We start from the raw sequence: 288,358 nt of genomic DNA, 5'->3' as shown, positions 1-288,358 counted from the left end.
CAATCGTAGTGATGCATCTTGCCCCTCATATGCAGAATCTGGTGGACCCAGATCAAACAGGCTTAATCCAGAGCAGGGTTGCAGTGACATCACTAAACGCATATGTCACTTAATAGATAAAGCTCAATGTTCCCAAATACCTGTGCTTTTGAAGTCAGTCGATGCTGAGAAGGCGTTCGGCCGGGTGCACTGGCCATACCTGCAACTAGTGCTTTGAAAAGTGGGCCTTTGGCACTGGTTTCAAAGATGAATCTGGTGCCACTACACGGGACCCCGAGCAGCTATTCGTGTCAATGGCTTAACCTCCTTACTATTTAATATTACACAGAGTACACAACAGGGATGCCCACTATCACCACTTCTCTTTGCACTGTGTATGGAGTCCTTCGCCAAACACACCCGCAGAAACCCTGTGATAACTGGTATCGCGATGGTGGCCCTGACACATCCCGTTCAATCATTGCCTCCAAAAGTAACTGAATTAGAAGCTTTTGGGAAAGCTTCCGGGTTCAAGGTTACGTTACAGAAATCACAAATTCTTAACCTCACGGTTCCCAAACCTGATCAACTCCTGCTCCTCTTCCCCTTCACTTGGGCCTCACAGGGGGAGACTAACTACAAGACCCTTCTCACGGACACTAGGTCCACTTTACACACCTGGGAGCATTACACCCTCTCATGGTTGGGGTGTCTCACAGTGGTTAAAATGATGCTATTGCCTAAAATCCTATACATTATGCAAACTCTGCCACTACCACCGCAGTCCATAACCAAATTACAACGCCACCTTGATTTAATCATTTGGGCAGGTAAGAAGGCCTCATAGCAAATAGCAGGCCTATCTTCCCTCCGCTGAGGGAGGCCTGGGAATCCCTCACCTTACCCACTATCACCAGGCTGCATAGTTGCGTGACTTGGTGGAATGGGCTCAACCATTCTCAGAAAAGCACTTGTGTTTTATTGATCAACCCGTTGCAGGCATCCATATCAGGAAAGAACCCTGGTTGCCTAAATCTCACAGACCACCTGGAGTATATATCTCACCAGTTAATAGAGCACTTATGGGTGTCTGAGATAAGGTACAATCCTCAAAGCGGCTATCTACTCCAACGTCCCCCCAAACCCCATCATTGGGAATCCTGATTTTCCCCCGGTATATCAGGGAAACACATACATTCAATGGCAACAAGCCAACTGCAAGCATATAGGTGACTTTTGTATCAAACAGGGCTCATGCCATTTACTCAATTGCAACAGTAATATGTCCTACCCTCTCCAGTATATTGGCAATATGTTGCAATCCGACACTGGGTCACACATCCTAACATTCATCCACATGCTAGCTGCCCCCTATTACCGTTTGAACAATGGCTCATCATTAGATAGACAGTTAAACGGATACTCTTTGATATCTATACTTTTTTCTTTTAAACACAGCACAGACCCCTTTCAATTCAAAGGCACAATGACATGAATGTGAGTGCCCCTTTACACCTAGAGAATGGGCAGACATTGAGAAGAGGGCTCATATGGAATGGAAATGCGCATTGTTGGAGGGAGTTTGGATAAGCAAGATCCCTAACTCCTCTGCTTTGGTGCTGTCCCTAGCTCCACCAACTTTGGACAGACATCCTAACAGCCATTGACCAATTATATCAAAAGGAACTTCCCAGATTTACATGTAATATCTTACTGGACCTTCTTAATGCTCTCACTTATCCTTTGAAATCCGCAAAAGGACGTGCCATTACCCTGGCTCTCTGTGCAGCCAAACAGACCTTGCTAGCTTGCTGGGGAACTGCTAAAATACCTACACATTTGGATTGGTTTCATTAACTTTGAAGCATCTTAGACATAGAAAGTCTGACAGTCACAATTGAAAGCAAGTTGCCTCAATTTCATAAGACGTGGGAACCCTGTCTTCGAAACCTCTTACAAGAATTCAGGGATTTAACCTGTCCTGTCTACTTGCGCATTCTCCACCTAACCACAGCAGAACAACAAACTGACTAAGCATTTGAAGTTGACACCTTCCATTTCTTCCCTATCCCCTCATACGTACCTTTCCTTATCGTCAGTGGAGACGGCGAGCTGAGACCAGTAGGCTGATCACCTCTTCCCCCGGTCCTCTTCCTAGGAGCACCTCCCCCTTACCATATCTATACCCTTTCCCTTATTTTTTCGTGTTTTATTTGTTCCTCGCCAGCCGTTGGATGTAGGTGAGTGGTTTTGTATTCCTCCCTTGAAAATTAATAAAACAGATTTAAACTTAAAAGAGAAAATAAAGGGCCTGATTACAACTTTGGATGAGGTGTTAATCCGTCCCAAATGTGACGGATCTACCACCAGCCGTATTACGAGTTCCATAGGATAGAATGGACTCTTAATACGGCTGGTGGTATATCCCTCGCTTTTGGGACGGATTAACACCTTCCTCCAAAGTTGTAATCAGGCCCAAAGTCTTCAAAACTGGCAGTGCAAACTTTAGGAACATCAGGTAGCAGAAGGGAGACTCGGCAGATTCTGCACTTAAGTGAATTTATTGGAAAGGAAGGGAAAAGAACCAGATCAAACAAACACTAGTATTATATTTTGCAAACAGGGTCAACAATTTAGTAAATGCGTGTTAGTAGTAGATGAGTGCTGTGAGTTTATCAACTTTCTTAAGCTCATAATCATGTTATTTTGTGGTCATCATTTAATGGATGCGCAAATACAAATGGTTTTTTGGCACATGTTATGCAGACATCTTTAAATGAAATAAACCGGTCCAGGAGATGGCAGAGATTTTAAATGTCAATTTCATATCTGTACTAGTGTTAAACCCCTAGCTTAGGACAGATGCTCAGCTCTTTTACCAGAATTCAAGCCCCAGAGGTCAACATTAGTGCCAAACTTAACAAGCATTTGCAATGCAATGGGTCTCGCATTTGCTCGAGCTACAGCTATTAGCGTTGTAAACTCCTAAACAGACTTTTCTTGCCACATAAATTAAAAATGAAAAATAAAACAGTTTCACCATGAGAAGGAGCGTGAGGGAGACACACTAAAGCATTTACCAATGATAACAAAGGATTTTTGAAGGGCAAGCCCATGAACGAGAGAGTGATGGGCGTGAGATGGAAGTTGTTAAAAGCCCAAATAGATAACAACACTGCTTTGCTCAACCTAATAAACCAGGCTTCATTCAATAGAGGTGTCGGTAATATCTCCCGGCAGAAAGAAGCTTTTTAGAAAGAGAGACCAGGCTTCCTGGTGACTACAGAGCTGTTCAGAAAGCGACATCCACTATTACCTCTGTGTGTGGTCCAGGGGAAATATCACTGCTGCAAGTATGTTTGTGGTGAGCCTTCTGTGTCCCTGACACCCTGTGTACCCCTTATGCCCACAAATGAACCTGAAAAGAGCACTAACTGCTAAAAACCCACCCCTATTGGACTACTACTTTACCAGTGTGCGCTTTGTGACCCCACTCCCCAACCTCTCAATCGGAAGGGATCCTGTTTTGGGGAGGCTTTTCTGTTCAATTTCAACAGGAGGTTGTCCAGTGCCAAAGGAAAATGGGACAAAAGTGGAGAAGCATTTGCCCAAGGTTGCGGCCAGTGCGCAGTCTCCCAGTGTGTGCCATCACACAGTGAAAGCCTCCCAGTGTTAAACAGTGACCTCTGACCTTGAGCATGTGGCTGTTGCGCCTTTGAACTGTGCGCATATGCACACTGAATGCTATTAGACACTGAAAATGGAAATGGTTTTTTTCCTAGTGAGTTGACTTTAAAGCAGTTTTCCTCACGACTCTGAAACCAGGTGTATTTTAGTATTTTTTCTCAGCAACTCATAAATGGAGTGAAAATCCAGATAACAACATGAAATCCACTAGTAGAAAACTTCTCAAACCGCAGGTATAATCATAGTATATGCCAGTATAACAGAATGTTTGCGAGAGATAAACTTCTCACTTTTCTATACCCCTACGATAAACTCTAAGCAGAAATCTGCATTATGGCCCTCATTACAACATTGGCGGTAAATCCCGCTTACCGCCGTGCAGAAGACCGCCAACACACCGCTGCGGCACCGAATTCCGCTACAGCTATTACGACCCACAGCTCAGGATTCTGCCAAAATCCAAACACCCACACAAGTCCGCCACACCAAAGGTCAGTGATAAACTGGCGATAACAAAACCTCCACCGTCACGCCAACAGGAATACGCCCACACTATCACGACCCACGAATCCACGTGGCGGTCTTTCAACCGCGGTATTCCATTGGCGGTACACACCGCAGCGCTCAAAATACACACACATTTACAAAGCACAACCACATTGGACAATTCCAAATACACACACCTGATACACATACACACACCACTCCCACACACCCAACCCAATATAAAACACACACCCACATCACCCACAAACCCTTACTACCAAAAATTCAGAAAGAAGGCCAGAGAGAGACACCACCAGAAACAACACTAGCATCCACAGGCACACAACACCATCACTCACACACCATCCACGCACCTCAGACAACACACACAAACACATCTCCTCACACATCACAACCGACACCACCTCACACATTACCCACACCACATCATGGCACCTCAACGACACCCCAGGTTCTATGAGGAGGAGCTCAGGGTCATGCTGGAGGAAATCGTCCGGGTAGAGCCACAGGTATTCGGATCACAGGTGCAGCACACCTCCATTGCAAGGAAGATGGAGCTATGGCGCAGAATCGTCGACAGGGTCAATGCAGTGGGACAGCATCCAAGAACACGGGATGACATCAGGAAGAGGTGGAACGACCTACGTGGGAAGGTGCGTTCCGTGGTCTCAAGACACCAGATTTCAGTGCAGAGGACTGGCAGCGGACACCCACCTCCTCCCCCACAACTAACAACATGGGAGGAGCAAGTCTTAGCTATACTGCATCCTGAGGGACTCGCAGGAGTAGCAGGAGGAATGGTGTAGGAAGTTGGCTCTGTATGTGCTATTTCAAAGTAAGGAATAGCATGCACAGAGTCCAAGGGTTCCCCTTAGAGGTAAAATAGTGGTAAAAATAGATAATACTAATGCTCTATTTTGTGGTAGTGTGGTCGAGCAGTAGGCTTATCCAAGGAGTAGTGTTAAGCATTTGTTGTACATACACATAGACAATAAATGAGGTACACACACTCAGAGACAAATCCAGCCAATAGGTTTTGTTATAGAAAAATATCTTTTCTTAGTTTATTTTAAGAACCACAGGTTCAAATTCTACATGTAATATCTCATTCGAAAGGTATTGCAGGTAAGTACTTTAGGAACTTCAAATCATCAAAATTGCATGTATACTTTTCAAGTTATTCACAAATAGCTGTTTTAAAAGTGGACACTTAGTGCAATTTTCACAGTTCCTGGGGGAGGTAAGTTTTTGTTAGTTTTACCAGGTAAGTAAGACACTTACAGGGTTCAGTTCTTGGTCCAAGGTAGCCCACCATTGGGGGTTCAGAGCAACCCCAAAGTCACCACACCAGCAGCCCAGGGCCGGTCAGGTGCAGAGTTCAAAGCGGTGCCCAAAACACATAGGCTAGAATGGAGAAGGGGGTGCCCCGGTTCCGGTCTGCTTGCAGGTAAGTACCCGCGTCTTCGGAGGGCAGACCAGGGGGGTTTTGTAGGGCACCGGGGGGGACACAAGCCCACACAGAAATTTCCCCCTCAGCAGCGCGGGGGCGGCCGGGTGCAGTGTAGAAACCAGCGTCGGGTTCGCAATGTTAGTCTATGAGAGATCTCGGGATCTCTTCAGCGCTGCAGGCAGGCAAGGGGGGGATTCCTCGGGGAAACCTCCACTTGGGCAAGGGAGAGGGACTCCTGGGGGTCACTTCTCCAGTGAAAGTCCGGTCCTTCAGGTCCTGGGGGCTGCGGGTGCAGGGTCTCTCCCAGGCGTCGGGACTTAGGATTCAAAGAGTCGCGGTCAGGGGAAGCCTCGGGATTCCCTCTGCAGGCGGCGCTGTGGGTGCTCAGGGGGGACAGGTTTTTGTACTCACAGTATCAGAGTAGTCCTGGGGTCCCTCCTGAGGTGTTGGATCTCCACCAGCCGAGTCGGGGTCGCCGGGTGCAGTGTTGCAAGTCTCACGCTTCTTGCGGGGAGCTTGCAGGGTTCTTTCAAGGCTGCTGGAAACAAAGTTGCAGCCTTTCTTGGAGCAGGTCCGCTGTCCTCGGGAGTTTCTTGTCTTTTCGAAGCAGGGGCAGTCCTCAGAGGATGTCGAGGTCGCTGGTCCCTTTGGAAGGCGTCGCTGGAGCAGGATGTTTGGAAGGCAGGAGACAGGCCGGTGAGTTTCTGGAGCCAAGGCAGTTGTCGTCTTCTGGTCTTCCTCTGCAGGGGTTTTCAGCTAGGCAGTCCTTCTTCTTGTAGTTGCAGGAATCTAATTTTCTAGGGTTCAGGGTAGCCCTTAAATACTAAATTTAAGGGCGTGTTTAGGTCTGGGGGGTTAGTAGCCAATGGCTACTAGCCCTGAGGGTGGGTACACCCTCTTTGTGCCTCCTCCCAAGGGGAGGGGGTCACAATCCTAACCCTATTGGGGGAATCCTCCATCTGCAAGATGGAGGATTTCTAAAAGTTAGAGTCACTTCAGCTCAGGACACCTTAGGGGCTGTCCTGACTGGCCAGTGACTCCTCCTTGTGGCTTTCTTTGTTCCCTCCAGCCTTGCCGCCAAAAGTGGGGGCCGTGGCCGGAGGGGGCGGGCAACTCCACTAAGCTGGAGTGCCCTGCTGGGCTGTGACAAAGGGGTGAGCCTTTGAGGCTCACCGCCAGGTGTCACAGCTCCTGCCTGGGGGAGGTGTTAGCATCTCCACCCAGTGCAGGCTTTGTTACTGGCCTCAGAGTGACAAAGGCACTCTCCCCATGGGGCCAGCAACATGTCTCTGGTGTGGCAGGCTGCTGGAACTAGTCAGCCTACACAGACAGTCGGTTAAGTTTCAGGGGGCACCTCTAAGGTGCCCTCTGGGGTGTATTTTGCAATAAAATGTACACTGGCATCAGTGTGCATTTATTGTGCTGAGGAGTTTGATACCAAACTTCCCAGTTTTCAGTGTAGCCATTATGGTGCTGTGGAGTTCGTGTTTGACAGACTCCCAGACCATATACTCTTATGGCTACCCTGCACTTACAATGTCTAAGGTTTTGTTTAGACACTGTAGGGGTACCATGCTCATGCACTGGTACCCTCACCTATGGTATAGTGCACCCTGCCTTAGGGCTGTAAGGCCTGCTAGAGGGGTGTCTTACCTATACTGCATAGGCAGTGAGAGGCTGGCATGGCACCCTGAGGGGAGTGCCATGTCGACTTACTCGTTTTGTCCTCACTAGCACACACAAGCTGGCAAGCAGTGTGTCTGTGCTGAGTGAGAGGTCCCCAGGGTGGCATAAGACATGCTGCAGCCCTTAGAGACCTTCCTTGGCATCAGGGCCCTTGGTACTAGAAGTACCAGTTACAAGGGACTTATCTGGATGCCAGGGTCTGCCAATTGTGGATACAAAAGTACAGGTTAGGGAAAGAACACTGGTGCTGGGGCCTGGTTAGTAGGCCTCAGCACACTTTCAATTGTAAACATAGCATCAGCAAAGGCAAAAAGTCAGGGGGCAACCATGCCAAGGAGGCATTTCCTTACACAACCCCCCCCCAAACGAAAGAGGATGAGACTAACCTTTCCCAAGAGAGTCTTCATTTTCTAAGTGGAAGAACCTGGAAAGGCCATCTGCATTGGCATGGGCAGTCCCAGGTCTGTGTTCCACTATAAAGTCCATTCCCTGTAGGGAGATGGACCACCTCAACAGTTTAGGATTTTCACCTTTCATTTGCATCAGCCATTTGAGAGGTCTGTGGTCAGTTTGAACTAGGAAGTGAGTCCCAAAGAGGTATGGTCTCAGCTTCTTCAGGGACCAAACCACAGCAAAGGCCTCCCTCTCAATGGCACTCCAACGCTGCTCCCTGGGGAGTAACCTCCTGCTAATGAAAGCAACAGGCTGGTCAAGGCCATCATCATTTGTTTGGGACAAAACTGCCCCTATCCCATGTTCAGAGGCATCAGTCTGCACAATGAACTGCTTAGAATAATCTGGAGCTTTTAGAACTGGTGCTGAGCACATTGCTTGTTTCAGGGTGTCAAAGGCCTGTTGGCATTCCACAGTCCAGTTCACTTTCTTGGGCATTTTCTTGGAGGTGAGTTCAGTGAGGGCTGTCACAATGGATCCATATCCCTTCACAAACCTCCTGTAATACCCAGTCAAGCCAAGGAATGCCCTGACTTGAGTCTGGGTTTTTGGAGCTACCCAGTCCAGAATAGTCTGGATCTTGGGTTGGAGTGGCTGAACTTGGCCTCCACCTACAAGGTGGCCCAAGTAAACCACAGTTCCCTGCCCTATCTGGCATTTGGATGCCTTGATAGAGAGGCCTGCAGATTGCAGAGCCTTCAAAACCTTCTTCAGGTGGATCAGGTGATCCTGCCAGGTGGAGCTAAAGACAGCAATATCATCAAGATAAGCTGTTCTAAAGGACTCCAAGCCAGCAAGGACTTGATTCACCAACCTTTGGAAGGTGGCAGGGGCATTCTTTAAACCAAAGGGCATAACAGTGAACTGATAATGCCCATCAGGTGTGGAGAATGCTGTTTTCTCTTTTGCTCCAGGTGCCATTTTTATTTGCCAGTACCCTGCTGTCAAGTCAAAGGTACTTAAGAATTTGGCAGCACCTAATTTATCTATGAGCTCATCAGCTCTTGGAATTGGATGAGCATCTGTCTTGGTGACAGAATTGAGCCCTCTGTAGTCCACACAAAACCTCATCTCTTTCTTGCCATCTTTGGTGTGAGGTTTGGGGACTAAGACCACTGGGCTAGCCCAGGGGCTGTCAGAGCGCTCAATTACTCCCAATTCCAGCATCTTGTGGACTTCCACCTTGATGCTTTCCTTAACATGGTCAGATTGTCTAAAGATTTTGTTCTTGACAGGCATGCTGTCTCCTGTGTCCACATCATGGGTACACAGGTGTGTCTGACCAGGGGTTAAGGAGAAGAGTTCAGGAAACTGTTGTAGGACTCTCCTACAATCAGCTTGCTGTTGGCCAGAGAGGGTGTCTGAGTAGATCACTCCATCTACTGTGCCATCTTTTGGGTCTGATGACAGAAGATCAGGGAGAGGTTCACTCTCTGCCTCCTGATCCTCATCTGTTACCATCAACAGATTCACATCAGCCCTGTCATGGAAGAGCTTAAGGCGGTTCACATGGATCACCCTCTTGGGGCTCCTGCTTGTGCCCAGGTCCACCAGGTAGGTGACCTGACTCTTCCTCTCTAGTACTGGGTAAGGGCCACTCCATTTGTCCTGGAGTGCCCTGGGAGCCACAGGCTCCAGAACCCAGACTTTCTGCCCTGGTTGGAACTCAACCAGTGCAGCCTTTTGGTCATACCAAAACTTCTGGAGCTGTTGGCTGGCCTCAAGGTTTTTGGTTGCCTTTTCCATGTACTCTGCCATTCTAGAGCGAAGGCCAAGTACATAGTCCACTATGTCCTGTTTAGGCTCATGGAGAGGTCTCTCCCAGCCTTCTTTAACAAGGGCAAGTGGTCCTCTTACAGGATGACCAAACAGAAGTTCAAAGGGTGAGAATCCTACTCCCTTCTGTGGCACCTCTCTGTAAGCGAAAAGCAGACATGGCAAGAGGACATCCCATCTCCTTTTGAGTTTTTCTGGGAGCCCCATGATCATGCCTTTTAATGTCTTGTTGAATCTCTCAACCAAGCCATTAGTTTGTGGATGGTATGGTGTAGTGAATTTATAAGTCACTCCACACTCATTCCACATGTGCTTTAGGTATGCTGACATGAAGTTGGTACCTCTGTCAGACACCACCTCCTTAGGGAAACCCACTCTGGTAAAGATACCAATGAGGGCCTTGGCTACTGCAGGGGCAGTAGTCGACCTAAGGGGAATAGCTTCAGGATACCTGGTAGCATGATCCACTACTACCAGGATATACATATTTCCTGAGGCTGTGGGAGGTTCTAGTGGACCAACTATGTCCACACCCACTCTTTCAAAGGGAACCCCCACCACTGGAAGTGGAATGAGGGGGGCCTTTGGATGCCCACCTGTCTTACCACTGGCTTGACAGGTGGGGCAGGAGAGGCAAAACTCCTTAACCATGTTGGACATATTGGGCCAGTAGAAGTGGTTGACTAACCTCTCCCACGTCTTGGTTTGTCCCAAATGTCCAGCAAGGGGGATGTCATGGGCCAATGTTAGGATGAACTTCCTGAACAGCTGAGGCACTACCACTCTCCTAGTGGCACCAGGTTTGGGGTCTCTGGCCTCAGTGTATAGGAGTCCATCTTCCCAATAGACCCTATGTGTTCCATTTTTCTTGCCTTTGGACTCTTCAGCAGCTTGCTGCCTAAGGCCTTCAAGAGAGGGACAGGTTGCTTGTCCCTTACACAGCTCCTCCCTTGAAGGTCCCCCTGGGCCTAAGAGCTCAACCTGATAAGGTTCAAGCTCCAAAGGCTCAGTTCCCTCAGAGGGCAGAACTTCTTCCTGAGAAGAGAGGTTCCCTTTCTTTTGCTGTGTTGCAGTTGGTTTCCCAACTGACTTTCCTGTTCTCTTGGTAGGCTGGGCCATTCTTCCAGACTCCAGCTCTACTTGTTCACCCTGTGCCTTGCACTGTGCTCTCGTTTTCACACAGACCAGTTCAGGGATACCCAGCATTGCTGCATGGGTTTTTAGTTCTACCTCAGCCCATGCTGAGGACTCCAGGTCATTTCCAAGCAGACAGTCCACTGGGATATTTGAGGAGACCACCACCTGTTTCAGGCCATTGACCCCTCCCCATTCTAAAGTAACCATTGCCATGGGATGTACTTTTCTCTGATTGTCAGCGTTGGTGACTGTGTAAGTTTTTCCAGTCAGGTATTGGCCAGGGGAAACCAGTTTCTCTGTCACCATGGTGACACTGGCACCTGTATCCCTCAGGCCCTCTATTCTAGTCCCATTAATTAAGAGTTGCTGTCTGTATTTTTGCATGTTAGGCGGCCAGACAGCTAGTGTGGCTAAATCCACCCCACCCTCAGAAACTAGAGTAGCTTCAGTGTGGACCCTGATTTGCTCTGGGCACACTGTTGATCCCACTTGGAGACTAGCCATACCAGTGTTACCTGGATGGGAGTTTGGAGTGGAACCTTTCTTGGGACAGGCCTTGTCTCCAGTTTGGTGTCCATGCTGTTTACAGCTATGACACCAGGCCTTTTTGGGATCAAAGTTTTTACCCTTGTACCCATTGTTTTGTGAAGAGGCTCTGGGCCCACCCTCCTGTGCAGGTTTTTGGGGGCCTGTAGAAGACTCTTTACTATTTTTAGTTTTGGTTGTCTCATCACCCTTCCCCTGGGGAGTCTTTGTGACCCCTTTCTTTTGGTCACCCCCTGTTGAAGTCTTGGACACCCTTGTCTTGACCCAATGGTCCGCCTTCTTTCCCAATTCTTGGGGAGAAATTGGTCCTAGGTCTACCAGATGCTGATGCAGTTTATCATTGAAACAATTACTCAATAGGTGTTCTTTCACAAATAAATTGTACAGCCCATCATAATTACTTACACCACTGCCTTGAATCCAACCATCTAGTGTTTTCACTGAGTAGTCAACAAAGTCAACCCAGGTCTGGCTCGAGGATTTTTGAGCCCCCCTGAACCTAATCCTGTACTCCTCAGTGGAGAATCCAAAGCCCTCAATCAGGGTACCCTTCATGAGGTCATAAGATTCTGCATCTTTTCCAGAGAGTGTGAGGAGTCTATCCCTACACTTTCCAGTGAACATTTCCCAAAGGAGAGCACCCCAGTGAGATCTGTTCACTTTTCTGGTTACACAAGCCCTCTCAAAAGCTGTGAACCATTTGGTGATGTCATCACCATCTTCATATTTTGTCACAATCCCTTTGGGGATTTTTAACATGTCAGGAGAATCTCTGACCCTATTTATATTGCTGCCACCATTGATGGGTCCTAGGCCCATCTCTTGTCTTTCCCTTTCTATGGCTAGGAGCTGTCTCTCTAAAGCCAATCTTTTGGCCATCCTGGCTAACAGGAGGTCATCTTCACTGAGAGCATCCTCAGTGATTTCAGAAATGTGGGACCCTCCTGTGAGGGACTCACTATTTCTGACTAACACAGTTGGAGACAGGACTTGAGGGGTCCTGTTCTCCCTATTTAGGACTGGAGGAGGGACATTGGCCTCCAAGTCACTAATTTCTTCCTCTGTGAGGTCATCATCAGAGGGGTTGGCTTTTTCAAACTCTGCCAACAGCTCCTGGAGCTGAATTTTGGTAGGTCTGGAGCCAATGGTTATTTTTTTGATATTACAGAGAGACCTTAGCTCCCTCATCTTAAGATGGAGGTAAGGTGTGGTGTCGAGTTCCACCACATTCATCTCTGTATCAGACATTATTTTGCTAAGAGTTGGAAGACTTTTTAAAGAATCTAAAACTGTTTCTAGAATCTAATTTCAAACTTTTAACAAACTTTTAAACTCTAAAAGACAATGCTAAACAGGGACTTAACACACAAGGCCCTAGCAGGACTTTTAAGAATTTAGAAAAATTTCAAATTGCAAAAATGAATTTCTAATGACAATTTTGGAATTTGTCGTGTGATCAGGTATTGGCTGAGTAGTCCAGCAAATGCAAAGTCTTGTACCCCACCGCTGATCCACCAATGTAGGAAGTTGGCTCTGTATGTGCTATTTCAAAGTAAGGAATAGCATGCACAGAGTCCAAGGGTTCCCCTTAGAGGTAAAATAGTGGTAAAAATAGATAATACTAATGCTCTATTTTGTGGTAGTGTGGTCGAGCAGTAGGCTTATCCAAGGAGTAGTGTTAAGCATTTGTTGTACATACACATAGACAATAAATGAGGTATACACACTCAGAGACAAATCCAGCCAATAGGTTTTGTTATAGAAAAATATCTTTTCTTAGTTTATTTTAAGAACCACAGGTTCAAATTCTACATGTAATATCTCATTCGAAAGGTATTGCATGTAAGTACTTTAGGAACTTCAAATCATCAAAATTGCATGTATACTTTTCAAGTTATTCACAAATAGCTGTTTTAAAAGTGGACACAGTGCAATTTTCACAGTTCCTGGGGGAGGTAAGTTTTTGTTAGTTTTACCAGGTAAGACAGACACTTACAGGGTTCAGTTCTTGGTCCAAGGTAGCCCACCGTTGGGGGTTCAGAGCAACCCCAAAGTCACCACACCAGCAGCCCAGGGCCGGTCAGGTGCAGAGTTCAAAGCGGTGCCCAAAACACATAGGCTAGAATGGAGAAGGGGGTGCCCCGGTTCCGGTCTGCTTGCAGGTAAGTACCCGCGTCTTCGGAGGGCAGACCAGGGGGGTTTTGTAGGGCACCGGGGGGGACACAAGCCCACACAGAAATTTCACCCTCAGCAGCGCGGGGGCGGCCGGGTGCAGTGTAGAAACCAGCGTCGGGTTCGCAATGTTAGTCTATGAGAGATCTCGGGATCTCTTCAGCGCTGCAGGCAGGCAAGGGGGGGATTCCTCGGGGAAACCTCCACTTGGGCAAGGGAGAGGGACTCCTGGGGGTCACTTCTCCAGTGAAAGTCCGGTCCTTCAGGTCCTGGGGGCTGCGGGTGCAGGGTCTCTCCCAGGCGTCGGGACTTAGGATTCAAAGAGTCGCGGTCAGGGGAAGCCTCGGGATTCCCTCTGCAGGCGGCGCTGTGGGTGCTCAGGGGGGACAGGTTTTTGTACTCACAGTATCAGAGTAGTCCTGGGGTCCCTCCTGAGGTGTTGGATCTCCACCAGCCGAGTCGGGGTCGCCGGGTGCAGTGTTGCAAGTCTCACGCTTCTTGCGGGGAGCTTGCAGGGTTCTTTCAAGGCTGCTGGAAACAAAGTTGCAGCCTTTCTTGGAGCAGGTCCGCTGTCCTCGGGAGTTTCTTGTCTTTTCGAAGCAGGGGCAGTCCTCAGAGGATGTCGAGGTCGCTGGTCCCTTTGGAAGGCGTCGCTGGAGCAGGATCTTTGGAAGGCAGGAGACAGGCCGGTGAGTTTCTGGAGCCAAGGCAGTTGTCGTCTTCTGGTCTTCCTCTGCAGGGGTTTTCAGCTAGGCAGTCCTTCTTCTTGTAGTTGCAGGAATCTAATTTTCTAGGGTTCAGGGTAGCCCTTAAATACTAAATTTAAGGGCGTGTTTAGGTCTGGGGGGTTAGTAGCCAATGGCTACTAGCCCTGAGGGTGGGTACACCCTCTTTGTGCCTCCTCCCAAGGGGAGGGGGTCACAATCCTAACCCTATTGGGGGAATCCTCCATCTGCAAGATGGAGGATTTCTAAAAGTTAGAGTCACTTCAGCTCAGGACACCTTAGGGGCTGTCCTGACTGGCCAGTGACTCCTCCTTGTGGCTTTCTTTGTTCCCTCCAGCCTTGCCGCCAAAAGTGGGGGCCGTGGCCGGAGGGGGCGGGCAACTCCACTAAGCTGGAGTGCCCTGCTGGGCTGTGACAAAGGGGTGAGCCTTTGAGGCTCACCGCCAGGTGTCACAGCTCCTGCCTGGGGGAGGTGTTAGCATCTCCACCCAGTGCAGGCTTTGTTACTGGCCTCAGAGTGACAAAGGCACTCTCCCCATGGGGCCAGCAACATGTCTCTGGTGTGGCAGGCTGCTGGAACTAGTCAGCCTACACAGACAGTCGGTTAAGTTTCAGGGGGCACCTCTAAGGTGCCCTCTGGGGTGTATTTTGCAATAAAATGTACACTGGCATCAGTGTGCATTTATTGTGCTGAGGAGTTTGATACCAAACTTCCCAGTTTTCAGTGTAGCCATTATGGTGCTGTGGAGTTCGTGTTTGACAGACTCCCAGACCATATACTCTTATGGCTACCCTGCACTTACAATGTCTAAGGTTTTGTTTAGACACTGTAGGGGTACCATGCTCATGCACTGGTACCCTCACCTATGGTATAGTGCACCCTGCCTTAGGGCTGTAAGGCCTGCTAGAGGGGTGTCTTACCTATACTGCATAGGCAGTGAGAGGCTGGCATGGCACCCTGAGGGGAGTGCCATGTCGACTTACTCGTTTTGTCCTCACTAGCACACACAAGCTGGCAAGCAGTGTGTCTGTGCTGAGTGAGAGGTCCCCAGGGTGGCATAAGACATGCTGCAGCCCTTAGAGACCTTCCTTGGCATCAGGGCCCTTGGTACTAGAAGTACCAGTTACAAGGGACTTATCTGGATGCCAGGGTCTGCCAATTGTGGATACAAAAGTACAGGTTAGGGAAAGAACACTGGTGCTGGGGCCTGGTTAGTAGGCCTCAGCACACTTTCAATTGTAAACATAGCATCAGCAAAGGCAAAAAGTCAGGGGGCAACCATGCCAAGGAGGCATTTCCTTACAAATGGACTCTGGTAAGTCAACTCTTAACTATTACATCCCCCACCCTACCTGCATGCTATCACATACCCCCACCCTCACCCTCACCCCCATCACTCCAACACCTCACAAATGTCCCACTATCACAGTCCACACATCCCAACACCAAGCCCTGCATGGAACACCAAAGCATGGACACCCATCACCAAAGCATGTCCACAAGAGATACCCACACAGACCCCAAACCAACTACCACACAAGGTCCTAGACAAGAATGCAAGCACTGGATTACAGGGTCACTCACCCATTGCACACAGTGGCACACACAGATGCAATAATCATGCCTTTACACCCCTGCAGGACCCCTACCCAACGTCACCGGACAGGAGGTTCTAGACATGTCCACTCCCCCCACAGAAGAGGCCCACAGTGATGACAGCAGCTCTGTCCAACTGGATCAAGATGACCAGCCCGGACCTTGGGGCAGTCGGTTCCCCTGACACTGGCACATGCCACCACAGAGCCTCCCCCCTCAGGAAACACCAGCATAGCACCCACCCGGCGGGCCCATCCCTCTGTCCCCAGGACACGTCAAGCAGCAGTGTGTCCACCACTACAGGGAACCCAGGCAAACCCACCATCTCAAGAAAATCCGGGACCTGGTGGCAGTGGGCACACGGTTCAGGGGACAGAGGAACAGGAAAACAGGGGAACTGGGAGGACAGCTGTGCGACAGGGGGAGGACAGGCCCAGAGAACCCACTCTCCACTAGGCCCTCTCCAACATCATGGAAGCGTACCATCATTCCCAGGAGACGATGGCTACGGCACTGGCCAACTTTCAGGAGACCCAGCGGCTGCAGGAGGAACACTATCTGGGGATCAGGGAGGAACTCAAGTCCATCAACACCACCCTGGTCACCATTGTAGGGGTGCTGAAGGAGCTTGTCAACACCAGGAAGGACACTGTGGCACAACAAGGGGCCCCTGACACTAGCCTGGATGATGAACAGCCCACCACCTCCGTCGGTGCTAGTGGACAGGAGGCACCGCCACAGGACCACGACACCAGCACCCCACCCCCTGCAGATGGAGAACCACCCCGCCATATGTCCCTGAGATCCAGGAACAAGACAGAGAACAATGCCAAGACCCCCGCCAGGAAATGAGACCCCCCTGAATGTCATCCTTCTGTCCCACTTTGTCACCCTGTCCATCCATCAACTGCCCTAGGTCCGCTTCCTATGCCCCTTTGGACAATGCACCTGTGAAACAAATAGACTGGACTCTGCCATGGACATTCCTCCACCATCACCCCTGCCCATTTTACATCCCCCTCCACTTACTTGCACAGAAATAAACACCTTTGAATCACAAAGCAATCTGGAGTCAGTCTGTGCTTTCACAAATGTGTATTTACAATAACTATGGAATATAGCAACATAAATTTTCTTGTCAACATACCGATGTAACACAGCTCTAGTCCATGAGGTAATATAGTAGAGGTCACACAGTGGGACCCACATCTGTTAAATGGAAAGGCAAAGTGACAAGTCAGGGTCCATACACTGGGTAAAAGTGACAGACTTATGATAGGTCAAACAATTGTATGAGATGTGTGAGGCAGTGATATCTTCTTACCTGTGTCTCACTGGAAGTATTGCTGGATAATGTTGTTTCTGTTGTCCATATCCTCTCCTTCTGCCTCCTCTTCTTCACTGTCCACAGGCTCCACAGCTGCCACAACACCTCCAGCTGGACCATCCTCCTGCAGAAAAGGCACCTGTCGTCGCAAAGCCAGGTTCTGCAGCATACAGCAGGCCACGATGATCTGGCACACCTTCTTTGGTGAGTATTAGAGAGAACCACCTGTCATATGGAGGCACCGGAACCTGGCATTCAGGAGGCCAAAGGTTCTTTCTCTAATCCTCCTAGTTCGCCCATGTGCCTCATTGTAGCATTCCTCTGCCCTTGTCCTGGGATTCCTCACTGGGGTCAGTAGCCATGACAGGTTGGGGTACCCAGAGTCACCTGCAAATGTCGAGGGACAACTGTTAGACACACACTAACCCATAGGGACAACCCCAGACCCAGACAACTATTCACAGGGTATAGGGTCCTTGTCCTCACCTATTAGCCACACACGGTGCCTCTAGAGTTGCCCCATCACATAAGGGATGCTGCTATTTCTCAGAATGTAAGCGTCATGCACTGAGCCAGGATACTTGGCATTCACATGGGAGATGTACTGGTTGGCCAAACACACCATCTGCACATTCATAGAATGGTAGCTCTTCCGGTTTCTGTACACCTATTCACTCCTGCGGGGGGTACCAAGGCCACATGTGTCCCATCAATGGCACCTATGATGTTGGGGATATGTCCCAGGGCATAGAAGTCACCTTTCACTGTAGGCAAATCCTCCACCTGAGGGAAAACGATGTAGCTGGCCATGTGTTTCAGCAGGGCAGACAACACTCTGGACAACACGTTTGAGAACATTGGCTGGGACATCCCTGATACAATGACCACTGTTGTTTGAAAGGAACCACTGGCCAGGAAATGGAGTACAGACAGAACCTGCACTAAAGGGGGGATTCCTGTGGGATGGCAGATTGCTGACATCAGGTCTGGCTCCAACTGGGCACACAGGTCATGGATTGTTGCACAATCAAGTCTGTAGGTGACTATTACTTGTCTCTCTTCCATTGTCGACAGGTCCACCAGCGGTCTGTACACCGGAGGATGCCGCCATCTCATCACCTGCACCAGCAGACGTGCCCTATGGAGGAGAACAGCGAGCAGGGAGTCAGCCAACACTGAGGTATTACAAAATGTCATTTGCACACTTTTGTTAATCCATAATGTGCCTGTTACTGTGTGTATGCAAGGCCTAGATATGTGTGAGACAGTTATCATTAATGCTATGTGGCCCCCTGAAATGGCGGCTGCCTGACCTGTAAGGTGGGACAAGGGGATGTGAGGTAACTGCGCTGGCGTTCTACACCATCGCAGTAGGCGGTCAAAGACCGCGGCGCAATCCTGCATTAGTTAACATTGGACCCAATGGGTCCCAGGAGCCAATGACGATGTACGCCGGCGGTGACGTTACGCACCGCCACGGACGTGACCGCCATTTTCTAACTGTACACTCACTTGATACCTGACCATCAACAGGAGAGGGCCTACTCTGCAAGTGCTGCTGTGACCTCAGTCTGGAAGCGACAATGGCTCATGTTTCTGGGGAAAGGGCCCCTGCCTTCACTTCGGAGGAGTTGGACAAGTTGGTGGATGGAGTCCTCCCCCAGTACACGCTACTCTACGGTCCTCCAGACAAACAGGTGAGTACACTGTGAGCATGCTGAATGGGCAATGCCTGTTTGGAGTGGGGGGGGACTGAGCCCTGCATGAGCGGACCGTGAGTGTATGTGAGTCAGGGCAAGGGTGGGAACGTGGGGCAATGACTGTGACGGTCCGGACGGTTAAAGTTTTTCCTGGTCCCATGTACTATTCCTGTAGGACAGCGCCCACCAGAAAAAGGATATTTGGCGTGCCCATCGCCAAGGACGTCCAGACCCTGGGAGTCCACCACAGATGGAGCACCCACTGTTGGAAAAGATGGGAGGACATTCGCCGCTGGAGCAAGATGACGGCAGAGGCTCAGCTAGGGATGGCCTCCCAACGTGGGAGGGGTGCACGTCGCACCATGACCCCCCTGATGTTCCAGATCCTGGTGGTGGCATATCCGGAGTTGGATGGGCGCTTGAGGGTATCACAGCAGCCACAAGGGGGTGAGTACAGTCACATTCATCTGACTCTGCGCGCATTACGATGTGTCTGGGTGGGGAGGTGGGCAGTGGGTTACCCTAGGCCAGGGCGAGCTTTGTAGGCAAGGTCCCTTTGTGAGGCAGGCTATGTGGCACCCCAACCCCACCAGTGGTAAGAGCCATCTACACCTAGTCAGGCTCCTGTGACTTCCACGTGTGCAGCAATCGGGCATAGGCCTTGTACCCCATGGCCCTGAGCATAATCTAGGAACTATAAGTGCATGGCGTAGTGCAGAGGGCTGCTGTGTCTGTAGTGTCCGCCAACTGTAGTGGTACTGCATGCACTGAACATGTCTTTCTTCTGTCTCCCCCCCCCCTCTTTTTGTGGTCTCCCTGTTCTTGTGTGCAATAGCATCATCAGGCGGAGGAGCAGTGGCACCGGAGCAGGAGGGAGCTACATCCCACTTGGCCTTGGAGGGCGAGACAACGGAGTCTGAAGCCACCAATGAGACGGAGGGCGAGGGTAGCTCAACGGCAGGGACAGGAGGTGACAGCAGCGACAGCGACTCCTCCTCTGATGGGAGCTCCCTTGCGGTGGCGGGCCCCTCTGTGCCCCCGCATCAACAGGTACAGCCGCCACCCCCCCACCAGCACCGTCCTCCCAGCATCCCCTCAGCGTGTGTCCTGTGGCCTCTCACCCAGGAGGGTGGGCATCTCCTTCGCCCCAGGCACCTCTGGCCCTGCCCGAGTCAGCCCTGCTGCCCTCAGTGAGGAGGCTATTGACCTCCTGAGATCCCTCACTGTTGGGCAATCTACCATTGTGAATGCCATCCAGGGTGTCGAGAGGCATTTGCAACAAACAAATGCATACCTGGAGGCCATTCATTCTGGCCAGGCAGCCCAACAGAGAGCATTTCAGGCTCTGGCCTCAGCACTGATGGCAGCCATTGTCCCTGTGTCCAGCCTCCCCCCTCCAACTTCCACCACCCAGACCCAATCCTCTGTACCTCAGCCTATCCCAAGCACACCATCAGATCAACATGCACACACCTCAACACACAAGGGTTGCTCAGGCAAACATAAGCACCACACATCCCACAGGCACTCACACAAGCATCATCCCCATGCAGACATACCAACATCCACTGCCTCCACTGTGTCCCCCTCCTCCACGTCGTCCTCCTCCCACACTGTCTCGTCTCCACTCACACCTGCATGCACTACATCTTCAGCCACTACCTCCATCACCAGCACGCCCATCACCACACACCGCTCAAGGGCACTCACCACCCCACTACCATTCACACATCCCCTGTGTCCTCTACAAGTGTGTCTGTGAGCCCTCCTCCCAAAGTACACAAACGCAAGCACACACCCACCCAACAGCCATCCACCTCACAACAGCCTTCAGCCCATGCACCTTCACCCAAATTCAGCAAACGTACACCTCCTACAACCACTACCTCTTCCTCCACTCCCAAACCCACTCCATCTACCCGTCCCAGTGTGTCTAATAAACTTTTCCTGGCTAATATTGACCTCTTCCCTACACATCTCCCCCCGTCCGTCCCCTGGGGCCAGGCTTTCCAGGTCCCAACCCAGCACCTCAGCCACCACATCACCAGGCACAGTGGTGCCAGCAACTGCGGGCTATTGGGGTGCGCCAACCAACAGGGCTGCCAGTGTTCCACGGAGCGAGGGCAAGGAAATTCCGCCACCTGCAAAAGTTAAAAAGTTTCCCACATCCCGGAGGGAGAAGCAGAAAACACCTGCCACCAAGGGCTCAGGGAAAACGAAAGGGGATAGTGGCAAGACAGCTGCGCCACCATCCAAGGTGGGGAAGGGCCAGAAAATAAAGGGCAGGTCAGGAGAGGGCATGGTGGCACCGACAATGGGACCAGTGTAACACCTTATGTCCACGTCGACGCTAACCTGTACTGCGGAGAAGACCGCCACCTGCACCGCCACCAGCACCGCAGTCACTGAGCCCACCACCAGCACCGCAGTCACTGAGCCCGCCACCAGCACCGCCGCCACTGAGCCCGCCACCACAGAGGCCACCACCAGCACCTCTGCCACTGAGCCCGCCACCAGCACCGCTGCCATTGAGCCCGCCACCAGCACTGCCGCCACTGAGCCCGCACCAGCACCGCCGCCACTGAGGCCGCCACCAGCACCGAAGCCACAGACGCCACCGCCAGCACCGATGCCACAGAGGCCGCCGCCAGTATCGCCGCGACTGACCCCGCTGCAAGCACCGCCAGCGGCCCATGACATCCTGAGCCAGTGGCACCACCGCGGACATGGCTGCCATCCTCAGTGGTCAGTCGTCCGAGGCTGGTGGTCAGTTCCAGGAGCCTGGGCAGCTTCCATGATGCACAACTTTCAGTGGAGAAAGGCATCCAGAACCTCAGTCCTTGGCAGGATGAAGCACTCTGGGCACAAGGCCCCCTAGAGAACCAGTGGAGAAATACTCCCCAGGATACAGCAGTGGGCATGAAGCCCCCTCGTAGAGCAGTGGCGTCGTGCATTCATCAGGCTGAGGTGCCCCCCCTCGCCCTGAGGTGCCTGTTTCATTTCGATCTGATGCCCCTGCAGTGTTCTCTCCGTTTGACGTCTGGTATCATGTGTGGGCTTCGCCCATTCATTTTGGGCCCAGTGGTCCACGGACAATAATTGGTGCACTATCCGGACTTGTATAGTTGGTGTACATAATTGTATATACTGTATTTCGAGTTTTGACTACTGGATTTTTCATGATTACAATCGTTCAAGTCATTTCCTTTTGTCCTTGCCTTCTTCCAGGGGGGGTGGGAGGGGTGTATATGTAACGTTACGCCATGTATTTGTGTGTATATTGTAGTGGGTGAGGGTGGGGGTGGGGGTGTTGCGTGTTGCATGTGTGTGTCACTCTCTTTTCCCTCCCCCCTCCCCTGTGTTGTAGGTGCAGTACTCACCGCGGTCGTCGCCGCCGTCTTCGGTGCTCCTGATAGAGGAGCGCGAAGACCATCACAGGGAGTATCTGGAGTTCTGGCTCCATGGCGTCCTGGTTCCTCGTGGGGTGTGGAGAGGTGAGTGTTTTCCCTTCCAAGTCCTGCTTCCGCCGTGTTTTTATTCGCGTTGGTTCCACCCCGGAAAAGGTGGCAGATAGGCCTGTTGTGATAGGGTGGGCGGTACATTGTCTTCCGCAATTCTGTTGGTGGTGACCGCTGCAGTGTTTGTTTGTACTGCCGGGGCGGTCGGAGTGTTAAAGTGGCTGTCTATGTTGGCGGTTTCCGCCGTGGTCGTGATTCAATTTTTTTTACCGCCGGCCTGTTGCCGGTCTTACCACCGCTTTAACACCGACCACCAGGGTTGTAATGAGGGCCAATGTCTGACTGGCCCTCCCCCACCTCTAAAAGGTTAATTAGCAATTTTAGCAATTCCGTCTATTTGGTAACATTCAGCAGAATCTCTTCACAGACTCGGCATTCGCCTTTTTTCCGCTCACTAGAGTTGTCAGAGAAGCTACCTTTCTAATTTGATTTGGTAAACCCTTCATTGTGTTTCAGTCACACTATCTTTTTTTTGTAATTCTTTTTATTGGAATCAACAATTGCTCATCACAGTACATTTACACAAAGGTTTGCAGAGGATCACATCATGTCTCACAGTTACAGATCAGTCAGCACTGTATCAACTATACAATATCACAGTGTGGATTTATGCCCTTTTCCTTTCAGCAAGCTATGCTATATGCTGTGGCCCACCTCTGTAATAATGACTGTTAAGTCCCTGTTCCTTTCCTACGCCCTCCCCGGTAGCTTCGACTTCTCATCTGTTCCTACAGGCCCTCCCATTGAGACCAGATTTTGTTATACTTTTGGGGGCACCTCGGCTCAAATAAATCACCTGTTCTGCTTGCTGGCACCAGTCCAAGTTATTTTCCCATTCTTGTATTTCTGGTGTTGCGGTCTTACCCCACACCCTCGCTTTATCTCTTTTAGCTACCCCTGACGCTAGCATAGGCCACATCCTCTGACATTGCTGCCACCTCTTTTCAGCTGCTATATGTAGGATTAACCAACGGCCTCCAGTGAAATTGTAAGACCTGTAATTTTAGATATGATGCGGACCACTTGTTGCCAGAAGTCTTGTTTACACGGGTAGCTCCACAAGATATGAAAAGAGGAGCCCTCCATCCCACACCCCCTCTTACACAATGCCGATTCACTTTGGCCCGTATGGAATAACAAGGAGCTAGAGTAGTATGATCTATGTAGGACTCTGAGTTGTACTAGACGGAATCGGGCCCTGATTCCCACTACACGCGGGCTCTGTAGGGCCTCCAGCCAATCCTCCTCTTCTATTTCTTCTAAGTCACCCTCCCAAGCCCGTCGCAGTGACTGACCCGGGTCCAGGGCATAATTGATACGTTTATTATAAGTCAGGGAGATTGCTTTCTCCGGCACCTGCTCTGATAACAGCCGGTCTTCAAGTGGAGCCGACTCTAGGAGTTGTTCCCATACCTGTATATGTTTCTTTAGTGCATGTTTCAGTTGAAGGTATTGGAAGTCTATCTTCGTCCCCATTGTGTATTCCTTCTTGAGGTCCTCTAGGAACCCTGAGTCCCAGCCCTCCATACATCCCCTAGCTGGTCTATTCCTATTGGACCCCAATGACAGAGCCAGCTCAAATTACAGAGTTCGCTGAGTTGGTCGCTGGTCCAGAGAGGGGTCATATCTGTGAGTCTGTCCTCCCATCCTAGGAACCTGGAAACCTCTCTCCATGCACGTATCACTAAATCCGTGTGGCTCGGGAGCCGGCCCTCTCTTTTCCTCCCATAGAGCACTGATAAGTGCCCTCCCGCTCCCATGGCTGCCTGATCTACTCTGTATGCCGGCTCATCCCTATCTGCGAATGCCCACCCGTTCACCGAAACTAACTGCACTGCACAATAACACGCTTGTATGTTAGGTATTGCTAGGCCCCTTCAGATACACCTTTCTGCAACTTACATAGTGCTATTCGAGGACTGCCTCTAACCCACAGCAACATGGGCAGCTCTTTATTGACCTGGGCAAATGAGGTCAGCAGTATTTTATAGGGCGTGTTCTGGAGCACAATTAGTAGCTGTGGGAGAGGCATCATTTTAAAAAGAGCAGCGCAACTCATCAGAGAGAGTGGTGGCCTCCACCAGCCCGACACATCTCTGCAGAGACGGTCAAGTTGTGGGTATAGGTTTCTTTTATAGAATTCCTCAGGGTGCCTTGTAACATAAACTCCCAAGTAGGAGAATCCCTCCCTTTCCAGCAGTGCTACACATTCCCCCGGGATGCTCAACTCTCCACCCGTTAAAGGGTAAACTTTCAAATTTTCCCAATTTATTTGATATCCCGAATATGTTCCAAAAAGCTGGAAAATGTGCAGCAATATGGATCGACAGGGTATTGTTACATATAGAAGGACGTCGTCAGCATACAGGGAGATCCTTGCTTCCCACTCCCACCTTCTGGAATACCCCATACAAGAGGGTCCTGTCGCACCCAGGAGGCCAACGGCTCTAGTGCCAGGGCAAACAGCCACGGGGACAATGGGCAGCCCTGTCTCGTGCCCCTATGTAAGGCAAATGCGCGAGATGTAATCCTGTTGACTCTCACTTGCGTTCGCAGGTCGCTGTACAAAAGTTGGATCCACGTGCATATTTGTGGGCCAAAGCCCAGTCTTGCTAGGACTGCCCTGAGGTATGCCCATTCTCGCGTCTAGCGCAAGCAATGCTGCCTCCTCTGTCCCTGGGGCACTGGTCTCATGTAGGATCCTGAATAGGCGCCGCAAATTTAGTCCAGTGTTTCTGTGCTGTATAAAACCCATTTGGTTGCGATTGATCAGGTAATCCATTAGTGGTCGAAGTCTGTTCACTATAATTTTAGCCAATACTTTAACTTCCACGTTCAACAGCGATATAGGCCTGTATGAGCCACACTCCACGGGTGGCTTATCACCCTTATGTATTACAACAATAGTTGCTAACCTTTGATCCAGAGGTAAGACAACTTCTGACTTAGCTACTTGGAACATTGCCAACATATGCTGCGCTACAATATTGACCATACACTTGTAGAGCTCTACCGGTAGCCCATTGGGGCCCAACACTTTCCCCGACCTAATCTCCATGAATACCCCGTACTTCTTCTACTGTTATATCTTGGTCTAGTGTTTCCCTGTCGTCTGCTTGGAGCTCCACCAGCAGCAGATCTCCAAGGAGCTCCAAGAAGTCCTCATATGTCTGGTCCGTTTTTGCAGAATAGACACACTATAATATGTGGCAAAAGCCTCGGCTGTATCATCTCCTGCAGTGCATCGCTCACCCGTTTCATCTCTAATCTCTATTACCCAACTCCTATCCCGCTCTCGCTTTTCTAGCCGAGCCAGTAGTTTATTTGCCTTGTCCCCTACATCGTACAGACGCCACTGCATGGCCAGAGCGTGTGTCTCATTTTCAACTAAGTCCCTCAACTCCTGCTGTTTAAGTAAGGGACTATGCCATTGGTGCAACTTTATCAATCCCCCAGCTTTCGGCCTCCAACTTACTGACCTTGCCTTCTAGCGTCTCACATTGGAGATGACGCTCTTTCTTAAGACCCCTTACTAATGCCTGCGCTTGCCCTCTAATGACTGTCTTGAAGGTTTCCCAGGGTATGCCTTCCGAGGTCACAATTCCCAAGTTGTCCCCAAAATATCTCTTAGCCCCTTTGCATAACTTTTCAGGGAAGTCTCCTTCCTTGAGATACCAGGTGTCTATTCTGGGCGGTAATCCTGTGTCTTTAACAGTAGCAACAAGAGTGGCCACCACCGGGGAATGATCTGACATACCACGTGTGAGCTGTGCCACGTTCCTAAAGCATCCCACTCCCGTGTGTTGTGTAAACAGATAGTCGATACATGAGAAACTTTTGTGTGGTGCAGACAGAAATGTATATTGCTTCTGATGTGGGTTATGGGCTTTCCAGAGGTCTGTCAGGCCTAACGAGTTGGCAAAGTCGACAGGTTCCCAGTTTTACCCCCTCCCTTGCCCCCAGAGAGCCTATCTAGAGTCGGGTCCATGGTGTTGTTTATGTCTCCTCCTAGGATAAGGGCACCGGGCGGCAGTTACAGCAGTACGGCCGCCAGTGTTGGTAGGGTGTCAGCATGTCATTTCGGTGGTATGTACACCGAACAGAAATTCACTGTCTGCCCATTCCAGATCCCAGTCATCACCACGAATCTCCCCAGTCTGTTTGTCTTCACCAGCCGTGGATTTAAGGGTGTCGACCTTTTAAGTAAAATACCCACTCCTCTGGAGCTAGAAGTGAATCCTGCATGCTTCCCCAAGTAGTAGCCCATGCGGTCTAACGCCTTGCAGTGGTTTCCTTGCAGATGCGTTTCTTGTATGAGGGCCACGTATGGTGCATGTCTATAGAGAAACTGTAGGACCAATGTCCGTTTAATTCTATTGCCCAGGCCATTGACGTTCCACATCATGACCTTCAGGGGATGTAGCCTAACTTTCGTCAGTATGTGCCTGGTTGAGGCTTCGAGTCTGCAACTTCCCAATCTCTTGCGACCACCCTTCCTTCCTCCCGTCTCCTAGGTGTCCCCTGATCTATTCCTGCAATGTATGTAGTGAGCAAAACATGTAAACATTTACATTGGGCCTCAAAACAGTGTGCCCTTGAACAACCCAACAATACCCCTCCCTCTCTGCTCCCCTGGCCAGTAGGCCTAAAAGTGCCCACCCCCAAAACTTGCAGAGTGCCTGTCACCCCAACTGTAACATAGATGCGATATGGGTGGGCTGGCCCCACCAATACGGCTCCTATAATGTATCAGATATTCTCATATCCTAAAGTCGGTGTTAGTATGGAAAGCCTCCCACTTACCAATTGTGCTACCAAAGTCTCTCACCTCCACTCCTTGAAAGAGGGGATGTGCATTTACCCCCTGTGCCCACTTTATCACTGATCTCTATATCAATGTTTATTTGTTCTATGTAAGACTCACCTCTCTCCGATTTCACTCTGTGGTGTCAACTTAGTTCAGATCCCTTCCCTAGCCCCAGTGTCAGAATGGACTAATTCACTCTCTGAGGGCTTGTCGAGTTTCTGCATCCGTAGTTATCCTCTTGGCTCTCCTCTCCTGTCTCGTAGGTCCACCGGGCACCATCCCTCCATCCAGTCCCACGCCTCATCTGGGGATGTGACCAACCATGTTCTGCCTTCTGCTAGAACACGTAGCTTCGCAGGGAAGAGCATCATATATTTTAGTTCTTTCGCTCTGAGGGCTTTCTTTACTTTATCAAAACTGCATCTTTGTTTTTGCACCTGGAGGGTAAAGTCTGGGAAAAACCGCACTGTGGCATTATCCAGGCATACATCACCGTGCGTACGGGCAGCTTGTAGGATAGCATCATGGTCTCTATGATTGAAAATTCTCGCTATGATTGTTCTTGGGGACCCCTGGTATATGCGCCCTTTCTACAGAAAATAAATTGGATTGGCGCTTAGGGCGAAGTGTGTTGACAATGAGGTCCTCCGGAAATAGATCCACACTAGGTCCTTCTGTCCCCTCCGAGACTCCAACGGCCCTGATGTTGTTTCTTCGTGCTCGCCCTTCTTGATCTTCCAGTCTGGCAGCTAGCACTTCAGTCTGCTTCATGAGGTATTGCACTTGATTTTCAAGTTTCTTGGACACAGTTTGCAATATCTTAATGCCTGATTCCGCAGTTGATATTTTGTTGGACATTTTTTGGAGGTCCGCTCGCAAGAAAGAGACATCCGCTGTCACGGTATCCAGTTTGGGCTCCAGTGTGCTTTTTAAATCCGATATCGCTGCCATGATGGCCTTCAGTGAAGGTTCTCCTTCCTCTGGCATGGTCGTCTCTGACCCATTAGGTGCGGGAGATTGCTTTTGTACTGCATATTTGCCCATTTTGTTGGACTGTGTGGGGGCCTGGCCCTTTGGCTTCATCTTGATCTTTACAGGGGCGGTGAGCCCACCTCACAGCAACGTTTCGCCGTTTGGGAGCCCCCCTTCTGCGGTCCTGTTGTGGTGGCCAGTCTCTCCGTGTCCAGGTGGTCGGGCTTTCACCCACCTCACTCCACTGGTCTGAGCTACAGTGCCCGCTGGCCCTTCCTGTCCATCGAGGCCCCACAGTCCTGCCCGCTCACCTCCGGATCTAGGCCACAGCGGATGTCTCGCTTCTTCACCTCCTCTCCTCCCCATTGTTAGTCCACTGGTCTCCCTCCTGTGAGTACACTGAGCCCGTTTCCTCAAGGGCCAGGACCTTCATCACATTCACAGCCTCAGCCCAGAGGAGCCATGTTTACTTCTCGCCTTGCGCTCTGTTGCGGCCTCTATTGCGAGGGCCTTCTTTGCGTCAGCTCCCCTTGTCTCAACCCTGCCGCCCGCTGCATGCCTTCTGCCGGTCCGGGCTTTTCCACTCTCTCAGGCCCGGCCTCTGGAGGCCTCCTATCGTTGGGCGGCTGACCGCATTAACCTCCTAGGCCATCTCTTGTTGTTGCGCCGGTATGTGCATACGAGCCGCTGGCGAACTCACTGGCAGTCCTGTAGGGCCACGGACAGCCCGGGCAGCTCCACCCCCGGATTTCAACCAGGGTCTCAGGCCACGGGCCCCCGATTCCACCACAGGCCCAGCTCCCGGGTTTCCCCAATTTCCAATCGGGCGTGCCCTGTCCCAGCCCGATCAGATTTTACACGCGGCTCACCGCTGATGACGGTGAATCACACTTCCAGGGTCCCCAGCACGATCCACTCAGGTTTCTGAGGTCCCGGCGGTTTAGCTTTCTTTTCCCCTTTGTTGGTTGTGCGGGAGGCTGGCGAATTATGTTGGATGACAGGTTTTAGGCATTTAGGAGCCGCAGAGCTCCTTTAGATTGCGGCCATCTCTGCACGAGCCAAGCCACGCCAGTTTAGTCACACTATCGACCCGTCTGTGAGTGTTGCCAGGTGTGGAATCGTGTAGTTGTGGCGTAGTGTTTCACTTCGATTTTCCATAGCGTTGGGAATGGTAGATATTCGGAAAGCACTGGTCGACAATGAAGCAACCACAATTGATTGGCCAGCAGCTTAAGCATATGCGGGAATATAGCAGGTCGATTAACATAGCAAATTAGCTCATTAAGTTAAACGCTCTCTGCTAACATCTATGTGTGGCCACTAAGCCTTGAGATCGATTAATGGAGGGCATGATCAGCTCGGACGACCAAGCTTCGACGCTCATTAACGTGCATACCATTAAGTTGAGCAAGAATAATACACATTCTTTACAGGTGCCAAAAGGGAAAGACCTGCAGTTTATGTAAAATGCTAGTTACCTTCATATGGTAGGGTGCCTAACTGGTGCTGCCACAACGCACAGGAACATCAACTTCTCTGATACTTTTGGCTTGCAGCTGATTCCTTGGTCGGGTTTCTAGTTTTGGGGCTGCAGAAGCAGTACAGTTGTGGATTGTCGGGATTGTGGGGGAGATGCTTAGCTCTGCTCTGCCTGCTTGACCCAGGACAATTTAGATCTATCAGTATTTGTGAGGACTGCTCGCTGGAAGTGGCGCACTGTCCCATTTCCACCACACACTGTACGTCACCTGGCTGAGGCATAGGTCTTTGCAGATACTGGTCACATAGTTTAAGTGAGTTAGAGTTATTAGCTTTCTAAACTCCTAACTGGACTTTTCTTGCCACATAAATTGAAAATTTTAAGTAAAACTGTTTCACATAACTAACCAGACATTTCTTGCCATATAAACTGAAAGGTAAAAGTTTCACATAAGCGAGCCAACTGCCGCCATCAGCGCAAAGCAGACACACAAAGGGAAATAAAAGTTTGCTCGAAGTGAAACCTATTGGCAAAAGTGCAATTATCCATGTAACCGGCAAAAGTGCAATTACCTATGTAACAGGATCAATGTCATGCAAAGGGCTAGACTACTGCCCAGCGAGATCAAGCTGCGAAATAAAGAGAAAAAGTAGCCCAGAAACCAGACGGGAAACATTGAGTCTTGTATGTTTTCAGTAGTTGGTCGGTGCGCTCGAGGAGGGCTTTGACCCGGCATCTCTGCTCCGCTAACCTCACCCTCACAATTGTCCCACGCGTCCGCAGAACTACAACCGGTGGCAGATCATTCTCAAACCTCACCGCCAAGACGTGGAACACTCTTCCCACCCACCTGCGTCAGACCAAAGATCTCCTTACCTTCAGGAAACTTCTTAAGACCTGGCTGTTCGAGCAGTAGCAGCACCTACCCCCACCTCACCCCAGCACCTTGAGACCCTCACGGGTGAGTAGTGCACTTTACAAATTCCTGATTGATTGATTGATTGAAACACTGTTACGTACGCATGCCTTTCACTAATGAAAGCAAGTGGGTTTTAAAAGGCAAGCCCACAAACAAATTGAAGTGACTGACATGACATGGGCGTGGTTAGAAGCCCAAAGAGAGATTACAGCAGGGGACAGAGTGATTTGCGCTCACTCCTAAAATTCAATTGAGCTGGGCATTGAGTGAACAGTGAGCCCAAATTGAGATTAACAGGGCTGTTTTAAGCTCTTGATAAGACTTAAAATCCAGGAAGGTTGGTGGTAATAAGGTAGTATGTGAAGAAATGGGTGAAGGTTTTTTATTCTGTGTACAAGTTTAAATCATTTACATTTGTTATATAAACTGAGTGTAGCTCAAAGAAAATATGCTCTTCAATGTTTATAGTCATATGTTCATGATCTGCTTGGTGGTCAGCCAGCAAAGCTTCCTTCGCTATTTTTCACATTTTAATACACCAACAGCATGTTAATAGCTTTGAGAGGTCCCACAGTCACGAGTGACTCACACAGTTACTGCCACTGTAATGGTTCTAGTACAAGTACCTGCCCGTGCAAATGGGCAGCAGTCTGCTTTATCGGATGGCATATTGCAGTACCTGAAGTTAATTATTAAAGAGCAGTTATTGTTTCTCAGTACTTGTAGGGTAAAGCAATAACACCAATTTTCCCAGTAATTTTTTTTTTAGCACTATAGCAAAACCATTTGTGCCAGTTTTGTCAAAACGAATACAAATCTATTAATGTTTCTGCGTCAGTAGTAATCATTGATTTAGAGAGCAGGTGGAAACTTGGTTTTCTCTACAGGACATATAGGCCCTCATTACAACCCTGGCGGTCAGTGTAAAAGTGGCAGTAATACCGCCAACAGGCTGGCGATAATTACCGCCAAATTATGACCCTGGCGGATAGATCTCAGATAGACAGCCACTTTACCACACCGACCGCCAGGGCGGAAACAACAGCCACCACGGCGGTGGCATCCTACAGTCAGGCGGAAGTCAATATTCCGCCCACCGTATTAAGACATGCCACTCTGCCACCTTTTCCTGGGCTGTACCAATGACATCAGAAGCCTGGCGGAAACACTGCATAGAAGTGAAAGGACTCACCATTAGAGACACAGGGAACAACCACGCTGCCATAGAGCCTGAGCTGCAGGTCTTCCCCATGCGCTTCTACGTGCTGCTCCACCACGAACTTCAACGCTGGCGAAGACGACGACGGTGAGTACAGCTGCCTAGCACACAAGGGGGGGGGGGGAGAGAGTGACACACACATGTGCAACACACACCCGACATACACACACCACACACACACAACCAGATGCACAAGAAAACAAGTTAACCCCCCCTAAATCGTCTAAATAATGCAAGGACAAAAATAATTTTCTAAAGTGAGTGTAATAAGATCAACACAGTATAAATAAGAATTATGCAATATAACAGATATATACAATTGTACAGCTCAAGGGACACTGCCCAGTCCTCAGTTTGTGTGGGCCACAGGGCCACAGGCCAAAGTCCAAGGCCCCACTTGTCACCTGCATCAACACGGCGAGAACATTGCAGGGGCATCAGTTGGTAAATAAGCAAACACCCCAGGGGGATGGGGGACGGGGGGGCACCTCACCTGGGAGATGAAACAAGACCACTGGTTCTGGAGAAGGCAATATGCCCTGTGCTTGGTCCTGGGGAGTGCACGGCCACAGTCTCTTGAGATGGTGACTTGCCCACATGCTCTGGAGGTGACAACATGCCCTGTGCTTGATCCTGGGGAGTGCAAGGCCACAGTCTCTTGAGTGGGTGACTTCCCCACTGGTTCTGGAAGGGACATCGTGCCCTGTGCTCTTGATCCTGGGTAGGCTGGGGTAGGTGAGTGTCTTACCCACTGGTTCTGGAGGGGGCATCATGCCCTGTGCTCTTGATCCTGTGGAGGCTGGAGTAGGTGGGTGTCTTACCCACTGGTTCTGTAGGGGGAATCATGCCCTGTGCTTTTGATCCTGGGGAGGCTGGGGTTGGTGGTTGTCTTACCCACTGGTTCTGGAGTGGCATCGTGCCCTGTGCGCTTGATCCTGGGGAGTGCAAGATCACAGTCTTTCAGGTGGGTGTCATACCCACTGGATTTGCAGGGGGCAGGCCGCACCGCAGCCCATGGAGGCAGGACTACATACCGTCCACCGACGGTGACGGCTGCTCAGTGGTGGTGCTGCTGCTGCTGGTGGAGGGAGGCTCCAGCCCATCCCAAGCAGCATTGGATGGCTGACCACTTGTGGTGGTGGTGGTGGTGGTGCTGCTGCTGCTGGTGGTGGGGGAGGCCCCATCCCCTGCACCTTGGATGGCTGCCCACTGGTGGTGGTGGTGCTGCTGCTGGTGGGGGGAGGCCATAGCCCATCCCCTGCAGCCTCTGATGGCTGCCCACTGGTGGTGGGGGTGGTGCTGCTGCTGCTGCTGGTGGTGGGGGGAGGCTCCAGCTCTTCCCCTGCTGCCTCGCATGGCTGCACAACCATGGTTGGTGGTGGGTGCTCCGTCAGAGTCCCTGCCCCAGGACCCTTGCCCTTCCTGCCTGCTGGTGCTGGCTCCTTGGTCTTCCTGGAAGCAGCCAGCTGGGGCAGGCTCCTTGGTCTTCCTGGCAGCAGCTGGGGCAGGCTCCTTGGTCTTCCTGGCAGCAGCTGGGGCAGGCTTCTTGGTCTTCCTGGCAGCAACTGAGGCAGGCTCCTTACCCTTGAGGCTGCCTAGTGCAGGCTCCTTCACCCTCAGAACATGTGCCCTGGATCCTTTCTCACCACGAGTGGGTGTGGTGACTACTGGGCCCATGGACTGGGTGGCTGAGTTGTTTGGCTGGGTTTTTGCCACCCTAGCCAGACGTGCTGGACGGGGGGGGGTTGGGAAGAGGTCAATGGTGGATAGGAAAAGCTTTTTAGGGACATTGGGGTGGGAAGAGGGCCAAGGTTTGGGAGTGGAGGAAGAGGGAGTGGTTGTCGGAGGTGTCTGTCTGATGAGTTTGGGTTCAGGTGCATGGGCTGGATGCTGTTGTGAGGTGGATGGCTGTTGGGTGTCTGAGTGCTTGCGTTTGTGTACCTTGGGGGGGCAGACACAGTGGGAGAGGACACAGGGGACATGTGCATGGCTGTTGTGGAGGTGTCTGCCAGTGTGGTGTGTGTTCTGCTTGGTGTGGTGGTGATGCTGGTAGTGTATGAGGATGTAGTGCATGCAGGTGTGAATGTAGACAGAACTGGGAGGGGGGTGGAGGAGGAGGGGGACACAGTGGAAATTGTGGATGTTGGTATGTCTGCATCTGGATGGTGTTTGTGTGAGTGCCTGTGGGATGATGTGTGGTGCTTGTGTTTGCCTGTGCCACTCTTGTGAGCTGTCTTGTGTGCATGCTCGTCTGCCTGTGTGCTTGGGAAAGGTTGGGTTTGAGGGGAATGGGATTGGGAAGAGGAATTTGGAGGGGGAGGGTGGAAACAGGGACACTGGCTGCCATCACAGAGGAGGCCAGAGCCTGGGTCGATCTCTGTTGGGCCACCAAGCCAGTTGAATGCCCTTCAGAAATGCATTAGTCTGTTCCATCTGGGCTGCCAGCCTCTGGATGGCATTCACAATGGTTGACTTCCCTACAGAGATGGATCTCTGGAGGTCAATAGCCTCCTCACTCAGGGCAGCAGGGCTCACTGGGGCAAGACCTGAGGTGCCTGGGGTGAAGGAGATGCCCACCCTCCTGGGTGAGGGGGCATGGGTAACTTGATGAGGGGCTGCTGGGAGGGCGGTCCTGGTACGGAGTGGCGGCTGTACCTGTAGCTGGTGTGGTCACAGAGGAGTCCGACACCACCAGGGAGCTTCCATCGGAGGAGGTATCTGTGTCTGAACTGTCCCTTCCAGTCTCCGCTGTGGTGCTCCCCTCGCCCTCCATCCCACCGGTGCACTCACCATCGGTGGACTCTGCCTCCTGGGTCCTGTGGGATGAAGCTCCTTCCGTCGCCAGTGCCTCTGCTCCTCCGCCAGATGATGCTAATGCACATAAGCGCAGGGTGACAAAACGAAAAGGGGAGGGAAGAGACAAAGGATACACGTGGTCAATGGCTGCACCAACACCACCTTTGGTGTACACAGCACACTTACACACAGGATACAGGCCTACACACTATGCATTGCACTACCAGTGATATTGCTAGCCACCAAGGCTTGGGGAGGGGCACACACCAGCAAATTCAGTACACCTGGGACCCACCTGCCTTGACCAGTAGTGGATGCCTACGAGCTAGAAAGCAGAATGATCCCTTCAGGACCCTTGCCACCAGGGGACCTACACTGCAATGTCAGGCCTGGCCTAGGGGCACCCATGGACACACATCCCCCACCCGGTTACCACCCAACCATACGTAAGTTGTAATGATGGGCACTGTACTCACCCCCTTGTGGCTGCTGTGATGCCCTTAAGCACCCATCCAGCTCAGGAGAGGCCACTGGCAGTGTGTTGGCCATCAGGGGGGTCAGGGTTCAACGGGCACCCCTTCCTCGTTGGGAGGCCATCCCCAGCTGGGCCTCCGCCGTCTTCCGTGCCAAGCGTCTCAGGTCTTCCCACCGTTTCTGACAATGGGTGCTCTGCCTGCCATAGACCCCCAGGGTCCGCACGTCCTTGGCGCTGGCACGCCATATACCTTTCTTTTGATGGGCGTTGACCTGAAGAGGGAATACACACAGGAAAATAGTATTAGTCAGACAGTCCTGCCTGTTACACTTATGGCCCACCATGCCCCTTCACATCACCATTTCTACACACATGGCCCAGCACCCAACCTGTACGCCGCCCAGGGGACATCCACCCACCCCCCTTACACGAGGCCTTCACACACTACTCCATGCATTCATGCCACATGCATCTTGCCAACAGAGTACTCACCTGTACCCAATAGGACCCAATGTTAACCAATGAGGAGTTGCACAGCAGTTCCCGACCGCCTCACGCAATGGCATACAACATCAGTGGAATTCCCTCACTTCCACCTGTCCCTCCACACAGGACAGGCAGACGCCATTTCAGAGGGGTGGGTGGCAGGCCCTGGATAATTACTGCATCACTGTTTCAATTTGGACATACAGGACAATTCTCACTTACCCATTACAATTTGACAGCATGCATTGCACTGTTGTAGCCGCATTGTTCAGTTTGTGACCAGCTCCTCACTCTTTTGTCCCTTAGATTGCTACCATTGCGGATGTATAGGAGATGGGGACATACCCCTGTGTACAGACCCCTGGTGGACTTGACTACACTGGAGGACAGGCACATTATCCTCACCTATAGACTGGACAGGGCCACAATCACAGAGTTGTGTGCCCAATTGGAGCCTGACCTGATATCTGTTATCCGTCACCCCACTGGGATCCCCCTTCTTGTGCAAGTTCTATCAGTGCTCCATTTCCTGGCAACTGGTTCTTTCCATGTGACAGTGGGATTGTCAGCAGGAATGTCACAGCCAATGTTCTCAATTGTGCTGACCAGAGTGTTGTCTGCCCTGATTAAACACATGTTCAGCTACATTGTATTTCCCCTGGCGGAAGATTTGGCCACAGTGAAGGCTGACTTCTATGCAATGGGACATATCCCCAACATAACTGGTGCGATTGATGGAACACATTTTGCATTTGTTCCCCCCGTCAAAATGAACGGTGTTCAGAAATCGTAAGAGGTTCCACTCCATGAATGTACAGATGGTGTGCTTGGCAGACCAGTACATCTCCCATGTCACTGCTAAGTATCCTGGGTCAGTGTATGATGCCTTTATCCTGAGGAATAGCAGTATCCCAAATGTAATGGCCCAACTACAGAGGCACAGGGTGTGGCTAATAGGTGAGCCCTGGTTCCCACCCAGTATATGTTGGTGTATGGGTATGGTGTGGGCCATATAGGATAGTGTGTGGCTAATGTTGTCACTCAATATTTGCAGGTGACTCTGGTTACCCCAACCTATCATGGCTACTGACACCTGTGAGGAATGCCAGCACAAGGGCAGAAGAACGTTAGAATGAGGCACATGGGCAAACCAGGATCATTGAAAGAACCTTTGGCCTCCTGAAGGCCAGGTTTTGGTGCCTCCATCTGACACGTGGATCCCTGTGCTACTCACCCAAGAAGGTCTGCCAGAAAATAGTGGCATGCTGCATGTTGCACAACCTTGCCCTGAGACGCACAACCTTGCCCTGTGCCTTTTCTGCAGGAGGAGGAGGCTGGAGATGCCCATGTGGCAGCAGTGGACCCTGTGGACAGTGAGGATGAAGAGGCAGAGGATGGGGACAACAGAACAGCAGTGATCAGACAATATTTCCAATGACACACAGGTAAGACAGTGTTACTTTACATTTCATTGTCATTATTTTGAAATTCTTTGGCACTGGCATGCTGTTATATCCCACTCCTTGCCCACTTACTGTACCCTTTGGCAATTCATTTTACAGATGTTGGTGCCTCACAATAGCTCCTGGTGTGATCACTGCAGCCAACTACAGGTCTTTCATACGTGTTCACTTACTGTAGAGTTGAATTGCAATGTTTGTACTTGGTTAAACATATACATACTTGAAAAATGTGGCATACTCCATAATTCTATTTTTTCCAGGGGTGTTTATTGAAGTGCTAAAATATTGAGGGTCAAGTACAATGGGATGGGATGATGATGGAGGAAAGTCCAGGGTATGGTTCCAGTCTGTAGCGCAGGTGCATTGTCCATGGGGACATAGGAAGGGGAGCAGCAGCAGTTCATGGTGGACAGGGTGACAGGGTGGGACACAAGGGTGACAATCAGGAGAGTTTCATTTCCTGGTGAGGGTCTTGGCAAGTGTCTCTGGCTTCTGCCTGGGTCACAGGGAACGTTGCGGGTGGTTCTCCTTCTGCAGGAGGAGGGGTGCGGGTGGCCTGTGAGTCTTGTGGCGGGGCCTCCTGTCCACTAGCGGCAGCGGAGGTTGAAGGCAGTTCAGATGTCTGGCTAGTGGCAGGGGCCCGCTGTTGTTTGACTGCCTCACTCATAACGTTGGCCATGTCTGCCAGCACCCCTGCTATGGAGACCAGGGGGGGCTGATGGCCTGCAAGTCCTCCCTGATCCCTTGGTACTGTCCCTCCTGTAGCCACCTGTTCTTCTTCACATTGTCCAGGATTTGGCCCATCATTTCCTGGGAATGTTGTTATGCTCCAAGGATCTCTGCAAGTGCCTCCTGGAGAGTTGGTTCCCTGGCCCTGTCCTCCCCCTGGCACACAGCAGTCCTCCCAGATTCCCTGTTGGCCTGTGCCTCTGTCCCTTGAACCGTGTGCCCACTGCCACTGACCCCAGGTCCCTGATTGTCTTGGGTATGAGGTGTGTCCTGGGGTCCCTGTAGAGGTGAACACACTGCTGATTGACATGTCTTGGGGACAGAGGTATGGGTACGCTGGGTGGGTGCTGTGGTGGTGTTTCCAGATGGTGGAGGCTCTGTAGTTGTCTGTGACTGGGCCTGGGTAACCGACTGTCCAGAGGTCCCTGATGGGCCAGGTTGGTCATCCAGATCCAGGAGACCAGAGTTGCTGTCATCACTGTGGGCCTCTTCTGTTGGGGGACTGGATATTGCTGGCACTTTTTCTCCGGTGACATTGGCTGGGATACCTGTGGGGATGTAAATGATGTGTTATTGTTTCCGTGTGTGACGTATTGTGCATCAGTGGGTTGCCCTCTTTGGTTGTATTTGCCCTCGCAGCTTTAACTTGTGTAAGTTGGTATGTAGTGGGCTAGCTGATTCTCTCTAGTGTGCCTGCTTTAGTGACAGGTGTCCATGCAGAGATGTGAGTGATATCCATGCATTGGTAGAGAATGCAGGGCTTGGCATTGGGATGAGTGAGATGTGATGGTGGGGTGTGTGAGACGTAGTGGAGTGATGGGAGTGAGGGTGAGGATATGTGATGGCATGCAGGTAGGGGGGTGATAGTAGTAAAGAGCTGACTTACCAGAGTCCAGCCCTCCTCCTACTCCTACGAGGCCCTCAGGATGCAGTATAGCCAAGACCTGCTCCTCCCATGTTGTTAGTTCTGGGGGAGGAGGTGGGGCGTCCGCCGCCAATCCTCTGTACCGCAATGTGGTGTCTTGAGACCATGGAACGCACCTTCCCCCGTAGGTCGTTCCACCTCTTCCTGATGTCATCCCGTTTTCTTGGGTGCTGTCCCACTGCGTTGACCCTGTCCACGATTCTTCGCCATAGCTCCATCTTCCTAGCTATGGTTGTGTGCTGCACCTGTGATCCGAATAGCTGTGGCTCTGCCCGGATGATTTCCTCCACCATGACCCTGAGCTCCTCCTCAGAGAACCTGGGGTGTCTTTGCGGGCCATGGGGTGGTGTGGGTGATGTGTGGGGTGGTGTGTGTTGTGATGTGTGGGATGATATTTAGAGGTGTGTTGAGTGAGGTGCTTGGATGGTGTGTGAGTGATGGTGTAGGGTGCATGTGGATGCTATTGTTCTTTCAGGTGGTGTCTCTCTCTGACCTTCTGTCGCAATTGTTGACGTAAGGGTTTGTGGGTGGTGTGGGTGTGTGTTTTATATTGCATTGGGTGTGTGGGAGTGGTGTGTGTATGTGTATCAGGTGTGTGTATTTAGAATTGTCCAATGTGGTTGTGTTTTGTAAATGTGTGTGTATTTTGAGCGCGGCGGTGTGTACCGCCAATGGAATACCACTGTTGAAAGACCGCCGCGTGGATTCATGGGTAGTGATAGTGTGGGCGTATTCCTGTTGGCGTGACGGTGTCGGTTTTGTTTTTGCCAGTTTATCACTGATCTTTGGTGTGGCGGACTTGTGTGGGTGTCTGGATTTTGGCGGATTGCGAGCTGTAGGTCATAATGACCGTGGCGGAATTCCGCTGCTGTGGCGGTGTGTTGGCGGTCTCCTGCACGGCGGTAATCGGCTTTTACCGCCACTTTTGTAATGAGGGCCTTAATCTACAAAATAGTTTTTCCTTGAATAAGTCAGAATTCTTGATTCTTTCCTTTATAGTCCCCAACATATACTCCTTTATTCGTCCTTCAGCTTCTTAAGTTCTCTTAAAACCTCAGACCCATATTTATACTTTTTGATGCAAAACTGTGCAAATGCAGTTTTGCGTCAAAAAGTATAGTGCCTCCTTGCGTCATTCCAAAGGGTGGGCTAACGTCTAGGAAAATGTTGTTAGCCGGGTGTGGGTGGCGGTATGGGGGATAGAAATTTTGCACTAAAAAATGACGCTAGACTGGTTAGATGCAAAAAAAATGCCTTTAACCAGGCTAGCGTAATTTCCTGATGCAACACCATACATTACACATGACTCCTGTCTTATAAAAGACAGGAGTCATGGCCACCACCCCAATGGACAACACAGGGGACAAGGGTCCCCTGGCGTTGCCCATTGTACCCAGTGCCATGTAGAGGTGTCTAGAGGCTTTGAGTCATTTTTTGGTCGGGAACGCCTACCTTGCATCTCATTGTCGCAAGGTGGTTTCAGGCATCCAAAAAATGACTTTAACTCCAATATTTTGACGCTGGGTGGGTCTAGTGTCAAAATATAAATATGGAATTAGGTTTGCGCTGAATTAGCCTAAAAAAATGATTCTAATTCAGCACAAAGAAAGTATAAATATGCCCCTCAGTCCAACTGAGAATGAGATTGGAATAATCACTCCCAGACACATCACTATCCAGAACTTGGTCATGAATTTGGTCTATGCCTTCTATCAGTATGACTACTCTTAATTAAGCAAGAAAAAAGTTTATGTTTCTATACAGAGCATTCTGAACTCCACACTGGAAAACAGTGGTGCGCGAGCAAGTAACTGCCCCTCTTACTGCTGTATAAGTGTAGCTGGTAGGAAGCAGAGAGCTGCCTTGTAAGTGAGTGGCTGCATTGATCCCAAAGATGGAGGAACAAGGAAAGGGTGCCATCGGAGAAGCATTTAGTCTATGCCCGCAACAGACCTGCCAACTTCACCAAAAACCTGTGTCAGGAGGGGCGGGGCCTTGGAGGGGGCGTGGCCTCATACCAAGAAGCACCTATGAGGCACTTTTGTACCAAACCCGGCCCCAAACCCCCTAAAAAAACAACAGCTTGCTGAGGCTGCTGCCGATGTCCTGGGTGTTTTCACTCCCATTAATGGATTTCAGCAGTTAAAAGCCTCCAGAAACGAGCTCATTTTCCCTGCCACCATGAGATATTGGCTCCTCACTGGGAGACCGTGTGACAGGAGCCGATATCGGTGGCACCGTGTGAGTTGGAAGGTCTGCCACAATGCTACCACAGAGCAGAGCAGTAACCAACATGCAGGCAGAGATACAAGAGGTAATTTTAGGCATGAGTGTGTGCTCGGGTGGCGATGGGGACAAAAGGTGTACCCAGGGTAACCAGTTGCACTACCGTCTTTTAATACCATATTCCCAACAAAGATGACTTGATTCAAGGGAATTTCCTACCTCAGCTCCGTCGCTCTCTCTTGCCCCATAGAAGACAGGAATGATCAATAAAACTGACAATACCATAAAGCCTGCCAACCTATGCCTGCTCAGGGCCAAAAACTGTAAACAAAATATCTGAGACCGGAAAACTCAGCGCAGCAAACAGTTCAGTTGCCTATGATCATAAGAGAAGACTATAATTGGCTCTGCAGAGCTGCTCAAAACTGCCAGCTTCTTGAAAGCCATACACTGTGTACCTATCTTTTACACTTCTTCATCCATCACACTGCTAAGCGTGGAGACTTATAACACAAGAACTGCACCTCGGTGGTTATCAAGCATGACACAGAAACATTTCCCATATAGACACGGTGAAAACCTAGACAACATCCTTCCAACCACACCCTACACAGGGTAGAACGCATCCCCTGAAGGCAAGTGCTTCAGCGACTCACATAGGGTTAGTCAGTGGTATATAAATGCAAAATACATAAAATACATAAACTTAGAATCAGAATACATGGTGGAACTGTAATGCGGATGTTGGGGACCTTGCTAACTAGCTTTTTAACTGGTCCACACTACGTCTGCTCTAAAATATTTAACTATGTTTTTAACATTTTTGGAATGCACATTTCAAGCAACTTTGAGTACACTGTCCTAGACTCAACGCCCAAGTCATTTATGTTTAGTGTGAGCAACACTGATTTAAAACTGATAGACCTAATGTTCACTTTGAGGATTTAAACAACCCTTTGTAATTGGAGAGTCTCAAACATCTCAGTTCATATCTGGCTGATTCACAGTAGGTGGGTCGATAACATAGCACTACTGTATTCCCGTTGGCTATCCTTGGAACGCCCTACCCGGGAGAATCGGCTGGACCAATACCTTGCAAAAACGAAACCCCACATAAATACCACATCTGTGTGATCAACTTTCATACCATTTGAAAAACATCCTAACCGCCCTACCAGCAGCAAGATACACAACAGATACATCTCATGACTGTCAGACCAAACGTGTACTTTGGAAGTTATCTGCTCAACAATCTTGTGAGTATTTAACCCCTATTATTACATTCTTTGTTTTTCCTCTGTGCTGCTTAAATGCTGCTTTACCAAAGCAGTCTATGAATTGTAAATTGGAAAAATAGAAGGGACTTAATACAGACGGTAATCATCAACTGTGTAAAGGTACTCTTCCATTTTACACCAATGAACTCTTTATATTTGATCTTTTTAGCTATCATATTATGCCTATGAATGTATAGTAAGTACTCTTGTACTTTGAGTTTCTGATGTTCCCTCTTTGATTGTATTGTAATTAGGTGTCACCATGTTTTACCACTTTTTTTGTATGACCAAATTCAATACATTTTTGCAAAATAAAAAAAAAGCGCCACACTAAAAATGTAGCAGTTTCCTCCTCTTACTTGGGATAGCCTTTGTTGTCCCTTTAATGGAAAAAAATAGTGATCCCCCCAACAATGTCTGGAAACTGTTGGCCCATGTTAAGCCTGTTATATGCGCCTCGCATGTGCTGGCAGAGACAACAAGCATATACGCTGTTATAGCTGGGATCAAAGACCATGTGTGGTCTTGCCCCGTTTATTATATAGTCCCCGGCCATGGCTGGCCAGAGGATGTGGTGGACCCCTTCTGGTGTCAAACAAAACTTCGGTCAACTAGACCGACATCTCACAGTTCAATACATCCCTCCACAACTTGATTCTGAAACTAATCATTTGCTTGTAGAACATAGAACATACATAGGGGGTCATTCCGATCCTGGCGGTCATGGACCGCCAGGGCCGGGTACGGAGGAAGCACCGCCAACAGGCTGGCCATGCTTCTGGGGCAATTCTGACCGCGGCGGTAGAGCCGCGGTCAGAAAAGGGGAACCAGCGGTTTCCCGCCGGTTTTCCCCTGCCCCAGGGAATCCTCCACGGCGGCGCTGCGAGCAGCGCCGCCATGGGGATTCCGACCCCCTTCCCGCCAGCCTGTTCCTGGCGGTTTACACCGCCAGGAAGAGGCTGGTGGGAACGGGTGTCGTGGGGCCCCTGGGGGCCCCTGCAGTGCCCATGCCAATGGCATGGGCACTGCAGGGGCCCCCTAACAGGGCCCCATTCAGATTTTCAGTGTCTGCAAAGCAGACACTGAAATTCGCGATGGGTGCCACTGCACCCGTCGCACACCAGCAACTCCGCCGGCTCCATTCGGAGCCGGCTTCATCGTTGCTGGGGCTTTCCCGCTGGGCGGGCGGCCTTTTGGCGGTCGCCCGCCCGCCCAGCGGGAAAGTCAGAATGACCGGTGCGGTCTTCTGGTGGTCTCCGCCCGGCGGGCGGCGCCCGCCACCCGCCGGGGTCGGAATGACCCCCATAGTCTCTGAGCCTCTGGCTCAGGTGCAGGTTGGGCCAAAGTCCTAGTTGCTGTGGTGGGGGCTGGCAAACATCCTCCTGCGCAGCTGTGGTCTCACCAGCCCTTGGGGTCTCGATGTGAGGTTCAGGTGCTGGGCTTCTTGGGTCGTGGTTACTCAGCCCATGCCCCTCGGGGAGTGTCTGCCAAATGTCATCTTCGGACTCCCTGACATCTTCAGGGTTGTTCGTAGCGCGGATCTTGCGGAACCACAATATGTTCCGAGTTACCTGTTCTGTCCCTTTTTTGGCGTGGACCATCATGCCGGCCACTGAGAGGACTGTCCACACCCCGGGTTCGAAAGGCAATCTGAACTTCCACCCTGGTCTTATGTCTCTGATTATCACGTGATCTCCTGGGCTTAAATGACGCAAGGCTGCATGTCACCTCTTGCTGGCTCCCGTATAGGTCTCTTTCCTCCTTGCTTGAGCATGGGTTGTAAGGCAGTGGCACCATCCAGGGTATGTGGGTATGGTGTCCCCCTCACTCCATTTAGCATGAGTGACCATGGCGGTCGTTGCATGGTGCAATACCATGTCCCTTGCTATTCTTTCAGAAATTGGTGCAAACTCCTCTCAGGGCTGGCACCTTCTATCATGGCGATCCAGAGTGTCTTGAGAGTAGATGGCCTTTCACCATGAGGCCGTCTGGTGTGTCCCTTAGCTTGTTGCGGACCCTCCATATTTTCATCAGTCGTTCTTTCTCCAACCGGGCCCAGCTATTGCCATCCATTAGGAATGCTTCACATGATTCTCTTGATAGGGCTGCTTTTACTTGATTAGTACTATGTCGTAAGTTGTCGCATCGGAAATCTCCTGTAAGGTGAGTATCTTGGGACAAGCACTTTGTGCTAGTGCTTGGACGTATTCATCCATTGCATCATCAGTGGTTGTGTCCTCATCCTCCTGGCACGGCTGATGGCGTGATAGGATATCCGCTGGGTTTTTTGAGCCAGGGCGATATAAGACTTCCATACAATAGTGTTGCAGCTGGATGTCCCAGCATTCTATGCGAGGGGGGGGTCGCGCTATGCCCTTAAAGGGTGGGACCAGGGGCTGGTGGTCGGTGACTACCCTGAACAGTCTCCCACTGAGGTAGAGGTGGAAGTACCCATTAATTGCCAGGGCTTCCCGCTCAATTTGGGAGTAGCGCTTCTCAGTCATTGTCAGTTCTTTGCTTGCGAATGCCAATGGGGCCCACTTGCCAGGATTCATCTCTTGGGTCAGGAGGGCTCTGAGGCCGAACAGGCTTGTATCTACTACTAATTCAGTCTTCTTTTCAGGATCGAAGTAGGTTTTGGTGGTTTTACTTAAGAGTGCTTCTTTTAGGGCTTGGAATGCGCCCTCTTCTCTGTGGCCTCATGACCATGGAGCCTCTTTCTTGGTGAGGGCTCAAAGTAGTTCTGCAATGGTGGCGAGAATCGGTATAAACCAGGCACAATAAGTGGCCGTCCCTAGGATGTTGCACACTTCACTCACAGTTTATGGTGCAAAGGCTTGTTTGATTGTCTGAGATTTCCATGGGTCGACTTGCACCTAGTTTTGCCCAAAGATGTAACCAAAAAACTTGATGGACGTTTGAAAGAATGAGCACTTCTCTTTGTGAAGGGTTAGGCCATGGTCTGAGAGGGGCCATAGCATGGCTTGTAGGTTCTGATGATGTTCCTCTGCCGCGGTGGAATAGATGAGGATGTCGTCGCTCACATTCATGACTCCAGGTACGCCAGAGATTGTTTCCCAGATGGCGTCCTGGAACACTTCTGTGGCAGACAAGATGCCAAAGTTCAACCTCTTATACCTTCGGAGCCCTATATGCGTGGAGAAGGTGGTGATGTACCTACTATCTTCGGCCAGGAATAATTGGTGGTATCCCACATTAACGAACAGTTTTGAAAACCACCAGGAGCCGTTCAAGTCAGCAAATATGTCAACGATGATTGGGGTTATGTGCCTTTTCTGCTTAAATGATTGATTGGGGAGATGTATATTAATGCTGCTTCTGCTTTTCAGCAATCACCATGGACGACACCCATGGCTTGGGTCTGGTTACCTTTTCTATGACACCTTGTCCTTCTAGCTTGTGTAGTCCTTCTACCAATGGACGTAGGTGGAAGGGGATGTGTCTGTGTCGTATGGTGGTAGGTTTTGTGGACTTGTCAATGTGCAACTAGATGGGGGGGGGGGGTCTTTCAGGCACCCTAGGCCGGAAAATAGTTTGGGGAATTGTCGTAGCAAGTCGTTGATCTGATGGGTTCTCACACTTTTTGCAAATGATACCAGTCCAAGATCTTCAGCTAGGTGGCTGCCAAGCAGTGTGTCGACTTCCTCATTTAAGATGTCGAAGATGACTTGTACCTCTTTGTCATCTGATTTTATTTGTACTGTCATCCTTCTTTTCAGCGTCAGCAGTTTGTGGCTACCGTAAGTGAACATTTTTGTTTTGAACGGCTCTAACGAAGGGCGAGGTTGGAGGCGTCGGTATTGCGGGACGCTCATTATATTTACTGAGGCACCTGTGTCAATTAGTGTTTTACCTGGGATCCGGCTTTGTAAACTATGCATGTTGGTTGAGGTATCCTGTGTCTCTTCAGGTCATCTGTGAAGGAGATGAAGAATACTTACTCCTCATCTTCGGGTGTATACTTCCATCTTCCCCTTGTTTGCTCTTCTGGTGGTTGCTCGGGGTCTTCCAGAGACGTGTCTCACTGTCCTGGTGATTGTGTGTCTCCCTCTAGCACTTCTCCTCCTGGTGCTTCTGTGATAGACAATTGCGAAGTGATTCAGTTTTCCGGAATTCGAGCATTGTCTTCCTTGTGTGGGGCAGTCTTTGGTGGCATGTTCCTCGCATTCATAGTGTGTGCATCGCAGTCCTTGTCTGACCGGTGCTGGCATTTTGGGTTTGCTTCTGGGATACTGCCCTTGTATGGCATCCACTTATTCTGTCTTGATGGTGGGGCCTTTTTCAGGGGCTTGAGTTATGGCGGCATTCATCCCAGTCGCCTGGCTGCTGAAAGATCGTGTGACCTGGCCATTATAAGGATGTCATTGAGGCTGATGATGAGCCCTTGAATTGTTTAATTGCAACAGTCTTGGATTATTTGGGTGCAGATTTTTTTGGGCTGATCATTGGCTGTACACATGCTGGCTCACTCTCTCAGCCACGTGTTGAACTGGTCTATGAACTCCCCTTCTCTCTCAGGTGCTAGGCGGAAGTGGGTCGAAGTGAGTGTTGAGTGCTCTTACGGCTGCGTCATAGTCATCCACCTCATCTTTTGATGGTCCCATTGTGTTCTCTGGTGGCGACAAAGTAATTTTCTAACATCCCAATCCATATTTTCCATCATAGGGAGGCTGTCGCAAGATCAGTTAGCTCACTAAAAGGTAGCAGCGCCCCAACCATGGTGTGCTATTGAGTAAATTGTGCAGGGTTTACAGGTGCTTGGTGGTCATCCGCCATGTTAGTTGTGGCATGAAGTGCACATGCATTGGTCGATGCTTAGTGCCTAGGTTGCATTTACAAGGATTATTTGTCGTCTGCTCCTCTTGTGCTTATTCAGGTAGGTCCTCTTGACCAAAGTTGACCAAAGTTCCTGTGTGTTTTCCTCTTTTCTCAAAGATTCTTGTTTTTTTTGGACATGTGCTATTTATTGTTTGTTATTATTCAATGTAGATCTATTCCTCTTTACTCTTACTTGAGTTTACTCCACCCTTTTATAACTACCGCTGCTACTCATGTTCATCTTGTTGATGATGTTGCAGTTGAAGAGCCCCTCCGAAATGTCAGATGGTCTACTTCATGTTTGATGGACAGGGCGAGGCAGAGCCGATGTGCTTGGGCCAAAGAGTTGATGTAGGGTATGTGAGAAGGTAGCCTCTTTCCAGCATTGTTACCCCCACTTTTGGCCTGTTTGTGAGTGTATGTCAGTGTGTTCTTACTGTCTCACTGGGATCCTGCTAGCCTGGACACCAGTGCTCATAGTGAAAACCCTATTGTCAGTGTGTTTTGCCTGTCTCATTGAGATCCTGCTAGCCAGGACCCTAGTACTCATAGTTTGTGGCCTGAATGTGTATATCCGTGTAGTGCCTAACTGTGTCACTGAGGCTCTGCTAATCAGAACCTCAGTGCTCATGCTCTCTCTGCCTTTAAATCTGTCACTATAGGCTAGTGACCACTTTTACCAATTTCAATTGGCATACTGGAACACCCTTATAATTCCCTAGTATATGGTACCTAGGTACCCAGGGTATTGGGGTTCCAGGAGATCCCTACGGGCTTCAGTATTTCTTTTGCCACCCATAGGGAGCTCAGACAAACTTTTACACAGGACTGCCATTGCAGCCTGAGTGAAATAACGCACATGTTATTTCACAGCCATTTTCACTGTACTTAGGTAACTTATAAGTCACCTATATCTCTAACCTTCACTTGCTGAAGGTTAGGTGCAAAGCTACTAAGTGTGAGGGCACCCTTGCACTAGCAAAGGTGCCCCCACATAGTTCAGGGCCATTTCCCCGGACTTTGTGAGTGCGGGGACACCATTACACGCGTGCACTACATGTAGGTTAATACCTATATGTAGCTTCACAATGTTAACCCTGAATATGGCCAAGTAACATGTCTAAGATCATGGAATTGTCCCCCATTCCAAATCTGGTATTGTGGAGCCAATTCCATGCCTCCTGGGGGCTCCATTATGGACCCCCGGTACTGCCAAACCAGCTCTCTGGGGTTTTCTCTGCAACTACTGCTGCTGCCACCCCACAGACAGGGTTCTGCCCTCCTGGGGTCTGGGCAGCCCAGTCCCAGGAAGGCAGAACAAAGCATTTCCTCTGAGAGCAGGGTGTTACACCCTCTCTCTTTGGAAATAGGTGTTAAAGGCTGGGGAGGGGTAGCCTCTCCCAGCCTCTGGAAAGGCTTTGAAGGGCACAGATGGTGCCCTCCTTGCATAAGAGACCCCTCCTGAGAGGTGCTTACCTGACTAAGTGGCCAATCCTCCTCGGAGGGCTATTTAGGGTCTCTTCAGTAGGCTTTTCCTCAGATGACGACTTGCAAGAATCCAGCAGGACTCCTCTGCACTTCTCTCTTTGACTTCTGCCAAGTTTCGACCGCTGACTGCTCCAGGATGCCTGCAAAACTGCAACAAAGTAGCCAGAAGACTACCAGCGACATTGTAGCGCCTAATCCTGCTTGCTTTCTCGACTGTTTCCTGGTGGTGCATGCTCTGGGGGCTGCCTGCCTGCACCCTGCACTGGAAGCCACAAAGAAATCTCCCGGGGGTCAACGGAATCTTCCCCCTGCTTCAGCAGGCACCAAACTTCAGCTTTACTGGTACTCTGGGTCCCCTCTCATCCTGACGAGCGTGGCCCCAGGAACACAGGTGGTGGACCCAAGTGACCCAGACTGTCCAGTGGTCCAACTGTCCAAATTTGGAGGAGGTAAGTCTTTGCCTCCCCTCTCCAGACAGTAATCCTGTGCACTGCGTGAACTGCAGCTACAAGGACTTCTGTGCACATTTCCAAGAAATCCCCTAGGTCCCAAGCACTCTGTCCTGCCATGCTCAGCTCCCTGAATTGATCTCCGGTGTTGTGGGACCTCTCTTTGCAGTGTTGAGACGACCGCCATGTTCAGACTTCTTGAACTCATGTTCAAGGACTTCTGTGGGTGCTTCCTTCCTGTCTGAGGGCTCTCTACGTTGCTGAGGGCCCTCTCTGTCTCCTCTCCCAAGTGGCGACATCCTGGTCCTTCCTGGGCCCGGGCACTCACCCTTTTTCTCCAACCTCAACTCTTGCAGCTAGCAAGGCTTGTTTGCTGTATTTTGACAAGGAAACAACTCTGCATCCTCCAGCATGCCTTGGGACATCTTCTGCATGAAGAAGAACTTCCTACTTCCTTCCGTTGTTGCAAAACCTGCAGCTTCTTTCAACCGGAGGCAGCCATTTTTCACCTTCATACGGGGTTTAGTGGGCTCCTGCCCCCCCCGGACACTTTAGCGACTCTTGGACTTGGTCCCCTTCCTTTGCAGGTCTTCAGGTCCAGGAACCCATCTTCAGTGATTTGCAGTCTGTTGTGGTCCTTGCAAAATCGTTTATCACAACTTTAGTGTGTTTCTGGGGAAATAGTAGTACTTTACTCCTACATTCCAGGGTCTTGGGCTGGGGTATCTTTTACACCCTTAGTGTTTTCTTACACACCCAGCGACCCTCTACGCACTACACTAGCCTAGGGGTCCATTCGTGGTTCGCATTCCACTTTCTTAGTATATGGTTTGTGTTGCCCCTAGGCCTGTTGCATCCTATTGTATTCTACAGTGTTTGCACTACTTTCTGACTGTTTTACTTACCTGATTTGATTTGATGTGTATATTTTGTGTATGTTACTTACCTCCTAAAGGAGTATATCCTCTGAGATATTTTTGGCACATTGTCACTAAAATAAAGTACCTTTATTTTTAGTAACTATGAGTATTGTCTTTCTTATGATATAGTACTTATATGATATAAGTGGTATTGCATGAGCTTTGCATGTCTCCTAGTTCAGTCTTGGCTGCTCTGCTATAGCTACCTCTATCAGCCTAAGCTGCTAGAACATTACTACACTCTTCTAATAAGGGATAACTGGACCTAGCACAAGGTGTAAGTACCATTGGTCCCCACTATAAACCAGGCCAGCCTCCTACAGGGTAGGCCCAAAGTGCTCCCGAAGCAGCCAACAGTGAAGGCTGTGGGGCGCGGCCTGTGGTCGGGCGTGTCTCCAGACTCATTGCTGCTGGAGAGGCTGGGTGATACAGGCGGCAGCAGCAGGAGTGTCCTCCGGGCATCAGGACACACATGGAGATGGAGGCACGGGCAGAAGTAGCAGGTAATCGCAGGAGGTAGGTTTGGGGTGTGGCTTCTCTTACGGTCGCTAGGCAGTAGACAGCATGGGCAGGCATGCAGTAGGTACTTGATTATCGCTGTGGAGGTTCTATTGTAGCGAGGGGGTGCGCGGGTTTAAAACCCTCATCGCCAGTATGATGGCCCGTTTTAGGCCTGTGAGATGCACCTTGCATGCGCTGGCAGAAACAAGTGCTAGAACACGTGTATTAATAACAATTATCAATGAGTGTTTATGTATTCTGAGTAATGGGTTTGTGGAGAAAATAATAACATAGAAAATAATGCACACTTTTGAAAATGTGATTACGATGAGTGGCTGCACGAAGTGTACTTATTCATATTCTAATACTGTGAAATATTGAATATATGTTTGACTAATGTAGTAATATGTCATATTAAAGATTATGCATTATGCCTTGACTTTGTTAATTGTAGGCCTTAACTTAGCAAAGGGCTTTCCCTACTTGTCAGGCCTCATGTCAAACCTTTATTTCTTAATGTCTAATAAATTGCTGTCCTAGAGAGTTAAACTGTGATTTTCCATTGCATTGTTTAAATGTGTTCACAACTGAAAGTTTCTCATGAGAACCGACTGCTAGAAGCTGCTGTTCTTGCTAATGTAACATTGTGCGTGTAATGCGTGTGAGACTGACTTTCTCAGGAGGAGAACAATGGAGATATTGACTGGAGTAGAAGCTGCAACAATATTGATACCTGACAAGCCGGATGATGAGGACATTGCAGGACAACCAATCAACAACATGCGAACGAAGTAATGGTAGAAATCTTAGATATGGAGTTTTAGTTTTATTGAACAAAGCGTGAACATGCAATTAATTGACCAATAGGGTTTTGGGAAATTGTTTAGTGGTTTTGATATAACGACCGTGCACTGAGAAGAACCCAGCATTCCGCAATTTGCATTTTCGCTTAAGCATTTGCCATAGGTTCTTTGCCCATTTTCTTGCTGGCCGAAAGGTCAATATTTTCTTGTGTGTCTTGACAAGAGATGTGCTTAACTTTAATGCTTAAAGACTTTGCGTTTTCTGAACTTTGATGCTGAATCCTGATGCCTTGCTGATCGACTGATGTTCTGAGGACGAAGACTAACTCTGCTTGCTGATCCACACAGAGGATAGGTATTATGAATTAGACTATTGATGATTATGCATATTTGTTTTTCCTTTCTAGGTACCAACTGCACTGTTTTGATAGAGCCACAGTTAGATTTTTTTCCAAATTTGTGTTACTAAATTGTTTTGCATGAAGCCCAACATGCTGATGCTAATTTGATGTTAGTTAAGGATCCTCACTAATGAAATTGTGCTAATAGGGAATAACACTTGATGAATTTCTCTGCTGAATTTGAATGTATGTAATCACTTTGTCGCAGTTGATTTTGTTATTAATTTGCACCATAATCTTAGAATGTGTCGTAGTTCAAGCTTTGATTAGATTACGTTTCTTCCACCGCTTTGGCTAGCCAGTATTGTTTCTGTATGTGTTTCATTTGATTTTGAGATTAATCTACATGACCTTAGCATTGTTAATGTAGGGAAATAAATATTCTAACTTTTACTAATAGGTGTGGTTATTCATTACTGAAAGGTCATGGTGCATGACAATTACTGACTCTATTGATTATTAATGTTATTTATTTATTGCTGAATATTGATATTCTGTATTGGTGACTGATTATTGATTTGCATGTACTGGAGCTATGGTAAGAACATCTTAATAGCGAGTCAAAAGGTTCAGCGACCTATTCACGTCCCCTTCTAAGTTTACTTATTAAGGTCAGACGCGCAGGCACAAGTACGCATTGGGTTATAGTTGGGATGAAAGACCACATGCGGTCTTGCCCAGTTTATTATATAGCCTCTGGCCACAGGATGTGGTGGACCCTTTTCAATCTCAAACACAATTTCGGTCAAGTATACCAACATCCTAAAGTTTGTTACAAAAATGTTCCTGCATTCTGAAACAGCCACTTGTGTTTCCTCTTCAAACAAACTGCCTGCCACCCAGCTGGTCTTCAATGGTGGAATATATGGAAGACAAGCAACTGCCCCCAAGTAAAGTGATACATTTGCCAAAAAAGGATCTTTTTAATTGCTTGGGTGCTGAGGATGAGGTGGTTTCGTCCGGTGGCGCGGCGCTCAGGCGCCACAGACGTAACCACCTCGTCCAGGACCCGGCCCACGGGGGGAGCGCTAGCCTCCCACCCCCCCATGGGCAGCGATGGAATGGGAATCACTTCCCCTTCCACCCCAACCCCCCAGCCTCCCCTCCCAGTGAAATCTGATGACATCAGCACGCAATCTCGTGCTGACCTCATAAGAGGTCGCCTCCCATCGTGCTGGAAGCATGCTTCCAGCGCAATGCAGAAGAGTTGTATCATAAGGGGAGCGACCCCTTAGGCAAGGGTTGTCCCCAGGGGGCAATAATGTTATGAGGCCTATTCTACCCCCACGGGTGGCAGAAGCCTCTTGACACCAGGGATTTTTTTTATATGAAATTGGCATAAGGAGAGCAAGGGTCGTTCTCCTGGGGCAAATTTATTTTAGGCCATTTCTGCCAACCTTGGGGGCAGATCGGCCTATTTTTCTTAGGCCAATCTGCCTCCAGGGTGGGCAGAAACCACTAGACAGCAGGGACTTTTTTTTGCGCCATTTTCACGCAAGGGGAGCGACCCCTAAGGCAAGGGTCGCTTCTCTGGGGGTGGGGGGAGGGCAAATTTATTTTAGGCCATTTCTGCCCACCTTGGGGACAGATCGGTCTATTTTTGTAAAGCTCATCTGCCTCCCCAAGAGGGCAGAAACCCCACCAGGCACCAGGGAAGATTTTTTTACAATATAGGAGGGTGGGGGTATAGCCATACCCCCACCCAAATAAATGGGGACAAAGTTGTTCTGCCCACCGGTGGGCAGATGGGGCAATTACCCCCCATTCACGCCCCGGGGGGGCAGAAGGCATACTAGATGCTAGGGAATTTAAAAAAAATTGTGGGCTGGTGGCTACCAACCAGTATGGGCATGGTTATGTCTCCACCCCAACTGAAGGGGGTAACAGTCTTTCAGCTCTCCCCTGCACACTAGAACATGTACTCCCACAGCATGCAAGAGGACATTTGATTATTTTGGGTTTTGGTTTTACATTTGGGCCATGAGAGCTTGGCTAACTCTAAAAATCGTCCCTCTTGGAATGGTGAGGGCTGCACTTTTTGGACTTTGGAACGCTGCCATGTAGAAAAATCCACAAGACCGATGCACATCTGAAAACTAAACATCTCGGTGAGTCCAGGGTGGTGTGCTTCACATGCACCCCGCACCATTTCCTTACCCACAATGCCCTGCAAACCTCGAATTTTGCTGGAAATCACACTTTTTTCCCGCATTTTTCTGATGGAACCTTCCGGAACCTGCAGGAGTCCACAAAATTCCTACCACCCAGCATTGTCTCATCTATATTGATAAAAATTCTGCCCCACTTGTCAGCCTAAAAATATATTTTTTCAAACTGTCCTTTTGGATCCGCTTTGTTTCCCCCCTCAATTTCTACATGTTTGGCTCTTCCCTGTCGCAGACACTTGGCCCACCTACACAAGTGAGGTATCATTTTTACCGGGAGACTGAGGGGAACATTGGGTGGTAGGAAATTTGTCCCAGTGCAGTGATCCCACACAGAAATGTGAGAGCAATTCGATTTTTTTGTTAAATTAGAGCTTTGCTGAGGATTCTGGGTAAAAAAACACTGGGGTATCCACCAAGTCACACCTCCCTGGACTCCCTTGGGTGTCTAGCTTTCAGAAATGTTTGGGTTTGGTACGTTTCCTTATATGGCTGTTGAGCCCAGGACCAAAAACACAGGTGCCCCCGCAAAAATAGGTAGTTTTGTATTTGATAATTTTTAAGTATCCAGATAGTGTTTTGGGGCATTTCCTTTTGTGGGCACTAGGCCTACCCACAAAAGTGAGGTACCATTGTTATCGGGAGACTTGGGGGAACGCTGGGTGAATGGAAGTTTGTTGCTCCTCTCACATTCCAGAACTTTCTGTCATCGAAATGTGAGGAAAAAGTGTTTTTTTGGCCAAATGTTGAGGTTTGCAAAGGATTCTGAGTAACAGAACTTTGTGAGAGTCCCACAAGTCACATCATCTTGGATTCCCCCAGGTGTCTAGTTTTAAAAAATGCACAGGTTTGGTAGGTTTCCATAGGTGCCAGCTGAGCTAGAGGCCAGAATCCACAGCTAGGCAGTTTGCAAAAAACAGCTCTGTTTTCTTTGGGAAAATGATGTGTCCACGTTGTGTTTTGGGTCATTTCCTGTCGCCGGCACTAGGCCTACTCACACAAGTGAGGTACCATTTTTATCAGGAGACCTGGGAGAACGCTGGGTGGAAGGAAATTAGTGGCTCCTCTCAGATTCCAGAACGTTCTGTCACCGAAATGTGAGGAAAAAGGATTTTTTGGCCAAATTTTGAGATTTGCAAAGGATTCTGGGTAACAGAACGGTGTGAGAGCCCCACAAGTCACCCCATCCTGGATTCCCGTAGGTGTCTAGTTTTCAAAAATGCACAGGTTTAGTAGGTTTTTCTACGTGCCGGCTGAGCTAGAGATCCAAATCTACAGCTGGGCACTTTCCAAAAAACACGTTGGTTTTCAATGTAAAAATGTGATGTGTCCATGTTGCTTTCCTGTCGCGGGCATTATGCCTACCCACACAAGTGAGGTATCATTTTTATCGGGAGACTTGGGGGAACACAGAATAGTAAAACAAGTGTTATTGCCCCTTGTCTTTCTCTACATTTGTTCCTTCCAAATGTAAGACTGTGTGTAAAAAAGACGTCTATTTGAGAAATGCCCTGTAATTCACATGCTAGTATGGGCACCCCGGAATTCAGAGAGGTGCAAATAACCACTCCTTCTCAACACGTTATCTTGTGCCCATTTTGAAATTACAAAGGTTTCTTTGATACCTATTTTCACTCTTTATATTTCAGCAAATGAATTGCTGTATACCCTGTATACAATGAAAACCCATTGCAAGGTGCAGCTCATTTATTGGCTCTGGGTACCTAGGGTTCTTGATGAACCTACAAGCCCTATATATCCCCGCAACCTGAAGAGTCCAGCAGACATAACGGTATATTGCTTTAAAAAATTGGACATTGCATGAAAAAGTTACAGAGTAAAACATGGAGAAAAATGGCTGCTTTTTACATCTCAATTTCAATATTTTTTTATTTCAGCTGTTATTTTCTGTAGGAAAACCTTGTAGGATCTACACAAAAGACCCCTTGCTTAATTTAGAATTTTGTCTACTTTTCAGAAACGTTTAGCTTTCTGGGATCAAGCATTGGTTTCACACCAAAGTTCAAGTTTCAAGTTTATTTTTTTAATGCATGGTTAATAAAACCAATACATCACATTCATTCTTTACAACATATATATGCGTACAGTCCAACATATCTACTATAAATTCTGATGTGCATAAGTGATAATGTTATTTGACTGTTTTTCTAATGTGAACCTCCTATTTAGAGGTAAATACAATTTTGCCATACCCTTGTGGGTTTAACTCTAAAATACTATGAGGAATTAAGCTCTAATAACTTGTTTAAAATATAACTAAAATTATTTCTGTAATACTACACGAGGACTTATTATATATAAATATAAAAGCTAAAAATATTTCCGTACATACTGTACGAGGACTTATTATATTTATACTAATTATGAACTTATATTTTTTTTTAAATTATATTAAGGGTAAAAAAAAAATTGTAAATTTAGCATTCAGAGCAAAGTCGGAGGGTTTAAAACAGGCAATCACTTCTTGGCTGCAAGACTGTATTCTCCTTTGATTGAATGCTGCCTTCAATAGAGACTTACGGTCATTTGGTAGGTCATTACAAATACAGATCAGATAGATTATATCTTCCTGTCCATGGCCACACATCCTACACTGAGGGATTGTTGCAGGGCGTTCCCACGGGGCTAGATGGGGACCACCAGGAATGAGGCCAAATTGATTTTTGATGAAAAGATCCTTGTCCGTCTTTGACCACCCAGCCTCCAGATATGGCTGATATTTCGAGAGTTTATACTTGTTTATTACCACCCAGGAGTGCAATCTGGTAGCTAATAGGCTCTTATCTATATTTACAGATCTTTTCCTCACTATTCGGTTTAAGATTTTTTTTAAAGCATGGTAGGAGAGGTTTGAATCCCATAATTCCCCTACTTCCAAGTCTATTAATGCATGATCTAAGTACTGTCGTAATTTGGCATTAGAGTTTGAACTCCTAGCTATAGATTGGTTTAGATAGCCAAACTCCAGCCTAATTTGTGCTTGGGAGGTATGCCCTGGTAGCTGGAAAAAATTTCCAGTGATTTTATTTAAGATGATAGCATCTTGTCCACACAGGGCTTCACTTCCATATCCTAAAGTTGGAATTAGTTTAGCTGCAATGACTTGAAGCAAGGGACGATAGCTAGGGCCCTTAAGCAGTTTTTTAAAGTGCGGCAAGCAAACAGTAAAACGTTTCCTTTTCTGTATAGCTCCTGTTTCTGGGGGAGAAAGGAGCCTGTTCATCAAATAGTACACCCAGGTATCTATACTGATTTACTTGTTCCAAAACTCCCCTTTGTGTTTTCCATTTTTTAACTTTAGACGTTTTTTTTTACTGATTTCCATTACTTTGTTTTTTTCTGATTAATTTCCATTCCATACTGCTCAGCATATATGGATATCTTTACGATGAGCCGCCGTAGCCCGACTTTTGTATGACTCAGGAGTACTACATCGTGGGAATATAGCAAGTTTGAAATAAGCATATCACCAAGCTTTGGGGAATGCGCATTCACCTTATTTAGTTCCGCAGTCAGGTCTAATAGGAAGACATTAAAGAGATATGTGCCAGCACGCAACCTTGTTTCAGACCTTGTTTTGTATTGATTTCCCTTGAAAGGAAAGCTCTGTCCCCTATCTTAACTCTTATCCATGCATCTGTGTATAGCTGCTGAATAGCTTTTAGCAGATTCTCTGGTATTCCCCAAGAGGCTAGTTTCTCCCATAGAAGAGAACGCTGTAGCAAATCAAAGGCCGATTTGAAATCTACAAAGCACAAATACAAGAGTTTATTTTTTTGTTTGCATTTGTCAATAACCGTGGATAGAGTTAAAATATTTGTAGCTGTACCAGGCCCTTTACAAAACCTGTCTGATTGGGCGAATTATGCTATTTTCGATTGCCCACCTACAAAGATGCTCCAGTAAAATCCCTGCATAATATTTCGCTTCCACATCCGTTAAGGTAATTAATCGATAATTCTCAGGATGTGATTTACTACCTCCTTTGAATATTGGATAGATTACAGCCCCCCTCCAAGATTTTGGAATACTTCCTAGCGCTATACAATGGTTGAAAGTCAAGGCCAGTTTTTCACCCCAAAAAGCAGGATTCAGTTTAAACAAGGCATTTGGGGTCACATTTGGACCAGGAGCACCCCCACTTCTGCTGTTCTTTATTGAGTTCGTAATTTCAGCCATTGTAAATATTATTTTTGTGGGTCCCTTTTGGAGGGTAAGTGGCTTTAATTTAAGTCCTTGGCAACAAAATACACTGTTCCAAAAAGAAAGTAGGAGAAGGAAGTCCTAATTCTAGGACCAAGGATCCTCACACACCCAAATGAGTGTCATGCTTCATCATCGGAAGTGCTCCTCGTCAGACTGGCGCTGCAATGTCTGACAGGCACCCCCCAGGGGGGGCTCTTTGCCGGAGATCTTTACTCGATGATGCCAAGGCCCAACAAGTGAGCTTGGGAAGAGGAGAAAAAGAAAGAGAGTGATAGTGAGGGTATTTAAAATTGGCTCTGGACTCAGCACCAAGGGATAACAATTCTATTTAACCATGAAGGGTAGAGGCCAAGACTAAAAATAATGTGGAGAGTGAAGTGAGTATAATGGTCAAAACACTCTCAACCACATGTAATGGAGAAAAAAGAGGTGGGACAAGTGGAACTACCAGACCATCCCTAACAACAGGGTCGGCGCCCAACATGGGGCTCGAACCTGAGATTAAGAGTCTCATGCTCTACCGACAGAGCTAGCTTAATTTAAGTCCTTCTAGGCTTGCCTTTTTTGTTTCCTCTTCTGAATTTTTGATGGCTTTCTTTTGTTCGCTAAAGTGGTGAATTAGGTAATCAAACCAGGAGGATTCCGAAATATTAGAGCTGGACAAGGTCATCGGAGCTTTATTCAGGTCATTCACCATTTTCCAAAAACCTTGTGTAATAGATTTTTTGCTTAAGAATAGGGCTTTTGCCCCAAAGTCATGGTTTTCCTTATGTTTATATTCCCATCTTTGTTTTGGATATATATTGTTTAGATTTCTTAGGTCAGCCTTAATATAACAGTTTGTTGGATTCTTGTGATATAATTTTAAAAGTCTAATTCGTTCTTTTCTTAATTTAATCATGTGTACTGAAAAATTGATATTCTTGTTTGTTTTCGCACCTCGCCCGGGGTTTTGATATCCCTTTCGTGATCTATCTGTGAGAAGACCAGCCGCAAATCTATCCAGGAAGGTCGTCCAGATGGTTATTGAGTCCCTGGTTATATCATTATAGCATTGGTCAATTGTCGCCATAGATCGTTCACCAATGGATTCCTTTGACTTTTCAGTCCATCTGAGTTTTTTATAGTTTGTTGTAGTAACATCCCTTGATGTAGTTAGTGCAAGGTTGAAAATGGGAAGGCCACATCCTATCTCCAGGCATTGCTGGCCATGGTCACTCATGTCTGATTTTACAATATAAAACTTTGTGATTAGCGTAAGTAGAAATGAGGAGGCCGCAGTAAAATCAATTGTCGTTTGAGTTTCAGTGACGTAGCAGGTAGTTACCAGCGGAATATCTTGTGGATATCTCCCATTTAAAAATCTAAGCTCAAGAGCCTCAAGATCTTTTACTACGGAGAGTGCTAATGTGCTAGTTTTACCTCGCTCTATTACCCCCAGGGACTACTGTGGTACCGCCCATAAATGATCTCGCAAGATCGTTTGGGCATCCCTTTCAAAGGGATTTAGCAGTTTCAGGTTGAAGTCCCCGGCTATTAAGAGCTCCAGGGATCCTAAATCCTGATGGACAGTTAAGATTGTATCTATATCGTTTAGGAGGATGTATGTTTTTTGGATCGTGCATCTGGATCGATACAGCCATTTATTAGCAGGAGTGGGATGGAGTTTTGTTTAATCCACCCGTCTAGCTTCACTAGCAAAACATCTTTGTTTTCCTCATATAATCGTGTGCATATTATGTTTAACCCTGCTGAAATAAAAATTGCTAATCCCCCCTTTGGATGCCCAAACCTTTTTTACCTTTATTGCTGGGGAGAAAATCCCATAAATCCATCAATTGCGAAAGGGTTGGTGGCCCAGGTCTCCTGGAGAAAGATAATTTGTTTGTTTTTTCAATAAGCTTGATAGATCTTTTTGTTGAGTGTTTGATCTTACCCCATTTATATTCCAAGAGCAAACTTGGAGAGGGATTTCATACGGAGTGCTCGCAAAGTGGCAGTATGGCAGTAGGCAGTATAGCTATATGGAAAATAATGTGTCATTTGGCAAGCAACAAGCTCTGACAGGCCTTGGCAAGGGACAAAACAAGAAGCGAAGGCAGTGCCAATTTTCTGCAGAAGAAGACTACGATTGGATCTATTCCTTTAGAGTCAGTAAGATTTCCTAGATATGGCCAGGTATTGCCCAGGTATTTTGCCAAATACCATAGCCCAGGAATAGCTAAAAAACCTAAATAGCCCAAATACGATCGCCAAATACGGTTGCCACAGCGCTTGACCCTTTACCAGTGAAGTAGGAGTTTTGGAAAGTTTATTGGAAGCACCCAGACCACGCAGCTTCTTGCAGCTACTAACAGTGCACGGCCTGTCCACCTCCTCTGGTGCGTTTCCACCACTTTTGAGCGCCTCCACTCACCTCTGCTTGCCTCCGCCTCCTCCGTTGGTGTTTTCCGTTAGCTGATGTCGGCGTGAGGTGGGCGTCTTCCTCTGTCTCCCTCTCTAGCCTTCGGGCTCCTTCCGGAGCTACTCCCCGAAGTTCTGGGGACTAGGGGGTCTCAGTGCTTTAGACTGTCCCCCACCTCTTGTTACAGCTGATACGATACCAGTGCGGGTACCGGTGCGAGGTGGCCCACCACAACGGGCCGATGCAGAGTACAGAGGGAGGCTCAAGACGGGCTGAGACCGAGCTTCTCACCCTCCCCTCCACTTCCCGCTGCAAACGCCGAGAGCGCCGAGCCGACAGTCGACACAAAGAAAGGACGAGGGAGACGAATGAGAACTGCAGCACACACACTCAGGGATTTGGGGGAGTTTCACACCCATTTCTGTCACTAACTGGAAGGAGGCTGAAAGCACAAGAAATAGTAGAAATAGGGTATGCCCTAATAAAATGCCAAAACTGTGTTGAAAAATGTGGTTTTCTGATTCAAGTCTGCCTGACCCTGAAAGCTGGGAAGATGGTGATTTTAGCACCCCAAACGCTATGTTGATGACATTTCCAGGGAAAAGGCACAAGCCTTCTTCTGCAGCCCTTTTTTCCCATTAAAAAAAAAATCGCTGTATTTTAGCTAATTTAGTGAACTCCTTTCGGGAAACCCACAAACTATGGGCACCTCTAGAATCCCTGGGATGATGGAAAAAAATGACGTAAATTTGGGGTAGGTAGCTTAAGTGGACAAAAGGTTTTGAGGGCCTAATCGCGAACTGCCCCAAATAGCCAAAAAAACAGCCTGGCACCTGATGGGGAGACAGGCCTGGCAGCGAAGGGGTTAACAGAACTCTTAACAGCGTTAATATTGTTATGCCATGTGGGTGTTTTGTACTTTTTAACCGCTACGGTGCCTTGGACGAGGTGATCTCGTCCAAGGCACCGGTTCCCGGGTGCCTTGGACGAGATCACCTCATCCTGCACGAATTGCGCTCCCCCATGGGCTCCCTACCACCCCCCCCCCGTCATGGATGGAAGGGGAAGCCCTTCCCCTTCCACCCCGACCCCCGCACTCCCCCTGCGACGTCAGCGCTGACAATCACAGAGGGCCTCCTCCCATAGCATTTCTCTTTCGATCACGTGGGGGAGGCCCAGAGAGGCTTCAAAGGGAAGGAAAGACATTTCCTTCCCTTTGAAGTCTCTCTGAGCGTTTCAAAAGCCCGATTGCAAAGCAATCCTGCTTTTGAAACGCCCACTAGACACCAGGGATTTTGTTTATTTTTAGAAATTGGCACAAGGAAGCGACCCCTTGGGCAAGGGTCTCTCCCAAGGGGGGCATTTTTTTGGGAAGGTCTTTTCTGCCTCCCCTGGGGGCAGAAACCACTAGGCACCGGGGATTTTTTCTTTGCGCCAATGTCACGCAGGGGGAGCGACCAGGTAGGCAAGGGTCGTTCCCGGGGGGGGGGGGGGGGGGAGGGGGGGGGGGGTTTGGGGGACAAATTTATTTTAGGCCATTTCTGCCCCCCCTGGGGCCGGCTGAGCTAGAGGCCAAAATCCACTGGTAGGCACTTTGCAAAAAACATCTCTGTTTTCTGTGAAAAAACATGATGTGGCCACATTGTGTTTTCGGCCATTGCCTTTCGTGGGCGCTAGGCCTACCCACACAAGTGAGGTACCATTTTTGTTGGGAGACTTGGGGGAACGCTGGGTGGAAGGAAATGTGTGGCTCCTCTCAGATTCCAGAACTTTCTGTCACCGAAATGAGAGGAAAAAGTGTTTGTTTGGCAAATTTTGAGGTTTGCAAAGGATTCTGGGTAAAAGAACCTGGTCAGAGCCCCACAAGTCATCCCATCTTGGATTCCCCTAGGTTTCTAGTTTTACAAAATGTGCTGGTTTGCTAGGTTTCCCCAGGTGCCGGCTGAGCTAGAGGCCAAAATCCACAGGTAGGCACTGTTTTCTATGAAAAAATGTGATGTGTCCACGTTGTGTTTTGGGCCATTTCCTTTCGTGGGCGCTAGGCCTAGCCACACAAGTGAGGTACCATTTTTATCGGGAGACTTGAGGGAACGTTGGGTGGAAGGAAATTTGTTGCTCCTCTCAGATTCCAGAACTTTCTGTTACCGAAATGAGTGGAAAACGTGTTTTTTTAGCCAAATTTTGAGGTTTGCAAAGGATTCTGGGTAACAGAACCTGGTCAGAGCACCACAAGTCATCCCATCTTGGATTCCCCTGGGTCTCTAGTTTTCATAAATGCACAGGTTAGGTAGGTTTCCCTAGGTGCCGGCTGATTTAGAGGCCAAAATCTACAGGTAGGCACTTTGCAAAAAACACCTCTGTTTTGTGTCAAAAAATGTGATGTGTTCACGTTGTGTTTTGAGGCATTTCCTGTCACGGGCGCTAGGCCTACCCACACAAGTGAGGTATCATTGTTATCGGGAGACTTGGGGGAACGCTGGGTGGAAGGAAATTTGTGGCTCCTCTCCTATTCCAGAACTTTCTGTCACCGAAATGTGAAGAAAACGTGTTTTTTTAGCCAAATGTTGAGGTTTGCAAAGGATTCTGGGTAACAGAACCTGGTCAGAGCCCCACAAGTCACCCCATCTTGGATTCCCCGAGGTCTCTAGTTTTCATAAATGCACAGGTTAGGTAGGTTTCCCTAGGTGCCGGCTGATTTAGAGGCCAAAATCTACAGGTAGGCACTTTGCAAAAAACACCTCTGTTTTCTGTCAAAAAATGTGATGTGTCCACGTTGTCTTTTGGGGCATTTCCTGTCACGGGCGCTAGGCCTACCCACACAAGTGAGGTATCATTTTTATCGGGAGACTTGGGGGAACGCTGGGTGGAAGGAGATTTGTGGCTTCTCTCAGATTCCAGAACTTTCTGTCACCGAAATGTGAGGAAAACATGTTTTTTTTGCCAAATTTTGAGGTTTGCAAAGGATTCTGGGTAACAGAACCTGGTCAGAGCCCCACAAGTCACCCCATCTTGGATTCCCCTAGGTTTCTAGTTTTCAAAAATGTGCTGGTTTGCTAGGTTTCCCCAGGTGCCGGCTGAGCTAGAGACAAGATCCACAGGTAGGCACTGTTTTCTGTGAAAAAATGTGATATGTCCACGTTGTGTTTTGGGCCATTTCCTTTCGTGGGCGCTAGGCCTAGCCACACAAGTGAGGTACCATTTTTATCGGGAGACTTGGGGGAACGCTGGGTGGAAGGAAATTGTGGCTCCTCTCAGATTCCAGAACTTTCTGTCACCAAAATGAGTGGAAAACGTGTTTTTTTAGCCAGATTTTGAGGTTTGCAAAGGATTATGGGTAACAGAACCTGGTCAGAGCCCCACAAGTCACCCCATCTTGGATTCCCCTAGGTCACTAGTTTTCAAAAATGCACAGGTTTGGTAGGTTTCCCTAGGTGCCGGCTGAGCTAGAGGCCAAAATCTACAGGTAGGCACTTTGCAGAAAACACCTCTGTTTTCTGTCAAAAAATTTGATGTGTCCACGTTGTGTTTTGGGGCATTTCCTGTCACGGGCGCTAGGTCTACACACACAAGTGAGGTATCATTTTTATCGGGAGACTTGGGGGAATGCTGGGTGGAAGGAAATTTGTGGCTCTCCTCAGATTCCAGAACTTTCTGTCACCGAAATGTGAGGAAAACTTGTTTTTTAGCCAAATGTTGAGGTTTGCAAAGGATTCTGGTTAACAGAACCTGGTCAGAGCCCCACAAGTCACCCCATCTTGGATTCCCCTAGGTCTCTATTTTTCATTAATGCACTGGTTAGGTAGGATTCCATAGGTGTCGGCTGATTTAGAGGCCAAAATCTACAGGTAGGCACTTTGCAAAAAACACCTCTGTTTTCTGTCAAAAAATGTGATGTGTCCACGTTGTGTTTTGGGGCATTTCCTGTCACGGGCGCTAGGCCTACCCACACAAGTGAGGTATCATTTTTATCGGGAGACTTGGGGGAACGCTGAGTGGAAGGAAATTGTGGCTCCTCTCGGATTCCAGAACTTTCTGTCACCTAAATGTGAGGAAAACTTGTTTTTTTAGCCAAATGTTGAGGTTTGCAAAGGATTCTGGGTAACAGAACCTGGTCAGAGCCCCACAACTCACCCCATCTTGGATTCCCCTAGGTCTCTAGTTTTCAAAAATGCACAGGTTTTGTAGGTTTCCTGTAGCTGGGCGATCCCGGCTACAAGCACGGCGAATGACGTATCGGCCGAGGCCGATACGTCATTTCCGCGTCTTCCCGTTGCCGGGGAGACGCGGCCCGAGAGCGGCAGGCAGGACGGCGTTGCCCGGGAAACGACGTCGGTTTCCCAGGCTGGGGACACAGAAAAAGGAGACGCGCTGGAACGGGGGAGGAAGGAGGAGAACACGGGGAGCGCGGAGAAGGAGGAGAACACGGAGAGAGCGGAGAGGGAGGAGAACACGGAGAGAGCGGAAAGAGAGGAGAACACGGAAAGAGCGAGGAGAGAGAAGAATACGCAGAGAGCAAGGCAAGAGAAGAGCGAGGAGAAACAGAGGACCAGGAAAGAAGCAGACGAGGAACTGGAGGAGGGAGAGAGAGAAGAAGAGCTCCTGGAACCAGGAGACCAGCAGGAGGAACACTACCAAGCCAGCCACGACCCTGGAGGGTCGTGGCTAAACAAGGTACGGTCCTTTTGGACAAGAAGAAGGGAAATTGGGGAGAAGGGACTGGGGAGGGGTCATAGAGGAGGGTTGGAAGGGGAGGTAGAGGGAAGGGCACTATAATTAACTCACCAGTGTCACGTATTCCTATACTAAGAATAGATGTGTTCACACTACTCCCTAAACCACTCCTCACTGGCACCAACCCCCCTCCTTTTGTGTGTACCGCCTCCCAGTCCAGAGATAAGAGAAAGGAAAGAACCCCAATTAAAAATCCATACTTACCTTGGCGTTTTCCCTTCTATTTACGGTACCACCCTGGACACCGACGAGCGAGCAAGGCAGCTGGGTCCCCTGTAAAATAAGAAGCAAGAACATACAATCACGAACCTGGGGAAAAGATACGAAAGAAGAACAAAGCGCCTAAGAAAGACGAAAGCACTTGTGATTTTTGTAAACCTACCCTATTTTCCGTATAATTAACAAAAATAAACCACTTACCACTAACTAAACAAACACCTCAGTGGTCTTCATACTGTTCGACCTGCGACAGTGATGTCAGAAGTGGGATCAAACCTGTGTAGCCTCCTCGCAGTAATCGAACAGTATAGCCATGAGTGACCAACCCTCCTTGGAGGATATGATAAAGCAATTGGCCGAGGGACAACGTCATCTCCAACTGGTGTGGGAGGCCCACCAGCGAGAGGCCAAAGAGGACAGGGAAGCATTACAGCCAAAATCCACGGCTTTGAAAAGTCAGGCGACCATCCTTGCGAATAATCAACTGGTCCATGAGACGGCCATGAAAAAATTGACTGAGACCATTGCTAGTAGTAAAGTACATCCCAATGTCCCCAGTTCCGTGTTACAGAAATATCAAGACGGAGAAGACCCCGAAGCCTTTTTTACTAATTTTGAGAGAGTGGCATCATCCGCCCAATGGCCTGAGAATAGATGGGGTCAGTATGTCGCCCCCTTACTTACAGGGATCTTACAAGCAGCCTATCAGGCAGCAAACCCGGGTGGGACCACGCCATCCCAAGAGATAAAGGCTAGTATCTTAGAACATGTGGGACATGACACAGAATACTATAGGGTTAAATTTAGAAAAATCAAATGGGGACCGAATGAAGATCCCAGAACCTTTTATTATCGGGTAAAGGATTTAGCCCTAAAATGGCTGGGTTCTTCCGGAAATAGTAGGGAGGAAGTGATCCAAACAATTGTTCTTGAACAATATTTAGAGTCCCTGCCTACCACTACTAAACACTGGATCCGTCAACATCCAAAGGTGACTACTGACATGGCAATTGATCTAGCGTGTGCTTATCATCGCTCCACCAATGTGAGAAATATGTCCACCCGACCCAGCCTAAAGCCAGGACCTTCCAATCCTAAATTGACGCCAAGAACCTTTTCGGAGGAACCAGTACCTCACCGATTTCCTAACCCTACACCGGTAGCAGGACCCCAATGTTACAGCTGTGGGGAATGGGGCCACATTGCCCGAATGTGCCCCAGAAAACAGGATAGTAGTGAGCCAATGGAAATCGGAGTTACTAGGCGACGGGTACTGTGTACCGGAAGAGGTAACCAGAAGTTTAAACAGCTTCTAAAAGTCAACGGGAAAACAATATGGGCCCTTATTGACTCAGGGTGTAGTCAGTCGGTGGTGAGACAAGACATAGTCCCCCTAGTAGATGACAGAACAGAACAGTGGGTGAATATATGTTGCATACACGGAGATAAGGAACAATACCCTTTATATGATGTCACAGTAGAATGGGGAAAACACCGGGACGTCTTACCGATGGGTATTATGTCCAATCTGATTGAGGAGTGTATCATTGGAACTGATTATGAACATTTCCAAGGAATACTGGATTATGTTCGACAACCCAAACTGACACAGGATTGGTGGAGAGACGCTCCTTTTTCCGATAGCAGCATAGAAAGTCCCACAATTCGGAGGAAGTTATCACGCAGAGAGAAACGAATAGAAAAATTGAATTACTTGGGAAAGGAGAGATCAGGATCAAACACAGGCATTATTGCACAAACTCATGAAGTCCCTGTCAGTTTTCCCCAACAGCAAAGAGTAGATCCTTCTCTCGCCCACGCCTGGAAGTCGGCCAGAGAAGAAGAAACCGAAGAGGTGGGTCCCTACTTCCTCATTAAGAAAAACCTCTTATATCGGATAACCACTACTGGTACCGGAGAACATAAACAACAATTAGTGGTACCCGATCATTATAGAAATCAGGTCCTAACGATGGCACATTGTCAACCGGGGGGAGGTCATTATGGGAGGGAAAAAACAGAAGAATATCTTCTTAGACGGTTCTATTGGCCGGGGGTGTTTGCTCACATACGTAAATATTGTTCCCAATGTCCCAGATGCCAACTCACTGAACCCGGCAGACCTAAGAAAGCACCTCTGATGCCCCTACCCATTATAGACATCCCCTTCAGTAGGATAGGAATGGACCTGATTGGACCTGTAGTACCATCCACAAAGGGTCACACGTATATCCTAGTCATGGTTGACTATGCCACACGATACCCCGAGGCCGTTCCCTTAAAAAGTATGACAACAAAGACAGTGGCCCAAGCGATGATAAACATTTTTTCCCGAGTCGGGTTCCCGCATGAAATACTCACCGACCAGGAGACTCCTTTTATGTCCACTCTGATGAAGCAAGTATGTAAAACTTTAGGTATTTCCCAAATCCGTACCTCGGTATATCATCCACAGACGGATGGACTAGTGGAACGATATAACCGAACAATAAAAACCTTATTGAGAAAAGTGATGGAAGAGTCAGGGAGAGATTGGGATCAAAAATTACCCTTAGTATTATACGCTATTCGAACACATGAACAGTCCTCTACAGGTCACAGCCCACTCGAGCTGGTGTTCGGAAGACAGCCGAGATCTCTTCTTGACATAGCCATCGAAACATGGGAGGAAGAGGCAGAAGAAGGGGGAAGGCCCCTTCTAGAGTATGCCCACAAATTAAGGTCACAGCTACAAAGTCTATGGGACACGGTCAAAGTGAATATGGAACAAGCTCAAAACATTCAAAAACAATATTATGACCGAGGGAGCAAGTTACGAGTTTTACAACCAGGAGATCAGGTTTTAATTATGCGTCCCACCTCAGAACACAAACTAATCGCCAAATGGCAGGGCCCCTATAAAATAATAAGAGCAGTATCTCCGGTTACCTACCTGGTTGAATTATCGAACACTCCCCAGAAATCACAGATTTATCACATAAATCTCCTAAAAAAATGGGAAGAACCAAACCCCTCGAATACTGCCAGCGTGTTGGCAGGATTCCTATGTCCTAATAATAAGTCAAGTATTGAGTTCTGTCCAACCGAGCACAGCAACGGGGAAGAGCTACCCCCAGTAAATGAAACCTTAACAAAAGCAGAGAGGGAACAGGTATACAGCTTACTAGAACACTTCCGGGATTTTTTTTCAGCATTACCAGGTAAAACCACCTTGATAACCCATAAAATAAGAACTATACCAGGGAAAGTTGTGAGGTTACGGCCGTATCGTATTCCTGAGGCAAGGAAGCAGATTATGGAGGCTGAAATACAGAAAATGTTAGAACAAGGGATAATTGAACCGTCAAATAGTCCCTGGTGCTCCCCGGTTGTTTTAGTGCCAAAACCCGATGGTACTATTAGATTCTGTATTCATTTCAGGAAGCTTAACGAAAACTCCATGTTTGACACATACCCTATACCCAGAGTTGATGACGTATTAGAGAAACTAGGAAAAGCCAAATAAATGACTACCTTAGATGTGACAAAAGGGTATTGGCAGATTCCCTTAGCCACAGAGGATAAAGAGAAAACAGCGTTCGCCACCCAGTCCGGTCTTTATCAGTTCACTGTGCTACCCTTTGGTCTCCATGGAGCACCAGCTACATTCCAAAGGTTAATGGATAAACTCTTAAATCCCTTCCAGTCTTTTGCAGCAGCCTACCTAGATGATGTAGTGATTTTCAGTGAAACCTGGAATGATCATCTAAAACATTTACACCAAGTTTTCCACACTCTTGGCACCGCTGGGTTAACTGCCAATCCTAAAAAGTGCATCATAGGAACACCCGACATATCATACTTGGGCTACAAAATTAGTCAAGGAAACCTAAAACCTCAAACAAAAAAGGTAGAGGCCATATTAAATGCTCCTAAACCGACAACAAAGAAAGAGTTACGATCCTTCTTAGGGTTAGTAGGCTATTATAGAAGATTCATACCTGATTATTCTACATTGGCCGCCCCTCTCACGGACCTTCTGTCTAAATCCCATCCTAATAGGCTAGCACCCTTTTCGGAGCAACAGAAAACCAGCTTTGAACAACTAAAATCCTTCCTAACCAAAGACCCGATACTCCGATGCCCGGATTTCTCGAAACCTTTCCATCTCTATACTGATGCCTCAGATGTGGGTTTAGGGGGAGTATTGGCCCAACCCGACGGGGAAGGTAGGGATCATCCGGTAGTATACGTCAGTAGGAAGCTGTTTCCCCGGGAACAACACTATCCGACCATCGAAAAAGAATGTCTGGCCATAAAATGGGCCGTGGATACATTACAATATTACCTTCTAGGCCAACCCTTCGTACTTTTTACGGATCATGCACCCCTCACGTGGTTGTCTGCTCATAAGGATTCCAATTCTCGGATTTTACGATGGTTCCTTGAATTGCAACCCTTTTCCTTTCAGGTCCGTCACATCCCAGGTCACCAACAGGCCCCAGCTGACTATTTATCTCGCTTCCCAGACGCTGCTACGGTCCTCGAGCAGGACCTCTCATGGGAAGAGGTATGTAGCCGGGCGATCCCGGCTACAAGCACTGCGAATGACGTATCGGCCGAGGCCGATACGTCATTTCCGCGTCTTCCCGTTGCCGGGGAGACGCGGCCCGAGAGCGGCAGGCAGGACGGCGTTGCCCGGGAAACGACGTCGGTTTCCCGGGCTGGGGACACAGAAAAAGGAGACGCGCTGGAACGGGGGAGGAAGGAGGAGAACACGGAGAGCGCGGAGAAGGAGGAGAACACGGAGAGAGCGGAGAGGGAGGAGAACACGGAGAGAGCGGAAAGAGAGGAGAACACGGAAAGAGCGAGGAGAGAGAAGAATACGCAGAGAGCAAGGCAAGAGAAGAGCGAGGAGAAACAGAGGACCAGGAAAGAAGCAGACGAGGAACTGGAGGAGGGAGAGAGAGAAGAAGAGCTCCAGGACCTGGAACCAGGAGACCAGCAGGAGGAACACTACCAAGCCAGCCACGACCCTGGAGGGTCGTGGCTAAACAAGGTACGGTCCTTTTGGACAATAAGAAGGGAAATTGGGGAGAAGGGACTGGGGAGGGGTCATAGAGGAGGGTTGGAAGGGGAGGTAGAGGGAAGGGCACTATAACTAACTCACCAGTGTCACGTATTCCTATACTAAGAATAGATGTGTTCACACTATTCCCTAAACCACTCCTCACTGGCACCAACCCCCCTCCTTTTGTGTGTACCGCCTCCCAGTCCAGAGATAAGAGAAAGGAAAGAACCCCAATTAAAAATCCATACTTACCTTGGCGTTTTCCCTTCTATTTACGGTACCACCCTGGACACCGACGAGCGAGCAAGGCAGCTGGGTCCCCTGTAAAATAAGAAGCAAGAACATACAATCACGAACCTGGGGAAAAGATACGAAAGAAGAACAAAGTGCCTAAGAAAGACGAAAGCACTTGTGATTTTTGTAAACATACCCTATTTTCCGTATAATTAACAAAACTAAATCACTTACCACTAACTAAACAAAAGCCTCAGTGGTCTTCATACTGTTCGACCTGCGACATTTCCCTAGGTGCCGGCTGAGGTAGAGGCCAAAACCTACAGGTAGGCACTTTGCAAACACCTCTGTATTCTGTCAAAAAATTTGATGTGTCCACGTTGTGTTTTGGGGCATTTCCTGTCACGGGCGGTAGGCCTACCCACACAAGTGAGGTATCATTTTTATCGGGAGACTTGGGGGAATACTGGGTGGAAGGAAATTTGTGGCTCCTCTCAGATTCCAGAACTTTCTGTCACCGAAATGTGAGGAAAACTTTCTTTTTTAGCCAAATTTTGAGGTTTGCAAAGGATGCTGGGTAACAGAACCTGGTCAGAGCCCCACAAGTCACCCCATCTTGGATTCCCCTAGGTCTCTAGTTTTCAGAAATGAACAGGTTTGGTAGGTTTCCCTAGGTGCCGGCTGAGCTAGAGGGTAAAATCTACAGGTAGGCACTTTGCAGAAAACACCTCTGTTTTCTGTCAAAAAATTTGATGTGTCCACGTTGTGTTTTGGGGCATTTCCTGTCACGGGCGCTAGGTCTACCCACACAAGTGAGGTATCATTTTTATCGGGAGACTTGGGGGAATGCTGGGTGGAAGGACATTTGTGGCTCTTCTCAGATTCCAGAACTTTCTGTCACCGAAATGTGAGGAAAACGTGTTTTTTAGCCAAATGTTGAGGTTTGCAAAGGATTCTGGTTAACAGAACCTGGTCAGAGCCCCACAAGTCACCCCATCTTGGATTCCCCTAGGTCTCTATTTTTCATAAATGCACTGGTTAGGTAGGATTCGATAGGTGTCGGCTGATTTAGAGGCCAAAATCTACAGGTAGGCACTTTGCAAAAAACACCTCTGTTTTCTGTCAAAAAATGTGATGTGTCCACGTTGTGTTTTGGGGCATTTCCTGTCACGGGCGCTAGGCCTACCCACACAAGTGAGGTATCATTTGTATCGGGAGACTTGGGGAAACGCTGAGTGGAAGGAAATTGTGGCTCCTCTCGGATTCCAGAACTTTCTGTCAACTAAATGTGAGGAAAACGTGTTTTTTTAGCCAAATGTTGAGGTTTGCAAAGGATTCTGGGTAACAGAACCTGGTCAGAGCCCCACAAGTCACCCCTTCTTGGATTCCCCTAGGTCTCTAGTTTTCATAAATGCACTGGTTAGGTAGGATTCCCTAGGTGTCGGCTGATTTAGAGGCCAAAATCTACAGGTAGGCACTTTGCAAAAAACACCTCTGTTTTCTGTCAAAAAATTTGATGTGTCCACGTTGTGTTTTGGGGCATTTCCTGTCACGGGCGCTAGGCCTACCCACACAAGTGAGGTATCATTTTTATCGGGAGACTTGGGGGAACGCTGAGTGGAAGGAAATTGAGGCTCCTCTCGGATTCCAGAACTTTCTGTCACCTAAATGTGAGGAAAACGTGTTTTTTTAGCCAAATGTTGAGGTTTGCAAAGGATTCTGGGTAACAGAACCTGGTCACAGCCCCACAAGTCACCCCATCTTGGATTCCCCTAGGTCTCTAGTTTTCAAAAATGCACAGGTTTTGTAGGTTTCCCTAGGTGCCGGCTGAGGTAGAGGCCAAAACCTACAGGTAGGCACTTTGCAAACACCTCTGTATTCTGTCAAAAAATTTGATGTGTCCACGTTGTGTTTTGGGGCATTTCCTGTCACGGGCGGTAGGCCTACCCACACAAGTGAGGTATCATTTTTATCGGGAGAGTTGGGGGAATACTGGGTGGAAGGAAATTTGTGGCTCCTCTCAGATTCCAGAACTTTCTGTCACCGAAATGTGAGGAAAACGCTCTTTTTTAGCCAAATTTTGAGGTTTGCAAAGGATGCTGGGTAACAGAACCTGGTCAGAGCCCCACAAGTCACCCCATCTTGGATTCCCCTAGGTCTCTAGTTTTCAGAAATGAACAGGTTTGGTAGGTTTCCCTAGGTGCCGGCTGAGCTAGAGGCCAAAATCTACAGGTAGGCACTTTGCAAAAAACACCTCTGTGTTCTGTCACAAAATGTGATATGTCCATGATGTGTTTTGGGGCATTTCCTGTCATGGGCGCTAGGCCTACCCATACAAGTGAGGTATCATTTTTATCGGGAAACTTGGGGGAACGCTGGGTGGAAGGAAATTTGTGGCTCCTCTCAGATTCCGGAACTTTCTGTCACCGAAATGTGAGGAAAACGTGTTTTTTTAGCCACATTTTGAGGTTTGCAAAGGATTCTGGGTAACAGAACCTGGCCAGAGCCCCACAAGTCACCCTATCTTGGATTACCCCTAGGTCTCTAGTTTTCAAAAATGCACAGGTTTGGTAGCTTTCCCTAGGTGCCGGCTGAGCTAGAGGCCAAAATCTACAGGTAGGCACTTTGCAAAAAACACCTCTGTTTTCTGTCAAAAAATGTTATGTGTCCAAGTTGTGTTTTGTGGCATTTCCTGTTGCGGGCGCTAGGCCTACCCACACAAGTGAGGTATCATTTTTATCGAGAGACTTGGGGGAACATAGAATAGCAAAACAAGTGTTATTGCCCCTTGTCTTTCTCTACATTTTTTCCTTCCAAATATAAGAGAGTGTGTAAAAAAGACGTCTATTTGAGAAATGCCCTGTAATTCACATGCTAGTATGGTCACCCGGAATTCAGAGATGTGCAAATAACCACTGCTCCTCAACACCTTATCTTGTGCCCATTTTGGAAATACAAAGGTTTTCTTGATAGCTATTTTTCACTCTTTATATTTCAGCAAATGAATTGCTGTATACCCGGTATAGAATGAAACCCCACTGCAGGGGGCAGCTCATTTATTGGCTCTGGGTACCTAGGGTTCTTGATGAACCTACAAGTCCTATATATCCCCGCAACCAGTAGAGTCCAGCAGACGTAACGGTATATTGCTTTCAAAAATCTGACATTGCAGGAAAAAGTTACAGAGTAAAACGTAGAGAAAAATTCTGTTTTTTTGTTTAAAAAAATGGGAAAAAGTGGCTGCAGAAGGCGGCTTGTGGTTTTTCCCCTGAAAATGGCATCAACAAAGGGTTTGCGGTGCTAAAATCACCAGCTTCCCAGCTTTCAGGAACATCCAGACTTGAATCAGAAAACCCAATTTTTCAACGCAAATTTGGCATTTTACTGGGACATACCCCATTTTTACGATTTTTTGTGTTTTCAGCCTCCTTCCAGTCAGTGACAGAAATGGGCGTGAAACCAATGCTGGATCCCAGAAACCTAAAGATTTCTGAAAAGTAGACAACATTCTGAATTCAGCAAGGGGTAATTGGTGTAGATCCTACAAGGGTTTCCTACAGAAAATAACAACTGGAAGAAAAATAAAATGAAATTGAGGTGGAAAAAAAAACAGCAATTTTCACTGTATTTTGGCTAATTTATTGGCCTCCTTCAGGGGAACCCCCAAAGTCTGTGTACCTCTAGAATCCCTAGGATTTTGAAAAAAAAGGACGCAATTTTGGCTTGGCTAGCTTATGTGGACAAAAAGTTATGAGGGCCTAAGAGCGAACTGCACCAAATAGCCCAAAAAAAGGCCTGGCAGAGGAGGGGGAAAAGGCCTGTCAGCGAAGGGGTTAAAAAAAATATTTTAGCCTATTTTTCTCAAGACAACATGCACAGTTCTTATTCCTCACGTACAAGTCGGTTTTATTTCTTTTTTAACCTAGGGATGGTGTTTAAATAGCTTCACTTGTTTGGGATCGGAACTGAAACGACCTTCAGAGGTCGTTTGTGTCTGGTTGAAAAAGATGATGAGTGCTGAAAGCGGATTGGCTGACATCGGACAGGGACCTCAAGCAACTGAGAACATAAACCGGTGAGCGACGGCGCCTGCGCACTCGCGTATCCAAGATTTAAAGGGGCCTGAAGGCGTGTTCCCCGCTGAATGGAAACTTTTTGTCACAGGATATTTTTTTATTCAGCAAATCTGTAGAAAATTCGTTTATGTTGATGATAACTGCCATATTTCAATTTCTGTCACGACTGGGATTCGGGGCTGGTCACACCTATACCGCTTTAGTTCGTTTTAGTGAGACGCGGGTACACTTGTTAAGGCTTCTCTTTCGCCCAAGCGACCGCAGTTGCTAGGGACTCCAAATAAATTGTTTGGAAACGGCATGGCTTGATAGTGTAGCGTTGGAAAAAGTCAAAACGGGCTCAAATATTCGGGAGGCGTGGACATAGAAATTATTTCTTTTGGACAAGAGAGCGTGGGCTTAAGTGTTAGAGTGAGCGCTACTGAATTGCTGATTTCCCGTAATAACTACGACTGTTATTGGTTGCTGCTCCCTCGTCTGGGTGGAAGCAGATTTCTGAACGGCCAGATATGGCCACCTGTTATGTCGAACCATTTGTTCATACTGATCGGAGATGTGTGCGTATATATCTGTTGCAGTTGTCCTGACCTTTCCGGTGCCTGCTTCTGCTGGTCATTACTAGGTTTCACCTAGGTTGTCATTGGTCAGGGAGTGCAACAAAGCTAGTCCGTGATTGGAGGACAGTGTGCAAGGAACGCTTGTTATTTGTTTGGACCTGCTGCTTGCAGGGCTGGGTCTGACCTGAGTGTTTGCAGGCGGGGCTTAGTGCTGATTGGCTAGAGTTGGCTGTCCTACAGCAGCCTGTGCTGTAATTGGACAAGCTTGCAGGACCGGGGTTATTCATTAGACCCTTCGCTCCCAGTCTCTCCTGTCAGCTTCTTGCGCCTCCGTTGCCGTCGCTTTACCTCTGCCTCCGTGTCCTTCCCCTCTCCAGCACCATGTCGCGGCCTCTGACTGACCAAGAGAAGCGCAAGCAGATCAGTGTGCGCGGCCTGGCAGGTGTGGAGAACGTGACCGACCTGAAGAAGAACTTCAATAGGCACCTGCATTTCACCTTGGTGAAAGACCGCAACGTAGCCACCCCTCGCGACTACTACTTCGCCCTAGCACACACTGTGCGCGATCACCTGGTGGGAAGGTGGATCCGCACCCAGCAGTACTACTATGAGAAAGATCCCAAGGTAAGGAGAGGCCTGAGAGGCGGAAGGTTAAGAGATCTGCTGGTGTACATTTTAAAGAGTAGTCCTACCCTGATCGCTAGCGGTGAGACACCAGTTGTATTTCTTTTTGAAGTTTTATATTCATTTTCTGGTAGGCATGGGGAGATAAAGTGGTTTGCCCAGAATAGCAGGATGTTGAGTCGATGCCGAGACTCGAGCCTGGTTCCAAAGTCGGCAGCTCTGGGCATTATGCCACATTCTCTTCTCAGTGTACTCGTCTTTGTGTCTAAAGCATACTTTTTTTTTTTTTTTATCTACCCACTGGAGAAAATCGAGGCAGGGGTATTACACAGACCCCTGCTACCTCTGCGACGTGTTTGGGGCGGGGGTCTTTAGGGGCCGCCATTGAGCCTGGGGGAAAGGAATAAACGTAAGACCCATGGGCCTCTCGGCACATTTCTGCGGGGGTCCCATAATTTCCCGTTACGCCATTGACCTGAGGGGTACCGGGCGCTCCTCTCGCTTGGCAGTGTGCTTAACGCCCAGAAGTACTATTGCTATACAACATTACTCGTGGAAGGAAACTTCCCTTAAGAGCAGGTTGAGCCAAGTAATAGAAGCAGGCAGTTTGGATGCAGCACCCACATGCCGATTTGGCCCGTGAGTGCTGAATAATGCGTAGCAGTTAGGTTTCACTAACATTTCAGCACTACCAATACGCGAGCCTATGTGGTCATTTATTTTGCGCTTGGTTTGTCAGAAAACACATCGTGCGTGTTTTCATAAAGGAGCAAATATGCATTCGCGGATACAAACGAGATTTAACACCATATATGGAATTCTGGAATTGGCTTGTGGAAATCAGAAGGCTCAGCTAGGTGGCGTTCATTACTGCTGGTTTGTTTTCGGGGTTCATAGTAGTGTGAATCAGTGGGGTGCCCAGAATTTTAGAGTTAAAACGGGGACATTTAATAAACATAGAAAAGGGACTGCCATGTTACTTCAACCTAGCACGCAGAATGACAGTGCTCATCAGCATAGAATTACAGCAGAGGCACTAAGAACATAAAAAAAATGCAATTCTTAAAGCCAGAAATCCGGGACGCCGCGTCACCCTAAAATCAGGGACATAAAGTGGCTACTGTATATGTCAATTTTTACCTTGTGATTGCGGATTTTATAGGGATGAATGCTAATGATGTTGCCCACATATCGTCTGTCAGCAGGTAAGTGTCAGTATCAACATACTGTCAACAGATCTTGCGTGACAGAGAAAGGCTTGACAAAAGGGCTAACAATCAGTACTTACCAGATGGTGGTTTGCTCAAGATCACTGCAAACACCGTTTTAACATACATGTGCGTTTCACGAGGGGAGAGCTTGCACTAAAAGGTCTAGTGGGAAAGTGAGCTGTTCATACAGTGATACCTCCTGATTGTGGCTTCACTTTGGCAGTGCATTGTGCAGGTAGCGCCCTCTATTGGCAATGATGTTCCTACATTTTGGCTTAATAGTTGTGCTGCACATACCTACGCGGATTCACTTAATCTGATGAACGTGTGGATTGTACATTTTGCACGTGTGCACTGAAAGTTATGCCAGTGATTACGCTAAAGTATTCGTGTGCATATTTGCCTCCAGTTATCACCTTCTCGTGTATGTTAAATTTATCCTCGAGCATCTGGGTGGACTGCTGAAGAGCTGCAAAACACTTGCACACACTCAGAAATGTGCTTTTAAGCTGTTGGACTGCACCGTTATATAATTTCTCTTTTCTGTTGCTTGGGTCGGGTGTTCTTTCCTCTGGGATTGACTTTAGCAAGAATAATTGAGCAAAACGGAAGATAATGAACTCTAGCACTAAGTTAAACATTCTCCAGTCCAACCTATACGTGAAATTCTTAAGCCCTAGTCAGCACAGTGCTTGCTTATATTTTGTATTCGATGAGCTACTGACACGTTTCATTCTGGCTTCTCTGCTGTGCGCTTTTTGAAGATGCTGAGTCACTTAAGGCTTTAGTAGTTGTTGGTCATGGCACTGCAACGTCATTTGCTTTGTGTTTGGTGTTCTGAATCTGAACTGAGACACCTGTCTAGTAATGCTTCTATTGTGTCTTCGTTTTTGTCAGGCTGGTGCTGTGTTCCAGCATTGATCTTAGTTTAGAAGGTGGAAATTAAGGGGAACATGAATCCTGGTTAGAGAGAGAATTGCTGCCACCATTTGAGAGGGCTTGCAGAGTAGTAGGCCGAGTATGTGAAGCAAGCAGAAACCCAGTGTAGCATAATAGCATTTTTAACAGTTATGTGTAGATTAATGAAGTGCAGTGATTTAGTGGTAGAGGGAGTCAGCAAGGCAATGACACTGGTCAAAGATTTAATTTCAACCTTTTTGCCCTCCCAATGCTCCCACGTTGTTCCCACCCAAAGTATTAAAATGAAAAACCTTTCATATTTTATGACTATTTCCGTAGTCTGGCCTCGATCACATCAGGGCCAAGTTGCACTGTGGTTTGTTTGGGCATGCAGCCAAAGCAGTAATGGAGTTTATGGCTTCTCAAAAACTGGCGAGCTTGAATGGTTTTGGACCATACCTGCTTTGTAGCAGAACCCCCAGTGGCTGCGAGTGCAGCAAACTATAGGTTTGAAGGCAGCTTTGAATGCACGATATCTGAAGGGAGCTAAGTGACTACTGTTTAGTCAGGTTGACACTTTATGATCTGCCTTATTAGGTCAAGCATAGTAGACAGCTCATGGGCTCTCTGTTGAATGGCAATAGAGGCGCTTAGAGCTTGCCTGTTGATTAACATTGATTGGCTTTCCTTGTCGCTCATATTTGCCTGCTTATTCCTGTTCTAGCTTGTCAGTCTTCTTTGCTTCTATGTTGGAGCATTGTCTCTTTTTACAATCTCTTTGACTGGCATTTATAATTTCACTGCTTGCTTTTCAACCACTACATTTTTTTTTTTGTGTGCAGCACGTTATTAGAGTGAATGTTTTTGAGGGTCTCCCTGTTGTGCGACTCTATCCCTGCACTCCATGTTGCTCTCCGTTGTCTGTTTCGCCCTGCCTTCCTCCCTCTTGTGTTCACCCATGTTCTTCTCCATATTGCTTTCCATCACCTGTGCCCATTGTGTTGCTTTACCCCAAGCCAGTATTGATTTAGCTCCCTTTCAGGTGGCGGTTGGGCAAGAGAATAGCTAAACTCTTTGTTGATATGCCAGGCAAATTATATCATGAGCCATCTGAGCCTTTATTTATTGTCTGCCATGTCCATTCACCAAATAATGGTGAAAGGGGAGTAAAGGTTGAGTAATATGTTCATGGTGGCTTTTCCATACAAAGTAAAGACTTTTCCCAAGTGCCTCCGCTCCACCATGTTGCAGCCACTGATATGACCTGAGGAAACTTAAAATTATGCGCATTGCACACCTTTTTTTAAATATGGTTAAATGTTTGATTGACTCAGTATTGTATTTAAATGACACTGTAGAGCATTGTTAAGTAGTGTCTCTATGGGTGCATTACGCTTGTGTCCTGTAGATTCTGGTGAGTGATGTTAGATTTGGATGGCCATCTGTCTGGACGATGATAGCTGTTTTAGTTTATAGTTAGCTGTCTGTGTGTATACAATGATGCCTACGGCACCCCTCCTATTAGTCAAGTGTGGTTTAAAGTGTTTGAGAAAAGGATTTATGTTTGGAAGGGTGTATGTAAATGCTCAAGTTTTTTTTGTAGTGATTGTTACATGATGCTTATGTGGGTCTTCACAGTCAAGGTGTTGGCATATGGTGTCTGTATTATATTTGTTGTGAACAGGTAACTATTGTTTGTGTTTGGATGACGTGTGATAGGCGTGCTGGCATTTTATTGTCACTCTGGAAATTTGATGGTTAGTGAACATATGGATGTTTATGGGCATATGAACATGGCTATTTGATGGAAATTGTGGTTGCATGCTTCTGGCTAGAATGGTGAATATAGAGGGAGTGACTTTTATTTGTATTTGAAATATTAACCAATGGGTGGTTAATAATATATACTCCTGGGTTAATCTTTGGGTGGGTATGTTTTTAATGTAAGTGCAACAGTGACAGCACAGTTGTTGCATTGTGTTTTTAAAGGGGTGTAGAATTATGCCATGAAGCATACTTAAGCAAAAAGAACAGATGATGGGTGGAATGCTGAACAATGCAAACATTCATCTTCAATCACAAAGATGCACGTTTCTGCTTGTAGTAACATCTAGTTCTTTGTTAAATTTGCAAAGCACATGCGCAGTCAGGGTTCTGCTTAAGTGAACTAACATGATGTCAAACCCCTGGTAGGTGTCCATATAAAACTGCACTCGCACCATGGCACACTATCTGTAATATATCCAATGCACCATTAAAAGGTGGCTATGGGTTGCTCTTTGGCCAGCTCCTGTGGCCTGTTGTATGATGCCAATTCTTGTGGACCGGTTGACAATGCTTCCTTTTATGGGCTGCCTACGTAATCTTTGTTCATAAGGGGACCGGTTGACAATGCTTCCTTTTATGGGCTGCCTACGTAATCTCTGTTCATAAGGGGACCGGTTGACAATGCTTCCTTTTATGGGCTGCCTACGTAATCTCTGTTCATAAGGTGATGCTCCCAGCCACTATTGAGCTGAGTCCTACTAAGGCTGATACTGTAATGGATATTCTTCTGTGATGGACCTGTCAGAGCATATATTATGGCTTCGTGTAATGGTCCAATCCTAGCTGGACTCCTAACAGCATAAACCGTGGGTAATTGTATAATGAATGGTTAAACCAGTGGATTGCTAAAGTGAAGACAGGAGATTAATGGAAGATTGCACTGCCCACAGTTGACACCCTTCGCATGTGGGTGTTTTCTCTCCCCCCCATGTTCAGTGTGGTATACACTATGCGGTGGCTCCAAAGATGGTAGGCATCTGCATCTACCCATGGTTGCTGTGTCATGGTTCGACCAGTATCCGCTGTGCATGCATGACACCAAAGCACATCCTCCCAAGGCCACTAGGGGCAAGCACAGTTAACAGAGCTGTGTGTGTCTCCCAGTACTGCAGTAGTTGGGCTGTGCAAGTCAGGTCCTCTGCTCTGTTGCAGAGGTGTGCACGGCTCAAATATTAGAACACGCGGGTGCATGGGACCGCCGCCGGTTCACATTAGTACAGCGGCTCCAATACCAGGATCTGTGCAGATCTGGGCATGTGGGTCCTAGTGGGCTTTGCGCCATCCCTATGCCCCGGAGCTACGCCCGTGTCCCCGGAGGACGCCTGCCCCTTTCAGTAATGCCTCTCGGATGTCCTTGGGGCTGATCGATATTCGTGATTGTGGGTTCCCTGGGGTTCTTACGCTAGAAGGGTCAAGGACTCCTCCACCCGTGCTTGTCACTCTCGGACTGGGGTGGGGACTGGGCGTGTGCCACTGCTTTTCCTTCTCCGCAGACAACGTATATAAATAGCGAGCGAGCGAACATGGAATTCTACTACATGAATACCTCCGCCTTGAGGGTCGGAGAGCCGAGGTTTTCTAAAGCCTGCGCAGAACCAGAGACCGCGGGTGGAGGGGGGTGGGGGCGGTGCTGTGCGCTGTAGCACGTCCGTCCTGCGTTTAATCGATATCGTAATGTGTGCCTTCGCCTCTACCTTGCTGTATTTATCACAAGGAATGAAGGCCGCCCCCGTTTTAATTCGATGGGCTCTTGGTGAATTGACAACAGTTCGGTCATTTTCATACCTCCCTCTTTTCTATCTCGTTGGGAAGTACACCATGCGGCGTTTTTCGGTTTCCTTCTCTCCGTTTCACAGCGCTGCAAACGAGCATTGGCAATAGGTCTAGCTTCTGGGTGAAAGTGCCTTTTCTGTCACTAATTTGTTTAGGCACCCAAGCCGTCATACATGCGCTCTATCGCTCACCCTTTTGCTCATGCATACATCCATTGACTCATTCTTGTATACACACTCTGACACAACTTCAGTAAAACACACAAACTCAACAAAGTATACAAGATAAAGTAAAGCAATTGAAGTAGAAAAATGAAAACATGCTGCTGTCAAAACAGTGGGCAAATGCTTGCATATAACGAAAAAACATCAGGTGTCCGCCTTGCAGAGGTATTTTAAATATTCTCTTGGTTTAAAGTTTCATCATGGTGCAACATTTAGAACCAACATGCTGTCCATCTTAGCAAACCAGTTCTGCACTATGGGCAGCAGCGGTCCTGGTTTAGAGGAAGTGGCCACAAGGGATGGAGTCCACTGCAGATTAATGAGCAGCACGTTACCACTGCCTAGAGAGCTGTGCTATTCTCTTCAGAAACATTAAGCTAAAAAGAGGAGAAGCAAATAAGTAAAATGCTAACTATAAAAGGAGAAGATTGAAAACTAGAAGACAGGCCAACCAGCCCTGACACAAAAGCATACTCACTTTCAAGTGAATGTACACGTGATCTGAAAATGCCATAATTTACAGGGAAAGTGAGCCAGTGACACTTGCACTGATCCATTCCTCTATTAAGTACACTGTCATTTATGGACGCAGAGTGTAAATAATTCTCAGGCAAATGGCAGAAAAGACAATCGTCCCCAAATGCCTATTGTCTTTAACGTGTGTTTTACACAATAAGTTAGGCCCGTTACATAGATCATACCTTTATAATAAACAGATAATACCTATGGCACTGGGAATATTTTTTTCCTAGTGAACCAATCAGATCTGTAGTTGTTACTACTGGCTTTTCACAATAACCAACTGAGGCCTCATGTACTGAGCATAATCTTTCCCACAAGGCGGCCATCAGATATAGTCATAACATAGTGTATAGGATTGCAGCTGGCAAAAGCAAAATACTGCATCTCCTAAGAGGGCCTAACAAATATTATGACAGTGAAAATCCTCTATACCTATGGTTTGTCAGAAGGATAACAAACACCAAAACTCTAGCCTACTACTGAAATCTGTGCGATTCCATATAACAATCCACTCTTAAATGCCTCTAATATAAGTTTTTTATAACCAATATGTCAGGCATTCCGACTTTTTTTTTTTTTTTTTTTTGTAAGTTCATTCTAAACAATCAGGCCTACATCCTTTATCATTGTACTGTCACCAGAACCAACTCAGACCTACTGTGTTGGTCATAAGTCTTCCCACAACGCATCCATCAGATATATTGTAATGAAATTAGACATATGAACAAAATACAGTTGTTACAGCAGAATGAAACCTCTTTTAATATAGCCTAATAAGGACTGCCATAGTGCAAATTGTCTGTCTCTGTGGTTTGTTCGGTGGGTCACCAAAGCTCTACCCTACTACTGTAATCTGTGAGATTCCATGTATCTAAATACCTGCCTGTAGACTTTACCACAGTGTAACAGCAGCCAACACTTGAAAGCCTATTGGCTTAAACACATCCTTTTCACAATAAGTAAGTAAGATCTACTTGCTTTGTCATAGGCTTTCATTACCAGCAGACCATACCTAAGGAATCTGATATAACTTTTCCCAGTGAACAGATGAGGTGACTAGCCTTCACCGGTGGCTTGACCCTATACACAGTAGAGGTCAGGTACACTAGCTTAGTCACAATGTTTCTTAACAAACAGATCAAACCTATGAAATATACCACAACCTTTCCCAATTAAGTGATGAAGTGTTTACCATTCTATTTACACCTTTTCCAACCCCAGCCTATTCAAGTGCACATAAACTGGCATGGCAACCATCAATAATCTACTTACAAAGTTACAAATATGCAGTGAAATTACAACTTTCAAAACAGTAGACAATCCCTTTCAGTAGGGTATAATGAGAATAATCACATTGAAACCCGTTAGAGTTTGTCAGAGTGAGTGGGCATTGCCAAAACCCTTGCCTAAATTGGCAGTCTGTGAGAGAATACATACATACAACAATATATGTGCATAGCCTGTAACTCAGCTGTTGGAGGCATACATGCTGTAACTAATGCTTTTCACAATGAAGCTAGACCAACTGCCTTTGTCACAACGTTTCATAACAAGCAGAGAGACCTAGGCATTAGACATAACATTTCCCCGTGAACCAATCAGGCCTAAGGCTCATTTCAGTAACTAACACAGGCCTACAGTTTTGAGTGTAAGCTTTTCCACAAGGCAACTAGCCAATACAGAGTCATACAAATAGAAAGTTATACAAAATTCACACTTATTGATGTTAACATACGTTTTCAACAGTAAATACGTTAGGCCTAATGCCTTTAATATAAGATTTCTTAGTAAACAGATCAGGCCTATAGTTATGATCACTGGCCTTCTGCCATAATCAGCTCAGTTCTGCTGTGTAAGCTGTGCCACAAGCCAAAATCTGCAATACAAGTAGTCTTTCTAATGAAAATACACCAATTCAGCCCAGTCAAATTCTGTACTCCAGGTGGAGTCTAAGCCCTCTCTCAGTAGTACTCTTAAAGCTCTCTTTTGTTCACTCTGTCAGGCAACAGTTGCACTGTCAAGCCAGACCTAACAGTCCATGTATATTAGAGCCTGAGCATCCCATACTGCTCTTGAACACAAAATTGCACTCCAAAGTCTAAATTTAATGATGGAATAGGAAGATGCTGGGACTGAAGTACCTTCCTCATAAATGTCCCCCTCTCATCTGTGCTACTGCCGAGGAAAACCAAACACCGTAAATGAGCTGTCATTTAAGACTCTTTAACAGCTTTACAATGTCTTGTGAGTGCCCTGAAATCTCAGGCAGTCGTACTGCTGCTGGCTTGGGCAGATGGATAAATAAAATAATCACAGTATGATGATGCCTCTGCCGCATAAATTTGTAACTGCATAGAGATAGGTGTGTGTGTGTGTGTGTGTGTGTATGTGTGTGTGTGTATATATATATATATATATATATATATATATATATATATATATATATATATATATATTTTTTTTAAAATATGAGTCTTACAAATTTCATAAGCTTCCTGATAAACTGGTGATCCTTCAGGGAAAAGCAGTACTTGGTAGCTCCATGGGCGGTCCCTGTGTTTGACACAATTCATCATACCCGCAAATGCTTTTCCCTTAAATCAAATTCGGCCTCTTCGAAGGAAGACATCTATTAGTCAGTCAAGTTTCGTCACGTAATACTATAAAAAAATGTATGAGAGTGTGGTTGAGTCCCCGTTTTTGACAATTTATTCTAAAGCTTCGCCCAGTTTACTTTGTAGTGTGGTCGATGTAGTCTACATAGAGCGGGAGGGTTTTTCTTTATGCTGTGCTAAAGGCAACATATAGTGAATGTGCCTTTTCTAAAATGTTGTGTGAAGACGCTTTTGGAAAAAAAAAAAAACTTGACAAAGCAGGTTCTATGGAGGGGGCATGGGTGAAGCAAGACGGCAGCAGAGAGAAGCTAAATGAAGGGAGAAACACAAGAGAGAAGGGCCATGTTAAGCACTGGGGACACGAACAAGTGAGTAACATGAGTGCAAATGGGTGCTGATAAGCACATGAATGAGAGAGCAACATGTTTGGGCAGAAACAAAAGCACATGGGGGGTGGCTGGAAAACACTTGATCTCAATGGAAGTGCTTAAAAATAAAAGACTGAGCACTGGAAGTATAGCAACCAGCTAGTCAGGATGGATGGCAAAGAGGCTATGCTCCATGGTAGGTACAAACACAGACAGACAACCTGGGACACAAACCAGCACTGAATAAAGAGCATGCAAATGAGAGTGACCTCAAAGCCAACCAGTAAGCACTGGGTGGGCTCGAAGCTTCTGTATGTTGCTGGTAAGCCCACAATATATCTTTTGCCACTAGATAACTTGCACTGTCTGGAGGCTTAGCCTCTAAAAAGCCCCACAACTCTTTCCAGCCTCTTTTAACACTATAGCACAGCATAAAGAAAAACCCTCCCGCTCTATGTAGACCACATCGACTACACTACAAAGTAAACTGGGCGAAGCTTTAGAATAAATTGTCAAAAACGGGGACTCAACCACACTCTCATACATTTTTTGATAGTATTACGTGACGAAACTTGACTGACTAATAGATGTCTTCCTTCGAAGATGCCGAATTTGATTTAAGGAAAAAACATTTGCGGGTATGATTAATTGTGTCAAACACAGGGACCGCCCATGGAGCTACCAAGTACTGCTTTCCCCTGAAGGATCACTAGTTTATCAGGAAGCTTATTAAATTTGTAAGGCATATATATATATATATATATATATATATATATATATATATATATATATGCAAAAAAACAAAGGAGAACTCTGGGAAGTTCCCAATTTTAGGTGGAGAGCTGCTCTAGTAAGGAGCACCCTGCAACACCAGCGACACTCTAGATTTGCTCACCTCAAATGTCTGCTTATCTAGCAAAGTCTTTAAGCATAGGATTAGCACAGTGCTATCCTCGCCGAGCTAGATAGTGACAAAGTCTTTTGCCATTTGTACAGCAAAATCTTTAAGCATAGGATTGACATAGTGTCATCCTTGCCGAGCTGTAAAATGACAAAAGCCATTTACCACTCCAGGCACAGTATTACAGCTTTGGACTGGTCAAATACCATCCAGGCCAACCTGGAATGAGTAAAGCAACCCCTGACACGTGTTTCGCTCTCATTAGAGCTCTTCAGAGGAGTATAGCTTTGTCCAGACACAAGGGAGCACCCAGTATAAGTCAAACCAAAACCCTTTCAGGGATAGAGCGCCGCATAAATTATGCAAAAAACAAAGGAGAACTCTGGGAAGTTCCCAATTTTAGGTGGAGAGCTGCTCTAGTAAGGAGCACCCTGCAACACCAGCGACACTCTAGATTTGCTCACCTCAAATGTCTGCTTATCTAGCAAAGTCTTTAAGCATAGGATTAGCACAGTGCTATCCTCGCCGAGCTAGATAGTGACAAAGTCTTTTGCCATTTGTACAGCAAAATCTTTAAGCATAGGATTGACATAGTGTCATCCTTGCCGAGCTGTAAAATGACAAAAGCCATTTACCACTCCAGGCACAGTATTACAGCTTTGGACTGGTCAAATACCATCCAGGCCAACCTGGAATGAGTAAAGCAACCCCTGACACGTGTTTCGCTCTCATTAGAGCTCTTCAGAGGAGTATAGCTTTGTCCAGACACAAGGGAGCACCCAGTATAAGTCAAACCAAAACCCTTTCAGGGATAGAGCGCCGCATAAATTATGCAAAAAACAAAGGAGAACTCTGGGAAGTTCCCAATTTTAGGTGGAGAGCTGCTCTAGTAAGGAGCACCCTGCAACACCAGCGACACTCTAGATTTGCTCACCTCAAATGTCTGCTTATCTAGCAAAGTCTTTAAGCATAGGATTAGCACAGTGCTATCCTCGCCGAGCTAGATAGTGACAAAGTCTTTTGCCATTTGTACAGCAAAATCTTTAAGCATAGGATTGACATAGTGTCATCCTTGCCGAGCTGTAAAATGACAAAAGCCATTTACCACTCCAGGCACAGTATTACAGCTTTGGACTGGTCAAATACCATCCAGGCCAACCTGGAATGAGTAAAGCAACCCCTGACACGTGTTTCGCTCTCATTAGAGCTCTTCAGAGGAGTATAGCTTTGTCCAGACACAAGGGAGCACCTTGTGCTGTACAAATGGCAAAAGACTTTGTCACTATCTAGCTCGGCGAGGATAGCACTGTGCTAATCCTATGCTTAAAGACTTTGCTAGATAAGCAGACATTTGAGGTGAGCAAATCTAGAGTGTCGCTGGTGTTGCAGGGTGCTCCTTACTAGAGCAGCTCTCCACCTAAAATTGGGAACTTCCCAGAGTTCTCCTTTGTTTTTTGCATAATTTATGCGGCGCTCTATCCCTGAAAGGGTTTTGGTTTGATATATATATATATATATATATATATATATATATATATATATATATATATATATATTTTTTTTTTTTTTTTAATTCCTTTACAAAATTCTATCATCCAAATGCTTCTGTGTAACTTCAGGAGTTTTAATCACACTTGTTTTTTATGTACAGTGCCATTTGTACTTTTTAATATGTTGATGATTTTTAAAAAAAAAATTTTTTAATTACCGTCTCATTCATTTGTTTTTCTTTTGTTAATATACCAGGTATATATTTTTTTCTGAACAGTTATCTTATTTACTTGCTTTTTCTTACACTTTGTGAAACAGAACCTGCAACTAAATATCCATTTCAATATATATGAAATAAAAAATGTTGAGGGGTTTTTCTAAGGATTAAAGAACATCACGGATATTTCCTTCTCGCTGCATTTCAGCAACGAATATATATCACCCCCCTGGCAGTTAATTCTTACTGTATCACTGGAGGAATTGAAGAATATACCCACACGTATTTCTCACTGCAGGAATTCAAGAATGTAACACATTTCTTTCTCACTGCATGAATTGAACACCCACAACCTTTTTCACAGTATCGCTGCATGAATTAAAGAATATACCCACATCCTTATTTCTCTCTGCATGAATTCAATAACGTAACTCGTATTTATTGCTCACCTTATCACTCTATGAAATGAAGAATATACATACCTGCAACCTTCTTACTCACTGTATTGATTCATGATTTGAAGACTATAGCCACATTTTTATTTCTCACTACATGAATTCAGGGATATACCACATATTTTGTTCTCACTGTTTCACTGCATGAATTGAAGAATGTGCCCACTCATTTATTTCTCACTGCATGAATTAAAGAACATTCCCAGAAATTTATTTCTCACCGTTTTACTATAAAACATAAAAACACACACAGATTTTTATTTCTTACTTTATCATTAAATGATCTGAAGAGCACTGACAGACACGTCTTTCCTTCATTCTTGCTATCATTGGCTGGATAAGGAACACCAACTTGGCTTATGTATTAATGCACCACTGCAGTGAATAAAGAGTATCAAAGGTGTTTCGATGTCTTTATAAAACATATGTCTCTATATGGAACTTAGAACGCCAAAGGAGCAGTTCGGCGCCTGAAAGACATTTACACCAGGAAATATAAACTACTACAGATTACACATTATGGACCCGCATAGACTACTGTTGAGTCAGGAAAGTCCACTCTGTTGCACATATCTGGGAGACAGTTAGCTAGTAGGTGAATTACTTTTCCAGGAACATGTGGACCCTGTGCCAACCAAGAACACATCCTGCATTGCCTTGGACAGCTGTGACGACCTATCGGCTTTCTCCAGTATCGTTGTTGCCGTTACGCAGACAGGGGTCAGAGCAACAAACTGTCACTCAAGCTACCGTTCACTGTCGCCTTCCTTCTCCCTCTCATTTCACACACCCAACATCTAGACGAAATGTATGCTGCCATGATGGCTTGGTAAGTTATATGCTTGCAGCTGACGTCCTTGATCATGAGTGCAAGTCCGCCGGTACCACCTTGACTTTTCATGAATAAAATGAGCAACTTTAAATAAGTTGGAAGCTACACCTGGTAATTTACAGTTCTTTTAAATGGTGACAGTATTAAAGCATCGAACCTCCCAGTGTATTCCAGCCCAGCATCCTTCGCAAAAACCTGTGCCCTAGATATCTGAGGATCCTAGAATTGGCTTCATGGGTTAGTATCCTGGGTGTTTCAAGAGTGCAACTATAAAACTGTTAATACAGTAGCCAATGTCTGCCCCCGAACACGTCTATCAGTCCAGATCACTTCTAGCCACATTCTGGAAGGAGTGTTTGGCACTCAACTTTAGGTAACCATGGGAACCCATTTGCTGTTTCACAACTGGTATTTGGGTTGCTGAGCCATGTGGTTTGCATTAGCGAATTTTCTCATTCTATTTAACAAGAATAAAGGGGGGGTCTGATGCTCTTTGATCTGTCTCCGGCCAGTGCTCTATTGACCTTGGAATCCTCCAAGACAGATTGGAATCAAGGTTAAGGCTGAAAATCCTTATGTTGGAAGATTTGTTGTTACTCTGAACATCCCAGCACATCTGGACTGGTGTCGCTATATTCTCAACAGAATTGTCACCATTTTGTAGCTTTCTCCTCCACAGACACTGTAAGGAATAAAGGGGTTCAACCGGTTCTGTCCTTCGCCATGTATCACTGAAGGGAATAAATAATTTGGTCGGGCGTTTCTTTCACTCTGCATCACAACATGGGCTAAATAGCAGCCCTAGTTATGTTTATTATTCTTTTACACTGCATTCTGGGACTGAATTAAAAAATACCCCAGGCATTACTTTCGCATTGCACGTAATAAAGAACATGCATAGACCTTTCTGGACTTTGTCATTGTGTGTCATACGTGGAATAAAATGTACCCTGGGCTTCTACCGCACTGTAACATTGCATGGAATAAAGGACATGCCAAGAACGTTCTGTCCTCCTTTGCCTCTTTGTGCATCGTTCATGGATTAAAGCAAAGACGAGGTGCTCTAGGCTTCCATCACTGTGGATCACTGCGGAAAAAAGAAGTTTCCATGACCTTTCTGTTCTTTTGTGCATCCTTCATGGAATATAAAACACCACTGGGCACTGTAAGCTTCCACCACAGTGCATTGCTGCACGGAATAAAGGACATCCTCATACCTTTCTGTCCTTTGTGCATCATCAATGGAACAAAAACACCAATGAGCACTGTACGCTTCCATCACACTGTAACACTGCACGGAAGAAAGGACATCCTCATACCTTCCTGTCCTTTGTGCGTCATTAATGGAACAAAAACACCAATGGCACTGTACGCTCCCATCACACTGTAACACTGCATGGAATAAAGAAGATTCCATGGCCTTTCTGTCCTTTGTGCATCATTCATGGAACAAAAACACTAATAAGCACTGTAAGCTTCCATCACACTAACACTGCACGGAAGAAAGGACATCCTCATACCTTCCTGTCCTTTGTGCATCATTAATGGAACAAAAACACCAATGGCACTGTACGCTCCCATCACACTGTAACACTGCACGGAAGAAAGGACATCCTAAGACCTTACTGTCCCATGTGCATCTTTCATGGAATGAAAAACATCAATGGCACTGTACGCTTCCGTCACACTGTAACACTGCACGGAATAAAGGACATCCGAAGACTTTTTTTATTCCACGAAGAATGCATATGGGCCAGAAAACACCATGGGGCACTGTACGCTTCCATCGCACTGTAACACTGCATGGAATTGATGACATCCCCAAAACATTCGATCCTTTATGCATCCCTCGTGAAATAAAAAAAACACCCAGAGGAACTGTACGCTTCCATCGCATTGCATTACTGCACGGAATAAATGACATCCCCAGAACTTTCTGTCCCTTATACATCATTCATGGCGTAAAAAACACCGTCTAGGAACTGCAAGCTTCCATCACACTAACACTGCACGGAATGAATGGCTTCCCCCGACCTTTCTGTCCTTCTTTGCTTCTTTGTGCATCACTCGTGGATTAAAGCAAACCCGAGGTACTCTAGGCTTCTATCACCCTGTGTCACCGCACGGCATAAAGAAGATTCCATGGCCTTTCTATATCATTCATGGTATTAAAAACACCGAGAGGCACTGTAAGCTTCCATCACACTGCATGGAATAAATAACATCCGCAGACCTTTCTGTCCGTCTTTGCTTTCGTGGATTAAAGAATTCCCGAGGCGCTCAAGGCGTCTATCACACGCATCACTGCACGCAGTAAAGAACATTCCCAGACCTTTCTTTCTCACTCATCACTGCATGGAATACATCTTTCACTGTGTGAATTAAAGAATGTCGCAGAAGTTTCTATGCTGCTTAGCCCTGTAGCAGTGAACACATTGCCGAGAGACATTTCTAGGCTGCAAGGAAGAAATTACGCCCCTGTAATTCCTGTCCCACTTTTTCACTGCCGGCGCCTTGATTCGGCTCTGGGCACTATACTGTGTCTACGTGTAGATGATCTCGTGGCCTGCACCTTTTGATGTACCCCTACAGAGGTCGTATATCCTAGAACCGTCCTTCGCGGTTCCCGCTGCCCTTTGCGGACACCGGCTGCTTCTTCAATGAAAGTTATTCATGTCTCGGATTGACATTTTCGATGACCTCTGCCATTTGCCGCAGGGGCGTCTTGTGTGCGTGGGGGCATGACAGGACACCAGATACAGGGGCAGGTGTACCACCTACCCTGTCAGAAATAGTTCCAGTGACCCCCTGCAAAGGTCAGACTGTAAGGAGAGAAATGTCGACCTTGGAGGCAGACCAAGAGGCAGCTGGAGGTCAAGGAAAGTGCGAGAGCACTGGATGGAGGTCGTCTAGGCAGAAAAAGGGGAGATAAGATGAAGGCTAGAACGCTGGAATAGTCGCTTGGAGGGGTTATGGCCTAGGATCAAGATAATTAGAGATGAGGCCTTGGGAACCCAAGTCAGGAGGCATATGGCCTACTCACCGTATTGGAGGCTCCCTGTGTCATCCCAGTTCAGGGAGGCTAGCTCAATAGAGATGCAAATTGGAAGTGGAGAGCATTGGGTTGATGCGTGGGTTGAGCACTTCACTTTATGCAGGCAATCTTAATTGGGGCCAGGAAGCAGGAATAGCCATTATCAGTTTGGAGCAAGCAAGGCTTTTGGGCATACAGTAGTTTAGGCCACTGGAATTATGCATCAATAGAAGATCAGATTATGCAACTAAACTATGATGCAGTGAAAGGCAAATTATGAATCCTGATTGCACGACATTCTGAATCAGTATTTTGCCTTTTTTTTTTATTGAGATTGTTTGGTCGTTCACAGCAGTTCATGTACATTTAGCTAATTATAATACTCAGCATGTGCTTACAAATACCGTTATGAGAATGATTCCTATATTTTGTAAACAGATAAAGGAAAAGGGGAAAAACTAACTCTCCTGTGCCTTCCCACTTGCCTCTGAACCTTCCCCATTCACAATGGCAAAGAAATCGGTAGTCACTAGAAAATAATCAAAGTTCTCAGTTGTGATGAGTATACTGTGTTGGGATGGACCTTCGAGAGAAGGTCGACCATTGGAGTCTAGCCAGCCTTGAATGGAAAGTGTTAATTTTTAATGTTGCTAATTAGGCGTTCCATCGCTACAATCTCCCAGAGCTTCCCATACCAATGGCAAATTGATGGAGGATCTAATTTCTTCCGTTTTGGCTAATTTCACTACTCTTAGACAGCATCAGAGTATTGCTTTGTCATTAAGTGTTACACGTTTAAGCACCAGGAGTGTTCGCTCCAGCAGAAATAAGGCAGATGTGAAAGGTAATTGGAAGCCTATGATCTCCTTCAAGACTTTGGACACATCTTAAAACGGTAGAATGTTTGGGCAATGCCTCCAGATATGTTCTGAAATTTCTATCTGACCACACTTTCTCCAGCATATATGGCTAGATCTTGGAAACACTGTGGATCTTTGAGGAATAGAAGTGCCAATTGTAGAGCAATTTGTAATGTATCTTTTTGGTTTTGATTTAGATCGAACATTGTGTAGGTCTGGCCACAACCTGTCACATTTCTTCCAAGTAGTTGTATTTAGTAGCCTGTTCCACTTACTCTGGTAATCCCACTTATGTGTAAGGGTGCTATTCCTCACTGTAGAAAATAATTTGGATATGAGCCCTCTCTGTGTTGTATGAGTGATCAGCAGTTTTTCGAATACTGTTTTTTGTCTTGTGTTGCTGCATGTTTATTAGTCAGGTACAGTACACAGTTTCTTAATTTTTATTTATATATATATATATATATAATATTTTCCATTTTGAGCAACTTAAAGTCGAGTTTACATTGCGAGAAATATTTCATTTTGTCCTGGCAGAAAAATCCAAAATGTATCTACAAACCCCTAGATGTCATTATGCAAAGGTGGTTCCTTCCAGTACTGGAGTAAAATCTGGGTGTGCCCACACTGGTGTGTATTGAGAGAAATATGTTGTTTTACCTTATTGCTATTAACCATGGCCCAAATCCGAAAGGTTGGACCCACTGGTGTACTTAATTACATATTGCAAGGTCAGTGGGGTTACGGAGCCAGATCACTTCTCTTAGAGGTCATATTATGACTGCTCTTTCCGTATGAGCCCATGAAATATCTGTCTCCGTTTTAGACTATCCCGATAAGATGGGGAGTTATGCTGCGTAACAATATAATTTAAAATTTGGTAAGACTAGTTCTCCATGCTGCTTGCTTTGCTGTCGCAACCTCAGAGGGAGTCGTGGTTTCAAGTTCCTCACAGTGCTTAATTTGTGAAAGAAAGCGTGCCGTGCCGAAAATTTACTCAGGAGCCACCGGCTGGTGCATTTAAATGCTGGCGCACTGGATAGCAAGGATGATGTCTTTAATCCACTTCAAGATACTCCCAGCACCCTTTTCACTCTTGCAAGTTCCTGATTTCTTCCTTTGTGAAGGTTTTGCCGTCTTTCTGAGGTGTGAGCTTTTCCATCTGTATCTGATGCGGAAAAATAAGTGCGGAAACCACTGGCTCAAATTAAGCACTGGTCCCTCAATATGAACTTATATGACAGTTTGTAGATAGGCAAAGAAAGAGTCCTCAATCGTGACCAGGAGGGCCTGGAACAAATACCGGACTCTGGGCAAAATGTTCATCTTGATAGCTTTAACTCTGCCCATCCAAGATGGGAAGAAGGGTGTCCGTTTATGCAAATCCTGTTTGATTGTATTAAGCAGTAGTGGGCAGTTGGCCCTATACAAATCCTGGACTTTGGCTGTGAGATGAATCCCTTGGAGGGAGTCCATTTTTGTGATATTTTGCTATTTTAACACACAGTAATATCTTAACCAAAGTTTCATGTCTTTAATACGAATTACAGACCTGAATACTGAAAACAATTGAAAGGTGACCAGTTAACTTTACAAATGATTTGCCATTGAGTAAGTACGATTGGCAGTTGTATTTAGTCTGCAAATTATGCAGCAGTTGGATTAAGAGGCATGATTGGTAGATCTATAAATATGTGGAAAACTTCCCGGAATTCCAGTGGTCCTGCAAAAGTGTGAAGGTGAGGAAACCTGTATAATGTAAACAGTTGGCAGGGTGATTGCACAGTCCGGTAGAGATACTAAGAAGTGAAGTATTATATTTGGCAGAAGGTTTGGTGTAGGGGGAAGAGTTGAGTTGAACGTAATATACTCACAATCGGCTTGCCCATAGGACCAGAAATGTATCGGCACGATTTTACCTTCTGTAAATAATTTGCCTTTCTACCATCTAGCGGGCAGTTTAGTTTTGCTTGTGTGATGATGGCACCTGTGATTGGACTTCTTGTTAAATATTTTTACTGGATTATTTTGTGGGACAAACTCCATCGTGATGTGTGCGGCCTATAGAAGTTGTGTTTTCGCAGAGACCCCTTACAGTTCTGATACAAATTTTTAAGTGGGGAAATTGCATTTTTTGTTACACCCCATTTCTTTCGTCCACCCCCTTCCAGATGTTACATAGTGTCCTGCAGAGTTTTATACATGCCACTGTCTAGTTTCATCGGGCTGCTTGCAAGTGCCTTGTTTTGTAATAGTTGTAACATGGACGATAAGGTTAGCGTCAGGACTGAACATGTTTTAGTTTAACATCCGATGTAAGAAGGGTCCCACACAAAAAATAATGCTTTTTCTAACGCATCTAATGTTCTTCCATTTTCGTAAATTCCGGGATCAGAGAGTTGCTTTTTTTTGTCGATGTGACACTACAGTCTGTAATCTAACCACTAAAAATTTTTATTTCACAACTTTGTGTGAGGCCATACACCATTTTGAACACTAACCCGATAAGCAGTTTGGTTGTACCTATTGATGTGTCTTTAACTGAAGTTCCTTGCTCCTCCTGTCTTGCGGCGGGCGTGCCTGATCACATGCTGTGCATGTGTCCCAAGACTTATCCTCTGTCTGTCTCTCCGCAGCGCATTTATTACCTGTCACTGGAGTTCTACATGGGTCGCACACTCCAAAACACCATGGTAAACTTGGGGCTGGAGAACGCCTGCGATGAAGCCACCTACCAGGTAACAGTACACCTAGATGAATGGTCCACCTTTGTACCACAGTTGATAGAGTGTTGGTTATTTTATCTCTGGTGATCTTTATGAGGGGGAAGTCGTCTGTGACGAGGTACTAAAGTGACCGTGTTGAAATAGGGCTTCCGTGAATGCCAAAAAGCCAAGTGCTCGCTTTTGGGCTGGTTCAGGTGATGTGAAGAAGAGTTTCAGTTGTTTCCTTTACATGATGTCCTGTCCTGTGATCAAAACAATTTGTGGCATTCTGTGTTCAGTCCGCAGCTTAAATCATCCTACTCCAGGGTGAAGTTCACTCTTTGTTTGTGGTTTTACTCATTGTTCTGGTTGGTCTTTTTTGTAGGCTGGTCTTCTTAATATACTGGAGCAGGGGTAGTCTTGGCACCTATTTATGAGGTGTTTGAGCCCAATGACTTTTTGAACACACATGTTCATTGTTTATTTGTCTGTTACAGGTGTTTCAGGAGGAACAACCTTTCACCCGGGCCTGAATTTAAGCAGTGCTTAACACTCATTTTGTGTTTTCTCTTCTTTCACAGCTCGGTCTGGACATGGAGGACCTGGAGGAGATTGAAGAAGATGCTGGGCTCGGGAATGGAGGACTTGGGCGACTTGCAGGTAAGAACCTTAGGGGCAGCTGGATTTGTTTGTGTGTGTGTGGTGTCTAATTAATGCATGCAACATCACTACATGGTATAAAAACGCACACACTCAACTGACTTCTCCCCATGTGACAAAAGAATAACCTGCTAACTCATAAGAGTGCTCCCCACTCGCCAGCTCAGTGGTGAGGAAAGCAAACTCATAAGTGGTACCCCATGTGTATTTAAAGGGTCCTTTACCTCTGACATTTCTCAGCTTGCCTTTTCCTACCCCCTCCGTAAGCTCGTTCTCTCTCCTTCCTTCTGTCGCTGCAGCTTGCTTCCTTGACTCCATGGCCTCGCTGGGTCTAGCTGCCTACGGATATGGAATCCGTTACGAGTTTGGGATCTTCAACCAGAAGATCTGTGGTGGCTGGCAGGTGAGGCAAGGGGTTGTCTGGGGGTGGGATGCTGAAAGGGTTTTTGTGGTGTGTCAGTAAGTATGTGGTTGAATATTGATGGTGGTTTCTTGCAGAAATTCAGTGAAGTTAAACCTCCTTCCCTGTTGTTATCTTAGAAGGCAATGGAGTTGGAGTGATGGTATCTAATTATATTTGTACTGTTCCAGTACCAGGATTAGTATTCCTGCATGACTCATTGTAGGAACAGGATTATCAGAGATCTGACCATTTACTAAGCAGCTTCCTTTGTGTGACTGTTGTAAGAGCTAATGACCAAATGGATGCTGCCTGCTTTTAGCAAAGGGGGGGGGGGATTGCTTCTGAAACTGTGTTGGGCAGGTTATAATAGTTCAGGACAGATATATATATATATATATTTTTTTATCCAGATCCTCAAATTTTCCTTTTACGGGCGGTGTATGTAGCACTATATCTCAAGATTCATATGTTATTGCTCACAACACAGTCCAAAGAAGAGGTGAGACTACTGCACATTCAGTCCTGTTCTACACCTTGCTACACCTGTCACTAATTTTGTGCAAAAGGGCTTCTTGGAGGCCTAGCGCTTGCCATGACATCTATTAAGAAAAGAGAGAAAGATGTGAAAAAAATTAAACAGATAATTCTGGGAGCATGGAAATAGGTCGAACCTGCGATGAACTAGAATTTGTTGTTCACTGTGGTTAACTTTCATTCTCTTAGTCTTCATTCTCTCCCCCACCCATTCTTTCACATGGCACGGATAACCTTCCCCTACAGGCATTCCCTCCTTCTTAAATGGGTGAAAGGAATTACCAAGTAAATACGCAGTCCTGTCCACACACGTCCACGTGATCTTGTCCTCCTTCAGCTAGATGTTGAAATATTTTTAGATGCCAATTCCATTGGCTGTCCAACTTCCATACCGTGGTGTTTCTTGATGCCTTTCTGGTGAGGGTGATGCTTCTTTACCTATCTACAAAGCAGCGCAGAACCAACAGAGCTTCACTGTGCATAAAATGTTTTTTCCAAAGCGGCATGCATTCTTTCTCCGGGACAACGGGAACAGCCATTAGCCAAATCTGTGATTATACACACCAGGCTTGACATGATTGAGCTGAGCCTCCATCTTTCAAAGAGCTAATGGGCTTTCAGCGAGCACCAGGGCCTGGTTTTCCCATCACTGAGATGAATCCCTAAATGTCCCTGTCCAGAAGAAATGAAGAAAGACTGCAGTGTGTGCAGTAGGATGAAGCCTTTTCTGCCTTCATAAGATGAAAATTTGAGACCTTTATGGTAAGAGGATGCAGATCCATATCAGTGGCTAGGCAAGGTAGACCTCTCCTTAAGGAAAACAAAGGTTTTGCAGTCATGTAACGAAATTGGCGGGGGGGCAAGATGGCATGCATCTATTGCCGGTAAGAAAAGTGGCTGGTTATGAGAGCAATCAAGGGAGGGCTGATAATTGAAGGAAGTGGCAATAAGTTCTGTCTGAGGTAAGATGACAGAGTACTATGTCAGGAAGGGATTTGGTAAATAATGTGGGGTGCCTGGAAGCAATCAGAGGATTTGGTGTAGGCAGTGTAAGTAGTTTCTAGGGGTATTTCTTTTTTGGGACAGCAAAGCTAACCTTAGATGTGGAGCAGAGGTTTATATGAGCAGGTGAAAGTGGAGTATAGTCATTGTATGATGAGGAGACCATTTGGCCGACATGTTGGATGTTTGTAGCTAAATAATGGGTAAAGAGGGATGTGTCTGTCGCCGTTCATTAAATCCTCCCTTCGTGGCAGGCGAGACTAAGACTTTTGCTGGCTCAAAAGCAATATGGGACTTGTAGAATAGTACTGGTTAATGTTGTACAGGTGAGTCTGATGGAAGAAGCAGATGTCTGGGGTGTTCTGCATTTTGGACTTCGTTTAGTAGATCATGGCACACTGTGGCCTAAGGACTTTTTTTTTCATGTGAGATGTTTAGCATTTCTCCAAAGGCTTGAGTTTAAGTGGTTTTATATTAGATTCCTTTCACACCCAATTGGTGCCCCACTCTGAGAAACAGGTATGGGTTTGATCGATAAAGCAATAAGTTACTGTTGCTGATTGCATTTCATGGTTTTTGTTCTCCCCTGGGAGTGGTGGTGTTCGCTTGCTCAGTCCCCTTTCTAAGACCTGCAAAGTTCCTTATGTCTCACTATTGGATATTGGAAACTTTTTGTCTTTTTTCTTATTTTTTGGACAACACCAGGTCGGGATAATTGTACTTAGTGCAAGTTTCTTAGTCTTGTGCTTATTTTATATAACCTTAGCATTCATTTACTTTAAGCGTTTTTATCTAGGACGTGAAACATCTATGAGACTGCAATAACGTTTATTTAAATGTCTTTTTACGTGTCATGGTTTATCAACTTCCCTTTGTGTATGTGATTTTCATAGGTGGAAGAAGCTGATGACTGGCTGAGGTATGGTAACCCTTGGGAGAAGGCGCGTCCCGAATACATGCTGCCTGTTCACTTCTATGGACGTGTGGAGCACACCAATGAAGGCATCAAGTGGGTCGACACCCAGGTAATGTGGAGCTTTTGTATTACTTGGCTTTTAATGTGTAAATACAGGGGAGAAAGAGAGGCATTTGGAGAGGATGAATGGTGGTCCAAGACTATTATGCCAGATCTGTACTGCATCAAATTGACATACCTTTCACACATGGAGCAGACTCTTAGCCTTCATCTTTGTAACTGTAAATGTGTCCGCCAAACGTTTTTAAGGCTTTTCTTTTAAATCAGAGAGTCCGTGAACCATTTTTACTAATCAATAGACAGAACTAAAGCTGGGTAGTGAAAAAAAAAATGGTTACATTACGGACCGATAAGACAGACTATAAGTTGGTTAATGATGGAAAAAGGCCTTTATGTTAATATCAACAAACTGTCTGGTTTAGTTTCTGCATGTCCCCATGACCTTCTTAAAATTGAGTCAATATCCCCTTATGCAACTGATTGCGGAGAGCCAGTCGCTGTGAAAAATGTAATATGGGGATATTAAATTGACTTCATAGTGAGTTACCCACGATTGGTTCCTGGTAGACATTTATTTTTTAGAAGGCAAGGTAACATTTTGTACCTCAACAACAGATGTTATCATGAAGTAGGCAAGTAAATGTCTTAAAGAAAAACCACAGAACTTTTGATAAAGAGAAGTACATTTCCAGTTTCACTAGCGTGTTGACCGATTGGAACTACCAAACATGTCCTCTGTATGGAAAAGAGCTCTTTCTTTATTAAAGACAACACCAGAGTTGTGGGTGCATTGTTGGCTAATAATCTCTCCTTATTACAAAAAAGTTAGTATTGAGGGGTGCATTTCCTTTAAGTAACCCAGTGGGCTTGCACTTCACCGTATACAGAGTTAAGTTCTGCTGCTATGTGGCCACGTTTGCTGTCCCCTTTGTTCAAATATCCCTATTTTTAGCTTGCTTAGGGTTTCTTCTGTTCCCAGCCGCCTCACTTTTGTCAAGTAAAAATGTCAGTGCAAGTACTTTGCAGGACATTTTGAGCAGAGCCAGTTCAGCATGCTCTGCAAGCATTCAGAATTGCCAGAACAAAGCAGTAGTCAGACAGTAAACAAAATGGGCACCTTGCAGTAAATGACATGCTTCTGGAAGTTGTAACTGCCATGAATTCCCTGATAACTACCATAAAGCTGAATGGCCATCAACCACCAAGTTCTTGTATTTTGGTGAGCTACATGGTACTAAAGACTCATTCAGATGAGGATAAGATGTGGTGTAAGAATTTTGTCTTTTGGTTTTGTTATGCTGATGGTGGTGACTAGGCTCATCTTGGCTGTAGTTTCTATAGTTTGGAGTTGCTCTCTTAAGTCAGTTCTATTCCCATTCTCCCTTTCTTTCAATTACCACCTTCTATTTAAGTGGCTGAAGTTTTATTTCTAAATTATATTGGTGATAGATCAGCATACAGAGCAATTTGGTCATAGCTGAGAGGTTCTGCCGTCACTAGAGTTGTGGGACTCTGGCAAAATGAGTGAAAAGAACACCTGAAATTTAGTGTTATGGTGTAGGTGATGTCTGTATGTGATGCGTACTGTATCAAACAGCTATGAGAAATATTAGCTTGTTATAAACTGCTCAGTCGTTTTAAGCGTTTGAGACAAAATTAAATGGCAAATTAGCATTGTATTTCTGACCTCCTGTAGCATCCTATTCTCCATCTACCAATTACAAAAGTAAGGTGTACTTATTCTCAACCACAGAAAAGTGAGGATACCATAGACCAATTTGTAACAAGATTACGAGAGCTGTCATTAAAACGTCAGTTTGGAAACATGAGGGATGAAATGATATGGGACCAGTTGATAGTTCAATGCAAAAATAAGAGGATGCAAGAGAGACTATGGGCTGTAAAAAAATCCCTCACTACAAGACGCTATAGAAATAGCAAAGGTGGTGGAACAGTCAGAGCAATGTATGAAAGAAATGGAATGGAGAACAGCTGATGATGATGTGTCATATGTTGACAAAACAAGAAAGAAATATCAGGCACCACTAAGGGTTGTGCCGCGAGCATGAATAAAAATGGTGTTTACATGAAGGGAAACAACTATAATGTGAAGACAGAAAAAATGTGCACAAGATGTGGCAGTAGTTGCCATACATCTGAGTCTAACAATTGTTTTGCTGTGGGCAAGGATTGTAAAAAATGTGGAAGAATAGGGCACTTCGCATGCATGTGTAAATCAAATAACAGATTGAAAATAGCATGATCAAAGATGATGGAGAAGAGGAAGACCTAAATGTAGACAGAATTTTACGTATATTGTATGGTCCAGTAGAGAAAGAGGGGCGCAACAAACCGAAAGCTATGTTTGTTGTGAGAAACAGAAAATTTCATTTGATGGTAGATTCAGGATCCCTATACACAATTGTTCCCGGAGACTTGTTTAAGTTGCATTATCTGAAGTATGTTTACTTCCCAAAGACATTAATCCTGGGTGGTTACCAAGGAGAAAAGATAATGGGATATATGTTAGCTAAAATTGAGTTCCAAGACAGATAGGTACAAGGAAAAAGTTATGTGGTAGAAAGTGGACCTCCAATACTAGGATGGTAGCACCATTATGACCCTCATTTGATAATGGACTCTAGATCACCAAGCCAAGTCATGATAGTTGATGAAATTACAGTAGCACAAATACTGGTATGGGCAAGTGCAGCGTTTTCGGAAAAAATCAGAGCTCTAGGGCTGAATAAAACTTAAATCTTCAGCAATTCCAATTCAGCGTAAAATGTGGAAGGCTAGACAAGAAATTAAACAGATGCTTCCGGAGATTGAGGATCAAAACATAATTGAACCAATAGAGACTTTGAGTTGTATTTCTCCAGTTGTCATCAGGTAGAAATCAGATGGTATGTTCAGATTTTGTGTGGATTCACGCACATTGAATCAAAACATAGTAACAGATAACTTCCCAATATTAATAAGCTAACATTGATGTTAAAAAGAGGGAAGTACTTTTCCAAATGACACCTAAGGAGTGCATACATCAGATAAGGTTACATAAAGATTCCAAACAACTTACAGCGTTCATAACAACGGAAGGGGTATTCCAGTTTACAAGGATGCCTTTTGGACTTGCAGCTGGAGTATTTCAAAGGATGAATGGTCAAATCTTTAAGGGAATCAATGGGATCGTGTATTTCCAAGACGTCATTTTGTTTTTTTTCAGCTACCATTGAAAATCATAACATAGTCCTTGAAAGAGTGTTGGACAGAGTCATTGAAGCAGGATTAACACTTAAAAAATGTATATTTTGTGTTGAAGAGGTGGAGTACCTTGGTTACACATTGTCATCGTCTGAAGGGAGTCCGAAAAGAGACTTACTAAAAGCGAAAAGGAAAGCACCACACCCATTAGACAAGGACCAACTGCGATCATTCCTTGGTTTTAGTTCATTCTATTCAAAGTTCGTAAGAGGTTTTGCAGGGAAAACAAAGTATAAAAAAAGTTATTGAGGAAGGGTTGTAGATATGAATGGACGGATGACCAGCAGAAGGCCTTTTAAGGACATAAAGAGACATTTTTTCAGCAGGAATTTTGGTTCCATTCGATACGAGATTCACAACTATAGATGCTAGTGCAGTGGGTTTGGGAGCTGTATTAACACAGAAGCATGAGAATGGAGAAAAGACAATAGCGTTTGCTTTGTGCTCATTGACACACGTGGAGTGCAACTATGCTGTTATAGAAAGGGAAGCATTGGCAGCGGCATGCGCTTTGGAATATTTCAGGAAATATGTGTGGGGGTCACCAATAATAATACGTACCGATCACAAGCCATCAGTGAGATTCTTGATACAGGATGGAGCTGGGAAGGTGTTGGTGGCACGGTTACAGGTATACCAATACACAATAGAATATATTCTGGGGTGTAGGAATATTCAGGCGAATGATTTGTCCAGATCACCCTTACCGTGGTATGAGGTAGATAAGGAAGAGGTGGAGGCATGTGAAGGTGAGGGTGCAGTAGCAACTATAGATGATGTGATGGAGTGGACTCAAGGAGCGGTAAAGGAAAAACATGGTTTGACTGTATTGACAGAGATGTAGTTTTGCAACAGGTCAAGGGAAGCAGGAGACACAGTACTGCGCCGTTATCTGTTAGACCATATATAAAAGTGATAGACGAGTTGATGGTGTGCAATAACAAGATCATCGTAAGAGGGGATAGGGTAGTGCCACCTGAAGGTTTGAGATACGTTTTATTCAGAATTGCACATGAGGGTCATTTGGGTCAGACTTTAACTAAGAGGAGACTGCGGGAACATTTTTGCTGGCCAGGTATGGATCAGGAGATGAATGAGTGGGTGGAATGATGTGATGACTGCAAGGAGGGGGAAAAGAGGTTGAGCGTGGGAGATCAGGCCACGATGGGTGCAATAAGTGATCCGGGCGTCCCGTGGCACACAGTGTGTTTAGATTTTTTAGGACCCATGGGGAAATTGAATTATGATTTGAGATATGCCTTGGTGTTGGTAGACGTTGATAGCAGGTGGTTAGTGGTGAGGTTCATGCACAGTGTCACTACTCAAAGCACGATAAGGGCACTTGAAGAAGTGTTCAAGGAAGAGGGGTGCCCGCATGAGATAATTAGTGAGAATGGAACTCAGTTGGTATCAGAGGAGATGATCAGATACTTGGAGTATTGTGGGATTTACCACTCTTGCACCTCGTTGTATAATCCCCAAGCAAATGGCCTAGTGGAAAGGGCTAATCGCATGGTGAAAAGGGTGATCCAAATGGCAATAGCAAAAGGGGGGGGGGGAATGTAAGAAAGATGGTGTGTGACTTAGTATGGGCGTATCGCACTACCAGTATTGACACTACAGGTAGAATACCACTTGGGGTGATGAGAGGGAGAAAAGTAAATACAAAAATTTCTCCAGCGTGGATAAAAACTTTGCTTTGTCAAGGAGACTTTGATACGGTAGATAAGAAACAAAGGGAGAATGAAGAGAAAGTAAGAATCAGAGACTGGGTGGAGGTGAAACATGGTAGGATTGGTGGTGAGCTAAGCAAATTTCGAGCTCAATACAAAGTGGAAGAGGTACATGAGTCATTCATAGTTTTGGAAAATAATGAAGGATGGAACATGCGCAGAGTGGCGTTGTATGAAAGAAGGAAGGATAGAAAGGGAATAAAAAAGAACAACAAAGAAACGGGTAGGGAGAGGTGCAGTGGGTTTATGATGATGGAGAAATGCTAGGCAAGGAGGAGAGGGAGGAAGGTGCAGGTACTGAAGTGCAATGTGAGAGGGCAAGAGGAGTGAGACAGTGTGTGACACCAAAGTATTTAGCAGACTATCTACGTTTAATGCAAACATTATTTGATTTTTGAGTTGTCATCTGTATATAGTTAGTATTTGATTAGGGAAATGCATTTATGGATTGTAAAGGGGGAAGATATATTGTAATGTGTATTTATCTCTAATGTGGAATGTCATGTTAGTGTTCTATGTTCCAAGATGCTGAAAGTGTTCTCTCTACAGTCAGTTGGCGGTTGACAAGTTGCTGGAGAGGGAGCACTGACAGTGTCAATACAACAACACACAATAAAAGCTTATATCAATTGTAACGGAGTGAGGAACATCCTTAATTCGCAACAGAGTGCAGTACTGAATTAGAGGGGGAACACGTCAAACATGTAGACTACGCCACATGGAAAGCTTAACTTCACATGCTAACACTATTGAACTCTGCATCCCAGTGCTTTATTTTGCATTAGGTAAACTGTTTGGGAACACATTGTATGTATACACAAAAATGCCGTCTTTTTGCCTATGGTTCATATTGGGGTTCTTTTGAACCTGTGAGCCCAGCCCCCAGGCAGAATTGCTTGTTAAAAGGACTCTCACTCACATTATCATTGTGACATGTAGACCCATTGAGGCAGTAGAATCAGTACACTCAAAGCGTGTCCTTTTGCTTTTAACTTTGCTATAGGATTATAAGATTTTGGGGGAAAATGGGATAGAGTTATCCATCAGGCAGTTTTAACGAATGATATTGATATTTGAGCATAATATGAGAGCCACCTTAAGTAAGGTTGAATCTATTTGGTTGTATTCACAATCCAGGTGAGGACTCGATGATGAAGCATGCCACAATGATGATGTGGTTGAAAGTCCTTTTGAACAAACAATTATTTCTGTTGAATTTAGGTATACAGAGAAACTCTGACTTCATAAAACAACCCTATACCTGGGCTGTTCTGAATATATAAATCGTAGTAGGCTACATCTTTCTATGGTTAAGTGAATATGAACTGTGTACTTAAGTTTTTTGAGAAGGATGCTATTCATGGAATAAAAAAAGACTATTGCAAAACTAGTTGTTTTTCGTTTCTGTACCCACATATGTCCAGTTGACGTTACTGGGAACAGAAATGTCCCTTGTGAGGTATTACAGGCTTGCACCTCCTGCCCCGAATGATCCTAATAGTGGCTTATCTGGTATCCTGATAATATTTTGGGCCAGCACACATGACACTCATGCATGCATGCTCAGTTCTAGGCTTTTCATCATGGTTGTGAGACGCAGAGTCAGGCTTTGTGGTCTGAAGAGGTGCAACCTCAATCTTGCTTCTGACCCTCTCGCCCATTTTTCAAGTTGTATTTTATTTTTAGTTACTAATCCAACTTGGGTCGGTAACTAAGAAGAAAAATTGCTTCTGCTTCATTTTGTAGGTGTGTACATGCCTACAAAATGACACGGACGGTTGTCAAACGCATTTTTTATTTTTTTTATTTTTTTTATTTTAGCCACACCAGGGATGCTATGCACCATGGCTAAAAAAAACATTTGCAAAGCCAGTATGTCACCAAGGTGAACCTTGTTGGCTTTGCCGCAGGTTGTTCCAATTGATAGTACTGACAATACTTTTTTTTCTGTTTTTTTTTTTTTTTCTGTTCAGGGATATGCATAGTGCCTACAGGGCCTACACGTATAAAGTTCTGCTTGAATGCATTGCACAGACCCTGTACTGACATTCCTGTGTGAGATTGTTTTGTGCCTGGTCTGTGATCAGTGACTGGTAGCAGAACTCCATTTTGTATGTGAATGCATAGCTACAGAAACTATAGTGCTCCTTTTTGGATATCACTGGTAAAACTGCACAATATTGGGACTGAGGTACAGGCTTCCCAGACTTCAGAAAAGTATTGTTCGGAGCCTTTAGAGGGTGTAGCCTCAGATAATGAAGTGTGGGAGAAAGGGAACGGGCTGTGTTAGTCATTCAGTGTTGACCTATTAGCAAGGATCTGACAATTATGTCTTCTTGAGCGCTGCCATTCAGGCTGATAGTGGTCAAGGGGAGTTCAGTCTGCTGGTTCTATTGTTCAAAAGAGGGGATATCCTAGATAGGGCTGGCCTTTTTGTCTCCCACCTACTGCTCCTCTAGGTGTTGAGTTCACATGCTTCACTGTGCTTATGTCTTGGGTGCCTCTTTGGAGTCGGCCTCTTACCAGCGGTGGGAGCTATCACCTTTCAAAAGAATGTGTCTGCTCTACAAAAGGAAAAATGAACCATGAAAAGGAACTTCTTCAAATCGGTTCTTGGGCATTACAGTGGCATCAACGTCCTTGAAAATTTTATGAAAGTGGGACACAAACTTTCCAGCTCTTTTACAGTTTTGAGTTCTTCCCTGCCCAAAGGAAGGAGTGCTCTGCAGACTGCTGAAAGGGCTGCTGAGATCCAGGTATTGGTATCATAGGAAGCCTGTCTTGCAGAGGTGAATGTACATCATATTAAGTCTGCAGATATTGCTGGGTAGATGTGAGTCTGTCCATGGCCGGTCCTGCTAAGAAATGAAATGGAGAACCTAGCTCTAGGATTCCAAAGGAGGTGAAGCCCAGCCTATACTCAGAGTGTGGGGCATCCCAGAAAGAGTGAACCGAACAGGTGAATTAAACTAATACCGACCAGTCTGGAGAGGGTGTCTAGGCCGCCTTACCCGCTGTGCAGAAAATTCCTGTGTTTTTGTTAAAGCACACTTGTCATGTTAAATGAAAAAAACATCTTATTTTAATGATTTCATATGTGCAACTGTAGAAGGCAACCAACTATGGTCTTGGAACAACTATCAGTAGCTTATAACGCCGAGGGCTTCCTTGGGTGATGACCAGTGCAAAGCTTATGTCCTAGAAGGTACTCCAATAAACCCACATAATAGTCCAAACTTTACCAAAATTATTCAGTTTCTATTGCTCTTTATTACTGTCAGTTCTCAATCCAATGTTTTCATTATTCTATTTTCAAAATAGAAATAGATGCTGTGCAAATAAATCCACAACTGTTTGCTTCAGCTAGATCCATTTCAGACAACCTTACCATTGGCCATGCAACTGCTATAAACACTCTCTTGCTAAATAATGAAGCACCTACATTGTCCCCCAGGGACCACCATCCAATGTATTTTTTTTTTTTTTTTTGTTTTTTGGGAAGCACCGCTCTCTTAAATAGGCTTGTGTTTTCATCTCTGTTACGAACCATCAGTGATCGAGGATGAAAACACACTGATTCAACTAATTGATGCAAGTTGCGCTAAACTCCAAAAATAAAATTAAGTGCTCTTCTGGTCACTGTGCTTGTTCCTGGATAGTGGCAGCAAACTACATCAATGAGGCAATCATTTCTTACATTTTACCCAGCTGAGATATTGGCAAATGTTAAGCCTTTAAGGCTGATACCAGAAGTTAGGGATCAACCGTGAGGGGAAATATGCAAGAATTCTGAAAGAGTACCTTTCTTCACTTAGCAACATGGCCAGAAAAATAGCTTCACTACAGGGTTTTTCATACTCTTTCCAGATGCTCAAGCAGATGCAGCTTAGTGATCTTTAGAAATAATGCTGATATGTCATTTGAAATAGTCATGACAAACACACTGTTTGATCTGTGGGAAACTGGTATGTAGGAGGGCCTCACCAGGATGACGAAGTTCGTAAAGGAGACTTAAAATGTTCACGAGTCCTACAGCATACCTCATTCGCATGGATCATACAGTTAAGAATGGGTACAGCTCCCTTTATAGAATAATGGTTAAAGGACATCATTCAATGCTTCGTCACCGGTTTCTTCCATTTCTACATACTGCATCCTGATCGGAGCAGGACTTTAAGATTCTCCGATCTTTAAAAGTATAATCTTCAGGAGGTATGGTAGGAAAAAAGGTGTGGTCTACAGGCTAAATCATGTTGTGTATATACACCCAAATCCAATTCATGGTTTCACATTTAATCAAATAGTGTGATCTTTGGTAAACCATTTTGCTCAAGTTAATTTATCATTATATTCAAGTTGAGCTTAGCCAAAAACCTCAGAGCTTTAAGCATGCTCACAGGACACTCCCTTCTCAAGGACGTTCAAAGAGGACAAAAAGAGGTGCACTGAAGGCATTTTCGAGTGATAAACCCTGCTAGGTTGGATCTGGAAGTTCTCAATAAATTGTTAAAACGTAAGAAAATCCCAAGATTGTAAAGTCGCTGATCAATCAGGATCCCTTTATTAGCTCATTACTTCTTAGGAATGCCTATGCTCACATTCTAGTAGGAAAGAAACACAAGACCTACTCCCAGAAAAGAGAACCGTCAATTCAGGTATTCTGTGTGCACTGACATCTGCTTCGATCATATTCGTTGTACTTGGCTGGTGGTTTTGAATGAGGTCTTATGCACTTATCCTGCCTTAGTCAATAAGATAAAAGACATTTCCTGAGAAGGGAGGAGCACGAGTTTACTCACAAGGTGCTGGCAAATATAATACGTTGGCTCCTTGATGCTACATTCTCCGTAATCTGCCAATACATTTCCTTAGGGAATTTATCCTAGAAGATGTAGTAATTAAAGTGCAGAGACTCTCTCAATTTGCTACATTCTTGTATATTTCTTCACCAGCGTTCCGCTCACCCCCGTTTACCGAGTTCCCAGGACACATGAGCAGCTGTGTCTATTAATAGAACAACTGTCCTTCTCAAAATAAAATGACCTTTTAGCACCATCTGCACGAAGTACTGCATAATATCATAATTTGCTTGGTAGAGTATTCATCCACCACTTGAAAGCAAGCTGCAGCATAAACAAAGAATGTAGAAATAAGAACATGAACTAGATATTTTATTTTTGAGACCACCACGTAACACAGTCTAATTGCACAGCACTTTTTTGTGCAAAGTAAAAAAAAAAAAAAAAAGAGAAAAATCTATTGGCAGGCGTAATCAAAGAAAATTAATATATATTTATTTTAACCCACCTGCCAGTAAAGTAGTTGTTGTTGTTGTTGTTATTATTATTATTTTTTTTTTTAAAGCACAGCCGAACATATCCCACATGGGCATTGTATTTTGTGTTCTGTTTGACTTATACGTGATCGTGAATGAAAAATGTCCTACCTATTGTAACAGTAAGTTTCAATTCTATTAAGGACACAGAGGTGAGGATTAGGTTTAGTCTTTCCTCACTCTATTGAACAGCAGCCATTACCCTAGAGATTCCATCAGTCACCGAACTACATTTCCCATCAAAACTTGGGGAAAAAAATGACAAAACAGTTCAGAACACGCCAGCTAATCAGCGTGTCCCTGAAGAGCCCTTGCAGCCGTCTTTCCTTCCTCTTTCTTCCTACGACTCTCAGCCGTAGAAAACGTCCCTAGCCGTGTTTCAAGGTATCCGTTCCTGAGATGACACAGAACATGTGCATGAAAAGAACAAATTCTCTCATTGCTCGCAATATGACAGTTTCAGTTATATGTTGTAACTTAAACTTCAAGTAAAAACCCATTACAAGAAACAATATTCACAATGAATGTCATCAGTATCACAGATTCGATCTAAACTGAACAGGTCAACTCATCATACCCACCTGTTACGTCGGGCAGGAGGACTCCCCAAATCTCCAGGGTGGGCAGGATGTCCCCTAACCTTTCCTGGCTATCGTATCGGAAAGTTTTCATTACGATAGCTGGGAAATGTTTAATTCTGTCAGGACCAGAGGCAAGAATTAGGCTAGTTTAAAGCTTGCCTATCACTATCGAAGACCTATTCTTTACCAGTTTAAAATAAAAGGTCTTAAATGTGAAATCCGAAGACCAGTCAGCCGCATTGAAGATATCCTCAAATCTGGCACCTAAAGAAAGCTTTGGATGACATTGCCCCTCCTACTGAATATGCTCCAAAAATAGAAAGGTCGATCCCAGCTTCGCTCATGATCCATTTGACCCATCTAGTGATCGTAGCAGATGAAAAGGCCCTATGGGGTTTTTATCAGTGCAATGAACAGTTGCTTCTTCCCGTGCGGGTAGAGCGCATACGTCATATTTTCATAAGCTTTGATCCCTCTGACCATGCAAAATTTCAGGGTCCCAGGGTATTCCGGCTATGAGACTATCCTGGGATTACATTTAGTATGTCTATCGATATGTTATATCCAACACCCTGATGTCCGATACTCTACAACAGGAAACAAGGCATATCAGGGTTGCCAGTTTCGCCAACATTCACTTCCTCAACAGTTATTTATTAGAAGGCCAGGACGGAAATAAACACAAGACATTATTCTGGTTGAGAGCCAAAAATGGCACACCTGTTCCATGCCTCCATGTGGGAGATCCACAATAGCACTTCCTCTCGGGCCTCCGCTGAGAGGGGAATTACCTGGGAGTACGTGAGACCCCTCTGCAGGTAAGATATTTTCAAGTGTTGCAGGGCTCGGTAGTGAGAGGGCCATGGAAAAATGGTTTGAATGGAGAAAGACAGAAGACCCATAATGAGGGCAAGGTGGTGCAGGGAAATTGTTCTCTTGGCTAGGGTCCGCTTGAGTTTGTGTCGGATCCTGGACAATTTCCGGGAGGGAAGACTCCAGTTCGCTGTGACCGAATCCACTATGAAGGCCACTAATTGAAGGGATTATGAGGGAAACAGAAGATTTTGATTGGTTAATGACAAAGCCGAGAGATTCCAGAAGATGAATGGAGTGGAGCGAATAGATGATGTGGGCACTGGTCCATTAGAGGGATCATCAAGATATATGATAAGTCTGATACCTCGAGATCTGAGGAACTCCACCACCGACTTTAAGAGCTTTGTGAAGCACCAAGGAGCTGAAGAAAGCCCCAAGGCGAGGGAGGTGAACTTGAATGTTTGTGATTGTTACCGAAACTGGAGGAAGCGAAGATGTGGAGGGAAAATGGGAACAATAAGGTAGGCATCTTTCAGATTGAGACGCACCAACCAGTCATAAGAGATCTCGCAAAAGATGGTTACCCTCCATTTTTTAAATGACGGAAGACTACCCATTTGTTGAATTCCCTCCGGTTGATAACAGGGCAGTGCCCCCCCCATCCCTCTTCTCCATCAGGAAAATGTTGCTGAGGAGCCCTGAAGGATGATGATGGGCATGGGATATCATCCCTTTGTTCAAGAGTTGGTAGATTTCTGCAGCCACTAGCTCTATCTGGGCTAGGGAGAACTTTAAAGGTAGGGGTCTCCACATTTGAACTGGGGAGCCATAGAACTCTATATGAAACCTTCTCACTGTCTGCAAGACCCACACATCTGACAAAATCAATTCCTGGCATCAATTTCAAGCGTAAGATCCACTTTGCCTTTCAGGAAGGGGCGCAGACACTCTGCTTTAAGGTGATTTCACCCCTCCTTGTCTAGTAGTTTGTGGAGGCGCCCTGCCATGTAGGAAGCTACTTTAGGGGGCTAGAACCCATTCCGCTGAGCGCAGATGGATTAAATCCTCTGGGTAGAGCATATCAGATTGATTGGCGGAAGGGAATTGTAAGGAAATGCCTCCTTGGCATGGTTGCCCCCTGACTTTTTGCCTTTGCTGATGCTATGTTTACAATTGAAAGTGTGCTGAGGCCTGCTAACCAGGCCCCAGCACCAGTGTTCTTTCCCTAACCTGTACTTTTGTATCCACAATTGGCAGACCCTGGCATCCAGATAAGTCCCTTGTAACTGGTACTTCTAGTACCAAGGGCCCTGATGCCAAGGAAGGTCTCTAAGGGCTGCAGCATGTCTTATGCCACCCTGGAGACCTCTCACTCAGCACAGACACACTGCTTGCCAGCTTGTGTGTGCTAGTGAGGACAAAACGAGTAAGTCGACATGGCACTCCCCTCAGGGTGCCATGCCAGCCTCTCACTGCCTATGCAGTATAGGTAAGACACCCCTCTAGCAGGCCTTACAGCCCTAAGGCAGGGTGCACTATACCATAGGTGAGGGTACCAGTGCATGAGCATGGTACCCCTACAGTGTCTAAACAAAACCTTAGACATTGTAAGTGCAGGGTAGCCATAAGAGTATATGGTCTGGGAGTCTGTCAAACACGAACTCCACAGCACCATAATGGCTACACTGAAAACTGGGAAGTTTGGTATCAAACTTCTCAGCACAATAAATGCACACTGATGCCAGTGTACATTTTATTGCAAAATACACCACAGAGGGCACCTTAGAGGTGCCCCCTGAAACTTAACCGACTATCTGTGTAGGCTGACTAGTTTTAGCAGCCTGCCACAAACCGAGACATGTTGCTGGCCCCATGGGGAGAGTGCCTTTGTCACTCTGAGGCCAGTAACAAAGCCTGCACTGGGTGGAGATGCTAACACCTCCCCCAGGCAGGAATTGTCACACCTGGCGGTGAGCCTCAAAGGCTCACCTCCTTTGTGCCAACCCAGCAGGACACTCCAGCTAGTGGAGTTGCCCGCCCCCTCCGGCCAGGCCCCACTTTTGGCGGCAAGGCCGGAGAAAATAATGAGAAAAACAAGGAGGAGTCACTGGCCAGTCAGGACAGCCCCTAAGGTGTCCTGAGCTGAGGTGACTCTGACTTTTAGAAATCCTCCATCTTGCAGATGGAGGATTCCCCCAATAGGGTTAGGATTGTGACCCCCTCCCCTTGGGAGGAGGCACAAAGAGGGTGTACCCACCCTCAGGGCTAGTAGCCATTGGCTACTAACCCCCCAGACCTAAACACGCCCTTAAATTTAGTATTTAAGGGCTACCCTGAACCCTAGAAAATTAGATTCCTGCAACTACAAGAAGAAGGACTGCCTAGCTGAAAACCCCTGCAGAGGAAGACCAGAAGACGACAACTGCCTTGGCTCCAGAAACTCACCGGCCTGTCTCCTGCCTTCCAAAGATCCTGCTCCAGCGACGCCTTCCAAAGGGACCAGCGACCTCGACATCCTCTGAGGACTGCCCCTGCTTCGAAAAGACAAGAAACTCCCGAGGACAGCGGACCTGCTCCAAGAAAGGCTGCAACTTTGTTTCCAGCAGCCTTGAAAGAACCCTGCAAGCTCCCCGCAAGAAGCGTGAGACTTGCAACACTGCACCCGGCGACCCCGACTCGGCTGGTGGCGATCCAACACCTCAGGAGGGACCCCAGGACTACTCTGATACTGTGAGTACCAAAACCTGTCCCCCCTGAGCCCCCACAGCGCCGCCTGCAGAGGGAATCCCGAGGCTTCCCCTGACCGCGACTCTTTGAACCTAAAGTCCCGACGCCTGGGAGAGACCCTGCACCCGCAGCCCCCAGGACCTGAAGGACCGGACTTTCACTGGAGAAGTGACCCCCAGGAGTCCCTCTCCCTTACCCAAGTGGAGGTTTCCCCGAGGAATCCCCCCCTTGCCTGCCTGCAGCGCTGAAGAGATCCCGAGATCTCTCATAGACTAACATTGCGAACCCGACGCTTGTTTCTACACTGCACCCGGCCGCTCCCGTGCCGCTGAGGGTGAAATTTCTGTGTGGACTTGTGTCCCCCCCCGGTGCCCTACAAAACCCCCCTGGTCTGCCCTCCGAAGACGCGGGTACTTACCTGCAAGCAGACCGGAACCGGGGCACCCCCTTCTCTCCATTCTAGCCTATGCGTTTTGGGCACCACTTTGAACTCTGCACCTGACCGGCCCTGAGCTGCTGGTGTGGTGACTTTGGGGTTGCTCTGAACCCCCAACGGTGGGCTACCTTGGACCAAGAACTAAGCCCTGTAAGTGTCTTACTTACCTGGTTAACCTAACAAATACTTACCTCCCCTAGGAACTGTGAAAATTGCACTGTGTCCACTTTTAAAACAGCTATTTGTGAATAACTTGAAAAGTATACATGCAATTTTGATGATTTGAAGTTCCTAAAGTACTTACCTGCAATACCTTTCGAATGAGATATTACATGTAGAATTTGAACCTGTGGTTCTTAAAATAAACTAAGAAAATATATTTTTCTATATAAAAACCTATTGGCTGGATTTGTCTCTGAGTGTGTGTACCTCATTTATTGTCTATGTGTATGTACAACAAATGCTTAACACTACTCCTTGGATAAGCCTACTGCTCGACCACACTACCACAAAATAGAGCATTAGTATTATCTCTTTTTGCCACTATCTTACCTCTAAGGGGAACCCTTGGACTCTGTGCATGCTATTCCTTACTTTGAAATAGCACATACAGAGCCAACTTCCTACATTGGTGGATCAGCGGTGGGGTACAAGACTTTGCATTTGCTGGACTACTCAGCCAATACCTGATCACACGACAAATTCCAAAATTGTCATTAGAAATTCATTTTTGCAATTTGAAATTTTTCTAAATTCTTAAAAGTCCTGCTAGGGCCTTGTGTGTTAAGTCCCTGTTTAGCATTGTCTTTTAGAGTTTAAAAGTTTGTTAAAAGTTTGAAATTAGATTCTAGAAACAGTTTTAGATTCGTTAAAAAGTCTTCCAACTCTTAGCAGAATAATGTCTGATACAGAGATGCAGGTGGTGGAACTCGACACCACACCTTACCTCCATCTTAAGATGAGGGAGCTAAGGTCTCTCTGTAATATAAAGAAAATAACCATTGGCTCCAGACCTACCAAAATTCAGCTCCAGGAGCTGTTGGCAGAGTTTGAAAAAGCCAACCCCTCTGATGATGACATCACAGAGGAAGAAATTAGTGACTTGGAGGCCAATGTCCCTCCTCCAGTCCTAAATAGGGAGAACAGGACCCCTCAAGTCCTGTCTCCAACTGTGTTAGTCAGAAATAGTGAGTCCCTCACAGGAGGGTCCCACATTTCTGAAATCACTGAGGATGCTCTCAGTGAAGATGACCTCCTGTTAGCCAGGATGGCCAAAAGATTGGCTTTAGAGAGACAGCTCCTAGCCATAGAAAGGGAAAGACAAGAGATGGGCCTAGGACCCATCAATGGTGGCAGCAATATAAATAGGGTCAGAGATTCTCCTGACATGTTAAAAATCCCCAAAGGGATTGTGACAAAATATGAAGATGGTGATGACATCACCAAATGGTTCACAGCTTTTGAGAGGGCTTGTGTAACCAGAAAAGTGAACAGATCTCACTGGGGTGCTCTCCTTTGGGAAATGTTCACTGGAAAGTGTAGGGATAGACTCCTCACACTCTCTGGAAAAGATGCAGAATCTTATGACCTCATGAAGGGTACCCTGATTGAGGGCTTTGGATTCTCCACTGAGGAGTACAGGATTAGGTTCAGGGGGGCTCAAAAATCCTCGAGCCAGACCTGGGTTGACTTTGTTGACTACTCAGTGAAAACACTAGATGGTTGGATTCAAGGCAGTGGTGTAAGTAATTATGATGGGCTGTACAATTTATTTGTGAAAGAACACCTATTGAGTAATTGTTTCAATGATAAATTGCATCAGCATCTGGTAGACCTAGGACCAATTTCTCCCCAAGAATTGGGAAAGAAGGCGGACCATTGGGTCAAGACAAGGGTGTCCAAGACTTCAACAGGGGGTGACCAAAAGAAAGGGGTCACAAAGACTCCCCAGGGGAAGGGTGATGAGACAGCCAAAACTAAAAATAGTAAAGAGTCTTCTACAGGCCCCCAAAAACCTGCACAGGAGGGTGGGCCCAGAGCCTCTTCACAAAACAATGGGTACAAGGGTAAAAACTTTGATCCCAAAAAGGCCTGGTGTCATAGCTGTAAACAGCATGGACACCAAACTGGAGACAAGGCCTGTCCCAAGAAAGGTTCCACTCCAAACTCCCATCCAGGTAACACTGGTATGGCTAGTCTCCAAGTGGGATCAACAGTGTGCCCAGAGCAAATCAGGGTCCACACTGAAGCTATTCTAGTTTCTGAGGGTGGGGTGGATTTAGCCACACTAGCTGTCTGGCCGCCTAACATGCAAAAATACAGACAGCAACTCTTAATTAATGGGACTAGAATAGAGGGCCTGAGGGATACAGGTGCCAGTGTCACCATGGTGACAGAGAAACTGGTTTCCCCTGGCCAATACCTGACTGGAAAAACTTACACAGTCACCAACGCTGACAATCAGAGAAAAGTACATCCCATGGCAATGGTTACTTTAGAATGGGGAGGGGTCAATGGCCTGAAACAGGTGGTGGTCTCCTCAAATATCCCAGTGGACTGTCTGCTTGGAAATGACCTGGAGTCCTCAGCATGGGCTGAGGTAGAACTAAAAACCCATGCAGCAATGCTGGGTATCCCTGAACTGGTGTGTGTAAAAACAAGAGCACAGTGCAAGGCACAGGGTGAACAAGTAGAGCTGGAGTCTGGAAGAATGGCCCAGCCTACCAAGAGAACAGGAAAGTCAGTTGGGAAACCAACTACAACACAGCAAAAGAAAGGGAACCTCTCTTCTCAGGAAGAAGTTCTGCCCTCTGAGGGAACTGAGCCTTTGGAGCTTGAACCTTATCAGGTTGAGCTCTTAGGCCCAGGGGGACCCTCAAGGGAGGAGCTGTGTAAGGGACAAGAAACCTGTCCCTCTCTTGAAGGCCTTAGGCAGCAAGCTGCTGAAGAGTCCAAAGGCAAGAAAAATGGAACGCATAGGGTCTATTGGGAAGATGGACTCCTGTACACTGAGGCCAGAGACCCCAAACCTGGTGCCACTAGGAGAGTGGTAGTGCCTCAGCTGTTCAGGAAGTTCATCCTAACATTGGCCCATGACATTCCCCTTGCTGGACATTTGGGACAAACCAAGACGTGGGAGAGGTTAGTCAACCACTTCTACTGGCCCAATATGTCCAACATGGTTAAGGAGTTTTGCCTCTCCTGCCCCACCTGTCAAGCCAGTGGTAAGACAGGTGGACATCCAAAGGCCCCCCTCATTCCACTTCCAGTGGTGGGGGTGCCCTTTGAAAGAGTGGGTGTGGACATAGTTGGTCCACTGGAACCTCCCACAGCCTCAGGAAATATGTACATCCTGGTAGTAGTGGATCATGCTACCAGGTATCCTGAAGCTATTCCCCTTAGGTCGACTACTGCCCCTGCAGTAGCCAAGGCCCTCATTGGTATCTTTACCAGAGTGGGTTTCCCTAAGGAGGTGGTGTCTGACAGAGGTACCAACTTCATGTCAGCATACCTAAAGCACATGTGGAATGAGTGTGGAGTGACTTATAAATTCACTACACCATACCATCCACAAACTAATGGCTTGGTTGAGAGATTCAACAAGACATTAAAAGGCATGATCATGGGGCTCCCAGAAAAGCTCAAAAGGAGATGGGATGTCCTCTTGCCATGTCTGCTTTTCGCTTACAGAGAGGTGCCACAGAAGGGAGTAGGATTCTCACCCTTTGAACTTCTGTTTGGTCATCCTGTAAGGGGACCACTTGCCCTTGTTAAAGAAGGCTGGGAGAGACCTCTCCATGAGCCTAAACAGGACATAGTGGACTATGTACTTGGCCTTCGCTCTAGAATGGCAGAGTACATGGAAAAGGCAACCAAAAACCTTGAGGCTAGCCAACAACTCCAGAAGTTTTGGTATGACCAAAAGGCTGCACTGGTTGAGTTCCAACCAGGGCAGAAAGTCTGGGTTCTGGAGCCTGTGGCTCCCAGGGCACTCCAGGACAAATGGAGTGGCCCTTACCCAGTACTAGAAAGGAAGAGTCAGGTCACCTACCTGGTGGACCTGGGCACAAGCAGGAGCCCCAAGAGGGTGATCCATGTAAACCGCCTTAAGCTCTTCCACGACAGGGCTGATGTCAATCTGTTGATGGTAACAGATGAGGATCAGGAGGCAGAGAGTGAACCTCTCCCTGATCTTCTGTCATCAGACCCAAAAGATGGCACAGTAGATGGAGTGATCTACTCAGACACCCTCTCTGGCCAACAGCAAGCTGATTGTAGGAGAGTCCTGCAACAGTTTCCTGAACTCTTCTCCTTAACCCCTGGTCAGACACACTTGTGTACCCATGATGTGGACACAGGAGACAGCATGCCTGTCAAGAACAAAATCTTTAGACAATCTGACCATGTTAAAGAAAGCATCAAGGTGGAAGTCCACAAGATGCTGGAATTGGGAGTAATTGAGCGCTCTGACAGCCCCTGGGCTAGCCCAGTGGTCTTAGTCCCCAAACCTCACACCAAAGATGGAAAGAAAGAGATGAGGTTTTGTGTGGACTACAGAGGGCTCAATTCTGTCACCAAGACAGATGCTCATCCAATTCCAAGAGCTGATGAGCTCATAGACAAATTAGGTGCTGCCAAATTCTTAAGTACCTTTGACTTGACAGCAGGGTACTGGCAAATAAAAATGGCACCTGGAGCAAACGAGAAAACAGCATTCTCCACACCTGATGGGCATTATCAGTTTACTGTTATGCCCTTTGGTTTAAAGAATGCCCCTGCCACCTTCCAAAGGTTGGTGAATCAAGTCCTTGCTGGCTTGGAGTCCTTTAGCACAGCTTATCTTGATGATATTGCTGTCTTTAGCTCCACCTGGCAGGATCACCTGGTCCACCTGAAGAAGGTTTTGAAGGCTCTGCAATCTGCAGGCCTCTCTATCAAGGCATCCAAATGCCAGATAGGGCAGGGAACTGTGGTTTACTTGGGCCACCTTGTAGGTGGAGGCCAAGTTCAGCCACTCCAACCCAAGATCCAGACTATTCTGGACTGGGTAGCTCCAAAAACCCAGACTCAAGTCAGGGCATTCCTTGGCTTGACTGGGTATTACAGGAGGTTTGTGAAGGGATATGGATCCATTGTGACAGCCCTCACTGAACTCACCTCCAAGAAAATGCCCAAGAAAGTGAACTGGACTGTGGAATGCCAACAGGCCTTTGACACCCTGAAACAAGCAATGTGCTCAGCACCAGTTCTAAAAGCTCCAGATTATTCTAAGCAGTTCATTGTGCAGACTGATGCCTCTGAACATGGGATAGGGGCAGTTTTGTCCCAAACCAATGATGATGGCCTTGACCAGCCTGTTGCTTTCATTAGCAGGAGGTTACTCCCCAGGGAGCAGCGTTGGAGTGCCATTGAGAGGGAGGCCTTTGCTGTGGTTTGGTCCCTGAAGAAGCTGAGACCATACCTCTTTGGGACTCACTTCCTAGTTCAAACTGACCACAGACCTCTCAAATGGCTGATGCAAATGAAAGGTGAAAATCCTAAACTGTTGAGGTGGTCCATCTCCCTACAGGGAATGGACTTTATAGTGGAACACAGACCTGGGACTGCCCATGCCAATGCAGATGGCCTTTCCAGGTTCTTCCACTTAGAAAATGAAGACTCTCTTGGGAAAGGTTAGTCTCATCCTCTTTCGTTTGGGGGGGGGTTGTGTAAGGAAATGCCTCCTTGGCATGGTTGCCCCCTGACTTTTTGCCTTTGCTGATGCTATGTTTACAATTGAAAGTGTGCTGAGGCCTGCTAACCAGGCCCCAGCACCAGTGTTCTTTCCCTAACCTGTACTTTTGTATCCACAATTGGCAGACCCTGGCATCCAGATAAGTCCCTTGTAACTGGTACTTCTAGTACCAAGGGCCCTGATGCCAAGGAAGGTCTCTAAGGGCTGCAGCATGTCTTATGCCACCCTGGAGACCTCTCACTCAGCACAGACACACTGCTTGCCAGCTTGTGTGTGCTAGTGAGGACAAAACGAGTAAGTCGACATGGCACTCCCCTCAGGGTGCCATGCCAGCCTCTCACTGCCTATGCAGTATAGGTAAGACACCCCTCTAGCAGGCCTTACAGCCCTAAGGCAGGGTGCACTATACCATAGGTGAGGGTACCAGTGCATGAGCATGGTACCCCTACAGTGTCTAAACAAAACCTTAGACATTGTAAGTGCAGGGTAGCCATAAGAGTATATGGTCTGGGAGTCTGTCAAACACGAACTCCACAGCACCATAATGGCTACACTGAAAACTGGGAAGTTTGGTATCAAACTTCTCAGCACAATAAATGCACACTGATGCCAGTGTACATTTTATTGCAAAATACACCACAGAGGGCACCTTAGAGGTGCCCCCTGAAACTTAACCGACTATCTGTGTAGGCTGACTAGTTTTAGCAGCCTGCCACAAACCGAGACATGTTGCTGGCCCCATGGGGAGAGTGCCTTTGTCACTCTGAGGCCAGTAACAAAGCCTGCACTGGGTGGAGATGCTAACACCTCCCCCAGGCAGGAATTGTCACACCTGGCGGTGAGCCTCAAAGGCTCACCTCCTTTGTGCCAACCCAGCAGGACACTCCAGCTAGTGGAGTTGCCCGCCCCCTCCGGCCAGGCCCCACTTTTGGCGGCAAGGCCGGAGAAAATAATGAGAAAAACAAGGAGGAGTCACTGGCCAGTCAGGACAGCCCCTAAGGTGTCCTGAGCTGAGGTGACTCTGACTTTTAGAAATCCTCCATCTTGCAGATGGAGGATTCCCCCAATAGGGTTAGGATTGTGACCCCCTCCCCTTGGGAGGAGGCACAAAGAGGGTGTACCCACCCTCAGGGCTAGTAGCCATTGGCTACTAACCCCCCAGACCTAAACACGCCCTTAAATTTAGTATTTAAGGGCTACCCTGAACCCTAGAAAATTAGATTCCTGCAACTACAAGAAGAAGGACTGCCTAGCTGAAAACCCCTGCAGAGGAAGACCAGAAGACGACAACTGCCTTGGCTCCAGAAACTCACCGGCCTGTCTCCTGCCTTCCAAAGATCCTGCTCCAGCGACGCCTTCCAAAGGGACCAGCGACCTCGACATCCTCTGAGGACTGCCCCTGCTTCGAAAAGACAAGAAACTCCCGAGGACAGCGGACCTGCTCCAAGAAAGGCTGCAACTTTGTTTCCAGCAGCCTTGAAAGAACCCTGCAAGCTCCCCGCAAGAAGCGTGAGACTTGCAACACTGCACCCGGCGACCCCGACTCGGCTGGTGGCGATCCAACACCTCAGGAGGGACCCCAGGACTACTCTGATACTGTGAGTACCAAAACCTGTCCCCCCTGAGCCCCCACAGCGCCGCCTGCAGAGGGAATCCCGAGGCTTCCCCTGACCGCGACTCTTTGAACCTAAAGTCCCGACGCCTGGGAGAGACCCTGCACCCGCAGCCCCCAGGACCTGAAGGACCGGACTTTCACTGGAGAAGTGACCCCCAGGAGTCCCTCTCCCTTACCCAAGTGGAGGTTTCCCCGAGGAATCCCCCCCTTGCCTGCCTGCAGCGCTGAAGAGATCCCGAGATCTCTCATAGACTAACATTGCGAACCCGACGCTTGTTTCTACACTGCACCCGGCCGCTCCCGTGCCGCTGAGGGTGAAATTTCTGTGTGGACTTGTGTCCCCCCCCGGTGCCCTACAAAACCCCCCTGGTCTGCCCTCCGAAGACGCGGGTACTTACCTGCAAGCAGACCGGAACCGGGGCACCCCCTTCTCTCCATTCTAGCCTATGCGTTTTGGGCACCACTTTGAACTCTGCACCTGACCGGCCCTGAGCTGCTGGTGTGGTGACTTTGGGGTTGCTCTGAACCCCCAACGGTGGGCTACCTTGGACCAAGAACTAAGCCCTGTAAGTGTCTTACTTACCTGGTTAACCTAACAAATACTTACCTCCCCTAGGAACTGTGAAAATTGCACTAAGTGTCCACTTTTAAAACAGCTATTTGTGAATAACTTGAAAAGTATACATGCAATTTTGATGATTTGAAGTTCCTAAAGTACTTACCTGCAATACCTTTCGAATGAGATATTACATGTAGAATTTGAACCTGTGGTTCTTAAAATAAACTAAGAAAAGATATTTTTCTATATAAAAACCTATTGGCTGGATTTGTCTCTGAGTGTGTGTACCTCATTTATTGTCTATGTGTATGTACAACAAATGCTTAACACTACTCCTTGGATAAGCCTACTGCTCGACCACACTACCACAAAATAGAGCATTAGTATTATCTCTTTTTGCCACTATCTTACCTCTAAGGGGAACCCTTGGACTCTGTGCATGCTATTCCTTACTTTGAAATAGCACATACAGAGCCAACTTCCTACAGGAATTAATCTCATTTTATTAGCAGAGGGTCGGAGAGGCCTGTGGGGTGCCAGGTCTAGTTGGATTATTATTCCCATCTGAGGTGTCCGAGGAGTCATCCCCATCAAGGGGGTCCAGGTGAGGAGGGGAAAAAGGTCCTTTGAAGGGACTGGCAGGGGGTCCGTGAATGGGGATCCATTAACACCTTTTTTAGGTGGGCAAAGGCTTCTAGGTCAACTCCATCTTACACTAAGCGTTCTTTTTAGGTTCCAGATTCTGAGGGAATTGCCCTAGAGGTAAAAGGCCAGAGGGGCCAGGTTGGGCTTCCTTCGAACGGAGGGGTTGTGGGCACTGAGTTACCTTTTGATTTATTTTCCTCTCCAGGGGGGCGACCAGTTCTGTCCATGATATGACAAAAATTATCATCTAAGTAAGGAAAGTAATGTATTCCCCTGAGTGGTCCCCTAAATCTTGGCCTTCAAGCCATGTTAGACCCAAATGAGTTAAGCGAGTAGGAGCGCTAGATCAAAGAGGGCAATGAAAACTGGTTTATACCCAGGAATAAAAGTGTTGCCAAACTAGTCGACACACAATTTATCACCCTGATTGTTTATAAAGCGTAGTGCAAAGACACGTGTTGCCATAGCCTGGGCTGCGTCCCGTCTTGCTTTCCAAACTTGTGCACGAGGCCTTACTCATGCCTGTGTCAGGCTTCAGACAGACTCGATACAAAATATATAAATATATATTTGGCACGGACAGCTCCCACCAAGCAGCAACATTATTTCTGAGAGCAGAACTTCCCCATAGTTGACTGCCGAATGAACGTCAGTTTCACAGTGGAATTCGAAACTGGCGCACATCGTCTGCCGGAGGTCTGATGCGCTGAGCGCAGAATGCCAAGAATACGCAGAACATTCTGGCGGTTGGAAGACCACCCCGCGCTCACAGCCAGGTGCGATGTTGTTCTCGTTCCGGCAGCATAAGCACATTAAACCAGGAAAAGCATACAAAACAGTATACCAATAATATTGCACAGTATAAACACGTATGCAAGAAACCAGAAAGACGGCCTCTTATCTCGCTGCTGGAGCAATGAAGAAAGAGGAAGGACGTACGGCTGCAAGGGCTCTTCAGGGATGCATCGGCTGCCATGTTCTGAACTATTTCGGTGGTTTGTTTTCCCCCATGTGTTGATGGGAAATGTAGTTTGGTGATCGATTGAATCTGTTGATTAATGGTTGCTGTTGAAATAAAGTGAGGAAAGACTAAACCTAATCCTCGCCTCCGGTCCTGACATAGAATTTAAATTTCAGTCTTGAAAAGTAGCTCTTCTAACACAAGAAAGTCTTGCCGAGCAGCATGCCAACTGTCCCGGACTCCTTGGAAATTGGGAACAAAGTTTATCAGACAGACAAGACCGCTTTGTCTGGGATTCACTGGCTTTGCAGTCTTTCAGAGGTTCATATATAAGACTTCCCATCTCTACATCTTGCAGTGATCTATGATTTGTATCTTGCTTTGAAAAGACATAAAGGGGGTGCTTGGGGCACTTTCTTTATCCCTTCTTGGTCATAACAAAGAATAGTTGCAAGTGTTTTCCCTATTGACCCAAAGCTGCACTAGTATTTTACAACTAAAAAGCCTGTTTTGGTGCACACACATAACGTGGGTATTAGTGTGTCATGTAGTGTATGGAAGTTACACTTGAGAAGTCTTTTAGTTTGTAACATTCCTCGGTTCTGGTTATCTCACCTGTAATTCTACCTCCTTGATTAACAGTAACCAGTATCTTTTCTGGTGTTCTTCCACAGGTGGTTCTCGCCCTGCCTTATGACACTCCTATCCCCGGCTATAAGAACAACACTGTGAACACTATGAGGCTGTGGTCGGCCAAGGCCCCAAATGAGTTCAACTTGAAGGACTGTGAGTGTGTCCACCTCTTCACCTGTCTGGAGTTGATGCTTTTGCAAAGACTTGTTTATTGCATGTACCCAAGTAGATACAGTGATGAAAAACAAGCATGAGGGTAAGAATGAGTTTCTAACTTCAAAACAACAGTATTCATACATGTACAAGGCGAGAGAGAGCTTGCTAGACATTTACACTAGCAGTGCACTCTTGGGAAGCGAGGGTAAGTGTGACTTTAGAGAATACAGTAATGCAAGTTATATAAAAATCAGACTTTACAGAAATATAAATCATACTAGCACAGGGAGGTTATTCCTTTTAGACATTGCAGTACAAGTTATATTGGGAATGAAGGTGGCAAGGACTTTTTTGCAGATTTTTCAGTAACACAAGTCATAAAGACAAGAATTGGAGAAGAGCCTTCCAAAACTCAGTGGGGAAAAAAAACATGAACTCAGTTCCTTTTCTTTGAAATCATGTTCATGATACTAGATGACGGAAACAAAAATGAGATTATTTGTATACAATCATATTGCCCACTCTCATCTAATAACTACTGTGATAGTAAATCAAAGTTGTGACACCAACTAATATTGTTCAGGCACATAATGGTACTCTGTGAATTTAACACTAAGGGGGTTATTACAACTTTGGAGGAGGTGTTAATCCGTCCCAAATGTGACGGATATACCACCAGCCGTATTACGAGTTCCATAGGATATAATGGACTCGTAATACGGCTGGTGGTATATCCGTCACTTTACCGTCACTTTTGGGACGGATTAACACCTCCTCCAAAGTTGTAATAACCCCCTAAGTGTATTCTTGCTCAGATTCATTAGCCATACACCTATATCTAAACAGTTCCGGTAATGTCTCTTTTGGATGGTCACCCCTGAGTGTTTCGACTGCTGCTAGTTTTTCAATTCTGAGAGTGCACCGAGACCTGCTAATCAGATGTCGGTGCCAGTTCGCTGATCCTAAAGTGTATGTCGCAATGGCTAACCTACCTATAAGTCACTAGTATATGGTACGTTGTTGCCCAGGGCATGTAAGTTAGAGGGGTGCCCCAGGACTTTAAGCACTAGTTGTGCCACACTGGAGGTTCCCCAAGTAAAACAAGTCCGCCCCTGCAGTCCTATACTGCCAGTCTGACTTTGCCATAGAAATCCAATAGCAAAGCCACTACTTCCCCTGTGCCTCCGATAAAGTCAACCCTCTGGCAAGCCTACTGAGTTGTAAGGCAGAGTGCAACATATGATACAGACGGGACAATGTTTGTTTCATGTCCTAACAGTAAAACTCACAACCACAGTTTTTACTGTGGAAAGAGTTGGTTGTCCAGTTGGTTCTTGCACGATTACATGGTGACCACTCAGCTGGGCGAACTGCTGAACCTGGCAACCAAAGTGGGCACTTCAAGGTATCAAACAACCTGTACCGTTAAGCCCGACTTGTATCTCAAGTTGAAACTTATGTAACATGTTGCTATATGCAGCTTTTACAAAGCCACCACTTTGTTGCCTTTTGAAACTCCTGGGCCATCTCTGGCACTCATGGAGCATGTTCTGCGAGCCAGCTTTCTGCCCTCCTGGAGAAAAGTGCCATCAACTTTCAGAAAAGAGAACAATGAGCGACTGCAGTCCATTGAGGTGTAACCTGCTTCCTGCGGGAACCACTTTGATTTTAGTCCCAAAAGGCAGGCTTCATAGGAGATGCTACCTATGAATGGCAGATGTGTAACACCAGGGTAGAGGGCAGCCCCATTGTGTAGGTAGACTGGTTGGCACAGGGAGTAAAGGAGAAACCAGTTGCCAAACCGGGTTTCCATGAGGAAAGGGTCTCTGAGGTAGGCACACCCCTGGGGTGGTATAGCGAGGTCTGAACAGCAAGAGAGGAGCCTCGCCATCTTGGGAGTGGGCAGAATAGTGCGCCCTGTGATAGCCAGATGCCACACTCCACAGGAACTGGTCACCAGGTAGGAGGGAACCTGGTAGCCAATTGGCACAGAGGGACCAACATAGAGGCTGCAGGAATGCCCCTGCTTTATCTGATTGCTTCTGCAGAGGGGTGGAGGGGCAGGGGGTCTGTGACTGCAGTGTCCTGCTCAAGGAGAAGCTGTTTCCAGAGCCGAGTCAAGCCAAGGGACTCCAGGGGCCAGCTGACTGTCCCTGTGCTGTAAATGGGAGGCCAAACAGCTGGAGAAGCCTGCTGGGGCAAGTTGGTAGACCCAAAGACTTCATCCCACTACCACAGCTGCCATGCAGCACCAAGGACCAGGGCCCGACAAATGCACCTGAATTTGTTGAACCCAGGAGTGTTGTCAAAGATTTGCTGGAGCCGTGAGAAGGCAAGTTCTCGACCCAGGAAAGACAGGCTGGTAACTGGTAGGCCCAGGGGTGACTGTACTTCGACCAGAGAAGACTTCGTGGGATGTCAACCCAGCAACCAGGATCCTCTCACCATCTTCGTGAATTGAGGAATCCCTTCAGGAGGACCCAGTCAACTACATTACATCTGCAGCATCCTTGGCATTTTCAGCATCCTTCATCCCTTGTATCAGGACCACTTCATGGGAATCCATTGTAAAGTGGATAAAGTTCCTGTAGCTGCTGAAGGATTGCGTCTTCTGTGAAGGTAACTGTTCTTGAGGGCTTTGCTAGTCCTCCTGGCTAGCTCCCTGCCGGAGTTGATTGCCCCAAATACTTCTAACTGACCTCATTGACACTTACCTAAGATTTCCTTCTAAACAGTTTTAAAGTGTCCCATTCGTTGACTTTGCCTAGGCTTGTTTACGGTTGAATGAAAGTGATTTATTATCACTTGGAAAATCAACATCTCTGGTATCATCCGGTGGATCTTTTTCACTTGAGTGTCTACATTCCTAGAAGAATACAGTCTAATTGTATAAATTGGTGTCTGATTCCTTGAGTGTTGTCAGTTTCTTTGTTTTGGTGCTGTCGGAATGGTTCCTCTTGTGTGAAGCTTGCTGCTCAAAACCATAGCAACTGAGGGTTGTACAAACAAAACTTACTGGAGTGGACCCAAAAGGGGTCGTAAGTGTATTACATGGGGAGATCACACAATATAAAACACCCCATTTCCTCACAATACATGAATGCATTCGACACAGCAATGGGTCTATGGTCATCCCATTATCTCAACATGTTTTAATTTGGGAGTACAATGTTGGAGTAAACACTAATACAGAGATTTTAAAATAAAAAATAGAGAAACCTACTACTTGACTTGTCGCTAATGAACAAAATGCTGATATAAATGAAAAACTAACAGAATTCAATAAGTGTCTGTAGGAGGCTGGCACCTATGGTGTGGCACCATATACTGAGTGCAGACAACCCTTTGTGATAGTGTTTTGTTGCCTAGATAACCAAAGCTTTCTAGGTGTAGCTGTGGAGAGCAGCTCAGGCTTATCAAGGGGGGCTGGGGGATGTAAAGCAAATACAGTGCCACAGTAGTCAGTCAGTGATTAAACACAAGAAAGAACCACACTAAGTGTTGCAAAAATAAAGTAGTCTTTATTGCAACACTACTACTATACTAACTTGGAGATATCTACACACAAATACACTTTGCAATAAGCAGGAAAAGCATAGATATATATGGGACCCTATGGAGGTCCAAACCATATACTAAAGAAGTGGTATAAGAATGGAGGTGCTCAACCAAGGTAAGCATGTTAGAATCCTAGGGGCTGGGGATTACAGAATTACCAGAGGTAAGTATCCGAGATTCCACAGGCGCCTGGGTCCAGAGTAGTTATTGTGCTGGGTGTCCATAGGCTAACACAGGAACATTGCTATTGGAATGTTCCAGATTCAGGACCCTTTCCAACTACCTTGAGGAAACCAGTTGACACAAAGAAGGTTGGGTAGTACCCCCACCTGTGGATACCCAGAAGATTTGAGTACCTACTCCAGGGAGCCCAGGTACATAGGGGTGAAGTGATGTTGGAAACCTTTGTTGGAGTCATTGGGAGCCTCGATTGTCCATCTGCTGTTGCAGCCTGTGGACCAGGTCAGTGGAACCCAAGGGTGGGTTCCAGACATGAAGAACCTGAAAAGGAAGGGAACCGTGTCCAGACCACTCGGAGATGTCCTGGTGGTACAGGTAGGCTATGCCCACCTTCTTAGAGGTGAAGTTCCTGAAGGAAGGTAAAGGAAGAATTCTGGCTGCGGAGTCCAGGGGATGCAGGAGATCCTTGGAGTCGCCCATGAGCTGTCCCACGTCAGGCGCTGGATTGCAGGAGGGTCCGTGGCCTGCAGGACCACCAACAAGCCTTGACAAACACAAATAATTATTGCAAGGAAGATTGTAGGTTTTTCAGGACTAGCAAGGTCCTAGTGACTCTCCCCTTTAAGGGGAGTTGGGGCAGGCTTCAGAAGGAAGGAAAGTAAGCCAGTCTGAGGAGTTGCAGGGAGGCCTCAGCAGCACAACTAAACATGAGTCCCATGTAGCAGGAGCTGCAGAGTGGAAGCTCAGCTTGGAGTTACAGGGTGCTGGAGGCTGGGGCTTTTTGAAGCCTGAGGATCTCCTGGAGGAAGAGCCAACAAGCCTTGGCAATAGCAACAGTTGCGGTGCACAGGGGTTCCATTCCAGTGGCTGCAGCACGGGCCCACCATCTTCCAAGTTGGTCAGAAGACAAGTTTGACTCCGAGCAACACAGAACCCCCACCTGTGTTTCAGGGCCTTTCGATATCTGTGGGACAGCAGGATCCACCAACCAGTCATTGTCATCTTGAGGTGCCTGCTGAAGCAGGGGAGTAACTCCTTCACTCCAAGGGAGATTCCGTCTTGCTTCTTCAATGCAAACCAAGTCCTTGTGACCCTGGAGGATGCACAGCCACAAATTTTGCAGAAATCTTGCAGGAGCTGGGGAAACAATGCTGCAGTGGGAGCCCTCCCAACTGGATACAGACTTGTTTCAGTTCCAAAAGCAGACTAGCAGTGGTTCCGGAGGCCAGGAGCAAAAGATGTCTTGTACAGAGTCTCTTGTAGAGTCTTACTCAACGAATCTGAGGACCTACTCTCGGGGGAGCCCTTAAGTAACCCTTAAAGGGGGTTGGTCACTCTCTGAAGTGACCTACCTATCAGAGGGGGTCAGGGACATCATCTACCTGGCCTAACTAGCCAGATGTTTTCAGAGCCCTCTGCACCTCCTATTTTCAGGATGGCATAATGAAGGGTCCACCTGGCAGAGCTCTCTGCACCTCCATAGGGGAGGAGTTGGACGGGGATGGTCAGTCCCCTGTCCTTTGTGTGGTTTTGCGCCAGAGCGGGAGCTGGGGGTTGCTGCACTGGTGCAAACCGGTTTATGCAAGGAGGGCACCAAAACTGCCCTTCAAAGAAGTCTGCTAGTGCTCAGAGGCCACCCCACCCCAGTCCCCTGTCCTTTGTGTGGTTTGGCGCCAGGTGGGGAGCTGGGGGTTCCTGCACTGGTGCAAACCGGTTTATGCAAGGAGGGCACCAAAAGTGTCCTTCAAAGTAGTCTGCTAGTGCTCAGAGGCCAGCCCACCCCGGCTCAGAGACACCCATTTCGAAGGGAGAGGTGGTCACACCTCTCATACATGAAATCCTTTGTTCTGCCTTCCCCTGCGCGAGTTAAGCTCCGCAGGGAAAGGCAGAACAGAGTCTGGGGTCGGCAGCAATGTGGGCTGGCATGCAGACCCTGCAAGGCTGTACAGGCAGAACTGGAGGATCCTCTAAGGAACCCCCAGAGTACATGCTATTATGCAGCTAACAATGGAATCGGTGTAGATGCATGATTCCAACATGTTTGTTACCAAACATGCCTAGATTCATTGAAGTCACTATGTAGTTGGACCACCTGTGTTGACCAGTGTCCACTTCATACCTTAAGATGGCTGCCCCACACTTTCAAAGCCCAGGGAAAGGAGGCTGGGGTTTGCAGGACTACACTCACACTCTGGAACATGCACCCTGCTCTTGGGCCGAAGGGCCTAGCAGAGGGGTGATTTAGAGTGTCCAAGTGCAGTGACCGATATAAGGCAAGCCTTATATCTGAATTGAAAGGTGCATGCACCATTTCACCCAGGCTGCAATGGCAGGCCTCCAGACACAGTTTGCATGGGCTCCCATGGGTGGCATAATACATGCTGCAGCCCATGGTAGACCTCTGGTGTACCAATGCCCTGGGTACCTAAATACCATATACTATGGACTTACATGGGTGCACCAGTATGCCAATTGTGGGGTGTAAATGTTTGCCAGCAACCAAACTTAGAGGCTAGAGCACAGACACTGGGGTACAGATTAGCAGAAACAATACAAAGGAGACAAAAACCTCTATATACAGCACACGTGAAAATATAACTATATGATCAGGTACCTAAAAAATATTATTCTTCCAAGATCCTGTCACCAGGCAACAATCATAGCAATGTTTTAAGGAAGGCATTAACTCAGAAACTACGACAAACAGTAGAACATGTACAGTTATTAAAGCCAGCCCGAGCAAGGTGGCAGACCTTAGATTGGAACTGAATCTGTTAGATTCAGCAATTGATGTTTGAAGAATGATAGCAGAGGAGGGTGTAGAGCAGCTGTAGCAAAATTCGACCTCAGAGCAGCATGTGAAACAGTTGAGCCAAAACTGCTCCTCAATTAAAGCTGCCCCTGAATCATCTTAAGCTTTAAAATTACATGAAGTACTTTAAAATGAATAGCTACTTCCTCAAAGGCAGAACCCAATAAGTCAAAATAGGGATCTTAAGCTCAAACATTAGCTCTGTTAAATGGAGTGTACTTCAAGGCATGCTATTATTTCCCCACCCTCCTCCCAGCTGCCACTCCCTTCTCCCCCCAGCGGCCACTCCCTTCTCCCCATTTATGGCAGCCGCGGCGCGGTAACAGGAGCAACCCTTGACCCTGCTTTCAACAGGCAGGTCGCTCCTCGTGCCGCCTCCACTTTGCCGGTTGCATCCTTTTCTTTTTTTGAACACCTCTGCCGCTGCGGCCCCGCGCCCCCACCTCCGCTCTGTCCGGTTTTCCTGCCGCTGCTAATCCCTGTGGCCCCAGCCTTCCCATTCGCCCAGCCCTCCCAGCTGCCACGCCCTCCCTCCTCCTCATTTATGACAGCCGCGGCGCGCAGCGGGCGTGCTGCTGGCATGCTGAAGGCAAGCCCATCTGCGCCCGTCCTTGCCAAGACAGAGCCCAGCGCCAGTCCCCCCTGGCCCCTTTAGACAAATCTACTCCCCCCTCACTCTCCACTCACTCAACCCAGGCCCTCGACCCACCTGCACCCTTTCCAGCCCCACACACACTCATGGCTTCTTCACCTGCTACACCTGTAATTTCTCCTGCTTCTCATCCCTCACACCACACACCAACCATAGCGAACCCCCCCCCCCCCCCAACAACAATCACAACACCCCCAACGCAATACTCACCTGCTCTGCCCCGCCGCACACCACCCCACAACCAGAACACACCCCGCAACAACACCCTCATGCACCACACCAACACCACCCACCAGAACCACCTCAACTGCCTGCTCCTCAACACCCGCTCCCTTCACAAACATGCCATCGAACTCTGGGACATCATCACATCACACTCACCTGACATCGCCTTCCTCACGGAAACCTGGACCAACCCCTCCTCGGAACCCGACATAGCTATCGCCACCCCCAAGGGATACAAACTCCAACACAGACCGCCTCAACAGGCCAGGTGGTAGCATCGCCATCCTACCCAGGGACACCATCAAAGTCACCACCAGCTCCCAATACACTATCGACAACACAGAACACATGCATTTCCTAATCCACATTAACAACAACTCCACCCTCAGAGGTACACTAGTCTACAGACCACCAGTACCACACCCGCCTACTGTGACACCATCAGCTCGCACGCCCTCACCTCCACAGACTACATCCTCCTCGGTGATTTCAACTTTCACTTGGAGAACCTTCGAGACCACAACTCAACCTGCCTCATAGACAGCCTCACCAACCTCGGACTCAAACAACTGGTCACCACACCCACCCACTCAGCAAGACACACGCTCAACGCAATTTTCACCTCAAGCCAACACATAGCCTACACCCACACCACCAAACTCCACTGGACTGACCACCACTGTGTCCACTTCTCCTTTAACAAACCCCCCACACACCACCATCAACACACCACACCCTACTGCATGTGGGACAAGATCCCCACAGAACGCCTGAACTCCCAACTGGCTCACAACCTTCCACCACTCCACACAACAACAATCCCAAAGCAGGAGCACACAACCTCTCTAAATGGATCCGTACCTGCGCAGACACACTAGCCCCCTCAGAAAACACATCGCCACCCGCAACATCAAGAAGCCCCATGGTTCACCCCTGAACTCCAGGACTCCAAACGTCGCCAAGTGGAGAAAATATGGCGACAAAAGAACCCTCTACAACCAACTTCTCTACCCTCAAAACTACCATTCGCACCCATCACCAACTCATACAACCACCAAAAGAGATCACTACAAGATACGCCTTGACAACAACTCCCAAAACAGCAAAGAACTCTTCTCCATCATTAAAGAGCTAGCTAAACCCAAAGCCAGCAACTTACACCCCACACACAGCCCCTATGTGACACCCTCTCCAACCACTTCCACCTCAAAATCCTCGACATCCACAACAGCTTCATACCACACACACCCACCGCACACACCCACCACACACACCCCTCACTCACCCAACTCAACCCCCACTCATGACCCCCCCCTTCCCACCACACTCACCACCTGGGCCCCCACCACACAAGAGGAAAGTGAAAAAAACATGAACTCCGTCCACTCCGGATCCGCCTCCGACCCCTGTCCTCATCGCATCTACAACAAAGCCAGCCCAACCATCGCCCCCATACTCCGTGACATAATCAACTCCTCTTTCGACTCCGCCACCTACCCAGACCCCTGGAAGCATGCATAAATCACTGCTCTCCTAATAAAAAAAAAAAAAGCCGCCCCGGAGGTCCTCTCCAACTATCGCCCCATCTCCCTCCTCCCTTTCCCCACCAAGGTTGCAGAGAAACAAGTCAACGCCCGCCTATCCCACTTTCTCGAAGAAAACAACACTCTTGACCCCTCACAATCCGGGTTCCGCAAGAACCACAGCATGCACTGACAACATCAGGACCAAAGTCGACAAAGGCGAGACCGTCGCACTCATCCTCTTAAACATCTCTGCAGCCTTTGACACTTTCCGCCACCACACACTCCGTACCCACCTCCACAACACAGGAATTCAGCACAAAGCCTTAGACTGGCTCACCTCCTTCCTCACCGACCAGACCCAAAGAGTCCGTCTTCCACCTTTCCACGCCACCGCTACCAAGATCGTCTGCGGAGTCCCCCAACGGTCCTCCCTCAGCCCCACACTCTTCAATATATGCAGGATCCCCCTAGCCAACATCCTCCGATCACACGGAATCACTATCCTCTCCTACGCAGACGACACCAAACTCATCCTCTCCCTCACCCGCAACCCCACCACAGCCAAAACGAACCTACATGCTGCTCTCCTCGACACCGCCAACTGGATGACAACTAACCACCTCAAGCTTAACTCCAACAAAACCGAGATCATCATCTTCATCCCGAACAAAACCATATGGGACGACTCCTGGTGGCCCACCACCCTAGGCCCCGCACCCACCCCTGCAAACCATGTACGCAACCTCGTCATCATCCTGGACCCCTCCCTCTCCATGACACAGCAAATCAATGCACTAACCTCCTCCTGCTTCCACACGCTCCGTACTCTAAAAAAAAAAATCCTTCAAATGGATTCCCCCAGAGACCAGGAAGACCGTCACCCCTGCACTCATCAGCAGCAGGCTAGACTACGGTAACTCCCTCTACGCCGGCACCACGCTCAAACTCAAACGCAAACTCCAGAGAATCCAGAACACAGCCGCATGCATCGTCCTTGGCCCCCCCGCCACAAACGAATCTCACCACACCTCAAATCCCTTCACTGGCTCCCCATAGACAAGAGAATCACTTTCAAGATCCTCATCCACGCACACAAATCCTTCCACAACACCGGCCCGACCTACCTCAACGAAAGAGTGAACTTCCACACTCCCACCCACATCCTCCGATCAGCCGACCTTGCACTAGCTATAGTCCCCCTGCATCCAACGAACCACCACAGGAGGCAGGGCCTTCTCTTACCTCGCCCCCACAACCTGGAACTCCATCCCCACCAACCTCCGCAAAACCAAAGACCTCCTACTCTTCAGAAAAAACCTCAAGACATGGTTGTTCGAACAGTAAACCCTCCCCCCCCCCCCCCCCACCCCACCCCACCCCAAGGGCCTTGAGACCCTCATGGGTGAGTAGCGCGCTCTATACATTTTTTTTAATTGATTGATTGATTGAGCCATTGGTATGTATGTTGTATTTGTCTAGCGCAAATCTAGTCAAAAGACAGTGGAGCATGGTACAGGGTCAAAGGTAAGCACATTGTCAATGAGTGATGGGAGAGATGGCTCCTTTCTGGGCTTAGATACATACTGTTATTGTATTGTGATATAGTATTCCTTAAAGATTTGTGTCTTCAACTCTTCCTTCAGTGGAGCATCTTTGGGCAGTCCTTATGGTTTTGGGGATGTGGTTCTAGATCCTAGTTCATGGATTGAAAAGGGCTGCTATTTAGATGGTATTAGCCCAACTTATGCAGCTATTCAATATTGTTCCATATTTGTATTCAGACGCTGCACACATTATATTCAGTCTTTCCAGTGATTAACCAGAAAAAGCTAAAAGTATGGTTCACTAGCTAAGTAAAGTTTAGTCATGGGTGTACTCAAATTTTCCAAAACTTAATCCTGCAAAAACCTAGATGTTAGTAGGGAACAATAGACTAAACACCTGGGACCCCAAGATATTGCCATAACCATGGTCCCCATTCTATTCCCAGCTGTGCCCATTACAGAAATATGTAATCTCAGCATAATACCCGGCTTTCAGTTAACACTAAAAGCCCACATTGTACGCAACACTAAAGCCAATTTTCTCATCTGAGATCCATGCAAAGGCGTTTTCTGTGATTTTTCTGTTTCACAGTTGTTTCCAAAGGCTGACCATTATCAATGCCTTTTTACCAAAATACATTTTCAGAAAGCTGATGCTGCACTCCTGTTCAGCCTGAATAAGTTCGACCATAAAGCTGAACATCTGTGTAAACCCCATTTAACGCCTGTCAAAATGGGTCTAATTTAAGGCACCTGCACTTTCTACTGGGTGCTTCATGGCAAGAGCCCCAAATTTCCCTTGCGGAAATGTATTAACAAGCATTTGCAATGCAATGGATCTCGCATTTGCTTGAGTTGGAGCAACTGGCGTTGTAAATGCCTAAGTGGACTTTTCTTGCCACATAAATTGGTCCTCTCCGCCACATAATTCCAGTGGCCCTGCATATTGGGTGTAAAATTATAATGAAATGAGGCATGCAAAATGTCAACATTGCAAACAAATGTGGCACACTAACTAAATGTCCCTGTTGTAGTGAAAGATGCACTAAGTGCCCACATTACAGTTACATATGGTAAAAGAAGTTCCCATTGCAGTGGCCTATTACATAAATGTCCCCATTGCAGTGACCAACATACCCAACAAATGTTTCCATTGCAGTGACATCGAACATAGTAAATGCATGTCTCTATTGTAACGTGTGGCATGATAAATGCATGTATTTAAATATTATATTTATAGAGTGCTGCGTTTATCCTGGTGCTAGTCACAAAGGTTAAAAAAAGCATACCATCTACACGAGGGCTGTTTTTTCATGAATCTTAGGTATTTTAAATGTTCTGATGCAGCCTCTTGCACTATTATAAAACAGAACATGCCCCAGTTTTCTAACACTGATGTCCAACTGCCCACTAGTTCTGGTCCCATACAGTTGAGGGCCTCTTTGGAAAGCTTTCCAAGGGAATATTGGTCCAATAGGAAAAAAGTAGGGAGATCCTATTGACTGAAAGACAAGGCAACAGGTGATCGACAATGGGCGTGAGTGTGATGGTGGAAAAGAGCGCAGAGGCGGTCTGAGTTAAACTGAACTACGAGCAGACTCAGTGGGGCTAGAGAGATGTCACCTCCCAAGCATTTATAGAAAATATTCTTGGAGATTTAGAAACAAGTGCTACTTTACGAGTTGTGCTGCATTGTGGAATTTGTCTACCCGTCCAAGGATGTGCACAGTATAACTCGTTTCTACATCAGTGGCAGTGCTTGCATCCAGGGTCTTAAGGTCACTTTCCATAAGCCTGTCACCTGAGCCACCACAGAACAGAGCTGCGACCTGGGAGGGAATGGAGGGCAGCAGGAGGCTACTGTAGTTTAACAGTGGAATAATACATAATTTCATCCTGCGTTGTCTATTGCCCCGTACACTTCACCACAAGAACTCCACAGGTGACTAAAACACAAATATTTGTTGTAACTTTCCTTTGAAACATTTGGAAAGCGTTATCCTTGAACAGGTTTTCGATATGAGTTGATCACTAAGCTCTAAGTGAAGTGGTGCCCAGATACGAGCCTGTGAATCGCCACTAATGAAGCAGCAGATGGAGATTGTGCTCTCAAAGCTAGTAAACGTCTGTACAGCTTGTGGGAGTGATGAATCCTGCCCTTGTGAAACCAGTTTAATCAGAAAAAAAAGAGAAAGAAAGGCACCGGACCGGAGAAGAATGCGAGCCGCATAAATACACCAAAGAGCGCCCCGGCGGGCTGAAACAATTCCAAGAGACTGCGTGTGGGCCCCCTTAACCCCTCCCCCCCCACCCCCCAGAGACAGGGGGGCATTGGTAAGTGATCGTGGCTCTGGGTGGGGGCTTTGCGCCTTTCCCTCGAGTGTTTTTTTTTTTTTTTTTTTTTTTTTTTTTTTTCTCCCCCCCCCCCTCCCCCCCCCCCTCCCCTCTGCCGCCCGGGGTGTGGTCCGGTGGGCCTGGTGGAGGATCCAGAGATTGCAGGGTCGGGCGAGGATTTACCTCTTGGGGGAAGAGTTCCTAAGTGGTGGATGGAGTGTCACCCCCCCAGCCCCATAACTTGCCGGACGCTGATGGCCCTGGATGTTGAAGTGTGTGGAAGACGGACGGTGGCACAGGCCCACTGGGATATCGATCCTAGAGTAGGACGAGGAGGGGAATCCCAGTGGCTAAGAGTGGGTGCCAGGGACGTCGGAACCGAAGCTGCCGATCTGCCCCTCATGGGAAGAGGTGGAGGAGGTAAAGACCAAGGGCACGCCAGCAGAGGTGGGAACCCTCCTCCCCCCCCCCCCCCCCCCCCCCCCCCAATCCTCCTGGGGCATTAGTGGACTTTGATAGACTGTGTCGGGGGGGCAAACCGGCGAGGACCGGGCCCTGAGGCCCAAGGAAAGGCGGTGCAAGAAGCATTGCACGGAGTCAACTCACAGGCAGACTCCGGCGAGGCAGACGTAATGGGTAAAGACCGGCAGACCCACCCCGCCACAACGCATACGTACATTGACCAATTTGCCACGGCCCCAGCGGAGCTCGGAAAGAAGACCGAAGGGTGGCGGCGGGAAACAGGCCGGGAGCGGTGATCTGGCAGCCATCCAATCATCCCAAGAAGCGGTGGAGGCTACGATAGGAGAGGTGAGGGTGGATGTGGCCCTTGTACGCCACGATCTCCACAAAGCCACAGCTAGGATTACAGAAGCGGTGTCCAGTATCTCTACAGCGGAAGACGACCTGGCTGCCCTCAAAACACAGGTGTCAGCGCTAACAGCCCGCACAACAGAGCTATATCTGACGCCGGAAACCGATCACACCGCAACAACCTCAGAATTGTGGGACTACCCGAGAACACTGCGGCTTCCTCCCTGGCCACATTCCTGGAGGAGTGGTTCCGATTGTGGATGCCCCGGGACCGTGTAACACCCTGGTTTGGAATTGAACGTGCCCATCGGGCCTTGCGGGCCAGACCCCCGCCGCGGCCGGTGATTCTCCGGCTTTTCAATTTCAGAGATAGGGATGCAATACTTCAAGCGGCACGCTCAAAAGGAGACTTGCACTGTGATGGAACCAAAGTTATGGTGTTCCTGGACTACACAAGAGACGTTCAAGTGCAGCGCCGCTCATTCATAGAGGTAAAACAAAAGCTACGAGCGATGGATGTGCCCTACCGCCTCCTCTTCCCGGCTAAATTACGGGTGGTCCATACCAACAGGACCTATTTCTTCGAGTCCCCCAGACAGGCCTGGACGTGGCTGACTGAGGAGGTCCCGTTGGGCCCTATTGAGGAAAAGCAGCGGCAGACCTTCACTGAACAGCAGAAAGTCAACCGAACGCAACAGTGGGTGGGGGTTCCGCCGTAGAACCCGTTCCAGGAGGCGAAAGGAAGGAGGTGGCTCACCATCGGGCTCCCCCCAGGGATCCGAAGGGGGGAGGGGGAACGCCTTTGGAGTCGGCGGAGATGCGGGGGGGTACAGGAGGTGACTCTTAGATCGGAGACTCTGAGGAGCTGCACCCTGCGGTGGCGGACGACACCGACCTCTCCCGAAGCCCAGTGTTGTGACTCCCCTCCGGAGAGGGGAGGGCATGCCTAGGAGGGCCAGTGGCCAGGATGGGGTCACAGCGCATTCGTTCATGACGTAACACTTCTTAATCCGCAGGAATGGAGGGGTCCACCACAGCTCAGACACTAAGAGTTACCAGCTCACTATGTTCGGGAGTGAGCTGATGGTATTGGGTGACAGATTCTTCTGGGGTGAAGTATGGGGTTGGGGGGGTGGAAATTGGGGGGTATGTTTGGTTCTATTCAGCCAGCAGGCTGCTGTTATTGTTATTTAAAGATTTTGTTGGTTTGTGGTCTCACATACTGGCTGGAAACAGTAGTAGTGGGATGCCCAAGCAGGGAACACACACAGGATGAGATGATTTCTATCTATCCCGGGTTACGCAGGGAGAGCCAGGGGAAAGAATAACGAGGACTGTCCATAGGCAAACAAACGAAATAAATGGGGACAACTCACATTATATCTTGGAATGTCAACGGACTCCTTGATAAGATTAAAAGGTCAGCAGTGCTTACTCACGTCCACAGACATAAACCCAATATACTCCTGATGCAGGAGACACATCTCATTGGAAATCACTGCCCCTTCTTAGCCCGTAAAGGATTTGACAGGGTGTTTCACGTGGGGTTCATGAGAGGCTCACGGGGGTGGCAATAGTGCTGCATCGCTCCCTACCAATGGTGGTGAGACAAGAATGGAGAGACTCACAAGGGAGATATGTGGCAATCTCAGGGACAATAGAAGGTCGAACAATGAACATCGTGAGCGTATATGCCCCCCCGAATATGGTGCGCAAGACTCTAGGAGACCTGACACGAATACTGGCGGAGTTACCCCCCGGGACCACAGTAATAGGGGGTGACTTTAATGCAGTCCCGAATCCAGGGCTGGACACGAGTGGGGGGGGTCATCTGCCCACAGACCAGCCATGGCCTCTAGCTTATCTGGATGGATGTTGTCGGCGGGGCCCTGTGACGCCTGGAGAGCTTGGCATCCATGGCGCAAGCAATTCACGCACATCTCCGCAGCTCATAGTACACAATCCAGGATAGACCTGGTGTTCATGCAGGCCACTGAATGCTGTCACCTTTCCCACATCGAGATTCTACCACGTGGGATCTCAGATCACGCCCCGGTCGGGCTCAGGGTGGGCCTCGCAGATCCGTTGATCCGCTCTATGTGGCGGCTAAATTCCTGGTATCTACAAGACAAGGGGTACGTCGATAGCTTGAGGGTGTCACTACATGAGTACTTCTGTATTAACGAGGGTTTGGTGAGGTCGCCCGGGACCCTATGGGCGGCATGCAAGGTGGTGTTGAGAGGGGCAGCCAAAGGCCTAATCCGTGCACGGGAACGCTCCCGGGCTTCTCGAATCACCCAGCTGGAGGCCCGTGCCATCCACCTAGAAGCAGAGCAGGAGGCACACTCGAACGAATGGATAACCAGACAACTCCTGCTGATTCAGGAGGAGATGCATAGTCTATCCTTAGAAGAGGCCAAACACATGTGGTGCGCTTCCACGGCCCGGGTTTATGGAAGGGAGAATAAGACAGGGAAACTACTATATTGGTTAATTTCCCAGCAGCAGGATTCCCGAATCGTCCCTGAAATTTGCAATGAGAACGGGGAACGCCTATTTAAGCTCCAAGAAGTGGCCGAGACGTTCGTTGACTACTACAGGGTTCTGTATCGAGTGACTAATCCAGAGAGATCGGACTCCTCCGACCAATTCCTGGCAGACATTCTGCTCCCGGACCTGCCCATGGTGGAGGTCCGGACACTTCCTTTACTGCGCGGACTACAGACCCATATCTCTGATCAACAGTTAAGTAAAGATTTATGCTGCAATACTGGCTTCCGGTCTCAAGAGGGTGATGCCCCTGCTGATACACCCGGATCAGTGTGGATTCATGGCCGGACGTAGCACGCGTCACTGTATACGAAGCTCCAAGTGGCCCTCGCAGGGAGACCCAGACTGCCCCATTCATCGACTTCGAGAAGGCGTTTGACTCCGTGACTGGGGGTTCCTCCTCGCAGTGCTCCGGCGTGCCGGTTTTGGACCATGGTTCTGTCGAATGGTACGGGCCCTGTATACAAAGCGAACGACGCAGGTGCAGGTTAATGGAGTCTTATCTTCGGCCTTTCCGATTCATCTGGGAACTCGACAGGGCTGCCCCCTCTCTCCTCTCCATTTTGCTCTGGTTTAGAGAGACATTGCGGCTGCTTGGAATACCATCAAGGGCCCCTCTCTTCAGAAATGGAGACGGGGTGGACTGGTGTGCCGCCCAAGAAAAAGTGGTGTACGATTCAAGGGGATGCCCCCGTAAATATGAGAAGATTTGGGGGAAATGGACTGGACTACTAGGTTGAACCGGCCCAAAAGATTGTGTGTGCATACCCCTTCCTTACTCTCTGTATTATTAAAATATGCAATTTTGGAAATCCTTGCGTTCCTCGGGTACAGAAGAATCAGATTGGTACCAACTGGATGGTCATTTCTAAACAGGCCAAGACTTGTGTGTTACTTGTGTACTTTACCTGTTGTTTTTCTCTTTAAAAGCAATAAATATTTGTTTATAAAAAAAATCTATACTTTTTTTTTTTTTTTTTTTTTTAAATCTTTGGGAGTTGGTAACCGGTTGTGAACATAACTCTCTGCACCAATTACAATACCACATGGTATTACAGTTAACTTATTGGCTTTTATGAGGCCTATTCATGGGGCATCCAGACTAGTGGGTAGGTGGTCTTCACAGGATCACTAGTATATACCTTGGAAAGTATCATTTAGCTTACCACAAACCCTAATTTATAGAACTGTATATGCTCATTAGTTGAAAGTGAGTTCCATGGATATTTACTGTAACTCAGTTGATGTAGGAATGTGGTTCAAATTCCCTTCCATACAAATTGTACAGTTACCTTGGCCATGGGTTATGAAGTAGCTATTTGTCCCTTAAAGGATACATTCAGTAATGAGTTATACAGACACAGGGCATGAGAGTTTTTTTTTTTTTTTTCTAATTCCAGTTCTTAAAAGTACAGTGAATGAAAAGATGATTTTCACATTGAACCTCTTATTTTCTATTCGATTGACAGTTAACGTTGGTGGTTACATCCAGGCTGTATTGGACAGGAACCTTGCAGAGAATATTTCCCGTGTGCTGTATCCCAATGATAATGTAAGTTTATGGGATGCTTATGGAACAGAGTTCTAGGAACACCATTACATTTGCACCAGTGAACTTCTGAGACTGAGCCTTTTCCCCTGCCTTTCGTCTGTCATTCATGTTCTCTGTGGTATGAAGTTATGGGTCTTGTATTACATGTTTTCTTCTGACATAGATGATTGAGTGAGCTGTTTAATTTGGGGAGGTGTTTCATATGTTCACTGCTTCTTCTGTTTCTATGCAATTTGGGCTAGCGACTAGTCTGGATGTTCGTTCAGTGTCTGAGTCTTATACATTATTTTTCTCTGTCCCTTTGCAGTTCTTTGAAGGGAAAGAGCTTCGATTGAAGCAGGAATACTTTGTGGTTGCAGCCACATTGCAGGACATAATTCGGCGCTTCAAGTCCTCCAAGTTTGGCTGCCGTGATCCTGTTCGCACCTCCTTTGATGCTTTTCCTGAAAAGGTGAACTCATCCACTTTTGACATGTCCAGTGGTAAATCATTTGCTACTGGAGGTTTGAGAAGCACTTGGTCCTGTGGGTGGACCATGTGCTTTAGGGTAGTGAAAAACATAGGGCACCTGCTTTAGGAGGGAATGGAATAGAAGTGGTTGGGGGTTATTGCTGAAGAAGTGACAAATGCTGTAAAAAAGGGTGTATATGAGAAATGTCTGAGAGTAGTAATGCATTTAAAGACTAGGTTGGGGGATAATTGGTTGCCATACACCCCCTGACCTACTGGAAGGAACCACTTCAAGGTGTACCAAGTGTAAAGGAACATAGATCCTGGAGTTCTAGGTTATCAAAGTGGACTTTGTGGTGCTGAGCTTTATCCTTCTTGATTCTTTTCTTAGTGCGCAGCTTTTCTAGAAGTTATCAGCCTTTACTGCCTGTTGGTGTAGGAACCACATCCCCCTCAGGGGATTATTGCCATATTTTGGAGCTCTTGCAAATCATGAGGGTGAAGTTTTCTCTTGAAGCTTAAGCTTTGAATGTTCCGAAGCAAAGTTTGTGGGAATGTCTATTCCAAACCAGATTTTCAAGTACTTTGACACTCTATTTCACTACAAACACCCTTTGGGGTTTGATAGGCCATCAGAAATCAAGCTAGTGACTTCCACTCTCCACTTCAGTCCTCTTGAGCTCTCAAGTTGCCCCGTGAGTTTCGACTAGGCCCGACTCTTTCTTCAGGCTTCCATAGTTTAATTGCACATATTACAAATGTAGACCTACACGTAACACAATTCAAAGTAATTTCAGCTAGATATCAAGGACTAACTAAACACCTGGCACATGACACAGGATATCATCAGACCTCTTAATCACTTCAGTCATTAAGTAGACCACTCGGGCTAGCTGTGCAAATACAGTGCGGCTTTTGGTCATAGACATTGCTCCACATTTTCCTCCCCTTTAGGCAGGACTTTTTTAGTGAGTATGCTCCTTTCGTTTATAGTCAGTGCTGTAATGGATATCTTTGCCTTGGTCGGGAGCTCTGGACAATTTATTTTTAGAATTATAGCACTCCTCCTTCCTTGGTCTTGGAGATGGTGTTTTGACTAGAGAGAATGTATTCCTTGGGCTCTTATTGCAAGAAACTGTACTTCATAATTTGGTGTACATTAACAGTTTGAGGGATATTGTTTTTTTGAAGTTTTGTTGCGTTTTAACCACAAAGCAGAGCTTAGAAACTGGATAAGCATGTAGAACAGAATGAAACCAGGTTTCAGAGAGTCACAATGATTAGAGTGAGAAGCAAGCATCGGGCCTAGTGCCGGAGGTAAAGACATGGCATTTGGAGTGGCTGGAAAGACCAGTTCCAAATTTGAGGTCAGATATTCTTACTGACTGTATGTTGAAATAAGTTAAAAGGTTTAATATACCCATGTTTAAGGACCACTTGTTAGACCCTTTCTTTGGGTCTTGGAGAAATCAGTGATTATGGGTATTTTATTGAATTTCTACCACCCTTTTATCAGTGATGTCCCAGGGCCTTAAATACTATTACACTCCACCTGAGCAACTGATTTACACCCTTTATAAACCTGGCATTCAAAATAGTGAGCACGAACAGTAGATACTTATTTTGATATGGTGGTAGGGGTGAAGCATTCTAATGACTCAGTAAACCATACTAAGTAATATCCACGTCTAGTCTGTGAATAATCTTAAGAAATAAAATAATACTTAATATGCAGATAAACAAATCATAAATGATACACACAGAAAAACAGAGGATGCTAGTTCCTTCTGTGTCAGAGTTAGGATGCTAAACATTATTATTGCTCCTAGGTGATGGATTGCCTATAATATTGACATGATGGCCAGTGTTGCCCTATGTGGCTATATTTGGTAGACGCAGGCATCTTTATTATCTCTCACAAGGGATGTGCGTTGGTGCAGAAAATACAGTTACCAAACCTGGTATTGCTCTAACTGTGGATGTACCTCACTGGACATCAATTCTTCAGTACACAACATCAAAATGAAGTGGCCTCGCTCTTGTGCCCTCCCATGAAAAAGAGTGCTTTGACATGGCACTCCTTGAACCTGCATTTAATTATAGCAGCAGATGAGCATGATCATTTAAGCACAGCTTTCCTGAAAAAGGCATCACGCTACATTGTGGCAAAAAAAAGACCCATCTCAACCAATTGAATCATGGTGAAGCCTTTCAAATTCACCCTTTTCTACCTATATTGTGACTCTAGGATCAAGAACTCATTCAAAGACTTTGATAGATCAACTGGCCCACTGGACGCTACTTTTTCCCTTTCACTTAACCATCAATTAATCAGTCATATGTCCTATGTCGTAACAGATTAAATCAGAATTTCCTGTGGAAACTATTTTGTAGTTTCCCCTCTGCCCACTCCCCCTTTTATTGTCTGCAGAAATCCTTTGGCCTGATCCACAGAATTAAAAATATAGGCTTGTCCCTTGTAAAACACCTTCAGTTTTGATTGATTAAGGGCCAAGGGGAAACCGCGGTATCATCAAAGTCATCAATTAGTCCTCTAAATTCTCTACTGTGCCATGCGGTCATGATTGACATGCCAGAGAACATCCAAAAACTGAATTTATCAGGGATGTTATAACTTTTGGTTTTAATGTCTTGAGGTAGCATTTGCTCCTTAATTCTGAAGTCGTTAAAGTTCACCAAGATAGTGCGCGGGAATTTTACATTCAGAGCCATTACTGCTGGAACACGATGTGCCTGAGTGATTAAGTCTAAGCCCTCCGCAGCTTTATCCGGGAGTACATATTTGTGAATAAGGTCTGAAATCACTTTGGTTATCATTTATCCTGCTTTGTGATCTTCAGCTATACCTACGATCCTTAGATTTGAGAATCAGGAGCTCTTCTCAGCATCATCCAATTTTAGTTGGAGTTCCTCGAGTTCTGTTTGAATTGTTGAAATTCCAGTTTCATGTTATTTGAGTATTTCAAATCCAACACTCTTTGCTCTACCTAGGACATATGAGAGGAGAGCTGTAATTATAGCCTTAATTTGTCCCAAATGTTCATTATTCTTTCTATTAGCATTTTCCTGAGATACTTTCAAGTCTCAGAGCTCCTTTAAGATCTGATTAAGAATTGATTCAACTGATGGTGTTGCTGCGGAATGCTCTGGTGGTACTGGGCCTACTGCATCTTCTTTAGGTGTGGCTTACCTGTACCATTGTAGATGTAACTTGTGTTAAGTTAATAGTACTATCTGGCACCTTTGGTAATGCGATGCCAGAACTCTCCAGAACACCGTTCGAAGTCTTGCTTAGGCTACTCTGCTGGCCTATGGATTGGTCAACCGGGTCTGCTGTCACGTTTTTTCCCTTACCGTCCCTTTAGGATTGCCCACTCTGAACAGAGGGTATGCAGGCTTTCCTTTGGAATTATTGTGGGTTTTAGAACTGGGGGTGGTGGTGGTGGGGGGGGGGGTGGAAATCCCAACATCTCCTTGTGTCTTAGAATAGTCTTTTGGAGAGGGACCCCTCCGCACCCAAGGCGGACTGGGGTGGGAGTTGTTGTCATGCGCTAATCGGGCCAGATGGCCCTGAGTCCCCCAGATCCACAGAGGGGACTGCGATGGACATTCCCAGTCGGGACATCACTTGCCACAACCCCCGTGATGAGTCGCTTTGGAGGTTAGCCTTGCTTGCTGGAACCTTAGGTGCTTGGCTTAGTACTAACCGTTTCTGGCTCTTAATTGGCTTTGAGGGTCTTAACCGAGACTCGTGATTTCCCAGCCCCGTCTCTAGTGATGCGTTTCATCTCTTTCATTTCGGCCACTTGTTGTGGGCATGGCAGAGAAGTCATGAGGGAGCTGCAAGCCGCATCTGTGCTACACAGACCACTTCTGCAGCGCATCTCGATCCTCTCTACCTGTAGCGTGGCCTAGAGCGCCCCTCAGGCTGCTTCAACCCCCATCAGACCCAGTTGGACTGCAGTTCCCGTAAATTAGCTAGGTCACTAGAGGTCATGTTGGTTTTGCTGCTTGAAGATATTTGCTGTCCTCTAGCCCCAACCCTTCTCCAAAGTTGAGCGCGGGGTGTCTTGTTATTCTACCATCGGTATTTAGACTCTTGCTGTAATATGTCCCTCGTAGTTGATCCTCACAAAAACAGACCAGATTAGGATGATCGTAGGCACTACATGCTACATACATTTACATAGGCCTCTCACTTGCTGTTTCAACGTGGCAATCTTGCTATCCTGCAGTTCATGGATATCTGGTAGCCTGAAACTATGGAACCAGGGCACTTGGGAGATCACCTGGGGACCAATAAAGTTAACAGTCTGTCTTTAGGCAAGTAAGTCCAAATACCTGGGGCCTCCACCAGGTCCTTCAAACGACCCCCCCCACCCATCCTGATGGTGTTAGAAAAATGCTTGGGAGGGAGCCCATGACTGATAAGGCTTCTGGGTTGGCAGTGGAGGGAGTGAATGTATGGATCACTTGGGGGTCTGGAGGGAGGGTGAGAAGAGCAGTGGGAGTTGGTGGTGGGGACAGGGTGGGAGTGGTGGGCAGGATAGTGGGATTCAATATATAGTAAAACGATGTAGCAGTGCAACTATAGGGTTAATTGTTAGTTACCAAGCACAGGTTTGGTGGGTACCCTAATTACTCTACGATGAGTTATAGATCGCTCACTTTTTTGGGAACGCATTTTAAATTATCAGTGCCCACAGTTAAATTTCCTGGTTATATTCAGCATGCTTTCTTAGCTTCAGCTAATGCTGCAGTCCGTGGTGTCTCAGTATTAATTTGCAAAGAGATTGTCACTGAAATAATTAAGGTATACAAAGATCCTAATGCCAGATGGATTTAGGTTCAAATGAAGCCCCACAAACAATTGATTATTTTTGTTAGTGTTTATGGTCTAGTTGAGGAGTCGCCGGAGATGCTATCCACTCTTGTTAATTACACTAAAGATTTTCCCAATCCACAGATTGCATTATTTGGCAGAACAAGGGCATCATTGGGTTTTATTCTCTGGCAGCAGCAGTTGGTATTATTTTCAGCTTTAGTTGCCAGATACCCATTCTGCAACTGATGGAGTTTTGACCAAAATTAGGTAACAAAAATGAACAGTGTTTTTTTTTTTTTTTTTTTTTTTTCGAAACATTGTATGCAAAAAAGTTAGGTTCTACAATCGGATTTAATGGAACTTGGAAAGAATTGGGACCAGTAGATGCTTTGTCGATTAAGGATGGGAGCGGGGTGGGAGGGGCTGTTTCATTTTATTTTTTTTGCATTAAAGCAAGGTGGTTTTGGTTAATGCCTTTCCACCACCACCAAGTCATGTGATGAATGCTATTTATTGGAAATAATGAAATTAGCTTTTTCAGTAATTTTCATACTTATTTGCTTTTGCTACACAGTGAAAAATGCAAATTAAAAAAAATCTAAATAAAACGACCTATATTTCCCTATGCCTAAGAACCTATCACATGAAGAACAAGGACTGCACCACAGTGAAGTCAGTGGTGTTCCTCCAAAGGTCCGGACATTGTCAGTTATCACCAGAGTTCCTGTCACCAATGTCTAGTTTGGGACACATTCCAACATCACTGATGTCCCATAGTCCGTTTATCACTAAAATAGTTATGATAATGTTTAATGGAGTCCCAAGGGTACCTATACTTAAAATCTAATCTCTTACGCTACCGGTTGGGGTCAGGATTTCCTAATTTCAGTAAGTGGCTTTACCAGTTGCATCTGGGAACTGAAATTTAGGAGTAGGGCTTCAATAAATATGAAAGTTAACATCGCCAGAACCTCATTGGCTAGAGAAATGTATGAAATGGTTCTAGAATTAGGATATCCCCTCCATCAGACAGAACTGGAACCCACGGTAGGAGTGTGAAGATAGACTATCCTATCGTAGTCTCTCTATAGGTGTAGGATGGGCCTTGAAGGATGTTAGCTTATTGGATCTGCAAAGATATGTCACGATGCCCGTCCACCACCAAGATAATGTTGTTTCTGATGCGTGGCGCCAACTGGGATAGAGGTATCTTGTTGCTCATGGGCAGACCCTGTCAGTAGAGACGCCTCAACACAGACCTGCATATCAGTTGAGCATTGTGCAGATCTTTCTGGGAGCAGGTCACCATACCCTGGCAGGCACATCCAGCTCCTCCATCTCTCCACAGTTGGCAGCAATGCCTCTTACAGGTTTCCCAGAGTTGGTCTTATTCTAGTTGGAGAACAGCCACCCCATAGGCTCCACACCCCACCAGATGCCTTCTATACTGTAAGGAGGCCTCCAGATGAAATGCCTAGTATCAGTCAAGGTGGCTACTAATTTTCCTACTCTGATGGCCGAGGCTGAAGCCAGTCAAATCTCTTTTTATCTGAAAGTTAAGAGAGCTTTCAAATTCTAGAGAAGGGCAGCCTTTGGCTGCCCTGTTCTCATGGCTGTAAGGCCCAGGACCACAGGTCATGCCATTTAAGTGTGGTTCTAGTTGATCTGTGTATTGCAGACTGATAGTCTGGCAAGTGTTCTTATTGTTTCAGCCCCTAAAACAACACCGATAATAGGCAAGGAGGACGGGTTTCATTCTGGCTGGGAAACACCAACTCTAAGAAAATTAATGGGCAGTTGACCTCACTACATTCCCCCCCATGAAGATCAGGTTTCCGGAAGAGAACTTTGACGTGCCTTCCTGCATACACTCCTTTGCAGCATGAACAAGCCAGCCTTCACAAAGAGAATTCACAGCATTGTGTAGAATGCAAACAGGGTTGCAATGGACCCCACCATTCATCAAACGCTTGTAAATTTACATGCTCCGACCACCCTACATCTGCCCCCGATAGCTAATCAAAATGCACCACAAATTTGCCTTTATCATTGTCAAGGAGAAGGGGTTCCCTCCAAAGAAGACTCCACAACTACAGAATTGAGATCGGAGAGAGTTCAGTTTAGCATTATTTCGCCATTCTCCCCACAGCTTTATCATGGCAGGGCTCAGAGAGGAGTAGATTTGTGGTCCATGTCATTTTATATATTATGTACATTTATTAGTGCTGTGAGGTAGCCTCCTTATCATGGAATTTCAAGTATTGAAATACTTTGAACTCGCAGGGTCCTTTAGAGAAAATCATTACTTGCATGACAAATCTTTGCCCCTAGTCATAGCTGGCTGCGGTTTTCAAAGTATGTGTACCCGAAACTGGAGTCTTGTGGTCCAAGATCTGGACATCTGTGTTGCAGGTTGGGATAGGTTTTTTGCCTAAGGGCTTGGAACGTTTGTAGTGCTGTGGTGGGTGTAGTACAAAGGCGTTGATTAGTTCTTACTGTATGACCTCTGACCCCCCTACAGGTGGCCATCCAGCTAAATGATACCCATCCGTCACTAGCCATCCCAGAACTAATGAGGATTCTTGTTGACGTTGAGAAGGTGGAGTGGGAAAAGGTAAGGTGGTTTATCCTAATTTAACCCTTCTCCCCAACACCAGGTACACCTTAGTTTGACCGATGTACCCATTGTGTGATGCAGACCACTCCTATCCGCGCACCCACCCCACTCAGGAAAGAAGCAGAAACCCTTAATTACCCTACCACAGCAGCTAATAGACGCACCTCCTCTCATCGCCTCTCCTCTTTCACACCCCCGGCTGTTCATCTCATTCAGTTGCTAAGTCTCTCATCCAACATCACAGCTTTTAGCAATTGCATTCCTATATCAATCCAACTTTGGATGTGACCCAGCTTTCACCCAGTTATTTCATGGTTACCTCTCTCGCCTAGCCTTTTCCGTTACCTTTTTGTTTGGGACACGTTCCGCCTATACTGCTACAGCTTAGTTTCACTCCTCCTTGGCCCACTGTTTGTATAGTTCCTTATTTTGATTTTCCTGTTCCAAACGTAGTCTATCTTTCACACCACGTGTGTACCCGATGCGTTATGCTTATATCCTCTGCATTGTTCCCCAGGCCACAAATGAAGGACATCCACCCCTTAGCTTCTTACATTGTCCCACAGGCCCTCATTTGGAGCTCACATTCTCGTTCTGCTCAGAGTTGGTATCCTAGTTCACTGCAGAAGGTTCCACAATTGCAGCCTCGGTTTTCTCCTTCCATGCATTTGTGTTAATAGCATGTTTTGCATTCTGGAACTTCCACTAACGCCCTCCTTCTTTCTTCCTCTACCTTGCTGCTTCACTTCCCAAGCAATCTTTCAATCCTCACTTTGCTTTTCTCTGCTCCACAGGCATGGGACGTAACAGTGAGGACTTGCGCTTACACCAACCACACAGTGTTGCCAGAGGCCCTTGAACGCTGGCCTGTCTATCTACTAGAGAACCTGCTACCACGCCATCTGGCTATAATCTACGAGATCAACCAAAGGCACTTGGCGGTGAGTCTTTGGTCATGGTGATTAGTTGTGAGGATCATTGAAGTTATGACAAATTCTCTACCACTTACAATCAATTGGAAGTGTTGCTCTTCTGAGGGTCAGTTCTGGATAACCATTGTTACAGATGAGTGGCGTTTTATTCAATTATCCTGTGGTCAAGCCCCTCCCCCTCCGTCATACCTACCATTGTCCTTGGGACTCGATCTGTGTTGTACTAATGCTGTTACTCCTGTGGCCCTAAGTCTCTTCATCCTTCTTTAAGTCTTTCTGATCCTGCTGACTTTTTCGTAAAGATTTCTGTCCTTTACATGACATTAGTTTCCTTCTTAATCCTTCTCTGTGATGCACTAATGTTGATACCAATGTTAAAGTCCTTCTCTACTGCCCTCTTTTCTTAGTTTTCTTCTCTGTACTGTACATTCTTCAGTAATATTGCTTCGGATATAGTTCAGATGTCCTAACTTCTTAGCCCTGTTTGCTCGAGACTCCCTCTCCTGTGTGCGCTCTGCTGATGCTGGGTCTGCTGCATTATTTTACCTATGCTGCTTTACTCACTGTGTTGAATAATCTTTCAGTAAAGCCGGTTCTGATCAGTGTAGGAAGCTGGCTCTTTATATAGTGGATCAAAATGAGGTATACTGTGCAAAGAGTCCGAACAAACCCCAGAGGTATCACAGCGGCACAAATGACCTCCCAAATGCTCTTTTGTAGTGATGTGGGCGAGCAGATGGGCACATCAGAGGGTAATGCTAAGCATGTAAAGCACACACATACAGTAAGTGAGACACGCACTCAATAAAGAAACCCAACACCAATTTATAAAAATAACACATACTTTTATATATATTTAGATACCAAGACCACTGGAATCAGGTGAGTATTTCTCGAGATAGGAATTTTTAGAGATTGAAAAAGTTGACACTTGCATTTTTCAAATGCAGTAATTGTATATGGAGGAAGAACTAGCACTGTATACAGTTATAGAACAGTGACTTATGGGATCAGTCTCCTGGACTTCGGGTAAGTATGGGACACGGCCCAAGGACACACCAACCGGAAACCTCTGACTTGGGCAGCCGAGTGCAGGGATGCAGTTTATCACCAGGACTGAGAATCGACAAATTCATAGCAGGGGCATATTTTCTCCTGCACAAAGGCCCTCACCTGTAATTTAATGCAGTATAACTTATGGCTGTAAGGCCTGCTATGGGGCGACTTACAAATATTGTAGTCCGTGTTTAGGGGACATGGTGTGTAATTTTTGGAAGCAGCTCGTCATACATCCTGCAATGGCAGTCTGCAGGAGGTTTGTGCTGAGCACAATTTATACTGAAGATCTTAGGGGACCCTCTTTAGTACCTAAGCACTAGGTACCAGAGGTACAATTTTCTAGTGGCTTAAAGCACTATGAACAACCGCATATTACATTCTGTTGTTCTGTGCATTTACGTTAAACTTGCACTGTGAATGGCATGTTTGCAGTAACTTTTAACCAGAAAGTGTTATTACGCAAATGGCATTTCAGGAATTATGTGTAATAAGTGTAACACAAAATTCCAGAAATTACACCAACGTACTCTAAGTTTTGCCCAGGCCTAGTTCTTATCCTGAATGGAGGCTCCATTACCTTCATCTTCACCTCTAGGTTTTGTTGATTATGGTACACTATTTGTTCTGTTATTTCCCTGAGCAGGTTTCATGATTCCACTACTTTTAGGCTAATATCTGTAAAAAAGTTTTGCCTCCATATTATTGGACTCCCTGCACCAACTACGAATTCCTCTCCCCAGCTCGTAGCAAATACGCCTTCCACATATTGCTTCCTATTTGGCTTGTTTGTTTTTTGTTTGCTTGACTGTCTAAGAATAAATTAGGTAACCAATTTATCTCTTGAGTTGTCACCATTTTCTTTGAACTGGTGCATTACAAGAGCCATGGAAAACGAACGAGGATATGATGATATACATTCATATAAGTAGCCTTTACTTCATGTGTTGGTTTCAATGTCTTGAATAATGGAAGTAGAAAATACATTTGAAATGTTGAAACTAGAGCTATTATGCTGTGCATCCATTCTGGGATTAATAGCTAAAGGAAAAACCTAAGCTTCAGTATGTCAGTCTCCCAAACAAATGTGTTCAATGTTAGCTTATGCTTGCTGGGGTAGACTGGAAAGCAGTTAAGGCTGTGACAGTCAGTCAGAGCAATATTAGACAGAAATAAATATAGCAAAGATTCTGACAAGCTTTACCTATTTCTCAGATTCATGGACACTAATTTACACAACGGACTTTCTGTTCCTACATCCAAAGATATATGTATGTCTTATGCCTGCCTGTTCAGTGCCCAAAAACAGTGAACTGTACAGTTTAAAACATTACAAAAAGTAATAAAACAAAACTTACCAAAAAAAAATGTATGGATCAAATTGGTTCTTATTTTTAAACTGATTATATACATGTAGTTTTGTTTTCATCTAGAGACAGGCGTAGGAAGTTAAATAGTGAACAGTTACTAACTAAAAACCCTTGCCCTCTCCAAACACCTAAAGAAGATGTAGATGCACTGACTCAACTGAAATGAGATAAGTTTAAGCTAATGAGCAACCCATCTTCCCCCAACCTAGGGCTCCAAGCCAGTCCACCACAAGACTAAGAAAGCCTACCCTGTCCCCATCTAGGCCTCGCTTTACCCAGAAGTAAGTATGTGAACCCATAGGCATTTTGGGCATGTGAGTTCATGGTATTCATTAGAACAGAAGTGTAGCAGAGAAGCCCACTCCACTTCAAAACTTCCTGTCCTGTTTTTCAGTGAGTAGATCAGCTTTTCCGCCCCTACAGTGTCCGTCTATACAGCCAAGAAATATGGTCTGGGAATTCCAGCCGAGCCTCATAGACATGTAACTGCTTTCTGGCCTCACATAATTCCAGTGCCATCTGCCTTCCCGTCCGCGAATGCAGCAGAAATAGTTGTGTATTGAGTACCTGTAATGAATATGCCGGGAATCTCGAGAATGGAGTGTCTAAAATTTCAAAGTCATTTAGTATATCCCTCAATATTAGTTAATTTGGGACAGTGCCAAAGAAGATGGATCAAGGTACTTGGGCTTCCGCAGCCACATCAGCAGCCTACCGACCATGCAGCGCTGCAGGTATGCACTCTGGCTGGGAACAAATGTCAGTAGTTATTGATTTTTATAATATTCTCATGTCCCGCTGTGCATCTCGCTGTGTCTGCCTCATTCTCTCATAAATATCCTATCACTCCTTGTGAAAGAGTGTGACCCAGTTCGGATTTCCAGCACGTTTGACTTGGGATATTTCAGGAAACTGGGTTGTGACTAGACATTTGTACATTTCAGATAACAGGTCACTACCATCTTTTTTCATAAGAATTAATTTTTCTAATAGGATCAGCAACCTAAATGCTAAGGGATGATAGGCTTGTGAAAGAGCCAGTGCTTTACCTAAAGATAACAGATTTTCGCTGACTCTGGGAGGCATGCTGGTGTGATCAAAAGACTGCTGATTTTCTTGCAGCTCTGCATTTGACATTTACGAATTGTCCTCGAGTAAGAGGAGGAGTGAAATCTGTATTGCCCTGTGTAGGAGAATGATGGAATGGAAATGTTGTGAAGCCCCAGCTCACCCAAAGCATGTCATATACAGACAGTTCGGCTCTTATCACTGGGGACGAATGCAGGCTCCATGCCCTATGTTTCTTGGGCATCCAGTGCACTTTCCATATATGCTATCTAGTGGCACGTGAACCCTCAGTGTTTCTCGTATTGGGTCTGCTTCATTCAACAATGTACTGCAGCTGAACTGCGAGGTAAAACTGATTTTTTGGGATACCAAGACTCCTGTTCTCCGAGCACCTGTAAGATAACTTGTGGACTGCTGAGTTGCTTGTTTGCGAAAACAAAGCAATCCATCTCAGATTGGAGCTTCTCAAAACACCAGTGGTGAAGGCTGCAGTGGTAGAGTCTGGAATCTCTACAGTATTTTGGGCATTAGTCATTTTAACCACTGCTTTTCAGCCCAACCATGAGACCAATGTACTAATTTGTGTATCATCTGCAGGAGGTAAGCATAAGGTAACGAGCTGTGGACTCCAAGGTGTTTGCAAGTGGGGCCTCTTGGTAGGAAACCAAGTGCTTTGCCCATTGATTGGGTAACAGCTCTCTGATCAGGAACTTTTGGTCTTGTGGAACTCGGATGTTAAAAATTCTGCAGATTGAGTGAGACGACAGAGACCTCTTTACACATAGAGAATTCTTTAGTTAAGGATTCACTTGACTGCATAAGGTTCAATAACGCCTCCAATACGTCCTCTGTATTCGGGCTAATTTGTGGATCGCTTGTCCTAATTTGATTCCATTAATGTGCTTGTCTTTCCTAATCCCATCTGCCATCGGAGAGTGTGGGCAGCCCTGTTGGCTTCCCATACAAATAGTAAAGGATCGAGAGATCGTGTCACTAGCTCTTTCACTGGCTCACAGATTAAGGTTGGCTCAGAAAACACATCTGCAAAATGTAGGCGTAAAACCAAATGTACCAAAGGTTTCCTCCAAAAAAAGCCTGTGGACCTTATGAAATGCTTTTTCACATTGATTAAGAGTAGGGCGTTTTTGCGTTCATATGAAAATATCTAGGAGGTGTATAATGTATTTTGTATTCTCAAAGCAGCTTCGGCTTGGGATAAATCTGGCTTGATCTTTTCTTTAACCAAAACACTTGTTAAAAAAAAAAAAAAAAAAAAAAGACCATACTATCACGTGTACAGGCAGTTAACCGTTCAATTCTAAAACATTGATTCTTAATGTGTCATGTCTTATCTGTTTGTTTACTTGAGCAGAACTTGGTGTCTCTATTTCTAGCCCCCATTCCTCAAACGAGTAGTACATTAGGATGTGGCAGAAAGTGGAAGAGTGTAGTTATGGGGGGCGCTGGTCTCAAGACTGGGTGAAGGGAGTACAGGATGGGAGTGTGAAAGAATGGATAAGGGGAAGGTGTGTGGATAGGGTGACATGGACTATGCAAGAATTGATACAGGAGCAACGGAGTGGATATGCTGGTGGTTGCTCAGCAGCACGAGGAAACAAGCAATGAGGGGATGTACAGAGTACAAGGGAGTATGATCTGAGAGTTACATACTTGAAATTGAGCCGTGCAGTTCACAGAAACACGCCACGCATTCTATGTTTAGATATATAAGCCAATTTAGTTTTTATTTATGCAACTTTTTTTTAACTTTGACTCATCAGAAATTGATGGCTCATAAATATTGGGGCCTTGAACATATTCGTTGGGAGTCATTTGCACCTTGGCAAAAGCGTATCTTGGTGCTATGGGTGAGGTTCTGCCATTCCCTGCTCAGCCCTTGCATGGCTTTGCTTTCTTTACTTCATGTTCTCTGCTGATGCCTTTCCTGCAGTGTTCCTGAGCCACGTTTTCTGTGCTTCCCTTTGTTGCTGAATGTGATAAACGCGTACAAGGTCTTTTACAGAACCTTGTAGGTCCTCTGCTGCACTATTGCCGGCCATGCTTCATGTGTGATTCTGTGCTACCTTCATTTCTGAATCAAACTCTGCTTAACATACTCTAGTTCTTGTTCAACATTTGTGATTCCTTGTTGCCTTCCCTTCTGAGTCTCCCTCTCTCGTAAATGTGCTGTAATTATGTTAATGATACATTTGACAGTATTTGCTGCCTTTCTTTCATATTTCACTTTCCCATCCTGAGTGCGCCATGCAGTGCTGGACCTGCAACATTCTTAAGATTATAAATTTCCTATAAGTTTGCCCATGCTAGATTCTCCAGCTTTGTATTACATTAAGTAAACCAGATATGTTTTTCATGCATTCTGGTAGTGACTGGGGTTCTTTTATGCTTTCTGATGCAGAAAGTGGCTGCTATGTTCCCTGGTGACATTGATCGATTGCGCCGAATGTCGCTTGTGGAAGAGAGTGGTGTGAAGAGGATTAACATGGCCCACCTGTGCATCGTTGGCTCTCATGCTGTGAATGGTGTTGCTCAGATTCACTCTGACATCATCAAGGATACTGTGTAAGTACTTAATATTAAGAGTTGGCACCTCCTTTTTAGGCCAATCCTGTGTGTATTTGCACCTGCTCTCCACATTGAATGGCAAGCTTTGTGGGTGCTGGATGAGATGTTTCCATTCAACCCCTACCGTTCTTGTAAACAGAAAAATCCACAGCTCACCCTGGCACCCTCTCATTCTCTTCTTTCTTCATCCTCCCGCTTTCTTGCAAGCCTTTCATCAGGTAGAAACTTTAAACCACTTTTTCTATTTAATGCTGTTATTTGGCACAGGAAATGTTCTGCTTAGTAAAATTCTACAAGACTACAGTGTCCGATTCCATGATTCGGCATTGTTTTCCACCCACCCCACCCACCCAAAGCTCATGGGGCACAAGTCATGCGTGGTTTACATTGCGTTACCTTTCCTGATTTGGAGCTCAGATTTCATCTTGAACTGTTTTAATTAGTTTAAAGGAACACTTCTTTTAGGTCTATTTTTAAAACCGTTCATTCAGTTTTATGAGTTACATCATTGTCTATTTCTCGCAAATAGTTTTTACTTGTTGTAGGAAAGTACCATCTTTCTTGGCATGTTACCCCCATTTTTACCTGTATGTCAGTATGTTTTTGCCTGTCTCACTGGGATCCTACTGGTCAGGACCGCAGTGCTCATAGTTTAAGGTGGGGGGGGGGGGGGAGTGTTTACATGTGTCACTGTAGGCCAGTGACTTCATTTATCAATTTCAGTTGGCACACTGGACCCCCCCCCCCCCCCCCCCCTTATAAGTACCTAGTGTATGGCACCTAGGTACCCACAGCATTGGGGTTCCAGGAGATCCTTATGGGCTGCAGCATTTTTTGTCACCCATAAGGAGCTCAGACAAACCCTTCCACAGGCCTGCCATTGCAGCCTGCGTAAAATAGTGTGCACACTATTTCACAGCCATTTTCACAGCACTTAAGTAACTTAGAAGTCACCTATGTGTCTAACCTTCATTTATTGAAGGTTAGGTGCAAAGTTACTAAGTGTGAGGGCACCCTTGCACTAGCAAAGGTACCCCCACATACTTCAGGGCCAATTCCCGGGACTTTGTGAGTGTGGGGATGCCATTACATGCGTGCACTACATATTAGGTCAATACCTATATGTAGCTTCACAATGGTAACTACAAATACAGCCATGTAAGGTGTCTAAGATCATGGAATTGTCCCCTCCACCTCCCCATTCCAAATCTGGTATTGGGGAGCCAATTCCATGCATCCTGGGGGCTCCACCGTGGACCCCCAGTACTGCCAAACCAGCTCTCTGAGGCTTGCAATGCAGCTACAGCTGCTGCCACCTCACAGACAGGGTTCTGCCCTCCTGGGTTCTGAGCAGCACAGTCCCAGGAAGGCAGAACAAAGCATTTCTGTAAAGAAATGGCTCCCTGTTGCAGTTACCCCCCACTTTTTGCCTGATACTGATGCTGACTTGACTGAGAAGAGTGCTGGGACCCTGCTAACCAGGCCCCAGCACCAGTGTTCCTTCACCTAAAATGTACCATTGTATCCACAATTGGCACACCCTGGCATTCAGATAAGTCCCTTGTAACTGGTACTTCTAGTACCAAGGGCCCTGATGCCAAGGAAGGTCTCTAAGGGCTGCAGCATGTCTTATGCCACCCTAGAGACCCCTCACTCAGCACAGACACACTGCTTACAAGCCTGTGTGTGCTAGTGAGAACAAAATGAGTAAGTCGACATGGCACTCCCCTCAGGGTGCCATGCCAGCCTCTCACTGCCTATGCAGTATAGGTAAGACACCCCTCTAGCAGGCCTTACAGCCCTAAGGCAGGGTGCACTATACCATAGGTGAGGGTACCAGTGCATGAGCACTGTGCCCCTACAGTGTCTAAACAAAACCTTAGACATTGTAAGTGCAGGGTAGCCATAAGAGTATATGGTCTGGGAGTCTGTTTTACACGAACTCCACAGCACCATAATGGCTACACTGAAAACTGGGAAGTTTGGTATCAAACTTCTCAGCACCATAAATGCACACTGATGCCAGTGTACATTTTATTGCAAAACACACCCCAGAGGGCACCTTAGAGGTGCCCCCTGAAACTTAACCGACTGTCTGTGTAGGCTGACTAGTTCCAGCAGCCTGCCACACCAGAGACATGTTGCTGGCCCCATGGGGAGAGTGCCTTTGTCACTCTGAGGCCAGTAACAAAGCCTGCACTGGGTGGAGATGCTAACACCTCCCCCAGGCAGGAGCTGTGACACCTGGCGGTGAGCCTCAAAGGCTCACCCCTTTGTCCCAGCCCAGCAGGGCACTCCAGCTTAGTGGAGTTGCCCGCCCCCTCCGGCCACGGCCCCCACTTTTGGCGGCAAGGCTGGAGGGAACAAAGAAAGCAACAAGGAGGAGTCACTGGCCAGTCAGGACAGCCCCTAAGGTGTCCTGAGCTGAAGTGACTCTAACTTTTAGAAATCCTCCATCTTGCAGATGGAGGATTCCCCCAATAGGGTTAGGATTGTGACCCCCTCCCCTTGGGAGGAGGCACAAAGAGGGTGTACCCACCCTCAGGGCTAGTAGCCATTGGCTACTAACCCCCCAGACCTAAAACACGCCCTTAAATTTAGTATTTAAGGGCTACCCTGAACCCTAGAAAATTAGATTCCTGCAACAAGAAGAAGGACTGCCCAGCTGAAAACCCCTGCAGCGGAAGACCAGAAGACGACAACTGCCTTGGCTCCAGAAACTCACCGGCCTGTCTCCTGCCTTCCAAAGATCCTGCTCCAGCGACGCCTTCCGAAGGGACCAGCGACCTCGACATCCTCTGAGGGCTGCCCCTGCTTCGAAAAGACAAGAAACTCCCGAGGACAGCGGACCTGCTCCAAGAAAAGCTGCAACTTTGTTTCCAGCAGCTTTAAAGAACCCTGCAAGCTCCCCGCAAGAAGCGTGAGACTTGCAACACTGCACCCGGCGACCCCGACTCGGCTGGTGGCGATCCAACACCTCAGGAGGGACCCCAGGACTACTCTGATACTGTGAGTACCAAAACCTGTCCCCCCTGAGCCCCCACAGCGCCGCCTGCAGAGGGAATCCCGAGGCTTCCCCTGACCGCGACTCTTTGAACCTAAAGTCCCGACGCCTGGGAGAGACCCTGCACCCGCAGCCCCCAGGACCTGAAGGACCGGACTTTCACTGGAGAAGTGACCCCCAGGAGTCCCTCTCCCTTGCCCAAGTGGAGGTTTCCCCGAGGAATCCCCCCCTTGCCTGCCTGCAGCGCTGAAGCGATCCCGAGATCTCTCATAGACTAACATTGCGAACCCGACGCTCGTTTCTACACTGCACCCGGCCGCCCCCGCGCCGCTGAGGGTGAAATTTCTGTGTGGACCTGTGTCCCCCCCGGTGCCCTACAAAACCCCCCTGGTCTGCCCTCCGAAGACGCGGGTACTTACCTGCAAGCAGACCGGAACCGGGGCACCCCCTTCTCTCCATTCTAGCCTATGTGTTTTGGGCACCACTTGGAACTCTGCACCTGACCGGCCCTGAGCTGCTGGTGTGGTGACTTTGGGGTTGCTCTGAACCCCCAACGGTGGGCTACCTTGGACCAAGAACTGAACCCTGTAAGTGTCTTACTTACCTGGTAAAACTAACAAATACTTACCTCCCCTAGGAACTGTGAAAATTGCACTAAGTGTCCACTTTTAAAACAGCTATTTGTGAATAACTTGAAAAGTATACATGCAATTTTGATGATTTGAAGTTCCTAAAGTACTTACCTGCAATACCTTTCGAATGAGCTATTACATGTAGAATTTGAACCTGTGGTTCTTAAAATAAACTAAGAAAAGATATTTTTCTATATAAAAACCTATTGGCTGGATTTGTCTCTGAGTGTGTGTACCTCATTTATTGTCTATGTGTATGTACAACAAATGCTTAACACTACTCCTGGGATAAGCCTACTGCTCGACCACACTACCACAAAATAGAGCATTAGTATTATCTATTTTTACCACTATTTTACCTCTAAGGGGAACCCTTGGACTCTGTGCATGCTATTCCTTACTTTGAAATAGCACATACAGAGCCAACTTCCTACATTGGTGGATCAGCGGTGGGGTACAAGACTTTGCATTTGCTGGACTACTCAGCCAATACCTGATCACACGACAAATTCCAAAATTGTCATTAGAAATTCATTTTTGCAATTTGAAATTTTTCTAAAATTCTTAAAAGTCCTGCTAGGGCCTTGTGTGTTAAGTCCCTGTTTAGCATTGTCTTTTAGAGTTTAAAAGTTTGTTAAAAGTTTGAAATTAGATTCTAGAACCAGTTGTAGATTCTTAAAAAGTATTCCAACTTTTAGAAGCAAAATGTCTAGCACAGATGTGACTGTGGTGGAACTCGACACCACACCTTACCTCCATCTTAAGATGAGGGAGCTAAGGTCACTCTGTAAAATAAAGAAAATAACAATGGGCCCCAAACCTACCAAAATACAGCTCCAGGAGCTTTTGGCAGAGTTTGAAAAGGCCAACCCCTCTGAGGGTGGCAACTCAGAGGAAGAGGATAGTGACTTGGAGGAAAATTCCCCCCTACCAGTCCTATCTAGGGAGGACAGGGTCCCTCAAACCCTGATTCCTAAAATAATAGTCAGAGATGCTGGTTCCCTCACAGGAGAGACCAACACCTCTGAAATCACTGAGGATAGCCCCAGTGAAGAGGACATCCAGTTAGCCAGGATGGCCAAAAGATTGGCTTTGGAAAGACAGATCCTAGCCATAGAAAGGGAAAGAAAAGAGATGGGCCTAGGTCCCATCAATGGTGGCAGCAACTTAAATAGGGTCAGAGATTCTCCTGACATCCTAAAAATCCCCAAAGGGATTGTAACAAAATATGAAGATGGTGATGACATCACCAAATGGTTCACAGCTTTTGAGAGGGCTTGTGTAACCAGAAAAGTGAACAGATCTCACTGGGGTGCTCTCCTTTGGGAAATGTTCACTGGAAAGTGTAGGGATAGACTCCTCACACTCTCTGGAAAAGATGCAGAATCTTATGACCTCATGAAGGGTACCCTGATTGAGGGCTTTGGATTCTCCACTGAGGAGTATAGAATTAGATTCAGGGGGGCTCAAAAATCCTCGAGCCAGACCTGGGTTGATTTTGTAGACTACTCAGTAAAAACACTAGATGGTTGGTTAACTGGAAATGAAGTGTGTGACTATGTTGGGCTTTATAATTTGTTTATGAAAGAACACATTTTAAGTAACTGCTTCAATGAAAAGTTGCATCAGTATCTGGTAGACCTAGGTCCAATTTCTCCCCAAGAATTGGGAAAGAAGGCAGACCACTGGGTCAAGACTAGAGTAACCAAAACTTCCACTGGGGGTGACCAAAAGAAAGGGGTTACAAAAACTCCCCAGGAGAAAGTGGGTAACACTAGAAACAAAGAAAAAGAGTCCTCTGTAGGCCCCCAAAAACCAGAACAGGTGGGTGGGCCCCAAGACACAACCCAAAACAAAGGTGGGTACCAGGGTAAGAACTGGGATGCCACTAAGGCCTGGTGCCACAACTGTAAACAGTCTGGGCACCACACCAAGGACACTTCTTGTCCCAAAAACAAACCCCAGAACAAAATTCCTGGGGTAACCAGTGTAGCCATGGGAGATGACTCCTCAGATGAGGAGGTCTTCCTAGCCTTCAACTGGAAACAGGGCCCAACAGGTGAGTTGGAGATTCCAGAGGGAAGTAGGCACTTCCACCACCTACTGGTGAATGGAATCCCAACCACTGCCCTGAGAGACACTTGTGCCAGTCACACTATTGTGCATGACAGGCTGGTGCTCTCAAACCAGTACATCCCAGGTGAGACTGCCAGGGTAAGAGTTAGCCTAGACAGGGTCACTAAGAGGCCTGTGGCTTTAGTGCCCATAGAAGTGGGTGGCACTCTTAGCTGGAGAAGGGTAGTAGTCAGTACAGACCTCCCCCTTGATTGTCTCCTTGGAAATGACTACCCAGAGGTTAGTCAGAGCTCAAGAGAGGAACTGGTCCAGTGCCAGTCCTCTCCCAAGGATTCTGGAAGTCCTGCCTCTGCAGTAAATGCAAGCAGGCCCCAGAAGAAGAAGAAAAGAAAACAGAGTAGGAGGGGTGGACAACCTTTAGCCAAGGTTACAGCAAGCCAAGGAGATTCTGCTCCAGTAGGGGAGAACTCCAAAAATGGCCCTGATAAAGTCCAACCTGACCCACAAGAAGCCCTGGCTAGTCAGGCAACTGTTAAACCTGAGTGGGTGGCTCCTCAGCTAACGGAAGAAAGAGTGGAAGAAGGGTGTTTACTACAAGATGTGGTAACCCCCCACTCCAATACAGCAGACAGGCAACCTGAACCCAAAGAAGCCTGTAACTTAGCCCCTTCCCTTTTAGGTGAAGAGCTAAAGGTGTGGTTCTGGGCACTGACAGCTGTCAGTGGCCTCTGCTGGGTGTTAGCCTTTATGGCTGCACTATCCTTAGCATGGTGGTCTGACCCCATGCCAAATAGCAAGTTAGGCCCCCTGACCCTATTGGTCATGGTGGGGTTACTCCAGCTCTGGGTAACCTCTATGGGTAAGCTAGGGGTAACCCTGGCCAAGATAAGGTTAGCAGAGGTGGATACCTCTAAAACCAAAATAGAAAGAATGGGTGGAGACATTGAAGAGGCAGACAAGAGGCAATTCAGACTAGGTCCTATCACTGTGGAAGTGGGTCAGTTCCCCAAAGGGAATGACCTGAACAGAAGGATGTAAGGCAGAGTAGGCCCTGCAACTAACCAGCCTATTTCTCCTACTCTTCCTCGCCTGACAGACTAGGAAGACTCTCCCAGCTTGGGCTGAGTCTCCTGGCCTGTAGGCTGGGGGGGGCTTGTGTAAAGAAATGGCTCCCTGTTGCAGTTACCCCCCACTTTTTGCCTGATACTGATGCTGACTTGACTGAGAAGAGTGCTGGGACCCTGCTAACCAGGCCCCAGCACCAGTGTTCCTTCACCTAAAATGTACCATTGTATCCACAATTGGCACACCCTGGCATTCAGATAAGTCCCTTGTAACTGGTACTTCTAGTACCAAGGGCCCTGATGCCAAGGAAGGTCTCTAAGGGCTGCAGCATGTCTTATGCCACCCTAGAGACCCCTCACTCAGCACAGACACACTGCTTACAAGCCTGTGTGTGCTAGTGAGAACAAAATGAGTAAGTCGACATGGCACTCCCCTCAGGGTGCCATGCCAGCCTCTCACTGCCTATGCAGTATAGGTAAGACACCCCTCTAGCAGGCCTTACAGCCCTAAGGCAGGGTGCACTATACCATAGGTGAGGGTACCAGTGCATGAGCACTGTGCCCCTACAGTGTCTAAACAAAACCTTAGACATTGTAAGTGCAGGGTAGCCATAAGAGTATATGGTCTGGGAGTCTGTTTTACACGAACTCCACAGCACCATAATGGCTACACTGAAAACTGGGAAGTTTGGTATCAAACTTCTCAGCACCATAAATGCACACTGATGCCAGTGTACATTTTATTGCAAAACACACCCCAGAGGGCACCTTAGAGGTGCCCCCTGAAACTTAACCGACTGTCTGTGTAGGCTGACTAGTTCCAGCAGCCTGCCACACCAGAGACATGTTGCTGGCCCCATGGGGAGAGTGCCTTTGTCACTCTGAGGCCAGTAACAAAGCCTGCACTGGGTGGAGATGCTAACACCTCCCCCAGGCAGGAGCTGTGACACCTGGCGGTGAGCCTCAAAGGCTCACCCCTTTGTCCCAGCCCAGCAGGGCACTCCAGCTTAGTGGAGTTGCCCGCCCCCTCCGGCCACGGCCCCCACTTTTGGCGGCAAGGCTGGAGGGAACAAAGAAAGCAACAAGGAGGAGTCACTGGCCAGTCAGGACAGCCCCTAAGGTGTCCTGAGCTGAAGTGACTCTAACTTTTAGAAATCCTCCATCTTGCAGATGGAGGATTCCCCCAATAGGGTTAGGATTGTGACCCCCTCCCCTTGGGAGGAGGCACAAAGAGGGTGTACCCACCCTCAGGGCTAGTAGCCATTGGCTACTAACCCCCCAGACCTAAAACACGCCCTTAAATTTAGTATTTAAGGGCTACCCTGAACCCTAGAAAATTAGATTCCTGCAACAAGAAGAAGGACTGCCCAGCTGAAAACCCCTGCAGCGGAAGACCAGAAGACGACAACTGCCTTGGCTCCAGAAACTCACCGGCCTGTCTCCTGCCTTCCAAAGATCCTGCTCCAGCGACGCCTTCCGAAGGGACCAGCGACCTCGACATCCTCTGAGGGCTGCCCCTGCTTCGAAAAGACAAGAAACTCCCGAGGACAGCGGACCTGCTCCAAGAAAAGCTGCAACTTTGTTTCCAGCAGCTTTAAAGAACCCTGCAAGCTCCCCGCAAGAAGCGTGAGACTTGCAACACTGCACCCGGCGACCCCGACTCGGCTGGTGGCGATCCAACACCTCAGGAGGGACCCCAGGACTACTCTGATACTGTGAGTACCAAAACCTGTCCCCCCTGAGCCCCCACAGCGCCGCCTGCAGAGGGAATCCCGAGGCTTCCCCTGACCGCGACTCTTTGAACCTAAAGTCCCGACGCCTGGGAGAGACCCTGCACCCGCAGCCCCCAGGACCTGAAGGACCGGACTTTCACTGGAGAAGTGACCCCCAGGAGTCCCTCTCCCTTGCCCAAGTGGAGGTTTCCCCGAGGAATCCCCCCCTTGCCTGCCTGCAGCGCTGAAGCGATCCCGAGATCTCTCATAGACTAACATTGCGAACCCGACGCTCGTTTCTACACTGCACCCGGCCGCCCCCGCGCCGCTGAGGGTGAAATTTCTGTGTGGACCTGTGTCCCCCCCGGTGCCCTACAAAACCCCCCTGGTCTGCCCTCCGAAGACGCGGGTACTTACCTGCAAGCAGACCGGAACCGGGGCACCCCCTTCTCTCCATTCTAGCCTATGTGTTTTGGGCACCACTTGGAACTCTGCACCTGACCGGCCCTGAGCTGCTGGTGTGGTGACTTTGGGGTTGCTCTGAACCCCCAACGGTGGGCTACCTTGGACCAAGAACTGAACCCTGTAAGTGTCTTACTTACCTGGTAAAACTAACAAATACTTACCTCCCCTAGGAACTGTGAAAATTGCACTAAGTGTCCACTTTTAAAACAGCTATTTGTGAATAACTTGAAAAGTATACATGCAATTTTGATGATTTGAAGTTCCTAAAGTACTTACCTGCAATACCTTTCGAATGAGCTATTACATGTAGAATTTGAACCTGTGGTTCTTAAAATAAACTAAGAAAAGATATTTTTCTATATAAAAACCTATTGGCTGGATTTGTCTCTGAGTGTGTGTACCTCATTTATTGTCTATGTGTATGTACAACAAATGCTTAACACTACTCCTGGGATAAGCCTACTGCTCGACCACACTACCACAAAATAGAGCATTAGTATTATCTATTTTTACCACTATTTTACCTCTAAGGGGAACCCTTGGACTCTGTGCATGCTATTCCTTACTTTGAAATAGCACATACAGAGCCAACTTCCTACAATTTCCTTTGGGAGGAGGGTTTTACACCCTCTCTCTTTGGAAATCGGTGTAACAGGATGGGGAGGGATAGCCTCCCCCAGTCTCTGGAAATGCTTTGAAGGGCATAGATGGTGCCCTCCTTGCATCAGCCAGTCTACACCGGTTCAGGGACCCCCAGCCCCTGCTCTGGCATGAAACTGGACAAAGGAAAGTGGAATGACCACTCCTCTGTTCATCACCACCCCAGGGGTGGTGCCCATAGCTCCTCCAATGTGTCCCAGACTTCAGCCATCTTGCTTTCCAAAGTGTGGGGACACTCTGGAGGCCTCTGAGTGGCCAGTGCCAGCAGGTGACATCAGAGACCCCTCCTGATAGGTCCATACCTGGTAAGGTAGCCAATCCCCCTCTCAGGGCTATTTAGGGTCCCTCCTGTGGGTTCTCTTCAGATTCTACTTGCAAGTTTCCAGCAGGAATCCTCTGCAACTACTAATTCATCCTCTGACCTCGGATCAACCGCAGACTGCTCCAGGAACTTCTGTAACAGCAGCAAAGTATCCAGAAGGGCTACTTTTCCTCTGCACCTTCCGCTCCAGCCAGCAACAAACAGTTTCCACGGTGTGCACACACTGGGACTCCCTGTCTTCACCCTGCGCCAGTAGGACTGAAGAAATCTCCTGTGAAGTGACGGAGTGACTTCCCTGCTCACGCAGGCCTCTTCTAAGTCGACGACTGGTTCTCTTGGACTCCTCTCCTGGCGATGAGTGTGCTCCTTGGAACACAGAGGGTGGGCCCCGTCGACACGACTGTCCTGAGGACCTGGTGTCCCAATTTGGAGGAGGTAAGACCTTGCCTTCCCCGAGAACGACAGTACCCCTGTGCACAACGGTTTCTTCACCTCCTGTGGCCTCTGTGCACTCTTTACAAAATTCCTTTGTGCACAGCCTGAGTTGTTCTCCTGCGGCGTGGGACATACCTTTGTAGGGCTGCACCAATCACATTTTGCACCTTCTTTGTCCCCGTGTCCTGAGACTCCCGTGGGTGCTGTCTGGTGTTCTGAGGGCTCTCTAAAGTGCCGAGAGCCCCCTCTTCCTCCTCACACATAGTTGAGGTCCCTGGGTCCCTCCTGGGTCCAGATAGCGCCACTTTAATGCAAAACGTGACTTTTGCCGGAACCAAGGCTAGTTGGAGGAATCCAGCTCCAAAACTCTCCTGCATCCAACCTCTCTTCGTGGGACATCCAGTGCATCACGCAGGAACCCGCTGACATTTTCCTTGGGTGCATTTCTGCAGTCTTCGGCCAACCGGGGACTCTTCTTTTGAACCCTCTTCTGGGTTGGCAGGGGCTCCTGTCCTTCCTGGAATGTCTTTCGACTTTTGGACTTGGTCTCCTTTCTTTGCAGGTCTTCAGGTCCAGGAATCCACCATTTGTTGTTTGTAGACTTGGTTGTTTCTTGCAATGCCTCTAATCACGACTTGTAGTGTGTCCTAAGAAAACTTGCAGTACTTTACTCCTACTTTCCTGGGCTCTTGGTTGGGGTATTTTACTTACCTTTGCTGTATTCTTACTCTCCCAGCGATTCTCTACACACTGCAATTGTCTAGGGGGGAATTCGTGATTCGCATTCCACTTTCTTAGTATATGGTTTGTGTTGCCCCTAGACCTATTTTCTCCCATTGCATTCAATAGCATTTCCTATTGTTTGCACTATCCTATGTCTAATTACTTGCCTTATTTTGGTGTCTAGTGTATATATTGTGTATAATACTTACCTTCAGAAGGAGTATTGCCTCTAAGATATTTTTGGCCTTGTGTCACCCAAATAAACTACCTTTTATTTTTGGTAACACTGAGTATTCTCTTTAGTTGTGTATAAGTATTGTGTAACTATAAGTGGTATTGCAGGAGCTTTGCATGTCTCCTAGTTCAGCCTAAGCGGCTCTGCTATTGCTACTTCTATCAGCCTAAGCTGCTAGAACACTACTACTTCACTAATAAGGGATAACTGGACCTGGTGTAAGGTGTAGGTACCCAAAGTACCCACTACAAACCAGGCCAGCCTCCTACACTTGCAAATATGAATGATGTTAGTATGCTGGAAGAAATATGACTGGTGGTTAAATGGTGATGAAGGAACGAGATCCTAGGTTTTGTCTTTCTGAGAGGAAACCTTAAAAGGAAACAAGGTGCAGTTAACAGATGTCACAAAAAGGCGCCTCTTGGAGACGTTCAATAGACCGCAAACTGTTGTCGTCAAAGATCACAGTTAGCTGCAGTGTTACTGTGAAAGGCGGCACTGTGTGGCAGAGCATCTTTGTCAGGGATGCTGCCTAGGTCTCAGGAATTCAGTGTTCCAGAGCAGAAGGGCAAGAAATAATCTGCATCTCCCTCTCCCGCTTCTATGAGGAACTCAGTAATCAGTTCATTACTGTCAAAGCCATGACTTCTACTTGACAGGGTTGGGAATAATAATTCTTTAGCAAACCAAAGCTGCTCCTTGCTTCTCTACAGTTTGGCTATTTGCTTTATTACCCTCAATTGTGTTGCTGCTAAGAAAACGTTTTGTGTCCACAGCCTTTTTAGGCAATGGTTGATGTCAGAGTTTAAATAGTCAAAGGAAAATTTATCGGATCTAGAAAGGAAATTGAAGAATAAATACTTTGTAGCTGATCTTGCAGATTTAAAGACCTCTCTTAGATTTTATGATCAGGCATTTGCGACTCAAACATTTTTTCTTGTGTTAAGTTTCTCTTTACCCCTTTGCACCCTTTAGCCCTCCCTTTTGTCTCCCAAGACCTGTGCAACCTGAGGTTGGACTTGTTTCATAAGATCATTACATCTGTTAGAACATACAGATGATTGATAAATCTGGGATGGGTAGAATTCTATGTTCACAATGTAATTTCTCATTTAATATCTATTTTCATGGGCGAGTGGAGGAAAGTTTGTCCGGTCCCTGGCCAGGCATCCCTTACTTCATTATTTTCACTACAGTTAAAGGGTCAACCCTCTTTTACACGAGGTTAGAAGTAATGATCTTATTAGAACAGGCCCCTACTGGCTTCTCAGAAAACTTCCTCATCTCTTTTTACAGTTTATTTCCTTATCATTAGCAATTCTCTCTTGGCATTGGTGGCTGTCTGGAATTGATTATGCCATGTCCCCCACTTTAAGAAAACCATAGTTCACTACTACATGTCTTGTAGCTGTCGGCCAATTTAAGAACCCTCCTGATTAGTAAGGTCATTAAGATAGTGACAACTAAGCATTTAACACTCACTTAGTTCATTTCCATATTCTAGATGTACAGTAGGCAGATTTCCATCTCAGTCACAGTCCTCAATTGACACTCATTGATATGGTGGGTAACGTTCTATCTGCTTTTGAAGAAAACCAATTTGGACGTCTATGTAACCTTTAACATGATAGACTATCTTATTCTCATTGAGCACCTTTTCTTTGTGGCTACAGTCAGTAGGTTGGGGTTTGAATATTTGTACAATATGTGTGTCTCTCCAGAGCAAATTAGGACACTTCCTTTCTTCCTACAGGGCTGTGCCCTACGAGTCCCATAGTGGTAGCTTCTGTCCCAATGCATTTTCAATATCGACCGGCAACCTTTCAGTTTTATTTTTTGCTTCTTTCTATCTATGGTAAAATTCTTGCACTCCAACAGTAAACTATTCCTTTTAAGATTAATGGAGAAAAGCCTAATTATGTTCACTTTATTCCTCACGGAGATCAGAGCTTGGCTGGTTTGTTACTGTTTGTAGGTTAATTAGGACAAGAATGACTTCATTTGCTTTTATTTTTTCCACCAAATATTAATAAGGCATTGCCTGCTCTGTCACCTCTTCAGCCACACCTCTTCATTAATATCAATATGAAAAACTGGAGACGTGTCTGTGTCCTACTCTTTCCATGAAAGTCAACTACTTTGTAAAACCATCATGTTCCATCTTTTGTTCCTTTAATAGGTTTTCTGCCTCATACCCATTATCTTGTGCTCAGTCTTTGCTAATGCCCTTGTAAAAGTCTGCCTGGAACATTGTAACAGACTTTCCCTGGATGTTTTCCATAGGTAGTTTTGCCTAGCTGCAGAGCGCTCACAATGTGGGGATTTGCTTCACCTGGGACTTAGGAAGACACACCTTGTCCAAAGTGCCAGACCTTTCCTTATTAGTTGCCATTGAGGGCTGGAATTAAATGTCTCTCCATTCTACATAAATACTTGAAAAGTTTAACTCCCAGCGACCTCTACACCAACATGTGTGCATATGATCCTTCATATCTCTAGATCATCCAAATTCTTTAACATTCTTAATGGTGGAATTCTATTATCTTTCTCACTCAGCAAGATACTCCTTTAGCCATAAACTTGGGTCATTTGTTTTCCAACTACATGCACCCTTTCACTTTCATACTAAAGTGCCTAGTCATTTTCTGAGTTTGGGTACTATTTAACAATTACTGCTGTAAAGCCAATCATACCCTTTAACTGAAGTCTGTTTCCTTTTCAGTTTCCAAGGTGATCCAGTAGACCACTGCACCATTGTTCTTAAAGTTGGGAAATGTTTTTGCATCTGTGTTGGCAGCTCAATTTTGGATGATATTTATACTTTAATTCATCTGCTATGTTTGTGATGCATTCTGTGCACACTTCCATTGATCTCTGCTCAGCCAGTGTGTGATGTCATGTAATGTTAGTGTGTAACTGGACGTTGGTCGGCATTTACATAGAGCAAGCTGAACAGAGGATGCTGCTCTTAGAGGGGGAACCTAATTATGTTTTTTTTCTTCAATAAACCTACAACCTTTTAACTTGTGTGAACTGGCTACCTGACTAATGCGTACGAAGAGAGAACTTTTAATTACAGCAGAATTTGATTACGCACCTGTTCTGAAATAGGCTTCAGATTCCCAAACGTATTTGTAGCTGTACCCCTATGTTAGCCACACAGCAAATTTATAATCTAATGCACTTAAAACATTTCTACCCCCCCCCCATACATTCTCACTGCAATACCTTTACCATAGTGCCATCCTGTAAAGAAATGGCTCCCTGTTGCAGTTACCCCCACTTTTTGCCTGATACTGATGCTGACTTGACTGAGAAGTGTGCTGGGACTCTGCTAACCAGGCCCCAGCACCAGTGTTCTTTCACCTAAAATGTACCATTGTCTCCACAATTGGCACAACCCTGGCACCCAGGTAAGTCCCTTGTAACTGGTACCCCTGGTACCAAGGGCCCTGATGCCAGGGAAGGTCTCTAAGGGCTGCAGCATGTCTTATGCCACCCTAGGGACCACAGCACAGCACAGCACACTGCTTGCCAGCTTGTGTGTGCTGGTGGGGAGAAAATGACTGTCGACATGGCACTCCCCTCAGGGTGCCATTCCAACCTCACACTGCCTGTGGCATAGGTAAGTCACCCCTCTAGCAGGCCTTACAGCCCTAAGGCAGGGTGCACTATACCACAGGTGAGGGCATAGGTGCATGAGCACTATGCCCCTACAGTGTCTAAGCGAAACCTTAGACATTGTAAGTGCAGGGTAGCCATAAGGGTATATGGTCTGGGAGTCTGTCAAAAACGAACTCCACAGCTCCATAATGGCTACACTGAATACTGGGAAGTTTGGCACCAAACTTCTCAGAATAATAAACCCACACTGATGCCAGTGTTGGATTTATTAAAAAATGCACACAGAGGGCATCTTAGAGATGCCCCCTGTATTTTACCCAATTGTTCAGTGCAGGACTGACTGGTTTGTGCCAGCCTGCTGCTGAGAGACGAGTTTCTGACCCCATGTGGTGAGTGCCTTTGTGCTCTCTGAGGACAGAAACAAAGCCTGCTCTGGGTGGAGGTAGTTCACACCTCCCCCCTGCAGGAACTGTAACACCTAGCAATGAGCCTCAAAGGCTCAGGCTTCGTGTTACAATGCACCAGGGTACTCCAGCTAGTGGAGATGCCCGCCCCCTGGACACAGTCCCCACTTTTGGCGGCAAGTCCAGGAGAGATAACGAGAAAAACAAGGAGGAGTCACTGGCCAGCCAGGACAGCCCCTAAGGTGTCCTGAGCTGAGGTGACTCTGACTTTTAGAAAGCATCCATCTTGCAGATGGAGGATTCCCCCAATAGGATTAGGGATGTGCCCCCCCCTCCCCTCAGGGAGGAGGCACAAAGAGGGTGTAGTCACCCTCATGGCTAGTAGCCATTGGCTACTGCCCTCCCAGACCTAAACACACCCCTAAATTCTGTATTTAGGGGCTCCCCAGAACCTAGGAACTCAGATTCCTGCAACTTAAGAAGAAGAGGACTGCTAAGCTGAAAAACCCTGCAGAGAAGACGGAGACACCAACTGCTTTGGCCCCAGCTCTACCGGCCTGTCTCCCCACTTCTAAAGACACTGCTCCAGCGACGCTTTCCCCAGGGACCAGCGACCTCTGAATCCTCAGAGGACTGCCCTGCTCTAGAAGGACAAAGATCTCCCGAGGACCGCGGCCCTGTTCTCCAAAGACTGCAACTTTGAAACAACTTGGGTTTCCGGCCGGAAGCGTGAAACTTGACACTCTGCACCCGACGCCCCCGGCTCGACTTGTGGAGAACAATCACCTCAGAGAGGACTCCCCGGTGACTGCGAGACCGTGAGTAGCCAGAGTTGCCCCCCCTGAGTCCCCACAGCGACGCCTGCAGAGGGAATCCCGAGGCTCCCCCTGACCGCGACTGCCTGCTCCTCAGATCCCGACGCCTGGTAAAGACTCTGCACCCGCAGCCCCCAGGACCTGAAGGATCCGAACTCCAGTGCAGGAGTGACCCCCAGGAGGCCCTCTCCCTTACCCAGGTGGTGGCTACCTTGAGGAGCCCACCTCCCCCCCCCCACCTTGCTTGCCTGCCTGCATCGCTGAAGAGACCCCTTGGTCTCCCATTGATTTCAATTACAAACCAGACGCTTGTTTGCACACTGCACCCGGCTGCCCCCGCGCTGCTGAGGGTGTACTTACTGTGTGGACTTGTGTCCCTCCCGGTGCCCTACAAAACCCCCCTGGTCTGCCCTCCGAAGACGCGGGTACTTACCTGCTGGCAGACTGAAACCGGGGCATCCCCTTCTCCACTGAAGCCTATGCGTTTTGTGCACCCCTTTGACCTCTGCACCTGACCGGCCCTGAGCTGCTGGTGTGGTAACTTTGGGGTTGCTCTGAACCCCCAACGGTGGGCTACCTTGGACCCAAACGTGAACCCCGTAGGTGGTTTACTTACCTGCAAAAAATAACAAACTCTTACTTCCCCCAGGAACTGTTGAAAATTGCACTGTCTAGTTTTAAAATAGCTATATGTCATTTATGTGAAAACTGTATATGCTATTTTGCTAATTCAAAGTTCCTAAAGTACCTACCTGAAATACCTTTCATTCGAAGTATTACATGTAAATCTTGAACCTGTGGTACAAAACCCTATTGGCCTGGAATTGTCTCTGAGTGTGTGTTCCTGATTATTGCTTGTGTATGTACAACAAATGCTTAACACTACTCCTTTGATAAGCCTACTGCTCGACCACACTACCACAAAATAGAGCATTAGTATTATCTCTTTTTTTGCCACTATCTTACCTCTAAGGGGAACCCTTGAACTCTGTGCATACTATTTCTTACTTTGAAACAGTGCATACATAGCCAACTTCCTACGCATCCTAACAACCGCGATTTACTTTTGATTGTTTCTGGTTAAATCTCCATAATAATGGGAGAACATATTTCCAAGTCCCTTTGAGGCCAAATTACCACCTAGCAGCTCACACAACTTTGTTTTAGCAATTCTGATTGACCATAGCAGATGTTTTTTCGACACTTGCTGCTTGTTGTTGCTTTGGTTCTCCTGATGTTGGCTCAACACTCAAAAAGGTTCCTCATTCCAACTTATCAGTTGTTCATTTTTGTGTCAGACCTTTTACTATTTTAATTCCCCTTTCATTGCATTGCAGATTTAAGGATTTCTATGAAATGAATCCAGAAAAGTTTCAGAACAAGACCAATGGTATCACCCCACGTCGCTGGCTGGTTCTGTGCAACCCAGGCTTGGCAGACGTTATTGCTGAGGTGAGGTTCTTATTTCATTCAGTCCTATAGAGTGTTGGTTTCTTGGCTGGTACCAACACTTATCACCTAGGGACCAACTCCTCAGGAATGTTGTTGATTGGATGAGTCATCTTATAAGTAGAAGGTCTTTCAACTTTGCACATGGGTTTCTGAGGCTGAGGGTTGGGGATTAGAGAGTTGGCTGTTACTTTAGATATATATATATATATATATATATATATATATATATATATATATATATATATATATATATATATATATATATATATATATATATATATGTATATATGTTCAATGGCATGTGTAGCTGCAGATACACATGCTGTGCATTATCCTGCCATCTAGTGTTGGGCTCGGAGTGTTACAAGTTGTTTTTCTTCGAAGAAGTCCTTTCGAGTCACGAGACCGAGGGACTCCTCCCTTTCGGCTCCATTGCGCATGGGCGTCGACTCCATCTTAGATTGTTTTTTTTTTTTTGTTTTTTTTTTTCGTCATCTGGTTTGGACGTGTTCCTCTTCGCTCCCTGCTAGCACATCGGCCCTGAAGAAAGAAGAGCTCCGGCAGCCCTTCGGGGCTTCCACTTCTCGGCGGGGACTGGTCGGCCCGACCGCATCCATCTTCAAGGCTCATGGAACGGACCCCCTTCCGCTTCTGCCCCAACTGCCACGCTAAGTATCCTTATACAGACCAACACTTGGTCTGTAATCTGTGTTTGTCCCCCGAACACAAAGAGGATACGTGCAAGGCCTGTCGGGCATTTCGATCCAAGAAGACACTGCAAGATCGTAGAGCTCGAAGACTTCAAATGGCGTTGACACCGGCCGGACACCCCGACGTCGAAGAAGAGGAGACATTCTCCATTCCAGATTCGGACTCTGACGAGCCCGAGAGTGAGCAGCCGACGAGGCAACAAACCGTGAGTAAACCAGCCCCGGCAAAAACTCCGTTGAAAATCATGAAGGCCCAGGGGACGCCACGGCCAACAGGCCATGGCTTTACCCGAAAACACGGTGACCAAACATCGGCACCGAAAAAGGCCTCCCAGCAGCCAAAGACATCCGACTCCGGTCGAGATACCGGCTCCGAACAGACTCTGCACGAGATACCGGCTCCGACGAGACTCGACACCAAGAGATTGGCACCCCGAAAGCCAAAAAGGTTTCCTCGGAACCGAAAAAGACTGCTGAAAAGGTTTCGGTGCCGAAACATGCAGCCTCGGAGCCGAAACACAGCTCCTATACAGACGAACAGGGCCTTTCCTCACAATTACAAGGCCACAGGTTTGAACAAGAACTGGGCATGGGAGAGCCAGACCATACCCAGAGGAGGCTCCATATACAAAAAGACACGGGGAAAATCAGAACTCTTCCTCCAATAAAGATGAAGCGGAAGCTCGCATTCCATGATGCGGAAATGCAGCCAAAAGCAAAAGTGGCTAAAGAAAAAACACCACCACAGTTTTCGCCACCGCACTCGCCACATCTGTCCCCAGTAACAACAACCCCAATGATGCAGTCACCAACGCACACTGGGTGAGCCAAGATGACCTGGATGCATGGGATTTGTATGATGCACCGGTCTCAGATAATAGTCCGGATGCTACCCGGCAAGGCCATCACCACCTGAGGACAGTACTGCTTACATGTGGGCCTAGACCACAGAGCCTTCCACCTCACAAGTCAGACCCACATAACAGGGCCAATATCAGAGAGGAGGTTTTCGGGGACAATATAGGGGTGGACAGTTCCCTAAAACAAGAGGGAAATTCCAAAAACCCCACAAACTAAACAGTGACTCCAAACGTCACAAACCCCAACCACACAACACCAGTGGGGGGGAGGCTCACAGATTATTACCAAAACTGGGAACACATAACTACGGACGCGTGGGTCCTAGCCATTATTCAACATGGTTATTGCATAGAATTCCTACATTTGCCACCAGATGTGCCTCCAAAAGCACACAGCATGTCCAAACAACACTTAGATCTGTTACAACTAAAAGTCCAAGCATTGTTACAAAAGGAAGCAATAGAACTAGTACCCAACCATCAAAAAGGAACAGGTGTTTACTCCCTGTATTTCCTAATTCCAAAAAAGGGCAAAACACTGAGACCCATATTAGACCTCAGAACACTAAATCATTACATCAAATCAGATCATTTTCACATGGTGACACTCCAAGACGTGATTCCCTTGCTCAAACAGGACTACATGTCAACATTAGATCTCAAAGATGCTTATTTCCACATACCCATACATCCTTCCCACAGGAAATACTTGAGGTTTGTAATCCAAGGCGTGCATTACCAATTCAAAGTGCTACCGTTCGGCATCACAACCGCTCCAAGGGTATTCACAAAATGTCTTGCAGTAGTAGCTGCTCACATCAGAAGACAGCACATGCATGTATTCCCTTACTTGGACGATTGGTTAATAAAAACCAGCACTCAGCAACAGTGTCTTCTACACACAAACTACGTCATAGAAACCCTTCACAAGTTAGGGTTCTCTATAAACTACCAAAAATCACATCTACATCCGTGTCAAATACAACAATACCTAGGAGCAACAATCAACACACAAAAAGGGATTGCCACTCCAAGTCCACAAAGGGTACAAGCCTTCCAAAATCTAATACTAAACATGCACCCAAACCAACACTACCCAGTAAGGTTTGTAATGAAGCTTCTAGGCATGATGTCTTCATGCATAGCCATTGTCACAAATGCAAGATTACACATGCGGCCCTTACAACAGTGCCTAGCAAAACAATGGACACAAGCACAGGGTCAACTTCAAGATCTAGTGTTGATAGACCGCCAAACACTCCTCGCTTCAATGGTGGAATCCTATAAATTTAACCCAAGGACGGCCATTCCAAGACCCAGTGCCTCAAGATGTGATCACAACAGATGCTTCCATGATGGGGTGGGGAGCACACTTCAACAAGCACAGCATACAGGGTCAATGGGACAATCAACAAAAACTACTTCACATAAATCATTTGGAACTGTTGGCACTGTTTCTAGCATTAAAAGCATTTCAACCATTAATAGCCCACAAACACATTCTTGTCAAAACCAACAACATGACAACAATGTATTATCTCAACAAACAAGGAGGGACACACTCGTCATAACTGTGTCTCTTAGCACAAAAAATTTGGCAGTGGGTAATTCACAATCACATTGGCCAAATAGCACAATACATCCCAGGCATTCAGAACCAGGTAGCAGACAATCTCAGTCGAGATCACCAGCAAACACACGAATGGGATATTCATCCCCAGATCCTACATTATCACTTCCTTCGCTGGGGAACACCAAAAATAGACCTATTCGCAACAAAAGAAAACGCAAAATGCCAAAACTTTGCGTCCAGGTACCCACACCCTCAATCCAAGGGCAATGCGTTATGGATCAGTTGGTCAGGGATATTTGCTTACGCTTTTCCCCCCTCTCCCACTCATTCCTTATCTGGTCAACAAACTAAGTCAAAACAGACTCAAACTAATACTCGTAGCACCGACCTGGGCTCGCCAATCTTGGGACACAACACTGGTGGACTTATCAGTAGTATCTCACATCAAATTACCAAACAGACCAGATCTGTTAACACAACACAAACAATAGATCAGACACCCGAATCCAGCATCGCTCGATCTAGCAATCTGGCTCCTGAAGTCTTAGAATTTGGACATTTAGACCTTACACAAGAATGTATGGAAGTCCTTAGACAAGCTAGAAAACCTACTACAAGACATTGTTATGCAAACAAATGGAAAAGATTTGTTTACTACTGCCACAATAATAAGATTAAACCACTGCATGCTTCCACAAAGGACATTGTAAGCTACTTATTACACTTACAAAAGTCTAGGCTAGCATTCTCTTCCATTAAAATACATCTCACTGCAATATCTGCCTATCTGCAGATTACACATACAACATCGCTTTTTAGAATCCCAGTCATAAAAGCATTTATGGAGGGACTAAAAAGAATCATACCCCCAAGGACACCACCAGTACCTTCGTGGAACCTTAATACTGTATTAACACGACTCATGGGACCACCATTCGAACCCATGCACTCTTGTGAGATGCAGTACTTAGCTATTAGAAAGGCTACTTTCCAAGTTATCACATCACTTAGAAGAGTAAGTGAGATACAAGCATTTACTATACAGTAACCCTTTAAGCAAATACATAAACATAAAGTAGTTCTCTGTACAAATCCCAAATTCCTACCAAAGGTTATATCGCCATTCCACCTAAATCAAACAGTGGAACTCCCAGTCTTCTTTCCATAACCAGACTCAGTAGCTGAAAGAGCCTTACATACATTAGACATAAAGAGAGCACTAATGTATTACATTGACAGAACAAAACAGTTTCGCAAAACAAAACAATTGTTTTGTAGCCTTCCAAAAACCTCATGCAGGAAATCCTATATCCAAACAAGGCATTGCCAGATGGATAGTTAAATGTATTCAAACTTGCTATATTAAAGCAAAAAGAGATCTACCTATTACACCAAGAGCACATTCCACTACGAAAAAGGCGCCACAATGGCTTTTCTAGGAAATATACCTATGACAGACATTTGTAAGGCAGCCACCTGGTCTACGCCTCATATATTCACTAAGCATTACTGTGTAGATGTGTTAGCAACACAACTAGCCACAGTAGGACAGGTTGTACTAAGAACATTATTTCAGACATCTTCAACTCCTACAGGCTAAGCCACCGCATTTTGGGGAGATCACTTCTTATTAGTCTGTGCACAGCATTTGTAGCCACACATGCCACCGAAAGGAAAATGTGACTTACCCAGTGTACATCTGTTCGTGGCATAAGACGCTGCAGAATCACATGCGCCCTCCCACCTCCATGGGAACCTGTAGCCGTTATTAGTTGAATGAAAATTGAAAATGTGTAAATAAATATTATTTTAATACACATTACGTACATACATACCTACTCCATTGCATGGGCACATCTAGTATATTCTTACGCTCTGCGGGGAAAACAATCTAAGATGGAGTTGACGTCCATGCGCAATGGAGCCGAAAGGGAGGAGTCCCTCGGTCTCGTGACTCGAAGAAAAACAACTTGGAACACTCCGAGCCCAACACTAGATGGCAGGATAATGCACAGCATGTGAATCTGCAGCGTCTCATGCCACGAACAGATGTACACTGGGTAAGTGACATTTTCCATATATACATGACCGAGACCCAATCTTAAAGGTTCCTGCCTATTTTTTTTTATTTAACCTTACTAAACATTTCTGCTACAGTGTTTCATACAGAGTGAGACACAAGTAATCAAATGATTAATTACACCACAATCTTTGGCCCTCAGAAAGAGATTTCTCAGGTTTGTGGCCAGCATATGTGGCTGATATTTTCTAAATTAGTACAAGTTGAGCAGGTCTGTTTAATGTATATCCACGCCATTCCCGCCAGAACTCCAGAATACATGGTCACATCTTATTTGCACTACTGGAGTAAAATCTCGTTCAGGAAGCATCTTAAACGTGGCTGTTTAGAAAGAACACCTTTGAGCTACTTCACCCTTCTAGGTGGTCTCTTAATAGGGAGAATTTAGCAGAAGTGCAGTATACAAGCCCACATACAAAACTTGGGAGAGCATATCTCAGTTTCGGTGTCGCTATAAAATCATTCTGTTTTCCAAGGTTATTTGAAGTGCATGTGTTGGTTCACTTGAACACCTTTCGGATTTTCATGTGAACAGTTTGCTACTGGAGGCCATATTTCAGAGTTTAGACTCTGATCTGGATTACTGAAAAGGATAATAATAGGTTTGATGGCATCTGTCGCTGTAGATACACATGTTGTGCATAGCCCGCCATCTGGTGTTGGGTCGGAGTGTTACAAGTTGTTTTTCTTCGAAGAAGTCTTTCGAGTCACGGGACCGAGGGACTCCTCCTCTTTGTCTCCATTGCGCATGGGTGTCGACTCCATCTTCGATTGTTTTCTTTCCGCCATCGGGTTCGGACGTGTTCCTTTCGCTCCGGGTTTCGGAACGGAAAGTTAGCTCAAAATCGGAAAATGACGTCGGTATTGTTGCGTTCGGGATCGGGTTAGATAGCATCGACATCGAATCGAATCGTTAAGATCTCCGTTGCCCTTCGGGGTAGTTTTCGATCCCCCGTTGGGGCCTGGTCGGCCCGACCGCGTGTGACATCGACGCTGATGGAACGGACCCCGTTCCGATTCTGTCCTAAATGCCACAACAAATACCCATATCCAGACCAACATTCGGTCTGTAACCTGTGCCTGTCGCCCGAGCACAGGGAAGAAACTTGTGAGGCCTGTCGTGCGTTCCGGTCCCGAAAAACGCTCCGTGACCGACGAGCCAGAAGACTGCAAATGGCGTCCACGCCGACAGGACACCGAGAATTCGAGGAACAAGAAGAAGTAGAAGCCTTCTCGATCCATGAATCGGACTCGGACGAATTCGACGACTATGAAACAGTGAGTAAGACGTCGAAGATAGCACACAAGAAAACTGACAAGGCCCAGGGGACGCCACTGCCATCAGGCCATGGCTCAACCCATAAAATCGGTGACCGACCATCGGCACCGAAGAAGGCCGAAATAGTGCCGAGATCGTCCGACTCGGGTCGAGACACAGGCACCCAGCCATCTCGGGACCGAGATAGTGCTGCCGACAAAGATCGACGCCGAGATAGCGGAGCCGAAGCTGCTCGACGCAGAGACAGCGGCACCGAGGAGGATCAACGCCGAGAGGGTTCGACTCCGAAAAAGAGAAAAGTCGCCTCGGAGCCGAAAAAGAGCGTGGACATAGTTTCGGTGCCAAAACGACCCGCAACCGAGCCAACTACCGGTTCCTATTCAGAGGAACAATCACTGTCCTCTCAAATGCGAAAGCATAGATTCGAGGAGGAATTACAATCCACCGAGGTGGACCACACTCAAAAACTGATTTTTATACAGAGTGGAACAGGGAAAATAAGCACCCTTCCCCCTATTAGGAGGAAGAGGAGACTTGAATTCCAACAAGAACAAGCACTACAAACAAAACTGGTGAAGAAGGTAACTCCGCCACCCTCTCCTCCACCTGTAGCTCACATTTCACAGGCACAGACTCCGTCACATTCACCGGCTCACACCACCTTAAGCCAAGGTGACCAGGACCAAGATGCTTGGGACTTATACGACGCCCCAGTGTCAGACAACAGTCCAGAGGCGTATCCTACAAAGCCCTCACCACCAGAAGACAGCACAGCATATTCACAAGTGGTGGCTAGAGCAGCAGAGTTCCATAACGTGTCTCTACACTCGGAGCCTGTCGAGGATGACTTCCTCTTCAACACCCTCTCTTCCACACATAGCACCTACCAAAGCCTGCCTATGCTCCCAGGAATGCTAAGGCACGCAAAGGACATATTCAAAGAGCCTGTCAAGAGTAGGGCAATAACACCGAGGGTGGAAAAGAAATATAAAGCACCTCCCACAGACCCAGCTTTCATCACCTCACAACTGCCACCAGATTCGGTTGTGGTAGGGGCAGCTCGCAAGAGAGCAAACTCTCACACATCGGGCGATGCACCACCCCCGGATAAGGAGAGCCGCAAGTTCGATGCAGCCGGTAAAAGGGTCGCAGTACAGGCTGCAAACCAGTGGCGCATCGCTAACTCTCAAGCACTCCTAGCGCAATATGACAGAGCCCACTGGGACGAGATGCAACACCTCATTGAGCATCTACCCACAGATCTACAAAAGAGGGCGAAACAAGTGGTTGAGGAGGGACAAAACATCTCCAATAACCAGATACGCTCCTCTATGGACGCAGTGGACACAGCAGCAAGAACAATTAACACGGCAGTAACCATACGAAGGCACGCGTGGCTACGAACATCTGGTTTTAAACCGGAGATACAGCAGGCGGTGCTCAATATGCCATTCAATGAGCAACAATTGTTCGGACCTGAAGTGGACACGGCAATTGAGAAGCTAAAAAAGGACACTGACACTGCAAAAGCCATGGGCGCGCTCTACTCCCCGCAGAGCAGAGGCACTTTCAACACCTTCCGCAAGACAACCTTTAGAGGGGGGTTTCGGGGTCAAGCCACACAAGCCAGTACCTCACATTCAACACCGTCCACCTACCAGGGACAGTACCAAAGGGGAGGCTTTCGGGGCCAATACAGAGGAGGACAATTCCCTAGAAGCAGGGGAAAATTTCAAAGCCCCAAAACACCTACAACCAAACAGTGACTCACACGTCACTCATCCCCTCCACACAACACCAGTGGGGGGAAGAATAAGTCAGTATTACCAAGCGTGGGAGAAAATAACAACAGACACTTGGGTCTTGGCAATTATCCAACATGGTTATTGCATAGAATTTCTACAAATCCCTCCAAACATACCACCAAAATCACAGAATATATCAAAACAACATTCGGACCTCCTAGAAATAGAAGTTCAAGCATTACTGCAAAAGAACGCAATAGAACTGGTACCAGATACACAAACAAATACAGGGGTTTACTCACTGTACTTTCTAATACCAAAGAAGGACAAAACACTGAGACCAATCCTAGACCTCAGAACACTAAACACATACATCAAATCAGAACACTTTCACATGGTCACGCTACAGGAAGTGTTACCATTGCTAAAGCAACAAGATTACATGACAACCTTAGATCTCAAAGACGCGTATTTCCACATACCAATACATCCGTCGCACAGAAAATACCTAAGGTTCGTATTCAAAGGAATACATTACCAATTCAAAGTATTGCCGTTCGGTTTAACAACCGCACCAAGAGTCTTCACAAAATGCCTAGCAGTAGTGGCTGCACACATCAGAAGGCAGCAAATACACGTATTCCCATAACTCACTGACAAGGTGCTCACACCACACAGATCAGGTCATACGAACCCTCTACAAACTCGGTTTCACCATCAACTATGCAAAAATCACACATTCTGCCGTGCAAAGTACAACAATACCTAGGAGCGACAATAGACACAACGAGGGGAATAGCCACTCCAAGTCCACAAAGGGTTCAAAATTTCCAAAAGATTATACAACGCATGTATCCAACACAAAAAATACAGGCGAAGATGATATTACAACTCCTAGGCATGATGTCCTCATGCATAGCCATTGTGCCGAACGCAAGACTACACATGAGGTCCTTACAACAGTGCCTAGCATCACAATGGTCACAAGCACAGGGTCGCCTTCTAGATCTGGTGTTAATAGACCGCCTAACATACCTCTTGCTTCTATGGTGGAACAATATAAATTTAAACAAAGGGCGGCCTTTCCAAGACCCAGTGCCACAATACGTGATAACAGATGCTTCCATGACAGGGTGGGGAGCACACCTCAATCAACACAGCATACAAGGACAATGGGATGTACATAATAAAAAGCTGCATATAAATCCCCTCGAACTACTAGCAGTTTTCCAAGCATTAAAAGCATTTCAACCAATCATAACTCACAAATACATTCTTGTCAAAACGGACAACATGACAACAATGTATTATCTAAACAAACAGGGGGGGACACACTCGACACAGCTGTGCCTTCTGCCACAAAAAATATGGCAATGGGCAATTCACAACCACATTCGCCTAATAGCACAGTTTATTCCAGGGATCCAGAATCAACTTGCAGACAATCTCTCTCGAGATCACCAACAGGTCCACGAATGGGAAATTCACCCCCAAATTCTAAACACTTCAAACTTTGGGGAACACCTCAAATAGACTTATTTGCAACAAAGGAGAACGCAAAATGCCAAAACTTCGCATCCAGATACCCACACAGGCAGTCTCAAGGCCATGCCCTATGGATGAACTGGTCAGGGATATTTGCGTACGCTTTTCCCCCTCTCCCTCTCCTTCCATATCTAGTAAACAAATTGAGTCAAAACAAACTCAAACTCATACTGATAGCACCAACATGGGCAAGGCAACCTTGGTACACAACACTGCTAGACCTATCAGTAGTACCCCACGTCAAGTTGCCCAACAGGCCAGATCTGTTAACACAACACAAACAACAGATCAGGCATCCAAACCCAGCATCGCTGAATCTAGCAATCTGGCTCCTGAAATCCTAGAATTCGGACACTTAAACCTCACACAAGAATGTATGGAAGTCATAAAGCAAGCTAGAAGACCATCCACTAGACACTGCTATGCAAGCAAATGGAAAAGTTTTGTTTGCTACTGCCATCATAATCAAATTCAACCATTACACGCATCTCCAAAGGATGTAGTGGGTTACTTACTACACTTACAAAAATAGAACCTGGCCTTCTCTTCCATTAAAATACACCTCGCAGCAATATCTGCATACCTGCAGATTACCCATTCAACTTCACTATTTAGGATACCTGTCATTAAAGCGTTTATGGAAGGCCTCAAAAGAATTATACCACCAAGGACACCACCCGTTCCTTCATGGAACCTCAACATCATCTTAACAAGACTCATGGGTCCACCCTTTGAACCTATGCATTCTTGCGAAATACAATTCCTAACCTGGAAAGTTGCATTTCTCATCGCCATCACATCTCTAAGAAGAGTAAGTGAAATTCAGGCGTTTACAATTCAAGAACCTTTTATCCAACTACACAAAAATAAAGTAGTCCTAAGGACCAATCCTAAATTTTTGCCAAAGGTTATTTCACCGTTCCACCTAAATCAAACGGTAGAGCTACCAGTGTTCTTCCCACAGCCAGATTCCATAGCTGAAAGGGCACTACATACATTAGACGTCAAAAGAGCACTAATGTACTACATCGACAGAACTAAAAACATCAGAAAAAGCATTTCAAAAACCTCACGCAGGAAACCCAATATCAAAACAGGGTATAGCCAGATGGATAGTTAAGTGCATCCAAATCTGCTACCTTAAAGCAAAAAGACAGCTGCCCATTACACCAAGGGCACACTCAACCAGAAAGAAAGGCGCTACCATGGCCTTCCTAGGGAATATTCCAATGCACGAAATATGTAAGGCAGCCACATGGTCTACACCTCACACATTTACCAAGCACTACTGTGTAGACGTGCTATCCGTACAACAAGCCACAGTAGGTCAAGCCGTACTAAGAACCTTATTTCAGACTACTTCCACTCCTACAGGCTGAGCCACCGCTTTTGGGGAGATAACTGCTTACTAGTCTATGCACAACATGTGTATCTACAGCGACAGATGCCATCGAACTGAAAATGTCACTTACCCAGTGTACATCTGTTCGTGGCATCAGTCGCTGAAGATTCACATGTGCCCACCCACCTCCCCGGGAGCCTGTAGCCGTTTGGAAGTTAGCTTCAACTTTGTACATTTGTAAATATATTAAATCTTAAATAGGTACATACTTATTCACTCCATTGCATGGGCACTATTACTAACAAACAACTCCTACCTCACCCTCTGCGGGGAAAACAATCGAAGATGGAGTCGACGCCCATGCGCAATGGAGACAAAGAGGAGGAGTCCCTCGGTCCCGTGACTCGAAAGACTTCTTCGAAGAAAAACAACTTGTAACACTCCAACCCAACACCAGATGGCGGGCTATGCACAACATGTGAATCTTCAGCGACTGATGCCACGAACAGATGTACACTGGGTAAGTGACATTTTCATTCCCGACCCTAGTCGTGGAGCCACATGGCAGACAAGCTCTATTGGTATCCGGACCACAGCACAGGTCACTCCTGGGATTCTCCTTTTAAGGGGCAGGCACTTTCCCTCCCACTCTCAGCAGACAGGCATGCTATTATGTAGTAGGCAATCCCTCAGCTCCTCCAGCACAAGGAACAGATTTCATGTGCTTTTTCTCCTCACCTTAGGAGGCTGGCAGACACCTGCCCTGGCCACACAGCAGCTCTCAGAGTACTTTGTGGAACACACCATTGGTCAATAATCACTTAGCACTGGAATAAAGTAGGTGATTTGGTCACACTTTTATACACATTTCTAGACAGGGAATGTGGATCCGCTTTCAGAACCGTTTTTTCTTTTTTTTTTTTTATCTTTCAAACCTTATTTTTTTGTGCAGGGCAATATCTCTAAGAGCTTGTAGCATTGGGGATAAATGTCATCAGCCTTCCTGAAGCAAAAGCCAGCGTAGGCGTTGCCTTGAAACTTACTCACCCCTAACAGCAGAATCTTCAGTTTCACCGCTTACTTATGCCATCTACAAAATGGCAATGCTCAGGTAGAAATAAACAGCCCTTTGCTAACAGGTTCCCCATTACATTTCTAAGGGAATCCCTATCTCCAGCCTCCCTTAGGTCACTATCTGGGTTTCCACCCCTCTGCTACAAGAATGTAGGCTCTACACCTTGTGCCAAGTACAGTCTTGTGCCAGGCTAAGTCAGGGCCTTCCGAAATGGATCCTGACGTCCCCAGTACTCACATGCATACCAGTCATACTATTATATGCTACGTATTCAAATCACACACTCGCACTTGACATGCATTTGGAGGTTGTCACAAGGTTCTACCGGATCACATAAAGCCGCATTTTGAAAAAGAGGGGTCTGTAGGCTGCACTCTGACACAGAGAAAAAGGTTTGGTCACACATAAGAGTCCCAACACACTGTCTGCTGCCATCACCGCTTTATATGATGCTCTCAGGCCAAGGACAGTAGTTCAGTGGTAACTATGAGGACATGGCGCTGCCCTTCAGGTCACATAACAGAATGGGCCTTTCAACAAGTTAGATTGGCATGACGCCATCGCAAAATAAAAAGTCAGGCTTCCAGCTTAACATGCAGTCGGGAGCTCTGGGCAGCGGTACATGCCCATTTACCATTCGGGGGTAATTTCTGCCCTGACGAAGGGCGCTGCTCTGGTGTGCACTGGGAGGGACAGCCAAAACATGTTGACTTTTATGGTGGATGACTGGGTGGTAGGTAACTGTTTGTAGTTGTACATTTTTCTGTTTTTAACCCTATCAGAACATCTGCTAATAAAATATTTTTTGGATAACCCTAGCTAGATTTAATGGTTCTTTTACCCTGGCGCTTGACAATTATTTGGAGGAACAATTTTACAAAAAAAATCCTCACTCCCACACATAGTGGTAGATCTCACCTAGTACTTAGTTGGGACCAAGATGTGGGGAGCTCAGTGATCAAGCTCATCACATTTTCTGTTGGCGAGGGCTTTACATTTTAGAGATTATTCTGTTTGAGTAGGTATGTTAGCGATTCCTTCGAGCCTAGCCTTTCATTTGTGGTGTGTAGTCTCAATTGAAAGGGCAACGGTTTAAGCATTTGTTTCCACTTGCCCCTCAATCGTGAATGAGGACATTCCGCTCTGAACGGATAGGGTATGTTAACATGGTGTTTACTACTTCCTCCTCCTGTTTAAAGTGAAATTAAACATTCTTTGCCATTGACTCCAGTGTTTAGCAAGAAAGAAGCTGCCGGAAGCTGGCTCTTTACAGTGTATATCTAGTTTTGATATACTGTGTAAAGAGTCCAGGGGTTCCTTTACTAGTGGAAATAGCCTTGTTCTAACAATCCCAAGGTGCTCTTTTAGCGGGTAGTGTGGTCGAGCAGCCTTAGGCTTTGCAGAGAGGAGTGTTGGACATCTGCAAATACACACAGTCAATTAATTATGCACACAAATCAATAAGGAGATCCAGACCAATTTAAAAAAATAACACATATCTTTTTATATATACTTAGGCACCAGAATCAATATGATCAGGTAAGTACATTTTGCAAGAGAAATACTTTCAGCTTTTAAAAGTCGACAGAACATTTTTCAGAGGTGGCAATGTTAATCTATAGGAAAAAAAATACTGCATACAGACAGGTATAGTATAGTGACTTGCGAGACCAATCTCCTGAACATAAGGTAGGTATAAAGTGAGGTTTAATACTGCACCTCAAGTGGCACTGGGGCGGCCAGGTGCAGAGGTGCTTTTTAACGTTGGGTGCCCAATGTTATCCTATGGAGGAAGAACATGTACTGCACTAGGGCACTAAACGGGGATTTACAAGACCATCTCCTGTACTTAGGGTAATTATGGGGCAAGGTCCAAGGTCACACCAGGCGGCACTCGTGCAGCTGAGTGCAGAGGTGCAGTGCACCTCTGGGTGCTCAATGTTAGTCAATGGAGATTGGTCGGGTTAAAAAGAGGCTGCAGGTTTGGGCTAGGCCAGTTGGGATGAAGCAGCAAGTGGGCTCAGTTCTCACGATGCTCAGGATGTGGGGACACCCTAGGTTCTCTTAGCCACGGGCTAAGGGCGACTGGTGCAGAGGTGTCTTGAGGTGTTGGATTTTCATCACCAGGAGCACTCACAGTCGAAGGAGCTTGCAAACACTGGCTGCAGGCAGTGTCTGAGTCCACAGTGGGCAAGTCAAAGGTGGGCTTTTTCTCTGGAGGGACAGCGGACCACGATGGCACCGTTGGCCCAGTTCAGCTTGGGCTAGGTGGCAAGGTGCAGTGGTGCTTTCTGGTGTCTGGTTTGGTGTCCTCAAGTCCTCTCAGGGTGCCTGCAGGATGCAGGGAAGCAGCTCCGCTGCTCAAAGGTAGTCCCTGGGTATTTGTTGAAGGCTGACAGTACTCCCAGGCTTTTGGAGGCACAACCGCTTGCTGGATAAGATTACTTTTGCGCAGATATTTGGGAACAGCAGACAGGCCGGGTAGCTGGTTTCGTCAGTTGCTTCTTTCTCAGTCTTTGGTTTTTGTGGCTCTTGAGTGTCCTTCGTGGGTTCAGCAGCAATCTGATTTCCTGGTGCCAGGGGATCCTCTAAATACTGAATTTAGGGGCATTAGGGGAGTGTAGGATAGTAGCCAATGGGCTACTTACCCCTGGGGTCACTACGCCCCCTATATGACCACTTCCCATGGGAGGTGGGCATAACCCTGTCCCAGAGTTTTATAGTTCTGCCATCACCAAGATGGCAGACTTTTAAATTTAGTGTCCACATCAGACAGCTCACCTTAGGGGTGGAACTGATCTTAGAGTGGGCACGCCTTCCTGGCTACTAATTTTTCCTCCCTGTCCAAGTGCCAAATGGAACATCTCTCTTCTCAGGGAAGCCAGATCTGCATACCATGGGTGGTGGGCCTCTTTGAAGCCCTCTTTGAATGCCTTGGAATGCAGATTATTCTGTTCGGTGGGGTGTGGGAGAGCAAGCTTTGTTCCTGACCTTCAAGAGCATAGGTTTTCACCCCTTGGGGGTCAGAAACGTGGCTGTTGCTGGCAGGCTGGTTAAAGCTAGTCGAAGGTGCCCTCTGAGTGCATGTATTAATAAATCCATCACTGCAGTCAGTGAGGGTTTATTAATACGAACGTTTGATACTAAACATCTCTATTTTTAGTGAAGCGATCATGTAGCTGGTGAACTCTTTTGGACCAGAGTCCCGCACACGCACTTAAAACGGCTCCTGTGATCACTTACTTTGTCTAAGAATCGACAAAGACGTATCGGGGCACATCTGCTGTTGCAGATATATCCACATATATAATGTAAGCCACCCTGCCTTAGGTCTGTACGGTCTGTTGTAAGGGTGACTTACATATATTGCACACATGTTAAGGGACACGGCACACAGGCTGTGTGCCATGTCATGTTTTCACTTTTAGCTGCACCAAGACACGCAGCCTGCAATGGCAGTCTGCATGTGTTAGGTGAGGAGTCCCAGAGGATGGCATAATACATGCTGCGGCCCTTGGGGGACACTTTTTTGCTACTTATGACCCAGGTCCCATTTACTAGGGACTTACAGGGGTGCCAAAGGTATTGCCAATTGGGGGAACAATTGTGCATTTTTGGAGAAAGAACACTGGCTCATGGGACCTGGATAGCAGGTACTTGGTGCACTTCAGTTTAAGTTGCCTCAAATACCAGGCAAAACGTGGGGGGACTTCTGCAACAAAAACCCAGTTTCCTACATAGCTGGTTGTAGGCTTGTGAAGAGAAGCTAGAGTAACACAAAATGTGGCAGATGGTGACCCTTCCATGCAAAGGAGTGCATTGAGAAGGGTCCTGTCTCATTATTGGATCTTATAGGTTGGAAAAGGGGATAGTGGCAAGAAGGAAGGGTTTTGCTCACTGAGGTCTAAATAGTAATGTGCTAATCCGTGGAGGAGCATTTGGAGGATGTGGTGAGGGTGGGCACAACGTCTGCTTAGCCTTTCTCTTATAACTCTGTTTTTCTGTATCATTGCACATCCAGCGAATCGGTGAGGAGTACATCTCTGATCTTGAACAGCTGAAGCGACTACGGGATTTTGTGAACGATGAAGCCTTCATCCGGGATGTCGCCAAAGTGAAGCAGGTGAGATGGGGGCAGAAATTGGAACCAAAAGTTTGAAGCCGGGTGATCTAAGTACAGTATGAAAGATAAACAAGGTTGTGGGAGAATAGATTAAGCAAATATTGGACACCAAGTGATTATTAGTTTGTCTCCTGCAGGAGAACAAGCTGAAGTTCTCAGTCTACTTGGAAAAGGAATACAAGGTGAAGATCAATCCAAACTCCATGTTTGATGTCCACGTGAAGAGAATCCATGAGTACAAGAGGCAGCTGCTGAACTGTCTTCATGTCATTACCATGTACAACCGTGAGTTTCACCAGACAAAAGATGGGAATGGGAACAGTGGCACATAATGAAGAAGGGGACTGTGGGATGATGACATTGGAGGGAGGTGGAGGACTGTCGAAAGGTGACACTAGACAGATGAGGGGAGAGTGGTATGAGAAGGAAGGGATCATCAGCCCAAGTGTGGATTTGAGGAAAGTGGATCAGTAAGAATAGGGAGAGTAAAGAAATATAGATTTGTGGCACCAAAAGTAGAATAAATTGCGATGGTGTAATTTCAGAGTTAGGCATGGAAGCAGTAACACCGACCTAGTCTCACTACCTAAAGGGCATGGAGTTACAGTTCTAAGCAACATCAAACCTTCGGCCTCCATGGCACCAACACACCTGAGGCTGGTGGCGGACTGCAGAACCAGTTTGTGGAAATTGTCAATTCTTAGGTGATGAGGAGTCAGAGTGTGGAGGTGCTACTATTCTTGAAAACAAGGGAGGTAACTATATGCTACTCAGAAATATAGTATTGTCTGACCTGCCTTTTTGGCTGTTGTGGTAATGTGACCACATTTCATTACCGTTCTCTTCTTGCAGGTGACAGACTTACTTTCCGTCTTCTATATCTACCGCCATCAGCACACTTTCTTTCCACTTTCCATGAATTCCTCCTGTGTGATTTTCAGTTTTCCCACTTGCATTGTAGTTGTGCTTTCCAGCTTTCTTCCACCATGGCCAATTTTGCTGAATTCTGCTCTGTCTCTGCCCCTTTGCATCTTATTTCTGGTTGTACGCATCATCATTACTACTCTTCAACTACTTAACCTCTGGCCTCAGGAAAATGAAGGAGTAACTTCAAACTCCATTGCCTTTTTCCTTCCTTACCTGTAGTGAAATTCTGCTTGCCTGCTCCTCGACTCTCCGTGGACACATTTGAAAGACTTTGGGCACTACTCTTCACAATGTAGGCCAGCTCGTAGAGAAGCTCTGGATAAATAGGCTTATTTGCGTGGTGAAAGTGTCTCACTGTTATTGTAGTCCTCTCTTACTCATGGATTGTTTCCCTACTTCTGTGCACAGAGACTCTTCTAAAAGAAGTGTCTGTGATTATTTTTAGCTTGTCAGAGTAATGTATAGTTTGTAGCATGTGTTGCTGTAGGTAGATATGCTCTGCACATTCTTGCCATCCAGTGTTGGTCTTGGATGTTTGAAAGTTGTTTTTCTTCAAAGAAAGATGCATGTTTACTCCCCCTTAAGTTGGCATTGCTCATGGGCACTGACTGCATATTAGGTTTTTCTTTTCTGCCATCGGTTCCGGCGTGTGCCACTGGGATTCCGAATTTCAATGTTTTCCCATGATCCAGTTAGGGCCCTGATAATGCAGTTTTATTCAATTTCATGTCGTCCGTGTTTTCCTTGATGACTACGTCCAGAGACGTGCTTAAGATGGAGTTCGGACCTTTTGACCCTCTTCGTAGTTCGCCCCATTTCTTCAAAATGTTCTCTGCAAAGAATGCACTCGCTGTGATTTAATGGATGCCTTTGCAATGCTGTCTCCAATGCCCTGCTAAATATCCGTGGTTTGATCACAACTAGGTTTGCAACCTGTACCTCCCCCCGAACACAACAACCCCATGTTCCAAACCTGCCTCCCCTTCCCCTCGAAGAACACCCTTGGGTATTGACAGGAAAGCAGGTGGGCCCATCAGAAGATGCGATGGCAAGTATCTGATGACAACCCAGCCATCTTTGGACAACAGGCCTTTCTCAGCTTCGAGGAAGGTGTTGACGCCGACCCTATGGAAATCCTGCTTCATTAACTGTTGCCAAGCCTAGAGGTGATTTTTTTCTTTTTTCTTTTTCCTTTGACTCACACCAGGGGGGTGGGAGAAGAACAAGAGATCCTGCTCACCTCGGCAACCTCCTGCCTTGAACAAAGACCTCTGCATGAGGCAGCTCATCGCCCTCCAGGATGTAGGGCATTGAGCCCTTTGATGACCTCACAGCCTTAGTGGCCTTTGTCGCTTTCAAGCTCTGGTCCGCACCAACCAAAGACTTTGGGTCAGACAGCACACCCTGTTTCAGGCACCGACCCTGTAAAGCCTTCAAGGCATAATTGCATCTACAAGCCTTCAACTCGGGTACCGAGGCCAGACTTCATCCCTGGGCCTCACTGAAACCACTGTTGGCGCCAAAATCATCAACATCATCCTACGAGGAAGGCAGCCCCTTCAGCCCTACTGACTTTTAAGTGGCATCATTCAACCCAGTGCCCACAGGTGACCCATGGAACCACTACAAGGGGATCTACTGTCTTTACCTATTCGACCCCAGACCTCAGCCCTGTAAATCTATACATCCTCTCTGAACACTTCGTGTGGTCATGCTCCAAAACATCATTCCCCTGATGCAACAATGCGATTTAATGGCGGTTGTAGACCTCATGAATGCCAGCTTTCACATCCGCATCCACCTCAACCACTTGCGCTACTGATGATTCATGGTAAGTGGTCATTGCTACCAGTTCAGGGTACTCCCCTTTGATGTCCCCATTGTTCCAGGGGTATTCACAAAGTGTCTAGCAGTAGTACCCCACCCAATGACGGGCCTGGGTATCCAGAGTTTTCCCGACCTCAACGATTGGCTGAACAAAAGCACAAGTATGCACCACTGCTTATCACACACCAAGGCTACCATCTCACACCTGCATTGCCTCGAATTCACAATGAATTCCACCAAATCTCATCTGCAACTTCCTTCAAATCCAAGGGCAATTCTAAACTCGGTCATAGGCAAAGGTTACCCAGGCTTGCCGTGCTAGCCTTCCAGCAGCATTTACCTCTTTTGCAGCCATAAGAACTTTTATGCTCTTCCTGGGCATGATAGCTTCCTGTATTGCCATAGTACTCCACACCCAGCTCCGCATGCGCCTGCTGCAACCCCGCCTTGATACTCAGTGGCCACAAGTAGAGCATCAATAGGAAGATCTATTGTTAGCAAGTGCCAGTGCCCATGCAGGCTGTATCTCAACCAAATAACCATACTTACTGAGTGGGCCCTTTATTACCAGGGGCACAACCTCAGTTACATAGGGGTCCTTGCTGTACATCTCACACTCAAGGCCTAGCTTCCTCAAATGCATGGTAAGTTAGTACAAAACAGACATGACAGTTGTGTAGTACCTACAGAAACAGGGTGGTACCTACTTTCTCTCCTGTCATTACTGGCACATAACACGTAGCATTGGGCCATCTACTATCTGATTCAATTCATGTCTCAAGTCATTCCTGGGGTGGACAACAACCTGGTTGACATGCTCAGAAGGACAAATCAACTAGTCCACACGTGGGAACTCCAACTGCAAGTCCATGCCACAAATAGACCTTTTCACCACCCGGACAATGCATAGCACCCAAACCTGACATGCTGGTACCCAAGTCCACAGTCCAGGGGCAATGCTTTATGGATGAACTAATTGGGGATCCTTTCCTAATTTTTTTCACGTCTCCCACGTTTTCTATTTGTGATCTGGAATATGTGACAAACCTCACAAACCCTCATCCTCATAGCGCCCAACTGGGTACGACAGCCCTAGTACTCAGCACTCCTTGAGATGTCTTTTGAACCCCTACAATAATCCCCTTCCCCAACGCTACCAGAACGTCTCACTGGGAATCAGGACGAAATCCACCATCCATATCCCAAACAGCTTAATCTAGCCATCTCACACCTGACGTTATAGAGTTAACTTCTCCCACAAGAATACATGGTCATCTTGTGGGAGTCCCTTATGTCTAACACACGAGCCTGCCTTGCAGCAAGGTGGAGATGTATGCATTACTGCATCCCTAAACATCTGTATTCTTCGAAAATTTCAGGTCGGGATTATGCTTTCCCAGCTGAAGTCGGGACTTTTTTACACTTCTGTAAGTATGCAGCAATAGCCGCATACATGCAAAAAATAGAACATTACTCCCCTTTCCACAAACGTATAATGAAAGCCTTGATGGAGAGCCTCCGAACGCCTGCACAACTCCACCCCCGGGTTACACCCTGTCTCCAGCTAGAACCTGAAATGGTTTTCGCTGGACTCGAGGGACCCTCTTTTGAGCTTTTGCACTTTTGTCCCCTACAGTACCTTTTCTGGAAGGTAGCTTTTGTTGTACCCATAAAATCTCTCATATGGATTAGTGAGCTGCAAGCCTTCACACTACAAGAACCCTTCATTCAGATTCATAAGGATATAGGGGTATTCAGAGCTAACACAAAGGTCCTTCTCAAAGTGGTTTCCCCCTTTCACCGAAAAAAAAAAAATACATAGAGCTTGCAGTTTCACCCTCAGCCACACTCTTTAACAGAAAGAGTCCTGCAAACTCTAGATGTACTTCATTGACAGGATCAAGCCCCTTTTCAAAGTTTGCCAGTTGTTCATAGCCTTTGCCAGGTCTCGCATGGCAAACCCATTTCTGAAGCAGGCATCACCAAGTTGATAGTTAAATGCATCTAAACTTGCTATCATAAATCTAAAATAGCTCTCAATGTTACACCCAGAGCACACTCCACATGCAAGAAGGCAGCAAACACAGGTTTTCTGGGCAGTATTCCATTGACTGATATATGCAAAGCAGCTACTTGGTCAACTGCAAACACCTTCATTAAACATTGTGTGGATGTTTTAGCCAGACGACAGGCAGTAGTTAGCCTGTTAGTCCTCAGTTCGCTATTTCAGACCTCTGCATCAGCCACACGCTAACCACCACCTTTAAGGGGGGGGATGCTTTATAGTCTTTGCAGAGCATGTGTATCTACGCCAACTAATGCTATGAACTGAAAATGTTACTTCACCTTTCAGCATTTGTTTATAGCTTGTAGTGCTGTAGATTCACATGTGCCATTGTCCTCCCCAGAAGCATGTGACGCTGAATACAGATCTGGTTCTTTACTAAATAACTTCCTCTTTAATTGCACACCATACTTTCTCGACTCCGCACTGAATGTTATGTGCAACACCTGTGCGAAAATCAGTTTAACATGGAGTTGATGCCCTTGCGCATTGCCAACTAAAGTATGCATCACAGGGCATCTCGGGACTCGAAAAACGTTTTTTAATGAAAAAACAACTTGTAAACATCTGAGCGGAACGAACGGGTGTATGCAGAGCATGTGAATCTAATGCACTACAGGCTATGAACCAGTGCTTATGGGGTAAGTATAATTTTCATTTCGTAGGATCTGATCTGATAATTAATAAACAAACTTCTTAGTTTAGGAACATTTAGAGTTTGTGACCCTTACTTGTAGAGTGAGACGAAGAAAGCGTTTTTGGGCTTCTTTGAAGTAAAGTGGGAATACAATGTTTAACCTCCAAATATTTTTTTTTCGTCCAAGGTATCAAGAAGGAGCCCAACAAACAATTTGTACCTCGCACTGTTATGATTGGCGGAAAGGTGAGCACAGTTGATAGATGAACGTCTGTCCTTTATCCACCCTATCGAATTCTAGGACCAAATGCAGTAGGCAAAGTTTATTTGAGTATGTTTGCAATATAATTGTTATCGTTTGAGGGAACGGGAGGGTGTTTGTTCGCATTCTTTCCTTTTGCATTTCTGCCTTAATTCACATTTCCCAAGATCACATGACCCCAGTTTTGTAGTGATTACATATTGACCTCTGGTTACAATCACATAGATTCCAAAATGTATCCAATTTCATGATATTGTAAGAGGTGAAAGTGGCTGTTAAAAGCAGGATCCTTTAGAATTGCACAAGGTTTGTTAAATAGTGTAAAAAATCATTCTTGGGATGCCATGCCTTCTTGCATGGTTCAAGCTTTCCTCGTTTCAACTGCCAACAGAAGCTTTTGATTTACTGAACTTGAAAATTCCATGAACATCATAAAGTTGTTTTCAAAACTATATATGAAACTCTTGATATGAAAAATATATATTCCCAGAGCAGAAAATCACATGTTATTCAATAATAGCTCTTGAGGTACCACTCAGGGTGGCTATGTGTGAAAATCTACTTGTACTAAAATTTAGACGTGTGATATGTTGTAATTTAATAAGTAAGTCCAGTTTTCTTTTCTTTATGTCACTTTTTCATTTATATAGTCTCCTCTGAGCTATATTAGCCCTCAGTGTTAACTTTAAAAGAAGTGCAAATCAAAAAATCTCAGAGGGGGGCTCTTCATGATGGCTAATTAACGTCTTAATTGTTTCCTCAAAAAACACATAATTCTGATTGATGCATTTTCCTGCATATTCCTCACAATATTAAAATTCGTTCTAGGCATTAGGCTGATCCAAAAAACTTTTTAAGCAGCTGTGACTCCGTAATCCTACCAGGTCCTGCCACACACCTCTAGCTACGACTCCACCTCAGGGCTTGATGTCACTAACCAGCCACCAGGATGCTGACGTCCGTTCTCATTTTTCCTTGGCTCATTAACCTGATTGCTAATCTTCAGCTTTCGACAATGATTAGTCAGATGTCTCCTCAAATGGCTTGAGCCTTCTTGTCTTCAGGTGGTGAAGCAAGAAAATATCCCTTTTGGATCACATTTACTACTCTGTGGTGTCTGGGGTTGGGACATGATGTCCCAGCAGGTGACTGTTGCACCTCCATGCATTTAAAGGTCCACTCGGAACAGTAGGCTAATTTCCTTTTGGTTAAATTCTGCTGGCAGACTCCCAAGTGGACTTTTTCCGATGGGAAAATCATGTTGCATTTTCTTACAAGATATCTTTCCACAAAAAACACAAAGTGTGGTAGGAAGAAGCCTTCTTCCTTGAGGAAGCAATCCTGTTCCTAAACTGATCGTTCGATGCTCTTCAAATTTCCCTGATCTCGGATTCTTCCTCAAAGTCAGGCGACCCCTCCCCTGCAACTAATAAGGTAATATCGGAGTTTCTCAGCCCTTTAGCCGACCCTCTTAAAGGTCGAGGTCTTCCTACTAGTTATGCTGAAACTTTTAGGGGCAGCTCCGTAACCCTCTGGGCTACTACTCATTGGGGGTTGGTCCATTTTTTTAAAAGCTTGGCAACTCCGGTGACTACCACCAAACACATCTGGATGCACTTTCTCCACAAGCTTTGTTTTTAACCTCTATGGCAGAGTTAAAGAAAGCTTGGTTTCTGTCTGCCGTTCCCTCTGAAATAGGTACGGAAAGAGAACCAGAGTTGGTGATGATGACGTCCATAGAACCAACTCCGTTACCATGAAGGAGTTGATTGGGGAGAGTATCCTCTATGTGGCAAAGGAGATGTCAACCCTAATTTTAAAGGTGAACAGCATTAGGAGCACTTGCTGATGGCCCAAAGGTTTGGCGTCTTGTAGGAGAATTTTGATTCAGATGCTTTGGCTTGAAAACATAGTTTACAGCCTAAGGGCACATAGGGAAGGATGACTCAAAGGCAGACCAACTCCTGCCTCTTTACAGTATTGTTGCTGGCATCTGCTTACACTTACAAAATGCCAGTGACCTGGATACTTCACTAGAGAGGGGCATCTCCTATTCTCCTGACACTGTTTCATCGGAGGTTTAACCTTTTTTTTTTTCTTGCACTTTCATTTACTGTAGTGTCGTACCCGGAGTAAATTACAAAGTATTCGATATTATTTGTAAGTGTCCGCTTTCAGATTACTTGAATACATAGGCCCTCATTCTGACCCTGGCGGTCGGTGATAATGCGGCGGCCAAGCCGCCAACAGGCCGGCGGTCCAAAATATGCAATTCTGACCCTGGCGGGAACCGCCAACACAGCCCGCCGCATTAACACTCCGCCCGCCACGGCGGAACAAACAAACAGCGCGGCGGTCCCCGCCAACAGCCAGGCGGCAGACAATGTACCGCCCACCCTATCACGACCCACCAATCCGCCACCTTTTCCGGGGTGGGAGCACCGCCGATAAAAACACGGCGGAAACAGACTACGAACGGGAAAACGCTCACCTCTACGCACTCCACGCGAGATTCCGGCAGTATGGAACCCGAGTTGCAGGTCATCCCCGCACTCCTATACCTGCTCATATACCAGGAGCACGCCCGGCGGCGCGGAAGACATCGGTGAGTACTGCACCTACGACACAGGGGAGGGAAAAGATTACCGGCACACACCCACCCACCCATACCCACTACAACACACACATCAATGCATTCCCACAGATCACTGTCACAACCCACAAACCCCCCCCCCCCCCCCCCGAAATAATGCAAAGACCAAAAGAAGAGATCATAAACGGGCAGATATATTGAAATATGGACAGCAGTAATCCCAATAAATAAATAAACTATGTACAAAATATATACAGCTACTAAATGTAGTCCAACCACTGTCCGTGGACCACAGGGGTCCTGTGCAAAGGGGCAAGGCCCAGTCCCACGACAAGAACTCCACGGAGAGAACACTGCAGGGGCATCAGAAAGAAAATAGGACAGGCACCTCAGGGGGAAGGGAAGGGGGGGGCACCTCAGCCACTTAAGTACACGACGCCAGATCCACGAGGGGACTCCATGACCACTGGGCCATCCTGGGGAGTGCAAAGCCACAGTCCATACAGTGGGTGGCCTGCCCACTGGGCCATCCTGGGGAGTGCAAAGCCACAGTCCATACAGTGGGTGGCCTGCCCACTGGGCCATCCTGGGGAGTGCAAAGCCACAGTCCAAACAGTCCATAACAGACCCCACTGCCACTGGAGGAGGCATGTTGGCCAGAGGACATCCTGCAGCCCTGCCCGAGATAGATCCTGCCCTGCCACGTCTGCCAAAGGGCCAGCGGTTCTTGCCTGGAAGGGCCCAGTTCAGCGCTTCTTGCCTTGAAGGGCCCAGTTCAGCGCCTCTTGCCTTGAAGGGCCCCAGTTCAGCGGGTCTTGCCTTGAAGGGCCCAGTTCAGCGGTTCTTGAGACGGCGGGGCCCAGTTCAGCGGTTCTTGAGACGGCGGGGCCCAGCGGAGCGGTGCTTGAGACGGCGGGGCCCAGTTCAGCGGTTCTTGAGACGGCGGGGCCCAGTTCAGCGGTTCTTGAGACGGCGGGGCCCAGCGGAGCGGTGCTTGAGACGGCGGGGCCCAGCGGAGCGGTGCTTGAGACGGCGGGGCCCAGTTCAGCGGTTCTTGAGACGGCGGGGCCCAGTTCAGCGGTTCTTGAGACGGCGGGCCCAGTTCAGCGGTTCTTGAGACGGCGGGGCCCAGTTCAGCGGTTCTTGAGACGGCGGGGCCCAGTTCAGCGGTTCTTGAGACGGCGGGGCCCAGTTCAGCGGTTCTTGAGACGGCGGGGCCCAGTTCAGCGGTTCTTGAGACGGCGGGGCCCAGTTCAGCGGTTCTTGAGACGGCGGGGCCCAGTTCAGCGGTTCTTGAGACGGCGGGGCCCAGTTCAGCGGTTCTTGAGACGGCGGGGCCCAGTTCAGCGGTGCTTGAGACGGCGGGGCCCAGCGGAGCGGTGCTTGAGACGGCGGGGCCCAGCGCAGCGGTTCTTGAGACGGCGGGGCCCAGTTCAGCGGTTCTTGAGACGGCGGGGCCCAGTTCAGCGGTTCTTGAGATGGCGGGGCCCAGCGGAGCGGTGCTTGAGACGGCGGGGCCCAGCGGAGCGGTGCTTGAGACGGCGGGGCCCAGTTCAGCGGTTCTTGAGACGGCGGGGCCCAGTTCAGCGGTGCTGGAGACGGCGGGGCCCAGTTCAGCGGTTCTTGAGACGGCGGGCCCAGTTCAGCGGTTCTTGAGACGGCGGGGCCCAGTTCAGCGGTTCTTGAGACGGCGGGGCCCAGTTCAGCGGTTCTTGAGACGGCGGGCCCAGTTCAGCGGTTCTTGAGACGGCGGGGCCCAGTTCAGCGGTGCTTGAGACGGCGGGGCCCAGTTCAGCGGTGCTTGAGACGGCGGGGCCCAGTTCAGCGGTGCTTGAGACGGCGGGGCCCAGTTCAGCGGTGCTTGAGACGGCGGGGCCCAGTTCAGCGGTGCTTGAGACGGCGGGGCCCAGTTCAGCGGTTCTTGAGACGGCGGGGCCCAGTTCAGCGGTTCTTGAGACGGCGGGGCCCAGTTCAGCGGTTCTTGAGACGGCGGGGCCCAGTTCAGCGGTTCTTGAGACGGCGGGGCCCAGTTCAGCGGTTCTTGAGACGGCGGGGCCCAGTTCAGCGGTTCTTGAGACGGCGGGGCCCAGTTCAGCGGTGCTGGAGACGGCGGGGCCCAGTTCAGCGGTGCTGGAGACGGCGGGGCCCAGTTCAGCGGTGCTGGAGACGGCGGGGCCCAGTTCAGCGGTGCTGGAGACGGCGGTGCCCAGTTCAGCGGTTCTTGAGACGGCGGGGCCCAGCGGAGCGGTTCTTGAGACGGCGGGGCCCAGCGGAGCGGTTCTTGAGACGGCGGGGCCCAGTTCAGCGGTTCTTGAGACGGCGGGGCCCAGTTCAGCGGTGCTGGAGACGGCGGGGCCCAGCGGAGCGGTTCTTGAGACGGCGGGGCCCAGCGGAGCGGGGCTTGAGACGGCGGGGCCCAGTTCAGCGGGGCTTGAGACGGCGGGGCCCAGTTCAGCGGGGCTTGAAACGGCGGGGCCCAGTTCAGCGGTTCTTGAGACGGCGGGGCCCAGTTCAGCGGTTCTTGAGACGGCGGGCCCCAGTTCAGCGGTTCTTGAGACGGCGGGCCCCAGTTCAGCGGTTCTTGAGACGGCGGGCCCCAGTTCAGCGGTTCTTGAGACGGCGGGGCCCAGTTCAGCGGTTCTTGAGACGGCGGGGCCCAGTTCAGCGGTTCTTGAGACGGCGGGGCCCAGTTCAGCGGTGCTTGAGACGGCGGGGCCCAGTTCAGCGGTGCTTGAGACGGCGGGGCCCAGTTCAGCGGTGCTTGAGACGGCGGGGCCCAGCGGAGCGGTGCTTGAGACGGCGGGGCCCAGTTCAGCGGTTCTTGAGACGGCGGGGCCCAGTTCAGCGGTTCTTGAGACGGCGGGGCCCAGCGGAGCGGTTCTTGAGACGGCGGGGCCCAGCGGAGCGGTGCTTGAGACGGCGGGGCCCAGCGGAGCGGTGCTTGAGACGGCGGGGCCCAGCGGAGCGGTGCTTGAGACGGCGGGGCCAAGTTCAGCGGTTCTTGAGACGGCGGGCCCAGTTCAGCGGTGCTGGAGACGGCGGGGCCCAGTTCAGCGGTTCTTGAGACGGCGGGGCCCAGTTCAGAGGTTCTTGAGACGGCGGGGCCCAGTTCAGCGGTTCTTGAGACGGCGGGGCCCAGCGGAGCGGTGCTTGAGACGGCGGGGCCCAGTTCAGCGGGGCTTGAGACGGCGGCCGGTCTATGGCCAACTGCTCATTGCCTGGTGGTGCCCTCCTGGGCAGCGGGGATGGTGCTCCTTCAATGCCCACCTGGGCTGTGGGTGGTGGGGCCCTCCTGGCCAGCTGGGCTGGGTCCTCCCTGGGCAGCGGCTATGGGGGTGGTGGGCTCCTCCTGGGCAGCAGGCCTGCTGCCTGACCTCTCCGACTTGCTGCCCTTGCCCTCCTTAGTCGGGAGTCTGTGGCCCTTTCCTCCCTTTGGAGCTGTGGCTGGTGACTGTCTCTGGGTGGTGTCCGGGGGGGATGTAGAAGCTGGGCTCCTGCGGCGCCCCTTCCGCCTTCTGCTCCTCTTCCCAGGGGGTGGGCTGGCTGTCCCCTTGCTGCTGGGCGAAGATCCAGACATGCGGGCTGGTGGGCTCCAATACCCCTGCACCCTTGTCAAGGGGGCTGCAGGGCTGGTGGTGGCTGAGGTGCTCTTCTTACCCCGACGAGAAGGAGGGGGGGGCTCAGGGTCAGGAAAGAAGTTAGCAGTGGCGAGGAAGAGTTTCTTGGGACAATGGAGAGTGGTAGGTACAGTGGGAATGGGAGTGGAGGGAGAGGATGTGGTTGTAGGTGAGTCACGTTTGCTGTCTTTGGGTGCAGGTGCAGGAGGGATAGGCTGTCGTGAGGTGGATGGCTGTTGGGTGGGTGGGTGGCTGCGTTTGTGTGGTGTGGAAGAGGGGGTGACAGACACAGTGGGAGAGGACACAGGGGACGTGTAAATGGCAGTGGGGGTGGTGACTGCACGTGTGCGGACTGGAGTGGAGGGTGTGCTGGTGATGGAAACACTGGCTGATGGTGAGGTGAATGGAGGTGTGAGTGTAGACGTCACAGGGAGGGAGGAGGGAGACGAGGAGGTGGGGGTCACAGAGGTGGTAGTGACTGTTGGCATGTCTGCATCGGAATGTTGCGTGTGTGAATGTCTGCGTGATCTGTGGTGCTTATGTTTGGATGAGCTTCTCTTGGGTGTTGAGGTGTGTGCAGGCTGGTCTGATGGTGTGGGTGGGACAGGCAGAGGAACAGGAGACTGGGAGGAGGGAGTTAGTAGAGGGAGGCAGGAGACAGGGACAATGGCTGCCGTCAGTGCTGAGGCCAGAGCCTGGAACGATCGCTGATGGGCAGCCTGACCCGAATGAATGCCCTCCAGGTACGCATTGCTGCGATGAACCTCCCTCTCCACCCCCTGGATGGCATTCAAAAGGGTAGTCTGCCCAACAATGAGCGTTCGGAGGAGGTCAATGACCTCCTCACTGAGGGCAGCGGGGGTAACAGGGGCAGGGCCTGAGGTGTCTGGGGCGAAGGAGATGCCCGGCTTCCTGGTAGAGCGGGCACGGGGCGAACGCTGAGGGGCTGCTGGGAGGGCGGAGATGGTGCGCTGGGTGGCGGCTGTACCTGTAATGGCGGGGGGCACGGATGGTGCCACCCCGCAAGGGAGCTCCCTTCCGAGGACGTGTCCGTGTCGCTGCAGGGTCCAGTCGTCCCCGTTGTGGAGCTCCCCTCGCCCTCCGTCTCACTGGTCCAGTCTGACTCTGTGGCATGGCCCTCCTGGGCCATGTGAGATGCAGCTCCCTCCTGCCCCGATGCCACTTCTCCTCCGCCTGATGATGCTGATGCACACAAGCACAGAAAGACAAACAAAAAGGGGGGGGAGAGAGAAATAAAGGGATATTGAGTACATGGATCTCCGGTACAGTTAGCGGACATGACAGACACAGATATCCCCTGCACTAAGTTGCGCACTTGGGGTCCGCTACGCATTCCGTGGAACATGCCCTACACGCCTAGAGTTGACAACTGCACCCATGGATGACACGGCCCAGGGATGGCTGTACTGACAAACTACTGAGGGTGGTGGCTGGGGACACAGGGGCTTACGGGGGTGCCCAGCCTACAGATATCGCCCTGGCCTAGGGGGACCCACAGCCCTCCTCCCCCACCCAGACACCTCCACTGCGCGACAACAGAGTAGATAATGCTTGTACTCACCCCCTTGTGTCTGCTGTGCTGCCCTCACGCGCCCATCTAAATCAGGGTAGGCCACCGCCAGGATCCGGAACATCAGGGGGGTCAGTTGACGGCAGGCACCCCGCCTACGTTGGGAGGCCATCCCCAGCAGAGACTCAGCGGTCTTCTTGGTCCCGCGGCGGATGTCCTCCCACCTCTTGCGGCAGTGGGTGCCCCGTCGATGGTGGACCCCCAGGGTCCGGACTTCCTTGGCGATGGCACGCCAAATCCCGATCTTCTCATGGGCGCGGACCTATGTGACACGTACAGGGAGGGAGAAATACCACGTTCAAGTTTGTCTGCATTTTCCTTGCCAGTGGCCCAACGCCCCCCATCCCCGCCAGGCCCCCCGCCATGCCCCCCACCAGGCCCAACATGCCCCCCATCCCCGCCATGCCCCCCGCCATGCCCCCCGCCAGGCCCAACATGCCCCCCATACCCGCCAGGCCCCCCGCCAGCCCCAACATGCCCCCCCATCCCCGCCATGCCCCCCGCCAGGCCCAACATGCCCCCCATCCCCGCCAGGCCCCCCGCCAGCCCCAACATGCCCCCCATCCCCGCCATGCCCCCCGCCAGGCCCAACATGCCCCCCATCCCCGCCAGGCCCCCCGCCAGCCCCAACATGCCCCCCCATCCCCGCCAGGCCCCCAAGCCAGGCCCAACGCCCCCCATCCCCGCCAGGCCCCCCGCCATGCCCCCCACCAGGCCCAACATGCCCCCCCATCCCCGCCAGGCCCCCAAGCCAGCCAGTGGCCCCAAATCCAGATTGAATTAAACTCACTTGTTGGTCTGGAGGACCGTAGAGTAGCGCATACTGGGGGAGGACCCCATCCACAAGTTTCTCCAACTCCTCTCCAGTGAAGGCAGGGGCCCTTTCCCCAGGCGCAGCAGCCATTGTCCCTTCCAGACCGAGGTCACAGCAACACTTGCAGTATAGGTCCTCTCCTGTGAAAGTTCAAGTCGCAAGTGGATAAGTAGATAGAAAATGGCGGTCACGTCCGCGGCGGTGCGTACCGCGGCGGTGCGTCCCGCCACCGCCGGCGCCCTTCGCCATTGGCTCCTGAAACCCATAGGCTTCAATGTTAACCAATGTGGCTTCGCGCCGCGGTCTTCGCCCGCCGCCCGCCGCGGTGTGCCACGCCAGCGCATTGACCTCACATCCCATTGTCACACTTCACAGGTCAGGCAGCCGCCATTTCCAGGGCCCACATGGCTCAATTTCAACTGCGTCACACAGGCCTAGGCCTTGCATAGCCACTCAGACACGCCATTCACTGCATTGAGAATCGTTTACTGTGCTAGCTGTGAGTACGTACCTGTGGGTTGCTTGACTGTGTGCTCCATGTTGTCCTTCCTAGGCACCGTCCGCTGGGTTTGGCGAGGAGACGGATGAATCCTCCCGTGTACCGACCGCTGGTGGACCTGTCGACAATGGAAGAACGCCACATTATCCTGACCTACCGTCTTAACCGTGCCACTATACATGAACTGTGTGCCCAGCTGGAGCCCGACCTGATGTCCCCCATCCGCCAACCCACAGGGATTCCCCCTCTGGTGCAGGTCATGTCAGTACTCCATTTCTTGGCAAGTGGTTCATTTCAGACAACAGTGGGAATTGCTTCTGGGATGTCTCAGCCCATGTTTTTGAAGGTGTTATCCAGAGTGTTGTCTGCCCTGATGAAATACGTGAGGAGCTACATAATTTTCCCTGAGGTGGGCGAATTGGCTGCAGTGAAGGGTGATTTCTACACCCTTGGACATATTCCCAACGTCATTGGTGCCATTGATGGGACCCATGTGGCTTTGGTTCCCCCAAGAGACAGGGAGCAGGTGTACAGGAACAGAAAAAGTTACCATTCAATGAACATCCAGGTGGTGTGTTTGGCTGACCAGTACATCTCGCATGTAAATGCCAAATTCCCTGGGTCAGTGCATGACGCCTACATCCTGAGGAATAGCAGCATCCCTTACGTGATGGAACAGCTAGAGAGACACCGTGTATGGCTATTGGGGGTCTCTGGGTACCCCAACCTGTCGTGGCTACTGACCCCAGTAAGGAATCCCCGGACCAGGGCAGAGGAACGGTACAATGAGGCCCATGGGCGTACTAGGAGGGTGATCGAACGCACCTTTGGCCTCCTAAAGGCCAGGTTTCGGTGCCTGCATATGACAGGTGGATCCCTAATGTACTCACCTAAGAAGGTGTGTCACATCATCGTGGCCTGCTGCATGCTTCACAACCTGGCTTTGCGCCGCCAGGTGCCTTTCCTGCAGGAGGATGGTCGAGACGGTGGTGTTGTGGCAGCGGTGGAACCTGAGGAGAGTGACGAGGAGGAAGACGACGGGGCTGAAACAGACAACAGGGACAGAATCATTGAACAGTACTTCCAATAGGACACAGGTAACAATTCAAAGATAATTTAGTAAATGTGAACTACTCTCCTGCATCTCTGCTGCCTGTCTATTTGCCCCAGTGTATGATGACTGAGTTGTGGCTTTTCCCTCCCTATTTCAGATCTGGGGTCCCCACTACGAGTCCTGTGCTTCGTTTCCCCATGGACTACAGCTTTGTGGCAGCTGTTTGTTGACTTCACTATGTACAAGGACATATTTGCACTGTCATGTCAATTACAATATATTGAAATCACAGCCAGACTCCAGATAGTTTTGTGCAAAATAGGTGTTTATTTAAGTGCTCAAAATGGGATGGGTGGTTTCAAGTGGGTGGGGGCTATGGTGAAGGAATGTCCATGGCAGAGTCCAGAGTAACAGTCACACAGGTGCATTGTCCAGAGGCCTGTGGAGAGATGGAGCATGGGCAGTTCAAGGATGGACAGGGTGACAATGTGGGACAGTGGGATGACATCAGGTGGTATCCATTGCTGGCGGGGGTCTTGACATCCTACTCTGTCTTCTTGCGAGATCTCAGGGCCCTCTTGCGGGGTGGTTCTTCTCCTGCAGGAGGTGGGGGTCTGGTGGGCTGCTGCTGTGCGGGGGCCTCCTGTCCACTAGCGCCGGCGGAGGTGGTTGGCTGTTCTTGGTCCAGGCTAGTGGCAGGGGCCCTTGGGTGTTGTTGAGTGTCCGTCCTGGTGTTGACGAGGTCCTGCAGCAGCCCTACCATGGTAACCAGGGTGGAGGTGAGGGCTCTGATGTCCTCCCTGTACCCCCGATAGTGTTCCTCCTGCAGTACCTGGATCTCCTGGAACCGGGCCAGTACCGTCACCATCGTCTCCTGGGAGCGGTTGTATGCTCCCATGATGGTGGTGAGGGCCTCGTGGAGAGTGGGTTCCCTGGGCCCGTCCCCCCCCTGTCGCACAGCTGCCCTCCGAGTTGCCCTGTTTGCCTGGGCCTCTGCCCCCTGGCCGGTGTGCCCACTACCACTGCCCCCAGGTCCCTGTTGTTGTTGGGGTGGTGGGTTATCCTGGGTGCCCTGTAGTGGTAGACACACCGCAGATTGACGCGCCCTGGAGACAGAGGCATGGGCCCGCTGGGTGGGAGCTGTGCTGGTGTTCCCAGAGGGGTTTGGGTCTGTGGTGGCCTGGGCCTGTGTGAGGGGAACCGACTGTCCAGAGGTCCCCGATGGTCCGGGCTGGTCATCGGTGTCCAGGTCGACAGAGCTGCTGTCATCGCTGACGGCCTCTTGGGTGGGGGGTGTGGAGAATTCTGGGCCCTCCGCGGCGGTGTGTTGACGGTCGGGTCCTGCAGGGGTATAGAGGTATGGTTATAGTTTCAATGTGTGGCATATGGGTGTATCTGTGGGTTCCCGTGTCCCCAAGTGCTGGCATTCGTGTGTGGGGGCTTTGGTGAGGGTGGCTTGTGGGGGGGATGTGTATATGCATTGGGCATGCTTTGGTGATGGGTGTCCATGCTTAGTGGACGCATGCAGGCCTAGGTTTTGGGATGTGTGGGTTGTGATGGTGAGACATTGGCAGGGAATAGGTGTGCTGGGGGTGGGGGTGAGGATGGTGGTGGGGGTGAGGATGGTGGTGGGGGTGAGGGTGGGGGTGAGGGTGGGGTTCGAGGATGGGGGTGAGGGTTGGGGTATGATTTGGCATGCAGGTGGGGGGGAAGCAGTAGTGAAGCTTCAACTTACCAGTATCCATTCCTCCGCCGACTCCTGCGAGGCCGTCAGGATGCAGGATGTTCAAGACTTCCTCCTCCCATGTTGTAAATTGTGGGGGTTGAGGTGGGGGTCCTCCGCCAGTCTTCTGCACGGCGATGTTGTGCCTGGATACCATGGAACGCACCTTCCCCCGTAGGTCGTTCCATCGCTTCCTGATGTCTTCCCGATTTCTGGGGTGCTGTCCCACAGCGTTGACCCTGTCGACAATCCTCTGCCATAGCTCCGTCCTCCGGGCAATGCTGGTGTATTGTATCTGTGTGCCGAACAGCTGGGGCTCTACCCGAACGATTTCCTCCACCATGACCCTGAGTTCTTCGTCTGAGAAGCGGGGGTGTCTTTGGGGTGCCATGGGGTGGTGTGTATGATGTGTGGGGTGGAGTATGTGTAGTTAAGTGTGTTGAGTGTGGTGGTGTGTGTTGTTTTGTGTGTGGATAGTGTGTGGGTGATGGTGTGGAGTGGCTGTGGCTGCTAGTTTGTGGATGGTGGTGTCTCGCTCTGGCCTTCTTTCAGAATTTTTTGGCGTAGGGGTTTGTGGGTGATGTGGGTGTGTGTTTTATATTGTATTGTGTGTGTGGGAGTGGTGTGTGTATGTGTATCAGGTGTGTGGAATTCAAATCGTCCAATGTGGCTGAGTTTTGTTCGTTTGTGTGTATTCTGACCGCGGCGGTGTGTCCCGCCAATGGAATACCGCGTTTGAATGACCGCCGCGTGGATTCGTGGGTCGTAATGGCATGGGCGTATTTCTGTTGGCGTGACGGTGGAGGTTTTGTCACCTCCACTTTTCCGCCGACCGCTGGTCTGGCGGTCTGTTGTGGCTGTCGGATTTTCGGAGGTTTGCCTTCTGCGGGTCAGAATGACTGTGGCGGGTTTCCGCGACCGCGGCGGGATTATGGAGGATTTCTGAACGGCGGTAGGCGCCTTTTACCGCCGAGGTCAGAATGACCACCATAGTGTATTTAATCAATATCCCTTCCCCACTGGAGTAGGAATTGTAAGAGGAAAACAACCTGTATGGCTCCCAGTTTTTAGTAAACACCTTTTTGGATGTAGTTTTCAGGTGGGTCTCTTCTTTAAAGATATGATCATATTATGTCTGTAAGGTCTAACATTCCTGGGATTGTTAAGGACTTTAATGTTCCATGCAAGCAATTTAAGCTTATGCAAATCCTGAGTTAGTTTGAGTTTTGTGCCATGACTTCAGTATTTGTCTCATATCTTGACCAGTTAGCCTGCCTGACGCATTCCATGCAGCATTGGGGTGTTCCTGTTCAATCGGTAATTTTTGTAGCTCTGTTAGTGACCAGGACATAATTTAAGGACGTGAGTGAGTGTACCCATTCCCACATTGAAAACTCCAGTCTTCAGGGAGTACAAGATCACCCCATATAAGAAATCCCACAAAACATTCTCTAAGAAAACTCACAATGGGCAACAGGCCCTGCCTTGCCAAACACAAAATGCTGTACAGCTAGGGGTCCTGAAAGGTCGCATCTGGTGACACAAACACCACGCTGCATAATCCAGCAATGCTAAGTATTTATCTCTGAGAAGTGTAGTTTGCTGTTGTATTATATTTTCAGTTGCAGGGGATAAAGCATGGATAACTCTAGGTTCGTCTGTTGGGGCATTTTCATATTTTTTTTTTTTAATCCCCACAACTGGCTTGCATGCTTCTCGCATTTCTAGCATGAGATCTGGGTAGAATGCAGTTTTGGAGCCCTCATATTGTAATCCCCTTCTCTCTCCTGAAAGGCTCAAAATCAAGCCCCTGTTCCTGTAGTTGGCTATTCTTGCTATCACTGACCTGAGTGGTGCCACTGGTGCAGGTCTCAGGGCCAGCGATCTATGGGCTCTTTCCATGATGATGATGAGAGGGTAACCGATACGGTAATTGGGGGAACTATTACTACCATCAATACATCACTACACAAAAACACCTATTGATAATAAAAAATATTTTGTTCCTAATCAAATATTAAAAACAACTTTACACACTAAATATTTTCATATCTTTCTTAACAATTACATTTTCACTAATAGATTTCCCCATCATTTAGTAGTTCCAGTTTATTTGTTGCTGTAGCCGTATGGTTTGCTTTTTAGCACAGTTGCTCTTATCAAGTTTGTCATGTCTGTGTTTCATAAGGTCAGTCCGAGTGGCTAGTTTATCTAGCTGTCGATGGTCTGTAGGTTTTTTTCATGCTATACAGGATCTGTGACTTCCATGTTGCTGGTGCCCCAGCCTTAGTCTGCAGGTACACTTGAGCCTTAGGTTCAGCGTTCAATTGGCAGCGCGCATTAAAGGAAAGCTTGCATTGTCATCCTTTACAGGTCGTTCATCCTAATGGAAATATTGCATCCTTCTGTGGCACTCTTTGCCTCCTTTCATTGAGATGTCCTAAACCTTTTATGTCAGTCAGCCCATTGGCAGTTGCAAGACCCCATTGGTCCATTCCAGATGACCCTTTCTTTCTGTCTTCTCCCACTCACTGTTCAAACTTAGTCTTCACACCAGAACTCCTGTGCCTTTCCTACAGCGCCTCCCTAAACATGGAGTCCAAAAAACTTGATGTCTTTGTTCACAAATGTTTTGCCTCAAATAGCTCGGCTTTGTGCACAGCGAATGACACCTGTCTGTTAGGCTGAGGTGTTCTTGTCTTATGGGAATGAGCAAAATGTATGATTGTCAGACTATATGAAAAATCCAGTGTGTGTCCTTGTTTGTGATGGCACAGATGTATTAGAACAGATCCTGAAGGGTAGGTTTGACTTTGCAGACATTGTGGCTCGGACTGTGGGTGTGGCTGTAGCACTGCCTTGGCATGCTTGGACGTGCTTCACTGGATTTTTGGGAGATATCCAAGCTATGACGATGTACAAGCCCTTTGGCTGTCATCTATTTGGAGCGAAGGCTCCTTGGAACATTTTAAGAATAGCAGTGCTAAGGCACATGCCCTTAGCCTCGCCTCTCCTGCACAACAATTTTACCACCGGAATCAGAATTTTCATTAGCATTCTAGCGCTTTTCAGTCTGAACAATGGCTTGCTAAAAACGCCACACCAACTGTTGCTCCTTTCAAGGCAGCGGTGGCTTTAGAAGGTGTTAACCACCAGTAGCAACAGCCGATCCAGTTGCTGCTGTCCTCTGCTTCCTCAAAACATCTCTGATGTTTGCCTCCCAACTGAGGGTGATGCTGTGAGAAACAGACACAGCGAAACACTGGGTGCTCTAGCTGGTCTTCTGGGGCTATGCTCTTCTTTTCCTATCCTTCCCCAGACTACCCCCTTTCTTTCACAGAATGCTGGATGACTCATCTTTGATCTTAAAGATGGCAGCTACAGAAGTGGTGCCTCCATAAGGAGGGGAACAGGATTTGACTCCCTTTTAATTCTGTCTTCTGAACCTGTCCACTTGACAGGAAAAGTTTAAAAAGCTGTCACCAAGCAGAGTTCCCCTGAGCCTGGCACTCATCAGACTGGTTATGTCCCCGGACCACTGGATCCCCAATTTTATTTTCCATTTCTCCCCTCCACGAGTGATGTTTGAGGTTCACCCTGGTTTTGAAACATACACTTTTAATTTGCAGTCCCTCCATTCTGACTGACAACTGCCTCACAACTCTTCACAAAGGTGCCAGCGGTCAGCTTTGCTGCTGAGATTGGGAGGAATGCACTGCTGTTCCTGGACAACTGCCTGATGATTGCAGAGTCTCTGGCGCTGGTCCACTAACATCTCCAGCAGAAATTGGGTTGTTTTGCCAAACCTGGCCGTCACCATAAATGGCCAGATGATTTACCTCATTCCCACACAGAGACCTCAGATGAGCGCATAGCTTCCCTATAGATCATACCAATGTACACTGATTGGATGATAAGCTCTTTGCGGGTTTCTCTGGAGCAAAAAAAAAAAAAAGGCAAGGCCTTGTAGAAAAGAACCATTTCCCCCTGTATCATGCTCTGCATTAAGATCTGCTATCCATTGGCCAAAAAGCAACATCTGGAAGGATTGTGTGCTCACTTTACCACAGCTAAAGCGGTTAGCACACAGAGTCCCTATCCTAGTCATTTACAGGCTGCTAGGTGGGTATCCCTTAAAGTGTTTGTGAAGCAGTATTGTCTGGATAGTCAACATTGCGTTTGCAGAAGGGGCATTTTACCTGCTCGGCTCTGCAAGACTTTTTGGTTTGAGTGCATCCATAGACCCACAATTATATCAATACTGCTTTGGTAACTGTTCAGAACAGTGAAGAATTTGTGGCTAGAAGTCTCTATCAGAACAAGTTACTTACCTTCAGTAATGCTGTTTCTGGGAGCGATTCTATCTAGCCATAGATCCCTCACCGACCCTCGCTTTCATGTTCGGTGGTTGGCCTCTGTCCATTGATAAGACCCCAAGTCTGTGAATCTGCACTGTGGTCACACCAATTTGCTTTTGGGGCTCTGTGTCAGGGGGATATGGACCTTCTCGAAAGCAACTGACAGCACACAGGAGTGACTCCCTTATAGGCTCTGCACATAATTTCTGGAATTGTACAGCGTCTGGGCAGAGCTGCATGGCGCTGCCTACCAGCACACAGAAGTACTGGTGAAAAGTTTCCAGACCTGGCCTAACACCTGGGGAATTTTCAAGAGGTGAGGAATATGCAGCTAGGTAGAGTCTCCACCAGAAAGAGTATTACCAAAGGTAAGCAGCTTGTTCTCACAGTCCATTCTGAACCATGGAAGGAGCATTCATGGGTTACAGATTTGCAATAAGATTATATATCCACCAGAAATATCTCCAAAGACAAGTAACTTTTTCCTCTAGTACTTGTGGTTCAGCACTCATGGAACCTTCAAAACAATTGTGTCGATTAGGATAATCCATGCAGGTCCATCATGATCTAGGAAGTTTTTTTAAAGAAAGAAAATGTATTGGTTATGTTTTCAACATACAAGCAGAAGAGGTTCAGTGACTTTGGTCCCTCTCATTTAACTCCACCAGAGCCTGCTCCTCATGCCCAGTACCAGCCCTGTTTCTCAGTTCTGTTTTTAGCTTCATGAGTCACAAGTGATATGGAAAATGTCACTTACCCAGTGTACATCTGTTGTTGGCATGTAGTGCTGCAGATTCACATGCTATGCATAGCTCTTCCGACATCTAGTGTTGGGCTTGGAGTGTTACAAGTTGTTTTTCTTCGAAGAAGTCTTTTCGGAGTCACGGGATCGAGTGACTCCTCCTCTGTTCCAGTGCGCATGGGCATCGACTCCATTGTTACATTGTTTTCCCGCAGAGGGTGAAGGAAGGAGTGATAGAGTATAGAAATACAAAGAGATGTAAATGTATATACATATGTACAAATGTAAAACGTAAATGACTACAGGCTTCCGGGGAGGAGGGAGGCTGCTTGTGAATCTGCAGCACTACATGCCACGAACAGATGTACACTGGGTAAGTGACATTTTCCATTCGATAGCATGTGTAGTTGCAGATGTACATGCTATGCATAGACTAGAAAGCAGTTAGTCCTCCCATAAAGCAGTGGCTAGCCTGTAGGAGTTGAAGTTGTTTGAAATAATGTCCTTAAGACAGCCTGGCCTACAGTGTCTTGTTGCTATGAGAAAACATCAACACAGTAGTGTTTTGTAAATGTATGGGGAGTTCACCATGTGGCTGCTTTACATAAATCAAGCATTGGTATGTTTCCTAAAAATGCCATTGACCCACCTTTCGTTCTTGTAGAATGTGCTCTAGGAGTGATCAAAAGTTGTCTTTTTGCTTTGATATAGCATGTCTGTATGCATCTAACAATCCATCTTGCTAAACCTTGTTTTGATATAGGACTGCCTGTATGTGGTTGTTGGAAAGCAATGAAAATTTGCTCTGTTTTCCTAAAATCTTTAGTTCTGTCTATATAGTACATAGGAGCGCTTTTGAGATCTAGGGTATGAAGAGCTCTTTCTGCCACATAGTCTGGCTGTGGAAAGAAGACTGGCAATTCCACTGTTTGGTTGGTGTGAAATGAAGGTACTACTTTTGGTAGAAATTTTTGATTTATTCTAAGTACATCTTTGTTGTGCTCTTGGAAAAAGGTTCTTCAAGAGTAAATGCTTGTATTTCACTAACTCTTCTTAAAGACGTAATAGCTACAAGGAAGGCGACCTTCCATGTTAAAAATTGAATTTGACAAGAGTGCATGGGTTCAAAAGGTGGTCCTATGAGTATGGTAAGTACGATATTTAAATTCCACAATGGAACAGGTGGTGTTCTCGGTGGAATAATGCGTTTTAATCCTTCCATGAAGGCTTTAATAACAGGAACTCTGAATAGCGAAGTATGTTGAATAGTCTGTAAGTATGCAGATATTGCAGTAAGGTGTATCTTGATGGATAAGAAAGGCAAATTTGATTTTTGCAAATGAAGTAAAGAACATACAATATCTCGTATAGATGCTGTAAGTGGATCAGTGTTTTTAGATCGATAGTGGTAGACAAATATTTTCCACTTGTTTGCGTAGCATTGTCTAATAGTACGTTTACGTGCTTGTTTAATTACTTCCATACATTCTGGTGGAAGTTTTAGGTAACCAAATTCTATGACTTCAGGATCCAAATTGCTAGATTGAGAGCATTGAGGTTTGGATGCCCGATTTGACCTTTGTTCTGTGTTAACAGATCTGGTCTGTTTGGGAGTTTGGAATGAGGTACTACCGACAGATCTAGGAGTGTTGTGTACCAATGCTGGCGTGCCCATGTTGGTGCTATGAGTATCGTGGTGAGTGACGTTTGACGTAGTTTGCTGACTAGAAAGGGAAGGAGTGGGAGAGGGGGGGAAAGCGCAGGCAAATATCCCCGACCAATTGATCCATAGAGCATTGCCCTTGGATAGGGGATGTGGGTGACTGGATGCGAAGTTTTGGCATTTTGCGTTTTATCTTGTTGCGAATAAATCTATGTCTGGTGTTCCCCCCCCCCCCCCACCCCCCCACCTTTGAAAGTACTTGGGAGTGAATCTCCCATTCGTGTTTGTTTGTTGGTGATTTCTGCTTTGGAGATCTGCCAGCTGACTGTCTATCCCTGGAATATATTGTGCTAGTAAATTAATTTGATTGTGAATTGCCCATTTCCGAATTGTTTGGGCTAAAAGGGACAGCTTAGATGAATGTGTCCCGCCCTGTTTGTTGAAGTACAGTAATACATGGTTGTCATGTTGTCTGTTTTTATGAGAACATTCTTCTGTTTGAGAAAAGGTTGACATGCTTTTAGGGCAAGAAACACAGCTAATAATTCTAAGTAGTTTATATGTAGCTATTTCTGTTTGACATCACGTTGCCCTTGAATGGTCTCATTGTTTAGGTGAGCTCCCCAACCAATCATTGATGCGTCTGTTGTGATTATGGTCTGAGGCACAAGGTCTTGAAATGACCGCCCCTTCATTAGATTGCTCCGATTCCACCATTGAAGGGATATATGTTTTTGGTGGTCCATCAACACTAGATCTTGAATTTGACCATGTGCTTGTGACCATTGTTGTGAGAGGCACTGTTGGAAGGGCTTCATGTTTAGTCTTGCATGTGGGACAATCGCTATGCAAGATGCCATCATTCCTAGAATCTTCATGATAAATCTATGTATTGTTGATTTGGCTGTATGAGTGGAATGAGAGTTTGTAAAGCTTGTATCCTTTGTATATTTGGATAAGCGAGGGCTAGTTGAGTATGTAGGATAGCACCTTGGTAAGGTTGTACCAGTGCTGGTTGAAGATGTGACTTATGGTAGTTTAGAGTGAATCAGAGGGTGTGCAAGGTTTCTATCATGTAACAAGTGTGTTGTTGGCATTGTGTAAAATTGCTTGATTTTATTAGCCAATCGTCTAGATATGGAAAGACATGGATGTGTTGTCTTAAGTAGGCTGCTGCTGCTACTACTGCTAGACACTTTGTGAACACTCTTGGGGCTGTTGTTATGCCAAACGGCAACACCTAGAACTGGTAGTGTTTTCCTGCTATGACAAACTTGAGGTATTTTTTTGTGAGCTGGATGGATGGGTATGTGGAAATATGCATCTTTGAGAACTAAAACAGTCTTGTAATCTTGTTGTAGTAGTAGTGGAATAACATCTTGCAGAGTTACTATGTGAAAATGCCCTCACAGGATGTATAGATTGAGGGGCCTGAGGTCCAAGATGGGCCTGAGGGGGGCGTTTTTCTGGGGAATTGGGAAGTATAGTGAGTATACTCCTGTTCCTTGTTGAGACTGTGGAACTAATTCTATTGCTTGTTTTAATAGTATAGATTGTACCTCTTGTAATAGAACTGTGTGTTCTGGGGACAATTTGTGGTATTGTGGTGGAATGTTTGGAGGGGTGGAGATTAATTTTAGGCAATAGCCATTACGGGAAATTGATAATACCCAATTGTCTGTAGTGATATTTTGCCAATGAGGGTGGAATTGCTGTAGTCTTCCCCCCCCAAGGAGATGTGTGGAGTGGAAGGGAGGGAAGGAAGTCACGGTTTAGGTTCTGTTGTGGTCTGTTTAGAGGTTTAGAATTTACCTCTATTCCTGAAATATAGTCCTCTATAGGATCCTCTAAACCCACCTCTTTGATATTGGGTTTGTTGTCCCTGCTTTGTTTGGGAGGTGGAAGCATCTGAGGATTGTGGCTTAAAACCTCCTCTAAACTGTGGTCTGCGAAAGGAGCCTCTATATGGGGTGGTGTATAAAGTGCCCATTGCTTTCACAGTATCTGAGTCCTTCCTCAGTTTCTCAATAGTGGTGTCTACTTCTGGGCCAAAGAGGTGATTCTTGTCAAAAGGCATATTAAGTACTGCCTGTTGAATTTCTGGTTTAAAACCAGAGGAGCGCAGCCAAGCATGTCTTTTAATTGTGATGGCAGTATTTACACCCTTGCAGCTACATCAGCAGCATCGAGGGCTGATCTTATTTGATTATTGCTGATAGCTTGTCCCTCTTCCACCACTTGTGCTCTTTTTTGATGCTCCTTTGGGAGATGCTTTATAATATCTTGCATTTCGTCCCAATGAGCCCTGTCATACCTGGCTAGAAGTGCCCGAGAATTTGCAATTCTCCACTGATTTGCTGCTTGTGTGGCAACCCTTTTCCCAGCTGCATCAAATTTTCTACTCTCCTTATCAGGAGGCGGTGCGTCTCCGGATGACTGGCTGTTTGCCCTTTTTCTTGCCGCACTGACTACTGAGTCTGGAGGGACCTGATGAGTGATGTAATCTGGGTCAGTAGGGGCCTGCTTATACTTTTTATCAATTCTAGGGGTAATGATCCTAACTTTGACAGGTTCATTAAAAATTTGCTCTGCATGTTTACTCTTTCCTGGTACCAGTGTCTCCCAGTGTTACCAGGAATGGTTAGACAGTGTATTAAAGAAAAAGTCTTCTTCTAATGGCTCAGAATGCATGGTTACTCCATGATGGGCTGCTGCCCTAGATTTTTCTTGGGTGTATGCAGTGGTGCCTTCTGGAGGAGAAGGTATTGATGGATAAATGTCTGGATCATTGTTCAGGATGAGATCAGGGTCATGGAGGTCCCAGGGTCTGCTGTATCTCCATGTGAGTATAAAGAATGTGCTGGAGAAGGCAGTGGTGGTGGGCTATTTTGAGGTGAGAAAGAGAGCAGTGGGGATTGAGGAGAAGTATGCACCTTTGCTGGTGGTTGCACAGAGCCAGTTCCACTTGGAAAGCAGCTTTCTTTTGGTTTTTAAAGGAGGTGCAGTGATGATTCTTCCTGTCTCCTTATGAATATAGATTCTGGACTGTCTCTCATCCATAATCTGTAATATTGGTTCAATCTCAGGCTGTTCTTCAGAAGTCCTATGAGATTCCATGATTGGCCTTGCAATCTGTTTTAATTTTTTGGAAAGACCTTGTTCCTCTGTATATAAGGTTTTTTTCGGCTCCGAGGTGTGTAGCTTTTCCGGTCCCAAAAAAGTAGTCTGAGGTCTTGGCTCCAAAGCCGATTGCTGAATTTTTGATTCCGAGGAATGGGGTGTTTTACTGGAGTCTGAAGTGGTGCTTTTAACGGATTTACTCGACTCCCCAGTGGACGGAGGAGTGGCCTTTTTCAGCACCTACCCCTAAGGACGGTTGCCAACAGTCTTTTTTTCGGGCTGAACCATGGCCTTCCGGCAGTTTTGTACCCAAGCCCTTTGAATGTTTTTTGTGCAGTGGTGTAGGGGCAGACGTACTCACATGCTGGCCAGCTGTGATGGGTCTGTCATCTTCCGATTCCTGTTCAGAGTCTGTGTCTTGGATGGAGACTGCTGTCTGCGCCTGCTCTTCCTCCATGATGTCGATGTTCACTGCTTTTTGACGCCATTTCAAGTCTTCGGGCTCCACGATCTCTCAGGGTCTTCTTCGATTGAAAAGATCGACAGGCCTCACAATCTTCCTCCCGATGGTCTGGAGAAACGCACAAATTACAAACCAAGTGTTGGTCTGTATAAGGGTACTTCACGTGGCATGGCACAGAGAGCAGAATCGGAATGGAGTCCGATCCATCATGCTTCCCATATGGTAGGCCCGAACAGGCCCAAGTTGGGCGCACGCAGGGCGAAAAAGAAGGTCTCGACCGTACTACTGGTTCTATGCTAGATGGGAAACACGATCGAAACAATACCGACGAATAAGGTTATCTGAGGTTTTCCAAATCAAAATCTCGGAGCGAGAGGAAACATGTCCGAACGCGACGCAGAAAGAAAACAATCTAACAATTTTGCGTACTGAAACCGAGAGGAGGAGTCACTTGATCCTGTGACTCCGAAAAGACTTCTTGGAAGAAAAAACACTCGTAACACTCCGAGCCCAACACTAGATGTCAGAATAACTATGCATAGCATGTGTATCTGCAGCTACACATGCCATTGAACATATACATATAAATAGGAGTCAAAGGCCACAGATGAAGCTATCAATTGTGGAGACACACACTTGTTTATAATTTGTTGTTCACCAAAATTATTGATCATTAGGGCATAATGACAATTAGCACCAAATAAATGACAAAAATGAGGATTCTTCATACTTTAATGAAACAAATTCTGAGGAGTATCCAAGCTATCATTGAATCCAAAGTACCATCAGATTATTTGCGGTAATATTTTGCATAAATGTGAACTGATTGTTTTGCAGCTGCAGGGCAAATGCTAGAACAGGGATGTTTTGTAACTAAGCTGAAGTAGGTACTTTTCCAGTAGACTGGTGAGTGCAAGGCTCCCCAAAAGTGAACTCTTAGCATTTAGGTAACTGAAGTCAATTCAAGAATCTAGCTATCTCGCTATGATCTATGGCACAGGTGCCCCTTCGTTCCCAAAGTGACATAGGTGGCAGAAATCTGTTTAACATGGTTTGAATATTTAGTTTTGCCTGAATATTGTTGTAGAAACTGCTGAACATCCAAAAAGATTTTTCTGCTGTTGCAGTAGGGTTTGCAAAGAAAAATGACAAACTACCTGGTTTTAGATGGAAATCTGCTATTTGGAAGGAAATAATAGCAAGCACGAAGGACATCCTTTTATGATAGAGACCTCTGTCTGCAGATTCCTTACCTTTGAATATTCCCCAGGCGTCATCATGGATTTAGATGTTTCAGAGCAGTACCCTTGTACGCTAGTAGGTTGTGTCGTTCGGCTCTGTGCAATCCGCGTCATTTGAAAAATTACATGCATGGTACCTATATAGGGGTCATCACCTCGTACTGCCGTCAGTTCTTTCCTTTCCGCACTAGATTGTGCTGATCCATGAAGAGCTACCCTCAGCTGAGTTTTTTTTTTTATTTACTTTTGTTGAACGTTTCTTTAGATATTCTCTTCTGGTGTGATAGGATGTCTTTGAAGAAACAGGCTGCTTTCAAACCATCTGGTACCTATCGGGCAAATGTTTGTGACCGACTCACACTTGGTTTGTTTGTGGTGCTTGGAGAGAGACCAGCAAGGACTGCCACGTCATGCACCCAAAGGTGCTGGGGAAGCAATCCATCAAGCTCCTCGTCATGTGACATCAGACGACCGAGCAACACTCAAGATCTGAGTCGCGTGGATAGTCCCAGGACCGTTCCCAGCTATTATTGTCCCACTTAAAATTGTCAGGTAAGTCCCACAAACATAAGTCGTTGAAGAGGTCTTTAACTTTGCTGCGCTCATCGAAGTCTTCTGACGAGGCGTGGGAGCATAGACGCTCCAGGCCTTGCGCTTTAGCTGAGCCTAAGTGTGGGTCCACTCTGATCCACACTTCCTGACTTTCTTGGAGCCACCCCTGTCCAATTTAAAGAATTTTCTGAGGCCATGTACTTCATATATAGCCTGTCCAGTCCCTCTGAATTGCCTTCAGCACTTCTGGAGTGTGTTCAGGCCCACACACTCTGGGAGCACTGGATCCCTGTCGGTGGGTTCACCTTCGACACCAGTCAGGCCCCACGTTGGATCTAGAGCAGAGCAGCCGGTGAGACTGAGAGCATTCTCAGCACCCGCTCTAGTACCACCCCCGGTGCTGCAGATGGTCTTGGAGGAGACCCAAGCCATACTCTCGCAAACTATTGCTGATGAGAGGGACGCACAACCGACTCGCTGAGTAGAGAGATTTCATTGTTGGTGGCCTTTATGGACATGCTCTTTGATGGCTCTTGTCTTTTTGGAGAGAAGGCAGACTCAGCACTGGAGCGCTTTAAGGACAGCAGAGCTACAGTCTGGCCTTTGTCTTGGCTATGACCCCTTGTCAGCCCCAGTCCACCTTCTGCCCCTTTGCGGCCACGGAATAGGGTTCTTACTGTGACCTTACACTCCCAGCCACCACAGTCAACAGGCTTTCCAAACTTTCCATGGCAGAGGATGTAGGGTCCCATAGACCAGGGGAGACAGGCAGCTAGAGGCTGGGCCAGACCACCACCACACCACTGCCTCTCAACCCCTTTATGTTGCCCTCCAACCATCATGGGCATATAGTGGGGGGGTCGGAGGTGGGGGGGGGGCAGGCTATGGCATCACCTGTACCACTGGCTGTCAGCGACTTCAGATCGTTGTGTTTTAAAAACCAATAAAAGGGCTACCTTATCCCCTTTGTGACCACTCCACCAATGCCACCAACTTTTGACTGGCTGACAGAGGACAACTTCTCCTTGCTCCGTCAGGAACAACCGACTTTCTTGGCCAAAGGAGCCATTGAGGGAGTGCCATCATCAAAAGTACGTTGTGGTTGCTATTCGTGCTTCTTTCTGGTACCGAAGAAGGAGGGAGGCCTTCGTCCTATCCTAGATCTGCTCTTTCTCAGTCTTGTTTCTGAAAAAGGAGAAATTCAAAATACTCTTACTCAGGCAATTTCTAACTGCCCTAGATCCAGGATATTAGATGGTAGAGTTGCACTTGCTTAATGCATATTTCCACAACCCTGTCCTGCCTACCCACGGTGAGCCAAGAGCACTTTCAGTTTGTCATGGTCCCCTTCAGCTCCACTAGCGTCCCTCCGGTGCTCACAAAAATGATGACGGAGGTTGCAGCTCTTCTGCGGAGGTCAGGGGTTCCAAACTTTACCTACCTCGATGATTGATTGTTGAAGGTTGGGTCGTTGTCCTCTTACTGGCCTCTTCTTTCACTTTTTTTTTTAAACATACTGGAATGAGGCTGGTGTCTTATTACTTTGGTGCATCTCTAGTGTCTCCTCGCTGCATTGTCTTTCTCCACCTGAGAGTTGTGGAGGTAGAACATACTTGTTAATGTTTGTTTAATAAAATAAAAATACAAAAAAACATGTTTTCCAATAGTTTAAATGTATAAAGTACAGTACAGTAGTATCTTAACAGCTGTTGTGTTTAAACATTGAAAAAAGATACAAACACCATGGTCCGGTATCTCCAACTTCACCCACATGGCTGCTGTACCTTGGGATTCAACTATGATAGCAGCTTATACATTTCAGGTGTCCGAGGGGCCTCATAGTTACCACCTGTCTGACGAGGGTGAAGCATTTCTCTCGCGAGAGCCCCCCTTCGACTTTCGCTGAGTGTCGCGGGAGGACATATGTACGTGTTATCCTCATGTAGTCATTTTTTTTTTTTTAATACTGCCCTGATTTTCTCGCTCTTCTACACAGGCGGCTCCAGGGTACCACATGGCAAAGATGATCATCAAATTAATTACGTCTGTTGGGGATGTGATCAACAATGACCCTGTGGTAGGAGACCGCTTGAAGCTCCTGTTCCTGGAGAATTACCGTGTGTCTCTGGCAGAGAAAGGTAAGCGAGAGACAGTATGTTATACTGGGGAAGGGGCAGAGTCTGACTGGGCTTAGAAGTGGATGCCTTATTGTACGTCTTGTAGTGACTTCTTAAAGGGCAATAATTGAAATGCTAAAGAGAGACATTTGCATACTTGGGATGGTTCATGAAAATGAGCGGGCAATGTAACAACTCCAGGTGTTTATCTTAGCCATTTCAGAATTTCTCAAAGCTTTTACGCCTGTGGTATGGGTACTGTAGTGGTTGCTAAAAATGCCCTGCTTGAATGTAAGGATTTCTGAGAGTTATCTATAGTGGTTCCCTTTGTGTTTGATAACCCTATTTTTTTTCTCCAAAACTCACCCCTCCCCAGTGGTTCCTGCTGCTGATCTGTCGGAGCAGATCTCCACCGCAGGCACCGAAGCGTCTGGAACAGGGAACATGAAGTTCATGCTGAACGGAGCCTTGACCATTGGCACCATGGACGGGGCCAACGTGGAGATGGCTGAGGAGGCTGGTGAGGGGAACCTCTTCATTTTTGGCATGCGAGTGCCAGATGTGGAAGAGATGGACAAAAAAGGGTGAGTATGGGACAAGAATGACTTCCATCATAAGCTACTGTTTGCAATTCTTTTCAGTCTCTCTCTGACTCGTGTCTCTCGCACTCCTTATGAGCATTTATCGCGTTGCCCCACGCATCACTTTTTGAGTGCCCCCTCACTGTCACGGTGTGTAGCAATTGAAGCCCACCGCCTGCCTTATTTACTTCCACATGCTTCTTATCCTCGACATCCATAACCGCGGTACTCCTATTCTTGGCAGTGGGAGAATTGAGTCAAACTGGTGACCAAATGGACACTTCGCTAACGGGAATGTTATGCAGGTATTAAAGCATCTGGAATAAGAGACGCCACTAATTCGGGTAGTACAGCAGTGTCATCACATGTCAATAGGTTTATAGCGTAAGTGTGTTTGCGGACTAATGTCATCTTAGTTTTCCACACCTTTGGTACGTATTTTCCTGATATATTCTGCCACTTTCAAAGTGATTTTAACTGCATATCTTGTCATCCTAACTAGGATGGAAACTACTTTTTAGGCCCAAATCCGGATTACTGCCAAGCCTACATAGAGTGGCACTGAATTATTGCATGTCCCTGTCTCCATTGATATCGGCGATTCTGGCACAGCTGCCCCGTTTCATTGTTCCGTCTGGCTCTCACCCTTGGTCTCTTTGTCTCCTGCCGATTTGCATCTCTGCAGTTACAATGCGAAGGATTATTACGACCGAATCCCCGAGCTCCGTCAGGTCATCGACCAGCTCAGTAGTGGATTCTTCTCGCCCAAGCAGCCTGACCTCTTCAAAGACATCGTCAACATGCTGATGCATCACGACCGGTGGGTGCCTGGCTGGGAAAAATCAATGTGCATCAAGATCAAGCATGTGCTTCCTCTTGCATGCAGTTGCTTAACTGGTCTGTTCCTCTTCCAGGTTTAAGGTGTTCGCCGACTATGAGGACTACATCAGAGCACAGGAGAAAGCGAACGCTCTCTACAAGGTGAGCACATGCTTTGAGGGCAGAGAATGGGCCATAAGGGTGTCGGGGTGATTGGGAGGTGTTCTGCCTGTATAATAGTGGCAGAACAGTAAAGTAGAGAAGATGGGCGTGTGCCAGAACATTAGCAACACAATGTTTGTTTTGTACATCTCTTTTTCAAAAGTACTTTCCTATTAGATGTAGATTTTCTATTGTTGGCTCCAACAAGGGTGATGTTTTTCAAACAATACTCAGGACAACGAGGACCAGATTTAGGAGGACCAGATTTACCAACCCTGTGCTGGTGCAAAGTCACCAAATTTGCCGCAAACCAGTGCAAAGTATTGATTTGAGATATATATTCCAGAACAAAACAACGTTGGATTGTTGTTGCTTAAAATGAAACCAGTGCAGTGCGTTGCTTTACTTTCCATCCCGTGGGTGGTGCATGGGCATTACTGTGCATTCACCCATGTATTTGGACACAAAGCCTGATCTACTAACACTTGGAGTTGGGGCTTTGCACCAACGAGTTAAACCTACTTGAGTCGGGTGTATGGAAGGAGAAAAGTTTTTTTTTTTTTTTTTTTTTTTTTTTTGTCCAAAATGTTCTATCTTTCCACATGTGATGCACATCATGCATTCAAAGTGGGGGAAATGTCAGAGTGAATGTGAACCTATTGTTTTGTACTGAAAGGGTACCCCCCTAGGACAAAAGCAATGCTAGGTTCACACAGTGAGAACTTAGCCCTAGGCAGCCAGAACCTGCTCCAGGACTGCGGGAGAGAGGATCAGTGCAGCTCTTTGTGGATAAGGAGCTGTACTTCTCTCTCGCTCTCAGTGCAGCAACTTTAGTTGATCTGTGCATTGCATGAAAAAAATTTCATTTGGTTGAATATTCCTGTCTTGCAACATTTTAGTTACGATGTTCCGGTACGTTGCAACTTCATTACAGAATCAAACGTCTTGGGTATGGCAGCACTTGTTACCACCACCCTCCTCCTCTGTCTTGCGCTGACACTGAGGCTATCCACCTCCGGCTTAGAGGTCCACGTCCCTTGTCTCTGTTGCAAAGAACTGACTGGTTAAATGCCCAAGCTGTAGAGCTTTAGCTCTTTTCTCCTTGTACAGATTCTCCTCTTTCTTTCCTCTGCTTTGTCTTCTTTTTTGGTTCCTCATTGCCTTATTTTTATCTCTCATTCCTCAGAACTCCAAGGAATGGACCAAGAAGGTCATCATGAACATTGCAGGGTCTGGCAAGTTCTCCAGCGACCGCACCATTGCTCAGTATGCCCGTGAGATCTGGGGTGTCGAGCCCAGCACCCACAAAATACCTCCTCCAAACGAGCCACGCGAATAGATGATCCTGCCTTCAGTGCCGCCTCCTTTGCCCCAAGTGCTCCAGGCCCTCACTGTGGATGATCACAGGATTAGAGAGGGGGTGTGAGAGAATGAGGGGCATCACGTACACGGGAGGGTAGTGCCAGCTTCCTAGAGACTTTCAGTGATGCTGCTTGATGTTTATTTTGCTTTGAGTGTAGTGGGAAGAGGAATGGTTGGAGCAGTTACTTGAAGGACAAGGGTTGGCAGGGGCAGTATTCAGAGGACAGAATATGTGCCCCCCTTTACATCATATCACACAAGTTGAGACGCCCCTTGATGAGTTGACTGAGTATAACTCCACAGTATTCAGATCCCAAAGCTAGCAGCCTTGCTTGTCACAGTGGATCGGCCTCGAGTGACGCAAGGGCCTGCATGGGGAATAAGCATTGAGTGAGGATGGCGATATTTGCCATCCTTTTCCGAAATGGTGCTTTCATTCACAGAGGAGGGAATCTTGCGCAGCATGGTCCTCAGTGAGACCCCCTCGCTCCGTTTTCAATCCAGTTTTCTCTTAAGTAAAGGTGAACAACTGATAGAAAAAAAACTTTTACTGATCATGATTCGACGGAAATCATGTTTTTTTTTAAATACCTTTTAACCAAGATAATGGATCTTATAGAAGAACTGCCTTTATTTAAGAATGTGCCCTTTTTGTGTGGGGTGTCAGTGCATGGAGTTAGAACCCTGTTTTCTGCTCCTGTTCTTGGCGACCTAGTGGACTGTATTTTTTTGAAGGAATTTGTGATTTTAAAATTGATTTTAGCCGAGTTGGGATGGCTGTCCTGTGCCGTTTCTACTAAGTTGTATCTAGCTCACGAAGTACAATGTTTATTCATTCCCACATGCTCTCTGATAAAACGGCACGGAAATCTAGGACCCAAGATTGAATCGGTCTGGCATTTCGTGTGGGCATCACCCTCTCCTGTACAAAATCCCCCCGAGCTCTCCATCTTTCCCTCGTGGCCATGCCTGTGTTGGACATTCCTGCATGCTGAATGTCACGTGGAGCTGAAGTTTTCGGGAGGTGGGAGAACGCGCGAAAATATCCGCCAGTCCAAATGCTGCAACAAAGACACGAGACTAACAGTGAGCCAGCTTACACGAGCTGTCCCCTTCAGTCCCTCTTGTCCTAGCTCGCAATCAAGGTCGAGGTGGGTAAACTGGTGATAAAGTTGGACGTGCTGGTGTCTGCCGTCTCACCAACAGAGGAGTGCGCCAAAGGCACTGAAATCTTGGGAGAGGAGTGCGGTCTCTTCACTACTCTGTATGTTTCATGATATTATTCCTGTTCAATAAAGTATTCAATCTTATGGAATGCACAACTCGAGTTTGCCTGTTCTTTCTTCTGAACGCCACCAGAGGGCGCAACTGTATTGGATGCGTTTGGGAGCTAGTGCCTGATCTCAGTTCAATGCCTTTTAGAGTGTTTTCTGTTTCCATTCACTAGGTAGTCCTTTAAATTGAGGCCTGTCTAACCACAAGCTTACAATCGTGGAACCCATCGTTACTTTTATTAGTTCATCTTGTATTCTAAACTGAGCATGCATTATACATTACAAAAGGATACACAATCGTACAATATTCGTGCATAGTAGTTAATATTTTATGTCGTCTCCCTGCTCTCCACATCTCCTACCCAACTGATTGGGCTAAAAACACCGGCCTTAGGCGATTTCATTTATTGTTGTACCAGCCGGGACAGTAAAATACCGGTGGTGCCGGTAGAAAACCGGACAGACGGCAGCCCTACTTGTGAGCCTTTCCCTGCAAACCTGAGCTCCTTCCCACTGTAGATGTCGCCATACCCAGTTCTGGTTTTTGTCAGCCTGTCAGGTAGTTGTGGGTTTATCTGGCTCCAGAGCTGCTGCTTTTGTTTTTTTTTTGTTCTTCCATATAATTCAAGTGGCATGTCCTCATTACATTGCCTGCCACTTTGGAATGGACTGTTCCCATGAGGAACTGGGTCCATATTGATTTGCTTAAGGCAGGCTTCTGTGTAGCGCGGCATGGCAGACGAAAAACGACAGGGTGGGACGTTACCTTGAGCGATCGTCAGTGGTTAGGCCATTTACAAGCATTCTCCCATCACCGTATGTTAGTTGTCTCACAGGCTCTGTTTTTTCCTGACTCCTGCCTACAGGATCTCAGAACACTTCAGGGGTTAATTTAGAGTATTTTTTTAATCGGGCTTTTCTCCATAGAATTTTATCTCTTCGTGATATTGAATGCCTTACATCTGGCGCTTCTTCACCTTTCCTCACGTGAATAGGATTTTCCGGAATATGTCTTCACCTTTCCTCACTTGAATAGGATTTTCCAGAATATGTCTTCACTTTTTGCAAAGAGCCCCTCCTGTTGGAGGAAGAGGGCTGACTCTGGCCCACATAATTTGTGTGGTCTGTTTATCACCCTCACATTCGGAGAAGGAAAGCACATTTTGCCAAAATATAACAAAAAAGCTCACAAGGGAATTCGCCTTGGGGGCAAACTGAAAGGTTTCCGTGTAGAGGAAGAACTAGCATAGGCTGGCCAAAAAGATACCTTTTTTGTTCTGTCAATGCACACCTGAGGGAAGATTCCTGAATAGGAAGACTAAGTGAGAAGAAGCGGTGTTTCCACCAGCAGTCGGGCCAGTCTCACAATTCCTGAAATAGCCACTCAACATCATGTATTTCACTGTTGAAGCAAGGTTCTATATAAATGTGTGCACTGTTGACAGCTAATTGAAACCCAGGTACAAAGACAGCACCTTTTAGTGGCAAAAAAGCTGTAGATGTTGAACCACACTCTGAAGACATTTGAGACAGATGCCCTTTTTTGCATGATTCAAGCAGATAAGCAACAAGACACTTAGGGGCATATTTATACTTGTTTTGCGCCAAATTTGCGTAATTTTTTTAACGCAAATTCGGTGCAAAACTAACTTCATGTTTATACTTTGGCGCTAGACCCGTCTAGCGCCAAGTTTATGGAGTTAGTCATTTTTTTGGGATGTGGAAACCTACTTTGCGTCAATAAGATGCAAAGTAGGCGTTCCCGTGCAAAAAATGACTATGGCCTCAGCGCCCTATTTATCCCCGTGCTAAAATCACCCACTGGAGGGAGGAGGGGTAAAAAAACTGGTGAAAAGTTTGCTTTGCACCATTTTTTAACGCCTGGGTCAGGGCAGGCGTTAGGGGACCTGTGAGCCTATTTCCATGGTGAAACACCATGGAATAAGCCCATGGGTGCCTTCCCCAGACCTCCACCCACACAAGAGGGACAGCAGAGGATGGGGGACCCCATCCCAGGTAAGTAGGTAAGCATTTTTTTGTTTTTTTTAAAGTGCCATTGGGGGCCATGAAATGGGCCCCCTACATGCCCCTACATGGCACTGGGTGCAGTGGCCATGTCCAGGGGACCCTTGTCTCCTGTGCTGGCCATTGGAGTGGTGGGCATGACTCCTGTCTTTTTTAAGACAGGAGTCCTGTGGTATGGATGGTTTTGCGTCAGAAAATGACTCTAGGCAGGTTAGTCTTTTTTTTTATTTATTTATTTTTTGTGCAAAACCCCCTTCCGCCATACCGCCAGCCCCACCAGACTAATGTCATTTAAAAAAAAAAAAAAAAATATGCTAGCCTACACCGGCTTGCGCCATTCCATAACTATGATGCCGGGCTGGTGCACAGAAATGGTGCAAGCTGGTGCAAAATGTTTTGGTGCAAAACTGCGTTAGTGCAGTTTTGCAACAAAAAGTATAAATCCGGGCCGAAGGCCCTCATTATGGCCCTTGCGGTCTTCTGACTGCCAGGACCACGGTGGCAGTCTCACCGTCGATGGGCTGGCGGTGAAGACCACCACATAATGAGTCTGGTGGGTTGGCCTCTGCCAAGCCACCACATCCCCCGCCTGTACCACCAGGGCAGTTGGACCCGCTGGGCCAAAGCTCAGCATCCCCGATCCAATGGTCCAATGAAGACCGCCAGCAGTATTTGGAGCCGACTTTCCACCAGGGTTTCCGCAGTGGTAGCACAGCCACGAAACCCCTGGCAGTAAGGCTACCGGTGACAGGAAACTTCTTTCCTGTCAATGGCACATGACTCCCCGACCCCACCCCCCTTGCAAGCACAATACCCCCGCCACACCAGCACACCCCATGCCCCCAACCAGAACAGCACCCTCACGTACAGAGCCCTCCGCATACACACACCCCGCATACACTCATACACGCACCCTGCATACATTCGTTCATGCACCCCGAATACTCATTCACCAACACTGACACGCATTCACTTACAAGCATCCATACACTCACTCCAACATCCATACATGCATTCAACCACACACATTCACACACCCATATACGCGCAGACAAAACCCACTCGCACACACAACACCTCCCACGCCCCTCCCCTGACAGACACCCAAATTACCTTGTCCGTCAAAGAGGTCTTAAGGCATGGAACGGGCGCCTCCACCGTCTGCAGCGCCCCACCATCAGGACACCGCCAGGCCGTATTACTGCTTGTAATACGGCTGGTGTGGTCCTTTTGGTGGAGCGGGGCCAGTAGTGGAACCTCCCATGCACCTCAGACTGCCAGCACAACTTCTGGAGGATGTCTGCCCAAAATGTGGCATAAATCCTTCAGTACTCATGATCTGGTGGGGGAGGACTGTCAGCACTGGTGGTCTTCTGGCACCCGCGGCACTGGCAGTCTTGTAAAAAGACCACCTAAGTCAAAATGAGGGCCTTAATGTCAATGCAGTCTGTCAGTATAGTTCTGCTATCGCACACTCTGGGCGAAAACCTTTCTCACCATCACTGCCAGTATCTTACCAGCAGAGCCTCTATACATGGCGATTCATCCAGATAATCCACATCTTCCCTTGAACCATCAAACCAATCTCTATTATGAGGGAACCTTTGATTTTCCCCCATCTGAAAGATTCCTTTGTCACAGTAGTTCTGTTCTCTCCATATAGGGTCCTGGAGAATCTTCTCCCAGATGGTGATCCTTGTGCTTCGGTCTTCCCTAGACAATACTAGACTAAAAGATCTTCAGTATCTCTAAATTGATATTCCTTGGACTCAGACTCTTCAGAAACCTCATACACATCATCTTCACCAAATTACTCACTCTGATGGTCATCGCCAGTGAATGACATTACCACATTCCAGGATGTTTTGCTGAGGGGTGTAGTGAAATCTCAACATCCAGCATGAAGTCTTAGATATCTGTCTAGAAGTATAGAGACGTTGTAACTTCGTTCTGTTCCAAGGCCTTTATCGCATTTGCTACCCAGGTTTGCAGAACTGATGGAAGGGATATTTCTTACACCAGCAATGACCAAAATAGTGACTTCCCGCTTCTCAAACAATACAGGCCCCAGGTCTGTATCCAGTGCATCTTCAGAAAGGGCCCAAAACGTACACTGCCATAGTTCAGCTGTTAAGCATGCCCCGGTTTCAGAAACAACTGTTCCTCCCGACGAGGAGTGTAATACAGCAGGTTAAATAGTTTGTGTAGCCTTTGCAACATCATTTAAGACAGCCAATGCCACCACCCTTCTGGGATGATAAGATAGAGCTCTGTGGGAATCCTAGCAGTGATTTGCAAACGTTGTTACTAGGATCGGAGACAATATTTTCTGGAGGTAGTAAAGGAATATTTACTTGTTTCCAATCGGGCCATTAGCGTCTACATTGACTCAGCTGATTTATGTATCTCAGCATTTCACTGAAATAAGCAACATATTTACACCTAAACACTGAAGCCACATGTGCAGCTCGGAATCATGACCCTGTTGTTTAAAATAGAAGTACTCTTTGAGTCCTACGTGGATGAGGAGTGAAAATAAGGTTCCTAAGGCTATGGGTCTAGAAGAGAAGATAAATAAATCCTTAAGACAATTTAAGCATAGAGGCTGCAGTTACCACCCAAAGCATAGCTTCAGCCCCCTTATGGTCCTATCTGCCTCAGCCATACGCTCAACGTCTGCCGCACTTTTCCCACAACTGGAGAGCTGGGTGAGTTGGCAACATCACTTCTTCCTCGTGGAAGACCCAGTCTTGTTCGATGCATGGACTGCCCCACTTCCTCTCCTCTGTGCACCTCACTGGTGAGGGGAGTGTTTCAAATCGTCTTGTAAATAAAATAACAAACTAAAAGTTGGTTTGACACATAATACAGACTGATTAAGCGCTTCAGTGCAAATGTCCTCCACCACCAGCTACTCTAAAACCAGCATTTTAACATCAGCTGCCTTTCTACAGAGTAAGTGCATCGCTACTGCAAAAGGAAGCATTAAAGTCAATTTATTCCTCTCAGAGGAAAAAACATCTAATCAAGTTACGTTCTGGATCCAAACATGAGCTCAGACCATCCTGGGCCTCAGATTCAACAGTTCTGAAGACGGTCAGGAGTGACAAAGCTCAGCTCAAACAGCTAGCCATGCATTGGGTCAGGCAAGTGTGGTACTCTGCCTGACCATTTGCCCTCCATTCCGTCTACCTCTTCAGGGGAATCTCCCACCTCAACAATAGGGCAGGGTTCTGCATCCGAATCTCCATAACCTACTCCTCCGTGCACATATATTGAACCTAACCAACTGATTAGGTGTGACTTGCCCACAAAAGTGGTGGATACTATCCTGGCAGCTTTGTTTGGCTGACAAATAGATTCATTCTGGTTGTTTTGGGGGGGGGGGGGGGGGGGGGGTTTGTAGCCTTGTGCAAGGACTGTGAGATTGATCCTCTTCAGGCCAATATATCTGACACTCTGATTGTTTTGCCACTTGTCTGGCAAGGCTTTGCTGTGGGCACTGTTAAGGTGTATTTGTTGGTTTTTTAGCCTTTCTACATTTGCCTAACTAGCCTTGTTGTTTAGGTCACCTGTTGTGATGCAATTTTTGAAAGGGCTCACAATTGTTTCATCCCATGCCCATGCTTGACTCCAACCTTAACTCTGTTCTCACGTTTGTGATGTGCATGTCATTTGAACCTATTCACAGCTGTTTTCTGAGGTTGTTGGCTGTTTTCTTCATTGTGATTATTTCACCACACTGTTAGTGAGATGCAGACACTTTCAGTACAGCTACCATATGTCCCCTTTTTTCCTAACAATATTTTTTTGGCGGGGAGGGGTCAGGACCTTTTCCACTGCAAGTGTTTATCGCCCTTCCATGGGAGACTGTCTATCACTCTTCCCTTTTTTTTTCTCTCCACCATATCCCTCTAAAGAGTAGTAGCATCTTTTTTAAGTTGGATCCAAATAGGGCACTTAACTTTACATAGACTGGGCTAAAGAGTAACAAACAGCAGTTTTTTGTTGGCAGGGCTGGACTGGGAGCCCAACGCAATCCTGGCAAATTTTGTCAGACTAGCCCCCAATTGGTGCACAGCGAGAGCGGTGAGCGAGCTTGACAACTTCAAGGGGGCTTGGGAGGGGCTTTTCCTCCCCAAGTAAATTCGGGGGAAAATGGTGCAATCTTTATTAGGGATTTTCATTGTTTCCCTCACTCACCCTCCAGGCAACAGTGCCTCTCATCTCTCCATTCTCTCCATAGCCCCTCTCTCACGTGTATTTCATTTGTTTCATAGCACCTCTCATACCAGTGTAGGGTGTCTGAACACTTTACTTCACACGTACATATACAGAAACAGTGAGTCATACATATGTAAATCAGTGTATAGAACATGTTACATAAGACAAAGGGCACTACAAAGTGTAGGCAGGCATTTTTTAAGAGTGCTTGATCTGGGGAAGCATAAACTCAGGATTCAGAAAGTAACACAGTTGTTAGGGTTGACTTTACCAGTAAGAATTTATTTCTACCAAAACAAACCCTTGTTAGCAAAATTAGGATAATGAAAGACTGCGAAAAACATAACTTTCTGACTGGGACCTTGCAGTTTGCATGCTGCTGTTTGACTGCAGTTCATAGCTCACTGTGCTAGATTGCTGTTGTAAGTTATGAACTGCACAGTAACATAGATTTGTGACAAAACCAGTAACCCACTGAGCTACGCACCTAAAATACTGTTCTGTCATCTGCATAGTATACGTTCTTTGCAGCAGGCATATTAACCCTGTAAGCTACCTTAGATGAGTCCAAACTGCCACTAGACAAAACTCAGATCTCTCTACAGCAGGTACATTAATCACCAGCGTTATGCTGGCCCTTGTATTGTTGCCTGAAAACCGTTGAATACACAAGGAAATATGTAGTGCTTTTAAAACTGCTAGATTGCTACAAAAAAGCCCCCACCCTTCCAACTCCCGATCCCACTACAGCCAGCACATCCTTCTTTGTTAGGTACACCAGGGCTAAGAAAGTAAGGATGGTTCACAAACGAAACTTGTCAAAATGGATTGTCCTGTGAATAAAAATCTATTATTCCTGTGCCAAGAGGGAGTCTCCTGAGTTCCTCTCTGGCCCATTTCACAAGAGCCAATGCTGCCACTACACCATTGGTGAGAAGTGTTTCAGTGTTGGACATCTGTGAGGCTGCAACATGGCCTTTCTTGTTTCGGACAGGCTGGCTTGGCTGTGGTGGTTGTGTGGGAATGTGCTACTGGGATGATTAACTTGATATGGGTCAGGGGGATTGGCATGGATTTGTTCACAGAGATGTTGAAGGTGGTGAAAATCAGGTGGATGAGGTATCTGGCGAAGTGAGTGCTTTCACGCTTTGGGTAAGGCCAAAGGTATTCTGTTTTTCCATTAGTGCAACTGTGTTCGGGTCTGTGCGGTCTTCAAGGTGTGGATTTCGGTCTCCAAGGAGGATGAAGGCACTGGAGTTGAGGATTGAGTGGCGCAAGAACATCAACGGTTGTGATGGTGCATGGCCCTGGGTGTCTGTAGATGTGGTGCTGCTAAGGATGAAAATGGCTACATTGCAGGGCTTAATGGCAAGTGTTCGACATTGCTGAGGGGTGTGTCCGAGGAGATGGTGCAGCTCAAAGAGTTCTTGAAGATGATGGCTATTCAGTCACCAGGCTTGTGTTGTCCATACTATCTGGAGATATTGTAGCATGTAAGGATAGTAGTGGAGATTTGGGGTCTGCTGTGGAGGTTAGGCAGGTCTCTGTGTGGGACAGCCGATCCGTGGTCATAGAGCCCATCCCAGATCTCTGTTGTGTGCTAGGCGAGAGATCTGGTGTTGAGGACTATGCAGGACGGTGGACTCACCGGTAGGGTGGGTCACTGGTGTGTGGGGTTTTGAGTTAGACAGGTGTTGGTGTGGGAGATGAGAATGGTTGATGTGGGAGATTGCAGAAGAACTTGCAGATTTTGCAGGAGCTTACCCCTTCTGTGTTGTGTAGTGCATCTCAGTGGCACGCAGCAAGCAGCGCCTGGTGTTGAGAGCAAGGAGGGTTACAGTAAAGGGTGGGTGAAAGGACCAGGGTTCAGGAACGGCACAGATGGACTTGCTTTTGGCTCACCAGTGAAGCGTCCACGCTGCAGCCGCCATTTAGGGGGTATGGGTAGGGGAAGAGAGCAGGGGGAAGGGTGGAAAGGAAGCACAGAAAGCTGGAAAGCTCGGAATGGAGAAAAGCAGGAGAAAGGTAAGGAGTGTTCGGGGAGGCAGAGGGAGGGAAAATAGTGGGAAAGAGCTCACAAGGAGGAAGGCACAAAAGTCACAGAGAAAAGTGGAAACTGAGTAAACGTATACGGGTAAGCAGGGTTAAAACTGGGCACACATCAAGGCAAAACAAAGGAGAAGAAAACAAGCAAGGCAGAGACAAAAGCAAATTAAAAAAACGGGGCAGGAAACGAGAAAAAAAGAGGAAAATGCATGGGGAAAAACTAGGAAAAACAGGGTGGAACAGAGGCAAAACGGAGAAAAAGGCAAAATCAGTAAAACAAGTCCGAAGAGAGACTGAGGAGAAGCAGATAGAACAAGGTGTGAGCCTCAGACGAACAGGAACGGGGTCCAAAAGGGCCTTTGTTGTCATAGGACCTGGCACAGGTAAGTCCTAGGTTGCTTTTGCGTCATGATGCATGTGTGGTGACGCTTGGCTAGCATTGCTTCATGACTTATGCATACAAATGCATGATGATACGTCCACATCACGGACACCTTTTTGTTATTTGCAAGCCTAAAAGGTAGGGCTTTCTGCCTTTGCTCATGCTTGCGTCTTGATGTTTTCTCTACTGCAAAGGACTTGGATTTGGTCTTCCAAGTTTGCGGCATATTAATTTTTATTCTGCAATGTTTTCTTATCTAGTATTTATTTGTAGACCAAAAGAAAACCGGACAACAATCGTCCCATTTAGTCTATGGAGGTTAGGGCTAACATTTGTAGAATGACACCTTTTACTTCTCATACAATGCAAAAAAAAAATTTCTGGCATCCCCCTATATACTCAGGATTACTCTTCTTTTAGGACTTTAGTGAAGGTTCCTATGGAGAACTAGGGGCTGGGTATAAGTAACATTTTCTTCATTTCATAGCAGATGACCTAGGAGTGTCTTGCATATTGAGTTTGACCAAGCATGTGTTTTTTTTAAAGGCCTTGGGACCATTTGGGTTTTACTAATGTGAAAGCTGTTTACAGTTTTCTCCAGTACATAGTTGACTTTGTTTGCATCACAATCCTTTTTCAAGGCAAGGCTTTTAGGGGTAAGTGCTTCCAGTCTCTCTGCCAAACATTCAAGCATGTAAACTGGTAGTTTTTAAGATGAATTAGCACAAAAGGAGCACTGCCGGATACTGGTATGATCTAGAATTCCTCTTACAGTAAATAAGGCCCTCATTATAACAATGGTGGTAAAAACAGCCTACTGCTTCAATGACGGCCGCCAAAATACCATCAGCGCATCTGTGTGTTGTTTGCGTGGGTGTATTCCTGTGAGTGAAAGCGTGTAAGAATGGTGAAGTGAGTGCATGTCTGCATGTCAGTGTGAGTGTGTGTAAGAATGTGTGCAAGCATGTCTGGAAGTATGCGTGTATGACTGTGTGTATGCCAGTGTGAGTGATTGGGTGTATGCATGGTGCGTGTCTGCGGGTGTGTGAATGTGTGTGGGGGGAGTGTGAGGAGAGGGGAGTGTGAGGATCTGAGGGGTGTGTGTGTGAGGATTGGAGGGGAGTTTGGATGGAGAGCAGGTGGGGGCGTCAGGTGAGTGTTGGGGGGGGGGGGGGTCACCAGTTGGGCCTACCGCCATGGTTTCCATGGCATTGCTAACACCACAAAAACCATGGTGGTAGGCAGGCTCATAATGCCACGGGCAGTACTATGCTGGCCGCTGGACTGAAGATCGACATCTCCATCCTGGCGGCTGATACCGCCATGGCGGTATGAGTGGAGAGGTTGGCCGCACCATTCTCATAATGTGGCGGTATGTACATTTCCACTCACCGTCGGGGTCATAATGACCCCTAAGTGTCAAAAGGCACTAAACTTGTACTCTTGATCCAACAGGAGCAATGCACTCTTCCGCTACACACCATCTTCTAATGTAATTAGATTTAGGTTCTGTTTCATTTCTATGCCACTGAAAAAGAATTACCATTTGTAAACAATTTTCGATTTCCAGACATGTATTATCAGCTTACTACAACTTGTAACTTGATTTCACTTAATATATTGTACATATTACAACTTCTCATACTTGATATGAGAATGCTTCTGTTCCTTCCTGTAAGAAATTGTGCTATTGGTTGAGGAAGGAGGAAGCCCTATTCAGGCAACAACCACAGTCTTTGTCTGAAAGAACCTCAAAAGTCTCGAAATTAATCTCTGCTTAACCTGTCTGGTAGCCCGGCACAAAAGTAGTTAGGCTTACCTTTGAGTCATTGTGTTTATGGAGCATACAAACTGTAATAAAGTGAAAACACAACACAAGAAAAATGTAGAAAAAGATTACATTTTATTGAATAATATGAAACCAAAACAACAAAAAATCCAATCAGTAGAACGGGAGAGACTGAATTTCAAAGTTGTAGGTAAATATAGCACCAAGTGCCACGCGCAGTCATCTGGTCGTGCTATACCGGGGGAAAAGTTACAAGTTCAGGCTGGCAATGATGGAGTACAGACAAGTTAACTTCTTAATGTCTGGTGCAAAGAGTCCAGCTTGCGGTGGAGGAGGCCATGAGGTGCAGGGAGAGCATGGGTGGATACAGGGACCAGGTTAGTCCATCTAAAAAAGTTACCTTCTCTTGTTTTGAAGGGTTCCCAAGCCAGGATAGTCTGAATTTAGGGCTGGAGCAGCTGCACCTTGACTCCACCAACAGTGCCTTAAATACCTCCTTGAGGTGGAACTGGTGGCCCTCCCAGCTGAAGCTGAAGTCTGCAGTTTCATTCAGGTAGGCAACACTAAAAACCTGCATCCTAGCCAGGACCCTGTTGACCGCCCTATCGAAGGTGGCAGGAGCATTCTTTAATCCAAAGGACATCACCCTAAACTGGAAGTGGCCCTCTGGGGTGGGGAAATCACACCTCCCCCTCCCACCTGCCAGTACCTGGATGTCAGATCAAACACACTCAGGACCCTGGCAGCCCCCAATTGATTAATGAGTACATCAACTCAGGGGATGAGGTGAGCATCAGCTTTAGTGACTGAGTTGAGCCCTCGGTAATCCACACAGAACCCGATTTCTGGTGTAGCACCTGGTGGGGTGGCCTTGGGTACCAGAACTAGAGGACTGGACCAAGGTCTCTTGAAGTGCTTAATCACCACTAACTCCAACATCTTGGAAACCACGTCCTTGATGCTGGCTCTCACTTTGTCAGATAGCAGGTAGAGCTTATTCTTCACAGGCATATTGTCCCCAGTGTCAATATAGTGAATGCATAGATGTGTGAGCCCAGGGGTCAGTAAGAACAGGAAAGAAAACTTTCCAAGCAAGTGGAGACAGTCCCTCTATAGCTCTGGGGTCAGGGTGGAGGAGAGGTGGGCATCTTGGAAGATGGGAGGTCACAATGAGATTCACTCTCCTCCACGCCATTATGTTATAGGAGCATGGTGACTTCAGACCTCTCATAGTGGGGCTTGAGGCGATTGACATGGTGCATATTCAGTGGGTTCCTGGGGGTCTTGAAGTACACCAAGTATGTGACTTTCTCCTTGCACTTCTTCACATCATGGGGTCCTGACCACGAGTACTGCAAGGCCCAGGGCTCCACTGGTTCCACAGCTACATTTTCTGCCTCGACCAGTGTGGCTTCTGGTCATGCCAGAATTTCATAATCTCCTGTCTTGCATCCAGAGTCTCTTTGGCCTTCTTCCGAAGAGCTTCATCTGAGTCCAGAGTGGCAACATAAAGCTAACTACATCCTTGTCGACTTTCCTGGGAGCTTGCTCCCATCCCTCCTTCACAATGCTGAGATGCCTTCTGACAGGGTGTCCATACAGAATCTCATAGGGGCTGAACCCATCTCCAGTCTGTGACACCTGCCTGTGTGCAAACAGGCATGGCAAGAAGACATCACACTTTCACCTCAAGGGCTCTGACAGGACCATAATCATGCATTTGAGGGTCTTATTGAACCTCTCCACAAACCTATTGGTCTGAAAATTATGAGTAAGTAGTGAACTTGTAAGTTACACCACACTCGTCCCACATAGAGTTAATATATCCTGACATCACCTCTTTGGGGAATCCCACCCGGGTAAAAATCCTGACCAGCCCTCTGGCCACTGTAGGTGCAGTTACTGACCTCAGAGGTATAGCATCTGGGTGCCGAGTGCCAGGGTACACAAACACCAGGTTAAAGCTGTTGCCTAGAGGAGCCTTTGGGTTCGGAGTCCCAGTAATGTTGATTCCCACTCTTTCAAAGGGGGTGCCTAAAACTGGGAGGGGAATAAGGGAAGCCTTCAGCTTTCCCCTTGGCTTCCCACTGGCCTGACAAATAGGACAAGACCTGTAGAACACAACTGAGCTCACTATTATTCTGTGCCAATAAAAGTGGGTGACAAACAGAGCACAGGTCTTGGCTTGACCCAGATGTCTTGCCAGGGTACATCATGGCCAGACCCAGTAGGAAGGCCCTATTGGGGAGGGGGGGGATGGAGAGCCCCCAACACACCGGTTGAACCAGGCTCAGGAACCTTAGCCTCAGCTCATTATACAGGCGATCACTCGCACAGTAAATCAGGTGATCACCACAGGTGTCACCAGCTGCCTGGGCCTGCCACTGTAGGCCCTCAAGGCTTTGCAAAGTTCCTCCCTGGTAGGCCCTTCCTTCAGCTTGCTAGCCAGCCTGCTCACGTATATTCCCCTAGCAGCAATGTCCTCCTCTGTAAGTTCTGGGATGTTAGCCTTGGGCTCAGCCTGGACCCAGACCATGGGAGTCACAGGAGTGAGTTTCCCATACCCCTGCTCCTCCTCATTTTGACTCGTACCTGGGCCATCGTTCCATGCTCCAGGTCCTCTTGACTTCCCTCTCGGGCAGCCATGGGCCGTGCAGTCATGCATACCCACCCAGGCAACCCTAATATCTCCATGTGGGACCTGAGTTCCACATTGGTCTAGATCAGTGGATTCCAACCTGTAGTCCAGGGACCCGTGGGGGTCTGTGAAGCCTTCTCAGGGGTCTGTGACTGCATAGAAAATTTATATAAACAGATTAATGAAGTGTATATAAATAAAATGGCTAAATGTAATTGACACTTCTAAAACTTACTGTAGTCAAGGAACTTTAAATTGGAGGCTGAAAATTCAACAAGTATCCCCAAATTGATTTGTAGGTGCATCAAACAGAATATGCTATTTAGGTTGTGTGGCTTTAAATTGAATTTAGAAAAGCTCCAACTTTCCTATGAACTTTTTTATTTTCATGTTATTTGTTTGCAAATTAAATAAAATGTGTTATCATTTGTCTATGTGTTTGATGGAAGGCTTGTTTCTGTATTTTGTGTGTATTGTTTTGCAGTTCTAATCATCAACAATGTACAGGTCTGGGTCCACGACTTCCAGTAATGACTCAGTGGGGGGATCCCAGATTCCAATAATGATTCAAAGGGGGTCCCCGGCTTCCATTAATGACGGGGGCAGGTCCATCCACCATAGTCAAAATGTTGTGAACCACTGGTCTAGCTAGTGTGCTCACATATAGTTAGCAAGCAAACGTTCTAGAGACATGGCTGGATTTGCAGCTCCTCATAAGGAACCCGAGGATGGATGGTCCTTCCCTCCCGCCACAGGATAGTGACTCTCATGGTTATCAGATACTACAACATGGTGGACTACATTGGGGATTACCTGCTCTTAGGACACCAGAAGACACCTGACAGCAGTCATACTGGCTCCTATGTCTGTCAGAACCTTCACTCCCCTGCCCACTGATGGTGACCCACTGACCTTACTCTTTAGTATTATTAGGCATATGGGCTTTTGGAACCATCCCTCTGCCACACAGGGACCAAGGGTGGCCTATGCAGTTCTTACCATGCTAACCTGTACAACCGCTTCAGGTGCTACACTAGACAACCCAGGTGTCTGCCCACCAGTGTGGGGCGGTGCCCTCTTAGAGCATTTGGCCTCCCCACTGTAATGTCCATACCTATGGCACTCATAGCACTTGTGGCAGAGCTTCCCTGGGGATTTCTTGTCCGAGGAATCACTCTTTGTCATGGTGGGACTGGGAATCCTTCCCCTGGGAACTGTTGTGGGCACCTTTAGAAAACTCCCTATTTTTGTTATTGCTCCCACCCTCCTTTCTTCTGGTGATTCTCTCCTAGATACCTTGTTGTGGACCTTGGTGCCGAGCCATAGTTCGGCTTCCTTAGCAAGTTCACTGTAGACAGTGAGCTTGCAATCAACAAGTTATTGGTGCAGCTCTGCAAAACAATGACTGAGTATGTGCTCTTAGAATGAGATTGAACAGCTCATCATAATTATCAAAATTGCTGCCCTTCACCAATACCACCAGTGCCTTCTTGGAGTAATCCTGACAGCTTCTGGCTGGCCCTTGGCCCTAAATCTCATTTTGTACTTTTCAGGGGTAAGACCATACTTCTCATCTTGTGCTTTCTTCACAAGGGGTACCTCAGCCTAGCCTCCTTCTTTAAGGCCAGTAGGTAACCCCTCCCCTCAATAGGAGGGTGCCCCCAGAGACTGCCTTCCCAATCCTCCTCCTGGACATTGTGCATTTCTTTATTGAAAGAAAAAAAAAAAGCCTCATAAGCCTCAAACTCTTGTCCAGGTCATCCCCACAACAAAGTTAGGAAGCATGTCCTTGGGGGGATGTGGACTGTTTTATCTCCACTAGACAATGGATTATTGCTGCTACCATTACTGATGGACTCTGTTTGCTGTTTAGCTTTGAGGTCCAGCTCATTCTGACCCATCTAATGAGCCAGCAAGATTTTCTTCTCCTACAAGGCACATTCCTTTTCATCCAAGGCCCTTTCGGCCTTAACCTTTCCTCCAAGGCCCTCTGAACAGCCGCCTCCTCCATTTTTAGCTTAGCTAGCATGTGTTCAAACTCCCTCTCAGCTATCCTGTCCTCCAGTTCCTCAGGGAACAGGAGAAGAGATGCTCTGCCTGCTCGAGATCTGGCAGGGGACCTCACTCCTGTGGGTCCTCCTTTCCCCTCTGGGGCCATGGGCAGTGTGTTCTCCCTGTTCCTCAGTCACTTCCTCCTTCTGCTCCTTCATCTCCTCCTCCTGTTCCTGAGCTGCAGCCAGCAGCTGGTGGGCCTCATCCCAGGTGTTGAGGGCCTTTTGGAACTTCTGCTTCTTGAAGCTCTTGGTTGATGGAAGCCCCATCTCTCAGCAAAATCCCTTGAGTTCACCCACAATGTAGCTCTCCAGGTTATTTAGCTCAAATTCCACATTTGCAGGCAAGAGTTATGAGGTAAGCATTACAGTTGGAAAAAGCAAAGTAGGCCAATCAAGGAGGCTTTAAAAAAGGAAATCTAGTAGCAGGTTTTTTTATGTGAGATTTCAGTGTTCAACAAAATCACTGAGTGGCACTGCACCAACTCAAGGATTGGATCCCACCAATGAACAGCAATGTAACAAATTGGGATAGTGGTGGAGGGGCCCTACTCAGGAAACAAACAGTCCTTGTTTGGGTGAACCAGGAAGGTCACTAAATAAACCTCTGCTTTCCCCCTGATAGTTTAGCAGAAAAGCAGTCAGGCTTAAATTATAGTCAAGTATTTATGCAGCAGGAAAAAAGTAAAAACACAACACAAGAAAAATCTAAAAAAGGAGTAAATTTTTGTAATCAACTTTTTTTTAAAATGTATTGATTCTTCACAACAAAGGGCAGAGCAGGCAGAAGAAATGTACAGCAGCCAAGTATATAACAGGAACATGACCATGACCAAAGCAGTGTGGCCAGTATTTCCTGCCTTCATTAAAACATAAAATAAAGATAAAATGCACCAGAATAGTAACATCTACAAGACATCTATACATAGTGTCACTTCCAATATGAAATTACAGAAAAAAAGGACAATTCCCTGCCGAACCCAAACTACCCAAGACAGCAACTGCGGGCCAAAACTCTAACTTTAGGGACTCCCCTCGCATAGGGCATGGTTCTGAACTATATCCCACAGTAATTCGCCAAGCACCCCCCAAATGTTTAATACGTCTTAGGGCAACTCCCAGTATTACAAATAGGCCATTCCAGGCCAAGACAGCAGTTCAGGCCCTCCTTCCAAGCCTCCAGTGAAGTAGCCCGAGCATCTTTCTACACCTTCGCAATGTCTTGTTTGGCGATAGTGAGGCTCAGCCACAGTAGGGCACACCCATATCTATTCCCATAGGCAGCATACGAAATGTGCAATAGGGCGCATCTTGGGAGTACACAGCAGGGTCAGGACCAACACTTCCTCTGGACAAAGCCCCTGCTCCAGAAGGGGGTTAAAGCTACACAACTCCAAACTGTGAACAGAAGTCTTCCATCTCAGTGTGACAATGCAGACAACTTACAGAGTCAATAAGTCCCTTTTCCACAGTCACTCTCCAGTGTAGTAGATTCTGTGGAGATAGCACATCTGGATGAAGAGGTACTGAGAAGCTATGGCTGCATCACGAGGGGAGGCTAATGCCTCTCTCCAGTCATCATCCTCCAGGGTACCCAGATCCTGAGTCTAAGCCTCCTAAAGGGCTGGGAAAGTATCCCTGGCACTGATCACCAAGGGACAAAATTCAGGGAGATTCTCTATGGGGGCAACGTATGGGGCAAGTGCATGGTGCAGGTTTAGATACCTATAAAATTAAGGACCTGATTTATGAAAAGTTAGCGCCGCCTTAACATCATTTTGCCGCAAAAGCGGCACAAACTTACAAAACATAATTATATTTTGTAAGTCTGGGCCACTTTTGCGTCAAAAAATGACAATAAGTCAGCGCTAGCTTTTCATAAATCAGGCCCTGTCCGATGGAGTTGGAACTCGTCCTTAAGAGTGAAAATGTTTGATCACATTGCCAGTGAGGACATCCCCCAATCTGGAGATTCTAATTAAACCACAGCACTTGAACCCCTGTAGCTAAGCCACCTGAACAAGACAGTGCTCTCCCACAATGTAGTCTCTCCAGTAAGCCTTTCCCTCCACCCCGTGGATCTTCCAGTCAAACTCCAAGGGATGTATGATGGAACAACACATGCGCCAACTACACATGCCTGAACAACGTGGTCGGAGCAACAACTTCGTTGTTCCCACCCACCCTGAGCCCTAAAACCTACCCCAACCCCCCTAAAAACAAGCAAACCCCACCCCCCTAAAAACTGACCTCCACCCCAAAACAAAAACTATCCCACTCCTAAAAACAAAATTACCCTGACCCCTGCCCCTACAAACCCGCCCTAAAAACAGTTACCCCCAACATCTCCCAACCCGCCTCTAAAAACAAAATTACCCAGAGCCCCCACCCGCCCCATAAAACCCGACTCCCCCCCACCTGCCCTAAATACAAAATTACTTTGACACCCTGCCCCTTAAAACCCGACCCCCCACCCACCTGAAATACAAAATTACCCCAACCCCAGAAACAAAATTACCCTGACCTCTCCCACCCGCCCCTAAAAACCCACCCTAAAAACAAAATTACCCCGAACCTCCACCCTGCCCCTAAAAACAAAATTATCCCAACCCCAGCCCTAAAAACAAAACTACCCCCAGCCCCACTTACCTGACCGTGTCCTCTCCCGATGCCGACTCCCTTTTTCTCTGCCTTAACCACGCATGTGCGTTGTTTAGCACGTGTGGCTAAGGCAACGAAACAGGAAGTCGTTCCGTAAGCGTGGTATTGGCATCACAGTAAATGCATCTTGTTGCATTTGCCGCGATGTAAGTGATGTTTCCCCCGCCAAGTTATAAAGATTACCCTTGTTTCCCAGGGAACGTCTTGAGGAATGGTGGCTCCACATAATAAGAGTAATAGGGTCACCCATCGCCGAACCATCGGACTTATAGGTGGGGGGGGGGTCATCGAAACCTCTGAATCAGTAGTCATTCAGGATGGCTGCAGCTCTATAATAGGACCACATGTCTTGGGTGGCAATGCCACCATCATATGTGGCTTTGAAGACTTTGGAAAGGGCGATTCTAGGGGTGTAGACCATGATTCCATCACCCCCATAAAAGGGCGCTTACACACAAGAGGGATGCTTGAAGGAGGTAGGGAAAGTTTTGGAGCTGATACAAAAGATGGGGAAGTGCCACCATCTTAAAATGGCTGACTTGCAAAGGAGTGAAATGGGAAGCTTATCCTAATGGTTCAGATCCGCCGCCAGTTTGTCAAACTGTGGCTGTATATTCTGGGTTCGTGCTCAGGCATCGTCTGCAGTAATGTATACTCCCAGATACTGAAACCCCGGCTTGAAGATTTGGAGCCCCAATGCCCACGACAGCCCCTGGGGATTGATATTCACCAGAAGCACAGAAGACTTGCTGGAAAAGATCCTGAAGATGTCAAGTATCTGAAGGGACGGGGTCCTGAATTCTGGAGGTCACAATCAGCATATAAGGTATTCCTCTCCTCTGTTCGGCTCCCCATTGTAATCCCAGCAGCAACACATCAATACAGACCCAACATCACAGTGGTTCGATAGTCCAAGGCAAATAGGAGTGGGGAGAAAGGGCATCCCTGCTGCATAACTTGCTCAACCAGATGGGGGATGGAGATAGCTGCGCTCACCCGTACCTGAGCGAACTGCACTGTATAACAATGCCTCACATAACTGATAAATCAAGGCCCACAGTTTAATTTGGTCAACAGGCAGAGGAGAAAGGACCAAGTTAAAGGCCTTACAGAAGTCCACCTGCCGGAGCGCATCTTCAACGTGTTGACTCTTTGAAAGAGAGATAAAGTTACAAGTGTGTTGTATGTTGTGCCTTGTAGTCCAGTCGGGCATAAAGCTTGCATGGTTTGTGTGGTGGAGTAGAGTAGGAATAACCTTCCTATTCGCCAGGGCTTTGGCCCATTTCTTGACCTCAACATTCAAAACTGAAATAGAGCATTAAGGCCCGCAGTGCTCTGGCGGCTGACGTGACTTTGGAATAACTATGATGTCAGCAGTCCTAAGGGGCAGGGGCTGCAATCTGCACTTCATGGCTTCCAGGAACACTCCCAATTGAGGGCCCCTCAGTGCCCAAGTGGCCTTGTAAAGTTCCACCGGTAGACCATATGGAAACAGTGACTTCCCCGGCCGGAGCTACATCAAGGCCACTCCTAGTTTCTTCACTGTGATGTCCAACTCCAGGGATTCGTTATCTTATGTTGAAAGGGTTAGGGTAGAGAGGTCATGGACAAACTACTCTACATCTGGGGGGCTCTAAATATTGTTACAGGTTTCTAACTCATGATAATAGTCAGCAAGGCCCTGGCAATCAGCCTCTCACTGATCATACGCTTCCCCAGAGAATCAAAAACATAGGGGATGGGGTCCTGCTGCAGAGGATGCAGCGGTGCAGAGCCACTGGAGGATTTTACTAGTTTTACCCCCACACACCACTGATGAATGCGACTCTTAGTCGCCTTCCAAGATAAACGCGCCTAATCCATTAGGGTTAGGTGTAAAGCAGTTCCTGTGTGTAGTGAGTCCCAAAAGATAGCTGGGTCCGGAGGAGACAGATATTGTACCTCTATTACAAGAAGCCTCCCCTCCAACTCTGCCACCTCAGCATCAGTGCGGCCTCGATAGGCTGCATGAGAACTATTAAGGAAACCTAGCATCAAAGCCTTCCGTGCCTCCCATAAAGACCCACAGGAGGTAACTGAGCCCAGATTATAGTGAAGGTAATTGCGAGTGACTTAATGTAAGGCCAGTTTAAACTGGTTATCTACAAGGGTCCAATTACTAAATTTTTCCTCATGGTTATCATCCACTCAACTGGTGAGTGGTCTGACAGTCCGTGCAGCCTTATGAGTGTCCCTGCAATCGCGTAGCCCTGGGCCTTAGGAAGGAGGGAAAAATCAAAGCTGGAAAAGGACTTATGTACTCCAGAAAAGAACATGTATCCCTACTCTGAGGGATGGTAGAACCGCCAAGCATCAAGTAGGCCCTGTTCGGTAATAAATTGTGCTAGGCGCGTCTGGGGTGAGTGAGTTCCTGAGCACCAAGAAGACTGATCCTGATGTGTGTATGCCACACCATTCATATCACCGCCAAGCAGCTGAGGCCCAGCAGGGAACCCCATAACAGCACGTATGGTGCATAAGAATGTTTCTGCCAAGGGGTGGTGGGGAGGGCATCGGGGGCAGGTGCATAGACACTGAGGAGGGGGAAGGGCTTCCCCCCCTCCCCCCCAGGATGCAAGAAATTGCGACACAGAGACCCTGAGCACCATGCCATGTATGGATGTGTTGGAACCGGACATGTTGCCTAATGAGAATGGATCCTCTTTGGAACTCTGAGTGAAACACACAATCAAACCCCAGTCGCGCTAAGAAAGGACCTTTATTTCCCACCAGGTGAGTCTCCTACAGGAGCGGGAAATCAGGTCCCACTCTCCAGGCGGCCCACAGGACCTACCTCGCTTTATTTTGTCAAGCAATTTGTTGACATTCCAGGTGACCGTCGGAAGGGATCCGGTCGGTCATCTGCATGAGTCGAATGTCATATAGAGGAAGCGATCAAGACTCAGTAAGAGCACAGGAAGCTAACAGAGCAGTGGAGACAATTTAGCGGTGTGTGTCCCTGCAGTGTGGTGCAAAGACAAAACCAACAAGAAGTAAACTAAACCCCCTCCATCCCGCCCCTCCATACTTTGGGAACATGAACTATCTGTTGTGTGTGAGCTTCAGGGTACTGCCAACCAGGCGTATCCAAGGGAGAACCTCTGTCTGACTGTCGGAAAAAAAATCAAACCAACATACTCCCCACCCAATAATCAGGAGCGGAAGCAGGCAGTTCACTGGGGGCACAGCACAACCCCCCCACACGCACACTACAAACAAATCAGAGAGATAAACATAGCACAAGCAGTGGTCAACAGAATAAGTACAAGACAAAATGTCAGCAGGGCATCAGAAACATAGCATCAAAGGGACGTATTATCCAGAGAGGTCACTTCAGTAACAGGAGAGGCCAGAATAGGGTCTCTGGCTGTGGCAGGAAGAAGGGTCAGCACCCCCAGCGGTCATCTGATGGTCGCGGTCTGCCACTCTCTCAATGCATCGGGAACCAACTTAGTATCAAATCTTCTGATGGCCCCCAGGTCCAAGGCTGGGTAGTCACCACTCGGCCCGCCTCCGCTACCTAGATAAAGCCTCTCCTCTGCCCATTCCCTAACCACCTCAGGGGGTATCAAAAAAACAAACATTTGCCCCCAAACAGCACCTTGAGGCACGCCAGTAAGAGCAGCATATATTTTAGGCCCAGGGCTCTGAGTTTCTGACGTCCTGGAAGGCACAGTATTGCTGCTGGATGCGGATGGTGTAGTCTGGGAAAACCATTACCTTAGTAGAACCGCAGTGTAATGAGTCTCAGGGGTGAGCAACTTGAAGGTGGCGTCTCGGTCAGCATAGTTCAACTGTCTTGCAATAACGGGTCTTGGTGGAGCCCCGGCCATGAGTTTAGTAGCAAGGGGTCTGTGAGAGCGCTCCACTATGAAACATTGGGACACAGAGGTGGGCAGTAACCAGGACTGTAGCCAGGTAGTAATAAAGACAGCCACAACTGAGCGTTCTGCTCACTCTGGTATACCCACCAAATGCTGTTATTGATTAGGAATGACCCTCTGCGTCCTCTGTCCGCCCTGCTAGTAAGGCTGTGTGCCTCAGGGTCACCACCTCAGACTGGCAGGTTTTCAGTGAGCCTGCTCCCTCGGATAACCTGGTCTTGTGATCTGCAACCTTCTCTGCTGTGTTACCCAGATCCTGACGGATGATTGAAAAACCAGTACACAGTTCCCCAATCTATCCTAGGCAGACACAGGTTACGGATAGCTTGCAGGAAGGGGTAGTCTTCCAAGGCCGGGGGAGGAGTCTCCTGTCCCCTTACAGGCCCAGACTGGGGCTCAGCAGGTGAAGTGAATTTGGTGTATCTGACTATATTCCCCTGTATAGAGGGGTGGGCAATTTATCCTTCCTCATGGCGGTCAGGCAGGAAGTAGGGCAATCTCATATCCAGAGGTGGCAGAAGACAGCAACGGACCTCAGCAGCAGGGTAGTTCACTGTAGAACAAGGCAGGCCTCAAGCAGCAGTGCCTCCTTCAGTAGTGTTCACAGGCCTAGAAGTGTACTGAAGAGTGGCTCAGGAGGTCCAGTATTTATATGTGGTGCCAGCCTTTGAAATGGGGAGATTCCCTATACTACCCCCACATCTGGTTCTGGAAAGTTCTTCCATTACGCTGTCAAGCCTCCAAGAAGTCTGGAGAGACAAAAGACTAGTGTCTGGTTCCTTTGTGTGTGCTGGAAGCAAACCCTTTGAAGTATAAGCGAGGCAGTGAACAACTCCCCCTAGTCACCCTGGCAGCATGGCCCATCCTGTATACAGCCAGTCCCCTTTGTCTAATTGTCTGGCAGGAATACACAAACCCCAACAGCAGAGCCATTCATAGTTATGTGACCTGGCAGAAGGTGATACTGGCAGAAGGTTAGGACAGCAAAACGCTAACTTTCTAAAAGCTACATTTTTAGAATTGGGACTTAAAACATGACTTTACCTATAAAGATGGCTTTAAATGAAAATTAATGAGTCTAAACATGACCTTCCTACCTTTTCCAAATCAAAAGTTAGCACTTATGAAATGTAATAAGGTTACCCAGTGCTATCCAATGTGATAGCTAGGCCTTACAGAAGTGTAAAAACTGATTTAGGACATGCAAAACGTAAGTACACATGTGCTACATTTGGAATACAATGCACCGTGCCCTGTGAGCCTTTAGTGCCTACCCATCTTAGGGCGGGCTCTACATCTTTAAAAAAAAGCTTTAGTCCTGAAAAAGGATTGATTTTGCCAAATCAAAATGGCAGGTTTTAAAAGATTACCTTAGTGGGTGACAGTGAGTGGTGCAGGCCCAGTAGTAGCATTTAATTTACATTTCCTCTGGGTACAGGGAGTACGACTTTACTAAGGACGTCCAAGTAAATTACATGTGCCAGTTAGGTGTAAGACAGTTTTGCCATGTGTAAAGGGGAGAGCCTAAGCACTTAAGCACTGCTTAGCAGGGGCAAAGTGTGCAATTAGAACCGCACTCTCGGGTCCGGGCAGGCCTTGTGTCATTTTTGCACGCCCATCGATGTTTGTGTCGGAAATCCTGCTGCACGATGATCTGAAAACCAGGCAGCGCGGGTTGCAATCTCACCAGCCTCCGTCAGCGATACTGCGCGTCATTTCTCCAGCTGCGGGCGTCGATCTTCCGTTTGCATTGCAGGCGAGCGGCGATTTTCAGCCGCGAAGCCGGCGGCACATCAATTTTTCAGCTGTAAATTGGAGTTGGGTTGATCTTTTCCTCGCACAGCGGTCGTGCGTGGAGTTCTTACTCTTGGGCTGCCAGCTTCTCCTTTCAGGGTCCCAGGAACTGGATGGGCACCACTTGGCAGGGTAGGAGTCTCAGCAGCGGCTCCAGGTGCTGGCAGAGAAGACTTTGCTGTCTCTGAGACTTCAGACAACAGGAGGCAAGCTCCAAATCAAGCTCCTGGAGAGTTCTTCACAAGAAGGAAAGCAACACAAAGTCCAGTCTTTGTCCTCTAGCATGGGCAGAAGCAGCAACTGCAGGATACCTCCACAAGCACAGTCACAGGCAGGGCAGCTGTTCTTCCTCAGCTCTTCTGCTCTTCTCCAGGCAGAGGTGCCTCTTGGTTTCCAGAAGTGTTCTAAAGTCTGTGGTTTTGGGTGCCCTTCTTATACCCACTTTGCCCTTTAAAGTAAGCCTACTTCAAAGAAAAGTCTCTCTCATTTATGAAATCCTGCCTTGCCCAGGCCAGGCCCTAGGCACACACAAGGGGGTTGGAGACTCCATTGTGTGAGGGCAGACACAGCCCTTTCAGGTGTGAGTGGCCACTCCTCCCCTCCCTCCTAGCACACATGGCTCATCAGGAAATGCAGACCACACCCCAGCTCCCTTTGTGTCACTGTCTAGTGAGAGGTGCAACCAGTCCAACTGTCAAACTGACCCAGACAGTGAATCCACAAACAGGCAGAGTCACAGAAATGGTTTAAGCAAGAAAATGCACACTTTCGAAAAGTGGCATTTTCAAACACACAATATTAAAATCAACTTTACTAAAAGATGTATTTTTCAATTGTGAGCTCAGAGACCCCAAACTATGTATATCCGCTCCCAAAGGGAATTTACACTTTAATCATATTTTAAGGTAGCCCCCCCCTCATGTTACCCAATGAGAGGGACAGGCCTTGCAAAAGTGAAAAACGAATTTAGCAGTATTTCACTGTCAGGACATATAAAACACATTATTATATGTCCTAACTTAACCATACACTGCACCCTGCCCTTGGGGCTACCTAGGGCCTACCTTAGGGGTGTCTCCCATGTAAGAAATGGGAAGGTTTATGCCTGGCAAGGGGGTACACTTGCCAAGTCGATTTTACAGTTAAAAACTGCACACACAGGCTCTGCAGTGGCAGGTCTGAGACAAGATTACAGAGCTACTTAGGTGGGTGACACAACCAGTGGTGCAGGCCCACTAGTAGCATTTGGTGTACAGGCCCTGGGCACCTCTAGTGCACTTTACTAGGGACTTACTAGTAAATTAAATATGCCAAACATGGATAAACCAATTACATACACATTTTGTATGGGAGCACTTGCACTTTAGCACTGGTTAGCAGTGGTAAAGTGCACAGAGTAATAAAAACAGCAAAAACAGAGTCCAGCACACATCAACAACCTGGGAAACAGAGGCAAAAAGTTAAGGGAGACCACGCCAAGGATGAAAGGTCTAACACTTACCAAAATAATTCACAGTTCAAAGGGGACTATTAAATATCAAGTTCAGAAACAGTTCCAAGTGTGGTTTCCCACTTGACATGATTTTCAGAATACTTCTCTGCAATTAGAATGTCTCTCAGCAAACACTCGTAGGCGAAGATTATTCCTACATCACAAATCATGATTCATAGACCCTGGCTGCAGATACACAGCAGCATGATTACCTAGAAAAGATGTAGTTACACAAGAGGCAATTTATACACAAGCATCCAACACTGCCCCCTCCATCTCCAAACAATATGAGAATTCGAGGTTTCCTGAGATCTTTGGTTTTGTAGTCTGTGTCATCATGTTCTGTTTTCTCCACATGCTTGAAGGCTTCCTCCAGGCTGTGTTGGTGCTGTGCAAACTGGCAGCCTGTTCGTCCAGAAGTCAGCTTGGTGTGGCCAGTTTTGGAGTTTCGTGCAACTGCCCCCTCCCGAGGTTCGATCTGTGAGCCCCCTCCTCAAGAGGTGTCTTATAGCACTGTAGGTTCAAGTACATCCCCAATCCTGGACTCTGAAGATCTGTCATTTTCATCTAACATTAACAAGGGTGATATAGCCTTGTAACATAAAATGCTCTTTTCAGAGCAGTTTCTGGCAGATTTACCTCCTATGGTTTAGGACAGTATTTTTATGGCTATGCTGCTTGTTCTAAGTTCCTCTTGAGTGAGAGAAGTTGGTTCTTACCTTCCTCATCTAAAAGGACAAGAAATCATCTCTGACACTTACTTATACTGAGGATAAGCAAGAATTTGTATTTATGACAAGACATTTCAATTCTGTAGTATGTAAATCTATGAAGAAGTTTATTTTTGAGGGTTCCATCTCTGCTTCAGAAAATCTATTTTGCCTTGCGAACCTGTTCTGGATTTCCATAATGTGCATTATTCTGCCATCGAGTAGATGGATGAACAAAAGTATTTTTGGTGTCAACCGCTGTCAGAGTCTATGTGATTCATGATGACACCAACCACAAGCTCACAATTCTCCCAACATTTGATCACCATCGTTAGGTTCTGTTTTCTTCCATCAGACTGAAAAGCATTGTCCAAATGAGATTGAAAATTAAATAATTTTGCTAGCTACATGACTAGAAACAATTACCTGAGCAATGGAGAAATCCAAACGCTGAGAATAGCCAGACCCTGAAAATAAAGACTGAACCCTTGACAGATATTTTGACTTAACCCTTGAAAGCTATTTTGGCCATTAGCACATGGTCTGTATATGGACTGTGAAACGAGAAGCTGTTCCTGCTACATTTATGAAAAATTGTTTTCATTTTTGGTGGTGGACACCTTTTCTCTTGTTCCCAGTGTCAATGTTGATATGCTTGGGTAGACTTGCAATGTTTCAGATAGTTTGTGTCTCCCTCTTGATCACATCAATACATTATGTCAGGAATCTTCGAAATCTGCAAAGATAAACATTAGCCGTTCTGTGCTATGGTGACAAAATATGCACTTGGAGCAAAACAATCTATTGAGCCCACCTCTCAAGGTTTGAGTTTCGGCACCAACAACAAAGGATCTGAAGTAAAATGCACAGAAATAGCAAAAGGCAACAGTTCCCTCATTCTGAAAGGAAATGCCAACAGGACTCACAAGTTAATAAACCAAGAAGGACTTTTCTTTCAGTTGTTTTAGTTTTTCTGCAGGACCGTCAGCCTGGAGTAACATTTTGCGAAAAAGTTTGGAGCAAAAGATCTGGAACATTTGTCACATTTGAAGACAGCTGACAATCTATACCAATGTAGTTTAAAGAAAAGAGCACTTTGCTGCAGAAATCCATCAAAATGCAAGCATTGTGTTGGTATTTATGTAGCACTTTCCATACACCCTGTGTGGGCTAAAGCACTTTGATTCTTTAGTATGTGTTATTCTGTTTAGATTAGTTAAATAGCGCTACAAAACTCTTGCAGTACAGTGGAAGGAATCTGTGGTTTGCTTGGCGCCCTTGTGTGTATGATTGAAAGCATGTTGGTTACAGATATGTTTAATAGGAGAAAGTGGGGTGCCTTGTTTGCGGTAGAAGAGAGGAGTGGCACAATGCTATGGTTTTGTCTTGTGCGTAGGGGTAGCCACTTGAAGTTCTTCTGTAGCATGCACAAAGTGAGGAAACAAGCAGAGGAGTTGGCATTGATCTGTGATTTCATAGTGAGCTTGCTGTCAATGATGATTGCATGGTCAGAGGGAGTGGGGTACTGGTTCAAGGTCTAATGGCCACCAGGGGTCCTTTCATGTGTTGCTGCTGTTGCCAAAGATCAGTACTTCTGTCTTGTCGGTGTTCAGCTGCAGACAGTTGTTCTTTATCCAGTCAGCGACGCTTGTGATGCATCTGTGGAAGTTGGCTCTGGTGGTGGAGGGGTCAACGGTGAGTGAGAGGATGTCGTCTGCGTAGGAAATTATGTTGAGACCATGGGATCGGATGATGTTGGTGCACTTGTTTCAACATTGTATGGGGTACAAAGATTGTCCAACAGTAATTTCCTGGGTTTAGTCTGTTTGAGCATTTTGTCAAATGTCCTCAAGTCTTTTAGATCTAGTAGACCGGGATATTGTAGGGTCTTCTAAAGCATCAACCATGTTCTGTGAAATAGCCAAGTTTTTATTGATCTGCTGAACTCTAAGTGGTTCCATATTGTCCTTATTTTCTTAGATATGGAACTCCATGGTTTGCAGGCTTGTATGGAGAAAGATCTTCCCTTATATTGTTTTTATCTGTATGGGGGTATTATGAGTAGATGTAACATTTTAAAACACAGGTTTCTTCTTTGGTGTAAAAGTTTATTCTAGATTGAAACTTAAAAAAATATATTTCTCTTACTGTGGATTGCTGTATCAGGGGGTTTGAAGGATATTATTGTTGTGACAGGTATCCAAAATTGGCCTTCTGGACAGGGTGTTGTGGTCAAGTCTGTTTAAACTAAGTCCCCGATTTAGAGTTTGGCGGATGGGTTACTCCATCACAAACATGACGGATATCCTGTCTGCCAAATTAAGATCTCCATATGCTATTATGAGATTGTAATACGGCAGACAGGGTATCCCCCACATCTGTGACAGAGTAAACTCCTCTGCCAAACTCTAAATCAGGCCCTAAGTTACTTGACTGGCAACTGTATTCCAGACGTGCTGAAGTTTTATTGAGTAGTTTTTTTTGTGAGTCCTATGTAGTTTGTGTTTGCATAGTGTAGATGTGACTGTACATGCTCTGTTGATGCCTGCACCCATTTCATGCAACCTAGATAGGGGAAGATCTGTTTTCTCATTTTTTTTCAGGCTTTTTGTTACCACATTGACTTGTTTTCAAGTGAGAGTTTGGAGTACACATTCATTCCAAAACTTTTTACTTCAGTCAGTAGGGTAGGACGAGATAGTCTACCATCCAGTTTTTTAATTGTTTCTCTAATCCTATGTCTTGAGGTGTAATGGGCTGTCTCGTGAAGGATGATCTGAGTATTAATGGTTTATATGTAGCAGCTGAATTTAAATGATTTTATACTCTCTGGAAATTGGGTAAGGTATACATTTAATAGAAGAGATGCAGTTGTTGAGCGAAAATGTTGCAGATAGTGGAGCCACAATTTGTGTGTTGTAAGTGTGAGAGAACTGTATTCATTTTAGGGCAGTGCTAGGAATCCTTGTCCAATTAGTCTTTTAACTAATCACAGCCCAAAGTACTGAAAGCTGCTCACTGGTCCAATAGGAGGAGGGTAGCTACTCCAGTAAGAATTTGATCTATTTTTGAGGTAATTGCAGATTACAATTAATGCAGTTTCACTACTTCTGTCAGGCTGGAAGCCTGTTGGCTGGTCAGACGGGAGCTTATTTTTCTACAGATAATCAAATGTCTGTATGAATGCTGCATTGTCTATTAATTTACCCATGAAAGATGCATTCAATATTGGATTTTAGATTGTTGGATCCTTAGGGTCTATCTTTCTTTCTTCAGGATTGGCTTGATAGTGTAATTGCGTGCAGTAGAACAACTTCAAGATGCCATCCCTGAGAGTCCTATTGGCATTGAAATCAGGGGACAGGTTAGTGTTCATGGTACCTTCAGGTCACCTACTCTGATCTCTCAATTCTGCCCCTCCATATGTGCTACTTCATGTTCACAATAGAATCACAACACAGTGAGTCTATGGTGCTCCCATTCGGCTTGAAGACAGAACAACACATCTATAAGAAGGTGTGGAAGGCCGTGGGAGCTTCAGTGAAGGGTCAGTAGTCTATGTATGTTCGTACTCTGACTCAGTGGTGGCTCCCAGTCCAACAGGTCTAGCACCTGTTAGGCCTCATGGCCTCGCACATCCTGTTGGTGTCTCAGGGTAGATGAGATTGGTGACTGAGGCAGCAGTGGCAGCAACACCATGGGTGTCTCTTGGCTCCAGTAAACAGTTTCAAGTCTTTAGGTTAAGAACTTAACTGGTGGATGGACTTCTTCCACATTCCAAACCATTGCCATTCAGCCCTCCACAAGCTCAAACTTCCATGGTGTCACACATGTCACCTTGCTAGGCTGGGGTGCCTATCTGGGTGACATGCTGGCAGAGGCATGTGTCAGCGCAACAACTGAATATAAATGTGCCAGTGAGTCAATCTGCCTAGGCCATAAGTTATATCAGCTACCAGGGTGGTGTGGGGTAATAGATTGTATGTTGAGAAGAGATTTACTTGTGGAAGTGGGAGTCCTGATGGGAAATCTTCTGGTTGTGGCTCAGCTAGCAGGCTACCTAAAAGTGAAGGCAGGTTCTTCCAGTTGCCTCTCATTGGAGGACTATGAGTGGGAACTGCATTCTAAAATGACAGATGATCTTCCCATAGTTTGAGGTTTCCATTTATGGAACTCTTCACCATGGCCTAGAACTATTAGTGAACTTGGTTTTGGCTCATATGCTTCCCTTTGAGATATTCCTTTAGGTAGGGATTCCGATTTACCCGGCCTTAGGGCATTCCTCACACATTTCCTCCAATCCCACTTCTGTTTCCAGTACTGTGGAATATGCAGAGTATCAAGTACTGTTATTTTCAGTGCCACAGCCTGTGCGAGTAGGATCGGAGATGACTATCTTTTGACATTCTGCATCCCCTTCCTCCCTGTACAGTGCATATCTGATATTGCAAACAATGGTCCGGTCTTTAACCCCAATCCCCAAACATTGGCTGCAGAAGAGGAGATTGAGCGGGCCAGTTATAGTTCTTTTACCTTCCTGGAAGACAGGAATGTGGCTACTAAATACATCTGGAATAAGTTTGTTCAGTGGTGCAAGCAAAAGGCACCAATCTGTTTAAATCCTTCTTTACGTAGAGCCTCACTCAGCAGGGCCAGGCAGTGATTACAATCAAGTGCAATCTAGGGGCTCCTTCTGCTTTCATTTGTGTTCATATCCATCGATCCCTGCTTAAAGCACAAGTTACTTACCTTCGGTAACTATATATCTGGTAGAGACATTGTAGTTGCAGATTCCTTACCTTAGAATTTCCCCCAGGCGTCAGACTGGATCTGGAGATTTTTCTTCGAGCAGTACCCCTGTGCACCGTTGGGTGGCATCGGTCAACTCCATGGGCGTCGTTGGCGTGGTCGCCATGATGACATAGCAGTCATATATAGGCGCCATCCCGGCGCTGACGTCCGTTTAGTTTCATGACTCTCCACGATAGTAGCGCATAGCCATGAAGAACACTGAGAATAGAGCGCCAAAACTAGGGCTCTTAAAGGGAAGTTTCTGTCCATAGATATCAGTTCGCAGTGCGGGGAGGATGGGCAGGTAGGTAAGGAATCTGCAACTAGAATATGTCTCTACCAGATATATCTTTACCGAAGGTGAGTAACTTGTACATCTGATACAGATTTCTAGTTGCAGATTCCTTACCTTAGAATAAATACCCGAGCAATACCATCCCTGGTGGTGGGCTGCGGACTAAGATCACCCCAAAAAGGACCAAATGACAAAAAGTAGCCATCTGTGCGGACCTGACTGTCTGGGCAGTAATGCTTGGTGAACGTATGCAAAGATGCCCATGTTGCTGCCCGACAGATATCCAGGACTCGAACTCCACGTGCTAAAGTTGTGTTAGCAGCAGTTGCTCTGGTAGAATGCGTGCCCAGACCCTCAGGGGGTTACTTTTTTGCCAAAGCGTATCACATTTTGATGCAGAGGACAACCCATTGAGAGGTGGTCCTCTTTTGCACAACCCTTCCTTTCTTCCATCCACAAAACCCACAAAGAGTTGATCGTCCACCCGGAAATATTTGGTACGATTTAGGTAGAATGCCAACACTTCTTTTGGATCCAGGTGGTGGAGCCCCTCCTCCTCATGAGAGGGATGTAGGGGTGCGTAAGAAGTAGTCAAGGTGATTGATTGACCTATGTGAAAGGGTGTGACCACTCTGGGAAGGAAGGAAGCTCTGGTACGAAGCACCACATTGTCAGGATGTACTGCTAGTAACGGTGGCTTCGAAGAGAGAGCCTGGAGCTAGCACACTCTGCGAGCAGAGGTGATGGGAATCAAGAAGGCAATTTAAGGGTCAAGAGCCCTAGAGGACAGTTGTGGAGTGGCTCGAAAGGAGCACACATGAGGTATGTGAGGATCAAGTGTAAATCCCACTGGGGCATTATGAACGGGATAGGAGGAAGCATATGTGTGAGACCCTTGCCCAGCAATGGGAGATTTGAGCAGAGAAGGTATGTCTGGTAGCCTTAAGAAGGCAGAGATTGCAGACAGATATCACTTGAGGGTGCCCATAGCATAGCCCTGCTGGGAAAGAGAGAGAGGAAAGAAGAGAACCTCTGAGAGAGGTGCAGAAAGGGGATCAACAGACTTGTTGATACATCTTCCAATGACAGACGTATACCGTCTGGCTGCCAAGATAACATCACAGACTTTGGGCAGAAGCCGTCAACTGCAGCCACTCAATCTCCACGCAAGGAAGCAGCGACTGGACAGGTTCTGGTGAGTGCCCGACCCCTGCTGCTGTGAAAGAAGAGTCTCCCGAAGGGCAGTCTGATTGGAGGATCGATGGCCATGCTCAATAGCTTGGGATACCAGACTCTTTGTGCCCAGTCCAGAGCCACCAAGATTACTTGGGCCTGGTCGTGCCTGATCTTCTTCAGAACACTGGGCAGAAGTGGTATTGGCAGGAAGGCATACAGGAGGCCTGAGCTCCACTCATGACAAAAAACGTCGCAGAGCCAGTGCCGCCTTGAAAACTCCAACACGCAAAACAGCTGACATTGCCCGTTCTTTGCAGAGGTGAACAGATCTAACCAAGGCTCTCCCCACTGCTGAAAGAGATCTTGCACCACCTCCGGATGGAGATGCCATTCGCAATCGACTATGCATCGATGGCTGAGTTCGTCTGCTTTGATGTTCAGGCAAAAAGCCTCTTGACAAAGGGTCCACGACCCCACTCCGCCCTGCTTGTTGCAGTACCATCTGGCGGTGGTTGTGTTGGTGAACACCAGCACCACTTTCCCTTTGAGAGAGGGAAGGAATGCTTTCAATGCAAGTCAGATCACCCAGAGCTCCAAAAGTTTGATGTGGAGCCCGGATTCCCCTGGAGACCAGAGGCCTCTAATCTCTGCCAAGTGGCCCCCGCGTCCCATGAGTGATGCATCTGTCACTGCTGTGAGATCTGGTTGGGGAAGGGAGAGGGATCTGCAATTGACCCAATTTTGATTCGACAACCACCACTGCAGGGCTTTCTCATTTCCCTCCGAGATATGACCATGTTGGAGAGATTCCCCTGATGCTGAGCCCACTAGAACTTCAGGTCCCACACCAGAGCCCGCATATGCCATCTAGCATGTTGGACCAGCAGCCTCAAAGTCATTCTCACTGAAATCCAGGAAAGAGGCTGAAACATTGGGATCAAAGCCTGAAAATCCTGGGCTCGCTTTTCAGGAGGATAAACCAGACCAGCTCCAAAGAAAGGAAGCGATGAGAGGGAGTCCAGTGTGACTTCAGCACGTTTATAGTGAACCCCAGCAAATTCAGGAGGTTCTCCATAGTCTGGAGGTGGGAGAAGACTTTCTGGGGTGTGTCTGCCTTCAGCAGCGGTTGGGTTCCCCTTCTGTAGCCACAAAAGGAGTGAAAAGCGAATTGTGGGGGGCGAGGAGCAGCTACGAGGCTAAGGGACCAGGCTGTAGCCTGGGAATCCTTAAAGCGCTTGAGCACTGAGTCCGCTTTTCCTCTGAAGAGTCGGGTGCCATCAAAGCACATGTCCCTCAAGGTTTGCTGGACATCCCCTGAAAAGCCAGGTGTCCTCTACCAGGCATGGCGCCTCAAGGCCACCGTCGATGCAACTGATCTGCCCAGTGAGTTGGTTGTATCCAGTCCACAACAAATCATGAACTTTGCTGCTTCTCTCCCATCCATAACGGTTTGGGAGAGAACAGTCTGGGCCTCCTCTGGAACTTGAGGCAGCACTTATGCAACCATATCCCAGAGTATGGGAGTATTGGCCCAAAAAGCATGCAGTGTTCACCGACCGCAGCGCTAGACTGGCAGAAAAACACATTTGCTTTCCCAAGTTATCCAGTCTTTTTGGTTCCCTGTCCAGTGGAGCGGTAGGGCATGCACCAGAGGATGACGAAGCCTGGATGATGAGGCTGTCAGGCGTAAGGTGGTGGGTCAGGAATTTTGGGTCAGTCGGCGCAGGTCGATGGCAGCGGGCAACCATCCTAGTCACAGGAGCCACTGTGCTGGGTTTGGAACAGGTACCCAGAAGGATGTCCATAAGGGTTTAATTGAAAGGTAAGGAGGGGTTCTGAATTGGAGGCCCCAGGCTGAATCACCTCGATTAGTCCTGACCTCCACAGAAGGAAGCTCTAGGTCCAAAACCTCAGCAGCCCTTCTCACTACCAAAGAGTATGATGCTCCTTCCTCCATAGCCATGGTAGGGGGAAAAAGCATGAAACACTTTTGTTGGTGGCTATTACATCTGCTCATAGGATCAGAAATTGATGCCATATTTGTTCATCCACCCTACACTGTTTTCTACTTGGACAAGCTGGTTCTTATCACCTGCTCAGCCATAACAAACTTGGAGGAGCATCTACACAGGCTGGATGTGAGGCATGTGGTGTCGTAGTACATCAACCACACATAGAAGGCCACAGTTGATAACTAGCTGTGTTTGGGTTTTGCTGGAGCTAAAAAAAGGGTAACACTTTTTTGTGCTGGATATTCCTTTGTTTCAATATCAGCTTTGCCCTGGCCAAGAAAGAGCCTGCCGCAGTATATTTGTGCTCTTTCTAACAGTGCCATCTCTGTTTTGATTGTCCTTTCTAAGAGGCATCCAGTTTGCAATATCAGCAAGGCACCTGTATGGTTGTCCTTCCATACTTTTGCAAATCACTACTGCCTCATGTTTCAGACCTGCAGGGTAGGTATTTTACAAAAGCTGTGTTGTATTATTTCCTTGGTTAATCTGTACTACTCCGTCCCACGTCGCAGGAAGGTACTGCTTTGGAATTCACTCATAAGATGAGGAATCTGCAGCCAGATGAGCCATCAGAAGACAAAGCTACTTATCTTTAGTAAGAATGATTTTGGTGGATGCATCGCCTCCCCACTGATTCCTCACAACCCTCCTTCCTCCCTGAATAGCTACTTGAATTATTAATAAGACTGCAACTGAATGCAGTTTACTAGTAAGTGCTTAATTTCAATCGATCAGTACTTGTAGATTGCGGCTAATCAACCATAAGGTCTCAAGGTTCTGTGGTGGGCATGCTGATCATTCAAAGAGCCAGGTCTTGAGATCCTTCGTGAATTGCTTTAGTGATGCAGCCTTTCTGGGTTTGAGAGAGAGTGTGTTCCATGTCCGGGCTACAAGGTAGGATAAGGATTTGCCTTCATCTGTTCGTTTCTTGATTCTGGGGATGGCAGCGAGATGAGAGGATCAAAGTTGCTTGGCAGGGGTGTAGAAGGGCAGGCAATGGTTAAGGTATTATGGTCCATTGTTTTGAAGTGCCTTATAGGTGGGAATCAGTTGCTTGAAGGTGTTATCCAACCTCCCCCACGCCCCGGGACACCATGCCTGCAGGTGAAGGTCACTGGAATAGCCTGGCACCACCTGTCAGTGCTGAACTGTCATTGCTGGAGTAAAACGGTACAGGACCAGGCTGAAGCTTTCAAGAAGTATTAAGGAGATATAAAGTCTGTGGAAAGATCATGCATTCTCCTGAAATTTAGTACCAAAGGGGGGGGGTAAAGCTTTCTTGTAGTTTGCTGGCAAATTCAAGAGATGATAGTGAGTTGTTATCAGTTGCTCTGGCCGCTATGACTGAAGGGTCGATATAAGCTTGTTCATAATTATGTTTGGGGGGTTCATAGGTTCCTCACTGATACAGTGGTAATGATTGTTTTATTAGCGTATTCCTTTCTTTTACAGACGATTAAGGGGCGTATTTATAGGCCCCTAGCGCCACAGGAGCATCACTTTTCATGACGCTTCTGTGGCGCTAAGCACTGCACCATATTTACAAGTTGACGTTAAGCCACTTTTTGTGGCTTAACGTAGCACCTTGTAGATACGGCCCCTTCCCACGCAGCACTGTGCGTGGAAGGGGCGTGCAATGGGTGTTGCTGTGGGCGAGCTGTGGGTTTAAGCACCTCCCGCACCCTTCCAATATTCAATGCTTCAAAAGTTGTGCCTTCCATGCTATCCTGATCCTGAGATACCTAAATATTAGTTGTCTCCCAGGGAAGACCCAAACACAGAAAGTCCTGCACTGGTCTTTCTCCCAGTACTCCCAGTGGGGAGAATTTTGATTTGGTTCGGTTCACCTGCAGCCCAGATATCACATTGAATTCTGATAGGGCAGCCATCATAATGGGAACCAAGTATGTTGGCCGGCGCAGGTATACCAAGGCATTGTCATACTCCATCCTCGCAACACAGAGTGCAACCTAAACGCTAAAGGCTCCATCTCCGGTGTGAAGTGCAATGGCGACAAGCTGCAACCTTGCCTGGTTCCCCGAAATAAGGGGAAGCGCTGTGACACAGCTCAGCCTAATCGCATCCTCCCCATTGGAGCAATATATGACTGCACCCACTAAATGCATCTCTCCCCAATGCCCACTTTCTGCAGGACCTGCTAAAGGAATTCCAATGACGGGGAATCAAATGCCTATTCTATGTTAAGCAATGCTAAGGTATATTGGTCGTTCATCCCCCCTCCAATATTGGGGAATGCATGACCAGAGAAAGCCTCCTCAGAGTGTTCCTACGCGGAATAAAACCACACTGGTACTCATGTATCAGGGTGGCGCGTGCTCCAGCAGTCAGAATGCAAGTATCTTGCTAAGGATATTTACATCCACAATCGAGAGGGAGCAGTAGGAAGTCACCTCTCTAATGTCCTCATCTGGCTTAGATAACACGACTTTGAGCGCCACCCTCATGGAGTCGGTGAGCTGTCCTCACACATACACTTCACTGTATACTTTTAACCATCGGAGCAACACATCTCTGGTGTCTGGTACACAGTTTGAGTCCTCCAGTGGCAAACTAGGATCCTCCCCATTCTTTCACATCCCAGCACTAACCTCTGTGCCAGCTGACTGCCTCTGCAGTTGGGCTGACTGACGGCTAGGGCCACCACCACTGAACCTATGGTTCAGAAGTTGCTTCTGTGGTCCTTCACCACGAGTATCTTACCATTCGCCTGCTTCACCCAGTGTGGTGAAGAAGTATGCCTTTCCATTGTGCTGCACCCAGAGTTTTGCTGGGAAAATGAGGCTGTATCTGAGGTTCAAGTTCTGCAATCTCTTTTTTAGTGGCAGAAAATCTTTATGGGGTTCCTGCACTTTGTGAAGATAGTCCAGAAAAACCATGATGTTCCTACTTTCATACTGTGGTGACCCATTGACCTGAATATGTTGTAGGAGTGCGTCTCGAACCCTGAAATTAAAGAGGTGGGCAATTATGGCATGGTGGGGCGCCCTTGGTCTGGGCACCAGGGCCAACTTGCGATGGGCCTGCTCAATGGTGAAGCACTTCAAGAGCTTAGGTTTCAGTATGTTCACAGCTCGGCTGACTGTCCCTCTGCTCGTTCAGGGAACCCCATGAAACACAGGTTATTCCTACGGGAGCGCCCCTCTGACTCTTTTATTTGTTCCTCCAGTCACACCAGTAAGGACTGCAGCACAGCCACAGTTCTGTTCAGGCCCTCCACCTCCTGTTTCATCTCTTTAACATTGCCTTCAGCATTTGTGACCCTCTCCGATATTTTCCGTACGTCGGCAAGGAAGTTCACCTCGATGGCCACGGTGTCAATCTTTTCCATGTGGCCTATTGTGTCCCTAGTATTTCCTCCAGAAGATCTAACATTGTCGGGGCCCGACTCCTGAGATTGGACCTATTTGGCCTATTCCCCTGCAGCCCCCATCGTCGATACAGGGAGGGTGTAGATGTCAATCTTCTTTGACTGCTCAGTCCTAGCCGGTTTATCTTTCCCCATCTCCAGGTCCCAGCTGGCCCTCCAAGGGCAGTCCAAGCCATCGCACTCCACGGGATCAACAGTGCACAGTTTCATATACCCCTCTCTAGGCATTAAAGCCAATTTCTGTCAGACTCCATCACCTTGGAGTCTCAGGGTCCCCAGCCCAGGATGCAGGTTTTTATGCAAGCGGTCTGACGGAGGTTGTCCCAGAGGATACAATGAGTCTGTTTGTAAGTCTCAACATGAGCAGGCTGGACTCTTGGGGGGAGAGGCACTACTGTCAGATGGGAGCACTCAGTCCCCGTCCTGCCTCTATCTGGGGAACCTTCTCCGCACACCTAGCACGGAGCACACAGATACTCCTCACACTGGCTTGCACTTCTGTCTCTTACAGGTATCACTGGCTCCACCTGGCACACTTCCTCACTTCCGAGGGAACCCCCCCCAGGAACAGACCTTCAGCGGCAGGATCTCCCCGCTCTGCTCCAAACCTTCGGGGGCTGCCGCACCTCATTCGTGGACTCGTCCGCTCTTGCTGCCTCATCATAACATACAACCCGGTCCCAGGCGGGCCTCCAGCTTTCTGCTTTGCCACCAGGCTCATAAGAGTCCAAACAGCCAGGTCCCTCAGGCCGCTGCAGTCTCCTGGAACCCCCTCAAGAGTCCGGACCCCACTTTAGCTCCGTCTCCCTCGTGTGGTGTTCAAGGGCCGCACTTCCCCAGCACCGCCCTGCTCCTCAAGCCGCAATTATTGCCACCTTCTGCAAGTCCCGATTTGCAGGGGCCACAGCTCCTCTACCACCTCCCCACTGGTCGTGGTGAGTCACCACACCATTTTGGCAATGTATTAAGGGTTGCAGGATTGAGGGTGTGGGGGAGGGGGAGGGTCAGATGTCGTTTGGGCCCCAGGATGATGCAGGATTCAGACGATGCCAGCAGAAATGTGGCTAGTCAGCCATCTTGCGTGGCCAAGCCCCTTGAGGCTGATGATATTGGTTCAAGTCCAACCAGGTTTGACATCAAACTATACACCAACAATTTTGGCATCAGACATTTTAGGTTACACTGATGTCAAAATATATTCTTTGCCAGAAACTAAAGTGGTGTTATAAGTTTTAGCATTCCTATGTTATTTAAAGCACCCAGTTTGTGAAAACTTAATGGTCATCTGTGATTCTTTTAAAGCCCCATATCTAACACCATAAAGTACCTACTATGCTGTTCTGCAGTGCTTTTCTGATGGAGATGGCCACATGTTTGCCACGTAATGTTCCCATCTGTTTAGCTTTGTTTAGTCAACATGCACCTCTTCAGCCGCATAAATCCATTGTCCGGTGTGTCTCGTTAATACTGAGAAGGGGATATCGTGGGACCTTAAGATAGTAGGCAGAAAATCAAGGGACAAAATACCAAAATGTAAGTATCTATAGATTTTTATACCTCTATACCTCGTGTCATGGTGCACAGGTGTGCACGTCACGACACACAAGTGCATATTCGGCTTAACGCATGCATGAGCATTAATAGAAAACCCACAGCACAATTGCCAGCCATTCTGGTAAATTTTTCTTGCTTGATGCATGCATACCATGCCATTGGCAGCAAGCATATACTTGTCTTAATATAAGTCAGCATCATACTTTCAGTTTCTGCCCATTTATAAGTATCAACAGTGTCTGAACCAAATGTGCTATAAGATCTCCGGTTCATTATCAAGTACTTTGCTATTAGTAAGGCAAAGTCTATGAACTTACAAATAGTTTAGTCCTCCTTGGTTCATGTCATTAGCCCTAACAGGCAAATTTTCCCTGTTAGTTCATTAATCATTGTTGTGACTCAGACCCAATACTCCCTATCTACTAGACAGTCCCATATCATAGGGTAAAAACCCACCACTCCTGCTCTGTATTTAGGGATTTGTGCATACACATTTGCATGGATTGTGCCGAAACTCTTGGGAGTAGGGTACATTCTGAACAGATTATTATACTACAGTAGCCCAAAGTGCCCTTCACCATTCTTTGTCTGATATACATAGCTCTTTACAAATCATCCGCCCACATCTGTAAGCACATGTGTTTTGGATGCCTCTCTTATTGTGCAGAAAAGTAACCACTTTTCTACGGTCTCCAAAATTAAGCACTAGTGTAAGTTAGTGTGTAGGGAGAGTCGCCTGGTGTAATTGGTCTGAACGGTACATTGTGACATTTGTTCTGTAATAAAGAACTGGAGAGGCCAATTGGTGCTCTCACTGTGCTTTTTCACTGCTCAAGGTAGAGTTTTATGCCTGGACATTTTGCTTTCTCAGGTAGGCTTCTAGTCCTCGTATCGGTTCTCCTTGAACGGCCTTCCGCATCTTCGGTCTTACTAAATAAATGTCACTATCAGATTGGCTATGAGATGCTGTGTTTGGGATACTTCAGCTTGAGGTAACCCCCAATGTCATCTTCGGTATCAGAGGTGCTGTTTGGTAAAATAGACATGGAAATAATACCTTAACATTTATTTACACATACGGGAGAATTACACAAATATGCATACAATATCAGTGTTTTGGATAGATACTTCTAACCACATATTCCTCACCTTGTGAATATTCCTAGGTGCCAGCAGGACCCTGAAAGTCAAAAAGCTGTGCTCCTGCATGCCAGAAGGTGCCACCGAGACACTATGCGCCAACTCTGTTCTGGAAGTGACAAATAACTGCCACACATGCGAGAAGACATCAGTTCCTTTCTTTCTGCACTTTCAGACGTCGTCCTCTTCCTTCTCACTTCTTGAAGATATTTTTTCACTTAAATGCAACCAATGAGAAAGGGAACCTCATACTCTAAGAATACAGGGTTTAAACCCTGTAGGGACTGTTGCAAACAGATATTTGTGAAAGATTGCTATAAGGTCTGCCTCTCTTGTTTAGGTTTTGTGCATGACTCCACGGCCTGCGACAACTGAGTCCAAGTGATTGGCAAAAGCCACGCAAGAACATGAAGTGAAGCTCTCTGTAGCAAAATACTCTAAGACTACATGCAAGTCTTGCTCTCAGATGAAGGTCGAGAGTGCCAACTTATCCTCGCTCTTGTGGTCGTCTGGTGGCAGAACTTCTTTGAAGTCAAAGTCTTCCAAGAAGAAACCCCAAAAGTCCAAGTGGGACCCTGCCCCTTTCCACTGCTACTGTTCTTCAGGGAAGGTACACAGGTGTCACTGTACCTCCAGGTCTTGCTTCCGTTCCAACGAGGAGCAGATTCCAATTGTGGTCCTTATGCACCCTGAGTTTCCAGGTCCATCTGCGACTTTGCAGTAGGTCGAACTGTTCTGAGAGGCTATGCTGTACCACTTGAGCACCCTTCCTGCTCCCTATAGCGCTCCTTCATCCCCGAAAGAGCCTTCAGGTGAGTTACTGCCCAGAGATCTGTCCCCACCACAGTCTGTGCCACTTGGTACATGTAAGAAGCTGGCTCTGTATATACTATATCAAAATGAGATATAGTGTGCACAGAGTCCAGCGGTTCCCCAGAGGCTTGACAGAGGCAATAGTAGACAATACTAATGCTCTATTTATGGTAGTGTGGTCGAGCAGTTAGGCTTATCAGAGGGTAGTGTTAAGCATTTGTTGTACACACACAGACAATAAGAGAAACACACACTCAATGACTTAACTCCAGACCAATAGGATTTTTATATAGAAACTTATGTTTTCTTAATTTATGTCTAGAACCACAAGATTGAATTTGCATGTAAGTACATGAAAAGAAAGGTACTTTACATAGGTATAATCAGGACTTTCAATGAAATCAACACTGTACACAGTTTTTGTCTTAAAATGGCAAAAAGCTATTTTAAAAGTGGACACTGCAATTTTCAACAGTTCCCGGGGGAAGAAAGCACAGAACAGTTTTGGAGGCAAGTAACCGACATACAGATTCAGTCTCTGGGGCATAGGTAGCCCACCGTTGGGGGTTCAAGATAACACCAAACAACCAGCACCAGCACCACAGGGATGGTAGGTGCAGTGGTCAAACAGGCACCAAAATAACGTGGGGCCCTATGGAGGCAGGGGATATTCCGGTTCCTGTCTGCTTGCAGGTAAGTACCCACGTTGTTGGAGGGCAGACCAGGAGGGTTAAGAGGAGCGCTGGGGGGCAAAAAGGCACCAAGCACACACCCTCAGTGGCACGGGGGCGGCCGGGTGCAGGGTACAAACAGGGCATCTGGTTCCCAATGGAACTCAACGGGTGGACCCCAGGGGTCCCTTAGGCGCTGCAGGCAAGGCACAGGGGGGCTTCTCGGGCAAGCCACCGACTGGACAGGGAGGAGGGCCACCTGCTGGTCACTGCTGCACCGGTGGTCGGTTTCTCTCAAGTCTGAGGGCTGTGTGTGCAGTGCTTCTCCAGGCGCCAGAAATCTTTGTCTCTGGCACTCGTGGTGAGGGGGGTCCTTGGGATTCCCTCTGGAGGCAACGTCATGGAGGGGCGGAGAGGTCAGCCCAGGGTGGACACTCGGTGGGAATCGCCTGGGGGCGGGCTCTCTGGATAGTTGGGCCACCTGGACATGGGCCTGCAGGGCGGTTTTGAACTCACGCTTCTGGAGTGAGGCGAGAGTCCCTTGGAAGGAGTTTCCTTGTCTTCTTGTTGGACAGGTCCGCTGTCCACGGGAGTTACTTGGTCCTCGGTGATGCAGGCAGTCCCCTGGAGGCTTTTCAGGGGTCGTTTGTCCTGTAGAACACGTCGCTTTTCTTTTGCAGGGACTTTGAAGCAAGAGACGAGACGGTCGGGCTGGGGCAAAGTCAGTTGTTGTCGTCTCCTTTTCTTCTCTGCAGGGTTTTCAGCTCAGCAGTCCTTTTCTTGAGGTTTTCAGGAATCTGATTAGCTTCGTTCAGGGAGCCCTTCAAATTCTAAATTTAGGGGCATGTTGGCTTCAAATGGGCAGTAGCTAATGGCTACTATCCCTGAGGGTGGCTACACCCTCCTTGTGCCCACTCCCTTTGGGGAGGGGGACACATTCCTATCCCTATTGGTCCTAATCCTCCAAAGCAAGATGGAGGATTTCTCAAGGAGGGGGTCACCTTAGCTCTGGACACCTTTGGTGTGGTCCTGGCTGAGGGTGTGACTCCTCCTTGTTTTCCCTAATTATCCCTCTAGACTTGCTGCCAAAAGTGGGGGCTTGCCTGGGGGTGGGGCGGGCATCTCCACTAGCCAGAGTGCCCTGGGGCACTGTAACACGAGGCCTGAGGCTTTGACGCTCACTGTCAGCTGTGACAGTTCCTGCAGGGGGAGGTGTGAAGCACCTCCACCCAGGACAGGCTTTGTCTGAATGGGACAGGCTGACACAGACCAGTCATTCTTACACTAGCAGTTGGGCTAACATACAGGGGGCATCTTTAAAATGCCCTGTGTGTGCATTTTTCAATAAATCCCAAACTGGCATTAGTGTGGGTTTATTTTGCTGAGACGTTTGATACCAAACTTCCCAGTATTCAGTGAAGTAATTATGGTGCTGTGGGGTTCATAATGACAAACTCCCAGACCATATACGTAATAAGGCTACACTGCAATTACAATGTTTAAAAATGGACTTAGACACTATAGAGGCATATTGCTCATGCTGCTATGCTCTCACCTGTGGTATACTGCACCCTGCCTTAGGGAGGTAAGGCCTGCTAGAGGGGTTTCTTACCTATGTCACAGGCAGTGGTTTGTGGGCATGGCACCCTGAGAGGAGTGCCATGTCGACATAGCCTGATTCTCCCCACCATTACACACAAGCTGCAAGGCAGTGTGCATGTGCTGAGTGAGGGGTCCCCAGGGTGGCATACTACATTCGGCAGCCCTTAGAGACCTTCCCTGGCCACAGGGCCTTTGGTACCATGGGTATCTTTTACAAGGGACTTAACTGTGTGCCAGGGCTGTGCCAATTGTGGGGAAAAAGGTACAGTTTTAGGCAAAGAACACTGGTGCTGGGGCCTGGTTAGCAGGTTCCCAGCACTCTTTCAATCAAAGTTGGCATCAACTCTAGGCAAAATGTGTATGTGGGGGGGGGGGGGGTTAACCATGCCAACAGTGGCATTTTCCTACAAACCATCAGCAGGTTCTGCACTGGTATTGGTTTTGGTTTCGGATCCAGCAGCAAAATCTGCATCAGTCTCTTGGATATCTATTTATTTCATTTTTCCAATGATAAACACAGACAACCAAAGAAAGCAATGTACCAAATCAGCTATCACATTTTAAGCTCAGCACAGATAAAATTCACAATTTACATGCACTTCTTCCCCCAGTTTATTGATCCAGCCTGGTTCCTGTGATATGCGTGTGGACAGCAGAAGGAGTCTCCTACCACTGGCAGCAGGAATTTTTTGAAGGGTGCCTATATACCACATGGGCAAAGAAAGTGCCAGCAATAGTTCCCAACTGTTCATTGTAATAAGTAAATTCAGCCAGCCAATGTTTTTATTACGGGGTGCATTCTCTACATCAATGCTTGGCCACAAGGCACTTGGATAGCAGTAGTGCTAGAGCAATGATTTCCTGTTGACACTGGGTATGTCCTTTACACAACTGATCAGTGTAATTTGGGTGATATTTCAATGAGCATATCTAGGATAAACTGTATATTGTGAGACACTTCTGACCGTAACCTTTGAATGTTTCTACATTCCCATGCTAAATGGCTAATTCCCACCTTGGTCGCCCCACATCTCCTGCATGTCTAATGTAATATAGTGGTCTTCCCCGTATAGATCTCACCACTTCGTGATATCCAAATTATGCTTGGAATGCCGCTTTTGCCTCCCGAGCTATAAGAAAGTGCAGAAGGAGGATCATTTGGTTACCAGGGGGTATAATAAAACGTAACCGGCCAACTTCCAAAGTCTGCACCAGGCCTTCAGCTGTGCGGGGGACTGTATTACCCTCAGCGCCACCTCGTGGGTGCCTCACCAGTATTGTGTTTGTCAAGAGAGCACATGATGCTCAGTCACTAAATGGGGTACATATTTCTGTGGGCCGACCCAGTAGTGCACAATGTGAGCTTGCATGCCAAGGTAACAGAGTTCCATATAGGTTAGAATGTACCTGCCTTATTTGTTGTGTTGGGTCAGCATGTCCCACAAGAGTCTAGGTCTCTTTCCACCCCAAATCTGTCTGGTAGAAAGCAACCTAAGCATCCAGAAAAACCTTTTATATGAGACAATAGGAATATTGACAAAGTAGTAAAGGAATTTGGGGAGTCCACCATCTTAATTAGGCTCACTTTGCCACTAGATTCAAGCTAGTCTGGCTGATGAGGAGTGATACCCTGAAATCGGTCTCAAAAGGCTTGTTTCCAGTCTAGAGTGGACCTGGCCTGGGAGTTCGGGCTGGACTGTTTCCATGGAAAGCAGGTTCAAGACTGATTTGTATATGGCAGGGGTCAAACTGGGGTGGCATGGTGGGCAAGAAAAACAAGGTATTGCGAAGCGGCCCTGAGCAACTGCCAGTGTCTGAGATTAATTCAAGCATTCCATTCATCGCCTTGTTTTTTTCGCATTTGCTGCATTAAGGGGACTGGGTATGCCTAGACGTGGGTCCTGTGCTCAGTGTGCCAATGGAATCATGCTAGCCTGACTGATGAGGGGTAATATCCCAAAAACAGTCCCAGGAAGCTTTTCTCCCCAGGGAGGACCTGGCCTACCAGGTGGGCTGGACTGTTCCCATGGGATGCAGGGTCAAGACTGATTTGCACTTGGCTGAGTCCAAACTGGGGTGGCATGGTGGGTAAAAAAAAAAATGGTTTGGGATTGGATGTGGCCTGAGCGATTGCCAGTGGCTGAGATTAATTCAAGCATTCTACCCCTCACCTTGTTGTTTTCACATTTGCTGCACCTCTGTGATGACTGCAGTATTATCGACTGCAGCCCTTGGTTTTTTGACTATGGTCACCAAACTGTGACAGTCCCCAGCCTCTCTCACTCACTGTACGCCCTAAAGCATTTGCCAAGAAATGTGGCTTCACTCTTGGTCGTGTTATTGTATTCCAACACTTTTCATTATAAGAGTTCTGTAATGCAGTTGCAGTCCCCTCTTGTGAGGTCAGCATCAAGTTGCTTGATTTTCATATCTAACCTATGCAGTTGCTGTCTCAGTACTTTCAAGATGCTGTGGTGTTTGGTGATGCCTTAGCCCCGTATCACTACCTTAAATGCGTCCCATAGGGTAGGGCCTCCCTTTCCACTGAACCCTGGTTAGTATTGGATTATTGTGTAATTTCAGTGTGTATCTCTTTTCTAAAGGCGCTGTCCATCAGTACCCTGGGGACTGCGGCAACAACTCACATACCATCTTGGGACCAGTCAGGTAAGTTTACTTTACCTTAAACTCAACCTGGTGTAGGTGTGGATGCAAGCAGTAAGGCTTAGCAAAGGAGCAATGTGTAAAGCTCTTAAGAATGCCAAACAATAGGATGAGAAAGTCACAGGACATAAACAAAACAAGACACCAGGTTAAAAAAAAAAAGATTTCATTTTTATGAATCTTTAGAAACCCTGATCACCAAAATCCACCAGATGGTTCCAGAGAGATTGAGTTTTAAAGGGACTAACAATTTTAGTATCAACTGCAAACAAGCATTGGTCAACAAAAAAACTAGAAACTTTTAAAAAGCTTGGAAAAGGTAGTTTGGCAACTCCGGCCTGTGTTGGGTGACTAAGTCCAGCAGGACAGAGGTCCAGGGGGCCAGAAAGGATACTTTGGACAGGAACCTGGCGACCAGAGCATTTTTAGAGCAAGATCAAAACTTTACAGGATGACCGCCATAGACGATAATGGAATGGTCCTGATGCTGAGGGATGGAGGCTCAAAGATGCTCAAGGATGTTCCGGATGCTGTGCGGTCCATGTGGTGTAAGTCCGGTCGAGTCCTCGGTCCATAGAATAGCGAGGGCGAATGTCAGAGTTTGGTGTCCCAAAAAAGACCTCTTTGCAGGGTTCCAAACGCTGCAGATGTAGACAGCCTTTTGCAAAACAGCAGTCACAGTGCAAATCTTTGGTTGAGACTGGTGTCCCTCTTGGGTGACGAATCTTGTCAGAACCAACACTCACGGGTCCAGCACCTTTTTGCTATCTCAGAAATGTCCTTGGAGGTGCCCGGCCTCTCGAGGATCAATGTTTCCCAGAGCTAGGCACGCAAAACGGGATCTAAACTCCACTAGTTCAAAGTGCATCAGGTACAGTTGCTCCAGCGTTGCAGCTTCTCTTTGTGCGCTTCGAACTGGTGCAGAGTGGTCTCCTTCTTGTCCCCTTTCTAGGTCCAGTGAGTATAGAGAGTCAACGTGCCAGGGGTGCCATATTTATCCCAGGAAAATGTCCTGAGGGGACCACGTGGTCATTACCCAAAGGCTCCTGGGTCCCCTCCTACCTAGCGACAAAGTTCCTGTGATGTGTGGCATCCAGCTATCCCAGAATGGCACATTTCTGCCCTCTTCAAGATGGCACAACCCTTCCTCGGTCGTGAACAGCAAAGTTGCCACCCTAGAGGTGTGGCTACCTAGGGACAACATGCCCACGCCTCAGCACTTCTGGTTGCGCACCCGCTGCCAGAAGTGCTGAGGCAGCACTTCCTGGGTTGAGTGTACCACCAAAGATCAATGTGCACGTTCCACCACAAAGAGTGTTGAAGTTTTCCACGGCCAGCATTGTGGTCAGCAAGTCCTTCACATATGTTTCCATCTTACCAAAGTTTGTTGTTTCTGGCACACCCAGGATTTGCATGTTATTTCCTTGGAATCTAACCTCAAATCCTCAATTGCTGCCTATGCTTCCACACTAAGCAGTTTTTCTTTGTCCCTAATCTGCCCCTGTTCTATTCAATGAATAACACTCTTTGTTACACTTCCACCAGACTGGTGTCCTGCTTGTCTAGCCACGTAGTCACATTGTCAATTTGAAGGTTTAGGGCATCCAATTTCTTGCCTATGGATTGGGGACTCTATTTCATGCTCAGTAGCAGTGTCTTCATTTCGGTAGTGAAAGGCACTTCAGTGGGTGCCCCTGCTTCCTCCGCAGACTGGCCTTTGTCCTGGCCCTGCACCCGGCCAGTGCACTTACTCTCAAAGGCAATCCATGGCTGTTTGAAGTCATTTGTGTGGTGATTAGATCAGGCCTTCATGCTTGGTGCTGCTGGGTCAAGTTGCTACCGGCCAGTAAAACATCCGCCTCTCACTTTGTGGTGGCTGTAGAGCCCGCTGCAGTCTGCAGTTGCAGAGAACCTCCACACCAGAAACACAGGTAGTCTCCCTGTTAAAATGCCATGTGGGGTAGGGCAAATGTGTCAGGGGCTCAATCTCTGTTCCCTGATGTGCAGCACACTCTGGTGGACTCCCCTGCACAATCCCAATCTGTCTCCTAGGAAAGGCTCACCTCAAAGGCCTCTCATGTCCTTTTATTGTGCACACAATTTTCTTTTGCTGCTTCTGGCCATCTTCGGAGAGAGCCTTTCCCATCAATCAGTCAATCAAACAGGATTTATAGAGCACAGCTAATCACCCGCAAGGGTATCCAGGCGCAGAGACACAGCTGCTAATGGGTTCAGTTGAACAGCCAGTTCTTGTGTTCTTTCCTGAATTCCAGAAGAGAAGATGAGATGGGTAGGTGGAAGGGGAGGGCGTTCCAGGATTTTGCCACAAGGTAGGAGAAGGAGGAGCTGTTGCTTCAGCAGATGGGGGGGTATGGAGGAGTTGTGAGGCAGAGGGAACTGGAGCGCAGTTGTCAGGAGGGTTGCAGGACGTTTTTGGTGATGGTTGATGTATGATGGTCCTCGATTGTGAAGATCACCATCATATATAGAAATTTCCTTTGAAAGGGAAGCCAGAGGAGCTTCTTGAGGTGGGTTGGTGTGGATCTGTTTGGGGAGGCTGAGGATTAGTCTGCCACTGAATTTTGTATGGGCTGTAGTCTCTTCAGGAGGTGCGTGGGGATTCCTATGTAGGGTGCTTTGCCGTAGGCCAGCCGGCTGGTGACTAAGGCTTGAGTGACTGTTCATCTGGTGTTGATGGCAAGCCATTTGAAGATCTTATGGAGCATGCGAAGAGTGAAGAAGCAGGTGAACGAGACTGCATTGATCTTGATGATCTTGCTGAGCTTGCAGTCCGAGTGAGCTTGCTGTCCAGGACGATACCAAGCTTGCCCGTGTGGTCTGTCGGAGTGGGTGCTGGTCTTAGTTTGGTAGGCCACCAGGAGTGTTCAACAGGGAGGTGTTGTTCCTGAAGATCAGCACTTCTGTTGTGTCTTTATTGAGTTTTAGGCAGTTGTTATTCATCCAGTCGACGATGCCAGACATGCACCAGTGGAAGTTGGCCTTCATGGTGGTGGTGGAGACTTCCGATTGTGAGAGGATGAGCTGGGTGTCGTCTGCGTAGGATATGTTGTTCATTCTGTGGGTTCTGACGATATTGGCCGAGGGGGATCATTTAGATGTTGAACAGTGTAGGGCTGAGGGACAAACTTTAAGGGACGCCGCAGTTTATGTTCTTGGGTTCTGAGGTGAAAGGTGGTAGGTGGATTCTCTGGGCTCTTCCGGGGAAGAAGGATGTGATCCATTTGAGGGTGTCTTCTTGGATTCTGATGTGATGAAGCCTTTTGATAAGGGTCTGGTGGGATACGGTGTTGAATGCTGCTGAGAGGCCCAGTAGGATCAGGGCTGCCATTTCTCCCTCCTCAAGGAGGATTCTGATTTCATCAGTGGCAGCGATCAGGGCAGTTTTGGTGCTGTGGTTGGTGCGAAATCCAGATTGGGAGGGGTCCAAAAGATAGTTGTTCTCCAGGTGCACTGTGGGTTGGTGGTTGATGCCCTTTTTCAGGACTTTGGGGGAAAGGAGAGCAAAGATGGGATGGTAGTTCTTGAGTTCACTGGGGTTGACAGAAGGTTTCTTGCTGAATTCTGCATTTTGCCATACTTCAGGTAGGTGGCATGGTTATGGATGAGTTGAAGATGGCGGTGAGCTCGCCACTGATCATGTTGCTCCTGAGGTTGAAAATGTGGTGGGGACAGGGGTGTGTGGGTGCTCCTCAGTGGACGGAGTACATGATGGCTGTGGTGTTTTGTGTGAGCGATAGTGAGAAACACTGTATCTTTGCGTCTGTTGCTTAAAATGTTTTATGGCCTGTTAGTCAACTCTCCTAAATCTTTTTCTATAAATGTTGATACTTAGGTGCACATAAGGCATCTAAGAGGAGAACCTATCCTTCTTTTGAACCGTTCCACTCAAACAGTAAATAGACTCATCAGTTTATGCTGAATTATAATCCACAGTATTTAAACAGTACTGCTGTAGTCATAAACCCAAGCTCATTTTTAGCTATATTTTTCCAACTTGCTTTTTCAAGAGTTTAAGGAAGTTTGACTGTTAATTTTCTTAGACCTGTACTGAATTCGAACTTTTATTCAGTTTTGCTTCCTGTGTCACATGCCTCCTTTTTCACATGGAAATTCCCCGTCAGTGCTTAGTAATTATAAGTCATAATGACAGTTAAATAATTAAGAAATCAGTACTATCAATTAAAAAAACAACCATCAATGCAAATGAAAAAGGGAGGGCAGAGAAAAAAAACACTCCATAGTGGTTCATTTGAATGTCTACCCACAAATCCTACATTCTTTCTGAATCCAAGCAACAACAAAATGATTTCATCAACAGTAACAAAGTAAATTAGGTGAAGAAGAGATACTCATCCCAGAAAAAACCCATATATTGAAGAAGGTGCACAGCATCAGTACTGTAATCGTATCTCCTGTGACCAGTAATAGACTGCTGACCGACGATAAAATGATGAGAAGTTCTTGGTTTTTATCCTCTGTAATTTACCGTACTTGATACTGACGATGTCGCTAACAGAAAAAAGGAAGTAAAAAAGAAGATGGAACTCTTCAACAACACACCAAGTAATGATTATCTACATGTTGATGAACTATCAAATACCCCTGATGTCCCTTGAATTTGTCCTCAGAAAGACTATGTCGAGTTGTCTGAGGCTCTACATGTCTCACAGCTGCCACAACACCGTCATCTGGACCATCCTCCTCCAGAAAAGGCACCTTTTGTCACAAAGCCAAATTGTGAAGCATACAGCAGGCCACGATGATCTGGCACACCTTCCTTGGTGAGTAGGATAGGAAACCACCTGTCATATGGAGGCACCTGAACCTGGCCTTCAGGAGGCCGAAGGTGCGTTCGATCACCCTCCTAGTCCGCCCATGGGCCTCATTGTAGCGTTCCTCTGCCCTGGTCCTGGGATTCCTCACTGGGGTCAGTAGCCATGACAGGTTGGGGTAACCAGAGTCCCCTAATAGCCACACCCGGTGCCTCTGGAGTTGACCCATCACATAAGGGATGCTGCTATTTCGCAGGATGTAGGCGTCATGCACAGAGCCAGGGAACATAGCGTTTACCTGGGAGATGTACTGGTCTGCCAAACATACCATCTGTTCATTCATGGAATGATAACTCTTCCGGTTCCTGTACACCTGTTCACTCCTGTGGGGGGGGACCTGAGCTACATGGGTCCCATCAATGGCATCTATGATGTTGGGGATATGTCCAAGGGCATAGAAGTCAACTTTAACTGTAGGCAAATCCTCCACCTGAGGGAAAACGATGTAGCTCCGCATGTGTTTCAGCAGGGCAGACAACACGTTGGAAAACATAGGCCTGGACATCCCTGATGCCATGGCCACTGTTGTTTGAAATGACCCACTTGCAAGGAAATGGAGTACTGATAGCACCTGCACTTGAGGGGGGGTCCCTGTGGGATGGCGGATTGCTGACATCAGGTCTGGCTCCAACTGGGTACACAGTTCCTGGATTGTGGCACAGTCAAACCTGTAGGTGATGATCAAATGTCGCTCCTCCATTGTCAACAGGTCCACCAGCGGTCAGTACACCGGAGGATTCCGCCATCTCCTCACATGTCCCAGCGGACGGTGCCTAGGAAGGACAACAGCGACCACAGAGCCAAACAACTCAGAGGTATGTACCCACAGTCTACACAGAACACCATTCATACACAGAATCTGGCCTGTATTTGTGTTGTGCGACAAGGCCTAGGTCTGTGTGACGCAGCTGTGAATCAGGCCATGTGGGACCCTGAAATGGTGGCTGCCTGACCTCTAAAGTGGGACAATGGGATGTGAGGTAACTGCGCTGGCGTTCTACACCGTTGCGGTAGGCGGTCGAAGACCGCGGCGCAATGCTGCATTGGTTAACATTGGACCCTATGGGTCCCAGGAGCCAATGACGATGTACGCCGGCGGTGATGGTACGCACCGCCGTGGACGTGACCGCCATTTTCTAGCTGTTCAATCACTCGATACCTGATTTTCAACAGGAGAGGACCTACACTGCAAGTGCTGCTGTGACCTCAGTCTGGAAGAGACGATGGCTCGTGCGTCTGGGGAAAGGGCCCCTGCCTTCACTGCAGAGGAGTTGGAGAAGCTCGTGGACGGGCTCCTCCCCCAGTACACGCTACTCTACGGTCCTCCAGACCAACAGGTAAGTATACAGGGAGCACGTTGTATGGGCTATGCCTGTGTGGAGAGGGCTGGTTGTAAGAATGAAGGGGGCACAGTTCTGCGTGCATGAAGGACTGTGAATGCATGTGCCATATGGCAAGGCTAGGGATGTGGGCCACTCACTTAGACGGTGCAGTTGGTAATGACTTCTCTTCTTCCTCTGTACATTTCATGTAGGTCAGCGCCCACCAGAAGAAGGATATTTGGCGTGCCATCGCCAGGGACGTCCGGACCCTGGGGGTCCACCACAGACGGAGCACCCACTGCCGGAAAAGATGGGAGGACATTCGCCGCTGGAGCAAGAAGACGGCGGAGGCTCAGCTGGGGATGGCCTCCCAACGTGGGAGGGGTGCCCGTCGAACCATGACTCCCCTGATGTTCTGGATCCTGGCGGTGGCCTACTCTGAGTTGGATGGGCGCTTGAGGGCGTCACAGCAGGCACAAGGGGGTGAGTACAACATCATTCAGCGGACTTTGCACGCAGTGAAGGTGTCTGGGTGGGGGAGGAGGGCTGTGGGTTTCCCTAGGCCAGGGCGAGTTCCGTAGGCTAGGCCCCTCCGTAATGCAGGCCATGTGGCACCCCACCCCACCTCTGTAGAGTGCCAAGTACAGGTATACTTGCCCCTGTGTCATCTATGTGTGCAGATGTCGACCATAGCCATGTAGGACATATCCCAGGAATTGCATCTGTAGAGGCCAACAGCGCGGCGTAGTGCAGGGGGCTGATGTGTCTGTATTGTCCGCCAACGGTAGCGGTAAGCCATGCACTCAACCTGTCTTTCTTCTGTCGTCCCCCCCCCTTTTTGTGGTCTCCCTGTTCTTGTGTGCATCAGCATCATCAGGCGGAGGTACAGTGGCACCGGAGCACGAGGGAGCTGCATCCCACATGGCCATGGAGGGTCATACCACGGACTCAGAATACACCAGTGGGACAGAGGGCGAGGGGAGCATCACGGCGGTCACAGGATCGCAAACCAGCGACACGGACTCGTCCTCCGATGGGAGCTCCCTTGTGGTAGCGGCAAAATCTGTGCCCCCCACTTCTACAGGTACTGCCGCCACCCCCCCTACCAGCACCGCCCTTCCAGCAGTCCCTCAGCCTTCGCCCCGTGCCCGCTCACTCAGGAGGGTGGGCATCACCTTCGCCCCAGGCACCTCAGCCTCTGCCCCTGTCACCTCTACTGCCCTCAGTGAGAAGGCCATTGACCTCCTCAGGTCACCCACTGTTGGGCAATCTACCATTTCGAATGCCATCCAGGGTGTAGAAAGGGAATTGCAACACACAAATGCATTCCTGGAGGGCATTCATTCTGGTCAGGCTGCCCTTCATCGAACACTGCAAACTCTGGCCTCAGCACTGATGGCAGCCATTGTCAGTGTCTCTACCCTCCCCCCTCCACTGTACCCCAGCCTATCCCAAGCACACCATCAGACCAGCATGCACACACGTCAACACACAAGGGAAGCTCAGGCAAACATAAGCACCACACATCCCACAGGCACTCACGCAAGCATCACACACATACAGACACACCAACATCCACTGCCTCCACTGTGTCCCCCTCCTCGTCGTCTCCCTCCTCCCTCCCAGTCTTGTCTATACTCTCACCTGCATGCACTACCACTACAGCCACTACGTCCCGCACCAGCACACCCACCACCACACCCCGCTCATGTGCAGTCACCACCCCCACTCCCATTTACAAATCCCCTGTGTCCTCTCCCAGTGTGTCTGTGACGCCCCCTCCCAAGATACACAAACGCAGGCACACACCCACCCAACAGCCATCCACCTCACGACAGCCTCCAGCCCATGAACCTTCACCCAAAGTCACCAAACGTACACCTCCTACAACCACTACCTCTTCCTCCACTCCCAAACCCCCTCCAGCTACCTGTCCCAGTGTTCCTAAGAAACATTTCCTGACCAAGCTTGACCTCTTGCCCACCCCCCCTCCAACTCATAGGTCCCGTACTAGCACCTCAGCCAAAAAATATCCGGGACCAGTGGTGCCTGTTGTTACCAGGCCAGCCAGTGTGGCACGGAGCCACAGCACAGCCAGTCCCCCCCCACCCCACCCCACCCCTCCCTGTGTGGCACCAGAAGTTGGACAGTGCCCGGCGGGAGAGGGGGAAGACTCCACCCAGCAAAGCCGCTCACAAGGGTCCCGGGGGGAGTGTCGACTCAGCTGTGACTCCTCCCAAGGTGGGGAAGGGGCAGAAGAAATCGCCAAAGTCTGAGAGGAGCAGCACGGCGGAGAAGACCGCCATCATCCCCGCTGCCCAGGAGGCCACCGCCAGAGTCAGTGCCCAGGAGGGCAGCCCGATCGTCACTGGCCAGGAGGCCACCGCCAGAGTCACTGGCCAGGAGGCCACCGCCAACCACAGCCCAGCTGCCCAGGAGGGCCCCGGCAGCCAGAGCCCAGCTGCCCAATGAAGGACCGCCAGCCCCAGCCCAGCTGGGCAATGAAGGACCGCCATGGCAAGCTCCGCTGAACAGGGCAAGCACCGCTGAACAGGTCAGAAACTGCAAACTCAAGCACCGTTGAACAGGGCAAAGACCGCCATGGCAAGCACCGCTGAACAGGGCAAAGACCGCCATGGCAAGCACCGCTGAACAGGTCAGAAACTGCAAATTCAAGCACCGCTGAACAGGGCAAAGACCGCCTTGGCAAGCACTGCTGAACGGGGCAAGCACAGCTGAACAGGTCAGAAACTACAAACTCAAGCACCGCTGAACAGGGCAAAGACCGCCATGGCAAGCACCGCTGAACAAGGCAAAGACCGCCAAGGCAAGCACCGCTGAACAGGGCAAGCGCCGCTGAACAGGTCAGAAACTGCAAACTCAAGCACCGCTGAACAGGGCAAAGACCGCCATGGCAAGCAACGCTGAACAGGGCAAGCACCGCTGAACAGGGCAAAGACTGCCAACTCAAGCCCCGCTTGCCCATGAGCGGCAGGGGCAGTGACGCAACTGGGACCCTCACAGGGTGAGTGATGCACTCTGGGCACCAGTCCCCCTCCAGAACCAGTGGAGACATGCATCCACTCCATCTGTCCTTAACAGGATGAAGCACTCTGGGCACCAGTCCCCCTCCAGAACCAGTGGAGAACAGCATCCACTCTGTCTGTCCTTAACAGGATGAAGCACTCTGGGCACCAGTCCCCCTCCAGAACCAGTGGAGACTGTTATCCATTTGAGAGACTGTGGCTTTGCACTCCCCAGGATGGTACAGTGGGCATACCACCCACTGGAGAGACTTGAGAGACTGTGGCTTTGCACTCCCCAGGGTGGTACAGTGGGCAAAACACCCACTGTAGAGACTTGAGAGACTGTGGCTTTGCACTCCCCAGGCTGGTACTGTGGGCAAACCACCCATTGGAGAGACTTGAGAGACTGTGGCTTTACACTCCCCAGGATGGTACAGTGGGCAAACCACCCACTGTAGAGACTTGAGAGACTGTGGCTTTGCACTCCCCAGGATGGTACAGTGGGCAACCCACCCACTGGAGAGACTTGAGAGACTGTGGCTTTGCACTCCCCAGGATACATCAATGGGCATGGTGCCCCCTCGTGGATCTGGCGTGGTGCACTCATCCGGCTGATGTGCCCCCCCCCCCCTTCCCTTCCCCCTGAGGTGCCTGTTGTATTTCTATCTGATGCCCCTGCAGTGTTCTCTCCGTTTTGATCAGGTATCTAGTGTGAGCCTCGCCCATGCATTTTGGGCCCAGTGGTCCACGGACAATGAATGGTGCATTATCTGCACTACTAATTGTGGTGTATATTTTGTTTAATGTGTATATATATATATATATATATATATATATATATATATATTTGGTTACTGTATTTTGATATATTACAATGGTTCCACTCATTTCCTTTTGTCTTTGCATTCTTCCGGGGGGGTTGGGGGTTGTTACTGTAATGTTTGGATATACATTGGTGTGTGTGTTGTAGTGGGTGAGGGTCGGGGTGGGGGTGGGGGTGTTGCGTCTGTGTGTTCCTGTCGTTTTCCTCCCCCTCCCCTATGTCATAGGTGCAGTACTCACCGTTGTCTTCGCCGCCGGCGTTGATGATCCTCGTATAGGAGCAGGAAGACTAGTGCAGGAAGAATATGGAGTTCCGGCTCCATGGTGTCGTCGTTCCTCGTGGAGTGTGTAGATGTGAGCGTTTTCCCTTTGAAATGGCTGTTTCCGCCGTGTTTTTATCCACGGTGAATCCGCCCCGGAAAAGGTGGCGGATTGGTAGGTTGTGATACTGTGGGCAGTACATTGCCTCCCGCCTGTCTGTTGGCGGTGACCGCCGCGCTGTTTGTCTGTACCACCGTGGCGGTCGGAGTGTTAAAGTGGCTGTCTTTGTTGGCGGTTTCCGCCACGGTCATAATTCCCATTTTTTTACCGCTGGCCTGTTGGCGGTCTTACCGCCGCTTTAACACCGTCTGCCAGGGTTGTAATGACCCCCTATATCTAGCTGCAGACTCCTTACCTTTGAATTCTCCCCAGACGTCTGACTGGAGCCGAAAGATTTTCATGAGCATTACCCCTGTGCACTGTTAGGTGGCATCAGTCAGCTCTGCGTCCATCGTCTTCGCTGGACATGACGTTGTGGGTTCTAAATAGGTGCCACACCAGCGCTGACATCAGTTTCTTTCCACGACTTTCCAGGCCAGAAGCACAACGTCATGAAGAATACTGATGTGCCAAAACTAAGGCCCTGAAAGGGGAGTCCCTGCTTCTAGAAATCAGTTTGCAGACAAGGAGGATGGGTGGGTTGGTAAGAAATCTGCAGCTAGAAATAGTCTCTACCAGATAAGGCGTTACTGAAGGTAAGTAACTTTTCCATCTTATAGAAACTACTAGCTGCAGACTCCTTACCTTTGAATAGATACCCAGGCAATACCAGCGAAGGAGGTGGATCTGAGAACCAAATTCAGACTAGAAAAGTCCTGCAGGAGAGAATGGGCAAATACCTGTCCCTACAGACCTGACTGCCAAGCAGCAGTGTTTGGGAAAAGTGTGCAGCGAATCCGCGTTGCTGCCTGACAGATGTCAAGGACTGGAACTCCACATGCTAATGCAGTGGTCGCAGCCTTAGCTTGGATAGAATGAGTGCGCAAACCCTCGGGGGTTGCTTTTTGGCCAGTGCAAAGCAGATCTTAATACAGAGTACGGCCCATCTGGAGATGGTCTGCTTCTGCACTGCCTGTCATTTCTTCACATCCACATACCCTACAAAGAGTTGGATACCCACCCGGACCTCTTAGATACAATCACGGTAGAACGCCAACACTCTTTTTGGGTCCGGGGGAGAGTATCTTATCCTCCTCAGAAGGATATTGGGGGTGCGTAAAATGTAGGCAAGGCGATGGATTGGCCTACATGAAAGAGTGTGACCACTTTTGGTAGAAAGGAAACCCTAGTGCGAAACACCACTTTGGCAGACTGATATAAAGAAAGCTCACTCACCCTGCAAACAGATGTGATCACCACAAGGAAGGCAGTTTTCAAAGTAAAAAGCTTGAGTTGACGAATGTGGAGAGGCTCTAAAGGAGCGCACAGGAGAAAAGTCAAAGCCAAATCCAGATCGAATTGGGGCATAATGAATGGGGATGTAAAAGATGTGTAAGACCTTTAAGGAACCTATGGTACAATAATAGACTTCAACAACAAGGGTTGATCAGAAAACCTTAAAAGCAGAAATGGCAGGCAAATATACCTAAAGAGTGCCCAGCGCCGAGCCCTGCTGGGCAAGGGAAAGAATAAACAACAGGACCTCGGAGAGAGGGGCAGATAGGGGATCAACAGACTTGTTTGTGCACTTTTAGAAACTGGGTTTCTGGTTGGCTAAGGCAGGCACCTCAATCAGGCAGGGACCCCCACTCTAGTCAGGGCAAGAGAGTTACACCTCCAAGATAACCCCTGCTCACACCCTGAGTTGCTTGGCACGGGCAGTCAGGCTTATCTCAGAGAGAATGTGTAAAGCATTTGTACAGCACACACAACAGGGGAAGAAAGCATGCCAGTATCTGGAGGAGGATCCAGTCAGCTAAGTCTTCAAAAGGGTCCAGCGACCCCTCTCATTCATATCCAAAGCCTAGGGCTCAGGATCCGACTAAGGAGACAAAGTCAGCGCTGTACAACACCCATCGGCTCCATGTCGGCGATTACAATGGGGATGGCGCAGCCCATGGGCGGCGCCTGGGGCGTCGGGACCTGTGTTAGGGAAGTTTGAGGTGGTATAGCCTGTGCGAGTCCGGATCCAGGATTGGACCCCTGGTAGCCCCTCTGTGCTGAGGCCCAAGCTGCCGGGGTGCAGCCCAAAAGGGGCCCCCTTCGAATCAATGGGGACCAAAGGTGCTCCAGCGGAGTTGGGCTGGCAAAAACATGAGGCACATGGCCTCTGATTTGGGCATAGAATGCTCTGGCTTCCAGAAACTGGTGGAGGTGCGGATTCAACCCAGGTGCATGCTCCTCAGAACTAGGCCTAGAGTGTCTACCCTCCCTCGTTGGCTGACGGACAAGAAGAAGTCTAACAGTGCTTTGACTTCTCAGATTTTTTTTCTTTTGCTTTGACTTACTGGATCACCCCGAGGACTTGGAGTAGGAGATGATGACTTCAGGCTCTGCGACCGATCAAAAAACCTTCCTCTCCATCAGGGTCTCGACCTGTACGAATTCGAGCACCTGGCTGCAAGCAGTTTCTAGGACCGCTCGCTCAAAGACTTCGGATGCATGGCACGGCAGTCAGAGCACGACTTTTGATCATGGTCATGCTCAGGGTACCAAAGATACACGAGGTGCGGATCCATGACAGACATAAGCTAATGACAGGACCGGTAGGACTTGAATCTTGTTTTTCTAGAAGACAGCCTCGCCGCATCAGAAGTAAAACTTTAAAAATACCTCAACAAAAAGTTGAAAAAAGCCAGTCAAAAATCAACTGAGGGGTCATTCTCTTCAGATCAGCGATTAACTGGTGTGGAAAGAAAAGAATGGACGTCAGCGCACCGGGGTGGTGCATATATATGACCCACAACGTCATATCCAGCTGGGACGATGCTGACGACTAACATGGAGGCGACTGAAGCCACCTAAGGGTGCTTAGGGGTACTGCTCATGAAAATCTTACGTATCCTCTCTGATGCTTGGGAAGAATTCAAAGGTAAGGAATATACAGCTAGAAGTCTCTATTAGATCACTATTGTACAAACTAATTGATAAACACGTAGTTCTTAAATGTCAGTTAATTTATACTGTTTTTATGGACCTTTCTCTTATACACTTCATCCGCTGATCTAGGTGGGCAAAGTGGTCATATCTGATCTTCTCCCAATGGGCCTGCAGTGCAACTGAAAGGTGCTTTACCCACACACTTAGAATCGTTTTATTAACATTTTCAAAACAAAGGTTTTAGCATTTAAGGGCAAGAACCAATGTACATAACTTAGCTGATTCTTAGGTAAGGACAAATTAGAAATGGTTAATACATCTAGCCATCTTGATAAAACTATAAAATCTTTTCCCAAGCTCTTGGCAACAGATAGCACTTTGAGCAAATGGGGAGTAAGATACTACCATACTGGGGCACTGAATGCATTATACTAGGGCCTAGGGAGAAGACATTTTATGCAGTTATTAGGAAGCTATAAAGTAAAATTGCCCCCCTTCCCTAAGAAATGTTCTGGAATACACCCCCATAGAAAAGTGTGATTTTTAATGAAGATAAGACTGTATGAAAACTTTGAGCAATAAGTCAGGTTTCCCAATTCAGACATTGCACCTGGAAATCAGTTTATCAAACATATATTCTCAGCAAAAATATAGTTTGTTCAGCCTTCAAGGGTCTCCCTTAGAGATTTACTAAATCATGAAACCTTCACATCCCTAAACAGGAATAACACATTTCTCTATATTTGAAATATGCACTAGAGAGACTAGAATGCAGAACTGGATTTCTCCAGACATGGACTCCAAAACAACTATGATTATTTTTCAAAAAGCCATCCCTAGACTCAGGACCTGATTTAGATGTTGGTGGTCGCACCAGCAAGCCCTGTTGACAGCAGACCCAAAAAGACCATCAAGACAACTGTGTTAAGTCCCCAATATTTAGATGTTACAGTTCTGCAAGTGGATTGAATGGCGATGGATTTCTGATAGAGGGAGATGGCGACGGGGGGCTATGGAATATAGGTAAGAGACACACACACACTGTCCCATATCCATACGTGTACCCCTGCACTACACAAAACACAACACACCACATATACACAATAACACATTGCCATTGTAAGACAACATAACCTGGACATGCCAAAAAAAAAAAACTTTGCCAAACATCCATGACACAAAATACACACACCATTGACACTGCACCCTCAGACAACACAACCACAACAAATGACCCAACTACATACTCAGCTACACAAACACTCACGCACAACTACACACAGCACGACAACATCCACCATACACCAACACTCACCTGAATGTATCACATGGCAACACAACAACATTGGTCTCACATGCAACCTACTGTACAGGTTGCCTTGCAATGTGTACATATGGACACCTTTGACCAGGGTGAGTGTACCGTCATTGTGGTGCCAGAATTCATCGGGTAATAAATACTGACACCACAATAACAGCTGTGTGTGTGTGTGGTATACGTGATGTGCTAGTGTGCCCCCAGCCATTTGTGACACCATTGTGTACCCCATGTAAAATAATTACTGTGACATATAAATGCCTGCAGAGGACCCGATCTCCCGTGCAGTGCCCACCAGAGGTACCTTGGCAATGAGATGTCCTTACCTTCTCGTCTGGTCACGGAGTGGGTTGTGATGGGGTGGGGAGAAGAGGGGGTCATGTTTTCTCTGGGAGCCGGTGGCAGCAGCAATGGCACGTGTTGTCAAGTTTTATCTAGTTGAACACTGGGTGGAATGTGAAAAAAAGCTGAGTTTTTACCCTTTTCCAAACCCAATCCGCCAATTAAGACATGCAGGTCGGACCACCACTTTTTTCTTGGCGGTAAGGCTCATCCAAATCAGCACACCGTGAAGGGAATCTAGAGTTCCACCGTCAGCCACTTTTCCCTATTGCGCTGTAGACGCAGTAGGTGTTTCTTGGCGGAGACAGCGGTTCGGATGCGGGCTTCAATCTATTGGACTGCCAACACCTAAATACAG

The 288,358-nt window shown here is 47.3% G+C and overlaps 1 protein-coding gene across 1 annotated transcript; it reads left to right on the top strand.

Moving 5' to 3' along the window:
- Positions 1 to 74,560: 74,560 nt before the first annotated feature.
- Positions 74,561 to 227,164, top strand: PYGM (glycogen phosphorylase, muscle associated). The gene is made up of 20 exons (XM_069208006.1): positions 74,561 to 75,722; positions 95,589 to 95,690; positions 96,239 to 96,317; positions 96,617 to 96,720; positions 99,150 to 99,281; positions 124,313 to 124,424; positions 142,091 to 142,173; positions 142,481 to 142,624; positions 149,991 to 150,083; positions 150,881 to 151,027; positions 156,932 to 157,095; positions 174,607 to 174,721; positions 190,952 to 191,053; positions 191,191 to 191,338; positions 196,697 to 196,755; positions 222,798 to 222,939; positions 223,295 to 223,502; positions 224,185 to 224,319; positions 224,414 to 224,480; positions 225,667 to 227,164. The coding sequence occupies exons 1-20, from the start codon at positions 75,480 to 75,482 to the stop codon at positions 225,817 to 225,819; spliced, it is 2,532 nt and encodes an 843-aa protein (XP_069064107.1). The 5' UTR covers positions 74,561 to 75,479; the 3' UTR covers positions 225,820 to 227,164.
- The last annotated feature ends 61,194 nt before the right edge of the window (positions 227,165 to 288,358 follow it).

The sequence above is a fragment of the Pleurodeles waltl genome, chromosome 9 (genome assembly GCF_031143425.1).
Source record: "Pleurodeles waltl isolate 20211129_DDA chromosome 9, aPleWal1.hap1.20221129, whole genome shotgun sequence".
NCBI lineage: Eukaryota > Metazoa > Chordata > Amphibia > Caudata > Salamandridae > Pleurodeles > Pleurodeles waltl.
The sequence above is the reverse complement of the archived record's forward strand: the minus strand, read 5'-3'. Positions and strand labels throughout refer to the sequence as shown.

What these genes read in the sequence shown, in the direction of transcription:
- PYGM (XM_069208006.1), top strand. Translation starts at nt 75,480, where the DNA reads ATGTCGCGGCCTCTGACTGACCAAGAGAAGCGCAAGCAGATCAGTGTG. An exon ending in ACTATGAGAAAGATCCCAAG is followed by an intron (nt 75,723 to 95,588) that starts GTAAGGAGAGGC and finishes GTCTCTCCGCAG; the next exon opens with CGCATTTATTACCTGTCACT. An exon ending in TGGCAGACGTTATTGCTGAG is followed by an intron (nt 174,722 to 190,951) that starts GTGAGGTTCTTA and finishes TTGCACATCCAG; the next exon opens with CGAATCGGTGAGGAGTACAT.